General features: G+C 44.4%; 24 protein-coding genes across 27 annotated transcripts in view; 12 read left to right on the forward strand and 12 right to left on the reverse strand.

Moving 5' to 3' along the window:
- The first annotated feature begins 4599 nt into the window (after nucleotides 1–4599).
- On the forward strand, nucleotides 4600–9598 carry oxa1l (OXA1L mitochondrial inner membrane protein). Its single transcript, XM_080519449.1, has 11 exons — nucleotides 4600–4723; nucleotides 5675–5809; nucleotides 6219–6326; nucleotides 6424–6724; nucleotides 6879–7022; nucleotides 7223–7308; nucleotides 7485–7649; nucleotides 7765–7869; nucleotides 7967–8129; nucleotides 8480–8560; nucleotides 9343–9598. Exons 1-11 carry the CDS (start codon nucleotides 4613–4615, stop codon nucleotides 9462–9464), a joined length of 1521 nt encoding a protein of 506 aa, XP_080375575.1. The 5' UTR covers nucleotides 4600–4612; the 3' UTR covers nucleotides 9465–9598.
- A 1145-nt stretch (nucleotides 9599–10743) lies between these two features.
- On the reverse strand, nucleotides 10744–17643 carry slc7a7 (solute carrier family 7 member 7). The gene is made up of 9 exons (XM_080518723.1): nucleotides 17232–17643; nucleotides 14213–14338; nucleotides 13925–14069; nucleotides 12842–12965; nucleotides 12636–12739; nucleotides 12443–12539; nucleotides 12189–12338; nucleotides 11208–11391; nucleotides 10744–11041 (listed from the first exon to the last, which is right to left on the reverse strand). The coding sequence occupies exons 1-9, from the start codon at nucleotides 17638–17640 to the stop codon at nucleotides 10974–10976; spliced, it is 1407 nt and encodes a 468-aa protein (XP_080374849.1). The 5' UTR covers nucleotides 17641–17643; the 3' UTR covers nucleotides 10744–10973.
- A 5556-nt stretch (nucleotides 17644–23199) lies between these two features.
- LOC308147277 (uncharacterized protein) lies at nucleotides 23200–28894 on the reverse strand (the record flags this gene model as incomplete). Its single annotated transcript, XM_080519383.1, has 3 exons — nucleotides 23200–23391; nucleotides 23775–27112; nucleotides 28819–28894. 3 exons carry the CDS (start codon nucleotides 28892–28894, stop codon nucleotides 23200–23202), a joined length of 3606 nt encoding a protein of 1201 aa, XP_080375509.1.
- A 3142-nt stretch (nucleotides 28895–32036) lies between these two features.
- On the forward strand, nucleotides 32037–34554 carry ccnb1ip1 (cyclin B1 interacting protein 1; the record flags this gene model as incomplete). The annotated part of the gene is made up of 4 exons (XM_080519384.1): nucleotides 32037–32333; nucleotides 32429–32575; nucleotides 33136–33310; nucleotides 34394–34554. 4 exons carry the CDS (start codon nucleotides 32037–32039, stop codon nucleotides 34552–34554), a joined length of 780 nt encoding a protein of 259 aa, XP_080375510.1.
- Nucleotides 34555–34658: 104 nt separating this feature from the next.
- ttc5 (tetratricopeptide repeat domain 5) lies at nucleotides 34659–38801 on the reverse strand. Its single transcript, XM_080518880.1, has 9 exons — nucleotides 38712–38801; nucleotides 37911–38043; nucleotides 37585–37796; nucleotides 37298–37448; nucleotides 37102–37193; nucleotides 36797–37000; nucleotides 36200–36414; nucleotides 35962–36106; nucleotides 34659–35867 (listed from the first exon to the last, which is right to left on the reverse strand). Exons 1-9 carry the CDS (start codon nucleotides 38772–38774, stop codon nucleotides 35748–35750), a joined length of 1335 nt encoding a protein of 444 aa, XP_080375006.1. The 5' UTR covers nucleotides 38775–38801; the 3' UTR covers nucleotides 34659–35747.
- A 1888-nt stretch (nucleotides 38802–40689) lies between these two features.
- mettl3 (methyltransferase like 3) lies at nucleotides 40690–44475 on the forward strand. Its single transcript, XM_080518848.1, has 11 exons — nucleotides 40690–40871; nucleotides 40998–41188; nucleotides 41290–41757; nucleotides 41831–42006; nucleotides 42776–42989; nucleotides 43088–43275; nucleotides 43390–43428; nucleotides 43509–43617; nucleotides 43770–43835; nucleotides 44078–44190; nucleotides 44279–44475. Exons 1-11 carry the CDS (start codon nucleotides 40769–40771, stop codon nucleotides 44391–44393), a joined length of 1782 nt encoding a protein of 593 aa, XP_080374974.1. The 5' UTR covers nucleotides 40690–40768; the 3' UTR covers nucleotides 44394–44475.
- Nucleotides 44476–44615: 140 nt separating this feature from the next.
- Nucleotides 44616–48863, reverse strand: LOC308146892 (uncharacterized protein). The gene is made up of 3 exons (XM_080518860.1): nucleotides 48728–48863; nucleotides 45703–45789; nucleotides 44616–45620 (listed from the first exon to the last, which is right to left on the reverse strand). The coding sequence occupies exons 2-3, from the start codon at nucleotides 45785–45787 to the stop codon at nucleotides 45448–45450; spliced, it is 258 nt and encodes an 85-aa protein (XP_080374986.1). The 5' UTR covers nucleotides 45788–45789; nucleotides 48728–48863; the 3' UTR covers nucleotides 44616–45447.
- Nucleotides 48864–55117: 6254 nt separating this feature from the next.
- tm4sf5 (transmembrane 4 L six family member 5) lies at nucleotides 55118–59268 on the reverse strand (the record flags this gene model as incomplete). Its single annotated transcript, XM_080518894.1, has 5 exons — nucleotides 55118–55135; nucleotides 56228–56420; nucleotides 57519–57655; nucleotides 58036–58116; nucleotides 59095–59268. 5 exons carry the CDS (start codon nucleotides 59266–59268, stop codon nucleotides 55118–55120), a joined length of 603 nt encoding a protein of 200 aa, XP_080375020.1.
- A 1182-nt stretch (nucleotides 59269–60450) lies between these two features.
- LOC308147279 (cytidine deaminase) lies at nucleotides 60451–62726 on the forward strand (the record flags this gene model as incomplete). Its single annotated transcript, XM_080519385.1, has 5 exons — nucleotides 60451–60457; nucleotides 60854–60970; nucleotides 61808–61919; nucleotides 62001–62058; nucleotides 62613–62726. The coding sequence occupies 5 exons, from the start codon at nucleotides 60451–60453 to the stop codon at nucleotides 62724–62726; spliced, it is 408 nt and encodes a 135-aa protein (XP_080375511.1).
- Nucleotides 62727–63237: 511 nt separating this feature from the next.
- On the forward strand, nucleotides 63238–66266 carry fis1 (fission, mitochondrial 1). Its single transcript, XM_080519195.1, has 5 exons — nucleotides 63238–63306; nucleotides 63695–63827; nucleotides 64398–64474; nucleotides 65112–65217; nucleotides 65316–66266. The coding sequence occupies exons 1-5, from the start codon at nucleotides 63262–63264 to the stop codon at nucleotides 65417–65419; spliced, it is 465 nt and encodes a 154-aa protein (XP_080375321.1). The 5' UTR covers nucleotides 63238–63261; the 3' UTR covers nucleotides 65420–66266.
- Nucleotides 66267–70766: 4500 nt separating this feature from the next.
- Nucleotides 70767–73276, forward strand: cldn15a (claudin 15a; the record flags this gene model as incomplete). Its single annotated transcript, XM_080519194.1, has 5 exons — nucleotides 70767–70983; nucleotides 71224–71388; nucleotides 71932–72013; nucleotides 72103–72210; nucleotides 73180–73276. The coding sequence occupies 5 exons, from the start codon at nucleotides 70767–70769 to the stop codon at nucleotides 73274–73276; spliced, it is 669 nt and encodes a 222-aa protein (XP_080375320.1).
- Nucleotides 73277–74881: 1605 nt separating this feature from the next.
- On the forward strand, nucleotides 74882–80372 carry dnajc3b (DnaJ (Hsp40) homolog, subfamily C, member 3b). The gene is made up of 12 exons (XM_080518869.1): nucleotides 74882–75249; nucleotides 75879–75989; nucleotides 76143–76267; nucleotides 76354–76428; nucleotides 76519–76662; nucleotides 77491–77672; nucleotides 77765–77884; nucleotides 77972–78077; nucleotides 78176–78296; nucleotides 79320–79452; nucleotides 79549–79697; nucleotides 80208–80372. The coding sequence occupies exons 1-12, from the start codon at nucleotides 75099–75101 to the stop codon at nucleotides 80354–80356; spliced, it is 1566 nt and encodes a 521-aa protein (XP_080374995.1). The 5' UTR covers nucleotides 74882–75098; the 3' UTR covers nucleotides 80357–80372.
- Nucleotides 80373–81739: 1367 nt separating this feature from the next.
- Nucleotides 81740–83703, reverse strand: naa38 (N-alpha-acetyltransferase 38, NatC auxiliary subunit). Of its 2 annotated transcripts, none has more exons than XM_080518870.1 (3): nucleotides 83625–83703; nucleotides 82633–82804; nucleotides 81740–81900 (listed from the first exon to the last, which is right to left on the reverse strand). In XM_080518870.1, exons 1-3 carry the CDS (start codon nucleotides 83661–83663, stop codon nucleotides 81776–81778), a joined length of 336 nt encoding a protein of 111 aa, XP_080374996.1. In that variant the 5' UTR covers nucleotides 83664–83703; the 3' UTR covers nucleotides 81740–81775. The 2 variants fall into 2 exon arrangements, with proteins under 2 accessions (XP_080374996.1, XP_080374997.1); XM_080518871.1 differs by having other exon boundaries at nucleotides 82633–82777; nucleotides 83625–83686.
- A 4777-nt stretch (nucleotides 83704–88480) lies between these two features.
- chd3 (chromodomain helicase DNA binding protein 3) lies at nucleotides 88481–131760 on the forward strand. Of its 3 annotated transcripts, none has more exons than XM_080518893.1 (40): nucleotides 88481–88876; nucleotides 91346–91473; nucleotides 91568–91756; nucleotides 91839–91966; nucleotides 95232–95470; nucleotides 95867–96006; nucleotides 96193–96322; nucleotides 97104–97279; nucleotides 98044–98313; nucleotides 98398–98601; nucleotides 99442–99665; nucleotides 99757–99888; nucleotides 100313–100409; nucleotides 100536–100727; nucleotides 100816–101016; nucleotides 101131–101268; nucleotides 101944–102065; nucleotides 102286–102459; nucleotides 103246–103387; nucleotides 104063–104194; nucleotides 104648–104765; nucleotides 106124–106248; nucleotides 106331–106562; nucleotides 106882–107066; nucleotides 107791–107968; nucleotides 108237–108323; nucleotides 108646–108731; nucleotides 109172–109305; nucleotides 109394–109538; nucleotides 110383–110545; nucleotides 110667–110797; nucleotides 112299–112476; nucleotides 112578–112688; nucleotides 112829–112957; nucleotides 113960–114068; nucleotides 115020–115152; nucleotides 117621–117816; nucleotides 119125–119288; nucleotides 119656–119782; nucleotides 130387–131760. In XM_080518893.1, exons 1-40 carry the CDS (start codon nucleotides 88714–88716, stop codon nucleotides 130488–130490), a joined length of 6156 nt encoding a protein of 2051 aa, XP_080375019.1. In that variant the 5' UTR covers nucleotides 88481–88713; the 3' UTR covers nucleotides 130491–131760. The 3 variants fall into 3 exon arrangements, with proteins under 3 accessions (XP_080375019.1, XP_080375017.1, XP_080375018.1); XM_080518891.1 differs by lacking the exon at nucleotides 130387–131760 and adding an exon at nucleotides 123878–124289; XM_080518892.1 differs by lacking the exon at nucleotides 130387–131760 and adding an exon at nucleotides 123878–124289 and having other exon boundaries at nucleotides 108258–108323.
- Nucleotides 131761–137100: 5340 nt separating this feature from the next.
- On the reverse strand, nucleotides 137101–142428 carry tnfsf12 (TNF superfamily member 12). Its single transcript, XM_080518857.1, has 6 exons — nucleotides 142019–142428; nucleotides 140405–140486; nucleotides 138749–138805; nucleotides 138586–138609; nucleotides 138359–138486; nucleotides 137101–137621 (listed from the first exon to the last, which is right to left on the reverse strand). Exons 1-6 carry the CDS (start codon nucleotides 142190–142192, stop codon nucleotides 137346–137348), a joined length of 741 nt encoding a protein of 246 aa, XP_080374983.1. The 5' UTR covers nucleotides 142193–142428; the 3' UTR covers nucleotides 137101–137345.
- Nucleotides 142429–143819: 1391 nt separating this feature from the next.
- sat2a.1 (spermidine/spermine N1-acetyltransferase family member 2a, tandem duplicate 1) lies at nucleotides 143820–152171 on the reverse strand. The gene is made up of 7 exons (XM_080519059.1): nucleotides 152039–152171; nucleotides 149505–149795; nucleotides 148717–148768; nucleotides 147725–147808; nucleotides 146253–146354; nucleotides 146127–146167; nucleotides 143820–146005 (listed from the first exon to the last, which is right to left on the reverse strand). Exons 2-7 carry the CDS (start codon nucleotides 149565–149567, stop codon nucleotides 145838–145840), a joined length of 510 nt encoding a protein of 169 aa, XP_080375185.1. The 5' UTR covers nucleotides 149568–149795; nucleotides 152039–152171; the 3' UTR covers nucleotides 143820–145837.
- Nucleotides 152172–162873: 10702 nt separating this feature from the next.
- On the forward strand, nucleotides 162874–167808 carry LOC308147211 (low density lipoprotein receptor adapter protein 1). The gene is made up of 3 exons (XM_080519312.1): nucleotides 162874–163109; nucleotides 164599–165334; nucleotides 166020–167808. Exons 2-3 carry the CDS (start codon nucleotides 164737–164739, stop codon nucleotides 166106–166108), a joined length of 687 nt encoding a protein of 228 aa, XP_080375438.1. The 5' UTR covers nucleotides 162874–163109; nucleotides 164599–164736; the 3' UTR covers nucleotides 166109–167808.
- Nucleotides 167809–167913: 105 nt separating this feature from the next.
- LOC308146922 (uncharacterized protein) lies at nucleotides 167914–169796 on the reverse strand. Its single transcript, XM_080518919.1, has 3 exons — nucleotides 169729–169796; nucleotides 169235–169432; nucleotides 167914–168331 (listed from the first exon to the last, which is right to left on the reverse strand). The coding sequence occupies exons 1-3, from the start codon at nucleotides 169781–169783 to the stop codon at nucleotides 168207–168209; spliced, it is 378 nt and encodes a 125-aa protein (XP_080375045.1). The 5' UTR covers nucleotides 169784–169796; the 3' UTR covers nucleotides 167914–168206.
- A 91-nt stretch (nucleotides 169797–169887) lies between these two features.
- Nucleotides 169888–171955, reverse strand: LOC308147280 (uncharacterized protein; the record flags this gene model as incomplete). Its single annotated transcript, XM_080519386.1, has 5 exons — nucleotides 171863–171955; nucleotides 171509–171580; nucleotides 170685–170756; nucleotides 170288–170502; nucleotides 169888–169894 (listed from the first exon to the last, which is right to left on the reverse strand). The coding sequence occupies exons 1-5, from the start codon at nucleotides 171869–171871 to the stop codon at nucleotides 169888–169890; spliced, it is 375 nt and encodes a 124-aa protein (XP_080375512.1). The 5' UTR covers nucleotides 171872–171955.
- A 750-nt stretch (nucleotides 171956–172705) lies between these two features.
- On the reverse strand, nucleotides 172706–180342 carry man2b2 (mannosidase, alpha, class 2B, member 2). The gene is made up of 19 exons (XM_080519327.1): nucleotides 180212–180342; nucleotides 179275–179421; nucleotides 178406–178511; nucleotides 178143–178315; nucleotides 177829–177944; nucleotides 177475–177652; nucleotides 177191–177389; nucleotides 176903–177093; nucleotides 176655–176826; nucleotides 176401–176537; nucleotides 175643–175917; nucleotides 175146–175337; nucleotides 174824–175067; nucleotides 174633–174743; nucleotides 174007–174199; nucleotides 173784–173930; nucleotides 173556–173668; nucleotides 173105–173222; nucleotides 172706–173026 (listed from the first exon to the last, which is right to left on the reverse strand). Exons 1-19 carry the CDS (start codon nucleotides 180323–180325, stop codon nucleotides 172929–172931), a joined length of 3024 nt encoding a protein of 1007 aa, XP_080375453.1. The 5' UTR covers nucleotides 180326–180342; the 3' UTR covers nucleotides 172706–172928.
- A 162-nt stretch (nucleotides 180343–180504) lies between these two features.
- On the forward strand, nucleotides 180505–182743 carry smim20 (small integral membrane protein 20). Its single transcript, XM_080519250.1, has 3 exons — nucleotides 180505–180676; nucleotides 182049–182105; nucleotides 182549–182743. The coding sequence occupies exons 1-3, from the start codon at nucleotides 180568–180570 to the stop codon at nucleotides 182590–182592; spliced, it is 210 nt and encodes a 69-aa protein (XP_080375376.1). The 5' UTR covers nucleotides 180505–180567; the 3' UTR covers nucleotides 182593–182743.
- Nucleotides 182744–251417: 68674 nt separating this feature from the next.
- On the forward strand, nucleotides 251418–258819 carry rbpjb (recombination signal binding protein for immunoglobulin kappa J region b). Its single transcript, XM_080519440.1, is given in 10 exon segments — nucleotides 251418–251475; nucleotides 251477–251514; nucleotides 254325–254490; nucleotides 254595–254769; nucleotides 255619–255756; nucleotides 255966–256078; nucleotides 256886–257026; nucleotides 257158–257313; nucleotides 257396–257499; nucleotides 258069–258819. Coding segments are annotated over 10 exon segments (1410 nt in total). The 5' UTR covers nucleotides 251418–251424; the 3' UTR covers nucleotides 258397–258819.
- Nucleotides 258820–265312: 6493 nt separating this feature from the next.
- On the reverse strand, nucleotides 265313–270408 carry cckar (cholecystokinin A receptor; the record flags this gene model as incomplete). Its single annotated transcript, XM_080518823.1, has 5 exons — nucleotides 265313–265935; nucleotides 266725–266852; nucleotides 266947–267208; nucleotides 269586–269837; nucleotides 270282–270408. The coding sequence occupies 5 exons, from the start codon at nucleotides 270406–270408 to the stop codon at nucleotides 265313–265315; spliced, it is 1392 nt and encodes a 463-aa protein (XP_080374949.1).
- Nucleotides 270409–275473: 5065 nt separating this feature from the next.
- The window catches only part of tbc1d19 (TBC1 domain family, member 19), an 18323-nt gene continuing 12652 nt past the window's right edge, over nucleotides 275474–281144 (forward strand). The window contains exons 1-10 of the mRNA XM_080518800.1: nucleotides 275474–275618; nucleotides 275690–275762; nucleotides 275850–275895; nucleotides 276604–276679; nucleotides 276783–276857; nucleotides 277416–277479; nucleotides 278273–278319; nucleotides 278780–278890; nucleotides 278966–279038; nucleotides 279463–279501. Of these exons, the coding sequence (XP_080374926.1) occupies nucleotides 275523–275618; nucleotides 275690–275762; nucleotides 275850–275895; nucleotides 276604–276679; nucleotides 276783–276857; nucleotides 277416–277479; nucleotides 278273–278319; nucleotides 278780–278890; nucleotides 278966–279038; nucleotides 279463–279501 (700 nt within the window). The 5' untranslated portion in view covers nucleotides 275474–275522. The remainder of the gene's footprint in view (nucleotides 275619–275689; nucleotides 275763–275849; nucleotides 275896–276603; nucleotides 276680–276782; nucleotides 276858–277415; nucleotides 277480–278272; nucleotides 278320–278779; nucleotides 278891–278965; nucleotides 279039–279462; nucleotides 279502–281144) is intronic.

Consider the following 281144-nt stretch of genomic DNA (forward strand, 5'->3'; position numbering starts at 1 on the left):
CAGATGATCCAAACACCAAAGAACCGTCGACCAACAGGTCTACTACTGAGAACCACAACCCGCACAGTGCCGGGAAGAGAGGTAGAGATGGAAGTGCCAAGAGGCCGCCAGTCAATCGAAACATGGTGACTGGAGAAAGTGGCGAAGTGGCAACAGAGAGTGATAAGAAGAGCAGCAAGCAAGGTGCCCGCAAACTTGGTTCTCCACCGAGAACAAACGCTGCGGTTAATACAGGCGAGGATGATGGCACTCCAACCACAAACAAAAAGGGAATTTGGCATAAAGGGCAGCGACAACAAAAGCAAGAGAGAATAAGAAGAAAATTGAAGCCGCCACCAGCTTTGAATGTGTTCTCGCGACTTGCGGGATTCCTACTGAGAAAGTCAGTCAGCATATGTTTTCTCTGCATTACTGTCGCAGTGTTAACATATATCTACATAGCAAATGTGAAAAGTGGACCCTACGCAGTGACACACATCTCTCCGGATCACAGAGGAGCCCAACAGTCCGGCTTCAATGATTCAGTGGTTGTTGGGGTAAGACTGGTCACAAAATAATAACGCACAATCCAAAGCACCTTGTTGCAAAGTATTCGAGTGCATTAAAAAAACAACAACAACATTAATTATGATATGTAATATTATCCTTTTTTCATTATTAACAGCTAAATCACAACCATTCCCATTTCAATAACGGGCTCTTAAAAGGTAAGGTCACGATAGGACATAGATAACATGTGAGGTGTTGGAAGTAGGTGAAATATCTGTGTATTTGAGAGCAGGACCAACAAAAGGCTTTTAGATACTGAACTGGACAGACAAGTCTGAAAAAACTGCATCTGAAACTTGTGGAACAATAATAGAGAATCTCAGTCTTTTCATTGGAAATCGAAGCATAAGGTGAAACGGCTGGTGATAGTTGGGTTCTCAGGTGGCCCTGGATTAGGATACGGTTTGATTGTGGACTGAAACCATTGTCGGTGAACACAACTGTTATCACACAGACAAGACTCCAGATGAGAGCAGCATCCACAACAACACTGCTCATTCCTGATGAATGGCAAGAATCCTCCACTGGAAAAGAGAAGGACGACCACTGTCGGTGTAGAAATAACTATCAGAACTATAGACTTAAAAGAAAAATCCTCAACATCGTCTTTAGATGATTGATTGGGCTGCAGCCGATCACTCCATAGTGAGAGCAAGCAAAGATTTTAGAATCACCAAGTAACCTCGATCGCATTTTTTTTTTTTTTAACTGTTGAACCTGGGAAAGCCCCTGCACACACAGGGAAAGACATGTCATCTCCACATAGAAAGGCCTCTAAAGCCTAACCCAGATGTCATCATTGACACTATTGCAACACTGCGGTGCCGCAGCGTTTTAACAACGTGCTGTTGGCATCGAAATACAAATCAACTAAAATTCTCAATACGTAAAATCTAAACAATAACGTCTCCTGTGTTTAACATCTATATATTCTATTGAGGATGAATTGCAAGTTTTTGCTGGCAAGCTTCTTGTTTTGTTTTTGTTTTTCTGGTTGTGAAGTTAAGTTGTTGGACTTGGAGCTCTGATTCATTCTTTGTGCATGTCGCAGATGATCCAAACACCAGAGAACCGTCGACCAACAGCCCTGCTACTGAGAAACACATCCAGCGCCGCGATGCCGTGAAGACAGGTGGAGGTAAAAATGCTACGGGAGAGGGCGACGCTGCAGAGGTGGTTTCCCTCAACATAAATGACAAACCGCTAGTCAATCAAATAGTCGGTGACAAGTCCAGTTCAACGGGGGCGTTAAGCGATCGCCGTGACACCCAGTTCCGGGACGACGGGGGTTTTGCCAATCAGAGCAGTTTGAGTCATCGGGCGACTGAGGGCAGAGGTGAGAAGAGAAGTGGAAACATCCCTTCTGCTCACGATGGAAAGGAAGAAATAGCAAGGAGGAACACGACGGACAAAGAGCGTGAAATGAGAGGGGCAGCGAATGTAGATCAGCAGGAAAAGAAGAGAACAAATGTCGAAGCAGAAACTTCTCGTCAAAAGAGTCTCAAAGATCAAAAAAACGTAGAGGTTGATGTGAATAGAGAGAGCGCATCAGATCGTGTTGTTGACCCCCGTGAAATGGAGGAATTGATTGCAAAGCAAGACCCGAATAAAAATGTTAGTAGTGTGAAGGAAGGGGACAAAATGAAAGGAAAGAACCAAAGTGGCCAAGTGGCACCAGGGAGTGATGAGGAGAGCAGCAAACAAGGCCAAGTTGATTCTCCACCGAGAGCAAACGCTGCAGTGAAAACAGGCGAGGACGATGGCATTCAAACCACAAACGAAGAGCCAAGTCGGCAGACAGAACAAACGAGAAGGTCGGTCAGATCCTTGACCACAAGAAATGACGGAGGAAACCAGAGCGACGACCCCTGCGCCAAGACAAACAGAAAAAAGTCACATTGGTTTTCAGGTTGTTTTCCACGAAGAAACAAAGGAAAAAAAGATAAGAATAAAAAAAAGGTGAAGATGGAAAAAAAACCAGTTAAAGAAACACGGAAGAAAAAGAGCAAATTAATTTCGACTGTGTAGAACCTCCACGTGTCTCGTGATCCAGGATAATGCACATCCTTATTGTACTATTGATCATCCTGATTTTTAAGTACATTTCCCGCAATGGCTGGCAGGTGGAAAGTCTGTTGAGTGAATTAAGTGAACTCCCGACAGTGACAGGCCTTAAAGGTGGGAGTGGGGATTTATTCATTAATTTGTATCTTGTAAATGAAAAAAAACAAAGCTACCTGTGCAACTTGACATTTTAATTTTGAAATAATATTTTCTGCACCAATGACTCGAGCTGTTTACTGTGAAATGATACTATATGTAAATGTACCCAATGTATAGCAAAGTACACGTCAATAACAAAGTGAGTTGGGGTCCCAAACACCTGGGCAAAAACAACCTGTAAATTGTCTTTAGGTTATGTGAAGTAATTCTCAAGCCATTTGATCCAATAGCCATAATAACTATCTCCAGTTAACCGGATGTTATAAATACCCAGTTAATACCAGTTATTTGTGAATTGAACAATTTATGGCATCAAACATGATTTCCTTCAAGCAAGAGCTTATGTAATAACATTACAAATGTACATTTTTTTGTATGCACATTTCTTTGTATTGCGGTTTTTGTGATTTCCTAAAATAGTTTTTCAAACCATATTGTCCTTTTGATTTCATGTCATTTTAGATGGTGGTGGGGATATTCCAATGGAATAATTCAATTGAAATGAAAATAAAAACACAGTATTTGAACGTTTCTCACAATCTACTTTCTCTCGTGAAGTATTTTTCATCCTTGCATTGTGGCTTGCAAATGCACACAGGCAGACTATCAAATGTGTCTCATTGAAAGTAATTAGAGTTCTGTATGACTTAATTTATCCATTTATGTTACACTTTCACCTGCTTAACACAGAGACACTCACACAAACATCGACAGACTTTGGTGCTATTTAGAGTCCAATTTTATAGCATTTGTTTCAGTGGCACACTCCACTGAGTAGGAATACAACATCTTTATTGACACTTTCAACATTAGTCGTTCCCATTTTTGCTCTGCGGGTTGAACCTGAGAACACTGCTTCAAGAAAAGCACACGTAAAATGCTTCAAATGTTTGTACTACTGACTCAACCGGCCACCAGTTTGTTATAGAAATCCATTAAACATTTGTCTTGCTGTTGGTCAAATCTTTAAGTCTCACTTTCTGTCACTTTCGACATTTACAAGAAGCCTGGCATGAAGATATCGCAGTACCCCATGAATGAAATTTGACACAGATTAGATAGTTGATTTATAGTGCTTTGTAAAGTCATAATTTAAACATCAAGGCAGAAACAATTAAGAAACCAATCTGAATCTTTTAAAAGTGTCCTTCATTTTGTTCTGACTTATACTCGTGCATTGAATTGAAGAACTGTGTCATTTGCTAGGCCGGGAGAAAAACAAAATGCTCAAATGAGTTCAACTTAAAAGTGTGCATTGTCCTGGAGACGTAAAAATGCAGATATTGTAAAAGAGAATCTTTGAGTTCAATGGCTGGACATACTACTGTGATGTATTCTAAGTTTATTTCTTCATAGTTGCCATTGACAAGTCCAAGAAAACACTGCAGATATGAGCTCTCAACAGACGCGTGTGGAAGTCGCACACACTTACTTCATGCTGCCCCCTTTTGGTCATTTGGAAGTATTGCACTGCAGGTGACTGATGTACACTGACAGCAGGTAAAATCATTCACAGGTCCACAACTATTACGCGTTTTCTTTTTTCACCCATGAAACTAAACCGTTTCATCTTTGCATTATAATTGAAAAGACACACGTCTCAGTCGTACAGTATACTAATAGGTTAGGGGTATATGTGTAGAGAGGGCAGAAATATATCTATAAATATGTAGACATTTAAACATGCATTTTGATTGAAATAAAGACTACATGCAAACCGCCTATTTGAAAATAAGCAAAGAAATAGATAGATAGAAAAATACAGATTACTTTCGCGAAAACTTGTCATAAACAAACTGAAAATGACTCTTCACGCTTCCCGTAGCCGGCCCCTGCCAACATGGCGGCCATCAGGAGTGGGGTGACTCCAGTTTGCTTAGCAAGATGTTTTCTGAGGCCCGTGGGCAAACCGAGCCGAGGCAGGCATCCCCTCGCCGACATCTGGGAGCAGGTAGGTCTCCTCTGCAGTTCCTTATTCAGCGTGTTTTTCCTCCTCGAGGGGAAAAAAAGACGCGGGCAGCGGCTTCCTGCGGCTAACTGGTTAGCCGGCTAGCCTCTGGAGTGCGTGCCTTCTGTGTGACTTTGACAGGAGCAGCCTCACGAGACAAGACACTCCGACTGTCCGCATGGCCGTTAAATCACCAGCCTTTCGCTCAGAAGCAGGAGGAATGTTGTAAAAACGGACTGGTGGTAGTTCCATGACTTTACTGAAATGTGTGTGTGGCTCCACATGTGGACAAGAGTTCAATGAAATTGCCAACAGTGAGCAGCTTTTCTCACGCTGTCACCTCATAAAGCTCACATTTAGGCGGAATACATGTCTGGTTGCTCAGAGGTCACCGACTAAAGCAGCTTGTAAACACATTTCAGCTCAGGGGCCACGAAAAGCCCAATTTCATCTTGAGTGGGCCAGACAAAAATAATGCCACAATAACCTTTAAATTCAAACAAAAGTCTCTTTTGTTGTCTTGGAGAGTATACGTCATGAAAACATCTTTTTTTTTGTGCAAACAATTGAAACGGAAATGACGACAATCTCAGCGTTAAGCCAATTGTAATAATTCTGTTATGTGCAAAACCCAGTAAAATCTGTTACATTACGCATGTTTATAAAAACACACCCGCTGGACGAGAGCCTAATTCCAAAAAGATATTCTAAAGATAAGCACGGATCACATGCGCCTTATTCTAGCCAATTCTATGTTTTCTAAAGTACATTAAAATTAATATTCTGTCTGTACAACTTGTGCAGAAATGTCAAATTGGTTTTACTTTGTGCAATTGTATTGGAAAAGCTCAAGAGATGGAAAGCTTTTGAGTACATGTCCCCTTGGCTGTGTCGAGGCTACGTTTTGTAACCTGAGCATCTCGCCGACGGCCTGTCCTCCTTGCGTCTGAACAGCGGTCCCTCCAGAGGTCTGGTCTGCACACAGTGGTCGACTGCCGCAGCTCCTCCACCAGGACTCTGCTGGGCCGCCGGCACCAAGGGAAGTTCCTCTGGGTGAACGCAGTGGCCGTCAGACACAACAGCACACAGGTGAGTTCGCGCGTCGTGCTTCGCCGTGGAGCCTTTAACGTGGCTTGCCGACATCAGTGTAAATGTCTTCTTGCTCCTGCCATTCTTTTTAATCAAAGTAAGATCTGACAATCTTCAATTTTCTTTAAATAAAATCCTCAACTGCTCTGACATGATGTAATTTGTCTTATTCCATATTGTCGCTACTATTGCAACCAAAACAGATGCAAACAAGCTGAGGTATTTACACATAGGACTTAATGATTAAACCCACTGCTAACAATATTTCCAACATATTTGCAAAACGCTTAGGTGTACTACCAAGGTTATAAATCAAGAAAATAACCCCAACAGATTCATATATTGTGAATTTAAAGGATACTGCCAGTAAACTGGTACTTACTTGCTGCATTGACCTTCACATTTGCAGATCCCACCCGAGGATGGACCCGTTGCAGCTTCGGCCAGTCACCCGGGCCTGGAGTCCTCCCCCATGTCTCTGTCTGCCGACTCCATCACTGTTCAACCACTCAATGAAGTAGGGGCTAACACTTTATTTGTACATCTGCATTTAAAGTGAAATCACTCCGGGCGATATCTTCAGCTGCTTATTCTCCGTTATTGTTGCTGTTCAGATCTCGGCAGAAGCGGCTTCCTTCGCAGCTCCACCCGCAGACGGCCCAGTTCCTCCTCCAGTCCTGGACGCGTCGTCCACAGTCGTGTCGGCAGACCCCACGCCGGTGTTGACGCCGTCCGTCCTCGAGCAGGTCGCCGACGTCGCGCCGACGGCAGTGGAGGTCCTGCAGACGTTGGGCGCAGAGCAGCGGCTGTCAGAGCTGGGGCTGGGCGGTCGCACGCCAGTGGGACTCATCCAGAACCTGTTGGAGTTCATGCACATGGATCTGGGTCTGCCCTGGTGGGGAGCCATCGTAGCAGGTAAAGGGCAACTCCGCAGGTTGTATAAATATGTGACACACCACTATCACGGTGACCTCGAACCGCCACGTTTTCATGAAGCTCCATTCACGTTCTCCTCATCCCGTTTGACTCTGTGTCGTTTTTTTCCCCCCCCCTCGTTTGCTGCGCGTAGGAACCGTGCTGGCCCGTCTGGCGGTGTTTCCCGTCATAGTGAAGGGCCAGAGGGAGGCGGCCAAGCTCAACAACGTGCTGCCCGAGATGACCAAACTCACCAACAGAATGAATGAGGCCAAACAGAGTGGAAACAAATTTGAATGTAAACACTGGTCTATTTTCTTTTTTTTACTTTTTTGAAGTTCACACTATCAAAGCAAAGATAATCCAATTATTTCATTATTTTGGATGCTGTGTTATAAGTGATCAGGCTGGTTTTTTTTTTAAGGCCGTCTTGTTAATCATGATGTTTTATTTGTTGGGGTGAGACAAAAAAAAAAAACCCTGTGTTTTGTGTGTCAGTCTCCAAAGCCTACGCCGACCTGAACATGTTCCAGAAGAAGCACGACGTGAATCCTCTCCGAGGCTTTCTGGTCCCTCTGGTGCAGGTCAGTTTCTCCCCCGACCTCCATCTTTTCTATGTTTACTGAGCGTTGACATCCAAGAAGTGGCTCATTTTGTAATTTCCCACAAATGAAATGCCTCGTCCACATGTCGACCTTCCTGCATTTTGTTCTTTTTGTGAAATAAATAATCAAATGGATGCATTGCTTTGCCATTTCAGGCGCCAGTCTTCATCTCCTTCTTCATCGCTCTGAGAAAGATGGCGTATCTCCCCGTGCCCAGCCTGCAGACGGGGGGAGTGCTCTGGTTTCCAGACCTTTCCGTAGCAGATCCCTTCTATATTCTTCCTCTGGCCGTCACTGGAACCATGTTCTTCATCCTCGAGGTGAAGCTCCCACTCTGCACAGAGTCCCTCTGCTTTCTCTGCTTTCCTCTTTCGGGGCACGTTACCACATTTTGAGTGTTTTTCTTTCTTTTCTTTTCTCATTTTTTCTTTCTAGCTCGGTGCAGAGTCGGGCGTCGATAACCCCAACCTGCGAGCCATGAAGACCGTGTTCAGGATCATGCCCCTCATCATCCTCCCACTTACGATCAACTTCCCCACGGTGAGTCGGTGGCGCTCGCCGGCGAAGCGCACGTCACGCTTCCAACCTCTGTACTAACCGAGGCGTCATTTCTTTTTCCCCTCCGAACAAACGTCAGGCCGTGTTCACCTACTGGATGACGTCGAACTGCTTCTCCCTGGGCCAAGTGGCTCTGCTGAGGCACCCGGCGGTCAGAGACCGGTTTCGCATCCCGGAGAGGATCACACACCCGCCGACCGCCATGCCGCCAAGCGACGGGCTGATCGAGAGCATGAAGAAGGGTCGGTGTGACCGTCGGCCTATCAGGACGGCTGTGTTGTGTTCTTTTACCCTGCACGTTTTTAAAAGCAGTAAAATGGATCTAGTATCAAAGTGGAAGACAAATATGATGTGCAGCAGCAGGAATTCAATAAAAACCCGCTTTTGTTTTGAAAGGGAGCCAAATTTCTATTAACTGAAGTCCAACGATGAACTGAAACTTTAAATTGCGAGGGTCAGATCCCGTTCCAGCCATCTGTTCTTCACAATAAACATGTGCTTTTTTTTTTTTTCACAGACTAATTCATGCATTTGTTGTTTGATTTGACTCGTCAAACAAAAGGACTGACTTGTAACACTTTTGGTTTTCCAGGTTGGAAAAATGCCCAGCTGGCCCATCAGCTGGAAGAAAGAGAAAAAAGGATCAAAAATCACCTGGACCTCGCTGCGAAAGGTCAAACTCGCATATTCTGATCTGTCCTTGTGTTTCAGTTTATCAACACTGTCTCCCAAAATAAGAAACTTACAAATATGAATGGGGGAGGATCTTGAGATTGGACACCTGATAAAATATCAATGTTGAATTTTGTCAACATTCAGTAAACCGAGGCCAGAGTGGCATTAAGACGCCACAATCCTTAATGAAGCTCATGTTTCACACCAAAATGAAGCACTAAGCTTCAGTGTGGACTGTTTAGATGTTACTTTTAATTTTATCTTACAAACATTATGTTTTTCTATTAACATTTTTTGTGCATTAATGATTTTTTTTAATGTTGATTTAATGAGTTTAAAACAAATCATTGTTAGAGGACACTTTAAGTTGAAAGTTTAATACGCCAGACACTGAAAGTTTGATCATCGCACGACAAAAATAATACAAGAATATTAAACAATAATAAATATTAAAAGGATAATATGTAGATGTTACTGTACAGTAATCAAGATGAATTAAACAGCCAAAACTGACTTTCCACAGTGTGTTTAGGCGCCGTTGGTCTCACAAGCTTATTTGTTTGTTTTAGAATACTACACATGCAGATGATGCATTTAAAGTGCACCGGAGTAATTATGTCATACCTCTTTTGTACATTGGGTGGCAGTGTTGAGTCACTTCAGAACCACTGTCTGTACTTTCACTGATTTGGTTGAGATGAAAAGTGACTCCTTGTCGCAGGCTACCACAGTGTGTTTGATTTGATTGTTAAATATCCTCGTCCACGTGTCTCCCTGCAGGTCCACTGAGGCAGACCTTTACCCACAATCCTCTGCAGCAGCCTCCTCCCATCGCTGCAGCTTCTGCTAAAAGCGAGTCGGCTCAACGCAAAGCACAGCCGTGGAAGGACACCATCGGATAAATCCGGCCCGCTTTTAAATCAACATTGTAGTGAATCATGTACATATTTATGGCTACAAGAGAGGGAAAGTTGTGAAAACATTATGGTTATGTATTATTCTGATTAAGGTATAAAATCTCGGTTCAAAACATCCATTTTGGTGTATGTTGTTTTTATTATACCCAGATTCACATTACTATCTCCTGATTGTGTGTGTGTGTGTGTGTGTCTGCTCATTAAAAAGAAAATTCAAAAGTTTCACTTTTTATGTTGACCTTCCTAGTCATTCCCTATAAAGCTGTGTCGTCTCCCACACTTATCAGGAATCGTTCTCAGATAAAAGACCAAAGATAACTAAGAGTAATATTGCCAATGGCAGAAAGGATTATTTCTCACGTCTGTGTAAAGTACCATGTATTCATTCTCTAAATAGTAATTGTAGTTAACAGTGATCCATAACTTTTTTTTTTGCACTACAAATTCAGTTAGAACAATTAAAGTTTTTACATAATACTTGGTTTTATCCTCTGATGTGTGTGTGGGTTTTTTTTTTTTTAATCAGAATTTCTTTTTAAAAAAAAAGTACAAATCCTTCCTCAGGGAGGGTAAATGAAGCACATATGAGAATGCAAAGTTCCCTTCTACTGTGTCAGTGGTTTTTGAGAAGCAGTCTTTAACTGTGGTTGACACTCAATAAATCCAATTTGATTTGGCTTCTTTTTACAAATGGCCTTGCACCGAGGATTCAAACTAAACTTAAATCTAATCTCTAGCAATGATAAGAGGATTTATAATTCATGTTTAGCAAGCTGTATAAGGTATGTATGTTGGAGTTCAAAGTGCTAAATGTGGTTATTTCTCCACTCAGGAACAGGTCTGTTTGTGTCGGTGCTTCCTGCGTGAGGCTCAATATTTATGCGATCTGTCGACGCAAACGAAAGAAACAAGTCATTTTGTGTTGCCAACAAGTAGTTTTATTATAAATACATGTCTAAACTCAACTGTTTTTGACTTTTTCACATTGAAAAAGAGCTGATCTGTGTAAAATATGCCTTTATAAAACTTTATGAATATTTTCTTCCCTATGAGTCAAACTGGCGACTTTATTTTCTTTTACTTCTTAGGCAGATGGCAAAAATATATTAATATGGACAATATTCCTCTCAGAAAAGTCTCCGTCCTATTAAAGATTTTCTTTTTTTCCCTACAATTAAAACACGTTTGTATGTTTGAAATTGACACACAATAGTTGACGTTAGGCTTTACACATCCTAACATGTACAGTTCGGTGAAAGAAGAAACGTCGAAGCGTCGATTTCTTCGGGAGTGCGTTTAAAAATGTACTCCCCCAAACTCGGCCAGAGCGAAGTTTTGTCGGCGATTTCCCCGGACGCCTCCACTCAACAAATTTCGGGGTTGACAAGTCGGGAGAGCTGCGTCCAGCTTGAGCACAAATACCTGTGCGTCCAAGTCCACCAGCTCCGGCTGAAACTCTTCGGCGAGAGGTGAAGTCTCTGACTCGGGGTGTTTCTACTCCTCTTTGTCCATCTCGGTCAGAACGGAGAAGCACACTTTCTGAATTAACACGCCGCATTTAGCTGGAAGAGGCAGAAACGGGAGGATGTTTTTAGCGACACCAGAAACAGGGCAATTTGTGACCCTAAAGAGGCCTTCTGGTGTGAATATGACTGTGATTACCCATCTCCCTGTGCGTCTCCGTCATTCCAAACACAATAATGATCAAATTAAAATCCTGTTTTTTACCAATGTGTCTTCGGATCCACATGGGCCTCTTGTTTGCCGGCGTGTAGCAGCAAAGGAAGTAGACGGGCACTCCCGACAGGGCGATGCCGATGCCAATCAGGGAGTTAATGGTGTCACTGTACAGAGGCACCACCACCAGGAAGACGGTGAGGAGGCAGAAAACTATTGGGTAGAAGAGGCTGAGCTGGAGAGAGAGACAGAGAGAGAGAGAGAGAGATTCAGGAGCTTTGATTGTGATCCATGTATTTTTAAACCTGTGATATGCCAAGTCAACTGAAGTCTACTTTAAAGGTCCCGCATTGTGCAGTTTTTCAGCAATTTCACAAAGGTGTCAAAGGTCCAACGGTGTTGTATTGAAAATGGTTTTTGCCAGAAATCCCTCTAGTGAGTAGAGTATCTTGAAATGCTCATGAGCTGTGTCTGTCCCACACAACTCCACGCCACTCTCTTGGAGAAGTCTGCATTTCAACCGCACCAGTTTGATGTAGTTAATAATGTAAAGCGCTTTGGCGCTGCTCACGCCGTTGAAGACAGAATATTAGTGAAGTCTATTTACCATTTGACCGTTTGTACCAGAATCTGACCCAGAAGGAAATGCTCCTGAAGACAATCAATAGTTAGTTAAAAATTCTTACTTAGTTTGGTCGTATGTGTTGTTAGTTACTACAAGTAGCTAATGCTAGCTCCTGCTAACTATAAGGGGAACTGTTAAAAAAGTTTTTCCTATTATATTGAATTCATTGAGCATATCAGTAATCTTTGTAAATGTTCATCTACCTGTGGGAGCATCAACGTGACTATCCACTACAAGTGGGAGTGGTTAATTCCCTGCATGACATCATGAAGGGAAAATCTCTGATTCGCCTGTACGAGTACACTTTCGTGAAAAAGTGGAGCAAGCAAGTGAAGGAGATGACAGACTTTCTTCCCATCTGGGGCGTCGTACACAGGCTGCTACAGTAACATATCTGGGTGAATTACCTTCAGAGGTCTCTTTCTATCGGGCTGCTTCCAGCGGAGATACAGCTGACCCAAGATGGACAAACCAACAAAGAACCAGTAGCTGAAGCTGTAGTAGTTGATCAGCCTGAAGACGTCCTCGACACAGAGGTATATGAGAGCCATGACACCCTGAAAACAACAGACAAGGAGTAAAAAAATGCTGATTCTATCCATGTGACAGAAGTGAAATTTAAGCACAGGGATACCAGAAATTAAAAAAAATGGCGACTGACGTTGAAGAGCAGAGCTGGGACGGGAGTGTAGCGGTGGACGTGGATCATGCACAGCGAGTCGGGCAGGTGGCCTTCTCGAGAGCCCACGAAGAACAGCCTTGTAGGGACGCCAACAACGCGGCGGGAATTAATGGCTTTGTGGGCTTGACGTGTGATATTTGCAACAGTCACCTGGAGAGTGAGCGTCACTCACCTGGAAGAGGCCAGGATGGAGGCGTTAAGCCCTCCGAAGCAGGAGAGAGCCACGGCGAGAGGGATGGTCCAGTTCATCACGCCAAACACCTGGTCCGCAAATGTCTGGAGACGACAGCGACGGGTGATTTTTTAAACACATGCTGACGTCAACGTGACCAGTGAAGGGTTGAGTGAGAAGACGAATTGAAGACATTAGGAACTTACCACGGCGACGGCGTCACTGTCCAGGATGGCATTGATGGGGAGGACGGTGTAGTAGGCCACGTTGGTCAGGATGTAGATGACGGTGACGATGGGCATGGAGATGGCGATGGCCATAGGGAGATTCCTGCAGGTGACACAAGCAAACAGCAGAGGGCCGATTCAGGGATGAGCTGCGGATCGTCATTGAAGTTGTGCGAGTTTAAGGAGTCTGCCCCCCCCCCCCCCCCCCAACAGTGAGCGAGCATGAAAAGTGAGGATAGAGATGAGGTGCAATTGTTTGTCAGTTAATCTGCCTGGGAACTCTGTGGAAGACTTGTGATCCAATCACATGTGTCGTCTTGCTTCATTTGGTCAGCGTTTGTCACACACACACACTTTCAAATCTCTTCATGCATTCACTTCCCGTCCTTTGTTATTATGTTTAAATGACTCATTGGTTTGTTTCTAATTGCCTTGAGAAGACATTGCAAAAAGACTTTGAACCACATCAGTATTATCTGCCACTTATATAATATTTCATATAAACATAAAGATGCAGGAAGAAGATTGTAGAAATAATTACACCTTTTACAAGTATGTTGACTTTAGCTATAATAAGGCACTGGCCGTTCACATGAGTAGATTTACTTCTCACTTCACTGTAACTATAAATATTGTCACCCTGTTTTCTCTATTTGTCTTTTGGGTCATTATAAAATAATATTTTTGCTCCATCCCTCTGTGGAAAATGAAGTACGACACCTCAAAGTTTTAACCCTTGTAAATAAACATTTCACAATGACAACAACATTGTTGAGTAAAGAGATGGAGCCAATTATTTAGATAAGATAAGATCGAGATGGTAATTATCATAGGGCCATCTAATCCGTCTGTCCATCTCCATCACTCCCTGACTTCCTGTGCACGTGCTCTGGGATAAGCTAAATACAATTCAACCTCTATCTGATGCTATTCTGAAAGTGAAAAACAAACAAAAACAATATAAAAGATGATATTAAAGATCAACGGAGCTCGAGATCTAAAAAATGTCAATTTGATCTGAATTAATGAACCATATATGTGATACCAGCTTTCGTTGCCGACCTTTCTGGGTTCTTGATTTCCTCTGTGACAAAGTTAAGCGTATCCCATCCAGAGTAGGAGAAGAGAGCCGAGTACAGAGCCAGAGCGATGTGTCCTGGGTCCTGGGTCGAGCCGTCGAACAGGCCCTCGAAGTTCTGAGTGTGACCTTGAAGACACAAACGCAATCTGATCAAGCCCTCATTCACCAGCTCTCGAGATGAAAAGAGAAAAGATCACAAAGGTGGAAATCTAGTCATGAAAAAAGCAAAAACAACATATTATAATGTGTATTAGCGAATGCTTGAGCACCTTGTCCGAGTTTCACCAGGCCAGTGATGATGACGGCGATGAGAGCGATGACTTTGGCGTAGGTGAAGAAGTCCTGGACTCTGGTGCCCCACTTCACATAGGCGCAGTTCACAAAGGTCAGCAGGCCTGAGAAGCAAACCACCGAAAACACACACACACATGAATATACATATATACATACAATTGGGGGTGGGTGGTGGTGGTGGTGGTGGTGGGGTGGGGGTGTGTGGGGTCCCTCAGTGGCGACATTCGCTCTGTAAACCCAACGAGTGGCAGCAGCGTTTCCGTGACAGAGCAGGGCCTGATTTACGGAAACGCTGCTGCTGACTCAAGCAGACGGACTGTTGTTTTTCAGACCAGGAAACAGCTGAGAGCAGCACATACAAGCTATCTCACACACACACACACACACACACACACACACACACACACACACACACACACACACACACACACACACACACACACACACACACACACACACACACACACACACACACGAATACACACACATTGGATGTCCAGTGATAAAATCCTGACGCCCCCCCACTAATCTGATGTCCCTCACCTTTATTGAGGTGCTCTTTATTGCCGTCATTCCCTGTTAATGTTCTCTGAAAACGTGTGTTTGTGCGTCTCTTTGCGCCGTATCTTATCAGAAAAAACGAGCCCCTCTGGTTCATGAATGAGGAGATAGCACGAATTCCCTTCTATCAAAGTGCAACAGAGAAGTTGACCTTGATGTGATTTCAACAGGACCCCATCTGGATTTCTTTTTACACTATGGTCTGAAAAAGGTGAAGAATATCATTGACTGGACATGATAATCTTGCCTCCACAAGCACCGATAAAGAGGTTCCTCCTAATGACCTCCACATCAGCCAAATGTTTCCAGAAGGACACCTGACCACCTGGCTCTCCTCCTCCTCCTCCTCCTCCTCCTCCTCCTCCTCCTCCTCCTCCTCCTCCACACTGACCACTGAGACCAGCTCCGGCATATCATAACACGATCGCCTTACAGCGCGTTGACAGGCAGAGGATCATAACAGATCCTCTCCCGACAGGACGCCCGGACGAGCACAGCAGAGCCCAACGCCTCAGAAGGAGGAGACGGAGGCTTCGCCACACAGAAGTGGAGGCGTGGTGTGTTGACAGTGGAAGGTGAGACGGGTGGGAGGTGGGAGATCAGGCCCGAGAGGCCGGGCCGGCCGGTAGTGGAGGTCGACTGTGGCTCAGCTGGGATATGAAACGCAGAGTCTAAAAGCTGCGATGGGAAGTCGTGACATGTGAAACTCCAGGTAGAAGGAGTTGAGTTCGCATGTGATTCCACCTGTTATTTGGTGATGAGTCGCACGTCTCGTAGTCTCATTATAAAAAGGATCCGAATATATTCACTTCACATTTATGAAATATCGGATTTGTGCAAATGTTACGAGTCTGTCTCTTCCCCAAAATTTTTTAAAAATAAAGGTCCATCATCGTCGAACCAATTAGAATCAAAGAACGAGTGAAGCACGGTACTTTATCTTCCGATCAGTTTCTCTGATCTGCATCTGGATTACACTGCCACAAATACACTTTGAAAGCATATTCAGGAGTTCATTCCGAGTGCGTCTGCTTTTAGATTTTACAATGTTTTGGATTACAGCAAATGAAAAGAAAACGATATAGGAGAACAATTTTAACCCTATGTCTCTTCTTCTACACCAGGGATGGCCAACCCTGGTCCTCGAGAGCCGCAGTCCTGCATGTTTTAGATGTTTCCCTGCTCAAACACACCTGTTGTCATGATGAGGCTCTGCAGAAAGGAGCCACTAATTGCTGTCAGCTGTATTGATGTGAGGAGACATCTAAAACGTGCAGGACTGCGGCTCTCGAGGACCAGGGTTGGCCACCCCTGTTCTACACATTAACAAATTTGAACCAAGTTCAACATTTAGGTTTTTGACAATATATATATAAGAAATAGTGGATTTGACTTGTGTCTGTTACGTTCATGTTAAAAAAAAAATTGCTAAGGAGCTAAATCCAGTTTTGCCAGTTTAGCTGATGCCTATTTGGACTTTAATTACTCAAATACACCTGAAATTTGGCTCGAAGCTTCACTCCTGTCCTGAGCTATCAGCAGTTTCTTAGGTCAAAGTTTCTTTGACTTTTTACACACGTATCAGCCCTCTAAGCACTGTGTGTGTGTGTGTGTGTGTGTGTGTGTGTGTGTGTGTGTGTGTGTGTGTGTGTGTGTGTGTGTGTGTGTGTGTGTGTGAGTGTGTGTGTGTGTGTGTGTGTGTGTGTGTGTGTGTGTGTGTGTGTGTGTGTGTGTGTGTGTGTGTGTGTGTGTGTGTGTGTGTGTGTGTGTGTGTGTGTGTGTGCGTGTGCGTGTGTGTGCTATCCACTGAGCATTCATGCGTGCATTCCTGTCAAGTGGCTGGAGGTAGTGCATGTGATACACGGTGAAAATATTTCATCTTGCCCATCAAAGATTTCTCTGTCGGTTTTCAGCATTTTGTCATGCAGTTACTAAGTTTTGCAATTTTTTCTTTTATTCTTTTTTTTTGCCTCAGTGTTCACTTTTATATTCTTATAACGTTTGTCAGCTTGATTCTTTTCTCTTTGACGCTGTTCAGTTGGCTTGGCAATCAGTGTGGAAGTCACATATAAAGGTCACTTCTACATTCATATGTGCTCCTCAGTGGCCGCATGGTATAAAAGCGGCCATGACTCATGTCGACTTGTGATTAGACCACCCCGCGATGTCTTAATCACAGTAGTAAAATGACTTTTTACTCCTCACTCTGTGTAATCGGAGCACAAGATCGTACATTGGTTCAATTTCCTCTTTCATGTGCGAGTCCTGTGGGCGGTGGACTTGCTGACGGAAGGCTTGGGCGTCATCATTTTCACTTCTCTTGTCTCTAAAACTGCGGCGGTGGCAGACACCGCCACCGTCGCTCACCGACTCGTCAGCAGTTTCCCCGATGAACCAAATACTCAGATTGTTCGCTCGTTCACGTGTACTTACATATACAAGCAGCGGCGAGCAGCCTGTTGGCAGCGTAGGGAGCAATGCAGGTGGGGAAGATGGGCTGCACCATGTAGTTGGAGAAGGTGATGGCGATGATGGCCTGGCTGGTCGGCTCGATGATCAGCAGCGACGTCCACAGGCGGATGAAGGCCATGAAGCCGCCGAAGGCCTCCAGGATGTAGGCGTAGGACGCCCCGGATTTGGTGATGGTGGTCCCCAGCTCGGCGTAGCACAGCGCTCCGAACACGGAGAAGATCCCGCCGATGGTCCACACCAACAGGGAGAGGCCGTAGGACGCGCTGTGGATGAGGACGCCTTTGGGCGAGACGAAGATCCCCGAGCCGATCATGTTCCCCACGATCAGGCAGACGCCGTTCAGGAGGGAGATCTCCTTCTTCAGCTTCATCGACTCCTCTGCGCTGTCGGACTTCCCCGGCGCCAGGCCGCCATTACTTCCCTCTTCCGCAGTGACGGAGCCCATTGTTCGTGTTCGGTTGTTAATAAGTTAAAAATGTTTTGTTTGGGGTTTTTTGGGGGGGGGTTTTCAAGCCGAGATCTCACGCTGTTTTACAGCTTTTTTTTCTCCCCGCGAGTGAAGATTTCAACCTTTTCCTCCGCCTATCGGAGTTTTCCCCTCGACATCTGTGAAGGGAAACAAAGTCGTATCAGTGAGGCTCCTACCATGGAGACCACTTTTATCTCGTCGCACATGCAGGAAATACCTGTGTTGTTTCTATACGGCATAAATCCGGGCAAACAAAAAACATATTTACGTGCCAGAGACGCTAATGTGGGCGCAAACACGCATAAAACACAACACAACACAACACTTGTGGATTTGAGAGCAGATTTGTGGATTGGAGAGCCATTAGGCCGCACAACAAATGGCCTTTTAAGGTTGAGTGTATTGACAGAGACTGCGAGGACAGAGGCAAACATGCCTGAAAACACCAGCCCTTCATTAGTAACCGTAAGCTCAGGAAGAATGCCTCGCCGAAAACCCTCACAGCTGCTCGCCGGCCTAACTATGCAGAACTTAAGATTGTGTCAGCGCCGTGGCGGGGTCACATGTTTTCCAAAGTTCACGCTCTCAGCATGCGAGGAGTTTTAACGTGGAGACAGGCACATTGAGCAGCGTGTTCATTCAACGGCTCTGCGTGACTCGCTCCAGTAAATCAAAAGGGAAGGCGAAGCGACAATAAACCCGGACTGCCCAGAATCTTGAAGCAAAACAACCTTTTTGGATTTTAGATCCAGATTTACTGTCAAGCAATTTTAAATGTGGAAGGCCAAGCGACTAAGTGATATTTCAATCCTGGGTAATCACAGTAGAGCATTTCAATGAGAAAATAATCACTTGAGATGCTATTATTTAGTACATTTGTTCCATTTTTGTGTTTTTTATAAGATTTAGACCAAAAAAAACAACAACAAACAAGCAAAGTAAGAAAAATGATGCACACAAAAACAGACCAACGCTTCAGAAAAATGGAAGCTGTCAAAACAGATTGGAGGCAATGAATGGAAAACACGTGACGAGTAGTTTGATTTAGACGATACAGAAGAGAATCAGATCATTAAATCTTTGGAGCTAACTTAAAAAAATAAATAAAATAAAAAGCCCAGATGAGAAGACAGAAGACACTAGTACCTTGAGACGGCAGCAGCAGATCAACAGCACGTGCGTCCGGGAAGGTGAGACTGCGGAGAAAGACGGTGGTTTGGATGCGTCGGGTACAACATACACTGAGTGGGGAGGCTCTGACAGCAAGGAGGGCGCAAGGTCCACAACCTGCTGATAACTAGTCCTTCTGGAGCCAAGGTTACATCCTGCTTACTCAACCCTACGATGGGGAGACCAAAAGGGAGTCGATGAATCAGAAATGACTGCTCCGAGAAGACGGCCTTGACGTTTCAAGGGAGCGACACCCTTGGTTGTAGGATGTCATCTTTATTCCCTCCCTTCCACCGTCTGTCCATGAAAAAAAACTAAGTGCTTTCTTCACTTGATTTGGGTTGTGCAGTGCTGAAGACGGTCATGGGGAAAGGCTTTTCCAGGTTAATAAATGATAAGCATGAGTCTGTGCTGTAAAGCGGTCTATTGCTCTGCTTTATCAAAGCTTCTCCCGCTGGAGCTGATACCGACTCGCAGTACAAACACTCACCTTATGGCTCTCTGCCGCGTCCGGGTCCTCTTCTCCGTCTCAAACCAGTGCGGACGATCAACAAAACCCTTCAGGCCCGGCTTCGCGTCGAAATAACAAGCCTGCGTGTTCCTCCTCTGTCTCTCTGCGGCTGTTTCCTCTTGTTTTCGACTTCGGCTCTGCACTCCTGACAGCTGATGTGCTTGTGGCTGTTGTGTACTTCTGGTTTCCACCTTTTTACTACCAAGGAAACGAGTCAGGGGGAAGGAGGGGAGACATTTAAATCACTCTCTCCTGAGTGGATTTCACCCTGAACTGCAAAGGGTGTGATTAAATTACAGGAGGGGCTGGGCTCCTATCAGCAGGAGGCTGATTAATTCTACCGCCACAATTAAAGCAAAGAGGTGTGCTTATCTTACTGGCCTTATCAATGGGACAACACAGTGAGCTCCAAACTACTGGAAGTTATTGCAGTGATTTTTGTGTTTTTTTAGTTAAAGATTAGACAAACTGGATATGATGCCAGAATAATCAGCACTTTCTAATAATACTTTGAGATATCGATGTTTTATTGGAGTGTATAGATGATTACACTCGCACCTCACAGAAACTGTCCCTGAGTTCATGTCACAGTAACATTGATTAAAAGAAATAATGCTCGTTCAAGAATAATGTATTGTTCTACTGTTCTATTATATTCTATTACTGTAGAAAATCTTGAACCTGATGAAGTCATGACAGGTCAACACTTGTTTTGACTCTGAGATGAAAGTTCATCCACAAACTATGGCTCCCTCTTGTGGGTCTGAATTAAACTGAAGAAGAAAAACTAAACCACAGCTTTTCTACCTTCGACTTGAACTGCACTCAATTTATATTAAGAAATCGACATATATGACAAGACGAAATGTTGTAATAATTGCAAAAGGATTTTTGCAGACTAACTGACTACTTTACTATAAACAGTCACAACTACAGATACGTTTATATCGTCAGTCCTTTCTTGAGAAACAAATACCTTCTGTTCCTTTGTAGGGAGGATGTATTGTTTAATCAAATTCTAAGATGCAATACAAAGAGGCAACTCTTCAGTTTCACCTGTCTTATTCTAGTCAAGGTAGAATATAAGTTCTTCAATTATGCTCGAACTATATCTTCAAGTATCTTTGAAAAAGGAAAAACCCAACAACTTCAGATCCAAAGGTTTGGGGACATTAGAAACTTTAAAGGAGAAAATAATACCACCAGTGCACATTATATGTCGTCTGGGTGTTGATGATGAAGCATTACTATTAGGTGACTAATGGAAATACAGTTCTGCAAATATATGCTTAACAGACTTCACATAAATAGCAGAGTTCACCAATTTTACACTATTTGACAACAAGAAGGGTTGAAAAATGAGGATCTGCCAACTGAGCCTGGATATAGATCAGAATAAACACGCAGCACCTCTACAGACACAATGAGATACAGATTTATTTCCAAGGACAGTTTAGAGCACAGATGTCAAACTTTAGTTCAGGAGCCACATACAACCAACTTTGACCTCAACAGGCCGAAGCAATTGAATTATTACCTTCCTGTGATTGTGCTTTTTTGTTTGTTGGTAACCTATGTAAATTAGAAAAGGTTAAACCTCTGCACTGAAGAAAAGATGGTGGGTTTTATACACTTTTTCTGGTGTGTTATCTGACCTGCACCCTGAAAGGCCTTGTTATATAACTGATTAATCAAACTGAAAAGCACAGAAACTCTGAGAACTTGTCGAGACTCGTTATCTCTTTATCTTAAAATGATCTGATGAGATGAATAATGACCAAAACCAGATTAATTCTGGGCCAACACACAACTTTTTGTCACCGGAAATGACTGTAGTCCACAGAGAGTTTATCAAGATTCACCATTCAGCGACCATCTAATAAAGCCTGTGAACTTCACCAGCACAGTTGAAGGCCTTTACTCTGTTTTACAGAGTATGAGAACTATTAAAATGACTTCTTCTTTTTTGTTGTTGCACCCCCCCCCCCCCCCTCCTTTTTTGATTGAGACACGTCTCTTGTCACTCACGATTGCATGTGGACAAACTTCTCACACATGGCTCCTTTCACTCCTTTTGTCTCGCTCTGTGCCCTGGGCATGCTTCTCCTTGGTTACCAGTTGTCATGGTTTCGGGAGCCCCTGTAGGCTAAAAAACTGGAGGGATTAAAGGCGGCCATTTTGGGGACAGCTGGACCAGGTTGGTCCCTGTTGCCCCCTGTCCCGCTCCCAGTCACTCTGGGGGGAAGAGGGGTAGCATTGTATGAGGATTAGAGCTTCCTGTGTGTCAGCTCATTACATGGGGTGGATGGGGGGGAGTATAGGGGGTGATGGAGGGTGAGTAGAAAGAGTGAGGGAGAGAAATGAAAGAGAAAATGAAAGAGAGTGTGTATGAAAGAGAGTATGACACAGAGAAGGGAGAAAGGAAGGGAGGGAGGGAGGTGGCAGCCTCTACAGCTGCACCCTCAATCACACTCATACAGGCTCCGATTATCCTTTTCACGCACACACACACACAGTGGTGGGGAACTGAAACATATTAAAAGACATTGAGAGTGAAAAAAGGCAGAATTAGGAGACAGCGAACCCAGCGCCTCAGACAAAGGACTCCCCCACCCGCCCCGATCCAGACACACAGAGAACTGGAACAAACAAGAGGAAACTGACCAGCAGCGTGCATGCAGGCGCACACACAGTATTAAAAAGAGTCACGCAAAGAGGATGCTTAACGGATAAATGACTTTCACAAAGACGGTCGAACCTGCACAAAACACAAACGGGTCTCTTTTTCACATCGCCAATATTTTATTCAACTTTTTATTCTTTTTTTTTATTTTTTTTTACATCACATGTGAAGCATGGGCACATATTCTGTCGCTGGGACAAATAAAAAGGGTTTACAAAGAAACAGCAAGGCATACAAATACTAAAATGGACTAAGTAGAAATGCAACGAGTGCAGATAAGTTGTGTAGGAGCGGGAGACTCTCAAGTGCTTTGAGAGAGCGGCGAAAGCAGGGGCACTTCTAACGAACTCATCCTTGTACCCGGGTTAACATCGGCAGCAACAAGAAACAAAAACAAGAGGTCATGTACTGCATGCAAAGTATACAGCTACAAGTAGAGGACTGTTCATAAAGGTACACACAATCTAACAATCATCGTCATCGTCATCATCCACGGCATCACAGTTCTAATCATTGCCAGCTTATGTTTTGTTTCAGTAGGTGTTTCGGCAGCAGTGCAACTTACAGTGCAACTCGGCACGTCAGAAACATGCCTTCAGCAGCTTTGCATTAAAACAAAAACAGGAAATAGGACAATAAAAAGGCATACAATGTACCCCCTACTCATATTTACAATCACTGGCCATTACTAATTTGGCCTGTTTTGGTATTGAGGTCAATTTCTGGACACTCCGCTCTTGTATTTTCATTCGGCTTACACTATTTGTTTGATATCAAACAGTATGTGCTAGAAAAAGGTGTCAGCAAAAAAACAAAAACAAAACAAAAACTATTTGAAAATCATGACAATGCTGTAAAATGTATAAGATAAGGCCTCACTGTGGTCTTTGAAATACAAAAATACATTGCTAAAATACTACATTTGAAATTTTCTTGTCCTTGTACTACAATAACAACTAGATCTATTTGTCTAGTATGGAAGGTAAATATCAATTAGAATTATTAACTCTAGAAAACAAATCTGATTCTATTAAAAAAAATACATTCCCTCGTCAGGACCCTTGAAGAACTGCGGCCATCCACAGATTCCAACTTTCTATGCAGTTGTGTCCACAGTTTCTTGCACCACGTCAGGTTCAGCAGCATCGGTGCCGTCACCTTTCTCCGGGGATTTAGCCAATCCCGGCTTGTCATCCTGCTGCCTGCGCTCCTCTGTAGGGTCATTGTCATTGGTTTGCGCCTTAGAGGGTGTGTTGGTCGGTGCTCCAGGGTGAGTTTTCATATGCCCCTGTGGATGGACATCACACCACAATCATTGGGTTCAGAAGTGTAAAAACAAAAGCAAGCAGAAATACAACACTGATCGCTGAAAGCATGTGTGTTATTACGTTGTAGTTGAAGATCTCAATAAAGATGCCACTGTGCTAAAGTAATACTTACATCTTTTTATAACACTTTTGATTAGAAAGGTCAAGCTTCTTATTTTCATACAATGACAATATTTTGTCATCTTAACAAGGAGGCTGGAGACAAACGACAAGCACTTAATGCCGTTAACGTAACTGAACCTGGACAATAATGAGAAAAGGTTTTCTCACCAAGAAAAACATGTTATTTGACTGGAATCTTCATGTCATGTCATAAAACAGCAGTAAACGTTCTGAATCTCACCTTCAGTCCACTACGGCTGGCATATGCCTTTCCACACTGGGTGCAGCTGTACGGCTTATCTGGGCGATGAGGCTGTGGCGCTGGTGCGGCGGCAGGCGGCTCGGGCTCCTCTAAAGGCTTTTCTGGCACATCACAACCCTCCTCTGTTGGAGCGTCCTTCTCTACCGCAGGTTCCAACACCGCTGAAGACTCCGTGGGTTCACTTTGTTCTTTACTATTCGCGGCGTCTCCGTCCTGCTCCTCGTGTGTGGAGGTCCCACAGGCCTCTTCGGTTCCTTGGTCAGTTTTGGGACTGACAGGAGGGGGGAGTGCAGGTACAGGGTTGTCAGTTGGAGGTTTAGGGTTGGATTTTGAAGCAGTGGCAGGCTTGTCTGTTGTGCAGGCTTCGTCTTTATCAACCACTCTCTGCGGCACATCACTTTCTACACTTGGCTTGGAAACGCAAAGTGAAAGAGGAGTGTCGTCAGCCTCTGAATCTCCATTCTCTACCGCTGAATGAGAACTGACTAAGGGAGCTTTGAAAGGACTAGCGCTGCCTGGGTCAGGGTGGGGCTCCTCTTCAGAGTACATGGGGCTACCCTCAGCTGGAGCGTTGTCTCTCAGACGTAGGGGGTCCTCTGCTCCTGCTGAGGGGGGATTATGGGTTAGGGGTGGACTAACACTGGGTGTTGAACTCTCAGATTCCTCAGTTTTCACAGAAATGGCATCATTAATTGTGGACTGCTTGAGAATGGACCCTGAGTTGAGAGCATCAATTAGAGATTTAGAGCCCGTTGTTAAGGCCAGTGGAAGGACCTGCTGAGCTTTAGATGGTGAGCTGACAGAGTCATTCACACCATCATCAAAAATGGCACTTTGTGCTTCTGCACCATCTTCAGGTGGCATGTCTTCATCTGGTGGTATTTGCCCACCCAAATGCAAGCGTATGTGGTGCTGAAGCACCAAGGCATTCGTGAACTTACGTGGGCAAAGTGGGCAGGAGTTGAGGGCTCTTGTGTTTGCTGGTCTCGCACGATGAGTGGCCAGATGGGCCCTTAGGCTTCCCTTAGTGGAGAAGGAGCGACCACAAAGTTTGCAAGGGAATGGACGCTCCCCCAGATGTGTGGCCTGGTGCAAACGCAGAGCTCGAGGACAGCTGAGAACACGCAGACACACTCCACACTGATTAGCAGCCTGGGCAGTGGGCAGAGAAAGGGTAGTAGTGGTGGTTGTAGTGCCTGAGCCCATCGCACCCTGGCTGGTCATTAGTGCTGCAGCATTGGCACTGGGACTCAGTCCAAGAGCAGCCAGCATTTGCCTGCGATAAGCACTGGAGGTGGTGGAGAGGTCATGACCCTGTGTGTCGCCGTTGGTATCAGCAGACATTTGTGAGGAGGTAGAGGGAGAAGAGGCACTTCCTTGTGGCTGCTTTTCAAGCTTCTGTACCAGCCGCTGCAACTTGGATGTGTCTGAAGTCTGGGTAGAGGTGGTGGGAGAGGATGAGGACGCAGAGGACGCGGATGGTTTTGGGAAAGGTGGAAAGGGGAAGGGCAGCTGATGAGGCGAAGTGAGATGAGAGGTGGATGGGTGGCCTGGAGGCCGGAGTAGTGCAAGGTGGTGAGGTGAGGTCCCACCAGGGAATAGAATCTTGGGCAGGTGGGCCAGTTGGGAATAAGGGGAGGTTGAATGGAGGGCAGAGTGGGGCGGGGTGTTTTCATCAAACCGCTGCTGCTTTGCGCCCTTAAACTGAGAACCCATGGAGGAGGAGGATGAAGATGAGGAGGAAGACAGAGCCGTGCTCGACGCACTAGCAACAGCTGCGGCTGAGGCTCTGTTCAGTTGTAGCAGTGAATGGGCTGTGGATAAGAGTGCCATGTCCACAGAAGGGGGAAGAGGTAGAGAGGAAGGTGAGGGTCGAGTGGACGTCCCAGACAGGAATCCTAAAGCCATGCTCTCGGTCACTCCAGGAACGCTTCCTTTAACTCCATTGAAGGGCTCGTCATCATCAGCCCTCCTTTTTCTCCTCCTCTGTACAGAACCTGAAGTCGATCCACTCTGTACTTGATCTGACAGTGCCGGGGGTAGCAGGGAGAGAGAGAGCTCTGGGTTCTGCTCTCTGTGTCGCAGGAAGTGAGCTTTGAGGTTCCCTCTGGTTGTGAAACGACTCAAGCAGACTGGACACTGGTACGGCCTTTCACCTGTGTGCGACCTCAAATGGATCTGCAGTGATGAATCACTGCTCAGCACTTTTCCACAAAAACGGCAGACGTGCTGAGGACGTCCTGACAACGAGGCGGATGCCAGAGAGGTGCTGGACTGGAGGTCCTGGGAGTGGCTGGTCGTGGCAAGGGAAGGAGTTGCAAAACTGAGGCCATTGCTGTGACCGAACGAAGAGGTGTTGGATGATTTCTCGTGGAGGTAGCGTGGCGGTAGGCCCAATGACAAGGACAGCGGATGCAGGGAGGCAACAGATGAGCTGAGAGTGGATGAGTTGGCCGTGGAAGAAGAGGAGTACGAAGATGAAGTGGCGCTGGATGATGCCCTGCTCCCAACAACATGTGTAGATCCTGATTTTGAGATGGCTGACTGGGGGAAGAGGGAAGATGGAAGACCGGTCAAAAGTGACGAGGCTGTTGTTGCTGGAGTGGCTGTCGAAGGATGTGTTGGTGATGAAGATGTAACTCCTGTAGACTTCTTGTTGCTCTCGGCACCGTTGTTGTGTGCACTGCTATCTTGGCCGAACACAGCCCCTCCAAGCCTCAGAACATGCCTGCAGATCTCCTCTGTAATCTGCATCTGGTGGATTTGCCTCTGCTGCAAAACCCTCAGCTCCTCTAAGAGAACTGCCAGGGTCGGAGGCACCTGCATGTGTCCCTGCTCCCCAGGTGAGCTGGACGCCTGCTGCTGACTTGGACTGGAGCTTTCACGGTGGGGCAACGCAGAGAAGGAGGACGAAGAGGACGAAGAGGAGGTAGTGGTGGTAGCAGAGCTGCCCATTGGCGGTGAGGTCATGGTGGTGTGAGAGCTTCCTTGGTGAGGCAAGCTGTGGGACCCGGAGGTCTGTCCCAGAGGAGGAGGTGAGTGAGTTTGGGAGGACAACGAAGGGTGAGGGAAATCTGGGGAGAGGGAGGAGTGTGTGTTGGGAAGGGATGTGGTGAAGGGGGCAATGTGGCTGGGCCAGTGGGGAGGAGGTGAGCTCTCACTGGGTAAGGAGGGCGCGTGGAGCCCTCCAGGGGACGGGCGAGGGGCCAGAGGCGGTTGGCAATCTTGGAGAGAGGTGGGGGACGAGGAGGAGGATCCCGATGAGGTCACTTCTGAGCCCAGGGATGTGGATGGTGACTTTATGCCCAGGTGATCTTCTGAAAATTGATAGACAAGGAAAGTTTTGTTTTCTGTTTTTTAAGAAAATATTGAAAATTCTGTGCTTCGTATAGCAATATCTAAAGTCGGACTAACAATCAAGCTACATGACTTCATTAAAACAGTTTTTCTTTAAGCTTGTCTGGTTGCATAGATTGTTTGTTCCCCTTGGTATGGTTATTGTTTTCAAATGTAGTTTAGAAATGATTGTGCATACAAAAGGGTAGTTTTATAGCTTCAAAAGGAAATGCCTCAGAGGAAATTGTCTTGATCAAGCAAATAAACAAGTGCACAAAACTGCAGTCTATGAGTCTTTGTAATGTCTTGTCTCAATCTGTGCTCTCCGGAGCAAAACTCCTCAAACATCTTGCACACACAAAAAAGCCTACGGACCACCTTGCTGCTATGGCAACACATTTTAAAGGACAATAGACATCACCAAGACAACCCATAACCCCTCTTAACCCACCCCCTCCTTACAGCAGTTAGGTCTTTCATCTCCTTATTCACCCTCCCCCCTTACGTCACAGCAGAGGTCAAGGGTCAGGCCATGCCAAGGGTTCTGTGCACTGTCCAGACACTCTGATTGGTCAACTAATCTGACCTCTGCTACTCAGGGGTCAAATTCTTTCAGAATCTTGAGCACAGAGTGAGAAAGAGTAAAAGGAGAGAAGAGGGGGAGGGTAACAACAATGGAGAGACAAACTAACTATTCCCTCCTGGAGTGATATAGTGATGGAATGAAAGACTGTACCTAAGTGAAATTACATATAAATAAACCCGAACCTACAAGAAACACATAAAGGACCTCCAATATAAACTTCAACTTTTGTTCGGTAAAGTTTAAAACTGGAGCAACTGGTATAAATGCACTTGATTCTAAATCCCAATGCAGCCCAACACAAAAGCAATCTCTCCATTACCCCAGGACCCTTTCCCCCCTTCATCCAAACCCCCCAGCTGAGTAGGAGTATACAGTCAAAGGGCTGGGGGGGGGGGGTGAGAAAGAAGAAATAAAGGGGGAGGGAAGTATAGAGAAGGAGGAAAATGGGGGAAGAGGGACACATAAAGGGAAAAAAAAGAATGGATGAAGAGCAAATGAAAAAAGATAATAGAAGGGTGGAAGATTAATCTTGACCAAAAACACTGTCTTCCCTTCCCCCCCGCCCATGCAACTTATTGTTAACAAATAAGAGAGTTCTCTATGCCAATCAAAGACCTCCAGCAGTCAGTGCTGAGCAGCTTGTTGGTTTCCTGGAGGACAAACAGCTCATGAAAATGGCCACAGATGTATGTTAGCTAATCCTGCTCTATTCACTTCACAGGGACGAGTTTATTGGCCCTGGCCAAAGTTGCCTCAGGCCTCTATATAGTGGGGCCCAAAGCACTAAATGACTAAGCAGGAGGGGGGTTTCCTTAGTTGACAAATTCAGATCTAAAAATATCAAGTGGGATCAGGCACGTGTATATATAGAACTTAAAGACAAAACAAATAAAACAAGAACTCTGACGCAAAACTTCCGTAAAATGTTATTTAAAGACTTTGAAAGTTAGTGAACTTTCAGTTACCTGAAATAACCTGTGAGTTACACGGATTATGAGCATCTAATTGAAGACGTCCGATGAGAAAATTCATTCAAAAAAACCCCCAAAAAACAAAAAAACAAAAATAAAAACGCACGAATGCGCTTTTGTGTTTTCTCACCGTGAGATAGCAGCCGTGGTCCTCCCGGATCCGCGTTAACAAGATGCTGGGGTCTCTTCTGCTTCCGGCGTGACATGATTCACGACGACTCAAACAGAGAGGGGGGCATCAGTCGCTTGAATGGCACCAGGCACGTTTTTGCGCACTTGGATGAGCTCCGGGACGCATCCAAAAAAAAGTTCAGATGTCGCGCAGTTCCCGTAAGATCCTGATTGAAAAATCAGGATCCCTGTATTTTGAAAATGTATGTTTGAAAACGCCGAGGCTCCTGGAAACGCGTGGAGGGGGAAGAAGAAGCAAAAAAAAAAAAAAAAAAAAAAAAAAAAAGGTCCCAAGTAAACAAGGATACGTCGGGCAGCACCGTGTCATGTGAAGCTGCTGTGTGTGTGGCTGTTTTCTAAAGTCTCTTCTCCCCCCCCACCTCCAAAAAAAAAAAACTTGTCCAATTTGCGCCCCTCCTCTCCCACTGCTGCCCCGCTAAACACACACACACACACACACACACACACACACACACACACACACACACACACACACACACACACACACACACACACACACACACACACACACACACACACACACACACACACACACACACACACAGAACCACTCCTTGTTCTATGATATTTGCATTTCAATGGCGTGTAACACACAGCCTCCCCGCTTTTCTTCCTTCTTTTTTTTTCTGGCCAGCTTTATTTTTCTTTTACACACTCACACCGCAGCTATAAACTTTCAATAAAACATGACAATAGCGTCTAAGTCTCAGGATGCTCCAAACACACACACACACACACACACACACACACACACACACACACACACACACACACACACACACACACACACACACACACACACACACACACACACACACACACACACACACGCACACAACAGGTCGAATTGGGCGTAAAAAGTTTAGCTTTGTGTTCAAGATAAATGTTTTAATCATTGCAGGGAGATCGTGAAACAACGATCTCTCCATTTAAAAGACAAGCACACAATTGTAAATTATAAGACAGGTGACAATCTGCTTGGAAACGGAAAAAAAAAACGACGGCACTACTTTATAATTATCAGAAAAGTTACACCCATTTCATAAGAGCCGACTGGCAGGTGGTTTGCATCTGCATAAAATAGCAATAATCCTCAACCCCCCCACCAAGTGATGTGATTGTGCGATATTGACTGCACAAGTGATTGCTATTTCTACCCTTTGATTTTCATAGGGCCAATTATCAACAGCAGTGCAGTGAGGGGCTGCTGTGTGCAAGAGGGGCCACACATCCCTTCCACATGCATGCATGTAATTCGTGTGTTATCAGCAGGCGCATAATACCCCCCCCCCCCCCCCCCCCCCCCCCCCCCCTCACCGCCTCGCTCCCCCTCAAAAAGCATCTTACACTGGAGCTCTATTTAAAAGGCAGAGAATAGATGGGAATCTTTGACAATGGCCTGCTGGACACAGTTGAGTGAGCATCTCCCCTCTCTCACTATGAACCCCCGGATCCACTGCTGCACAGCACAATGCCCCTCTTTCACCCCCTGCCTTCACTCCTGTACCACGTGGAGAAATGGATAAAAGCAAGGGAGAAAAAGTGGGAGGAGGCGGTGGAGAAGAAGGGAGTGCTATATTTAAGTAGGTGTCTCACATTATACATATATAGACTATCCACTCAGAAGCCATGAAAGAAAATCACCCATTATTTCATTTGGCCATCCAATTGATTAGACAGTTTAGGACGCTACCTGTCATAGTGTACCTAAATAGTGTGCTCTGCAAATAGAAACACCTTTTCAAAGTTCCGTCCAGCTGAATTATATGTAGTAATGAAATATCATCAATATTTCTTCCTCACCATAAAACACATCTACACTGAATTCAAGTGCTTAGAAATGCTAATGTTTTGTTTTTTTTATCTAACAAACTAAGAAGGTTAAAATGCATGAAAACATGGAGTTGCATAAACATGGCACACTTCAGAAAGTCAATATTAAAACTGCTTTTAACCTACGTAATCTGGTCAAAACTAAAACACAATTATTGGCTAAGAATGAGAAACCAACCAGTTGCTTTGGTTTGACATCTTTTGGTAATTTATTGAAGTGCAAAGTGCATTGGAATGCACTGCAAGAAAGAAAAAAGTAGGGTGCTGGGCAATCTGATCTATAGAATTATATATTTCTGTTATTTAAATACCTGAGGAAGTTTGTTATTGGACCAAATAAAATATATTAAAACACACACATGGATGCATACTTACACTAAAAACATGTATTGGACAGAAAAACACAACTTTTACAGACAAAAAATGACATATTATGAATTTACTGAAATGGGATACAGTTTTGGAGTAAATGTATTTATTTGTTTTCCACAACTATCACGCTGTTCAACTTTATTGATACAATAAATTGGTATTTTAATGAATTAATTACATATTTAATGACACATTTATATGTTTTATTCCAACTGTAATTAATTAATGACACATTTAGTTAATTATTTAAACATGTATTAATTTATTTCCCAACTCACGTGAACGCACCATCATACTTGGACGTAATGACTGGTGGAGCGCGACTTGCAAGCAGCCAATCACATCCCAGGATTCATTGAGTTTCACCTGTGAAGAGACTCTATCACCGGTAAGTTAGCTCAATTAATTTTGCCGTAAAAACTGCTAATACCGACATATAATGGTGCTATTTCACGATGTTCAATGGGCCCCGTTGGATTTGATAAAGAAGTACACGTTTAAAAGTCGACATAGTTTATCTTGAATTCCAAACTGGAAAGAGAGCTTAGCTTTAGCAAACAAGCTAGTGCTAGCTTTGGGTGACATTAACTTTATACAATAGTTTTTCACGTTAGTGACCAAACAGTAAAAAACTGAAACCTTGTTATTGTCACCCAACAACCTTGATTTTATGTAACTCCTAAGAAGTGATGGTGGTGCTTTTACATCTGAATATGTACTTTTGCTATATTTCCATAAATAGTATGTGTAGAGGAAACTGGAAACTCCTTCCGTGTGAAACTCCTTCCCAACAAAGAAAAGTTCCCACATATATCGTCCACCTGCCAGTTACCTTGTGAAACCCAATATGACATGTGTCTCAGATAGTAAATATACACTCTGCTCCTCCATCTATTTTGTTCAGGAGGCATTGCTAAATGACAGTTTACTGTGCTCTTTGCAGATTCGGCCATGTCTCTATGTGATGACACTCTACTGTGTAATTTCTCAAAGTGTCGGATCAAGCTGAGCGGCTTCGCCTGGGTGACGGCCTGCTCTCATGTCTTCTGCAATGTGCATGGGTCAGGTGAGTTGAGCCGCTCCCCTGCCGTCTGCCCGGCCTGCGGCTCCGCCCTGTCCGGGAAGCTCGACATAGTGAGGAAAGAGCTGTCTCCCTCCGAGGGGTACAAAGCCATGGTCCTGGCTGGTCTGCGGCCGGACATCATTCTGGACATCAGTTCCCGTGCGATGGCTTTTTGGAGCTATCAGGTCGAGTACATGCCGGCGTATGAACACAATCTACTGATGGATCTGCGAAGTTTACATATCGTTGCAACACGTTCATCAACCTGTGGGTTCTCCAGGTCCAGCAGGAACATATGTATCAAGAATACAATCTGTCCCGGGCTGAAGCGCAGGTGAAGCAGATGGAGAAAATGTTGACGCAGCAGAACCAGAGCAGGGAACTGGAGTTGAGTGCCATGAGGGGCGAGATCGTCTCCCTGAAGAAAGTAAATTGTTACCTGCGAACCCTTCAATCCATACCTGATGTTATACTTGGAAATAAGCCACTTAATCCCATGTGGAGTTCAGTGAAATTTCATCTGTCCTCTAATACGCTTTGTCCAGAATTAGGGTCGACGGGTGCTGGAGTCCATTCCAGCTGACTGTAGGTACAGGCAGGGTCCACCCAGAACACATCTCCAATCCATAACAGAGCAAGAAAAGACAAGACAAACACACATTAACAGTTTGTATTCAACAATTGGCTTCGCACCACATTTTTCTGGTTGGAAAGAGTTGAAAACCCATGCACCAACAGGAAGAACATACAAACACAGAAAGCCGCCTCCCCCACCCCCACCAGCCCAACCTGAATCTGACACAGTCACTATGACGACACAGTCTAACTGCTACCAACATCATCGGGTCGCCTTTTATCAAATCTCTGTAATCTCAGTAAAACAGCCTCGATATTTGTTGCACCTCAATATAAGATTGTGTGAAATTACAGGAAGACACACAACTTCTTCTTTTTTCTTTTCTTTTTTTTGACAAATGTTGTGGTCAGGTGATGGAGGAGTACAAGAAGAAGTACACCGACGTGTCCGAGAGGCTCATGGAGAGAAACAGGCAGTGCCAGAAGCTGCAGGGGCTGTACGACTCGCTGAAGCTGCGTAACATGGTGGTGGGCGGCGGCGAGAGAGAAATACCGCAACATCAGCAACATCAAGACTTTCCCACTGGTAAGAACGACACCTCGCCTCCCCTGGTGGTATAAACTGGTATTACATAACCGGTTGTTAACCTCTTTAGTGCAGTGAAATACTATTTGCTGAGATTACTCTTTTCTTTTTAGTTCATAATCCAGTTTTTTTTTTTTATTTAACATCTTAAGCTATGACCTTTTGTTTTAGTGCTGTAAAACGATTGCATTTCTTCACCTCATTTCATTTTGCATTTAGCATGAGCAAACAGACCGAAGAAAGAAGGGAATATATGTGCATTCAACATGTTTAGTAAACACTTTAACAGTTTATGTTGGCAAATCATTTATCCCCAATAATCCGTCCCTTTTTACTTCTTTTTCAGCGAGCTACTAAAAATAATTAACTTGTTGACATAGTCCTAAGAGGAGAGCTGACCGTTTCTTATTTCCAATGTTGCTGCAACTGCCGACTAATGTTTACTTTGCGTTATGTCCTATTTTAAGCTGGAAGTGCTTCGGTAAAAAAGACGCCTCCTTCCTGCACAGTGTGCACAATACTTTATTGCACGGTTAAATTTTACTTATTGTTCTTTCTAGTTTTTTCTACTCAAATTATCCACCCAGAGGGCCAATGTGGCGTTTAGTGTCGAGTCATTATGCGCTGCAGATGGGTTCATTGCATACAAGCTTTGAATCAGATTAATCATGATGGATTAACCCGCATTTTTTGTTTTAAAACAAAAAATACCACCAATTCTGTCCTTTTAAATACAACAGCATGAGCCCAATGCTGATACTAGGCTTTTTTTTTTACGTCAAAATCAAACCTTCCGCACTAATATTTGTTTGGAATAGTACATTATATAGATCAATAAAATACTAAGGTGTTTTATAGCCGTCTTGTTCTTATCTTGAGCCTAAATTGCTGCGCGAGAACAAGGGAGTACAGTGAGACTCGTCTTCAAAAAGCACAAACTGCCGCCGCTTTCTCCGTCGAAAGGAAGTAAATCATCAAGAAAGAGTAGCAGGAGTAACGAGGCGAATGCTTATGCGAGGGAATTTAGTGTGCATAACAATGAAGAACATCCATCACGACTCCTGTGCGTCCCCCGTCCCCCAGGCGCCCGGCAGGCCACTCCCCCGCGGAGCCCGCCCTTCTTCCACTTTGGCCCGGAAGCCGAGAGTCGGGTCTTCTCCTGTCTGGAAGCCGAGGGAGGGAAAAGCTTCCAGTTCAGCTCCCCTGCTCGCAATACCGCCTGGCCCTTCACCAATAAGCACTGAGTGCAACCGACTCCGTCACATTTTTTTCCCCCCCCAAGTGCTTCGGCTTGTTAGTGACGGTTCGTAACCTCGTTTCACGTGTTCTGCAATCATTTCAAACCATCTATTTTCAAAAGTGTAACTTTTATTTGTGTTTCATGTAAAATAAATCACAGCATCTCATGCAGCTCCTGCAGTCCGGTTTGTAATGCAACTTTAAACAGATGAACCAGAACTTCACCTTTCACTTCCGAAAAACACAATGACCACGGCTCTTGATAAATACTAAATATGATTGAATATCAGACTCACGTTAAGGCAAAAACTGTGAGAACAATGACTTTAGTTTCTGGAATTTCTTTTAAAATGCCGACAACATAGGTTAATATGATGGAATAAAGTCAAAATGTGGGGTTGAGAACAGGACAGGAGACGGTGAGGAACTATACCGAACTGGATTTTGTCATAAAAGGTCCAAATCAGTACGTGAAGCCTGATATTCAATCATACAGAGATCACGCTTGTGCAGTTTCCTGGTCCGAAACAAAATACATTTTTTGCAGCGGCTCAAAAGATAAAACAAAAAAAACAAAACACAGGCCAGACAGGCAATGTGTGGTGTGTGTGTGCTGCAACATAACATCCAGGCTGCAGCACAAACACGTCGTGTTATTATGGCGGGACTTTCCCCCGGCTACAAAACCTGCAGCAGCCTGGAAAACCTGCGGAAGATAAAACCAGCATGGTCAGAGCCGGACGCTCTGCTGTGACGACACCTAACCTTCTGGAGCAGATTCCTCCTCCTCCTCCTTCTTCTCTGCTGCCGCAGGCGGAACGCAACCAAAACCAAAGAGTGGAAACGGGCGAGTCGCGGCTCAAATCCGCAAAAAAAAAAAAAAAAAAAAGCAGAGACGACGCCCCTCCTGGCCGCGCTTCCACACCTTGTCCGTGAAAAATCGCGAGCAGAAGGCGTGAGAAGGCGTTGCCCTGGCGACGCCTCCGTGCTCCCTTGAGCAAGACATCTTGGTTCATTTAACGTATAAAACAACCCCCCCCACTTTACACCCACTACGAGAGTAGAAAAAAAACTTATAAATAAAAACATAGGGGGGGGGGGGGGGGGAACTTGTTCTCATGAGTCAAAAGGAACACGAATTCAGACATTTTGGAAAAAAAAAATCTTCCGCGCAGAACTTTCCGTCTCGTCGCGAGGCTCATTCCTGCTGCATCTTGTAGCTGACGGACGTCACGATCTGGCTCTGGGCGTTCTGCAGCTTGCCGTTCACGATGAGCAGCAGAGGAGAATCCACTCGTATGCTTTTGAAGTCGAATGACTGTCGTGTGGGAGGGGAGACGTGGAAAAAAGACGGGGACAGTCAGACAAACCGACTTGCTTGAATTTGCAAACGGGAGCGGACGACGGCCCACCTTGTCTCTGTGCGTTACGCTGTGCACCTTGAGATGAGGTTCGGGAATGACTACAGAATCGCCGATCAACACGCCCCAGCTGTTCGCCGTGTTGTAAACCATCACCACCATACAGGTCTCTTCACTGTCCACCACGCCAAATGTACTGGAGGAGGGGGGAAAAAAAAAAAAAAAACATTCTTCACTGTCAAACCACGAGAATCGTCATCTGGTCGTCGGTGGGGCGAGACGCGCTCACAAGGCCATGCGATCCTCGGACGCCAAGCTGAAGACCACCTTCCCCAGGGCGGCCCCGCCGGCGTTGTGGCCGTGTTTGAGGGAGGCCAGGGGCCGAGGCTCCAGGCTGCCGACGCGGCCGGACGGGGAGCGGAACTTGGGGGACGAGCAGGGGCCCAACGCCGAGGCGCTGAGGTTCGACAGCATGGTGCGTAGACGCCGCGGCTTCACTTTCCCCTGGACACACAGAGGGGCGGGAAGGTGAGGGGGAGGCACGGGATACAAGCACTTTGCTGCCACCTTGTGGTGCCAAGCAAGTACATTTTATAAAAGAAGTTTATGTACAAGAGCTGAAACAGTTAGACATTTTTAATTATATTAATATTGATTGAATATTATTGTCAAACTGATACTGAAGTGAAGCTTTAAGGCCGGATCCCAGAGCAATAAAATAAAGTTTCACTGTTAAAGAAATCAAATAAAAAGCTTGTAAAATGGTATTTCCCCTTGCTAAAAAAAACAAACAAACAAACCTAATTTTCCTCTCATATCGGAGGCGGCACATTCTGATTCCTCAGAATCATCGGCACAGTGAGGATGAGCAAACGTGTCGTCTTGCCTTGTTCTGCGTGAGCTCTATCGCTTTCTCCAGATACTCCAGGAGCTTCCTCTCCTTCGTCGACGGGTCAGTCCAGCCGGGGTCGAGCGCCGCCGCCCGGCCGTAGCCCTCGAGGGCCGAGCCGAACATCTCCTCGTACTGGAACAGGTGGGCTCTGTTGAAGTGGAGCTCCGGGATACTACGGGCAATCTTATCTGCGCTCTCCTGCAGACGGCGAGACGGGGAGGTGAGCAAGGAAGCACACGTCCATTCTCAACCTGGGAACGAGTCCCACTGTTACAGTGTGTGTGTGTGTGTACACTCACAGATTGTGCATAAGCCCTTAGGGCTTGCTTAGAAAACTGCGGGTCCTGTCCACACGTGAAGAACAGACTCAAATAGGCATTCCCGAGAATATCTGCAAACACAGTGACATTTGAAACGTCGGGTCGAGCCGGAGCCCGATGTTTATCACGCTGCGCTTTTATGGAAGGGGGGGGGGGGGGGGGTAGAACTACTCACACCACGACGTCCCGTCGCCGTCGTCCAGCTCCACAGCCTGCCGAGCCATGTCCGCGCTTTGTAGAACCTGCTTGCCGTGCAGGTCGCCGTCGGCCGCAGGCAGCTGCCGCAGCACCATGGACATGTTGCGTAGAGACACCTTGTTCTTGCTCTGCGCGGGGAGATGAGGCAGAAGGCGTGTGTTGCGTGTGTTGTGACGGGACAGGCCGTTAAAATAACGTCCGAGGCTCTCAGCCAAAACACCAGGACTCTTATGAACGCCAAACAAATTAAATAGGCGTCCTCACCTTCTGCAACGCCCCGGTGAAGCAGTCTCTGGCCCCCAGCAGGTCGTCTTTCTTCCAGTGCTGCTCCCCCAGCGCGTTCCAGGCGTCCACCAGGCTGGGCTCCAGCTTCAGCGCACGGGAGAGGCACTCCTCTGCGACGGCGCTGAAGTCCGGGGCCACATTCAGACACCTCCCCTTCTGCAGCCAAAACTCTGCTCTGTCCTTGAAGGATTCTGTCGGGAGTGGCAAACGGCCACGGTGAGTGCAAATGATGTTTTCCATACCAAATACTGCGTTGTTTTTTTTTGTTTTTTTGTTGTTTAAAAAAAAGAAAAAGAAAAACAGACCTTCTTTCTCCTCCAGTTTCTTCAGTGTTTGCTCCACCTGCTGAGCAACGTCACTCTTTTTGTTTTTGGCCTCGTCGATCTTGTGCGTCTCGAAATAACAGTCTCTGAACGTATACAAATCATCCACCAGCTCCTGAGCAGGAGGAGGGGGGAGAACAAAAAAAAGAGGACAGGATTAAAAATAGATTAAAGGCACATCAAACTCTGTCTGCATGGTCGATGAAGGCCTGTACTCCACGTTATCAAATGGTTGTTATCCTTGCACTCTCACGTCATTAAATAACTGCTGACCTGGACACTATTGGTTTAATGCCTCCATCACATGCAACCCTGTTTCATGTTGATTTATAATTACTACTATTATTATTACAACTCATCAATAAATCTGATTTATAAACCTGGGCGGTAAGCTACATTCCTTCAGTATAGGTCAAAGTAAGCAGATTTACACATCATTGTTGAAGATGATGGCCTTTAACCCTGCTGGTCATCTCGTACTGACCCATGCAGTCTATTCATCCTCGTGAATCGAACTGGTTCCAACGACAATCTGCTGACTCAGAAAAAAAACCCTGCGTGGAACCGCTGCATCTATTTACGTATGAATGTGTAAAAACATTCCGGGTTTTTTTGCACTTGCAGGATAAATAACAGGTGAGAAACACCTAAACGTGCCTGTTAGCATGACAGCTGCAGCCGGTTGTTGGATTAACGACAGAGCAAGTCACAACACGAGAGGCCCAGCTCATGTAAAGGGTTGAGGACGAGTGTTTGAGGGAAAACTGTAGAAGGACGACTTGCCTTCACTATCTGCAGCTCGTCTTTCTCTTCCACAGCCTCGACACTCTTCTCCTCCTCCGCCATCTTCGGAACACAGTCAAAGCCAGCCGCCGCTCCGTTCACCGGTGCGCAGATACACCAAGCATTACGGTAAGAGTTCGCGTAAACGGATTTCATAATAAGAGTCAAGTTCCAGCGAACGAGAACCCAGTGATAAAACAAATTATTACTACTGCTAATAATAATAAGCAGCAAAGCTAGTAAATGACTGCATTACGAATACTTAAATAACCTTTAGGAATCAAATATAATAAAATGTATTGCCCGCAGGAGCAAAAACAAACAAGTTCAGTTTCAGTCAGACGTGTTAATGTTACTATAATATAATAAACACCTTCCCATTCTGATGTCATTAAAAATAAAAGCTAAAAAATAATAGGAGATTCAAATAAATATTAAATTAATTCTCTTTGTTGAGATAAACCCATTTCCCTTCATAGTGATAGACCAGTTAAGGATGTGACATATCACAATAATACCCCTCTGAAAAGGCACATAAAAGAGTATTTCCCTTTAAATTTCAGACTGATATTAAAAGGAAATTCCCTGCTATCAAATCTCATGTCACATTGATAGTAGACCCCTTCAGGATGTTACCCACAAAGTCCCAGGCAAATCTGATGTGTCATTTTTTTTTAAAGCGATAGAAGACACTATTCAGTTAATAAAGGGATATTCTGATGTGTTATTTCAAAATAAAAGGCATGACCAAACACTTGATGTAATATCGCCTGATTTCAAGTTGCATCCATTCCAAAATACCCAGTTATCATATTGCCACTCTATATCACGGTGATAGTGGACCGTTCCAGGAGACCACGCAGTTGATATTACAGCTGCAAGCAGTGTTAAACGGGTCTTTGCTACTTACTGAAATAATGGAAATAATTTGTAAATGTTCAAATATTTTGTAAAGTTTTAAAAAGATATGAAGAATTGTAAAGTGGTTAAAAATCAAACAAACAACTAATTCTCAGAATCAGCGTTCACACAATCAAATGTCAATAATTGCCTTGGTGAAAATCACCCAACATTAGTGTATTCATGACGCATTAATTTATTTTGTTTTGTTGCTATGTGTTATTATTGGCAGTAGTATTAATTTGAGTTGTATTCACCATTTAATAAGGGCGAGCTCTCGCTCAGTGGAGTGGCGCTTTTATCTTGAAATCCGACTGAGCGCGCTCTTACAGTAACGCATGGTGTATGGCCGCACCATTAAACAACGGCAGTTGGCTTGATTGTCATCTTCACGTGAGATCCGAGCAGCAGCCACCAAAATACTCCAACGTACGAACCGTGCAGTAAATCTCATACTGCACCGTCTGCAAGCCGACGGAAAACCGACCTGTTTCTCACAGAACCACGACTGGAGAGAAATTTAGCTCACAAGAATTTTAATTTGAGTGGCGCCGGGGTTTCGGGTTAACTGGTTTCCGTGTTAACTGGTGACAAACTTCCTCGAGCGCCCGGCGTTGCTGCAAGCAACAGCAGCCGATGTAATAAGACTCATAAATTATACGGCCGCTTCGAATCTTTAGTGTGAATGTGGCGAAACGGCCGTCGCCGGGACAGTTCCGGATTTCTGTCAGGTTCTTAACATTTGCTCTTACGAACGGTAACGACGACGGACGCTCAAGAAAATTCGTCACAAGTTAACAGGGAAACCAATTGATCTATTACACCGGATGTGAGCGTGGTCCTTTCTCAAAATCCATCCGGTGCTTTGTAAAATTAACAAAACAAACAAAACAAGAAAAGATGGGTATTTAAAAAAAACATTGCCACGAAAATACCAGTAAATATGACATATATTTTTCTCATCCTAATTTAGAGATGATACGATCGACGGTATCGTCAGCTGAGGCCCGGAACCATTAATTACCTACAAGTTTCCTATCCGACGCTTTCCCTCCCGTACCGCGTTTGTAAACGGCGGACAATGTTTTTGAGATTTTGGGTTTAGTTTAAACGGACTGGGTTTTCGTGTTTTGCGTCCCCGCTCGGTGCAGCTCGTCATGTCGGACACGTGGAGCAACATCCAGGCGCACAAGAAGCAGCTGGACTCGCTGCGCGAGAGGCTTCAGCGGCGGAGGAAAGACCCCGCGCAGCTTTCCGCCGGTACGTCCAGGCCACGCAGGGGGACATAGTCACGATTCAAATTTGTCTCATCACTTTGTTTTCTATCGCTTTGTTTATCACCTTTTTTTTTCGTCTTTTTTTTTTGTCTATCGCTCCACTTTGTAGAAGCCGGAGGCAGCACAGACGTGTCCACCACTCGCAGTGACAGTCCGGCTCCATCCACTCCGCTCACGTCCCAGGAGGAGACCGAAAAACCTCCGGACCCCGAACTCGAGAAAAGGCTGCTCGGATACCTGTCCGACCTGAGTCTCTCAATGCCAACAGACTCCCTCGCCATCACTAATAAGCTCAACAGTGTGAGTTTTTGCCTCTGAGCAACATTGTCACTGAATGCAGACGTCGTTCTTTGAATACATTTCTTCTTCTTCTTTTTTTTTTTTTACTCCTCTCCCCACAGTCTGAATCGGCTGTCAGTCATGGGTGCATCCAGAGTCTGCTGCTCAAATTCTCCGCTCAGGAGCTCATCGAGGTCCGACAGTCCAACTCGGCTTCGTGTTCCACGGCGCTGTCTTCCACCCCGTCTGCCACAGTCGTCATCGCCGTGGACCACACGAAACTCTGGGCCATGATCGGCTCTGGGGCTGGACCCCAGAGGACCGGGGTCAAGCGAAAGGCCGAGGATCAGCCTCACGGCAAAAGGGCCGCCGGCTTCTCGCCCTCTCTGCAGAGCTCGGCCTCCCCTCCTCCTCACTCGTCCACCAGCTCTCTGACGCCGGCGTCCTCCACGCAGCTGGCGGGGCCTTCCACATCTGGTGGCGGGGCCGAGAAGAAGGGCCGGAGCAGCAAGAACCAGTCGTCCCACGTGGACATGGAGATCGAAAGCCTCCTCAACCAGCAATCCACGAAGGAGCAGCAGAGCAAGAAGGTAAGGGGGTGTGGTTCCTGTCGCTTCAGACTGTGGGGGGACGACTTGAGACGTGAGCATTGTCTCCGTTCAGGTCAGCCGAGAGATCCTGGAGCTGCTGAACACCAGCACGGCCAAAGAGCAGTCCATCGTTGAGAAGTTCAGGTCACGGGGTCGAGCTCAGGTCCAGGAGTTCTGCGACCACGGGACCAAAGAGGAGTGCGTGCGCGCTGGAGACACCCCACAGCCGTGCACCAAGCTGCACTTCCGGTCAGTCGGCGTGTCTCATGTCTCCGTCGTTTAGAGTGAAAATGTACACCTCAGACGCTGAGACGACATTATTTGGCTTTGCTTTTGCAGACTAAACCCTTTCCAAATCATTTATCCCGGCAAAGCACTAACAAAAACATTGAATATATATTATTTTTATAAATAAAGAGTCAACAAGATGCACTGGTTCTGTTTGGATCATAAATAATGAACAATAATATGAATGCAACCGTCAGACTAAAAATCTGTTCATCAGACATACGATTCATTTAAAAAAAAAGAAGAAGAAGCAGTTAATGGATATGGACGGTGGCTATTTGTGCTCTTCATTTGACCACGTTTATCAAATTTAGTTGTTAAGGTGCTGATTTATCATCATTCATTCTAAAGTTGCTTGGTTTTAGTCACATGGTGACTCTTCTTCTTTTGAACTCGGTATTTATCGGTCTACTGTAATTGATTTGAAACCGTTTGTGAGTCATCACAACACTAGTTTGTATAATAATTATGTAGTAAATAGATAACAAATGATCCTGCAGTTTTTTTGTATAAAATGTGTCACTCATATTAGAAGTTTTGACCTTTTATTGAGCATTTGGCCACATTTGATAAATTCCTCATTTCTTCCTGTAACTTTTAACCTAATGATACAAAGATAATTGAAACGGTGCTGAATATCAGTAATAGATGTACCTTTTGCACGTGATTTGGAGAGAATCATTATTATTATCGTCACTCAGTGGTGCATGTCTGGTGTCTTGTGGTGCAGACGCATCATCAACAAGCACACAGACGAGAGCCTGGGCGACTGCTCCTTCCTCAACACGTGTTTCCACATGGACACCTGCAAGTACGTGCACTACGAGATCGACAGCCCCCCGGAGGCCGAGGGCAGCCTGCTGGGGCAGCAGGTGGGCACCACCGAGCTCAGCCTCCACGCCGGAGACGCAGACAGCAACGTGGGGAAACTCTTCCCCTCCCAGGTGAGGACGGGTCCCACCCCGCGTGTCGACCGAACGATCAGCCGGATGCAAAATTAACTTCTTCTTTTGTTTGTTTTGCTTCCGCGGTGCCACGACAGTGGATCTGCTGCGACATCCGCTACCTGGACGTGTCCATTCTGGGGAAGTTCGCCGTGGTGATGGCCGACCCCCCCTGGGACATCCACATGGAGCTGCCCTATGGGACTCTGACCGACGATGAGATGAGGAAACTCAACATTCCCATCCTGCAGGACGACGGATTCCTTTTTCTCTGGGTCACCGGCAGGTACATTATTCAATGTTCTTTTTTTTTTACATTTTTAAAAGGTCGTAAATGTTCTTTTGCAACTTGATGTCCCACAATAACCAGGACTTGAGACAAATGTTGTTTTTCCGACAGGGCCATGGAGTTGGGCAGAGAGTGTCTCAGCCTGTGGGGGTGAGTGTGTTCCGCCACCAACTTCTCCCATCATCACGACCCTTCTCGTCTAACCTTGTCTTCTTGTTTTGATCTCCCAGCTACGAGCGCGTCGACGAAATCATTTGGGTGAAAACCAACCAGCTCCAGAGAATTATCCGTACGGGTCGGACGGGTCACTGGCTGAACCACGGGAAGGAGCACTGCCTGGTACGCGGCGAATCTTCACTGTGGCGCTCCGAGTCCAGGATCCTGCTGGGCTCAGATCCTCATCAGTGAAGATTTAGATTTTTGTTGTTGTTGTTTTTTTAAAGTGGGTCAGTTGAACGTGTTAATTACATCAGTAGCGTGTTTGTCCCCAGGTTGGCGTGAAGGGAAACCCTCAGGGCTTCAACCGGGGTCTGGACTGCGACGTCATTGTGGCCGAGGTAAACAGCCGTTCACGTTTCGCCACGCATAAAGTGAGACGGTGTATATTTTCACGCGCCACTCACAGATCGGCCACCTTCTAAAACTGACATCGAATATACAGTTCTGTTATTACAGTATGAAATTAAAGGTTCCATCTTATTTGTGGCCTTAATTTCCAATGTGGCACTCTGGTAGGTTATGTAAAAAGGTAGTACCTGTATATTCCTCCAGCCTCATTCGGCGTCCTGCGTCTCCTCAGGTTCGCTCCACCAGCCACAAGCCAGATGAGATCTACGGCATGATCGAGAGGCTGTCGCCCGGCACCAGGAAGATCGAGCTGTTCGGCCGGCCGCACAACGTCCAGCCCAACTGGTAACCAACCGGCCAGCTGTCACTTGAAGCCGGTTCTCTCGTTTCTTTAAATGACCTTTTTTGTGGGTCGTTCTATCCCCTCTTGCAGGGTAACGCTTGGAAACCAGTTGGATGGGATTCACCTGCTGGATCCCGAGGTCGTGGCTCGGTTTAAGGAGCGGTACCCAGACGGCGTCATCTCCAAGCCCAAGAACATGCAGTAGTGACGGTGTCGCATGTCTGGAGACGTCTGCTTTATATAGGCTGGCTTTTTTTTTTTTTCTATACCTGTGAGCATTTTTATTAAATAAACACGGTCAACAAGACACACTTGCTCTGTTTGGATCATGAATAATTCAAACTACAACATGCGAGTTACTGTTGGTCAGTCCCTTTAGAAAAACTTCAATTTATTGCATCACTTAACACATATTGTAAAAGTGGCATTAAAATCAGGGAAATACTGGAGTGATTATTTTAGAACGATTGTTCCGTGTCTGCAAAAATCATATTTACACCAAAAAAAAGACACCAAGACATTTTGTTTAATGCTTTTGTATTGTTAGTCAAAAATGAAATCTTTTCGACGTACCATGGATTTGAATCGGTGATCACCGTTCGTTTATGACAACACGAGTTAACATTTGCATCTAATGCAATAGGAAGTCCCATTGTAAAAATATAAAATGACAAAAGACTGCAGCTCGCCTTAATAAACGCTTATTCCTTTACTAAACTAATGTGAGTAAAAAAAATAAAGCTGCTAAACATTGAATCTGGTCTGCAAATGTTTTACACAGTATCCACATGACGTCTAATGCGTTCAGATTCTAGGATTAGGGATAATGCCTTTTATAAAAAAGCAAATTCAAAAATGTGTCACAGAGCAACGTTACAAAAAGTTAAACGCAGTTTTGGAAAAGTAGCCGGCGAACCAGGAGCTAATGGGCGAGTAGAAAACTGAGCCGGTTTCTAAAAGGTTCTTAAAAAAATGGATTTAAAAAAAAAAAAAAAGAAGCGAAGCAGAATGCACTTGATGGTGAATGCTGTAAACAACGTTCCGTTCCGTCTCCTCCCTCCTCCGTTTGGCCAGTGGACTCAACAGCCGAGTCTCATGAAGTCCGGTCCGTTTTCCTTCTTTTAGCGGTGCTGCGTGAGCGTCGACGACCCAGAGGTTAAATAACAAGCAGTGGCTCTGCAACAACTACTGCGGATCGCATCTATTAAAAAAAAAAAGGCGAAATTGGGAGTCCATCATTCGCTCCCCCCCTCCCTCCCTCAGTAGGTGGCGTCCACCGCGTTGATGTTGCTGTCCAGCTGGTGTCTGAAGGACAGCCGGGCCTTGGTGGAGAAGTAGATCTGGGAGCCGCGGCTGAGGCCTCCTGAACATTCGCTGTCGCTGCCCCAGGAAGTGGTGGAAGAGAGACGCGGTTTCATTTCCTCAATGGGAACTGGGTGGAGCGGAGAGGAGAGCAGCCGTTAAAGACTGGAATGTCGCTTTTAAAAACGACGAGATGGGTATTCGTCGCCTACCTTCGTCGGGCGGACACTGCCTGCTCTTGCAGCGTTCTTTGCAGCGTCTGTAGAACGGGAAACACTGCAGCATCTTCACACCCATGTCTGAGGAGAGAGACGAGCAGAAATGCAACATGAGTCGGATGGAAGTTGTCGTTTTCAAAGATCGGCGATGCCGCAGTGAACCAAGCAACCTTCCAAATAGCATCGAATCCATACCATGATTGTGAAAAGCTGCACGCCAATGGCAGCAGATACCCTGCTTCCTGTTCAGTTTTTATTTATTACGACACTGGTGACCTCTGCTGAAGGAAGCACCCAAACAAACCTCTGCTCTCGCTCCATTTTCCCAATCACATTGAGCTGCATGTCGCCAAAATCGGCCCTCGCCACAACCGATTACGACGCGTCCTTGATCAAACACGACGTAGGCGTGAGGCGAGCGTTCCTCCGCCGCTCACAGTTAAGCAGCCTTATCAACAGTGACAGCAGCAGTGACAGTTCCTCGTACTCCTCACCCGGGTCACAGTGTAATGGAATTATGATGCCGCGCTTCAAGCGGCGTGATAGCTTAACGCGAGCCGACGGGAGGGGGGGGTGTTGGACGGCGCCGTGGCCCCGACGGAAGGACGTCAGTGGACCGCGGCCCGGCGGAGAAACCCGACGAGCTCTCCTCTTGACGGCCAGACACAGATTACACAGAGGTGATCTGATGACGAGCGGCTCAGTTTTCTCCGCGGTCGGGATGTTTTGTTTCCTCGCGCGATCTGATTCTTCCCCGTGTTCTTGTGTACAGTGTGTAGTGTGTGTGTGTGTTTGTTTTTACACTTGACCTCATCCTGTAGGCCAGTCACAATGACAACCGCTGAGTGAAGAGAAAGTCGGAGCGAGATTTGCTCAGAAAGTGAGAAGAAAAATCCTCTTCAGCCTCGACAAACCTACAATTTCCCCCCCAAAAGCCGACTTGGTTCTGACAGACGGGGGGGAAATAGAGGAGATTCAAGTTTTTTCTCTCAACATATGCTGACATTGCGTCTATTTCAGCTGTTTACTCTGAACTATGTGCAGTCAGTGAGACTGTCAGAGCGACATGACGTCTCCCACCTGGCCACTTCTTTGCTGCTGCAGCAGATAGAAAACATTCTAGTTGGAAAGTTTGTCCATTAAGTGGAAAAAAAGCTCCGCTAATTCACGTCAAATTCACACCGCTTCGGTCAATTTTTCGTTCTTTTTTTTTTCCTCGCCACCTCCAGCACCTCCCTCCTCCGTCGCACTCAGGTGTCTCTGGGGAAACCTGAACCCACTTCCACACACACAGTGGCTCCATTATGTTTAGTCCATTTAGAGGTTCACCGCCTGTGAGATGAGAACTGGCAGTATGGCGTTCATTGTAAAGGAGAAAAGAAAAAAAAGGCCGGCCAGCTCAGGCTGACCAGGTTTTTCCCTCCTCCACCTACTTTCCCAGACAAACACACACACACACACACACACACACAATATGAAGGCTGTGGTCAGTGGTGAGGAATTTCGGGCATAGATCATGATTGGCTGTGGGGGTCTGGCAGCACACAGCAGGCTGAGAGCCTGGTGCAGAAAAACAACCTCAGATGGCCAACACACACTACCATTAACACCGACGGAGGAAGAGGAAAGAAAAAGGCTTGAAAGCAAAGGAAAACACAGAAAGTAGGTATATTTGAGAAATAAAGACTATAGACGTAAAGGACAGACGCTTTATTTTACCTAAACTGTATGTCAAAGCGTCCAGGTGTGATAAACAGCCCCTGAATAACACAGATTGACTTGTATAAAGAGTGGTGGCTGACTGATTGGGCTCAAAACCGAGAGATCTGCATAAAACAACAAGAAGAAGAAGCTTCTGCCTCGTGACTTCTGGCTGTTTATCGTTCACAGTGCACTGAAGCATGCTTCCGGCACCCTGGCAAGTTGAACGTGATCCCTGCGCTTATTTTTCAATGTCAGTCAAACTTTTCCTTGAAAAGTTTTTCTTTTCTTTTCAAAAGCCCCCAAAGCTCTAGTATCTTCCAGCAGGCCCACATTTCTTAGCTTTATAAGAGTCCTGCCCAGAGCCACTGCCCTCTGCACAAAGCCACACACACGCCTGCCAACCTGCATGACGCACACACTCTGTCTGCATGTATATTATCTGCACGAGTGTGTGTGTGTGTGTGTGTGTGTGTGTGTGTGTCCATTAATAGCAGCATACAAATCCGCTTTCATTAATATTAATCACAAATGGGGGGTGAGGTCGATTTTACAGCTTTTCCACAAAGCTCCCTCACAAGGTAGGATCTATCTATAGATCAATAAAATATTTGATTTGCAGCTAAGTTTTTATCATGCATGTTATATTATTAACCCCAGAAAGATACAAAAGTTAGTGTGCAATTCTGATTTTCGATCATTTAGCTTAAACTCAACAAAAACCCTTTTACGCAATTCATTATAAATGTGTGAATATCAAAATAGACGGGAAAAATCTAGAAGCAGAGTTTCCAAAACTACTCGGGATTCTTTACTTAACTAGAAGTGCAAAAAGTAAAAAAAAAAAAAAAAAAGTACCCACATTGGTTTGTTTGTGTTTGACATTGCGGAGCGCTCGTACGGTCGCTCTCGCGCGCGCGCGCGTCTGCGGAAATGTGAATGAGCCGCTGCGCCAGACGGGCTAATCTGAGCTTTCATCTCGACGCATCACTTATCTCTCTCCCCGGCTCCTGGAGGAACACCCCCCCCCCCCCCCCCCCCCCCCGGGTGCGCTTTGCCTCAAACCTTATTAACGGAGCCTGACGGCGGCGCGCGCCGCAGCCGGACCGAGGCGCGCGTCCCTTGCCGCTCATTAAACTGCGAAGACGCTTTCACGAGAAACAAAAGGTGACCCAGTAGCCCGTCGAGGCGTGAGGGATAAAGTTTGACAGGACTATTTACCCTCCCGCCGACACGCCTCCTCCCGTCTCCCCGGCAGATATTTAGTAAACAACACGTTATAGCTGTGATGTCTATTAATTGGACAGGAGTCACTCACCTGAGGACGTGAATGAGGACCGGGTGGGTTTTTTTGTTTTTGTTTTTTCCCCTTGCAGGATCCTCTGGTTAAAAAAAAAAAGAAGAAAATGTGGTTCAGAGTCCCGAAACTCCAGGGACCTGTGTCCTCATTGGCGACGCGGGAGAAGCTGGCGACGCGCGGAGGGACTCCACTTTAAATAGCCTAATCCCAGCAGCATGGCGATCAGACACGCCTGCTTTCTCTCCCTCCCTCTTCCTCCCTCCTCCTCCTCCTCCTCCTCCTCCTCCTCCTGCACATATCCCACGTAGCGCCTGAACTCATTTGTTGTGCTTCTGCCCGGCCGCTCTGTTTCAACTGCCAACACAGAATGTGATCAGAAATAGTCTGCGGGGTGTATAAATAGCCGCACGATGGTGTTTGACCGAAAACAAGCATCCTTTCAGTTTGAAACAGAAAAAAGGTCAAAGGTCATCTACTACTAGAAGAGATTCTCCTCATTGGTCAAGCCTTCATATGACTTCCACTTAATCAGCGTTTCTACATTCTGCACTGGCAGCATCTATATGTTTAACCATTATTATCAATGACATGTTCTGTGTGCCTCCTCAGTAAATAACACTGTAGGACGGTGGGACGACATGTCAAAAGCAACTTCGATCAATATGCAGCAGCCTTTATGATAACTAGCAGTTATGTGCATTGTTTAACAACGTTCTTCTACTTGATGGTTTCCTCTGTGAATGTCATCACGGTGTGTCGTCACTGACGACCTCTGGAGAGAAGAACCACTGTATCGGTGTGAAACAAACGCGGGAACAAAGGTTGTTGTCCTTCACCTCAAGTTCCCCTATTTTACCATCAACAAGAATAATGGCTGATTATTGGCTGATCGCTCGACTGTTTGTGTGTAACAGTGTGGTGCAGCAGATGCTGGGGAAAGAAAATACACTTTCCAAATACACTTTCTTCACTTACTAATGAAAGAAAGCAATATATATAATATATAATCCCACAACGTGGAATTAATAAAGTGGTGTTTATTATTGTCTAAGTAAATATTCAATACAAGTAAACTGAATTAAGTGCTTTCTATTGACAACAGATACAGCCATGAGTGTTTTTGCACATTTTTTGTGGCAAAACAATGTTTTTGCTTTATGATCAAATATAGTTTCAGCGAAATAACAGAAATACAAATGTTCAGTGCTCTTTCCAAACTTGTGTTCACGAAGGAAAGGTGCACGAGGTACACATTTAATACGTGGGTAAATTCCTCTTAAGTTTATTTTCGGGGATCAAACAACAAGCCCATTGAAATGTGTAAAGCGGTTTGAAGAACAGCACTGGGCTGCAGAACAGTTGTGGGCTGCGGCGCCGCATTAGTGCGGAGCTGCCGCCCTCCTCTAAAAAGTAGGTGACGCCTTCAAGGAATAAAAGTGTGACCTGGAATGTTTTGTCACCCTGCTGGTCTGGTCCTGCAGCGGCTGTACAACAGAACAGGACATGCAGACACGAAGCACTTTAAAATGAAAGTCCTCCAGCAGATTACATCAAGGCTGGACGCTGATAACAAGGTGAATCAAACCTGACGCCTCGGACTGAGGGAGAACTTGCCTCTTTTTTTTCTTTTTTTTTATTGCTGTTTGGTTGCTTTCTGGCCTGGTGTTTAAGGCTTATTGAGGGCAGCTCCCTTGTTGCAGGGATTTAGTCTGGTGGAAATTTACCCAGATGAGTTCACAGAGTGAGCCAGAGCCAGGCTGCCGGTTAGAAAATCACCCGGGAAACACTCAGCGGGCTGGTTTTATGAAGCCGCTCCTGACGTCTGAACTGCCACCGACTGTTTGCACAAGGAAAACACGTGTAGATGAATATTTACTGGTTATCATCTTTAAGATCTCCTTCAATCTAATACGCAAACACCTCTATGGATGGTTTTAGGTTCACATCCTGAACATTCAAATGTGTCATTAGATTCAGGTTTTCAGCAAAGTCATTTGTATTGTTGAGAAAATCTCTATTGGGAATAATAGCGAGACTAATCTAGGAATCTTATTGTTTGGAAACAAGGCACCACAGAATATTTGACAATTTATAATTAGCTGAGGTGCAAAACACTGATTTGTTGTTTTAGCCATTTAAACTGACAGTGGGATTCTACCTGAGATATCAAAGGTAACCGTGGAGACAAAATAACAAACTGCGGCTGAAAAGTCTTTTTGATTAGATTATGTGCAACAACTTTATGTTAACTTAAGACATCAACACCATTTTTTACTGTCTTCTTTTGGTGTTGTATTTCATAAAGGTTAATTTCCAGCTTTTCCGTTCTCACTACAATGCATAATTCTGACATAAATACTTATCATCCTGCCTGCAGAGCTGCAAGTATAACTGATTACAAGAGTTGCAGTCAAAGCACGGTGCCGTTATTATTCATGCACGGAGGCTGCTCTTTAACAGTCCATCACGGCTGATGACTGAGAGGTTTTCCACTGCGGCGCCTCCAAAACCTGTCATCTGTCCAGCAGTGACCCGGTACATGCACACGCTCAACAGATTTACACCTGCGAATGTGGGTGAAGGACAGACGAGCCTCGGCGTGACGTTTGTCGCCGATTCTAAATTTGCTCTGCGTGGATGATTAACAGCGGCGCCCTGGACTCGGTCCAGACCAGTAGTTTTCAATCAATCCCTGCCGAAAAAAAAAGGGATTTTCCTTTCTCTTGGTTTTTTTTTAAGTTCTTTTCTGACGCCGAATAGTAGTTCCTGTCACGTCTTCAGCTGAGAGTTGAAGCGATCTCTTCTGTGCTGTCACCTCCGTGCATTCACACACTCATTCCTCTCCTTGTAAGGTGACAAGTGTCCCCCCCCCCCCCCCCGGCAATCGGCAATGCTTCCCGTGGAGTCCGACCACGAGGTTCAGATATCAGGGCCCTGACACCACTCCCACTTTCCCGCCGGCGTGGAGTGGCTTTGAGATATCAGACGCCGTCGGCGGGGAGACAATGTGGAAACTGGCAGCGTCATAACATTGTGTTCAATGTAATTAAACCCCTCAAGGGTTTACTGGGCCACTGGTCCCGAAATAAATGCAGCGAACATGACGAGAGGTTGCAGTTTCGTGTTGTAGTTCAACTGGTCGGCGTTGGTGAAGAGCTGGAAGTGATCCCTTAGAGCTTAAACTTGGGAAAAGCGCGGCGGAGAGATTGCGACGAAAACACAGAGATACAGACACACACACGTAATCATTCACAGCCCCGGCCGACCCAGAGGCACCGCATCACCACTCATTGTGTGAACGTACACCGGACAGAAGTTGTCCAATAATTCAGCTGTAATAGTTGCATAAAGGTGACGCCAAAGATCACGGGATCTTAATGTTTGACCCACGCTGCCTGTTAACTCCCTGGAGGGCCGAGCTTGAACACGTTTGACATATGAAGTCTCTCCAGCCTGCGCAGTGTCAAAACCAGAGACGTTCACAGTCGACACCAATTAAAATGCAGTATAAACAGGACACCGCCGAGGCGTCGCAGGATCAAACCAGTCCAGTCCTCTTTTCAATGTGTTTCAGCTCAGTTTGTCGGGCTGATCGCAGCCATGCTCCTCCCCCCCGGGCTCTTATCTCATGTTTCTGTTCCACGTCCTGTATTTATGTCACACACTCAATGCTGTCAGGGGATTATTACACAACACAACTCCAAAACAGCCCGGGGGGCCTCCTCGACTCCCCCCCCCCTCCGTTCAGTCAGCCAACAGTGCGGCCACATTCTGGTCCAACGCCGGAGTTTGAACCTGCCCCCCCCCCCCCCCCCCCCCCCCCCCAATGAATTCCACTCCAGCCGGACTAAAGCCGAAGTACGTAACGAACCGCGGCCGTCTCTCTTGACAAATGTGACGATTTTAAATTTCCTCTCGTCACTTCGTCGGCTGCTGTTCAGCAGTAATAGACGTCGACCTGGGAAGAAATGACAGCATGTCTTGCTGGTGAAGTGTGTAAAACCTCACGTCTCCTGGTAGAATAACGACACCGCACAGGTGGAACAAGCCCCGTCTGTGGCGCTCGCCGAAGTTCTTTGCAGTAAACGTAAAGAAACCCAATAACATATATTATTTACTCAGGCTTCACGTATCATTTAAGCATAGATGCACGATAAAGGCGTGGACAATGAGGGAATCGGCCGGCTGTGGACCTGCTGACGAGAACCGCTGACTGTCTTCTCTGTGGCTTCTGCTTGGGTCACCCATGAGAGCGGTGGACTTAATAACTGGGTGGTGGACACTGCTGAGCCATCAGCCACGTGTCCCTTGAGATTTCTGTTTGTCCACCGGGTAACAAGAGTGACTGTTCAGTTTTAGACGAGGCTGCTTGTCGTGCGATGAGCTGCGGCGATATAATCCCGAGATGCAGATATAACAGACGTGAGAGAAAGGAGCTGCAGGGGAATTGAAAACCTGTAAAAAACCGTCGCGAGTCATTTGCATCGTAATGCTGCGCTGGTTTTTTTTTCCTACTCCAGTTCATATAAGCTTACTCTGAGTTATTTCACTGTTTGTTATTCAAGTGGTTTAATTAAAAAAAAAAAGCGGTGGGGCACATTTTGGGAATTTTTGCAGTAATTACTCCAGCCTGAAGGAACACAACTTGATTAAAATACATTGTTTTTACCCTTCAAGCAACTGTCTTATCATTCTTTCTCAGCCTTCTACCTTTGAGATCTCCTTTAGCGCATGCTACAACACGCACCGGCGCTTGTTCACGACTGAATGTATTTGCCTCTTTGGATTCTCTCAGTGTGACTACGATTTGCATGAGAAGTGGCTGAGAGTGGGCCCCAGGCCCAGTTTTCCTCTCTTTGTCCCACTATTTTTTATTCCAAGCTTTGTGCCGTGCGTTACGTAAGAGAGCCGCCCAACACCACATAATAAAGTCACTTTAATGGTCACTGCACAGGACACCACAACAAATCTTTTCCTTTTGTCCTGGAAGTAGGTGACTATGGCTTTGGAAGTTATATTCACATGACTTCAGAAGATAGATCATTTATCAGGACTGTCCGGCTCTTGTGTCTTATTCTGATTGGACAGTAAGACGACGTCTCCGACAATGAGGGAACGAGGCCAGCGAAGCGAGTTGAAATGAATTTATCTGTCCTGTCCCATGAGCCTCGGTTTCAGCTTTGAGCTGCAGCTTTGGGGTTGTTTGGCCGCTTTCAAGGTAATGTGTCTATATTTACCAGGAAGCAGATCCACAACAGGCTTTTAACTTAAAGGTTAGGTAACAATTACCACGAAGCGGCTCCATGGCAACAAAAGATTATGAGATTAACCTGCACCTACACTCACAAACGCTGCTGCCACAGGCCGGGCGCCGCTGCTGCAGCTGCTGCTGCGTTCTCGTGTGGCCACAGGGGGCGCAGTGACCTTTGACCCTGTCTCGACTCCCAGCAATCCTGTTAGAGCTGGCTGTCTGACTGGAGGAGAAATAAAAGTGACTGTGCAGAGTTCTGTTTTGTAATCAAAGTTAAGGAATAGCACAGTTAATGTGTTTATTGACAAAATAACCAATGAACAGATAAACATTCCAAGTGTCGACGCGGAACTCGGTTTTATACTGAACCTCTAAAACACATCAGACGAGAAGATGGCTTGAAAAGATGAATCATTGCCGGGACACGGAGATCCGCTCGCTCTCAGGTGACTGAGGATGTGATCAAGCTGTGTCAACAAGAATAGTCATCAACAATTACAGAGAGGGCTTTCATGGAAGGGTTGCGGTGCTAAAACCCCCTCATTACAGTGATAAATGCTCACTGCAGAGTTCGGTGGTGGAAAAAAAAAAAAAAAAAAGCCCAAACAAAACAGAAGCACCGGTCTCCCGAGATGCAGAATAAAGTGATACGATCAGGAAAAGTTTGGTATGAGTGTGTGGAGATGCAATTGTGGCGAATTTCAAAGAAACACAGGACAGGAAGTGTCCATTTGTGATATATTCTGTCTCTTTAAAGCCTCAAGTCATATATTTGATGCAAATCAAGATTATGAACAAAATGCAGGAATGTATAATCGAAGTCTCTTTTTTTTGTCTTAAGTAAGTTTCATGTATCTTTTTTAATTCACAATCTGCTACTTTACACATTAGTCTCAAATACGGCGTACACATCAGCAAAAACCTTCCAGGCAACACAGATGAAATGTTTGTTTTTTTCATTTTTCTGCATTTCTTCTTCAAACATCAGACATTACACAAACATGGACAAGAACACAAATCTTCACAGAATAATGGAGTAATCCGTCTCTCATGGGTTTTGAAAATGTGTTTAAGAGAGAGATTTTAAAGAGAGAGAGAGAGAAAAGCTGAAGGCCTCCCGGTGACGGCTGGTTCCAGCAGGATCATCTTCTTGTGTCTCACAGTCCACTTTCATCCTGCAGCAGGACAAAAGTTAAAGATTTATTTGTGCACACGTAAAGGAAACGGCGTCTCGGATGACTGACGAAGCTGTTAATAAATGCAAACATCATGTTAATGTGTCCATAATGTACACTGGGGCCTGTGTGACATACACTCTGGAAAAGTTACCGCTGCAGCAGATTAGGTGAGGATGTTTTTTTTTTTTTTTTTTTACTCGTGAACAGGCACCACTGCATGTAACTTATTTCCACTAACACACTCAATCCAAGATGAACTTTCAACCTGTTTCTATGTTGCTATTTGCCTTTATTACATTTTTGCACAATATCCATAATAATTGCAATTTTTTTTTATAACTGAATTGGAAAATATTATTAATTAAAATGATTTTAGCTGCAATCTCTAGTATGAAAATCCTGGCCTTCGTCTCTTTCGTCTTCATTTCTTCTCATTTCTATCCATTCATCCATCTTCTCGTTCACTTTTCATCTCTGGAACAGGTAGTGGAGGTTCGGCACTTCCTGTCTCTATCAAGTGGATTCATCTGCTCTCGGTTGTTTGTTTGACAATGTTTTGTTGTTTTCTCTGTAAAATTGTCACGGGACGGCAAAGTTGTAATTAAAGATATGTCAATATTAATATACAATGTCAAAGTCAAACAGCGGAGCCACATAAAAACAAATCTCATGAAATATAAAAATAGCCTGGAGTTCACAGCCAGCCTTCTTCCATGTTCTCCTGACGCCCATATAAAAACGGCCTCCCCTCCCTTGTTTACCTTAAAAGGCAAACCTGCTCGAAATCACAAATTGCAATCAAAACAGCTGAAATAACCGCGTGACGAAACAGCGACGGCGCTGCGAAGGCAAACACTGAGTCACTGTGAACAGCCGGCTCGCTTTCGGCAGATAAACAAGCCCAGTGCGCTGGAAGGCTGTTTACCATTTCCTCGCCTCCACCTCTTTGTGACCTCTGTGACGTCGCAGCGTGCCGAGGTCACGATGGGGGTCATTCCAAATGAGCTCCATTTCTTGATTTATTATTATTTATTTTTTAATGCGTTCTTTATCACTTTCCTTCTTAATGCAAGTGTTTTTTCCGTTTACCTCTTTGCGCTCCCGGCAGTCGCCGCAGATGCAGCCCAGGCAGCCGTTGATCACCTGGATGCCGCAGAGCACCAGCTGCAGCAGGCCGATGGACAGCAGGATGAAGAAGCAGACGATGTGCCACAGCACGGCGTTGTCCGGGAACACGCAGGACGACCACAGCGTCTGGTTCGTCACGTAGCTGCCGCCTTCCCTGTGGTGGATTTAAACCGCTGGAGAGGTCAGGCACTGGACACGGCAGGCAAAAAGTCAAATGTGTCCATGAAGGGGGGGGGGGGGGGGGATTAAAAACTTAAATTAAAAGGAGAATTTTTGACAATGAAGGACATTTGAAGGTGTCAAAATCCACCTAATAGCAGCTCGAAATCCCACTAATCATGTTACAGCTGGTTTGTTAATCCATGCAAAAAGCTTTTTTTTTTTTTAAATGTTTTGCTTTCCATTCATCAACTCATGAAATATAACCAGAAACTCAACAGCATCAGGCACAATCTGACTATTATGGGTGATCCAAGCAGAAACAACAAATTATTGATTTTTTAATCACTTCCTTTTTTTTAAATATTAGATATAGTCTCTCCTGTCATCTGATTAATTTGCTATTGCATTACTAAGTTCACAAGGGCTGATGACAGATATATACAGGACAGGAGCTATAAAAACAAAAAAAAAGGGGAAACTGAGGTTCGTTTGAGGAAGTAAAAGCTCAACTGGACTATCACTGTCCCACCGTGCATTGTGAACGGGAACTATGGCCCCTCCCTTGGAGCAGTGGCAAAAATAGTCACATTCTTTAATCTAGTAAAAATACAAAATGCAATAACAAACACTGTGATTAAACAATGAGCCAGTTTGACAGATGTAACAATAAAGCACCTCTATTTTTCCATTTAATATCATCAACATGTTCATATTCACTTATCTTAAGCGCATCACCTGGTCAATCAGGACATTATTTCAAACTGTGTGAAGCGCCTCATTATCATATTATCACATTATCCGTCCTACATTATATCTCATAAGTGAGATTTTGAAGCAATAGCAAAACTAAATTTGAAGTTTTTACTGACCTAAATCTGGGCATGATATGTTGGTTTAGTTTGCCACCTACTGGTTTGGAAGAGAATTACATGTAGATAGAAAAAAAACAAAAATAAAGCAAGAAAGACAAAGCAGGTAAACATAACTAATGGCAATAGAACAAGAAGGAACTGTAAGTGATGAATTAAATGTTTCACATGTGGAAATGTGTTTCAAAGAGACGTGCTTTAAAAAAAAAAAAAAAACTCACAGATTTTCGAATGGGTATTCCCACTTGTCATTGGCGAGTTTACAGATGGGCCCTATGGCCAGACCAGCCGCCGCCACACTGGTGCTGTAAACGGCTCCAACCAGACCGAAAGCCGAGGAGAAGACGGAGTTCAGCATCTGAGGGAGGGACGGATGGAGAAACGACGAGTTCAGATCTTGCTGACTCGTCATTAGTCTGACAGAACTTGCATTCCCATGAACCAACACATTATTGCCCCTATCGATTTATGACAGGAATGGAACCGATTGCGTTGCAGGAGGTGGAGAGGTCAAACCCTGTCTGACAAATTGTTGAATTATATCACGAAACGTGCCTTGAAATGGTTGGAATCACACGTCCAGATGATGATTCGTACATACGCTTTTTTTTTTTAAGAATATGTACAAAATGTCCTCTCTTTTTTCTATTTTCTTTTTTTTTAAATCTCCATCAACACGTTAGTTATTAGTGAATTACAATGACGATACGTAAATCCCTCAAAAACGACTGGACTCACTCGACAGCGGTTGCCACAGCAACCATTCCCGCAGCAACCTTTGCCCCCGGCCCTGATGGCTGAGCAGCTCGGACACAGCATCTGAAAACATGCGACACACCAGCCCGGTCATCAGAGATCATTAGAGAGCAAATTAATGTCACAATTGTTTATTAAAAATGGAACTGTTTGTACATGAACATGAACATGAACCTGCACCCGTGTCTGCGGACACTTCCTGTTTTGTGTACGTGTGTGTTCTCTCTTATCTAACTCATCTCTTCACATACAAAGGTTGCCTTGATGCATCAGATAGATATTACCTTCATAAAATAGTCACAACATCTGATTGCCTTTGCGTTTCGTGCTTGGCGAGGACATGGCGTACAGGGATCGTATCCTTCAGTCATTATTGTTCAAGTCACTGTAGCATTCATTATTGTTGTTTTCTTTTATTTAGCCTTTATTTACTCAGGAGAGCCGCATTGACATGAATAATTTCTTTTACAAGCGTGTCCTGGCAGCAGTACATAAACCACGTTTACATTATTGACATATTAAATGTCATTTAAGTGAAAGTATGTGGTAAAAGACACCCAAAATGTAGAAATACTAAATTATCATTTGAATAATGTGTATTTTTAATCGGATTGTACTGTATATTTCCTAACTTGACCCTAAAGTTTTATTGTAAGAAAGTCTTTTGAGCAAAGAAAAAAAAAAAAAAATCAACTAATATATCAGTATTATTACGTCATTTGGAAGAAGAAACTGTCATTTTACTTCTTTTTTTTTTTATATACCATTTTGATCATATCATAGTAGGAAAAAAAACTTAAATTACATTTTTCAATATTTGATCCTGGGATATTTTTATGCATTTATTGTTCATAATTACAACAGGATTCATAGTTTAACTGTTGCTCATAGCTGAGATTAAATTAATCACCATTAATAAGGACAAAAGAAATGCGGATGTCCGTTAAAAAATAGCAGTAAAGTGTCATCAAACCTTAAGAGTGACGCGAGACGCACAGTTTAGTATGAACAAAGTACTGGGGTGTGGTCGAGAGTACTCACGAACAGGCCCCCGCCGATGAGCCCCCCCATGAGCCAGACCTGCAGGGAGATCTGACCGTTCTCCAGCTGCTCCCCGTTGGGGAAGAACAGCAGCAGGTTGGTGATCATGCAGACGAACGCCGTCGGCAGCAGGATCAGGCCCACCAGGCGGGCGCATTTCCCCGTGCAGCACATCGTCCCAGACCTTTTCCTCCTTGTCGAACCGAGAGGGGGAGTCCAGTGGAGGGAGGAAGGGGGGAGGAAGTGTGAACCCGAGGATCAGAGGGAGGTGAACGGACGGGAGAGGAGATCACGAGTGACAGCGGCGAAAGTCAAACACGACCTGGAGCCGGGAGGAGGAGGAGGAGGAGGGAGAACCAGAGGACTTCCGGCCTTCGTAGAAATATTAGTGAAGATGGAAACACCGGAGGCGGGCATTTCTCATTCCTGACCCGTGGAGTTAAAGTTTGACGAATAACAACGACACGTTATCAGTGGATGTGTATTTAGTGAGGCTGCCTGGTGACCTTTGATTCCCGATGCTGGTGATGCTGGCTCTATTTATGGCTTAATATTGAAAGGGCTTGGCCTGTTGGAGGAAACAAAGACGCTTTTACAGTCAGAGGTGTACATTTGCAACTCGTCACCGATGTGAGGGAAGATTTCAAACACCAGCATTTGCTTTAGAAGCTCAATCAGAGTGGAATGTATCGTCAGTGTTTGTTACATCTTGAGTGGAAGGTTTGTATGAAGTGTGTTTGAATTCGAGGTGTTGCTTGAGAGTTGAAGCTGTTCTGGGGGGGAAATGATGAGGATTCTCTCTGTTTGTGGTCCAGGTGACGTCAGGTGAAACTCCTGAACTCTCCGCCCTCCGTCAATGTGTTTGTGTTCAGTGTGTTTCCAGGCCTCTGCAGTGAAAGTATCCCAGGAGGTCCAGTGTTCAAGCACACGTCATACGTATATGGAACAAATCTTCTTTCTCCCGATAATCTATTATAAAAACTGAATTTAATGAGCATTATTCAAACCAAATGTAACATTCAGGGAGGAAATAAATGAGTAGGAATGGATTTCAAAACTGAATCAATCTATCTATCTATCTATCTATCTATCTATCTATCTATCTATCTATCTATCTATCTATCTATCTATCTATCTATCTATCTATCTATCTATCTATCTATCCATCCATCTAGGTTACTGGGTTTTGACTCTGAGGACGTCCCATGTGGACACGTCTGTCCCAAACTGGCTGCTGCCGCTGATCCTCCAGCCAATGGGTAAACAATGTCTCTGGTCAGCAAACAAAGTGGCCAAAGGTGACAGAGCCCAGCAGAGACCACCGCCAACAAGACCTGCAGTCAGTCTTCGTCTGCCATGACCGGTGAGTCCGGCCCTCTGTGCCACATTCATTCACAACTGCTTCTATTTCTGGATTGATTTAAACCTAAATGCACCTAATTCTGCCTATCCTGTCTCGGTATGTTATTCAGCACTGTGTAAAATAGGGGGGGGGGGGGGGGGGGGGGGGGGGGGGGGGGGGGGGAGTCCTGTGGCATAAAGGACTAATATACATGTGGTCAGAACAGCCAGGCCTCCGGGAAGGAACATGTAGCTTACATACATTAATCTACTGGACAAAGAACGACAACTGAACATTTAATGTGACTGCACATATTCATCTATACCCCAATATTTAGAAGACATCCAGTTTCATTATATAATGATGTAAAAATATGATATGATATTATCAATATTATATCATATTTGTTTCGTGCAGATAAAGTGAAAGAGCTCGTTGCAAAGTGCCTGCAGGCCCGGGACATGGCCTACTGTCCGTACAGCCGCTTCCCCGTCGGTGCTGCCATCCTGACGGCAGGGGGCGCCATAATCACAGGTGATGATAACCAGCGTGTCCAACGTGGACGAATGAAGTCTGATTGTTTTTCATTCGTGAATGATTTAACTATCTATCTATCTATCTATCTATCTATCTATCTATCTATCTATCTATCTATCTATCTATCTATCTATCTATCTATCTATCTATCTATCTATCTATCTATCTATCTATCTAGCTATCTATAAAAGTATTGATTGATTGATTGATCTGATTCTCCACCAGAAAGTAATAGTCTTTGTATCACTGCATTATTTTTGCCACTAATTTATCAGCTACTCACTGTGCCGGATGGGGGGAAAAAATAAATTAAAAAGCATTGCACTGTTAATCATTAAGAGTGAAAGTAATTGTGCCTACAAAACATTAAACATACCCATTATTAATGATTCACCTAGGAATATGTCAATTTACAATTTTAAGGGATCCAGGTTTTGCTGAATACTTTGGTGTGCACATTACTCATTAATGTGCCTCGGCTCCGCCACCTCCCCCTCCCTGAGGTTTAATGTCAATGCTTGTGAAACCTGTGCTTCTCACTGATGCTTGGACAGTGCACACAGTAAATTATATTGTTTGTCATGCGTGATGTGATGTCAGTTTGTCCTCTCGCTCCTGTAATATACCAATAAAGTTCCTTATCTCGTTTTTTATCATATCTTGCATCTGACTAAATTTTGGATCACGTTTTTACAGAGAGGTCGTTTAAGATATATATATACTGTATATAAAAAATAGAATAAATCCAACTCTTCTAACTCATCTTCAGTGTTTTTTTCCCCCTTGCCTGTTTCTTGTTATCCTCCTCATGTTGCTGTGTTTGTGTGTCTCCAGGCTGTAATGTGGAAAACGCTTCCTATGGCCTGACAGTGTGTGCAGAGCGAACAGCTATCCAGCGGGCCGTCGTGGAAGGACACCGACAGTTTACTGCCATTGCTGTGACATGGTGGGACAGTCGGTGTGAACTTGACACCAGCAGTGCAATATACTACTGATATGTATTCATCCTTTCCCCTCCTTTGTGTAGTGATATCAAAGACCGCTTTGTTGGACCATGTGGAGCATGTCGACAGGTTCTTATGGAGGTGAAGCGTTCCCCTCATGTCTCACAATACAAACAATAGCTATGGATTGAAATCTAACTTAGAATAGTTTTGAAACAGTATTTAAGATGTTAAATTGTGCCGTAAGGAGGAATTAAAGTTTAAAATATGTTTAAAATCCACCAGGTCACTTTACAATTAATCACTGATGCAGTGGGAACTTCTGTGTTTTACTCACTCGTTCAAACACAATGTACATAAAATAAATTAAAGGATGTAGGCCCCTGCAAAATGGAGCAGTTCTTAAATAAGAAAACAAACATTGAAGGAAGATTTAGCTGAACATTCTGTGTGTCTACACTTGAGAGTACTGAATAATGGCATATTTTGTACACTTTTTTTAACTTAAGAACTTAAATCATTCAAAGTAAAGAAAAAGATTCATGTCAATCCATCAAAATAGGACTGAGCTGACAACAGTTTAAATGAAGTAACACAAGCAGTCATAATTAAAATGTTATATGTTATGTGTCTGACCCACTCTCTCCCCATTTTACGGTTTTTGCATAACTATCTTTATCTGCCTTTCCTGACAGTTTGGAACGGACTGGACTGTATTTTTAACTAAACCAGATGGCTCCTACAAGGAAACCAGTCTCAGTGAACTCTTGCCTTTCGCCTTTTCCCCAGCACACCTGGGAAATAACTGATGAAGGTTCTGCAGCACCAGCAACCAAGCATGAAAAATCCACTATTTCTGTTGATTTGTTTGTTGACTTGATTTGTCATAAAACAATAAAACGTCTATACAAATAATTGTCTCATTTCCCATCGCTGGGATTTTCCTCATGGCAGGTGGTTTATTTGCAGATGAAAGTCTTTATTAAATTGTGCAAAATTTGTGATGAAGGTTCTGAATTTCCTCTTTGTTTCATGTCGCTTCATGTTTTGATAGGTAGGTTTGAAAAAAGAAAAAGAAAAACACAAGCCATGGGCTTGATAATGTATCTTAAATGTGGTCTCTTTTTACTTTTAAAAAGCAGAAGAAGCTCCAAACACTCCGTCTCGATCCTCTTCAGCATTTTTCAAATGATTCTTCGTCTGAACAAAACTCCCTCCTTGCTCAATATCTCATCTCCTCATAAGGTGTTGTGTCGGTTGTGTCAATAAAGTTTGCAGAAAATTTCAGGTATGACGTCACGTCATGTGATCGAGTGGGCGTGTCCAAAGTCCGTTTCCGGAAACATGGAGGCTGTTCTGAGTGATGTGGTCGCTCCCGAAGACCTTCTAGTAAGTTGATTTTTCCCTCTTACTGGACTTCTTTTAGTCTTTAAAATAGACGTGTTAAGGGTTGAAACACTCGTGAATGTGTACTTCGAGCACTTTGTCGCTAAAAGCTGAGCGGAAGGTGAAAAAGCGACGCGTCCGCTCGTGTCGTCAGCTAAATGCTAAAGGATGATGTTATCGATTGTTGCGTTGTTCGCAATTTTCAACTAATTGACCACATGCGACTCACATTGGAGCCTTTTAACATCTGTTCAGCTCCCTGTTTGAACCAGATAAACTACACAAGGCATCGAGACACGTCGGATTGCACACTGTTGTTAGCAGTCTCTTGTGTGTCGATGGAACTTATTTCAGTGATTTTCAAACGTTGTTGTTTTTTTTTTTGTGGCAGAAATTTGAGAAGAAATACAAGAGTGAGCAGGCCAAGGGAGATGTCTCCAAAGACACCAAGTTCGAATATGCCTGGTGTCTGATCAGGAGTAAATTCTCTGGGGACATCAAGAAGGGGATTGTGCTTCTGGAGGGTGAGTGAATACAACTTGTTGTAACGCCTCTGTTGTGTAATTACACTCAGAATCGAGTGGCAGAGGCATGCATGGATTTTGTCCAGATCCCCCAGTTTCCTCTATAAACCATGAGCTTCAGGCCGTTTTGTATCTCTTGTCTATTGACTTGTGAACCCACAGTTACGAAACTGTACAAAAACAACTAAATTAAGTGTATGATACTAAAATCAAAGCATATATGTTCAACCCAAATAGTAACTTCAATTATTTGCAGATATTCGTTCATGTGAAATAACTGCTGATGCTAAATAATATGCATATTCCCCTAAAGTAACTTTAAACATCATTATTCCCCAAACGTTTGTTTGTTTGTTTAGTTTGTTTAGATAACCGAATATGAAAAAGAGTGATGAACCACCAGGTTTCATGGAAACAGTGATCACTTTAGCCTTGATTTCAAGAACAGATGTATAAACATGTATAAACAATTTAGCAAAAATCTGCAAGTTGTTTCACTCTTGTTTATTCTATCTTCGGCTGTTGTTTAAAAAAAAGATAAAAAGCTGATGAAAACGTTTCCCTTTGCAGAACTTGTTCAAAAAGCATCAAAAGACGACTCCCGGGACTATTTGTTCTACCTTGCAGTGGCCAACTACAGACTGAAAGTGAGTGACATTTTTTTCCCCATTATTATTATTAAATGTTCTCTCGTCTCTCATAACTTTCTTTTTTCTTTTATTGTGACGAACCACGTCCGGGTTTCTAGCAGTGAAACAATGAGAGAAAGGCAAACAGGAACTCGTGTGTGTGTGTGCGTGTGCGTGTGTGTGTGTGTGTGTGTGTGCGTGTGCGTGTCACACTACTTTTATTCTTCAGATAACAAAGGACAAAGTCTGAAAAAGCAGAAAGCTTTTTATTTTTTATTTTTTTTAAACCTCTCACTTCACACACCCCCTACTGGGATGTATTATTATTGATCGGTAGATATTCAAACTCAGAGCTGTCTGATTGGTTCATTTTAAAACTATTGCCGACTCTTTGAGATGTTGTCCCAAAATCTCATTTATTAAATTTTTTAATAAGACTCTTTCAGAGTGTGTTCTGGTGTAGTCACGTGCCCTCTGTCCTCGGCAATCTAATCAGTTTTTTTTTTTTTTTTTCCATGTCTGGAGGTCAAGATGATCTCCTTCTTTACATCTTATCTCATTAAAACACACTTCATTCAATACAATCTGTGCTGATTGGTCTCTCTCTCTCAAAGTACAAAAATACAGCTTTTCTTCTTTCCCCCCTCTCCACCAGGAATATGAGAAAGCGCTGAAGTACATCCGTACTCTCCTAAAGAACGAGCCAACGAACAAGCAGGCCCTGGAGCTGCACGCGCTCATCGACAAGGCTCTGAAGAAAGGTGAGGATGAAGAACGGTGGAGCGAGGCGAGTCTTTTTTCCCCCCCCGTCGTCGTCCCAGTGATGTAATCCTCTGTCCCTGACCTCTCCGTTGTGCAGATGGCTTGGTGGGCATGGCCATCGTCGGGGGGATCGGCCTGGGAGTGGCGGGCCTGGCGGGCCTCATCGGCCTGGCCGTGTCAAAGGGAGCAGCCAAATCCTAACCTGGAAGGGATTTTTGCTGCATTAAAAAAGACTAGTAAAGGCTTATTTTTTGTTTTTTTTTGTTTTCTCTCACGCACGTTTGAAGGATGTGTGATTGACGGTTTACAGCTGAACATTTAACGCAACTCCAGCTTGAAACGGCGCCAGTGAATAACACGTCTTCTGTACTTTAACAGGGTTGAGCAGCTTTGTTGATTATTCTGCTCTCTAATTCAGACGTCACACGACGTCTTCTCGCCGCTCCCTCAGTTAACCAGAGCAGACGAGGTGCGGACCAGATTTACTCCCACCTGCTGACACTTTTTGCTTGACTTTCATTCATATTTATATTTTGTCCAAAGTGTCTTTCTGGAAGTCGTGGTTCTGTTTGTGTGTCGCCGTTCTTGGAATTGTCAAAGGAGTCAAACTTGCAGGTGTTTGTAAGAATGAGGAGGTGTTTTCTTTCATTTTTTTCCGAGCTCAGGTCCCCTAAAATCTGTTTTAAATACAACTTGGAGGAGTGGTATTGAAACTTTAACATTTTGATGCATCGCCGATATTCACCTCTGCTTTACTTGACCTGTTCTTTAATTTTCTTGTTAAATAAAATAAAACAAATAACGTTCAATGGGATTGGAATGACATTATTATCAAGCTGTGTTTTGAAATCTGGGTGAAGAAATAGTTTGGTGCAACACCCAACTGATAATGAGTCGTATCTAATTAGTTCTGAAGTTACACATTAACAAGTTTCATATTTCCTGAAATGATTTTTTTTTTCCACACTAACGAACCGTCAGTGGTTCGGTGTCCTACTTTACATTGGAAATCTCTTTCTCACAATTATCTCCTTAAAAACCTTATTTCTTTTCTGTGTTGATAAATATAAACCAATGTTGTTGTTTTTTTTTTTAATAAATACAGTAAATCTAAATCCTGTCTTTATAGAAATCCCTTCAATTTAAACTACTCATCTAGAAACAAGCTCTCATATATATCCTCCACGTTGAGAAAACCCATTTGAGGTTGTTCAGAGGTCAGAGGTCAAAATTCACCATTTAATAAATTGATAGTACTTTTCATAACGTTTGCTATATTTAGCACGAATCATTTCTTGTCTCCTTCAACAACAGGGAAGCAGCTCTTATTTACAGCCTTTATCTGAATTTAAAACATTTTAGTATAAAAAAAACCCCACTGATTTCAAGGCAATACGTCAACACTCTGCCGAAAAGCGGATGTTGTGAAAGAGCTTAAACTGGAAAAGTGCAGCTTTCCATTCATACACGTGCAGCTCACACCTAAATCATCCATTTTCACAAGTATATTTTATTGATTAAGCAAAGTCCACAGTGTCGACCTATTCTTACCACCGTTACTGATTAACGATTAAGTTGGCAGGCAGGCTTTTGTCTGTAATCATGTGAACGTTAAGATGAGGCCGAAGGAAGAAGGGGGGGGGGGGGAACGTGAGTGGCCTAATTCACTCGCTGACGCCTTGCCCTCTGTGGAGGGATTCAAGTTGCCGGCGTCGGGTTTTTTTTTTACGACAGGAAGGCTTATGGAGGCTATCGGCCCGCTGTGGCGTTATCAACCTCGTGGGATGTTACTCATTAACTCACCCGACGGGACCGAAACTCCCAGAGCCGTGAAGACGATCGATTCCAATGGCGTGAAGCAGGCAATGGAGTGGGGAAAGGTTAACAACCACGGATTATAAAAAATTTTTTATAAAAAAAATACCCAAACAGAGGAGGAGAATAGAAACGTAAAATGCTTAAGTTGTCCTCAGATTCCCTCGTGCCAACTCTTCTATGTATTAATGATTCATTTAAGGTTTCTCTGATCAGCTTCAGTGACGATGAGATATTGGGCCAATGTTCATTGAGCTCAAGCGGAGGGACATTAATGTGTAATCACCATAAAGAGATGGACTGGGAACACGGTGGGCCAAATAACACCCTGTCATCAGGCCATCATTTAAGGTTACAGTATAATCTAGAACAGAGTTTTATTGTCAGTCGCCTCAGGTGGTGACACACAGATTGTAAATTGAGCATTTGATGTAAAGTTCATGGATAATAATAATAATAATAATCTTTCTCTTGTTATTTGATGCCTTTTATTTTTTACATTCAGTAGTTGTGTGTTTCACACGTGACGGCCTTGCCTGTACATCACAAGAGATATGCAACACGGTTATGATGGCACGGCGCAGTGATACCACGTGATTTGACACACTTTGGTATCGATACAGCGAGATCACAATGTTACAAAGGCGTAATAACATACATGGTGATTAAACTGACGTGATGCAAGATAACGGTTCTTCACAGTACAGAACAGAGACAGTACGTCCACACAGTGTGACACAATATGATGAGCCATGCTGTGCGTTAGGATTTGATCTCTTATAATAAGATGTGATATGATGTTACTGCATGTATGATATGTAAGATAATACCTCACATTACATTATGTTACAGTACATAAAGATACCCCCGCATGATGCGTTGAGACTCAGTGTGGAATTCTATTATAAAATGATACAATATGACTCATTTTGATAGAATGCAGTACGATTCCATATGATTCAATAATACAATAAACTATGATATACTTCATTGCTACCGCAGGAGGAATCCTTTAAGGGAAGGTGCAACTGCAGAAAGAATTTTGAAAAATATACTGTAGAATTTAATCTATCACACACATATTAAAAGTACAAATTCTCAACACTCAATAATAAACCTTGTTAATAACTATTTATTATATTACTGCTCTACTCGCTGGGGTATTTTTCTTTCCCCCCCTCATAGCTTCTCCATGTACAGTTTTATTTCTGCAAAAACTGAAAGTTATAGAGTCTTTTTGCCCAAGAACAATAAACTCACAGGATGTTTTGTTCTCATCGACCGTGGTATTCTGCTCTTAATGGCGCAGACGTATCAGCTCACCCGTGCTGCAGCCAAACGGGCTGTAAATACATGCTTTTCAAACAGCCCGCTCGTAAAATGAGGCGTTGGAGGGACAAGATCCATCTTCAAGAGCAGCTTAGGTGTGGATGAAGTGCAGGAGGCCTGAGGGCAGGTGACTGGGTTTAACTTTAACTGCGGTTTGAATTTGCGAGAATGTTTCAATGAATAGATGGTATAAAAAGAAAAAGAAAGTGTTTATTTAGCAATATGTAAGTGTCTGCCTGATCAGTGTTTCAGTAGTTTTTTAATGCAGAATTTAGCTGTTTTCTAACAAGAAGCTTTACAGGAAAAATTCACATGTGTTTGATCCATTAATAAATTAAGACATGTCCTGGTACGTTCAATTAAAATTGGAGAGAGCAGAAATCATGGCCGACAAATATGTTGCTCCAGATCTGAAACCGTGGAAAACCTCAGCTCTTGTGTTCGAATGCCCTGATTTTACCATATAACATCACCGTCACATGGACTTTTTTTTAGGATTCCAATTAATTGTCACCCGAAATCCAAACGTGTGCACGTCCAGTAAAGAATGCCGTCACCATGGCAACATAAAGTATCTCTCCCTTCTTCTGTTTGTTTGTAGTTTGCCTCACTTGTATTTATTGTAATAAGTCCATATATTATTTTTTTTCCACAGAAAACTCAAGAGCATCTTCCTCCAACAGACTGATGTTGATTTCAGGATAAAATTTCCACAGTACAGCGAAAATAAACATTCACCTTGAGGTGACTAATAATTACATTTTACAATCCCGGGCCTTGGTTTAATTTCCCGACAGCAAACCTTCCCTTTGCCGACAGCTTGAGTCACACTTATTGTGCGCGTCTGTTTTGTGAAGCTCCTCTCTTGACCTTTCTCCGCTTTAAAGATCCGCTCCCCTCCATCCTCCCGACGGCTTTGTGTGAAGCACAGGCTGAGATTGATCACAACATTATTGGTGCGGTGAACCCGACGTGCCCTGGGTTTTGTCCAGTGCTTGACCCCCGCGGCTATCAGGAGGATTATTAATGAGGACAGACAAACACAGAAACTGCCGGCGGGATGAACTGAGCAACTTTAGACCTTTGTCTTGTGCTGACGGCTCCGGCTTTAAATAAAAACCAGCCCGGCGTTGGTATCGTTCTTGAATGTTAAGGTGTGGCTGTCAGTCTCTGTGTCCTTGGGTCGTATGGCCTTGAGATCGTCAGGCCGCAACAAAAAAAACAGACAAACAGTTTTCATATGGTGAAAAAAAATAATCAACTCTGGCTTTATTGCCTTCTCAGTGTGAGACCAGAGATCCACTGTGTAAAGGAACTGGTTTGAAGATAAATATATTGTGGCTGTCTTAAAAAAGCCTGCACCATAAATTGTATGTATCTTTGTAAATGTATAATAATAAGAGGCACTGGAACTAAACTCGTGCGATTACTTTAAATTTATTCAGCTCGTTTTTCAAGTCGTACAATTGAATATTTCACTGCACGAATAAAACCACTGGACATTGTTGAAAATGTTTGTTTTCTTGAGACTGAACCAGATCGCCTTGTCAGTTTATCATCAGAACATTTTTATTGTGTCAGATAATGTGTCAAACACATGCGCGCGCACACACACACACACACACATACACACACACACACACACACACACACACACACACACACACACACACACACACACACACAAACTATTATTAGGTTTCCAGTAAAAGTGGTTAAATATTTGAAACTAGACTCACTTTGCACACATTGTTGAAAGATGTTGATAACTTCAATGTCACTGCTTTAAAATACAATTTGATCTAAAAACCCAATATCGTTGCTCTGGTGCGTTTTATACAAACAGCAACAAAAATATGGACGTGCAGAGTCATTAAGCGAGGTGGACATTGAACCCTGGGAGCAAGCTGATAAACACCTGCTCAGTTTCAGGGTGTAAAATACAAATGAAAAGGTGTGTGTGTGTGTGTGTGTGTGTGCGTGTTTGCGTCAGGACCCCACGTTCATTGTTTGTATTTGTATTTACGGGTCGAGATGAGAGTTCTCGGGCAAAGGTCACTGTTGAGGTCAGGGTTAAGTTTTAAACAATCACTGAGGAGAGTTAAGGTAAAGGGGAATGTTAATGAGGTGTGTGTGCGTGTGTGTGTGTGTGTGTGTGTGTGTGTGTGTGTGTGTCAGGGGGAGGAGAGACAGCAGGTCATATAAATCATTATACATATCTGTTCCGCTGAAAACATCTCATACGTCGCTCGCTCTCCCTCAGGAACATCCGCTGCTCTCTCTCTCTCTCTCACAACTTTGATTGATTTTTACTTTTTTTTTTTTTTTTTCTTCTTCAAATAGAATCTCGAGCCCTGGACTTTCTTTCTCCTGCCTGCTGCCAGACCGAAGGAAGGGGTCAGTCATGGATCCGATCGTGGAAGTCGTGGCTTTGATTTTGGGGTTCGTCGGCTGGGTGATGGTCGGCGTCACGCTACCCAACCGCTACTGGCGGACCTCCACGGTGGACGGCAACGTCATCACCACCTCCACCATCTATGAGAACCTGTGGATGTCTTGTGCCACGGACTCAACCGGGGTTCACAACTGCAGGGAGTTCCCATCGCTGCTCGCCCTGAGCGGTACGTTGACCGAGTATTCGTTTTTCTAAGTCTGACCCACAAATATAGATTATTTGTTTTCAATAAATGGCCACATTAACGTCTTTCTCTTTGCTCAAGTCTGAACTTTCTACTAAACAACTGCAGGCATTAAGTCATTAGTCTGGGCTCATAAAACCATCACCTTTGTCTTTCTTGTAAAGTAGATCAACGTGTATAAAAGTGTTGATGTGAGGTGTTTGTCTGCGCTCCTGCGTCCAGGTTACATACAAGCGTCCCGCGCCTTGATGATCACGTCGATCGTTCTGGGCACGTTCGGCCTGGTGGCGGCCCTCATAGGAGTCCAGTGTTCAAAGGCAGGGGGAGACAACTATGTTCTCAAAGGGAGGATCGCAGGCACTGCAGGAATCTTATTCATCCTCCAAGGTAATAAAAACAAATGATCTGACAAAGTGTTTTTTTAAAATGGGATAAATCACTTGGATCTAAGGTTGCTGTGTGTTTTTTTTTTTTTTATGAAACCACTCGACCACGACCTGGTAACTACGGCTAGATAAAGGGACTGTGATTTACGACGTTCCCCGTGCAACTTTTTCTCCTGATATTTCAACCCGTGTCAGAAACCGCTCTCCTCTTTCGTCCGACATGTACCGTTACACCTGCACTGAGTACAGCTCTTTACCGATCTACACTGTGTGTATAGCAATCCTGACAATCCACTCTATTTTGGAGGATTTTTCTTTTTACTGGATTGTTTTATTTTTTATTTTTTATTTTTACATATTGTATTTTTTGGGCTCTTTTTTGCTCTTGTTCAGATATTTACATATGTTACATATTTGAATTCCTTAATTTGATAAGTTCTGCACTTTTTACCTTGAGCTGTTGTAAGTTTGTGTTTCCCCCTGGGGAGGAATGAAGCTCTCTACTCTACTCTAATTCAAGAATTCTCCTTCTTCCCCTCCGAAGGCGTGTGCACAATGGTCGCAGTGTCCTGGTACGCCTTCAATATCACGCAGGATTTCTTCGACCCTTTCCACCCCGGCATCAGGTGAGGCGCCGCCCGGCCCTGTAGGGGGGGGGGACGAGTGTCTGAACGTACACGTCGGCTGAAACACCCTCTTGCCCTCTTGCCCGCAGGTACGAGATCGGAGAAGGGCTGTACATCGGCTGGTGCTCCGCCGTGCTCGCCATCGCCGGGGGAGCCTGTCTCACCTGCTCCTGCAAAATGGGCACCAGTGAAAAATAGTGAGTTCACGCCCCCCCAACAGACGTTCACCAAAACGTGGCACAAGTGATATTTAAAAGTCGCCAGTTTACTTAAAATGCGCTTTTTAAACAAAAAAAAGCTTCAAACCAGGGGTGTCGTCACTCTGTGGCACCGTGAAGCCGCCTCACGACTGACCTCTGACCTTTAGGCCTCATCACAGTCCACGTTAATCTGCTCCTCATGCCTGGAACTCTCCTCTCGCTGCAAAAAGAAGCTCCGGGATTTCTCACCAAGCAGTGATTTGTGTGCCGGTGACATTCAGATCAGTCGTTTCTCGACTGCAGTGCAGGAGTAAATAGTGACGGACTGCAAAATACTTTGTTACTTTTCAGTTTGAGTCTTATGTATCTGTACGTGACCTGATTATCTAGTTTATTTCTTTCACTTCAATACTATTTTCCCTCATCTTTGTTTTCTTTTCTTTTCTTTCAGTGCTTTGTTAGGTTGTTTTTTGGGAGGAATTTCACAAAGCTTCAGACATGGATTACTTAAGTTACTCTGTGAAGGATAAAAAAAAAAAAAAAAAATCACATTTTGGCGCCATCTCGTGGTGACGTAAGGACTTAAAGCTGCAAATATAGATTTCCGGGTCAAAAATACACCCTATTGACAGGAACCGATTTACAGGAAAATTGACCAATATCTAAACTGATTTGATGTTTTTAAAAAAAAATGTGTTTAAATAGTGACAAGTACAAACACAAAGTCAGACTTTGTGGTTTCAGTGCAGGACCTCCACCATCTTTACATCTTTACATGTCAGATTGAGGGCCGTATTTTAGAAATAAACTCAAAGCAACTACCTTGAAAGGGCAGCAGGCCTAAGAGTCTCATAACTCCCTTGACAGCGGTGGTTGAATGAAAGCCATCGTTAACGTTACACCTCTACTCGCTTTTCAACAGAACCGTTTCTGACTCACTTTGTGTTTCACCTCTTTGCGTTGCAGCCCTTTGGCCTACCAAGCCAGAGGAACCGTTTATTCGGGAGCTGCACCCACCAGGAGCGTGGCCGCCAGCACCTACGGACGAAACGCCTACGTCTGAGCAAAATGGACGATGTCCTTCTCGCTGTCCGGATTTGTGTTTTCACACTTTCCACACTGTGGAACGGCACATCAGCTCATCCTCTCATGGACATAACTGCACAACCGCACTGCGTTGAGCACGGTATCAATGTGTATTGTGGGATAAATCAATAGATGCACAAATCTACTGCAGTCGTCACTTCATATACTTTCGACTATACTGGACGTTTTCAATGATTTTCACATCAAGTTATCGATTTACAGTCACTCGATTTTGGAAGATTTCCAGTCCTGTGTTTCAGCATTTTCTATGGTCGGGCATCACAGTGTGGTGGTTTTGTACAGTTTTTATGGTGGAAAGTGGAGGAATTTTATGTTGGTTCTGATGATGTTTTAATCTTCTTTTTTTATAGAACTTATTAAAATATTTTTATTTTTGACTTTGCATTCCTGAAGAAAAGGATTGTGATACTGTACATTTTCTTCTTCTTCTTCTTCTTCTTCTTTTTTTAAATAAATACAGTACATACGTTTATTGTTGTTCTTGTTTGTATGAACGATAGTGGATTTTCATCAGATGTTATTTCAATGACGTTTATGACTTAAAAGTTAAAAAAAAACTTTTACTTTAACCAAACAGCAAATTCAGCAATCTTATTTAGCTTAAAATGGCTTAAAACTATGCAGAAATTCATTCTGTTGCACGTTTTGATATTAGAATGGTCAAAATTATATGAAACCTTTAGGAGAAGTCAGTAAAAAAACCCACAGAAGGCTAGAAAGTAATTCCACGGTTTCTTCCAGCAGAAACACAATTCTGCGTAAATGTCTGTAAAGAGACTGGAAAGGAGGTGAGGAGTTTGTTTTTCCATTCTGGCAGTGGGCATTTTCTATTTGTTATTTTTTTGTTATTTGATTGTGCGAATGCTGATTCTGAGATTTATTTGCTTGACTTGCTTCGGCTCCTGCAGTTTAACCAATTTGAACCATTCAAGTATCAAACTGTGCAGCTTTTTTTTTTAATTGACTTAGACTTTTTAAAATATTTTGATATAAACAATTAAACTTCTAAAACATTCAACTTAAAAGAAATGTCTAAAACTATTTCAACTTCACATCTTTCGAACTTTTGAAATATTTGAACTTTAAAAAAATATTTTTTACATTACATAAATTAGATTAAATATTCATTTTCATATTTTTAACATGGTACAAAATGTATACACAATGACAGGTTTCTACTTTTGTGAGTTATGATGAAATTACACTATATTTGTACAATTAAAGGTGTTTTTTTTATATATATATAATTTCGTTTTCATGGTAATTTACTACATGCTGCAGCAGCAGCAACCATGCAGGACCGTTATTATGGGATGCATGCAGGCTGCAGCACCCGTGCAGCGACGCTGTGGTTATTATGGGAGAGCCTGCGGAGTTAAAATAACCTCTCCAATGAGAGCGGCCCACGTTTTCGGAAGAACCCGGATGTTCGCTCCGTGGACCAACCATTGGTATGTAGGCCAGTCCGGGAGGCAAGTGTGGGCGGGGAGGGCTGAGTTTGCAAAGTGTACATTCATCAGCTGTTCCGCCGCAACATCAGCAAGTTACGAAAAGGACTTTCAACTTAAGTTATTTTTTTCGCAGATAAAGCACCAGTGAGTATTTTTTTTTTTTTTTTTTTTAACAACGGAACCTTTCAGCATATCCAATTTCCACACGGAACACTATCAGAACCGGACCGTAAATACGCCGTCGTAGCTTGTTTTGGAAGAGCGGGGAGGCGACAAGACGAGGGTTTTTTTGTGTGTGTGTGGAAATGATAAAATGTCACTCGTTGAATGAACCTCAGCGGTGATTTGACGTTACGTGGACGCAGAGCCGTGAAGTTTCCCGGTCCCGGCGGGATGGAGTCGTGCGGACGGACCGGACTCAGCGGAGTGCTGTGCTCCCTGTCTCTCCTCTGTGTCATCCTGGACATCCAGCTGGACGGTGAGACGCCTCTCAATCAAAGAAATGCACACTTTAAAAAGCCTCTCGGTGTCCGGCAACCAGCCTTTAAAAGTCCTCGGCACGTAAGAAGGTTACGTTATGACAGCTTGCTTTGACTTGACACGATAAATGGGGAAAAAGACACCGCCCGTGTCACCTGTACCCGGACGTCACATCAAGTACACATCCGTTTTATATACATTTACAAACAAGTGAACTCATTTAAAACTTAATTGAAATGATTCCAATAAGTGACTATCGATAGTAACTACGTTATTGGTACAAATAGCCCAACTGTTATGAGCCTCGCCTTCATAATTGTCATTTGAAAGATGTTCTGACACTGAAACCTGTTTAAAGTCAAAAACAAATGCACACTAGTGGATACTCTGCTAATATGCACTCATTCCACAAAGCCTCATAATGTCTAGCTTTAGACTCGCTCCCAATTTGTTCCCGCAAACAGATAATCTGATTTCGTGGTTCCAGTTGCTCCTCAGTCTATGAATCCCTGCTGATGTCTGAAGTGTAAAAAGGAATTGCAATTCGCTGCATCACGGTCTTGCTGCTTTATTCTTGTCTGTTGAGCTTTGTCGGCGATGTATTTCAGGCCCAGTGTTGTGTTACAGGTGTCTTGGGGGCGACTCATGTGGAGATCGAGCACCACTTGGAGATGGGCCGCAAGCTGCTGGCGGCCGGTCAGCTGGCTGAAGCCCTGTCCCACTACCACTCTGCCGTGGGTAAGCTGTCCCACCATGACACACGTCCTCCTCTTGACACTCGCGTGTCAATCTCAGCACGAGTAATGACAACCTTCTCCCCCGTTATTGGCGCAAAAACTGTCTTTATCGGGGGAAAAACCGACATCTTGAAGTGTTGTTGATCCTCCCCAGAGGGAGACTCTAAGAATTACCTGACCTACTACAAGCGAGCCGCCGTGTTCTTGGCCATGGGAAGATCCAAGTCGGCTCTTCCAGACCTGACCAGGGCCATCCAACTCAAGCCTGATTTTCTGGCTGTAAGTCCACCTGCTCACTCTTTTTTACCGACCGTGACCTTGCTCCTTCTCTCGCTCACCACGTCTTCGCCTCCCTGCATTCTCAGGCCCGCCTGCAGCGAGGGAACATCCTGCTGAAGCAGGGCAACGCGCTGGAGGCCCGTCAGGACTTCATGGCAGTGGTCGGTTGATTGTGGCCAGGATTTGCACTTATGAATCATTATTCTTGGGTGTGTTAAAGAAGAAATTTTTTATTTCCCCCCCCCCCCCAGCTGCAGCGCTCTCCGGATCACGAAGAGGCTCGAGATCAGCTGATGAAAGTGAACGAGCTGGAGGCGTGGCAGGAGGAGGCTCATGCCGCGTACCACCAAGGCGACTACGGAACCGCCATCGCCGATTTGGAGAAAGTCGTCGAGGTCGGTGGCGTGTCGGGGCGGCGATATCAACGCCTGGCCTTGAAATAAATGCGGGGTTTTATCTCCAGGACCTTTTTTTTTTTCCCCCCCTCGTCTTCCTGTCTTTTCAGCTTTAGGACATTCTTACAAAAGTACCAAACCTTTCTTCAAAGCGTCTAATGAAGATCAATTTCTGGAAAATAGATCGACGTCATGGTTTTGTTTCAGGCTCTGTACTTCACCGCACCCATTCATTCTAGTTTGAGTATGTGTGACTCAGCCAAAGTGTCATTGTTTGGTCTTTGAGACACACTCCCAAAATCATTTAACAAATTACGACTAATTAAAAAAAAAAAAAAAATCTAAGCTTATTGCTGCTTAGATCCTTTTCTTGTGAACTTATGTGTGACGTCAACTGAAACTTATGACTCTGTTCTTTACTAAAAAAAAAAAAAAAAAATGACATTCATTCGTGTTATTTTTAAATTCCTTCAAATGCAAATCTCAATTTCAGTTAAAAGCAGTTGTGTGATTCTTGGTGCCAGTGAGGAGTTTATGCTGGATTCCCTCCCTACTGCTTCTGGGATCTTAATCTAGATTTCCTACACTGAAGGTCAAGACTTAATCCAATTTAAATCATGGTAATAAAAACCCTGGGACACGTTGAACGTTTACTACTACTACTCTACTGCTGCACGAACTATGGCTAAAATGTTTAAATGCAGTTGTGAACATCTGGAAAATTCATCTGTAATAATGTCGTGAAGTGTTATTAATGGGATATTTTGCAGGCATTTCTTGCATCGTTAATATGTTATCAAACATCCCATCGTGAACGTTCCTCTCCAGATCGCCCCCTGGGACCCCGAGTCTCGGGAGCTCCGCGCAGAATGCTACATCCGCCTGGGCGACCCGCAGAAGGCCATCCAGGACCTGGCGCCGGCCACGAAGCTGCGCAACGACAACCGCGCCGCCTTCCTGAAGCTCAGCACGCTGCACTACAGCCTCGGGGAGCACCACGAGTCGCTCAAGTGAGTGTCGGAGAGGATCTCCCCCCCCCCTCCCCTCCCCTGGTTGTTCTTCTCCATTCACTCCCATCTGTCCCTTCTTGTTTCCCGCACAGTCAAATCCGAGAGTGTCTGAAGCTGGACCAGGACGACAAGGACTGTTTCAGCCACTACAAGCAAGTGAAGAAGCTCAGCAAGCAGCTGGACTCGGCAGAGGAGTTCATTCAGGAGGGGAGGTCTGTACGCATCTTCAGTTTCATCCCTTCAGCCTGTACATTACTGCATCAATTTTCATGACTTTATGAACTCGTTTCCTCCGTCAGGCATCAAGAAGCCATCGAGAAGTACGAATCGGTCATGAAGACTGAGCCCAGTGTCGTTTACTACACTAACCTGGCGAAGGAGAGGATCTGCTTCTGTCTGGTCAAGGTGAGACCGTGTTTTTATGGCCGCGGCCAAATCCGGCCGGAGCCAACACCCCCCCCCCCCCCCCCATTCATTCATTTTGCTTTTTTTGTTCACCTCAGCAAAAGTTGGCTGCCGAAGCCATAGATCTGTGTTCAGAGGCCCACCAGCGAGACCCTCGCAACGCCAACGTCCTCCGTGACCGAGCGGAGGCCTACATCCTGAACCAGGAGTACGAGAAAGGTAAAAAAAAAAACTATAATCCCAATATTGCAAGGAAACCCCCTATGAATATTAACACAAAGGCAGAGTTCGTTAAGTTTTCTAAAACAGACTTTTCAGATTTGCTGTGAGGAAAGGCAAAAAGTGAGCAGAACATGATCTCTGCTAGACTTCACCATGTAGAAGCAGCATTACCGTATTTTCCAGAGTAGAGGTGGCACCGAGAAAGAAATGCGTCATGAAAAGGAAAAAAAACGACCTACCTGCAGTTTTTTATGGAATAAGATTTTCTTTTTGGAGGCATCTTATTTTGAAGTCGGTCTTCCTCACTTGTTTGTAAGTTGGTGTTTCAGTTGCTTCAGTTTTTATAGCGACACAGGAGCAGCACATAGTTATCACAAGCCTAGAGCGCCCCCTCGTGGCTGGAGACGGTAATGTTTACTACTTGGTCCATGTCAGGCAGTATGAATTAGTAAAAAAGTGTATAAGTCGCTCCAGATTGTAAAACGCAGGTTCAGCCAAACTGGAAAAAAAAAAGTGCAACTTATAGTCTGGATAATACTTTAATCTTCTTTTTTTTTTAAGCTCATTAATGTACATTGACGACGATCATATAATACATAATTAAACATGGAGAGAAGAGCTGCTGCTCCCAAGTTTTGTCTTGTTGCTTTGTCAGTTCAGATTGAAAATAAAACAAAGGAAGTTGTTTTTTTTTAATGTGCTTATAGTTTTATTCTCTTCAGAATGTAAAATGCACAATATAGTGTGTAGTCAATCTTTTCCAGGAACCTCGTGAGAAATCGATCCAATGTTGACATTTGTTAATTCTAAAATGTTGAAATAAGTGTGATCTTGATGCTGGTCAGCATATTTTATCTCGTCAAAATGCCACATTAGGGTCTTTCTCACTGACTTTACAGTACTGAAACATTCTTACGTAACACTATTTCACTATAACGGGTTAAAATCAGGCCAAATAAGTGATGGGGAGCCACTCGTTGAGTGCTGTATGTGAAATTGTCTATATATGCTTCCCTGGAGGTGTGGAGGATTACCAGGAAGCCCGGGAGTTCGACAGCGAGAGCAACGAGATCAGGGAGGGGCTGGACCGGGCGCAGAAGCTGCTCAAACTCTCCCGGAAGAGGGACTACTACAAGATCCTGGGGGTCGGCAGGTAACAGCGGGGAAACCGGGTACAAGTGGCTTCACAAGTCACCGCCTTGCTCTGATATTGGATTTTCTTTTTTGGTTTTTTTTTTCAAATCTCCAGGAGCGCCAACAAGCAGGAGATCATCAAGGCGTACAGGAAGCTGGCGCAGCAGTGGCACCCGGACAACTTCCAGTCCGAGTCGGATAAAAAAGAAGCCGAAAAGAAGTTCATCGACATCGCGTCGGCGAAAGAGGTCCTCACAGACCCAGGTCAGGAGCCGAGGAGTGGAATTTTCATTTTATTTGACAAGTCATTGAATGAAATCAACAGTGTGGACTAAAGCAGAGTTTTGTATTGTTTACTTGACGTAATTAACGAGGGTTTCCAGCGGTGAGGTTGGTGTTAGCATCGCCTGCTAACGAGTTTGTTCAAATGAGCTGAAATTTGGAGGGTGGCCTCATGGTGGCGCCGCGATTGAGAATCACTAGCTAATGACATGGTTTCCACGTACTTTTGACCCCGCCGCGGGCTCACGAGTACAGTAGGGGGCCTCGCTCGGCAGCAGGGGGCGACAGGTGGCAGGCACAATAAAATTTCCGCGGGAATTTTCTAGTTAATAATATATTTCCAACCAGAATGCTACGAGAGGAGGGGGGGCGGGGGGTGTTGGGGTCAAAGGTTAGGAATTGCTGATCCAACTAGCAGTTGAGAGAAATGATGTATTGGTTTTAAAGCACCGTCCCGCTCCTACACCTCACCATGTGTTCCAACTCCGACAGAAATGCGGCAGAAGTTCGACGCCGGCGAGGATCCCCTGGACCCGGAGGCGCAGCAAGGAGGCGGCGGCGGCGGCCAGCAAGGCTGGCCGTTTCACTTCAACCCCTTCGAGTCCGGCGGCAGCTTCCACTTCAAATTCGAGTACAACTGAAGAGAGGAGGGACAAACATCCGGTGCCATTTGGGTTTTTAATTTTGATTTTTTTGGGATTGATCTGGGTGACGGAGGTCGGAGGAAAACGTGGAGAAGTCTTCCTCGACACTTGGATCGGTTCACTCTCGACTCCTGACTTTTAAAAAAAAACAAACATTTCTTTTCTGAAACTCTGGACGTCGGTGTGCAGGTGGTTGAAGACGTGTCGGCACATCAGCTCCGTGGTCAAGATGGCGGTTGAAAAGCAGCCGCTCGGGGACGTTTGAAGCTCCAGTTCTTGCTCGTTTCCTTCTATTGTGCCAATTCTTTTACTGAGAGGCTCTTTTTTTTTTTTTTTTAAATACTGTGGACATTACTCGGGAAGCATGTTTGTTTCTTTTCTTTCAGCGCTCGGCGGAGGATCGCTGAGCTCAAGTCTGTGTTGCCACGGCGACACGTAGAACTGGTGTAGGAATCCTGTGGATCCTAAATCTGACTGTTCTCACATCAGGCGCTATATATGAACATGGACGACTAATTTAAACTATAAAGCAACTGCTATTTCGGTTTTCTGTCCATCTTTATCTATCGTCTTTGGTTTTCAGGATTTTGGGGTGAAATTATTGTTTTTGTTGTTTTTTTTAATCCACACTTTAACTGCAAACATTATCGACGTTACCAAATCCAAGATATGAAAACCAGTAATGACGAGTCATGTTTACTTTTCAGAGCACATTTTTTAAAACTTGCACTTTCACTCCAAAAAAAAAACAAAAAACTCCATTGCATTTGTTCTCCACTCCTGAAATGAAATGTTACTGCAGGCTTCTTTTAAAGAAAAAAAAGCCTTTTTTTCCCCCGAGACTCTTTACAAACCAAGTGTGTCTTCAGCGGCTATCTTGAGAACCTCATTTATAAATTGGGTCTCGCGGAAAACGTGCACACGTCCGCACAATACTTGGATAATATTTATCCAACGAGTCGCACCGTAAAATTACGACACGTTTTGTAAATGAGGTTCTGATCACCCAGATGTGTGAGACACTCCCGGTTATTTAAGTTCTGCTTTTTGTTTTCTTAAACTCAAATTAAGTTATTTTGCCACGAATAACTGCTTGTATTGCTCGAACGTGTGAACCAAAATGTGAGCGGCTCTTTGTATTTAAATCTTGAGTGGGATGCGTTTGTTTTGCCATACTGGAGTCGGCCGACGTGCCGAAGTGTATTAAAAAAAAAAAAAAACGTTCAAACAAAAGCGGGCCTGTGCACATTTGTCCCGCGTCGCGAGACGCAAAGCCTCCAATGGAGACGTTTTTATTTCCATCAAAGACCACATTTCCCCACAGCGCCTGGCTGCATTCGCTCAGTTTGTTTTGTTTGTTTCCATTGTTCTCCGTGCTCGTCCAACATGGAACAGTTCGGTCCAAGACGACAGGGGTCAGTGGCTCGCTCCGAATCCCTGCGCGTCGTCCAGACTGTCCGCCTCCACCTCGATGGACACCACGTGGTGACCGGGGATCATGGCCAAGCCCAGGACTCGGGGCTCGCCCTGGGAGAAGGTGTCTGGAGAGAGAGGGAGAGAGGGAACATGGTCCAGGTAAGATTCCAGGTTCTCGAGCTCAAACAACCCCCCCCCAAAAGCCAAACTTGCTTCCCTGTGAAACAAAATAAATCAATCTTGAATGTTTGCCGTTGTTTTTTTTAAGATTTCATGTAGTTTGAGTGCAACAAGCAACATTTTGTGACATTTGTTTATATGGATGAAGGATGCTTCCCTGTATTTCCTCTCTGATTTGACTTTAAGGCGTTTCCTGCGATCAAATCGGGTAAAAATTACAATTAACTGAATTCTACTGTAGAGATTTCACTTATATATTGTACAGATCAGGTTTATAATTAGTTTGTGCAATAATAACACACTTTTATATAGATTTCTCCAATCACTGGCAACATCTTTTAGAAATATAAATGTCTCGGTTATTATTATTATGATTCTTTCTATTCTTATTGTCCACTTACTGCTGCAACAACGAGGCAAATAAACCTAAGGATTATCTTGTTTTTCTAGGATCTCATTATTATCTATCAGTTTCTTTCCTCAGTGTGTGAAAAGTAAAGTATTTCTACTGTCTGATGAAGCCAGTCTGCCATGATAAATATGTATATATCGCCTTTGTTGCTCGCCTGCATGTCTCTTCTCACAAGAGAAAACATCCTAATAAGGTTTTTTTGCACACAAAGAAGAAAAAGGCAGTGCTGGCTGAGGAAAGAGAAGATCAGCGGTTTCTTGCGTACCTGTGGACTTGAGGAATTCCTGAGCAGAGCCGAGGATGACGTTGCAGTCCCGGTCTGTGCAGAGGAAAAGCCCCACGAGCGTCCGCCCGTCCGTCATGCGGATCCTCATGTTCTTGTTCAGAAGCCCCTCCAGCTTCTGCCGCGCCTGGGATGACGAGGAAACCTCAGGCTCCTGGGTGACGGAACCAGAACGGTGATTCTACCCTTTCATTTACGCTGCAGGTCAGAATCCATCCATCTTCTATACTGCTTAAGCCTATGCAAGGTTGGTTCAGGACTAACCACTCTACCACCGTCCTTCCAAAATAAAAATCACCCATTTATAATCAACATAAAGTGAAGTGAAGGGGATATTAGGTTTTTTTTCTTTAAAGACAACATTTCTTAGCTGAGGTCACCAACAAATAAATAGCCATTTCAACCTGATGCACCAACGGCATGTTGTTTAATGGGATCAAATCTAAATAATACGGTTGAAGAACAAATCAAAACTATCAGGTGCACAATACTGGAATTTATAGCTGCTTCCTGAGAGCATTACATTTTCTAACTGTATGGATCTATGGAAGCTGACACACACGTAACATGCACCTGTTGTGTATTATTAAAATACCAGATTTTTACCATCGTTGTGTTATTTTACAGCTTTGGAAAACACAGAAATATACATTTGTTTTCATCTACAAATCTCAACAGACATGCTTTAACTTGTTTTACCGATAATGCCGAGCGGCCAGCGCCTGGTGTGTTGACACGGATGTTTAGATACGTGATTTAAGAAGATTTAATGTCTGAAAATTAAACTACAGATTAAATTCAGTTTAATATTCAGATGCATAAGCTCGCGTGCTAGCCAGTGGCTAACGTTTAGCTACAACCTTTAGCAGTCGTTTAAATGGATGACGATAAACTGTTTATCCTCCGATTTAACACGAGTGAAATAGGAACGTAAGCTTCATTAAATACATCAAACGAAAGCAAGAAATACGTACATGAATCGAAGGACCATTTTCCTCAATCATTGTTGCCATAGCCTCCTCCTCCCCTTCTTCCCTGCCCACGTTTCAGTACGGAGCGGCTTTAGTGATGGACCAACTCACCCGGAAGTTGTAGTTTTTCGACCGCTGTGGGTTTTTTTTGTCCCCAAAATGAATTTTACAGGGGTATTTAAATTAATATGACAGATATATTGAAATAAAAATGTGTTTCAGAGGACAAACGATTATTAAATCCCGAAAAAAACATCGTGTCCCACAAATATATTTACAAGTTTTGTTGCCTCAGAAGAAGATAACTGTATTTTTCTTCTGCAAACGTTGTAATAACTTTGCACAATATCTCAAATTTAGGTTCCGACTTTACTTATCTTCTGGGAAAATTTCCCATAAGTTGTTCAAATCAATCAATCTTAGTTATTAAATCTCTCATATTGACATTTTGATACATAAATAAATATGCGAAACGATTAAATAAAATAACTAAATAGGCTACATATTATTTGTAGGAGTGGCTTTTCAGATAAAGGCACGATAAGACGACTGTTTTTCTGTTGAGCCAAACAGCCTTCAATGGTATAGATTCATCCCTGATGGCCAACTGACTGCAGAGATGATCTTTGTCGACTTTATATGTGAAGAAATGCGACAGATTGAATCTTAAATGGTGATGCTTCGGGATGACGTTGGTGGATCTCCTGCTAATTCTCCATCTTAATGCTGGTAGCGGAGTATTCAGTGAGCGTGACGTGAATTCAAAGTTACCAAAACCAATCTGGTGGTGCTTTTATATTCACACGGTGAGCAGAAATGGCGCTTTCACTCCAGTTTGACCCTGAACGTTGAGTCACAACTTAACAAAGAATAAGCACTTCAAAAGACTTTTATTCAGCCGTATATCTTCGACATCTTTTGTCAACAGGCGCTCATATCATCCATTAGTGTTCAAGGTTGATTTTGTCAGCTTTTGGTTCTTTTTTATTTCTTTCGGGATTTCGTAGGGAAGGGGATTATTTGTACGGGGGCACGACCGGATACCTCCGCATCACAACGCAGTCGCTCGTCACAATAGACACAAAGTTTTGTCTTTTCAGCACAGCTCCATTCATTGTTTAGCTTTCAACCAATGCAAACTGCGCTAGACAAAACAAACAGAGAGTAGTCAGAAAATGAATAACACAGGTAAATACAAAGAGGCCCGCTGCAATTAAAACCAGGAAACAATTCGCAGTCGTTCCCTTCTTTTATTGACCGATAAAACGGATTTCTTTTTTCCTTCATAGTGGTGATGAGGGGGGAGACAATCAGTAGCTTTCACTTCCCCTTCTAGGAGTTTAAACCAACCATTAAAAATCTATTTATTCTAAAAATCACTATCAACTTTTTACGGGCCACAATCTGCAACAACATCACAGGGAGCCATTAAACACGACAACTGAGCCCTAAGAATCATTATCTGGGTTTATTTTCTTGGAGGATGCTATATTATTGGGAAAAAATAGGACACATTGAGGGGAAACCAATTGGAATCTCTCAGAAGTACATGCTGCAAACTGTAGTTTGAAATGCTAAGCTAAAAAAGAAAAAAAATCATATCATTACAGAGCCGAACTGCTTATATTACTGCTGTTAGGCAACAAATATGTGGTGAAAATATATGCAGAATGTTAAAACTGCATTTTGCTTGTCATTCTCCCATTGATTTGTTTTGTGACGTTCCTTCTCCTATTTCAATAAAACTGCTTAATTGAGTCACTACTTACCAGAAACACTGTGAGAAACTAAAGGACTACTTGTATACTCCTGATATTAAAAATACATTTCAATACATTACAATACATTCCCTGAATGGATTCCAAAGGCATGCAAATGCAGAATAAAGCGATTGAAAGCTCAATAACCTTGTGGCTGCTGGTGTTTTAAAGGCCAGAGAGCCTAATAACAGGCTGAAGTGAGAAAATGTGGTATTTTAGCTTGAAACCTGGTCGATGTGTCTATTGGGGGAACATGCTGACCCAGAACTCCAAACACTAAGAACCTCTTCCCCCTAATTTAATCCCACCCCGGCTTCTCCTCCTCCTCCTCCTCCCGTCGGCCCCCTTGCCCCGCATGACTGTTATTTAAGCATCATCTGCTCGCCGGGTCGCCTCAGTTCAGACGGCTCAGCTCTGGAAGGAGCGCGGGAGCCGGTGTCTTCGCCTGTGTGTCACGCTGCATAAAATCTGGGTTAGCTGGAGTGCGGCACCCGGGGGAGGCGCTTCCCTCTGTCATCCCCGACATGTCGCCCTGCCAAACGGACACGGGGGGCGTCGGGGGGAGGAGGGTAGGGGGGGGGGGGGGGGGGGTTGTCACAGCACAGTAGTGCAGTGTGTCAGAGCCTGCGGCATACAAGAGTCCTGGCCTGTTCCACCATTATTTCTTCTTTTTCTTTTTTTTTTTTGCATTGGCATCGTGAGACACATGCACAGTCATGGCTACAAACACACACACACACACACACACATGTACACGTATGCTGTGTGTCAGTAAACTACACACACTTAGACGGCCTCGGCAACCTCTCAATCTGGCAAATGCATAGGCCTCAGTGGCCAAAGGCTTTAGTGAAGGGGTTCCACACACACACACACACACACACTGCATTGCGCTGTCAGTCCCTTGGCAGATGTGGCCCTTGGATGTGACACCATCACACTCCTCTGCTCTGGCTCGTGGGCGCGAGGAGCCACCTGTTGCAGCGCAGAGAGGAGGGTGCAACGCTAAACGAGGCCAGAGCGGGAACGCTCGTTTACGCCGAGTCCAGCGGAGTCGCGTACATTTGAAGTGCAAAAGACGCAGGATGCGTGGAGCGGCGTGGACAGGCCAGGCTGTGGAGCCATCTGCTCGTTGAGTTATATGTCGCTTTCAAACTCTCGTATGCCATCCTGTGAAAACGACTTTACAGAATTACTGAGCAATTTGTCTCACAAATCAGCCGATCGAGGAAGGAAACCATCTTTAAGAAAGGCTTCGGGAATAAGTAAATAATGTAGATACATTATGGTAAATACAGTTGCACAAATACTGATTGATCTTCTTTGGAAATAAGTGATAATATATGTCAATGGTTTTGCGACAACAGCTACATTTTCTAATCTGCTCCGAACTGTTAAATAAAGTATTCAGACTTTTTTCTTTGAATTGCCCTTTTTTCTGGAAACCTTGGTTGAGTTCTTGGAGCGTCACTCTAAACCTGCGAGCACCAGAATGGTAACAAATGCTTGAGAGAGCTGAAGAGTCTCTCTTTTTTTTTTTTTTTTATGCTTTAAAGCCATTAATGGTTGCTCGCTTCAAGTGCTCCACTGAGGGTAGAAAAGGTGACGGAAACAACGGGACTCGGACGTCATGCGGTCTATCGCTTGTGCTCATCTTACTGTGACATATTCAATTGAGATTCTATTCAATTCTGCCAGCTCTACGGCGTTTATCATTTTTGCTGTTGTCGCTTCTGTTTTCTATTTTATAATGTGAATAAATTCGGTAAAATTTGTTGAGTACGGGTAGAAAAAAAAAGCTACGTCAAACAAACGTGCCAAAACCACCAGGGTTGCGATTTGTTCTGAGAGGAAATCGACAATCGGCAAAGAATAAAACTGCCGGATTGCACATGAAATAAGAGAACAAGGTATAGTGAACTATCTGGAAATCAGTCCCGCAATAGAAATACTGTAGTAACACATGGAAGCCATAAACATACATCACATGACTTGTTTTTATTTTAAATTGTAGAAAAATCAAGCCTATTAAATCCATCCTAACCCTGCTCCATGAACTGATTAGACTGCAGATGTTTAACAGCCACATTTCCCTCTGCAGATTCCCTTGTGAAGGTTTGAGTGTGAAAAAACAAATCAAAATTCCTTTTGTCAAAACCAAAGCCCCCCCCCCCCTCCTTCTCTCCAGCAGCAGCCACTGAGGGCTGGCCGGGGTCTGAGGGATTCCCATGGCCTTACTGCCATCCAGTCCACTCTGCCAGCTGCTGATTGGGAGCCTCTCGCTTTATTTACACTCAAAATCTCCTGCGTTCTGCTCAAAACCTCGGATCGTTCGTCTTCCGAGCAGAGCAGAGCTTTTCTGGAGGAGGGGAGGGGAGAGACGCACAGCTCCGCGCACTGTGAATTGTTTTCATCCCCACCACAAGTAGTTAATTTTTAAGCAATACAATCTGATGTAAGTCTGGGCATGGCTGCGGCAGATTTTTTTTTTTTTTTTTTTCCTTTTCCCAACCCCCCTCTCTCAATCCCTCCCCAGCACTCACACTCTCTCTCCCTCTCTCTCTCTCTCTCTCTCTCTCTCTCTCTCCCTCCCTCACGCACGCACTCCCTCTCTCATGCACACACACTCCTAAATATTTTTTTTTTTTTTTTTTATACAACGGTGGGGGCTGTGGAGAATTTAAGGTGGCCATGTTTGATAGATCTGTGTCGGGCTCTGCAATGCAGAAAGCGAGAGTTGTTGCGTTGTGATCTTGCAAGTGACAGTGACACCAGGCAAGTCTGTCGGATTCGTGACTGATCCGGACTTGGAGAGAGAGAGAGGGGGGGAGAGAGAGAGAGAGAGAGAGAGAGAGGGGGGAGAGAGAGAGAGAGAGAGAGAGAGAGAGTGAGAGAGAGTGGGGAGAAAAAAAAGGAGGGAGGGGGGCAGACAGAAAAGAAACAAACAAGTAACAATGTAACTTACATGCAGTCACACACCCCTTTTTTTCCCCCCTTCTTGTAACAATGTGTAGGTTTTTAAGGAGGGAGGGGGCGCGCGGAGGGAGGACGAGAGACGGAGAGAGGTAGAGAAAGGAGGAGGGGGGTGCGTTCTGAAATAATATAGTCAGCCATTTTTTATGTAAGGGGATTTTTTTTCTTATTGGGGGGGTTGTTAAAAAATAAATATAAGAGGGCGGCCATCTTTGTTGCTCTGCCTAGTGTAAAATATTCCAAAACGCCCCCCACTTTTTTTTTCCACCCGTGCCGATTTGAATATTAAATAAATATCATATATTCCGGCGAGATTGCGCTTTTTTGAATACAAGGACGGAGCCAATGACAGGAATATAATGTCCTCTCCTCTCCGGTCCTGTGAGGAAGACGAGGGCATGGTGGTTAATTCCGAGGGAGGAGATTTTGATGAAGAAGACGACGACGGAGACCTGGACGAGAACGCAAGCGACATAAACTCGCCGGCGGCGCCTCGGGAAACTGCAACACCGGCCGCGCCAGGTACAGTAAAAAAGAAAGCTGGCGGACAGGTCGGGAGCGCGCGCACAGGGGGAGAAAAACGCTCGGTGTTTCTGAAGGGGGGGTAAAAAAAAAAAAAAACAAGAAGAAAAAAAATATGACAGGAGACAAGGGGGGTATGGTGAGGAAGCAAAGGCTGCAGTCTTCTGCCCCGTGCCTTGTGCCTCTCCGGGTCCGGGAACAGTGAGCCACCGCAGCCGGGACGCCGAAAAACAAACACGTCAGTTGGGAGAGCTCGAAAAAGGACACGCATGTCGTACTATATTTTAAAAAAAAAAGAAAAAAAAAAGGTGCTTAACCCCTTGTATTTCCACACAAATGCTCGTGTAAAGGTGCCATATTTGCATGGGCAAGAGAGGAGCTGGAAAAGCGTCGAGAGCGCGCTTTTGGGGGAAAAAAAACCAACAAGCACAACTACCTATTTTCGGGATTAAAAACAAACAATAACAACAATAATAACACGGCCGAGTGATGTGTCTCTGCTCTGTCGTGTGCACGAATATTGTCATGCCCGTTTCCTCTTCACTTGCAAAGCACATCTCCCAACAAAAGTTTAAACTAAACTTGCCACAGCTGGCTTTTTTTCCCCTTCCTTTCCCGTCGCGAGCTCACTTGTGAAAAGTTGCAGCTTTTTTTTAATTATTATTATTATTTTAAGGGGATTTAAAATGTCCTTTATATCCATCCTGACAAGCTGATAAGACATGTAAATATGAGCGCGGACTATAAGGTCGCCCTGAAGGGTAAAAAAAAAGAAAGAAAAAAATAGCTCAGGGCGAGAAAACAGCCTGGATGAAGAAACATGGAGTCCAGCAGCCCGCAGGCTATATATATTTGATAGCAGTCTGCCGAGGAGCGGAGATGATGCGTTTATGTGTAGACATGAGAGCCGGGTGACAGTGTGCGACGGAAACTCGCCCCACTGTCACTACAGCCCCGTCATCGTGGCTGTGACAGGTCAAAATAGGACAGTGCTGCTCACTTTTGGGGGACGGCAGTGCTGTGACAGCTCACTGTATGCAAATCACGCAAATTACACCCCCATTAAATGATTAATCTCCCCCCCCCCCCCCCCCCCATTGCACATGGCCGGATGCTCCATTTCTGCAGAAATGTGCGGCACTGATCCCTTTTCAAGCGATGAATGAATGCACATGACATTCTGGAAGTTTCTGTGACTTGCTTGGGCAGTGAAAGTAAAAAAAAAAAAAAAAAAAAGTCGAAATTATTTAAAAAAATATTCATATATGTGGAAGTGGAGTTGTAGTTTGGTCATAAAACAGAAAATACTTGGAGTTCGGATGAAGGGTTTGAACGTCAGACGTGATTTATCTGACAGGAATCCTCCGTGGCTTTTGTCTTTAGATCTAATTAGCTCGCTCGCGCTCCGGACCCGCCGCCACTGCCGCGTCAGACAGATAAACGAGAGTCGGGCTTCCCGTCGAGGGCCGTCACCCCGCCACGACCTCCCGCGGCGGTCGCCGCGGTGGCGGTCGGGGTCCCGGTGAGGAAGGGGTAAGCGCGCGCGCGCCGGCGGCCTCTGAATCACCGGGGCCCGCGTGCGTGCTGCTGCCGCCCCCGGCGCGTCTTCGGCGGCTCTCGTGCGCTGCGCGGATTCGCGGTGGAGAAGCGGGTCTGGTGTTTGTTGGACGGGGGTGGGAGTGAAGAGGAGGAGGAGGAGGAGGAGAGGAGGGGGTGTTGCTGGTGGTGGGGAGCGCGCACCAACAAAGGCAGGCAGACAATAAAAATCCGACAAAACCCGGCGCCTATCAAACACGCTAGCTGCCTGGCGGAGACCGCAGCGGCCCATATTTTGGTTCTGCTTTAACGCTTTGCTGCGTCCCCCCCCCCCCTCTCTCTGGAGCCGCGGCTGCTATCTCTCTCCGTGTTTCCCTTTTCAGCTGCGAGCCAGGTCAGGTTGCAGGTTAAATTGCTTTTCCCCTGGTTGGGATATTGCCCGGGTTCCATGGGGAATAACTGGCCTGACATTTTCTCATCATACGCTTCCCGAAAGCACAGATAAAGTCATGTATTTTAGACGCACCGGGTCCTCGGCAAGCCCAGTCAACCACAAGCTTTCAGACTTGCCTGCCATATCTGCTATTTACATTAATCAGATTCAACATTTCCACTTGTGACTCCTCACTTGAACCCATGAAAGTTGATGGTCACAATTGGTTTTCCCCCCACAAGCCAATTATCCCTGTGATAGAGAAGCACAACTAACTCCAGTCAAATCTGCTCACAGCCTCCTGACAAACTGTATCTAATTCAGCATGTGTCATGATTCAGGGAAGGTCAGAGGTCATGGCGACTGCCACGCCAGCTTTTGTTGTGCGTAATTATGTTCAGCAGGGATTAGCCGCTTGTTGGGAAATGTTTTCAGAAGATTATTGTTGAGCCGATTCTGATAGCTGTCTGTCTGCTGTCACGCCTCTCTCTGCCACGCAGTGGAAGAGGCCGAGATATCGGACCGAGAGGTCCCCATCAGGAAGAAAGGCCGGCCCAAGAAGAAGAAGGACACCAAAAAGAAAGACAAAGAGGGGAAACCTGTCAAAGCGAAAAAGCGCAAGAAGATCGTAAGCTATTTAAGCTGTCGTCCGCGGGATTTTTTACAACGGCGTGACCAAATTAAAAAGCCCTAATCAATTTTTGTTTCGATCTGCCGCACAGGACAGCGATGTAGAGAGGGACTCTGACAGAGACAGAGACTATGTCGAGCATTCAGACAGTATTGGTAGCGACTATGGCTCTGGTGAGAAAAAGAAGAAGAAGAAACACAAAGAAAGAAAAGAGAAGAAAACTAAAAAGAAGAAAAAAGACGATGGGGACCGAGACAGCAGTCAGGAGGAAACAACTAAGGTAAACGACTCTTTTACCAATCAGTTACCTTCGATCCTATTAGTGGTCTGATTGTTTTTTTGTTGTTGTTTTCCCTTCCCAGCAACCGATCGAGCAGAAGACCTCCGCCCAGCTGGCGAAGGAGTGGGGTCTGGAGGATGTTGATCATACCTTCACCGAGGAGGACTACAGGGAACTCACCAACTACAAAGCCTTCAGCCAGTTTATGAGGTACGGCGTTGTTGTTGTCGCATTTGCTGGCTGCAAGGTGACGCGGAAGACGCGCGTACGGAGCTGCCAAGTATTGTCGACGGCGTCTAAACATACTCATTGGAATTCATTGGACAGATTTAGAATCAGGTTTTCGTTGTGCCACAGAGTGCTGTCGGCTGCGATGCTATAACAGCTTTATGAGGCAGAGGTGACGTCGGGCTTTGAACGCCACCTTCCGGGGTTTGATTAAACTTTACAACTCTTTGTTTTGCCGATGAGCGGAGGCAGAGTGAAGACTTTTTAGGTGCCATCGAAAACAGTGTTTGAAACAATAATGTGTCGTGGCTCACTTCCTGGATGTTGATCAGTGCTGATGGTTTCAACAGTTGTTCAGATTATATCGTACTGTTAGGTTGAGCATGTTTGTCCATCTTTTTTTCTCATTTCGTCCACATTATGTCATATCGTAGTGGAGCACAACGACGACGCTCCTGGCATCGCGGCGTTGTGCAGGGGTTGGTTACCGATGACCTGGGTGTGATTTCGGTTCTTTGCTTTGAAGGAGCAGTTTGCTCGGACGTCTAAACTCGCGGCCGCATGTTGGCAATGAGGTGATACCAAAGGCTTGAATTGTTCCAGAGGAATCTAAACTCATTACGGCTATTTACTCTGACCCACGCTTCCACACTACTAATTTCTTAAACTGAAACTTTCATTTCATCGGGTCAAGAGTCGCCTGTTTCATGCAACTACTACTGTTCTCAGCTGCTTCGTTGTCTGATTCCTCCACTGCGTCGGTATTGCAGCGGAAGAAGGACGAGGAGTCGGCTTGCGAACCGCCACTTTATTAAAGTAAACTAACAGGTACCGTTGGAACGAAAACAGCCCCCTTTCTAGGCCCATATTCAAGCCCCTCTTGCTCACTCAGTGTCTTCACTCCGCACAGGCAATCTAAACAGTTTCACTTCAGGTCATAATAGGATATACGCAACGTCGTCGATATGCAAGGAAGTGAAAAGGAGCTTTAGTGTTGTCGTTTGAATTAATTGTGTTCGATCATTTCAACTAACATATCGTGTTGAAGTGCCAGCCATGCACGGTACTATTTCAAGAATGATAATTACAAATATTTCCTTTACAATAAGTTCTGCTTTAAATCCATAGGCAAAATTATCCGTCACTGTGTGTTTTCCTTCGTGATGAACTGGGAACTTGTTCTGAAAACACTTTGCCTTCTACTCAGTCTAAGCTTTGCCTAATTTGGATAAAGCGGGTCTACATGGCAGATGGACAGAATCACTGCTGAGGTCTGTGGACCACAATGTGGGCAGGTGACGTTATAATCTATAGCGAGAGAAGAGATCTGGTGGAGGATAACCCGGAGATTGTAGATCTGCACTTGAGAGCGGAGGAATGAAGGTCGGTGTAGGAGCTTGTAGCGGGTTGGCGTGGGTGGAGATGAGTGTCAAGGCTGGTGTGTACAAGGGTTTTTTACTGGAGTGAATTAGAAGCTTCACAAGTGTGATTGGCTGAGCCTGGAGAGGTGGCAGAGATGAAGATGCTAAAACTTTCATCGCGAGTGAGCACCGTGGACAGGGCTGAAGAGACCAGACCAGAGAAACAGTTTGAGAAGTTTAAAGGTGAAACCCAAAGAGACGGCTTGCGACGGCTTTAACGTGTGCTTGAGGACAGACAGTGGAGATATGTTGGACAAAGGCTGCTGGAGGTGAAGCCGCCAGGCGGGAGGAGGAGAGGAAGACCTCAAGGGAGATTGATGGATGCAGTGAAGGAGGTACATGGTCGACGGTTGGTCGTGACAGTAGAGGTCTAGAGTCTAGCAAGGAGCACGAATCCCACCTCAAGGTGCTTCATCGTCTGTTGAACTTGACCAGCTTCGTCTGTTGCAAAGCCGTCTACGTTCATCCGAGTGGCCTGGAGCGAGACGAGACCAGCCCCGTTGTTAACACAGATTCACTGTGACCCCCCCAATCCCCCACCCCAGACTTCCCCTGGCAGCCGCGGCTTCATCAGCCCGGCTCGTTGTATTAGTCAGGCGCTGACATGGTGTCGGTGGCACCCTGAGCCTCGCTCTCTGTAGCTGACTCACACCTGCCTTGACTCTGATAACATGAAGTAATCCGTTATCCTCCACCACGTGCGTGTGTGTGTGTGTGTGTGTGTGTGTGTGTGTGTGTGTGTGTGTGTGTGTGTGTGTGTGTGTGTGTGTGTGTGTGTGTGTGTGTGTGTGTGTGTGTGTGTGTGTGTGTGTGTGTGTGTGTGTGTGTGTGCGTGCTGTGGAATTATTGCCTCGTCAGACTTGGCTGTCTCCGCTCCACGGTCGTTTCGACACTCAAAATGTAGTCTCTTCGTTGTTAATAGAGTATATTGAACAGGGCTGATAGATGATAATGCATACATCCAATTCAAAAAGGGATTTTTAAAATGTATTTATTTTTTTTAACATTAGTGGTGGGAACCTTGATTTCACATACATAAAGTAGCTCTACCACACATTTCTTTGTGTGAGAGGTTTCTTATGACGAGAGCTTCTGACTCATTTTCAGAGATAACTTGTTCGGTATTACTGTGTGTTTTGACGGTACGGAGAAGGTGACGTTAGAAATGAATAAGTCGCCGGTGAGTCTTGTCTGTTGCACAGCAGAAATCCCCGCAGTCCCACGAGTAAGCGTTTTCTTTGGGTGGTTTTCAAATGTTCTCAGTTCCAGCAGGATGGGAATATGTAAATGTGTGATTGATCTCTGTTAACATGCTTCAGCAATTTGTCATGGACTTTCCAGTAAAGAACCTGTTAGCACTCACAGCTAGAATATCAGCCGACTGGTTCAAATCCAAGCTTTGGGCCTTGCATTTGGAGTTTGCATGTGTTCCCTGTGTACATGTGGCTTTTCTACAGGGTTCCTGTAAAAAAAAAAAAAAAAAAACATGCATTTGAGGTGAATTGGTGACTCTAAATCAACTGTTTGTGTTCATGTGCATTTGTGGTTTTGTGTCTGCATTGTTTTCCACCGGAAGGTGAACCCTGCATAATGCATAATACATCCGCTATAGGAGAAGTTTTAAAATTTTTTTTTTGAGACATTTCACTTTATTTTGCACGAGAAAGTATTCCAATTGGCTTTATGTTAAGGTTGTTGTAATTTCCTATAGTAATTGTTTGGTTTTATGGAAATGTAGAAATACTGTAATGTATTTATTCTATTCTATTCTATTCTATTCTATTCTATTCTATTCTATTCTATGTCAAAATAATCCTCTTTCCCAGGCCAATGATAGCCAAGAAGAATCCGAAGATCCCCATGTCAAAGATGATGACCATCCTGGGAGCCAAGTGGCGGGAGTTCAGCTCCAACAATCCCTTCAAAGGCAACGCGGCTGCCGTCGCAGCCGCCGCCGCCGCCGCCGCCATCGCCGTTGCCGAGCAGGTCTCTGCAGCGACCGCCTCACCCGAGCCGCCGCCTCAGCCGCCACCGATTAGAAAGGCCAAGACGAAAGAGGGCAAGGGTCAGTGGTCTGCTTTAGATCTGTAGCCTTCTGCCTCCTGCACTCTTTCTGCTTCTGCAAGTATTAACCTTCACAGATTCTTTGTGATGAGCCGGATGATGATATTTTGCCCGTGTGCGTTTTGCATAAAATCCTTAAAACTCCCAAATGTAATTTTACGAGGAAAGTGACCCCATATCACCAGGATACTTTAGAGTTTTAGAGCCTCATGGTGGGACTTTCTTCTGTAACGGCATAAAAGTCTAGCAGGCAAGGCTGGACATTGATATGATATTTTTCATGTATAGCCGGGTTACAAACATTTCACATTTACACCTTTCCCTCTGTTGACACAGTACATACACTCGTGTCTTTCCTGTTCATTGAATACTGGATGTGATTTCATGTTGTGTTCAGGCCCCGGCTATAAGAAACGCAGTAAAAGTCAGCGGGCTCCAGACAAGAAAAAAGCGTCGGCTGTTGCCAAGGCGAAAAAGATGGCACCGATTCGTATTAAACTATCGCCCATCGGTGCCAAGAGGAAGAAGAGCTGCTCGGTCAGTAAAACCTTCACACGACGCTAAAAATACAGAATGGCTGGAGATAGATAAAAGCAGTCGCTCTCTTTTATCCCGTGTTATATAGTTCCTGTTCTTGCCACCTGTTAATCCGAACTTTCCTTCTTCAACTCGCTCCAACCCCCCCCCCCCCCCCTCTTCCCGCGTTCCCTTTTGCTCCGCCAGAGCGAAGATGTGGACGAGGATGAGTCTGAGCAGGAGGACTCCAGTGTTCACAGCTCCTCGGTTCGCTCTGACAGCTCCGGCCGAGTGAAGAAGAACAAGCGGGGAAGGCCTGCCAAGAAGAAGAAGAAACGTAAGCGCACGTCTGTTTTTGTTCAACGTGCATCGTGTAATTATGAATGACGCACAGCGTCCGCATCCACATCAAGCTTATAACTCCTTGTCGGGTTTAACACAGCAACCTTTTTGTTTTGTTTTTTAAAGTTTAATCTCAAACAAAGATTCAAAGTGATTATGTAGTTTCTGTAGACAGTTTTCAGTGTTATTGGCTCTGATTGTCAGAGAAGCACACACACACACACACACACACACACACACACACACACACACACACACACACACACACACACACACGCCAGGCTAGTCCTTGATGCTTTACATGTGAACCATGTGACTGGCGAGAGAGTTGGCGGATGGAGGTATTTAAAGCGTTCAAGTACCACTTGCTCTTCTCCATCGTCTGTCAGCATTATTGGAGGTTGGATTTCTCACTTTCGCTGGATGAATAGCATGTTCACAATAGCCGACTTAAAAAAAAACCAAAAAACCTGAAAAGAGACAAAATGACACTTCAAATTCAAGGTTTTAGCAACATTTGTGTTTTTCTTTCTCTCTTATTGAGTGCACATCAGTATGAGCACATGCAAGAAGGTCCATTTTCCCTGTTCCTGATGTAAAAGAAACAGAAACACAAGTGAAAACATCAATGCGCTTGACTATATAAAGTACATATTCACCGACAACTGGAGAGATTAAATGTACTTTGGGATTACAATTACAACATTAAATATTTCGCTCTGTTTTGTAAAGACAAAGATTAAAAAAAAAAACCAAACAAATCCTTTTCCTTCCAGTCCCGGGCGAGGAGGAAGGCGACGGCTATGAGACCGACCATCAGGACTACTGCGAGGTCTGCCAGCAGGGCGGCGAGATCATCCTGTGCGACACTTGCCCCCGAGCGTACCACCTGGTCTGCCTGGAGCCCGAGCTGGACAAAGCCCCCGAGGGCAAGTGGAGTTGCCCGCATTGCGTGAGTACCGTCTCCTGTCAGCGACACGCTTTTATTACCAGCATCCAGCATCTCTCTCTTTGAGGCACACGTTCGCTTGGCAAACTTGGCTTCGTTCTGAGAATCGGATGAGTAGAAACTCCCGTCGTTTGACACATTTTGAGTGGAAAAACTGGCTGCAGTCCTGCCCGGACCAAGGAACGACACCTGAAGTGGTGCTGCAGGTGTAAAATCTCTCCCGTCATCGCACAAATAAACCTGGAAGCTCGTCTGTATCTGGCTTCACACGGCGATATTATATAGCTTTTGCTCCAAATCGCCAAGGGAAGAGGAGTCGCATTAATCTGTTCATATGTACCTGTTTTGCAGTGCAGCTCGCCACGGATATGGGTTACACAGGTGTTACATAAATCATGCTGTTCTTCTCCTTCTTCTTTTTTTTTATTTTTAACCTTTGTTCAGCCAGGATAAGTTCACTTGGAGCAGAAATCTATTTTTCATGAACTCCATGCTTCACACTCGCATGCTTAAAACAGTTCCCGAGCTTCTCCTGAGTCCTCCGCCCGCTTCTCCTCCATCGCTGAGTCACACTCACTGCCGAGTCTGAATTCATCACAGCGGGTTTGGTCCTAAAAGCCTCTCTGCTCCGGAGCTTCGGCGGTTGAGGTGGTAGTTCACGATCCACCCCCCGCTCTTTATTCCCTGTCATCTCTACCGGCGACCGTAAATAAACTCCTCCAAATGACTACTGAACAACCTTTTTCCTCCCGTCTTCGCTTCGCCAGGAGAAAGAAGGCATCCAGTGGGAAGCGAAAGACGAAGACTTCGAGGACTTCGAGGAGGACAGTGAGGACAGGGTCATATCGGAGGTCAGCGCGGGGATCCACGCCGGGGTGGAGGAGGAGGACGACGACCACATGGAGTTCTGCCGGGTGTGTAAAGACGGCGGCGAGCTGCTGTGCTGCGACACCTGCACCTCCTCCTACCACATCCACTGCCTCAACCCGCCGCTGCCCGAGATCCCCAACGGCGAGTGGCTTTGTCCACGATGCACGGTCAGTCATTCCACCAGTCCCGCCTCTCTCTCTCTCGTCTCTGACTTTGTTTATGAGGATCTGATTTTGAGGCTCTCCTCTCAGTGTCCGCCCATCAAAGGCCGCGTCCAGAAGATCCTTCACTGGCGATGGGGTGAGCCTCCGCCCCCCATTCCCGTCCCCCCTGCTCCAGACGCCGCGCCCGACGCCCCGCCGCCCCCGCCCATGAAGGGAAGATCCGAGAGGGAGTTCTTTGTCAAGCTGACGGGGCAGTCGTACTGGCACTGTACCTGGATCACTGAGCTGCAGGTGAGAGACGGACGATCTGCAGAGAGACGGGCGGGAAGTGAAGGTCACATTCCAGCGGAGTGAGATGGCAAATCTGTTTTCACATGTTTCAGAAAGACTTTATTTTTTTTCTCCACGGATTAGAATACGAGGTGAAACCGAAGCACCAATGCTATCAGTGTTAGAGTCCACAAGGGAGCTTTGTTAGGCCGTTATGGGGCATTCGGCACTAAGAAGCTTTTGCATTTTGTGCAAAATGAGCAAACACTAAATAATATATCTCCATTCAAGCTATTTTTATTGCATGATTTACATCCAAATCAACACAAAAGACTGAACAACTGCCAATTCTGTCGCATTAAAATCCTCTATTTTGTGAAAAGACGTCAATAAAGATTCATTTACATTCGCTATAGTTAATTCCTCCATTATAACAGTTCATTAAACATCATTCAGTGATTATTATCTTGTTGCCATCCTTCAGATAGAAAAATAATTGTGTTATGCCTCTGCTTTTACTGAATAGAGAAAGAGAAAGTAAGTTTGATTGGCACATATACGGGAGGAACTAACCCAACATGAGTTCCTTAGAGTATGCTTAATGCAGTCATGTATTTACAGTAAAGCTCAGAATAATCTAGATTTTTAGCACTTGTGAAACAAGCAACAACAAAAAAAAAACAGTTTGCAGGGTGCTGGCGCCTTTCCCAGCTGACTTTTTTTGCAAAGGCAGGTATGAACTGGCAGGAACGCCAGTCCATGGCAGAGCGAGTGACTTTTTCGACACACGATGAGAACATGCAAACTCTGCACAGAAACACACTGCGATTCAATTCGATCTTCTTTTTCCTCCGTCGTCAGCTGGAGATCTTCCACTCGGTGATGTACAGGAACTACCAGAGGAAGACGGACATGGACGAGCCTCCCAGCCTGGACTACGGCTCAGGCGGCGAGGACGAGAACGGGGTGGGGAAGAGCGAGAAGAGGCGGGCCAAAGACCCCCAGTTTGCCATACTGGAGGAGAAATACTACAAATATGGCATCAAGCCCGAGTGGATGATGATCCACCGCATCATCAACCACAGGTAAACCAAATAAAAGGGCCGTGCAGAGGAGCGTGGACGAGGTGGAGTTTCTGTCCCTCCACTCACCGTGCTGCTCATGTCCCCCTGCCAGCATGGACAAGAAAGGGACGTACCACTACCTGGTCAAGTGGAGAGACTTGACCTACGACCAATGCACTTGGGAACGAGACGACCTGGAGATCCCAGACTTTGCGATTTACAAGGCCAGCTACTGGAGACACAGGTAAGACCGCTGGGGAATGTATTTGACCTCCACTGCCCTTATTATGATGTAAAAAAAATCTGGGAACGAGAGCTGAGGGAAGAAATCCACAGAAAATGTGTGAAATGAGGATGGGAATTAAGCAAAATGACAACCCAGTCACAGAAATGGAGAGATTTGGAAAAAATCAGATAGATGGAACCAAACCACACATATATATTCTGGCCCTGTGTGAAAAATACCAAAATGAAATAAAAGGCGACAAAAATAAACCTCCAAACAAACTGTATTTTCAACTATAGGAGAAAAAAGTTGTGACGGCAGCAAGAAAATGTAAATATCTGTGATTTAAGAAAAAACTTTTTTTTAGATTTAGAGCAGTTTGTTTGCTATGTTGTTCTGTCGCCTGTGTAGTAACTCTATTTTAAATGTTTTTTCTTCTAAGGGACGCCATCACGAAGGAGGACCCCGACAAACCCAGGAAGATAAGAAACAAGAACGCAGAGGGGGAAGAGGAGTCTCCGGCCTCACCAGTCACTGATGTAGGCTTCTCTTTGGACCTCGTATTCAATCTATATTTTGTATTCTGGGACTTCTTTTGTTTTCCACCATAGTTGTGTACAGTTTTCAGTTCTTCAGCGGATCCTTGTTCTCTTGTCTTTCCACAGCCGACCATTAAATACGAGGAGCAGCCAGACTTTGTCACGACGACGGGCGGCACGCTGCACCTCTACCAGCTGGAGGGTCTGAACTGGCTTCGGTTTTCCTGGGCTCAGGGCACTGACACCATCCTGGCAGATGAGATGGGCTTGGGCAAGACCATCCAGACCATCGTCTTTCTCTATTCGCTCTTCAAAGAGGTGCCGCGAGACGCCTTTGCAACGCCGTGCCTCCCGGAAGTCACACAGCGCAGCACAGCATTGACTCCTTCTCTTTCGTCCTCCTCAGGGTCACACGAAGGGCCCGTTCCTGGTCAGCGCCCCACTCTCCACCATCATCAACTGGGAGCGGGAGTTCGAGATGTGGGCGCCCGACTTCTACGTGGTGACGTACACGGGCGACAAGGACAGCCGGGCCATCATCCGGGAGAACGAGTTTTCTTTCGACGACACCGCAGTGAAGCAAGGGAAGAAGGCCTTCAAGCTGCGGGTGAGGAGCGGCTTCGCCCGCCGAGAGCTGAGGCCGCCGTGACCCGAGTGACGCCCGCTCACCTCTCCTCTGTTGTTTATCTTTCCCCCCCCCTCCCCCTTCCCCCCCTCGCAGCGGGAGGCTCCTATCAAGTTCCACGTGCTGCTCACCTCCTACGAGCTGGTGACCATCGACCAGACGGCGCTCAAGTCTATCGACTGGGCCTGTCTGGTGGTGGACGAGGCTCATCGGCTGAAGAACAACCAGTCCAAGGTTGGAAGCCTGTGATTGTCTCGATGTTAGCGCACTCTGGCGCCCTCTGGTGGTTCGTCGATGTGAAAACAACACTTTTCCTGAGGCCAAACCGCTTTAATCTTTCATTCAGCCGACCTTATTTTGCCACTTCTTCACTTCTTCCTGTTTCTTTCAAACCAATTATGACATCGATCACATAATATATGATATTTTTGCCCTGATGTATTTAATAAAAAAAACAAAACAAATCTATGAAAAACTGAACCAAACCAAAACATTTCCCAATGCTTTTATTAAGTTTGTGTTATTGCTGCTAATAATACGTTTGTTTTTAAAGGACGGTGAGAAATGCATCCTAAGTTGTGAGGGTTGTTAAGCTAGAAACAGTGAAATATATGTGTACGGTCAGTTTCAAACTTTTACACATATTTTATCAGTGCAAAAGTTGTTTTACACAGTAATTAAACATCCTTAGATAATACTCTGGGCTGTGGTTCTTCATGAAATGCCCTATAATGCATTAACTTCAATTCATTATCCCAGAACAATGTGAAAGCAGAATATTGATGAAAGGAGATAATAAACTGGTGCATCTGGACTCGTGTGTAGTTTTATATAGTAATATTAATAGGGTATGACTATTATTTCTCCTAAAGTGGCTTCTCAATGACATTTCTGTGCCTTGATTTCCAGTTTTTCCGGCGTCTGAACGACTACAAGATCGACCACAAGCTGCTGCTGACAGGAACTCCCCTCCAGAACAACCTGGAGGAGCTTTTTCATCTGCTCAACTTCCTCACACCCAACCGTTTCAAGTAGGACCTCTCCCTTTCAAAACATCCACACAATAACATTCAACATGCTTCTTTTTTTTGGCAACATTTGGCAACATTTGAATCATTATGTTTCAACACACTTCTCTTTGGATAACATGGACAAAATATTTCATTTGCACCAGAAAGTTTCATTAAAATCTGCTTCACGTCGAGATTGTAGGTATTTTTCACCTTGTGACGTCTCTTGCTCGCCGCGCAGTAACCTTGAGGGCTTCCTGGAAGAGTTTGCCGACATCTCCAAGGAGGACCAGATCAAGAAGCTGCACGACCTGCTCGGGCCTCACATGCTGCGGAGGCTGAAGGCCGACGTCTTCAAGAACATGCCGGCCAAGACCGAGCTGATTGTCAGAGTGGAGCTGAGCCCTATGCAAAAGTAAGACACAGACATATTTAAGTAGCCTATCACTTTATGGTTTGAAGTTAGGGCTTTTTTTTTTTTTTTTTAGTTGTAGTAGTCTTGTGTAAAAGGTTCCCATCCGATAAAGAAAGTAGATTATGGTCATTATAATGTGCAAAATGAGCAGATTTCATCAGTAATTTCCACAATTACTATTTTATATTCGCTTTATATTTGACGTATATAGTGGTATACTGCCTCACGATTATATTTTGCAAAATTTAGAGCTTCGGTGTCTGTCGTGTTAAAATAAGTTTTGCAGGAAAAATCCAAACAAATGTTTTCAAAAGTTGCTCAGCCAATTCCATTTGAATCATTTATGCAGGAGACGGTAAACACATTTTTGCAACCTCATGAATAGTTTATCCTCTATAAAAAATGTTTTGTTTTGTGGAAGTGTGTACAAAAATGAAATAACTAAATTTGTTATTGAATGTGTTGCATGTTTTGAACTAAATCCAACACATTTGGACTTGGTTTTTTTTCTGATTCCGTATAGAAATCAAAGCAACTGCTCTGTACATGTAACAATTCCTTTAATTTCCTGGAAATCGATGTCACACGGGGTTAGAAACTGGGCCAACTGTTTAGTGAGAGTTGGAGAAAACAACACCTCGCCAGTGTTTGATGCTATCACTCCAAACTGAACAATGCAGCAGAGAGGGAAAGGAAGGAAGTTTATTTCACTCCTCGCTCGGTTTACACTCAATTGCTGCGGCTCCGATTGTGTCGGCTTATTTTTCACTATTATTTCAAACACAGGAAATACTACAAGCTGATCCTGACCAAGAACTTCGAGGCGCTGAACTCCAAAGGCGGAGGGAACCAGGTCTCCTTGCTCAATATCATGATGGACCTAAAGAAGTGCTGCAACCACCCCTACCTCTTCCCCGTCGCCTCCATGGTGAGACCGGCGCAAAGAGTTTGACACGTTTATGTAAACAAACAAAACAATTAGCAAACAGCTTCTCGAATGTGGATATTGTCTGATTTCTATGATTGATTAATAATCGATTATTCGAGAAAATAACTGATGGATTAATTGATGAAAATAATCATGAGGGCTGAAAACTTGTTTTAAGACCAACATGGTAACTCACCCTCTTAATCCAGTCTTTGAAAAGACAACAACATACATATACACAAATACATGTGAAGAATGTGTTTGATAGATTTTTCTTCTTCAATAATAATGAATTAAGTTGGCTTTTTATTCCAAGGACTTCATCTCTTCTCAAGCCTTAACTTTGAATTGGTGCTGGATTTGCTGGACAGTGCCACCTCGTGGTTGTGTGGGGGGGTGCACATTCCTCATATTTTCCACTGAGGAGACCTGAAAGTGAGACAACACAAACAGAACGCTATGAGAAGTAGTTCGATTGTGTCAGAATGTAGTTATTTGTGAAGATATGGCAATATGAATGATTTAATATTGTAAGACGATGCCTCACTTGCGTTTATAACTAAATATGCTCATTGTAATAGTCATGTGATGATATACGAGCCCAAAAAAACCCAAAACACTGAGCATACCTGGCAATATAAATCTAAATAATAGTTGTTTTTTGTGTGTTTGTAGGAAGCCCAGAAAACTCCCAATGGCGCTTACGAGGGCTCGGCCCTCACCAAGGCGTCTGGAAAGCTGACGCTGCTGCAGAAGATGCTGCGGAAACTGAAAGAGCAGGGCCACCGAGTCCTTGTCTTCTCGCAGGTACCCACCTCACACCAGGAGAGACACACACACACACACACACACACACACACACACACACACACACACACACACACACACACACACACACACACACACACACACACACACACACATACACATAAACACACACACAGTCCAGATGGGCCACAGCCCACGCAGATGTTATAATCGTCCCGGGACGCCTCTAGGGGGGACTCGGCTGGCAGGCTGTGGTTCCAGCTGTGCAGCTGCAAGGGTAATGGAGTACAGATACAAACACAAGCACACGACCAGCCGTGAACAGCTTCTCATCTCTCTCTCTCTCTCTCTCTCTCTCTCTCTCTCTCTCTCTCTCTCTCTCTCTCTCTCTCTCTCTCTCTCTCTCTCTCTCTCTCTCTCTCTCTCTCTCTCTCTCTCTCTCTCTCTCTCTCTCTCTCTCTCTCTCTCTCTCTCTCTCTCTCTCGTGTCCAGATGACAAAAATGCTGGACTTGCTGGAAGACTTCCTGGACTCTGAAGGCTACAAGTACGAGAGGATCGACGGGAGCGTCACGGGAGCGCTGAGACAGGAGGCCATCGACCGCTTCAACGGTGAGACAGTCCCAAGCGTCCCCTCAGTAAGAGCTGAATTCACACGGTCATCACTTCACGTGTCGGGTCCCTCTGGCGTCTGAAACGAACGTCAGAAGGCGACGTGAAGATGAAACGGTGCTCGGCATCTTTGACATTTGTTGCGTCCGTGTCTGGACTAGTCAGGTGGCGTGAGGAGTGATTTATCTGTGTTTTTTGATGTGTGTGCAGAACAAAGGATTCTGGGTAGATGTGAAATTTTAGCGTTCGCTGGCAATAAAGGCCATTTAATTATACAGTAGGAGGAGTCGCCCGGGGGGGGCGTGAGGCGTCTTGTGGAGCCGGTACATTCGCCGCCCGGGGCTGTTTAGAAGAAGCTGAGGCATCAGAAACTGTTACAATGAACCGTAATAGAACTGTTAGATATCAGAACAATTCATCTGGTATTTGTTAACGTGTACCTGAGAAACACGACTTAGGGTTTAAAAAAAAAACAACCTAATTTAAGAAATAGAATTGAAGAAATTATTATACAACGAGGAGAAGAGGATGGGTCCTGAGGAAGTGTTTTATGATTTTGCTTTTGAGAGCTAAATCCGGCACGACACAGCAGAAAGGGACAAACATGAAGATCCCTGATAATACCTGGTGGTCCTCCGTCAGTTGATTCCTCAACTTGTGTGTCAGAGTGACGTGGCGACAATAATAAAGTATGTAAACACTGGGTGTCACATGCAACAAGCCCAACAGGACAAAGAGTGTTTTTTGTTTTTTTCCCCCTCATTGATAATTAGTTTTGCATGAAGTCATCAATCTCTATTTGAAGTTTCCGTGTTGATTCTGTCCAGGTTGTACCGTACCAGACCTCCGCCCACAGTCAGCTGGGGTCAGCTCCAGAGCCCTGTAACCAATAAGCGAGATAAAGTGGTATTAAAGACTGACGGAAAAGACATTTCTGAGAAAGAAATGAGAGCCTGTACAAATGTAGATGAATTATATATTTTTTTTAAACTCTTCAAAAATGCTGATCAGAGAGTCTGAATACCGAAATCGGAACAACAAAGAAAGCGTACGGAAAATACTGCATCTTCACAGTGAAGTCGCTCCTTGTTACAGCTTGAGAAGCACTTGGCAGGTTAATTGGAAGTTGTTAGATTTTCTTTTTTTCCTTCACAGCTGAAACACTGAACGATGAGTGTGATTGTGATTTTGAACCGGCAGAAACGTCAGACTGTGAATTTTCAGAAAACATGTCGGTGCAGTTATAATTAGCAGAAACGTTATATATATATATATATATATATACATTCGTCCTCCTGCTCGATATAATTTTCTCATTAGCCTGTCTCGCTCCATCTCCTCCTCCTGTTTTTTTCCAGCTCCTGGTGCTTGTCAGTTCTGTTTCCTGCTTTCCACGAGAGCAGGAGGTTTGGGTATCAACCTGGCCACGGCCGACACCGTCGTCATCTTCGACTCCGACTGGAATCCTCACAACGACATCCAGGTAGGCTTCGACCGGCCGGCTGCGGCGCAAAAAAAAAAAAAGTAGGGGATTCCCGTGATGCGAGTCGTCCGTCTCCCCGCAGGCCTTCAGCCGAGCTCACCGCATCGGACAGGCCAACAAGGTGATGATCTACCGCTTTGTGACGCGGGCCAGCGTGGAGGAGCGCATCACCCAGGTGGCGAAGAGGAAGATGATGCTGACTCATCTGGTGGTCCGGCCCGGCCTGGGCTCCAAAGCCGGCTCCATGAGCAAGCAGGAGCTGGACGACATCCTGAAGTTTGGGACGGAGGAGCTCTTCAAGGACGAGGGAGAAGGTAAAATCAGCTCCGAAACAACAAGCGGGTGTTTTGTTTTTTTTTTGTCAGATTCAATGAGGATTTTCGGTAAAACAGAATAATGTGCGGTTTTGGATTAAAGCTCGAGTGGAGCTGATTCTAATAGGGACGCTTTGGCAGGAGTCTTCTCCTTGAATCAAATTATTTTGTCACACAGCCTCCGTTTTAATGTCTTTCTTCTTGACAAGTCTGGCCGCCGGGTGCTTTCGGTTTCCTCTTAACGACATGATTGCTTCGACCGGGTTTTGGAAAGAAGGGACGCCGCATCATTCTCGCTTTTCGCCTCCGCGCCTGGCAGGTATGAAGAACAACTCGGGCGATAAAGTGGAGGACGAGGGCAACGTCATCCACTACGACAGCACGGCCATCGAGAGGCTGCTGGACCGGAGTCAGGACGACACGGACGACACGGACGTGCAGAACATGAACGAGTACCTCAGCTCCTTCAAGGTGGCCCAGTACATGGTCCGGGAGGAGGATAAGGTGAGAGCACAGGAAGCGGGAGGGAGGATTTGGGTTGAAGAGACAGTGGAGGTCTCCTAACACCTATCTGAACTTAAAATTGAATTTGTGAACACACGCTCAGAGTTTTGGTTCATATCATGTATCAGATTACACTTGAGCCACATTTACGGTGCGTAATGGGCAGGATAATTGCAGAGATTATCCATAACAATGTCCAGTACTGTTATTTTGCTTCTGCTTTCTGAAGTAATGATTCCAGATGCGAGGGCCACACAGTGGTTTAGTGGTTAACGTTCTCACAAAGGTGGGGGGGGGTCCAGGCTTGGGTTTCAGGGCCTTTCTCTGCAGTATTTTCATCTTATTGATGTTTTGGCTTCGAGTTTTTCGTCCTTCGAGTGCAGGAGTCTCCAACCATGCATATTTCCGGCTGCAGTGCACCTGATCGCAGTGACAGACACTTTGTTTGGCTATCCCAGGAGGTTGGTTTCAGCAGGTTGAACATCAGATGTGTGGGGGGGTCTCCAGGATCTGAGTTGGAGGCAGTAGTTGCAAACTCCACACAGAAGTAGTTCACCTGAATTTGACCCCCTCGGCCTGTGTGCACTAGCCACTGCCCTCCTGTGTGGCCACAACGGGGAGACTTTTGTCTTCGTTTTGAAAGTGTCACATGTTTGTATTTCCAAGCTCAAACATGATTCCTGATTCCCTCGTCCTGTTGCTGCCTGACTACCTTCCGCTGCAGATCGAGGAGATCGAACGGGAGATCATCAAGCAGGAGGAGAACGTGGACCCGGACTATTGGGAGAAGCTGCTGCGGCATCACTACGAGCAGCAGCAGGAAGACCTGGCGAGCAAACTGGGTAAAGGCAAGAGGAACCGCAAGCCGGTCAACTACAACGACGCGGCACAGGAAGACCAAGGTAGGGACCGGAGTGCCACTCGCAGTGTGGCTTCACTGGGTCGACTCCTGCTTCAAATCTGTGGCACCCTGAGAGAACACTCTTTTAGTGATCCGTGTATGCATATGTGTAAAGCTAAGAATCGTCATAAAACACAACATTTTATTGGTTTTAATCTCAGAATCTTATGGGAAGACAGCAGTCTTTGACTGTCCTGTCTTGAGTTATTACATGCACAGTGGAAGTGAATGGGCCTGGCCTATTGACAGACCACCATGTGCTGTTTCAGAGTGGCATGCTGACATTTCAGATAACCAGTCCGAGTATTCAGTGGGCTCCGAGGAGGAAGACGAGGACTTTGATGATCGGCCAGAAGGTAAGGCAGGCACGGCAGATGAAACAGAGACGTGAGATCCAGTAGAGCTTTCTCATAAACGGTGAAAGATGTGTGTTGTAAGGAAATCTCTCCGGGCCTGCGTTGAATTACCGCTCAAAATTGAATCCGCAGTTTTCAGTTCACTGGCAGACCCAAACAAGTCGGGTCGCCAAAAAGGCAGAAACACCATTGAAACTCAGACAGTTTGAAGGGATCGCTTGAAGCTCCTACCTCTACTAATTGAATTAGCCTCATTAGAAACGAAATAAACACTTTCCGGGCTTTCTCCGTCTTCCTATCAATAATAATCCTCTGTGTCCAGGTCGACGGCAGTCCCGCCGCCAGTTGAGGAATGAGAAGGATAAACCTCTGCCTCCCCTTCTGGCCAGAGTTGGCGGCAGCCTTGAGGTCTGTACATCTCTGGAAAGACTCTTTCTTTTATGGACTTTTTTATTATTATTATATTGCAAAAAATCTGTCCGTTTTTATTTAAGGCAAACTGCCACAGTAACATATTTTTTAAACAATTGACGTGAATTATTCTAAATTGGAGATGGCGGCAGAGCTGATATGTCTCCCAACAACTCTGTAACCCCCGAAGCTCATTAATCACCCTGATAATAGTGGACGGGATTTAAGTGGGCGACGTGGGATTCAGAGTTTATTTAAGCATTATCAGGCTGATAGAGTTATCCAAGGACAGGATTTGGGAGGTCTGAGACATACGGTACACAGATATCTCCTGGATTGGCACATTGTGGCATTTTCATTTTAAATTCCATGAAAAAAAAAAACAAGCCACTCGTAAATTCTTCAGAAGCTGAAGCGAGTTTTTTTTTCTTCAACAGGTGCTGGGCTTCAACACGCGCCAGCGCAAAGCCTTCCTGAACGCGGTGATGCGCTGGGGGATGCCGTCCCAGGACGCCTTCTCCTCGCAGTGGCTGGTCAGAGACCTCAGGGGCAAGAGCGAGAAGGAATTCAAGTAAGTAACACTTCCCGCTCGAAGGGAGACGAACTCGACTTCGACGCGCCTCCTCAAAGTCCACCGCTTGCGCTCTTCCTTCCGCCAGAGCGTACGTGTCGCTGTTCATGCGCCACCTGTGCGAGCCGGTGGCCGACGGGGCCGAGACGTTTGCGGACGGCGTCCCAAGGGAGGGCCTCTGCCGTCAGCCGGTCCTCACGCGCATCGGCGTCATGTCGCTGGTCAAGAAGAAGGTGAGGTTCAAGCCGCTGGCCGCCTTATAGGTCGAGACGAATGGGGTGAATCAAGCAAGTGAGATGTTTAACCCTCCAGTGTGGTTTAATACGCCAGAATTCACTTTCAAAGCATAAATGGGACGACAGTGGGCACATCTGCTCATAGTTTGTTTTCAAATCTTAATTGCACCCAAAACCTTTTATGAGAAACTCACTAAAACCCTTAAAAGTTGAGCAATTTAGCTACATGCACTGTTTGAGTCAGTCTCTTAATGAGAGTTTTTGAAGTCACAAAAAAAACGAAATTATATTAATAGATATTTTTAGAACCGACCGTAATTCAAAATGTACAATTTTCTAAATGGTTTTATTGATAAGAGATAAGATAAACTTGATGATACACGTCTTTCAATGCTACTCTCCGTCAGTGATCATTTGTTATTAGTAAGGTTTCTAAACATTCCCCCAATATGCCCATGTTCACTTTTTTTATGCGTAAAATCATTAAATGTGTCGTCAGAATCAAGTGTCTTCAGACACTGCATGGGAGTAATTCTGTAATCTAACTTTCCACAAATTTTCTCAACCTGTTTGAACTGAAACCAATCTCAGGTCGCACTTTGTGGCAGACCACGTCTTTATATTTGCTATTAGCGCTTTAGAATAAAACCTCACGACTCTCGTTTTGCTCTTGAGGACACAGAAAGTGTTTAATGTAGAACATTTCCGAAACTCTGAAGCAGCTCTGGTGCTGCAACCATACATTTTTTATTAAAAAACGAGGTGCGTTTAACTGAGGCTTCATTAGGTGAAGTGACTGTTGTTGTTTTTTTTCTTTCTATTTTGAATGTTTCGCGCTCAGATCCAGGAGTTTGAGCACATCAACGGGCGCTGGAGTCTCCCGGAGCTCAAGCCCGAGGTCACCGTGGACAAATCCTCCTCCAGGGCCTCCTCTCCCACCGTGAAGACCTCCACCCCCACGCCGGACGCCAGCTATAACAATACGCCGTGCACGTCCAAGCCAGGTGACCCAACGATGCACGCACGCCAGGCCCAGCAGGGGGCGCCGCACGTAAACGGCTTCCCAACGAGTACTACTGTCTTGCGTGATGGGCACGTGTGTTTTATTTGTGTGGACCAATGCAGCAACCCCAGTTCCTGTGGAGAGGCCTGAGAAGAATGGGAGGGAGGCAGAGAAGGAGCAGGAGAAGGAGGAAGACGAGGAGAAGCAGAAAGCGAAGGAGAAAGAGGCGGACGGCACCAAGAGTGCAGAGGAGGTGCAGCATGCTCCTTGATACATCTCCACAACCAAAACAAACAAGTTACTGTACATTTCGACCACGCAAGTCACTCACCATGTTTGCACTCCTCAGAGTGAGAATGTCCTTGGTTGTAATCTGAGCCTGGGAGTGTTTCTGTGTTTGCATATCATCCCTGCCCTCCTTCCACAGTTACTTCACTCTGAAATAGTTTGTCAGTTTGTGTGATTGGCTGGCGACCTGTCCAGGGTGTCCTCTGCCCCCGTCCCTTTATCAGCTGGGATCAGCGCCAGCGCCCCCCCCCAAAACATCCTAGATACATGGCTGGAGTCAATGCACATGCATTTTGTTAATTGCCAGATACATTTCTTCCAAATTTTTTATTTGCAGGAATCTAAACCTTGATTACGGAGAGAGCCATAAAAAAATATCTAAAGGCTTTTGGATTAATGAATGAACCACCTGAGTGTTTATGACTCTTATTAAATCAAAACGATGTACACATTTGATAATAACAACCTTGAAAATGGAATTGTTCCGTGTTCAAACTTCGCTATTTGAAACGATCAACATGGGCAGTGAAGAAGGCAGATGATCGTCTAGACTCATATTTCTTTGATAAGAAAACTTTAATTTGTTTTTTGTGCTGTGTCTGTGTGGAACATTGAAGAACAAACATCTGTTGGTAATGCGAGGTTATAAATGTGACGATAAACTATATTGCCAAAGGTATTTGCTCGCCTGCATATGAGATTATTTGTGTGTTTATGGGATTTTTTTTTACCATTCTTCTAGAAGGACGTTGAGGTTGAGGTCAGGACAGTGGAACTGGCCATGTCTTCATGGACCTCGCTTTGCACACGACTGCACAGTCATGTTGGAACAGGAATCAAATGTTCTCCAAACCGTTCCCACGAAGTTGGGAGCATGAAGTTCTCCAAACTGTCTCTGCATGCTGAAGCCTTCAGAGTTTCATTCACCGGCACTAAGGAGCCGAGCCCAATTCCCCCAAGAACAAGCCCACACCATAATCATAAAAACCATAAACCATAAAAACCCTCCATGAAGCTCTGTACGCAATGTTCTCCTGCTAATCTGCAGATGACATGAAGCTTGGAGGTCTGTCGCTATCGACTCTGCAGAACGTCAGTGACCTCTGCACACCGTATGTCTCAGTATCCGCTGACCTCCCTCTCACTTCTCTGTTGTTCTTAATCGCTTCCAATTTCTTATAGTACTACGAACAGTTGATTGTGGTATACTGAGTCGTGAAGAAATTCCACGGCTGGACTTATTGCACTCCTATCTCTGAACCACGCTGGAATTCACTGAGCTCCGAAGAGCAACACATTCCTTCATAATTAGTCTGCATGCCGACGTGCTTGATTTTTTTTTTTTTTTTGTTATCCACCGGTCGAAGTGAATTGGAACTCCTGAATTCAATGATTTGGATAGCAGAGCAAATACTTTTAGCAAACATAGTGCATCTGTTACTGAGCAAAAATGTCTTCTTTTTAAGGTTTTGACAAAAGAAGCAGCCCACAAAGGTAATGAGAGCGACGTGAAGGACAGCGAAAAGAAAGGAGCGAGTGACGCTTCGGCCACTGCGATTGAAGAGAACAAAGTACAGGAGGAGAGCAAAGAGGAGACAAATCTGGCGTCCAAGCAAGACGCAGAAGTCAAAGAGGAGAAATCAGGTGAAGAGAAAAAGGACGGCGGCTCTCAATCGAAGCGCCGAGAAGCGAAGCTTCGCGGCCTTTTATTGAGCTTGAGATCAAAGTTGTCTTTGCTCCTGCAGACGGAGCGAAGGCCGAGGAGGCGAAGGAGAAAGAGAAGCGGGAGGAAGCGGCGACGGCAACGGGAGCGACGGACGTCAAGGAAAAAACCGAGGCAGCCGACGTGAAGAAAGGTGGGCGTCGCCGCGTTTCCTGTTCAGTAAATCCATGGCTCCCACCCCTTTTTCCTCCAACACTTTCTAGAAGGTGCTGGTTGGGAATCAGTGCTTTGGGTGATGCAGAATAACCTGTTTCCTGTGCTTCTCGGTATAAGAGGTCAAAGGTGAAAAGGAGGCCGCGAAAGAAGTCAAGCCGGCGAAGGAGGAGGCGCCCAGGGGGAACGGGAGGCCTCCCAGCGAGCGGCCGCGTTTCATGTTCAACATCGCCGACGGTGGCTTCACCGGTTAGTGCGGATTCACGTGGAAATGATAACGTACATACATGTTGGGTTTAAAGACTGCTATCGGGTCCCCGGCTGTCGTTTGTCTCCTTTGACAGCTGTGACCACATGTGTAATTTCTACTTTTTTTCTTTTTTTTCTTTAAAGTTAAAAAAAAAAATAAAAAAATCCCAATGATTTATCTGAATGAGGAGTCACCCAATAGGTCATTTCTGAGAAATTCCCATAGGATTAACTCATTTTTATATTTACACCACATGACTCACTGGCCAATGATGCAGAAATGAAATGACATTTCCAAGTGAACTCGATTTCTCAAATATACATGGAAGTCTCAGTATGAAGCAACCTGCAAGTGAACATGTGGTCACATTCGCCGTTTTTTATAAGTTGAATTTCATAGAAACGCCTCAAAAAAATAGAGTGATGTCATGCTTTCCCTGACCGATATTGTGATGACTCTTGTTTAAGAAATTCTAACTTCCGTTTTCTTTTAGCACTTCCTTCTCCCCCCCCCCCCCCGAGTCTTCCAGACAGTTTAAAAAAAAAAAAAAGATGTTTCACAGATCAGTTTAATGCTAAAACAAGTCGATTCTGGCCTTTAATCTCAGGAGTCACTAACAACAACACATCCCAGCTGCTGTGATAGAAAATAAGCATCATGTCTCCCCGCTGATGGGAAGAGAAAAAAGAGAACGGGGGGGGGAGGGGGGGGGGGGGGGTGAAAAGGTGTGAGTCCTCAAATAACTTCAAAGTTCCCTGCAAAAGTTACGAAGTCGTCCACACATCATAAACTGGACTTGTAAAGTTGAATAAACAAACCATTCCTCTCGCTCCCCGGAGCTTTTCTGTAGAAGCAGCGGCGAGCCAAATTTATCACGCGAGTCCAGGAAAAGATGTGGGCGGCGCCCGCAGCAGAAAACACCTGCAGCCCGGTTTCAGCTCGACGAAGCACATTTTGACATCAACCTCATCCTCACTCTCGCGTCTGGTCTCGCCCCGCAGAGCTGCACACCCTCTGGCAGAACGAGGAGCGCGCCGCCATCTCCTCGGGGAAGATGAACGAGATCTGGCACCGCCGACACGACTTCTGGCTGCTGGCGGGAATCGTGATGTATCCTTGACAGCGGTTGCCCGGGCGATGACCCCCGCTGTGTTTATTTTGCTAGCGGGCCGGCGAGGAGCCACCCCGGTGTAATAAGTCAACAACGTTCGGCCGGCGCTCCGGTAAACAGCGAACCCGGTGTAGCGGGTCGCTTAGTTCATGTTGTTCCTTCTTTTACGGTCATTAAGGCCATTGAGGATTCCCAAAATAAAACCCAAAACCCTTTGTTTTCATTATTCTGCAAGCGAGTGCTGAGTCCCAAATAAAAGTTATGGGGTAGAAGTGCTTTGGCGTGGAAGCTGCCTAAAATAAATCAACGTTCTGCATTTCAATGGGAAGAAATAAATCATTACAAATTCTTAAGAAATAACTTGGTCGTACTGCTTTAAAGGTGTAGAAGATAAAAACCAGTGGAAATGGTTTAACTTACACTTTCAAGCGTGAAGGAAAACCTGCAGATAAATGTCATCAAATGTCTAAATGTACTCGAGTAAGACAGTAAACTTGAAGTAGATTGAAACCACTCCAAAAAAAAAAACTGCTGTAAAAGAAAAGGACAAGATTTTTAGATGATTAGTCACAAAATAGAGTCGAACTAAATAAGATCAGCTCAATGTCTAATAGCACGTAAAGGAAACACATTTCCATGTTCAGCTTTTACGTTTTTCAATACATAAATCTAACAAGTCACTTCCATCATCAGACTTTAGTGCACTGACATATCCAAATACAGCCAGGGTGGCTTTTTCCGTCATTATGCCAATTTTTAATCAAGTGTTTGTGCACTTTTTAAAAATATAATTCAACAAAGTGAAATTTGCTTGTTTTTTTCCAACTTATTTTAGTGATAGAACAGTTTTTTTGGGGCGGGAAAACGACCTCGAGTCAAAAGTCTCTCGAAGTCTTGAATTGGCCGCTCTGACCGGAGTGCTCTTGAGCCTTGACTCTTTGGCGCGGCAGTCACGGCTACGCGCGCTGGCAGGACATCCAGAACGACCCGCAGTTCGCCATCGTCAACGAGCCTTTCAAGTCCCAGGCCAACAAGGGCAACTTCCTGGAGATGAAGAACAAGTTCTTGGCCCGGCGCTTCAAGGTAACCCGGGGGCGGGGGCGGGGGCGGGGCGGGGTGGGGTGGGGGCGGGGCTTCAGTGTGTGTGTGGTTGAGGGTGGGATTCTCATAATTCCATGATCTCCTCGGATGTAACAGACGTTGGACGAGCCGGCTCTTAAGAGTCGTTGGAGTTTAATTCACACGGCGCCGTCGGTTGCTAATAATAACCCCCCGAGGTTCTCCCCTCCCCCCCGTCTCCGATCACCTGACCTCCCCGACGGTCGGATGACGGTTGCCCCTGGACCCACATATCGGCGGAACGGTATTGCTGAGCGCTGCATTTCTGGAGGAGCTCTCATCCTGTTTTCGAGCGCCTCTCATGTTTCAGATCCTTCCTTCAACATCCTCATTTACTGTATCCCTCCCTGCCTCACTTGCATCATTTCTCGTTATCTCTCTTGCTAAATTGGCGGAGCTTTTTTTCTTGTGTGTGTGTGTGTGTGTGTGTATGAATCTGCCGCCAAGAACGCCCGAGGCAGCACAATTCTCCTCAATCTTCCACGACTGCTTCTTTTGCAATATGTTTGAATCTGTCCGTCTCCTGGGGTCCAGATGAGTCGTTTCTCTTGAATTTCACTTTCAAACCGAAAAGCCCCGTCACAGATGATTGGAGCAGTCGTCAGGCGAAAACATAGCGAGGCCACAGGTCAAAGAAGGAGTTGGAGGAGCTATTTTATCATTTTTGCTTCTTGAAGACAAATGAGATTCCTTTTTCTTCCTTTGAGTTTTACTCCGGCGTTTTGTTAGAGCTTGTTTTATTAGAGAGATTAATCCATTTAGGAGATAGAGACCATCTTAATTGGGATCTTGGCAGAGCCGAAGGTATTTTTCTGGCGTGGCACAGAAAACTCGTTATCACTTAGAATATGGATTCACAGGGACAGATACACTCAGTTTGCAGTTACTTTTTACACTCTTGTATTCCGCCCACTTGTGTCATGCCTCAAACTGTATGTTGCTTTTGCTGGAATGAAGCAGATGTCTCGGGTCAGAATTACATCCTGTTGAGAGGAAGCAGCATTTCACATATGAAGATGGCAAGTTTACACCCGATCACAAAAAAGACGTCAGGAGACAAACCAAAACGAGGCACAGCTGAAAGTTCTGAATGGTGGGAGAATTTTAAGACTTCCCATGTTTCTTCCTTTTTTTTTATGGTTTAAAGTTATGCAATGAAAAAGTCAGTTGCCCTAATTTTTTTACTAAAATAAACAAAAATATGTTTGTTTCAATTGATCAGGGATTTAGTAGTACTCGCTCTTTTTCTCTTAATTGTAAAGTTAAATGATTTATATTCAAAACTATTGGATTATTGCAATTCTATTTGCAGAACAGAACCTTTAATGCTTTTTTGTTATTTTTCTTTTGACACTTTTTTTCTCCCCCTTTTTCATAGATGGTAGATTTTCAATTTAAAACCTGATCTGTGCAACGGATGATCTTCATTTTATGATCTAATGATTGTAATTTGTTTTTATGACTTCTTCCCGGTGGAGTCTGGCTATCTCTCCCGTCCTCACCAGGTCGAAAGGTCACAACAACCAAGCTCCACCCAACTCATTATTTCTTGGAGAAAGAAGAATGAGAAAAGGAGTTTGAAATGAAAAAATGCTTTTTGATGAATACAACCCTACAGATAACTCTAGAGGAGACTTTCTCTCCAGATTTAGAGTCGTTCTGAGCATTGAGGCTTAACTCCTCCATATTTAATAGTCAAATCTGAGCAATGAATTCACAGGGGACGAGACGTTGTGACATTAATTTTCCAGAAACCGCAGCCGAAACTAGATATTAACTGCCTCTTTCTACCTCTTGCTGCTCACCTAAACCTGCGATAATCCCTGTACGAGTGAAGCTGCTCTGCTTGAGCGAATCGCGCAGAAGACAAGTTGCTCGTACTTTCTCTAAAAAAAAACATTTAAATCACTGATCTTTGGCTGTCTTGACGTGAAACTGTAGCCCAAAAGCAGCTCATTGGAAAATTGGAGCCTCTTAAACATTTTTCATGATTACCTACTAAGTGAAGCTGCGAAAAGGCTCCATCGTTAGATCAGCGACAGACGATCTGCCTCGTTTCAGCGGTTTCACAATGTGCTGGAGGGGCGCCAACCCGAGTGTTAAATTACCAAAAAAAAAAAAAAAATGAGGATTGTTCACGTGTTTATAACATTTTTATTTTAGGAGAAGAGGGCAATTATGGCATATTGAGCCCCATAAATCTGTATAACAAGGTATTTTTGGAGGAACGCTGCGGTCAACTGGAAGCAGCCGAGTTGCAAAACATCGAGAATACTGAGGAAAAACAGGAGATTAAAGCCATCTTAAGTTGAAATCAATCATTTGTGTTTGTCAGACGTTTATATCAACACAAATAATGTTTTTTTGTGGGGGGGTTTGTGTAAAGGCGATGCCTTTTTTTTACTCTCGTCTTTCCCGTTTTCCCCCTGCAGCTGTTGGAGCAGGCGCTGGTGATAGAGGAGCAGCTGCGGCGGGCGGCTTATCTCAACATGACCCAGGACCCCAGCCACCCCGCCATGGCCCTCAACGCCCGCTTCGCCGAGGTGGAGTGCCTGGCGGAGTCGCACCAGCACCTCAGCAAAGAGTCGCTGGCGGGGAACAAGCCCGCCAACGCCGTCCTCCACAAAGGTCAGCGGCGGCGGGGAGGCCAGGGGGTCCGGGTCCGGCTCCTCCTGTGTGGCAGAAACAGAGTACATTGTCGTGTCCGTCTGAAGAATAAACACGGATTGGCCGATTTTAAAAGTTGCACGCCAACATTGCCGTTGCGCAATCTCTGCGGCTGCGCTGACCGTATCACCTCGCTTACGCCACGATAAGCGAGCGCTCCAAACAGTCCGTCCATGTTTATATCGCTACGGCTGAAACAATAACAACCTCGGCACACTACCGTTCTTCTTCCCGTGCGTCCGCATGTTAGAGATCTGAACTTGAAGAGTGCTCCGGCGTTTGTTTTTTTTTAATCACAATACGAGCGACTCTGGCAGCCCGGTGGGTGATTTATTCCATGTAGGGACGTGACGACAGAAAGGTCAGATAATAAAAAGGACGGGAACTGCAATCACTTATGAAAGCAGCATCAGAAATGTGCTATTTCTGCATCTGTGGCTCAACATTACAAGGAGCTAAAGTAAGAAATCTTAGACGGAAGACTGCATAAACACGGTATTCATAGTCTTGAGATTTCCAAAATTAAACCGACAACTGTGGTCGTGCTAAGCTTGTTTTTTTTAAGAACAGTGAAACGTGTTTTGGCGCAAGAGCAGAAAAGAGAAATATCAGTTATCACAAGTTTACCATTGTAAGCATTGGTTTAAAAATAGAAGATTCCTTTCAAAGGCATTTTTCCCAAACAAAAAGGAAAACTTGTAACCAGAAGTTCACTGGTTCAAATCCTACTATCTGTGAGACCCTGAGCAAGGCACTTACCCTCAAGCGCCTCAAAAATCCGGCACCCCCCCCCCCCCCCGAGGGAGCAGCCGGATCGTGGTCTGAAGAAACAAACCCACAAGAACCGCTGGCTGACCCCCTCACAGTTCCAACAGAAGGCTGCCCTTTCACATTAAAAGCCCTACAATCAATAGCTGATCAATACATGACACTTGTTTTGTAGAAACTCGTTAGATCAGGGGCGTCAAACACATTTTAGTTGAGTGGAAGTGGAGTCCAGTTTCATCCTGAGTGGACCGGACCAAAAACATTGTGCAGTTTTCTTCTTTGTTGTGCCGCACATGATAAAAATGAATGTATTTTCGTAAAACCAAACAATTACTAATCATGAAATGACTACGATTGCAACATAAAGCCAATTTTGCTTAAAGGTTCTGGTGCAAAACACAGTGAAATGTTGTCGTCTTGCAGGCTGTTGTTTTTTTTTAAAAAGAATATAGAATGTGTTCCTGGAAAGGGACGTGAACCAGGCTGATGTTGTGGTTGCAGTGTTGAACCAGTTGGAGGAGCTGCTCAGCGACATGAAGGCCGACGTGACCCGGCTACCGGCCACGCTGTCCAGAGTCCCGCCCATCGCCGCCCGCCTGCAGATGTCTGAGAGGAGCATCCTCAGCCGGCTCGCCAGCAAGGGCACCGAGACGCACACACCCCCGGTCAGTGGCCCGTGTTGCAAAACACACACACACACACACACACACACACACACACACACACACACACACACACACACACACACACACACACACACACACACACAGGTGCAAGCCGCAACTCTCACGAGTTACAACCTGCTCGTGCTGCACATCAGGGGCAAAAAAAAAAATGGATGGCGTGCATCCAATGCAAATCCAGAGCCTTATTATCTTGTCACCCACCTGCGTGTTTTCATTACTGCCGAGTCAGCTTTTTGTTTGGCAGCGTTGCACGACTTTTAAGTGATTTACTGATACTGTCCTTCACCAGGCTGAATCTCCCTCTTCCTTTTAAAGTCCAACCCCATGTGTGTCATCCCCCTTCCAGCCCATCCCTCCGGGACCCTACGCCACCCCTCAGAACTACGGCGCCCCCTTCACCCCGGCACCCCCGAGCGCCCTGCACATGGGAGGGGCCAATTACAGCCACATGCCACACGGATCGTTCATATCAGGTCAGTGTTTGCATCTTTCTCAGTACTAACACCCTTTTCCCGACGGCAGTGTGGTCTGGACCTGGGGTGTCAGTGTTTCAGGAGTTGTTGTGTATAATCATCATGAGGTATTAGCGACTTGATAATTATAGTGCGCCACATAACTCAAGGAAGACGAATACCAGGTTGTTTGATCTGTTTGACACTTGGCAAAGCGCACGGTTGGAGCCAGATGAATGCGTCTCTGCGGAGGTGTTATTGTAGCTCCACTGTAGCCTCTGGCACAGGAACCCATTTCTATCTCAGGGTTTTGAGAAGGCGACTGTCATAACACTCCTGCATTAGTCGATTTAGCCTGGACCGTCGTGCACGTTAGTTTATTTACCTCAGACGGTTCCGCTGTCGTTCTTTCACGTTGTTTCCTTCTAATAAAGCTCGAAGTGAGTCGAGTGACTGGAGTTCACTTCGGGTGACGTTCGCTTTTACTCATGGTGAGGAACGCTCCTCGGGCCTGTCAAACAGAGACTGCATCTAGAGATGGATGAAGCGTCTCTGCTTCCTCCAGACTGGACAGAAAGCGAGCCGAGGTATCGCACGAGTGCGTCTTTCCCGTCACATCAGTCGTGGGCCGTCACAGAACTGTGGGGAAACAATTGAACTGATCCAAAAGAATCAAACATTCGAATGCATTCGAGTGCAGACTGGAACCCCAGGCGTCCTCGCTATGAGATGAGACTTCTCACCAAAAGGGGAACAAAAAAATCATCCATTTTTCTTTTGGACAACAATTTAATTTTTTGACAATAAAGTTATCGAAAACACATGGAATCTGTAACATCTGCTGTTCACTTTTTTAATTTGACACAGACACTTATTGAACTGTGCGACTTTGCTCGACACCTCACGTGTTTCCCGGTGACGGAAGATGTCTTAATGTTCATCGGTACAGATCAGTTGGTTTTAATAAACATTCCCATCTTTTAATGCAGTCGCTGTGTTGAAAACAGCTGTGTAATGTAACGTTATGGGCTTGGATCATGTCTGATGAAATAACCCTGCGAAATGTCTGTGCTTTGGTGGGAAATTCTGAGTTTTTAGACAAAAAAAAAACCAAACCAAACTCTTCATGACTTTATGTGCTTCTCAAATGGTTCTGTTTTTCCGAGTTGGGGAGTCAATCATTTGACTCCCCAACTTTCTGTGTAAAACTGCGTTGAACCTGGTAAAAATGATGTAAAATGATGAAGACTGATGTGTTGTTTGTACTATATGAGTCTATAAACCAACAGGAATGGCTTTTAACTGTTTGTGCTCAGTGATTATAGACTCAGTTTCTTCCTCTTAGCCAAATCTGGACTCTTTTCTGGGATTTTTAATTGTCTGTATGTTCCCAAAATGTACAAATATTGTATATTGTTTGAAAGAAATCTTCTCAGTGAAGTTTGGTTTGTGTTCTTCTATTACACGACGGGGCTTGTCAGGATAACTTGGCTTCCGCTGAAGCAATACTGCTGATTTTTTTTTTTACATTTTATTTCTTTCACGCATGCTCACGTGGAAGGCGAAGCTGCGGCGCTGCTCCGACTTCCTTCTGCAACAAACAGGCAACCAAGTTTTAAGCAAAAAAAAAAAAATCGCTGCATCGTAAAACAGAAATGTGTTGAGGGTCATTTTTTCTTTCTTTTTTTTCTTTCCCTTCTCTTTTACCCTCAACAATTTCTCCTGGCATCAGAAACCTGTAGGCAAACAGAAGCAGGCCCCGTGTGACCAGTTCCAGTTCTTGCGGTCTCCATGTGGCATCTGTGTATTTAAATATTTGAGCCGACTCGCACAGCGCCCCGGTGGAGAGGCACAAGTCTGGCCCCGGAGATCCAGACTTGATTACTTGGCGAGTGGCACTGATGACGGGCAAAGCCAGTCCCCCCCCGAAAAAAAACAAAAAACGTTGCTCCTATTTTTAAAGATATCTTCTGAGGAATTCCATCTTTATATGGTTATGTTGTTGTGGAAAAACATTTTACGAAAAGAAAAATGGAAAAATATGTCCTGGCCTCATGGAAACCACTGTCTCTGGGAAATGGGTATTTCAGGATTTCAATGCACTCGACTCCTTTCTTTTTTGGGGGGGGGGTGTGATCAAGAACGAGCTTTCTTCAAGTCTTAAGTTTCATTCTAATCCTCAAAAGTGTGGAGAACCTGATGGCTTCTAAAGCGGTTCTGTTTCAGCCACTCTGAATGGACACTTTATCTCCCCGAGCAGCTTAAGAGATGAAACCTTTAAAAAAATCCAGAACGGAGTCCATATTGGGGGGGGGGGGAGGGAAAAAAAAAAAACATCTGTAGCAAGAGTTTCAGATGTGGCTGCCAGATAGACACCTGAAATAGACATTACCAGAATCAAACACAAACTTTCTGCAGTGCTATATTAAGGCATTTCATTTTTTTTCTTCTACTTCTTAACATGTCCAGCCTTCAAAGCCCCAATACTCTCAGCAATTACGGGATCTAATGGCACATTGTGCAACAATAAAGCAGCGTCTGGAGGACTATCAAACCTGTTTGAGGGCCTATGTTTATTTTTCTCTTGTGAAGTCCGATTGCAGCTCTCATTACTTTACTGAGTCGAAATCTTGAGAAATAAAAGGGGAGAGAAAAAAAAAAAAAATCGCATTTCTTTTTTTTTTTTTAGTTCTGGCTTCTTGTCCTGCTGCACTCGCCTGCAGTCTGTCAGAGACCACTGGCAGTTTTGTGAATTTATTTTCTTATAATTACTTTGGTAACAGCATATGCTCTCCAGATACGCTCTCTGCTCTGCATGTGCGTTCGTGTTCGGAGATGTTTAGATAGCGGCGATGTGGCAGAGATAACTGGTAAAACCTGATATTCCCCAATAGCTTTGCCCTAAAAAAGAAAAAAAAAGAAAAAGAAAAACCCGCAACACCAAGCTGCCGCCTCCCTCTCCCGCTCCGTGTATCTTGATTTTTGTAATTGTAGACCGAGACATCTGTCAAAGGCATTGCGTTTTGGGAGAGCCAGGGCCTATCTCTGAAAATGTCATTATGCGCAGGCTGTCTGAGGCCGCGCGCCGCCAAGAAAACATTCGGACTTTTGTACCCGAAGGTATTTCGAGCGGGACAGAAACCACAGGAGTTCGGTTGTGTAAACGTCGTGTTGTGACTTGTGAACCGGCGGTGGGGCTGGGCCGAGCCGGAGCGCCGGCAGTTCAGAAATAGTCGCGCGTGAGTGGTATTGCTCCGTGGGGTTTTTTTTTTTCTGTCTTTCTTTCTTTCTCTCTCTCTCTCTCTCTGTCTGCTCGCCGGGGCCTCACGGTGAGGTGCAGCCAGGTCCGGGCTGAACCGAGCGCTCTGGCAGGGCGCAAGCACGCAGCAAATGAGACCGCCGTTCTGAGTCTTGATTGGGGTCACATTGGTTCCTGACCTCTTTAGGTTCAGCCGGAGAGAGAGAGAGAGGAAAGCAAAAAAAAAAAAAAAAAAAAAAAAGGGGGGGGAGCGAGAGTTAAAAACAACAAGAATTCTCTGATTTTGTGACCTTCTAACTCTCCAGCCAATACGGGAGCTCCCACACTTGAGTGCACAAGAAACGTATCCAGAAAATGTGCACGATCCGCCGTGGCACGTTTTCAAAAACGCAACATGTCCGCCGCTCCGGCGATGCACAGTGCGCCGGTGGAGGATTGTTTGGCGTGCTCTCACACGCACACACACACACACACACACACACACACACACGTGGCTATAACGCCAGCATTCGCACGATTTTTTTGGGGGGAAAAACCTGTTTCAGCCATCAGGAAGCGGCGCATCTGCGCTAGAAGGAGTCAAAACGCCATCTTTTTAGAAGGAGTAGCGGAAAAACAAAACAACAACAACAAAAGAAAGGAAAAAGAAAGATGGAGCACCTGGACAGTGGACCCTCGCCAGTAGCCGACCTCCGACCTCCAACCCCCCTCCCCCCCCCCCCCTCCCCCTCCCCCCGGCGGAGGAGGGAGGCGAGCGAAAGAGAGAAAGTCCCAGTAAAGTGTCACATTGTCCTGCTACCTCTCCCTCCCCATCTCCCGAGTCTCCACTACAGTCTGCCGCTTGTCTGCCCCCACAGAAGCCGCTGCCGCCGCCGGGGCCACCGGGGGAGCCGCCGGTGGAGCCGCCGCCGCCGCCGGCGTCTGCCAGAAGACCAAGGAGCACGACGTGGTGCAGCGGCAGCGGGTGGTGGACCTGTGGAAAGACGGCAAGTCAGAAGGAGCCATCGGGCAGGAGCTGAGGATGCCCAAGTCCACGGTGCACAGCATTATTGTGAAGTACCGGCTCAGCAACACGGTGGAGAACCTCCCGCGCAACGGGCGACCAAAGAAACCCTGAGGGGGGCCGAGAAGAAGGAGGGGGAGGACAAAAAAAAACAAAAAAACCTTTGAATGTAACGATTTAAAAGAAAAAAAATGAAAGGAAAAGAAAAAGCAAAGAGATGAAAACCTGCATGAATGAGCTCCAGAAGGACCCAGAGACAAAAGCACTTTGACACTGTTGGAATGTGAGAAATGTGAGAATGAGAGGTGTGGGGGGGGGGGGGGAAAGGCTCTCGAGGTGCGTTGAGGATACAAAATGTAAAAATGAAAACTACTCGGAGCCATTTTCATCCTCAGAACTGAGCAGAAAGTGGCTCTGGAATGAAAAGGGAGAGGCTACGAGCTCTAATGATGCTGGTGTGGGGGGGGGGGGGGACGTAAAATGAGAGACGCACAAATCTGGGAGAAGCAAATATTCAAGCAAAGAAAAGAAGAGGAAAAAAAAAGTCTGACTTTGAAGCTCAGACTGGACAACAGAGGGACGTTACTGCAATCGCGAATACAGATTTGAAGGCTCAATCGAAGGAAAATGCAACAAAGGAGGACTTTTCTTAAATCCTCCTTAAACAGACCTTTTCTTTTTTTTGTTTTTTTTTTTGTTTCACCCTCTGAGCCGAGAAGAGATTTCCCCCTGGATCAATTCTTCATCCGCCGGGCTGACTGAACAAGCCTGTCCCCTCGGTCTGACCCTGCACTCCCTCATTCCTCCGCAGCCCTCCACTCCTCCGTCTCTCTGCATTGCACACACATTAATATATCTATCTATATATACACATATATATATAGACAGTAAAGACACACACCGGACCTCATGTACAACCTAAAAACCTGAAACGACACTGCGTCTGCTGAGCAATGGACAGACGACAACCTCCGGACTGGGGAGGGACAAACTGGATCCAGAGTTTCTTTGGGGGGGGTTTCTAACTATAAAACACGACTTCTCATGGACTCTCTGGTGCCCTGGCATTCCTCTGTCCCGATGAGCATAAACCCAATGAGATAGAAGAACAATCAGTAGCAATAAGACAGGCTGCTCCTTCAGATATGTACTGTATTACAAGGCGTATTTTACTATTGCAACCTTTTTTTTTTTTTTTTTTTTTTTTTCGGAAGGTCACTTGAAGGGGAATATCGCTCTACTAGAAGTATTTACACTTCCTGTTTTTAAGCCTTATCACGGCAGAAATCTGTATTTATGAGTTGCTCTTCCTCAAAGATAAAGACGCTCATCTATCAGTGAGAGAGAGGAAATGGGAGGGGGGGTGGGGGGGGGGAACGTCTCTTTGATGCTCCAAGAGACGTTTCTGTTCTTCGAGCCGCTTTTATTGTGACAGCGTGATGGATTCCAAGCTGGAAAACGTCCCCCCGTCCCCCCGTCCCGTCCCCCACCGATCGCTGAGAAAATAAAACACTCTGGACTGTGTCATGGTTTTTCCAGCTTGACGTACATCAGGGTGACATGTGAGGCAGGATGAACTCTCCTGCCTCCGTTCTGGAAGGGAGACAAATGAATTATCTCGTCACACAGTCCAAAACCCCTTCTGGGACGTTCTGAGGACGTTCAAGCCGCAGCAGAGTGATATTTCCCCTTTAAGTTCAACACGTCTCCGGACCAGTGAAGTATGGCCCGCAATGAGTGTGTGTGTGTGTGTGTGTGTGTGTGAGTGAGTGTGTGTTCTTCCATTTTTAACAAAGCTCGTCAACATGATGATACTTGAGATTATTTACTGAAACTGAACGTTTTATTGTACAAAGTATTAAAAAAAATCGTTTTTCTATGAATACTTTTTGTATTCCTCAAAATAAGCTTAATTAAAGTCAATGTTTTCAACCTCGTGATCATTTTTGCTTTAAAATACTGTCGACAATAAGGAACATTTCAACTCAAATCTGTACTTATTGCTATTTTTATATTAAAAATGGATAGGATAACTTCCTTGCGTTGTGAATGGTGTTGCTCATAGCGACAAACCCACATAAGTTTCTCAGCTGAACGTGCAGTTCTGGTTTAATTAAAGGGAGTCGTTTAAGCACATTTGAGCTTATTGTTTAGATTTGTTTAGTTTTTTTTATTTGACTTTTTTTAATCTTTGCGGCTGCAATGTGTGGTTGACTCTGCCATTGTTTCCCAGCTGCGGGCAGCTTTTTCTACTGAACATGAACCCCCCCCCCAAAAAAAATAAAAAAGAGGTCCATACTTAGAGACTGAGTTGAGTGTCGATCCAACATGGCGGCCATGAGAACCCCACTTAACCCGCAGTCGTTTTTTAAACGTCTCAGTCACGCCACATACTCCAGGCAATAACCGCGAGCACTAAAGTACACGTGTGCGTTTCCACAGAAGGCCAATAAACGTGCAAAGACATAATTTAATGCCGAATTGCTCGACTTATAATTTTGACCTCCCGTCTGCGTCGCGTCCCACCAGCTGATTGTGAAACTCCCGACAACTCTCAGACCTATAAAACACTTTCTTGCTCTTTTTTTGGACGGGTTCATGATTCTGAAACAAGGTTGAGCTCTCGTTCTTTTCTTTTTTAATTCTTTTTTTTTATGTGTGTGTGTGTGTGTATGTGTGTGTGTGTGAAGTTGACAGTTCAGAGGCACAAGGTTGTTCTCCGTTAAAGGTTTTGGCAGCGACGCACTCACGCGAACCTTTTTCAGCGGACAAAAATGCAGCGTCTCTTGCCAAGATGGCAGCATTCTCTTCTATCAGATGGTAGGCAGGACCTACATGGGAGAGACGCAGACTGACATGTTGGCCAGGAATGCTTTATTTTTGGTTTTTTTTTTTTTTTTTTTTTTTATTGCCTTTTTGGACTTGAGATGCTCCATCCAGTGCACTCCAGAGTTTAGGAGAGGAATAAAACGTCTGAGGTTTGAGATTTGTCCTTTTATGGGCCGTTGGATTTATCTTTTTCTCTTAACTCTCAACTGCAACGTGTGCTGCCAGACTCATTTGGGGACGGGAGAAGAAAGAGGTTTGATCTTGTCTAACGATGTCTGCCGCTACTGTAAAGCTAAAAGGCCGACGAGTGCGAGCGAGGAGGAGGAGGAGGAGGAGGAGGAGGAGGAGGAGGAGGAGTTTGGATGGAAAGAGGTGAGATTTTGCAGAATGACTTTGGCAGCAGAGGGGAAAAAAACAAAACAAATGTATAACGTTGGATGCTGCTGAGAAAATTTGTTATCTGCTGTAGTACAAGTGCTTTATTGAATTCCTCCCCCGGTTTTATCTTCACGGCTGCTTTACCTTATATGCCTTTTTTTTGGTCGAGCACAGCTGACTGTGGTTTTCTGAGGCCAGTATCAATATTGCAAGTTGTAATATTTTTTTTCTTTTTTTCTTTTCTTCATTTGGAAACACTTTGAACCGTTTGTCTGGCCGCTCTTGTAAACAGAAGTGACTCCTTCTGTTTGCTTTCAAACACACCAACCTTTCAATAAAGAACCTGGTGGCAGTTAAAACGGATTCTCAGGCAAACAGTTCTGGCCAATCGCCGCAGCTCTGCTGACCTCAGTGACACCGTGGGCTTTATTTCACTCCTGCACAATAAAAGCTGCCTCATATTTTGGCCAGACGACGACTTTTAATGCGAGAGCGCAACATCAGGTAATTGTTAAGCTGCACACAGTAACTTATGTCAGAGATATTTAAAAAAACAAACTACAAAACTGGATTAAATGTTCATTGTTTCCTGTGCTTCCTTGATGTTGCTGGCAATGTCAGCTTCTGGCAATAAAAAAAGAGCAAAGCTTAAAGATAAGGAACATAAATACACTAAAGAGTCATTTCTGACTGATTGAGACCCACAGACACAGTTTCAGGTCCCGTTTATGGAACATTCCAACAGATCGTTGTTCCTTTTTCTGTTTCATGACATTCATAACATTAGTCTGGACAGACGATGAAGGTGGATCGTTATTCCAGGAGACTCTCAATTAAAAAAAACCCAAATCCACAGAGGTGGAGTGAGAGAACTTTTGAAAAGTTCCACCTACGGACTGTTGTCGTGTAAAGGCGTCAAAAATGTAAGGAACGTTTTCAGTTCTCACGTAAACAAGGCCTCAAACATGCAGGACGCCGGCCCTTTAAAGGTACTTTGTTTTTTTTGGTATTTTTTTTTAAATGAAAGCAATACCGTTTCTTTCCTGTGGGGGCAGCGCTGTGTCAATGCGCCGGTTTGTTTTCCCCCTCGGTGTGACTAAAGAAGGAGAAAAAATGTTGGCGACGGGTTTTTCGTGAACTGTCAAATAACACGACCCCTCCCCCGTGGGGAGACTGGAAGCGACTCGCTACACCCCCATGTGGTACAAAACGGTATCGCAAGGCTACACGGGCAGCAAATGGAGGATTTTGGGCAGACGACACCTCGGCGGAACAGTTTCATAAACACCCTGTAGATAATGTCGCTTTTTGTAGAGTTGAAAGATTTTTTTTTTCACTTTCACGTAGCAATAAATGCATAGCAGGCTGCACGGTGGTGTCCTGGTTAACAACCTCACCTCATAGTGGGGGGGGGGGCTCTTTCACCCAGTCTTCACCTCCATTTGTTTTGCTCTTTTATCAGATTGTGTCTGCACCCTCACACACACACTGAGTCGTTCTTTTCATCCTCTCTTCTGGCCCCTGTTGGCCAGGTGCCATACGTTTTCCCATAAGTGGTCCCCCTTCTGGTTTTAGACAGACACAGTCCCCCCCCCCCCCCTCGTCCCCCCCCGTCCCTCCCCTCTCCACATCTCAATCCGCTCCTTATCACAACCTGGATCTGCACGGGGGGGGTGTTATGACAGTTTATCTTCCCCCCGTGGCGGCGAGTGAGAGCCGTGTGCTGTGGGTCTATTCTTGGCGTTTTGTTTTGAAAACTCTCCCTCTCCGCCCCACCCACCCCCCCCCCCCCCCCCCCGGAGAACATTCACCATCGCGCACGAATGTGGGAAACGCCGACCCCCTTCGCCGGCCAGCTGTGCAGCTCGCGCAGGAAAAAAAAAGACGTTGCGCGTGCGTGTAGCTGTTGTGTCTGTGTCCTCATGTGCCTGTCTACACGCATATGTGTGTGTGTGTGTGTGTGTGTGTGTGTGTGTGTGTGTGTGTGTGTGTGTGTGTGTGTGTGTGTGTGTGTGTGTGTGTGTGTGTGTGTGTGTGTGTGTGTGTGTGTGTAAGTGTGTGTGTGGACTCATTGCAGGCCTCACTTTCAAGCGCCTTGTAAACACAATACTGTATATGTAATATGATGAATTAATGTACTGTACCATTCGAGTTTTCTCATTAAAAAGATATTATAAGGCTCATTTCACATTAGCTTCAGTGTGTAAAAGGTGATTTTTTTTCTTCTTCTGCGGGTAAAAAACAGGTGAGGTGACGAAGCCGCGGCGTCATTGTTAAACACCAGAGGTATTTTTAGTGCTCACACTTCTCCAGCTCAGGCCACATTTCCCACAAATGTTAAGAGGATGTTCCTCCCTTTTTTTCAGCTTTGCAAATATTTCTTTTCTCCAAGGATAAATGTTTTGAAGGAGATGTGTGTGGCTTTTTTTTTAGTCTCCAGGTACGTGAGCTTCAAAAGTGTCACGTTCAACGTTGTGTTCAGTATTTATAAAAGGACACGCGGAGAGACGCACGTGTTTTAAAGTCCAGACCGACGTCCAGATGTTGAATATGAAGAGAAAACGGCTGATTGGTGGAACATCGAGGATAAAGTGGAACGTTATTTGCAGCGACTCGCCGTGTCTTCACCTGTAAAAAAAAAAATAGAATAAAGAAGAGCAGCCAAGTCATTTCAAGGCACAGCACCACTAATCTGTGTCTCACATTGTTTCCATCCCTCGAGCCAACAACATTTCAACCGAGATACTCAGTCAGCGCTTTTACTCACCTTTGTCATTGCTTTTTCTTTTTTCTTTTTTCTTCTTCTCTCTAACCGGCTGAATATTCCACAAGTATCTGTCTCATCTCATCGCAATAACGTGTTCAACGTCTTCACATCAGAGAAGAGGAGCGGCTTCTCACTTCTTTCGCCTCGACTCGGGACACATATGGGTCACATTTATTCAAGTTATTCGGGAGATTTGCGTTTTTCGAGTCAAAAGTTATTCATCGCCGAAAGGAATTTTCTGTACTCGCTTTGAGGGAGAGTAATCTGCGTCTCGAGCCTCCTGAGCTGAACTGACGCCTCTCTCTCTCTCTTTCTCCCTCTCTCTCTCTCTCTCTCTCTCTCTCTCTCTCTCTCTCTCTCTCTCTCTCTCTCTCCCTCTCTCTCTCCAGTCCTGAACGGGCCTCCCATGTCTGTAAAGAAGGAACGTGAAGTGGAGATGCTGGTCAACCGGCGGGAGCAGTGCAGCGGAGAGGTCATCTGCATCGACGACTAGACAAAACACACACACACACACACACAATCATGCATGCACACACACACATAAAAACACACCCATCTGCTGCACAAGATATCTTCCATTTCTGACTCTCCCGACTAATCGACTGAGTGAAGGTGTCTGGAGTTGTGCCCTTGAGTCATCGACATTTCGCTTCTTCTTCGAACCGGCACTCACACGCACGTGCACTTACTGTCCACACACACACAGACACACGCATATACAGACTGACACACACACACACACTCACACACACGACTTGTCTCATAACTCCTTATGACCTTCTCTCGTCTGCCTCAAACCATTATACTCCTCATGAACGGGCCTCCTCCTCCTCTAGGGATGCTTCTAACCTCTCACACACACACACACACACATGCACGCACACACGCACGCACACAACGCTAAACTCACCTCAACCTTTGTAGAATCTCTTTATAATCCATGTAACCCCCCCTCTCTCCCTCTCTCTCTCTCTCTCTCTCTCTCTCTCTCTCTCTCTCTCTCTCTTCCTCTCTCTTCCCCCTCGCCCTTTTAAACTCCCAACAGGAAGCTGCATGTGAAACTAAAGTCATTTTTTAGCATTTGCACTCCATCTCCTGAAGCATGTTCTAATCACACTAATGCCGTCTCGTGGAAAGGAAAACAAGACAAAAAACAAACAAACAAAAAAAAAGAAAACAAATAGAGAGGTATCAAGCTGTGCCTACAGTCGTTTTAATACTGTTTCTAATTCTCAGAGAGAGGCTGAATCTCTGGTTTCTCAGTCCGAGCAGCTCCAAGCACAGCTCCAGCGTTTTCCTTTTCCTTTTTGGACTTTTTCATTTAGACTTTTTCATTTTATTTTTTTTAATTATTATTTTCTTCTTCTTCTTTCCAATGGTACACCGTGGAGATAAAACACCTGTAGAAAGTTATGATATGATGAAAAAAAATGTCTTCAGGACTTTTGTGCGACCACACAATATTCCCATATACCCCTCCCTCCTCCTCCTCCTCCTCCTCCTCCTCCTCCCCCTGATTCTAGTTGATGTACAGAGCTTTGAGGTATTTTGGGGGTTCGTTCCAGACAGAGGGCTTCACCTCCTATGAATGTTTTTAACCTTTCATAAGCAGTGTTATTAAAAAAAACCGATGGAAAAAAAACCCTCCCCTCCTCCTCCTCCCTCCTCCTCCCCTCTCTCTCCTTTCAATCAACTCTTTTTTTCCATCTTTTTTCTTTCCATTTCTTTCTACGACACCCTGTGATATACTTTGCATATTTAAACAGCTCATTACGTGTCTCTCTTGTGTTTTTAACTCCCGCGAATTATGAGTAGCGTTGTCGTCGATGTTGCTGTTGTTCTCGCCGTCGCTATTTGAGAAAGAGCTTCTACCAAATGAGACTTTTTTTGTTTGTTTTTTGTAACAAGAAACTACTAGAAAAAAAAACAAAAAAAACTAAAACAACACGGTGCGACGAGCGACGCGCCTCTTTGCCATGTTCATCCAAGGCCGCGCAAAAAAAAACGAAGAAGTTGAGCGAACTTCAGAAGTCAGATATATAACGGGAAAAACTCATATTTCTCTTGCTTGAATTTTAGATTTGGGGCTTGCAAGTGACATACATATATAGAAAAATAGGCCCTATGTAACCCTAAATGCTTCTATGAGCAAAAAGAAAATGCATATTATCTAACGTCGGTAAAAAAAACAACAAATACACGTCTATTATCGGGAAAATCAAAGGCTGGAGACCCATTTTATACAACGCACCATTTTAAAAACGCCTTAATAAACATAGCTGAACAAATGTAAAGTCATTGAAATGAATTAAGAACCTGATGTCAACCTGTAAATCCTCGTCAGAACTTTTAAGTTGGAAGTGAAAAAACAGAAGATAGTTAGCTGTTGATTTATCCCACGAACTCTACAAGGTTCCCACAATCCATTTTAATAAAGGTTTTGTGAGCCTGGAGCTAAAATGTTGCATCAAAAAGAAGAACAACCCCCCCCCCAACAACAACCAAGCACTTATTATTATTATTTTCTTTTGTTGTTGTTTGTTTGTTTCCACTTTTTACTTTGTCCTATTTCCAGAACTTTGTGTTGATTTCTGGGTATGTGGTGTCAAAGTGTATGTACTGATGAATGGCAGTGAAAACATGTCGACGATGACGCGTCTCCTTTTTCCTTTTTTTCTTTCTTCTTCTTTTTTTTTTTTGTTTGTAATAAAACTGAATGAAATGATGAGAATCCTCCCCGCGTCCGTCGTTTCTCCGCCTCCTTTCCCACTTTCGTACACGTTCGAATGAGCTGAAATCAGATATTAGAGAGCAAATACTTTAAACTGAAAACAGATTTGTGTCTGAAATATATTCTCCTTTTTTTTTTCCGATGACCTCCCCGGTGTGTTGGCTGGCTTCGTCGCTCTCACCTCCACAAATGTGCTATTACTGCCAATTTAATACATTTTTTCTAATACTTGCAGTACTTTCACTTCTAATGGAGTATAATCACATCTCCATATTGGCACTTCTATTTAACACCGATTTAACCAATAACAGTCACAGACCACATCATTTTTTCTGATGTTTTTTTTTATTGCAGGACACAAACATCATGTTGTGATTAGAGTGATTATTCTATCCTTGATTATCCTACAAGTTTAGGATTTGGACACTAAATCAAACGCACCTGAAACATAGTGAAACATCAATATACATGCATAAAAGGATCTTATACCAAGCAAAAAGTTGAAAGCCATTGTATATGAAATGCACATGATTTGAAATAAAACTTAAAATGGGGTTTAACCTGCATGATTACATAACCCTCTCACCTACATTCATTCAATTCAATTTCATTTCAAGGCAGACAGACAAACACTTGTCTGGGTGAGGGATTCATCCATCCATCCATCCATCCATCCATCCATCCATCCATTTTTGAGAAGAGCTTGTGATGAAAAGAAAGACTTACCAGCTTTGTTGAATCTAAACGATTCCTGCTTTTTCGCCGTCGTCCGTCACCAATAATGTCTTAGACAATCCAGGGGGGGTTTCAATGTGTCATTTCACGTTGAATTAATCTGCATTAAGAACTTCGCTGCTTTTCATTGAAAACAGTCGACTTGAATCCGAACCCCCCCCCCGTCTGGGCGAACGGCTCGGACATCCTCGGAGACTAAAAACTGCTGAGTCGGCGTGCTTTGATGGCAGCGGCCCGAGAGGTCGGCAAGTTGCTGATGTGGGATGTTGTGAGAACAACTCATTGATTCAGTGTCTCCTCTCCATCACTCTTTCCTCTCTCGCCCTCTCTCTCTCACACACACACACACACATACACAGAAACTGAAGGAGCAGATGGTCCATGATTCACCGTGACGAGAGGTGAGGAGTCGTCCCGCTGTTATTCAGAGCAGACCGATGCCACGCACTTCACTATTTACTGTTATCGCAGCTTTACGAGTCCTGAAGGCTGCAGGTTTCGTCAGAAGTCCTGTGAAGTGCAGGCCGGAGCTCATGGCCGAGGATTAATGGAGAAGGAGGCTCCTCTGTCCTGTATGTTCACTTTAGTATATGTGGGAGCGATTCTTCATATAGCCAACATATGATAAGGAGATTTATTGGAGGCAGTTTTAAAAAAATTTACTCGATCCTCCCGATAACAATCAAGATAACTTTTTATTTTGACTTTTTCCAACCATAAGTTTAGTTCAGTTGGATTTTTTATTAACAATAACAACAGGGGCAAGTGACTGGGTATCACTCTTCTTCTTTTTTTTTTTTTTTAACCCTGTAAAGCATTTTGTGAACAAAAAGTGCTCTACAAATAAAGTTTGATTGGATTTCATGAAGGATTGCGGGCCTGACAGTGAACTTCATCCATTTTCTATACAGCTTTACTTCGGTGAAGCACAGTGTGGGGGTGCAGGCGGCCACACACACAGTCACACACACAGTCACACACACAGTCACACACACAGTCACAGTCATCATGCACAGGAAAAACATGCACCCTCCGGTCTTCCACCTCAACCCCCCCCCAAGTTTCTTTTTTTTTTTTTTGTAAACAATAAGGAAGGTTTATTCAACATTATTTCGGAAGAGTGACACAAACACTCGTTATACATCCTCATTTTTAACAGACAACTTCTTCACAAAGAGTTCACAAGAATTTCCGAGGTGGTTAACAAACTTTGAACATTTTAGTGAAAAACAAACAAAAAAAAGAAAAAGAAAAGAAAAGAAAAGAAGGAATCAGGGTAAGGAAGTGTGTTAAGACTGTGTGTGGTGACGGGGGAGGGCCGAGGCATGTTTTCCCTCAAAAGACTTCAAGCTATGTGGTTCAGGTTCAGATTCAGGAAGTGAAAATTTAGATGGCTGGTGTGTGTGTGTATGCGTGCGTGCGTGTGTGTGTGCGTGTGTGTGTGTGCGGTCTGATTGGTGCTGACAGGGAAATATGAGGTGCGCGGGGATGTGGAGGGGCGACAGACACAAGAAGGGAAACGATGAGGAAATCAAACAGGATATAATGTCTGCGCTTCATTTTTTTTTTTCTTTTTCTTTTTCCATTTGAAAAAACATGAAGGTCCAATTAAAAAAACACTCGCATTTCTGCAGTAAAGTGCTGAGGAGAAACCAATGTGGTCCATCCACAAAAAAAAAAAAAAAACTACTTATAAACAAGAGTGGGAGTGCAGAAACCCACTGCTGGAAATACACAGTTTGTATTGTTGCAGGGAATATTACAGAACGCAGCAGCGTGCGAGAGAATGGAAGGAATTTCTGAACAAAAAAAAAAAAGACATAAAGCTAAAGAGGCGATTCAAGAACAAGCTGGATATCTCGGTTTAATTTCTTCAATTAAAGCTTTAGTTTGTGCAATTTCCAAATAAGCAGAACTTTCTGGTTATTTTCTGAGGTTATCAAGAGCAGTGTGTGTGTGTGTGTGTGTGTGTGTGTGTGTGTGTGTGTGTGTGTGTGTGTGTGTGTGTGTGTGTGTGTGTGTGTAACCTGGAAGTGCTCCATCTGAAGTGGATTTTGGATCCATTCCACACTTTCTGCAAGACTTTCTCCGCTTTGGAGTCACACAGAATGATTTACAGTGAAGACAAACACTTAATCTCTTGCTACCATGAATCCGGCTGAGAAGAGAAACGAAGCACCAAGGAGCCACAAGCAGCTCTGGACCGAGACCTGCTGCTGCGAGCACACGCTAGCCTGACAATATAAATAGAATATATCAAGATTTAGGGCCCCAAAAAAAAGCTTGATTTTTGTTTTTTCATGTATGTGTGTGTGTACGGCGAAATTGCATGAGTTAAACGGTAGCAGCAGCAAAGGCAGTAATGTTTTATTAACTTAGCACCTTGACTTCTTGATTCAAAAGCTAAACGTGCCTGATGTTCAATGGTACCAACAAAAAAAACAACAAAAAAACTTGTGGATTCCGCGACTTTAACCGTAAAACATTAGAATTATCCATATGAAACAAGTGTGGAATCGTGCATGTATCATGGAAACCTCACCAGCTCTTCTTGAGCAACAGGTGTAACACAGTGGAGGCTGGTGTCAAATTACAAGCACTGACTCCTGCATGTGGACAGGCTCAATGCTGATGCTTTGACATGGATTTTCAAGACGTGTGAGAATTATAAATTACTTGACATGATCACTATGTAGGTCAAAATGGGTTTTTTTCACGTTTAAAAAAAAACATTTCTCATTTCCAATCATGCTTTTATGAATGAAAGGCCAACTGACGTGTTCCTCCTTCACCGGAGTTCTTTGATTGACTTGAAACTTAACAAAACATTTACAAACAGCGTGGAGATGACGGTTATAGACGTCAACAAGGTGAGAGAAAAGCAAAAAAAAAAACCCGACAAAGACACACTTAAAGCTGCTTTTGTTGCCAAACCTTGCATCTGCTTTTCAAAACTATACAGTCATTTCATCTTAGAAAAAGACAACAAATTCACATCCATGTCGTATAAACATACTTTCGCCAGCTCCCGTCTCGTTGCACGTATGTAAAATGTGTGTGACACACATATATATATATATATATATATATATATATATATATATATATATATATATATATATATATACACACACACACACAAAGTATTAAAGGAGAAGGCTTGCAGTATTTCACACTAGTACATACAGATTGCATTGTAACGATCCTAAAATCAGTATTTGTAAAAAAAAAGAGTTGATTCATTAGATTTTATATGCAAAAAAAACGGCAATATATAAAATATAGATATCAATCCGTGAAGGCTTTTATAGGCACTCTGAGCTGTGGGAGTGGAAGTGCATGCACAGCTTTACAGTCAGTCCTTAAAAAAAAAGTGAGTTAAAGCACAATTTATTGCATGATACGAAGATTAAGATGAACATCCAAGGAATTTTCTTTCTTTTTTATATATATATATATATATATATGACGCTCTTTATCTAGAGAGCAGCTTCCATCACATCTGCTTTCCCGGCTCACATTCATCCAGGCTCTTTGCGTTCCGCTGCGGGTCTTGGTCTTAATCCAGCAAAGTGGGGGGGGGGGGGGGGGGGGGGGGGGAGAAGTTCCACAACAGCTTCCACAAATGTCAGGTTTGTCCTTCAAATTAACGTCTACGGCAGGAAGCTGCACGATGTGACGCCTCGACTGCTTATGACTGTTTCACCACGTAGGAAAAAAAAGAAAAAAAAGAAAGAAAACAAGCCTCATCTGGACAAAAACAAGTCAATTCTGTTGCGATGAGTCTGTGCGCTCGTAAAAAACAAAAAAACAAAAAAACAAAAAACAGAAAAAGAAAGAAAGAAGGAGTTTTTCCAGGCCCGATCAGTCGAGCGCCGAGTCTCAGTTGACCCTGAAGATGCTGAAGACGTGCGGCGAGGCCGAGGTGCTGCCCACGGCGTGCAGCCTGAAGGACGAGCCGGTGATGGCCTGCAGCTCGGCGCCGCGGTCCAGCCGCAGGAGGCCCGACACCTGGCACGGCTTCAGGAAGTGGAAGGGGTGCGGGCCGGCGGACGGGGTCGTCCCGTAGCCCTCCATGCACTGCAGCTTCTGGGGCCTCTGGCCGCCGGTCACCACGTCCAGCTTCACGTACTGAGACTGCTGCTCGTTGAACAACACCTGGGGGGTGGAGGGGGAGGGGGGGGTCAGGAGGAAGCACATGCATAACCTCGTCTTGGACTGTTTTAATGAATACTAAACAGAGTACATCAGTATTTCGAAGGTCCTGCTATCGTGGCTCGGACTTTCTTTCTTTTCATTTTTTTTCTCCTTTCCCTCCCTTTTAGTTAGATTTTCTCCAGACTTCTGTCAGCCTGACAACACCGAAGTCTGGATACATGAGATTTATTGAAACCCGATATGCACGTCTCCAGAAAGCAGCGAGTGCTCGAATAAAATGAAGGTCTTAATTCGGAGGCCGACCTTTCTCTCTCCCCCCTACCCCCTAAAAAAAAATCCTTTTGTTTCAGCTTCAAGAACCCAATGCTGCGATCTGATTTCTATCAGAAAGCTGAAATGTTCGACACCGCTCCGTCCACTTAAAGGGTCACGGGGATGTGAAGTCAGTCTCAGCTGACTTGTGGGCGAAGGCTTGGTAAACCCTGGACGGGCTGCCAGTCCACACACACACACACACACATTCCACATTCCACATTTAGAGTCGTCAATTAACCTCAAATGCATGTTGTTGGGACTGGAATCAAACCGGGGATGTGTGTTTTAGCCCACTGCTATTTTAATGGCCACTCTTATGGAAATAGTGGGCTGCTTCAGCTTTCAAGTGGCTTTTTTAAAGTCTGGAGCTGAAAATAATAATAATAATTTTTAAAAAACTACAACTCCCAGCCGAAGCTCACCTGGCAGAAGAGGAAGTAGACCCCCGCCTTCTCCACAGTGAAGGTGCCTTGCTCCTTGTTGTACCTCACTGCTTTCGTCATATTCAGCGTCCTCTCCTCCCAGCCCTTGATCACACCGCCTTCCCCAACTGTCACACACACACATATTCAAAGTTATTCATCCTGCAGACCAAAGACTGGACGTCCCCCCCCACTCCCCCCCCATGCTTCAGTTTCATGACTCCTACCTTGCTGAGAGGAGACTTTGGTTACTGGTGAAGGAGACATAGGAAGGAAAGAGGAAAGTCAATTAAGGTTTTATGAGCGCAATCGTATAGGGGTGCGTGATTGAAACCACTTCAGCAGATGCTGCAGGGGGACGGCTCCGGGGGGATCTGCCAAGCCACTTACTCTCAAAATGAGACGCCGCTTTCTTTCCACCGCCGCTCCTCCCGCGCAGCGCCCCCCCTTTTCAGAGGAAGGAAGAATATGAGCTTCAAATGCAAAGAAAAATAACCTCTGTGGGTTTTTTTTTTTTTTTTTTTTGATAAAACAATCATTGCCATGTGTATGTGTCTAATAACATAGTGCGTTAATTTGCTGCCATTCCGACTCGACCCGGCTGGTCTTAATGCGGTGAGCAGATGGGCAAAGGATTTCCTTTCACGTGCGTCGGTATATTTCCTCAAACTGTTATTTTCGGTGAAAAAGAGTGCTCTTTTATTTATTTTTTTAATCTTTTTGGTTCCCCTGTGGGGGCTAATCTTAGTGCCAGCTGGTAGCAGTCATCTAGAAAACACAGAATGCAGAGAGAGCGAGAGAGAGAGAGAGAGAGGGAGAGAGAGAGAGAGAGGAGATCACGGAGGGTCAAGCGGTGAAAGAAGAAAGATGTACAACAGACAAGAGGGTATTAAAGAGCAGCATTAAGAGACAAAGCCGAGGGGCTTGGAGGGCTAAAGGAAGAAAAATGGAGTGGCGGAAAGAACGAGAGACAAAAAAGGTCTTTGGCTGCTGTGCGACCCCGCGAGACTGGACTGGGAAGCGGCGGAGCGAAGTCTCCGGCTGGGATAAATACAATAAATAAAGCGCAGCACAACTGAGAGGCCGGAGCTGGAGAGCGAGTGCTCCTGTTACTCAGCCACGGTTTATTTTAGCCCCGCGAATCTGGCCTGCGGGGAGCGATTTCAAACGCTGATACAACCCCAGTGTGGACTGCGAAGTACAGACTTTATGTTTCAGCCAAACGAACCGGGCGTCATTCAGCAATATTAAGCCCCTGCTTAAAAGGGAGGTGGCTGACCTGTAGGTTCGGGATTTGATAACGGGCGAGCGAAAAGGCCCCCAAAAAAGCCTTGGTTTCGCCTTTTTCCCTTGACTTGAACCATCAGTGGTCATTAGAGGTCATGGCGGGTGGCGTCCTGCTGCATGGCGGCAGGAGCATTTGACAAAATGTGTGGTAGAAGACCAAAACGTCACTACGAATCTAAATATTCCGTCGTGTCACGTCCGGACATTTGACCCCTTCCATAGAGACCAATCGCCCGAAGGGTCACCCTCGGACAAAAGCGCGCAACAACAGAGCGGTCCCGTGACGGTGACGCAACAGGGAGCTATAAATACGGCAATGACAAGGTCATCAAATATCGCTGCTTTCGCAACAAACAAAAAAATCACAGCGGTCTGTCTCGGTCGTGTGCTCAGGGCGGAGACAAAATCAATTTCATTGCCCAGGAAGCGTGCGACAAGGCCTGCGATCCACCGCGCCAGCTGGTTTTTCTGGGCTCCGCGGCCGCTTCTGGTCGGACCTGTAATTTTTTGGGAAACAGTCATCCAAGCTGCCTACTTCTTTTTTTTCCTGTGTCAACTTTTAGCAGCGGGCAGCGGCTGCGGCGCGCTCAGGCCCGACCAAAGTGGCATGTGGGATGGGACATGGCCGGGGTTTGTGTTAAATGTTCTTCCCAGAAAAACAACAGTTGGTACGCATATTGTGTCTGTGGTGATTTGTGTGTGTGTGTGTGTGTGTGTGTGTGTGTGTGTGTGTGGGGGGGGGGGGTCAAGAATAAGTACCGTCTCTTTTCACTCGCTGTCCCACCAGCAGCTCTCTCTTCTCCAGAATGAGCTGAACAATGGCTTTCCTCTGCGTGTTGACCTGTCCAGAAAGAAGAGAGAGAGAGAGAGAGAGAGAGAGAGAAGGAGAGAAGGGAAAACACATTATCAACAAGTATTCCGTTTGTCACTTGCAGCTTTTTTTTTTTTCTTTCTCAGCTGGCACTGAACCATAGACGGCCTCTTGAAACCAGCCACATAAGCAGGCTGGTCTTTTCCAGTCCTCTGCCCCAGGCTGCTGCCAGGCCAGCTTTAGATCCACCACTTCCTCAGAGACCGGTTGCGACACCTAATGCATGTTTTCAGCGCTTTACATTCCTCACATGCCCCCCCCCCCCTCTCTCTTTTTGTTTTTTTTTTCGAGAAAGAAATGAATTTTGTCCAGCCAGCAAAGTTTTTAATTCCCTGAGAGGGGCCCAAGCTGAATGACCGAAGGAGAGTTTAGAGGGGGAGAGAAAAAAAATAAATAAAAAAGTGTGTTTAAATTTACTGCTACTGTGGAAATGGAGGCAGAGAGTTGCACTCGACTCTCCAGACGTTCACTGACTGGCTCTCATCAGAAGTTGGCCACTGGTCAAATGGACAGAAAGTGGCCCCCCTTGGGAAAGGCTCCAGCATCAACACTCCACGTGTCCAATTTTGTGCGCGTGCTCATATATATATATGCGTGTGTGTATGTGTGTGCAGGTTTGTCAACATGATACACAGCCAACCTGCCCCCCCCTCTCCAATCTGAAATCCAGTGCAACCTGGTTTTGTAAATAGTCTGAACTTGAAACCAGAAGAATTTCCATCAGCTCCTTTTGGCTGCTTTAAGGAAAATAATCTGTCCTGTGATGCAACCTTGTGCTGGACTCTCACAACTGCTGCAAAGTGCAAGGGCTCTAAAAAAAAGAAAAAAAGAAAAGAAAGAAAGAAAGAAAAAGTGCACTTTGCAAAGAGACTGCGCCTGGATTAGGGACGATTTACTGCAAGTCCGAGTCAGATTGAAGTTGCACTTTCCTCCAGACACATGCATGAGAGAGTGGCTTTCGCAGGCTGCAGCTGATTTACACTTGCCACACTTCATCTTCCTGCCCGTTTCACGCCTCCAGCCTGCGCGGCGCAGTCAGTGGGGTATAAAGGGCTTATGAGCCAAATCGTTTCCAGTAAATTGAGATAAAACTGGAGCACCACTGGCACCAGGGTAATTAAACATGGCGGGGGCGGAGAGGGGGGGTGTAGACACACAAAACACAAAATAAGCTTTGCACAACTTAAATGCATTTATTGGTACATGCAAATGTACTAAAGCCAAGCAGGGGGAAACGGTGCCACAAAGCTCAGTACGTGCAAAAGAGCGAGAGAAAAGAGGGGGGGTTAAGTGTGGAATTGAATTTGTCCATAGACCCCCCGCCAGGATTCCCGTAACCGCAGCCACAGAAGAAGTTACATAACTTGATAGGTCTTTTATAAAAAAAAAGAAAAGTTGCAAGTAAATATTACTGTCGGTGCAAATATGCATGCAATCTCGAGAGGAAGTGAAGCTCGGATGCTTTTCTTTTTCTTTTTTCTTCCTAAAGTCCAAACACAAACCTGCTCGAGTCGGTCCTGCAGGATCTTGAAGGACTGCGACAGGTCCCGCGTCTGTCGCCAAGTCCACGCCGTGAAGAGCGCGCTGCATGCGGCCAGCGACAGGGCCAGCAGCGCCAGGGAGACCCAGACGACCCGCAGCTTGCGCACTCGCCTCCTCTGCAGAATCCGATGCATGTTGTGTCGCGCGGGGCAGTTTTGCGCTGCTTCCTTACTCACCCGCCGCGGCGGAACATCCAAGAGCCACACTTCAGGTCCATTCCAGCAGCAGAGCGCCAAGTCCCCTCAGACGCATTGCGCACGGTCCGGAACGAGTGGACAAGCCCGTAACTTCACACCCACCGCTCGGAATCGGGGCTGACCTGTACCCGCCGCTCGATCCTGACCTGACGGGTGACTTTTAAAAGCGACAAAACCTCCGATCCGCCGTCCTCACGGGCCACAGCCACCATCCTCCATGCGCTCCAAACTGGAGGAAAGTGTGCACATCAACTGTTGCATCCTTCTTGCGTGCGATTCGTTGACTCAGCGCTCTCGTCTTCCCTTTAAAACGGCGCGCCGGGGGGTCAGGCTATTAGACGCGCGAGTAGTATTCACGCGCGCCCGCGGCGGCCGGAGGGTGGACTTCGCGTGCGCCCAACGGAGGAGCTCCGACGGCCAGACGCCGCCGAGGTGAGGAGAAAAAAAAGGGGGGGAGAAGAGGAACGAGCTTCCGCTGCTTGTCAAATCACTTTCATCAACTCGCATGGCTTCGAAATGTGCGCCGCTCGTGTGTGTGGGTGCGCGCGCGGTACCGCTCGTGGCCGCAGAGTGGCGGTGTGCGTAAAGGCACCGCAAGGCTGCGTGCGCTTTTTTCCCCTTCTTTTTCTTCTGTCCAGTCAACAGGTGAGGACTGCAGGAGAGTTTCTATTGACTTTCATTCCAGGTTGAATACAAACAGTGAAAGAAGAGTATTCTTTTTTTTTTATTTATTGATTTTGGATGAAACATATGTGGTTTGATTTACTAATTTCCCGTCTCAGGGTCAGACGTGAATTCAGGGTACACTCACGCACATCAATTTGGTGCCACTTATAAGTTTTTCTTTGTTTTTTGTTTCAAACTATGATTAGAAACCGGACTACCAGTCGAAATCCTACTAATGCACAGGGAGAACTGACAAACTCTTAAGGAACTTCACACCTTAAGGTGGATGAATTTGATCCTTACTCCAGGTTATAAAGATCTCTGTTTTAATGTTATAAATATACTGTTTTTCCAATATGTTCAAGGAATAGACAAACTAAAACTTAAAAGGTATATTTTCAATGCGGCAAACCTATATAATAGTATAAATACTATGAAGTTACCAAATGCAACATCAAGTACTTAATAGCAGCCGTGACATTAACAAAGTCAAATAAAATGTTATGAAAATAAATGTTCAACAACTAACCTTTGAAACAGAACAAAAGAAATACATTTATCCTCTTAAGATTGTAATATTGGAGCTTATTTCACTTTCGAGTCAGTTTTTCACTGATGCGTTACGAGCGCCCCTCGTGGTCCAGCAGGATATTGCAGGACATCCATTACTATGCAACTAGTTTTGAAATATACAATTTCATATCAAAACTTTTAATGCTTGTTCATTCAACAATCCTAAATAATGATTTAAGTAACGAGACAGCTCATCCTTTCTCCAATTGAAAGGAAAAAAATTGATGGAGCGGAAAATTAAATACTCAAGGACACTTTGTCATTTAGGTGCATTTTATTGAGCTGCAACAGTAAAAAAAAAAAAAAAGAAAGAAAGAAAATATAATTTCAGACCAAAACTGATTGTCTTCCTTTATTATAGCAAAATTATAATCAATTCACTCAAATAACCTAAACAACCATATTGCTCTTTTGATAGATAGTAAACAAAATCACAAAAAAGTGTGCGAGAATAAATACTTCAAATATGCCATTCGACTTTTTTCAATTGGTGAAAAGTTTAATTCTTTCTCAATGAGACATTCTGAATAAATAAAAAAATGTTGGTACTTCACTGAGGAAAAATGAGAAGGGTGTGGTGGAATCGGTTTATAACCCAATCACCATCATTTAGCCTTTTGAAGAGCACATTCTAATTCATTTTGACTTCAGTACAGTTGTGCACATGCTTTCCTTTTAACCCGTCGTGCATGTTAACTTTAGTGTCTAATGTGTAGGAATGCTGAGCATCTTTGGAACTGGATTTCTGCAACGTTGAACAACCTATATAGGTTCTAAACTTAAATTGTGTAATGGATTGGAAGCTGCAGGTTGTTAAAATGACTTGATATCTTTGATGTTAATTATTGCATCAAGGAATTTAAAATAATGGGGGGGGGGGGGGGGGGGAATCTACATTGTGACCATTTGGCATCAGGAAGTCAGCAGATTCTGCATATAAAAAAACAGAAGTTATCCTTGGTTCCAAAGGATGGGACAAAAATGAAGGCTGCATATTCCTCACTGAAATGATCTTAAAAACAAAAGGTGAACGCAAATGTAAATCACAAACTGGACAACGAATCGCCAGCGTGTCCTCTTTGTTTAGAAAAGAAAAAGGAGCAACTAAATATAACCTGCAACTCAAGGCGGTTTTCATTAAACTGATGGAAATGAGACAAAGAGTTTCCCCCCCCCCCTCCTTCTTCTCCTCTTTTAGGTAGAAAACAGAGTGAATAAAAACCAGCAGTGCGGACCAAAGTGATGCCACTTTCATTTTAGCAGGACAGGTTCAAAGCGGCGCGCTGAGCGCCGTCCAAGATTCCACCAGATGGATCATTGTTTCATTCTCGTCTTCATCCCTCTCTCTTTGAACGCCGCCCCGAGAGCTTGGCTCCGCCGAGGGAGGCTTTAGGTCGAGTCCAAATGACTCATTGGGTTCAACAGTTCCGTCGCGACGACTCCACATTTATACCTCATCAGAAAGAAAAAGGGGGGGGGGGGGGAAACGGTGGGAATACCAACATTTTGTGCTTCACAACAGCGAGTGTGGCTCTTTGGTGGTCGAACGTACAATTAAAGGGATCGAAAAGTCTCACAGCAGACAAACGATGGAAACGTCAGTTAATTTCTACGAGAGCCGAGACTATTTCCTGGGTTTTACACACACACACGATATTTTTACCCGACAAGTAAACACACTTAAGGTGGATTATTATAGCACATCAAAGGGGGGGAAAAAACACCAACCACAGGTCCCGGCGCTACTTTTGTGTGCCGTCTAAATGCATTCGCAAGGTTTCCTTGAGATTCACTCCGTGGCTCCACGATGGTGCATCGTCTGCATAGTTACAACTAGAGATTGATCAAATCTCGCCTGTTATTAGATAAATATAAATGCATTTCACCAAAAGGCCAATCGGCAATAAAGAGCACAAAGCCATGATATGGTACAAAAAGCCTTGTTGTTTACAGTAATCTGCATTTGATCATTTTTAACTATTGTATAATGTTAGTTGTGTCCAATCCGTTTTAGATGTATTGATTCTGAGATTTGTGAAAAAGAGACCTCGATCTCAGTGGGTCCTTATTCCTGGATAAATAAAAAAGAAAAAGAAATGAGTGTATTCGTGAAGAAACTTTACTGATATGAAAGTGAGACGGTTAACATTGGGTCTTGCGCTGAACTTTGGGGAAAATACGCCACACATCAACCACAAACGACGACCAAACACTGCGGCGCGCACCGGGACTACTTTTTTTTTTTTTTAAATACTTTTAGTGATCGGCCCTGGGCTCGTGGGACAAAGTATTGATCGTCTGCGGCTGTACGTTAGCGAAGCGGTGTGCTTTGACCTCGTGGGGTTAGGGCTGTGCGAGGCGCTCCATCGCCTCGCCCTCGCAGCGCATGCAGTGGTATCCCTGCCTCTCCGTCACGTCGAAGCAGCCTGCGCCGACGTAGAAGTCGATCGCTGACTTGTTGGTGTCCTTGACGGTGAAGTTCAACTGGTTGCAGCCGGCAGCCATGCCAAGCTGACCCACATGAAAGGAGTTAATAATTAAAAGGTGCGGGTGAGACTTTGCAACAAAGAAAGATCAAAGGTTTAAAGACGACAGCGACTCTGTTGCGGCGGTAAAATGCGGGTTTACTCACCTGGGTTACTTTGCTCATAAGTGCTTTACCAATGCCGTGTCCTGGAACACAGAAAGCGTACGTTTGCTGGGAGGCGACACAAGTGTACACGAGATACTTCTCTACTTTTCGGGCGTGACCTCACACCTCTGAACTCCGGCATCACGTACAAGTCTTCCATGTAGACGGACCTGCCCGAGCACGAGTTGTAGGCGTAAAAGTAAAGTGCGTAGCCGATCTTTGTGTCGCCTGAAACACAAACGGGTCAAAATTAAAACGCAAAACAGCAGAAAGTGTCACTTCCTCCCCCTTTTGAAGTAAAGCGAACACGAGGTTTGAGCCTTTATCGAGCCCGGAAACGGAATTAAATCACATCTTAAATGGAAAATTGCTCACATAATGCAAAATGCTATGAATGAACTGCAAGATGTACTCAGGTGGGGGGGGGGGGTAGACAAAACAGCACTTTGTGTTAATCTACTACATCCCTGTGTCAATTAGTTTTTTTTTTATTAGAGAAAAAAAAAAAAACAACAGTTTCCTGACATTTCTACTTCACTGCTCAGTCTTAATTATTCCACAAAGTAACGCTGGAGGCCTTTAAACCCAAACAATGTTATTAAAAAAAAGAGTTTTGTTGCATTAACAATCAATATTTTGTCCAAATTAAAAACTTAAATATCGACCAGTGCAGGAAAGAAGGATTGACACCATCGCTCCCGTTCAGCTGCCGTACATCAGTGTGTATCCAGTCATTAAAAAAAAAAAAAAAAAACACCCATGATGCACTTGTGCCAGTTTATTTCAGTGCAGCGAGTCCAGACGCCGCTGCTCAGCAGGGAGTCCAGAGGGGAGAGGACAGCGGTGGCAGAATGGGGAAATTAAAATGGCCGCGTCATGGAAAGAGACGGCACCGCTGGGCAGCAGAGCGGAAGGTGACGGCGTTTTATGAGGGAAAAAAGAACGAAAAAAGACTGCAATTGCTCTGTTACATAAGAGGTGTGCAAGGCGAGAGAGGCCACATCGGTGCTGCTCTGCTATATTGGGCAGCAGAACTAATAAACGCTGATCAAGTGGATCGTGGCGGCGGAGGATCAATAAAAAGGGTGTTTTCTTTTTTTTTTAAATCGACAACACATCTATGACTGATACTGTGTAATGGCAGGACATTGAATTGACCCGCATTTCAAGTCATACAACTAAAAAAAAACAACAACCTGTACAATATCTTCAAAAATAAATGTCAATTAAATGACAAAGCATTATTTTCCAATCTCACATGTTTATTTTCTTCGGTTGAAGAAAAAGGGTTGACTCCGTCTTCAAGAAAAACACCTTGTGGCAAATCTGACTGGTAAAAACTAGAGATACTTTAGTTCTTTAAAGCAGCCGTCTGTAAAGCCTATAATCAAAGGTCAAAAGGTCAGTTGACTTATAATTTGAATGAATAAATGACCTCAAGCATTGGAAAGTGGGACAAACACCCGGGGGCTGACGTGTGTCGTCAAGAAGGGGAAAAAAACAATAACCCGCACCAATATTTGTTCAAATATCTGTCAGAGTGGTTCCGTGAAGCTGTTTGTGAAGTAAAGACACACTTGCTGAAGGATCCGTCTCACCGTTTATGGACTTCTGATTTTCCGGCACCTCGGCGACGACCCCGTGGAAGAACGGGTTCTTGGAGAAGCCGTCTTGCTCCAAATCTGCAAAAAGGATCAGAGAGGCATTTTTATTACCTTTCCTTTAATAGACAGACTTATTTTATTTAGAGAAGTTTCATATTTCTTTGAATCCAACAGGTTTATGCACGACCCCAGTTCCAAAGAGGTTGCAACAAGATGTCATTATAAACAAAATGCTATAATTTGCAAATTAAATAAACCTGTAATTCTTATTGTCATATTCTTATTGGAGTTTTTTTTAAGAGAAGCTAACGGGCTAAGTAAACGTGCTGCCAGATTCTACTTTTTTAGGTTTTTAGCGCCTCGGCTTCTCCAAAACTGGCTTTAAAAGTGACATTAGTGCTCCTGGTGAGCTCCAGCAGCTGACTGACTGCCGTCAATGTTGCGTTCAGGTGCATCACGTAAACTAGCACGCTGGACTCCGTGGCTGTGGAATCTTCCTTCCCGGAATCACAATCAGCAAATAACTGATAAAATACTTTATCAACAGAGATAAAATGCTTGCCGATTATGTATTCTGTGTTCCTGCAGTGAAAATTTTGCTCTGCTACAACCTGGACGCAGCTTATCTATTAGTTTTATGGCGTTTTCTGTCTTTAAAAATTTTGTGGGTGAGGCTTATATTCAGGTGCGCTCTATAGTGCGGAAAATACGCTAAATGTGTTTTATCCTTCTGATTTTGTCGCACTCTTTTAGACTTCCAACATTCCAAATGCTGCCAACAACTGGTATTATATCTGGTCAATATGTTACTGTTGCATTAAGCAATAATGGTCTGATGGTTGCTGGGACAACCTTGACTCTACTACTTTGTATTTCTCTAATGGACGTCATCTCTTCCAACACGGTTCATTAATGATATCGAATCCATGGTGTCCCTAAGACAAAACTAAGACTGCCAGTGGCAGGAGTTTGAGAGGAAAACATACCTTTCTGAGTCAAAACCATGTGATCTGACATGCCTTCGTGTTTTGCCAGAGCCTATGGAGGGAAAAAAAATAAACACCAGTTGTCAACAATACCTCAAATATCAGCCTCCATTAATCAGCTGTGAATGTGTGGATGAGTATTGGGAAATCAACAATGGTGATGACGTCATCAGATTCAGGTGTGCTGAAGCAGGGAGAGAACTATAACATGCAATATTTAATGGAATTGTATGAGAAATGAAATTTAAATAACTTCACCGTCTTGTACTGTAGACCAATGAGAACCTGCAACTATCAGAGGGATCATGTTGACACTTGGTTTCAGCTTTTTTAAATAATTTTAACTCAGTTCTAGTAATAAAAACCTTTAATACGTTCACTCTAATGTACTGGAGATAAATTACACTTCATGTTTTCATCATTTTAAGAGATTATTGTAAGGGCACCTTCTCACAAGGTTTCCATGTTAGTTAATTTAAACCATGACCTTTGAATCAGCATGTTCACTTCAATAGTTGGGACAGTTTCACTGGCCTACAATCCATTACAGTGAAGTTATTGAGGTTTTTTGAATGTCATTACGAATTTAAATTGCGTCAAATAAACCCAACTGCAGTGCGATCAAGCGAAGGCTGCAGCGACGTTGGTGAATGTCAACAACTTATTATTGTCGTCGCTGTTTTGTCATTTGCAGACGGTCCCTTGGCTGCACGGACCGACATTCCGGACCGATACCGAGCTGCACGGTTTGACGCGATCGACGATCCGGCACGTGGCGTTCCTCTTACCGCGACCATGCGCATGATGTCCTTGCAGTCGTCCACGTTGGCCGCGCGCAGCGTGAAGTCCATTGTCCGTCTGCTGGAGGCGACGAGTGCGCTTCGGTGCCCGGAAGACCTGAAGCTGCTTCCTGTAGCTGCTTTACCCGCAGCTGATCACATTTAAACCGCCGCTTCCTGCAGAGCCTCGCCTCAGAACGAGGAACCGAGCTGTGTGTGTGTGTGAGTGTGTGTGTGTGTATATGCATGCATCCCACAGAGGGCGCTCTCCTCCAGGACAGTAAAGCAAGAGGTCAGAGGCTGGAAGGTGAAAGGAGAGATAACATATTGGATGTAATCACCAAACTGAATCACGTCAAATCACCAGATGATTATATAATACAACGTGGAAAAAGTGTACATCTAATTTATGACTTGGAAAAAAAGGAAAAAAAACAAACAAACAAGCAAATTCAACATTTTCAAGTGCCACAAAACCAAATCTCTTGTTATTTTGCATGTTGTTTTCTTTAAAGAAACTCACCCGAACATTGTGGATGTGTCTTGTAAGTGTTGCGGTATTTTACAAAAACGCTTCGCTATAGTAAGTCATTTTGACATATTTTTTTTTACACACGTCAAACACGTGTTTTAGAGTTGTTTGTATGTGTGCTGAATGCAGAACTGCTGATTTTGTTGCTTGTAAAATATATCTCAATCAGGTTTCCTGGCTCTATAAAGTAGAAAAACAGAGTTCTGTATTAGTGTTAGGCCAGTTTCTACGTGTCCTCCCATTTAAAAACTCTCATGTATTGTTTGTAAACATACCAGGACGGTTTTGAATATAATTAGCTGAGAAAAAGCTACTGGAAATACTTATTTTACAGTTATTTATAAATTAAATTATCAATTTCTCTTTTATCTATATTGACCATGGATCCTATTAAAAACCGCTCATTTAAAACATTTTTAAATAATTTGACAAGTTTAGACTACTTTTCACTACAATGATTGTCATAATAATAATATTGTGTCATTGCAAGGACTTTATAGTGTTCCATTATAGAAAAAACATCAGTCAGCATTTTTTCTCAAAGTGTTCCAATTCAGAAATTTAAAAAAAGACACAAAAGTTTAGAAGATATAAGTTTAAAGATCTTCAATCATTGTTGTGTGCTTGTAAAAGATTTACATAAAGTTTAACGATGCCTCCCTGGATTTTACTGAAATGGCCCAGCTTGTAGAAATGCTGCTTCACAGCTGTGTGAATTAAATGAACTCAATTAGAGCTACGTTATAATTCAGTAGTAAATCACGGTGTTTTGATGACGCTCACAGACCTCGACTGTAAAAAGGTTTCTTTTTATCCAAACTGGCCTTCTGAAGCTGGCACAGAATACCGAATAACCCTCGTCTGTGTTCAGAGGTGTGAAGAGTGTCACGGTTATGTAACGAGTGATTCATTCATTCGTCCTTAATGGTCGTGGGTTTATTCGTTCATGGGCCTGAATTAACTTTGCAGCAATATAATGAACTCAAGTGACACAACAGAAGGTGAATGTTGTGGGTTTCTGTCAGGAGGAACCACAGTGAACACTTGACGCCATCAGAGGTACTGACGATTTGTCATATTGAATAAAAAGCGATATATGTGGTTTCTGCATTGCGCTATCAATGTAGAATAATCCACAAAACCCTTAAACTGACACAAGATATTCAAAGTATTTGACTGAAATCACACTTTGCCTCTCTAAAATGTCCCTTTTAAAAAAAAGAAATGGGGATATTCTCCTGTCGCCGTTCAAGCGGTTAAGTTAAGTTGTATATTTCCTGATTTTTGCACCAGATTCTCTGTGAGAGGCGTTGTTGATATCAAACACAATAAATAAAATGCTCTTTTCTTAAAAGAGACTCATGCCTGCTGTATTCGGAGCCCGTAAATCTTTATTTAGGTTCAGCGTACAAACACGTTTCTCCAATTAGACACGTATGTGTCGATTCTACACACAAGTAACAGTATAAATGGGAGCCTGCGGGAGCCCGGTGCTAAAAATACATTTTGCGAGGGATTTGTCACAGTACATGGCTTTCTGCACCGAGGAGGGCGGGGAGGAAGTGAGCAGGGAGAAAAGGGGGGATTTTGCTGGGCTGGCCTCGAATGGGACAGCTTTCTCCTGTAAAAACAAAAAAATAAAAAGTGAGGCAGTGCTGTGTGTCTATTAATAGCTGACGCGGGACGGCGTGGGTCTCTTTAAGGCCTGGCTGAACGGCTCCCTTCATACGACGCAAGCAGAAAAAGAAAAGGCCAGAGCCTCACCGCCGTCTTCACCGGCGAGGCCGATGACGCGCGTGAGCCTCCGCTGGCCGCCTGACGCAGACGAGGGCTGGCAGGCAGACGTAGAAACGCTGTGGATTATGACTAAGATGGACTAGGGGCTGGAAATATCTGACAAAACGCTACAAAAACCCCCCCTGAGAGAGAGAACGACGGCTGGCGTCCAGCTCTGATGTCGTATTGACTTACTGGAGATAATAGCTGCAGAGAAGGTCATTCGCTCACTCACCTCATTGACGATCATCTGACTCAGGCCTCTACGCTACACCCCCACCCCACACTTCCTGACTCTGTCTCTTTGAGCACCACGACTCTCCTCTTAAAGTGAAAATCCTTATTCCGTTCGCCTGAGCATCACCAACACACAAAACTAACTGTCAACATATCACAGTGGCTGATCGGGGAGACCAGGAAGACGCCCCTTCAAATTAAACCTGATGTAACGACAAGGCTGTCTGTATTGCATCGGGCAGGACGGACGAGAGGAAGAGACACAGAAAAAGATGCAGGACCTGTTATTCTTAAAAAAAAAAAAAAAACACGGCTTCATTTGGATTCATCTTCTCCTCTTGGAAGTAAAACATGCTTTTGGCCCTGAAGCTTCATGACTCAGGAAATTCTCATGTTAATGTGAAGACAGAAGCCGAAACCCTAACCCATAACCCCCAACCTAGCCTAACCCTAACCCTAACCCTAGCCCCCAACCAAACCTAACCCTAACCCTAACCCTAGCCCCCAACGTAACCCTAACCCTAACCCCAACCGAACCTAACCCTAACCCTAGGCCCCAACCTAACCCTGACCCTAAGCTTCAACCTTACTCTAACCACTAACCTACCCCCAACCTAACCCTAATACCCAACCTAACCCTAACCCTAGCCCCCAATCTAACCTAACCTAAACCTAACCCTAAGCCAAACCTAACCCTAATCCTAACCCTAAGCCCAACCTAACCCTAATCCTAACCCTAAGCCCAACCTAACCCTAACCCTTACCCAACCTAACCCCGAACCTAACCCCCAACCTAACCCTAACCCTAAGCCCAACCTAACCCTAACCCTAACCCAACCTAACCCCCAACCTAACCCTAACCCTAACCCCCCCCCCCAAAAATTGCTTCTCCATCCACAACTCTACTCGCTGTCTTATTTTTTCTACACCCCCACACGTTTGGGTTCAGCGTCTGTGTCGCTCTGATCACCACGTCTATTCATTCTGCCTTTCAACTGGCTAGTTAGTAAAATTGTGACACTGTCACAACTTCATCTCAAGTCGTTTCTGGTCGCAGCGCCATGACAACGGCCTCGAACCACCGATTTAGAACCAAGACCAAAGATGTCGCCGCCATTCTCTCACGATTGTTATCTTTTGTCTTACATCAGAATTTACACGCCTCTGTGTGAATTTACCTTCATTTTTATTGCGGGTTTCACATAAAAACGGTTTAAAGAAAAAAGAATGAAGTTGTAATTCTTCCAGATTTCGGGTTCACTGTGAACATTTGAAGAAACTCTTAAATAATGTAAATGAAATAGTAAAGGAGGAGCAGCACATTTTTTGTAATTCCTGCAACGTCTTTCACTCAAGCACTACAGAACTCCCACTTCTTGTCCTCCGCGGCCCAGTTTCTCTTGGCAAACCAACCATGACAAACATTTCCACTGAAGTTACATAAACCGTTTGGTCATATGAACACTGTTGCTGCATTATTTACTGTAATCGATAACTCATTGACATCTACTGCCGTCCTTTCATACTTCAAACGTACTGTCCAGTCAGAAACTGGTCTCGACCCTTCACTCACTGGAAGCTACAGGACGAAGCTGCTTTTTATTTCAAAGGCTTTTGGAAAAGTTGTCTTCAAACTGCTTCCATCTGCTGCGGAGGAGCACGTCGTTGAGATAAATCAGCTCCACTCAGCAGGAACTGCTCTTCTTTGTGTCAGATAGGATTCACCGATGAATGTTGATGCAAGGAAATGCTCCGTTCCATTATTTATTATTAAATAAGTCCAACTTTCTGACAATGTGGAGAACAGACTTTTAATACAAACACTTTTGTTTTGTCGCTGCTGATAAATACGTTTCCAATAAGTCCCATCTTGTGGCCATGTTGTCTCAGTGGTATCTGGTGGGAAATCTGACAGGTGTATTCCAACATTTCACTAGAAGGAGTGTGAATAAAGTTAACTTTAGTTAACGTGTTCATTTTTCCTCGATTGTTGGCGAATACACAAGAATGTTGTGATGACATTTTTTTTTGCCTGTTTCTGCGATGTCATATCTTACCACCATTTTCTTTTACCTCTTATTTATGTCAGTTGATTTTGGATTCAAACAATTTGAAGGAAGTTGGATTTGGAGCCGTGTCACCTCGACTCCTACACTCTTAGGGCCCAAAACATGTTGTGCGGTGCTCAGTAGAGACCGCCGTGTTGTGATACGTGTGGGTTTTGTGTCGCTGCGGTGAAATAACACTCACAGGGGCTTCATTGTGGACGGCGTGCGCCTCCACTAACATAACCGCTCATCATTTACCAGCTGGTGTCGGACGATGAGCTAACGAAGCAGGTATTTTCACGGAGCGACTCGTGGTTTTTTTTTTGTTTTTATGAGTGCGCGTCATTGTCAGTCTCCTGAAAGTGGCGGGGGGGGGGGATTGATTTTACAGGTTTGCAGTGGGGGAGAACCAACGTTTCCCACGTTCACAGCTCGTTCATATGTCTCTCTCTACGTTTCAAATGTAATAGATTACTATATTTCTCAGTTGAGTCCTTTATGAAATGCTTGTCTTGGTGGTTTTGAATAAGATGCTTTCACTTCCTCCAGTTGTGTGTGTGTGTGTGTGTGTGTGTGTGTGTGTGTGTGTGTGTGTGTGTGTGTGTGTGTGTGTGTGTGTGTGTGTGTGTGTGTGTGTGTGTGTGTGTGTGGGGAGGGGTGGGTGGGGGGCTGTGAAGTAAAACTAATGAGATCATCCACATTTGTGTCTGGGGACTTCACAGTTTGAAGACATTTTCACACCGTGCGTCACTCTACACTTATAACTCCTCCAGTACCGACGTATTTCATGACATTTCTTCATTGAAAAGGTTTAATCATGTGATGATTGATATGTATCACAGAGCTAAGGTGAATTAGCTGCTTTGAAAAAAAGGAGCAGAAGGAGTTTATTCCTATTCTTTTTTTTTTTTAGCTCTTGACTAATGTGATAGTATGACTATCAATCCGTAATTGAATATATGTTTGGTATTTCCACCTGTCCATGCATACATGTGCAAATATCAACATCTATTTAAGGTTTATATGAGCAAATAACAACAGAGGAACAGCAAACAGGAGCCAGAAACACAAACCGCTGAAGATTCGCGGAAGAGAAACGGCAGGCGGCGAAATCAGTTGTTTACATTTTACAAATAAGTAAACAGCCCAAAAGAAATCCAGTCAGCTTTCAAACAAAAGGCAGGGCGTGGACGCAGGCACGCACGCACACACAGCCGCCGCGACCGACGGGGCTTTTGGCCTTTATGATCTCCCTGGTGGCTCCGACCGGCTGGACCTGGAGCTTCTCCATCTGCTGCAACTGCAGGTCACTTTGCACCTTCAGTGTTGGAAACTCACTTTCCTTTTGAACGTCATTTTCCCAGTTTTTCTTTCAACTCCTGATCCTGTCGCCGGAGGTCGGTTCTGGAGGGCTTTGGTCTTTATTGCTTTTTCCGGTGCTTCGCAGTCTGAAGTCTGCTGCTCGTCATCTTGAGTTGTTATAAGAAATAGTATGAAATTAACATCTATTTCAATAACTAGTATTACCTACATGTGCAGAATACATAAAGAGAGGCATTAGTTATCGTAAACATAATAAACACTGACAACAAGTACTGAAATGTGTCTCAAGTATTACCCTTAATTTTTCACACTTTACAATTCTGATGTTTTAATAAGACCTTGTAAATGTGTATTGGAATGTCTTTATTCTTTTTCTGTTAACTTTGTATCTGTTAACTTTGTAAACCTTTGCAACTGTGATTCAACAAAAAAAGTAGGAAATGTCTGATACATGTTAAACCATCGAAAAGTTTGTTGGGCACATTTTCCACAATCTGCTCATTTAACATCAAATGTCCTTTTCCAAGTTGTTTCTTTAACCCATTTAAGGAATTTCCTAAGTCGCTCTCCCGCTGCTGTACATCCAGTACAGAGTGTTCCCGTTTTGTTCCCAGACAATCTAACCGTCTCCCGACTGTTCAACACAGAGATTTGGGACGGATCTGAACTTTTCCCCCCAAAAAAAGAAAAAACTTCAAATGCATGAGTGCGATGCACGCGGGTTTTGAAGTCGTTGAGCTATTGTTCGTCTGCCTGCTGGAGAAAGTCGTCCCGGCTCGCTGCTGGTCACTCACAGAATAACGGCAGGCCGGAAGCTTCCGCTGCTTCCTGTTTAGTCTGGATCCTGATTGGCCGCCGAGCTGGAGAGCATTTCCAGCACACAGCAGTCAACGCCACATTCATCAGCTTCTAAAAAAGAAACAAAAGGCAGAGTGAAAGTTTTTTGGTGGAATAATGACGAGTGGCCTTCGTCCTCTATAGAGTTTCAGGGATATTAAATACGTTGTTTAGTGAAGAGAAATCTGTTGATGGTAGCGGAAGCAATGTGAGAAAACTTTATCAGGATGACACTGTAGAAAACCTGATGATTGGAGGAATTCCCCCTCAGACGAAGCCGTCCCCCTCGTCTGGCCTGGTCATGTCATTCCAAACTTCAGACTGAGACAAGAGGGGGGGGGGGGGGGGCAAAGGAAATTAGCTCATCAGCCGACTGATGCAACACTCATGTAAAGATTTGAGTGAGAAAAAAAAAGGAGACGCTGTGTCATTCCTCGTGCTTCGCGCTCGCAGGCCTTATTAGGACATCTGCAGCCATTTGTGCGCCGGAGCAGCACGCTGGGAAGATGTCACCTTTTGTTTTCTGTTTTTCTTTGGGCCAGCCTGGATTTCACAAGTTCCCCGACACAGCGCGAGCCATGTGACCGCTGCGAATGTCAGGTCACTTAGTCACTTACTCAACAAGGGTCACTGGCTGGAGCGCGGCGGTCGGTAGAACATTAAACAATAGGCAGGTTTTCGGGAAAAGTTAAATATACACAAGCGGCTTCCTTGTGAAGACAAGGGAGATGTTTATTATTCTAATAAAGCTCTTCGCCGGCGTCTCGATGGATGGGCCGTAATTACATCGTCCGTACTTTCGGTAAATAACTGGCAAACTCTGAATAAATGCCATCGCTCGGGGGATGAATTATACTGTTCTCTCACAAGTCAAACAAAAGAAGTGTTATTTACGAGGCTCATATTTCTATTACACCAGCTTCCCTTTCTGACCCCGTGCTCGGCAGATTTACAAGGCAGCGGCCGAAACATTTCCACACAAGACATTACTTGCCGATCAGAATGAAAACCATCGTCAACACATTACCGACTTCTACTGTCTGAAACTACAAAACGTTATTAGCCAAAAAAGAGAGACTTTTAGCTTGTGAGCATCTTGGGTCTACGCTTGATAAGATCCACTGTTATTTGCAATCGTTTTTTCTACACGCACTGAGAGTACGAGTTATAAACATAATACCCATCCAAATGATCTGTTGTAGTACAATTCATCATTATTATTTGAGAAAAATAAAGAAAACATAGAGATGTTCAAAATGATCCCCTTTATATTTTCAGGGCAGACTTTGTCAAACATTAGAAATAAGTACCAAACGATCAGGCTTTATCTTCATTTTTCAACTTGCGATTTCTAAAACTCAATAATATGAAACAAATCCTTCTTCTTCGTTAAAGACGAGGCGACTTTAGAGCTCCCGGCTTCCCTCTTACTTTAACTTAAGGTCACACCTGAGTTCAGCACAGTTTACAGGCAACAGCAACTCACGTGGGAACCTGTTGTTGTTGTACACAACATGAAAATGTTCCGACGAACCTCATGATGCAACTTTACTGCAGCTCTCCACCGCAATGAGAAATGGATTAAAAAAAAAAAAAAATAAACACAAAATTTCAAAATCTGTCTCAGTTTGTTTGCTGTGGGCCCCGCCACAATAAAAGCACAAAGCATCTATGCTGCAAAAAGACACACAACAATCCAGAAGAGATATATATGTGAGGATGGTTAATTGGTGCAAAATGTAAATCTACAAAAAAAGAAAAAAGTTGGATATCATAGCCTGCCTCTTTTCCATAAAATTATTGTTAAACATTTATATCTCTTGTCTCTGAGTCTGAATTGCTGCATTTGCTTCATAAATCATAATAAAAGTCACCCGAAACGTCCAAAATTGTAGGTACAAAGATGCTAAAGTAGCTATTATGAAAAGAAAAAAATGCACTTAAAAAAAAAAACAGAACATAAAAAAACACAAGAAAAATAAGATGAGTCTCGAGACTAAGCACAAGTCAAAAAAACACAGAATAGCTTACCTAAAACTGTGACGCAAAATATGTAAAGATAAAGACGCCGTGTGACCAAAACAAAACACAAACGACCACGAAAAGATACAAAACGACTGACTTGAGACCAAAAATGTGACATACAGCACCGAGGTGGAGAAATAAGTCAGCAGCTCATGAAAACAACCACAGTGACACACTGAATGAATGAAATGCAGACAGGGCTTAGCGCGCTCACCTCGCTGTGTGAAGTTATGGGTTCTAATTCCAGAAAAGGACGAACCAAATTGATTTTATAAATCTGCAGTATGAATTATATTAAAAAAGAAATCCTCTCAAAAAACTAAACAAGTAAACTGTGACACAGATGACAACAGGAGAAAGACTGGACCAAAAATGACCTTAAAATGGTAGAAAATCACCAAGAATACATTAAAAAAAATTAATTAAAGTAATTGCATGATGACGACAAAGCAAAACTACCACAAACTATCTTTAGGCTTTGGATTATTTTGTGTCTCTTTTCAGTGTGTTTGAACCTCGGGGGCAGGACCAGAATGTGTTTTTCCTACTGGCCGGTTGTTTTCAAAGCCTTTTCCGTGGGTCAATATCCAAATAGATATTTCAGGAGTGACAGCATGTAATACTCCCACAGTTTCTAAAAAGAAAAATAAAAAAAATTACAGCCACCCACCCTGCCAACCTAAAAACAAAAAAACCCATTAGCAAAACAAAAGTTAGTAGTTCCTCTGATATTTTATCTCATGTGTCTTAAAGACAGAAAACGATTGAGGAAGTTACCCTTGGACATTCCCACTCATCTAATGTTCATCTTTGTTCATCCTCCAAATGTCCTGCGACGTCCGCAGAACACAAACAGTAAACAAGCCGAGGAATGCGCGGCCGTTCCCCAAAGGTCCCTTGTTTCCACCAAAAAACCTACAGCTGGCGAGATGCACGTAGCGTATCGACACTCCCAGACATGTTGAATCTCACAAGCTTGTGCAGCAACATCCTGAGGAAATCGCCTCTCCCTTAAAGTTACCGTAACAAGACATCAAAGCTTCTGGGCCGCCGCCAGCCGGAGCAGATAAAGTGAATTTTAAACTTGGCTTCATTAAATAATTGTATTAGATAACAGGATACGACGTTTTATTTTAAACGGGATCAACCTGGAGCCTGTCGTACCAGAAAGTATGTGTGTAGAGTAGAAGACGACCCAAACAAACAACTATTACTCACAAGTGAAACTCTCACAGGAGAAGTCTTTCTTGTATCCTGGCTCATAATGTTGATTAAGCGCACGTCAACCGAAAAGTCAACAAACTGGTCGTTCGAGGTTGTCGGAGTCTCTCTACCCTGCGATTGGCAATGGTGAATATTTGACAGCTCGTCCGTTCATTGTTTTCGATTGACAGATAAGATTTGGTTTCTCACCTGCTACATCGTAATGAATCTGCTTTAGGATTGAACGTCAACAAGCAGGTCCATGTGCAACATTCCTCTACATTTTACGCAAAAGCCAAACTCCACTTACGTTTCTCTGCAGCTGTGACGTTTACAGAAAGTCCAAAAGCGCTTTTGTTATTGTTGTGTCAAATAAGAAGAACTGTCAAGTGTTTTGTATACAGTTTCATATTAATTATGAAATCTCTCAGACACTTAAACGGCCCTCAAGTGAGACCACAATTCCGGCAGTGACCCTCAAAAGGTGAGTCGACATTGGTGTCCAGCAACATTGTATTCACAGTGTATTTCTCTCTTCCCAGGAGAGAAAATGGCGCCGGGTCATAATTTAGGAGGGCAGAGCAAATCTAGCCGTTGGAAGGGTCGAAGTGAGTACCACTACCAGAGGGAGTGGTTATTTCCCTGGGGAGGGAAAATCTTAATCATTTAACACTGAATGGGTCCATGTTTAAATATCAAAAGCCATTGAGAGTCACTTCAGAATTCCAATTCAGAATGGTTCAATTCATTAAATCAGTCTTCAAACACTTCATTTTGGATTAAAAGAAAAAAAGCTATTTGATCACTATAACTGCTTTACCCCATTGCCTGAGAGGAATTTATCTTTTGTTTCCTTATATTCCGTCAATCTGTATTTAATCTGTGCTCAGAAGCAGGTAAACGATACGAATACGAATACGAATACGAGCAATGAGCCCTTGAAGATTAAACGATACCTTCAAAGATTAAAAATCTTATTCACAGACATTATTTTGTGCGTCAAACATCTCTTATGATTCTGAGTCTATATATGAACGCTAAGCAATAACGAAACCGCTGATACTTGATTTAAATAGACTCATTGTGCCCGGTAAAACTGCGGCTTTTCATTTGCAAATTAGCACCTGAAAATGGAACTGGATAAACAGGAAGTTGTCAATGCTCGGGAGTCAACACAGTTGCGTTGCCACTCAGTCGGAGACGTTTTTGAACCAAGAAAAGTCGACACAAAATGTGGCGATGAGCAGTTTGACCATCGAACGATCGACACGTTCAGGGGAGGAGCTCGTGAACGGCCACAAGTAAATCACACCCGACAGCCGTGCTCGATTGAGAACATTTAGAAAAACAGAAGCGGTCATAAAAACGGTTGTTCCCTGAACTTTTGTGGGCGTGTGCCGTGTCGCTTTACTTCCCATATTTTCTTGTTTGCCCTGTTTCCAATAATAGACGCCGGCCGTTTCGGCTCATGAGGACACTGAATGACAACGAGAACTGATTTCACAAGCGGGTAAATATCGTGGTGATTTTCCCGAAAACGTGAACGTGTGGCTCCTAGAAGTGATTTAGTAGGTTTTTGTTGATCGGGGCTGGATTTCCCGTCTACTTCTGTCCTAACATTATCACTCAGGTCTGATCCTTTGTATCTGTTGTTCTTGACGCTCAGCCGGTTTTGACTTTGACCTCTGAAGGCACTGCCCTCGTTTGAGGATCAGGTTTGCATGGACTGTCTATTTACACTTCTGACGCCACTGGTTTTTTTTCTCCCACAAAGACTTCATTATCCCCCAAAGAGGGACTTTTTTTTTTTTTACATTTGTGGGTTTCAGTCTTGAGTATCAGGGATTTGAATAATGACCGGATGTTCCTGAAACACCAGAAACGCCCTGATAATAATGAGGCTAATTGCAGCTGCCGGGGATTGATGAGAGAACTTCTGTCCCAACAGTAACAATCCAACTACGCTGAGTCAGCGTTTTCACGTTGATCTTGACTGGGCCTTCAGAGTCGACTGAACCTGCAGACCGGCATGCCTGTTTCATGTTCGGACTTGCAGCTGCCTCAAGCCTTGGATGCTGGGTCTGTCCTCGCCGCCCCGTTGTAGACGCATCGGGGAGGGCGGCTGCTCGGCTGAGTCGGTCCATTATGTCACCGGCCGCCCAAGAATAGCTCCAGTGTAGTCCTGCGAGGCACCGGGGCGAGTGTGACGTCCACAACTTAACTGTTGTTGGGCCGAACCCAGAAGAAACAGGGGCCCTACTGTTTTTCCCCCCCCGATGTCAGGCACACCCAGACGCGCACACACACATGGAAGTGTTTAAAGTTTTCCTCTGCCACTGTTTAAAAAAAAAAAAAAAAAAAAAAGGCCCCCAGAATTAAGCAGCAGAAGCAGATCTGAAGCAGCGAGGGCAATGATTCCCATTAGGCTGTGACACAACGTGTAGGTAATGAAAGGTAGTGGCTTTCAGATGTTGCCCTTGGTGCAGCGCGGCTGATAATGAAGAAACGTGGGCCTTTCAGCTGGTGCAGCGCAGTGGCATGAGGCTGTGTGTTAATATCAGCTCGTTTTAAAATACTCTAAACATTTTCACTGTTTCACGTCAGTTCAAACAAAGTTTTACAATAATTAAGGCCGATACAAGCTCCCATTTGACACTTTCGTGATTTTGTTTACTGTATCACTGGCTTGAATAGTTGACAATATTACATTATTCTTTGGGTAAAATTTTAATTATGCCACTGACTTTGTGTTTGAATCGGCTGTGTAGAATATGTACACGTTAAACTGGAGTATACAAGTCAAGAGTTTGTCAGTTTTCTGTGTCAGGGTTGCACAACATGCAACAAAACACAAAAAACATGATAGCAAAAAAGAAGAATAAACTTATATAAATCTGACCCTTTGTAACGAACAATCCATTTATAGTGTGCGTTATAAACAAACAGCATACAGCAAACACAATGACTGTAAAGACTGAGAGGCTTGCACGGCCAGGCTTGTCTCACATGACTACACTATGATACTCCGACTTTTAAAAAAACATTTTTAACAATATGCTGGCTTTAATTACATTTTCAAATCTTGCACGTGATTTGCATTCTGTCCCTTTTACTGTTACTTTCTCTCCTTTTCTTTTCTTCTTTTTTTTTTTTTTTTACAAATTCCTTCTAGATATTGACGGGTTTTCAAGGAATAAAAGCTAATAATTCTCAGGAATTGGTGTTTTGTGGAAACTGGTGTTTCCCCCTCGTCCCCCTCCAATGACAAGCAAGTGCGCGTCCTCGTGTGTTGCGCTCCCTCCAATGACAAGCATGTGCGCGTCCTCGTGTGATGAGCTCGCGCCCGCGCTATTTAAACAGGTTCCTCCCTCTGCTGCGGCTCACACGCTCACACATTCACAGAGAAACGTCGCGTTGAACTCCGCGTCCTGACGCATTCAGAGCGCACACACAGAGAGACAGGAGAACCAGAGACACCGGGAGGTTTTTAACCACCATAATCGGAGTTTGCCACCGCGTTTGTGTGACGGTTTTCTATTTTCCTGGACGTGCTGGTTTTTGAAAAGTCCAGCTGGAGTGATGGTCCACCTGAGGCGCACGAGGAGCGCGTGTCCTGCGTAAAAGTGTGACCAGGTGAGGAAGCGCGTTGAGAAATGCGATTGTTATTGAAAGTGTTACGCCGAATGCTTAAAACAATAACTTGGTGATGGTATAACCGGGGAAATGGAGATGGTTTCTGGTTCAGTGGCGCGGCATTCGCGCTGTAAAATACAATTTCGGAGATATTTTTACGCATCACAAGGTTTCAGTGTGAAGTGAAAAGTCACATTAAAAAAATGTTTCTTTCGTGTAATAAGAGAACGATATATGGAGGAACCGAATTATTTGTGTTCAATTTTAAGTTATTAAAACTTTCTTTCAACATTCCTGTCACGTTTTCTTTGTTTGCTGAGAATAGGCAGCAGACATAATTAAAATGTATTCAAATGATCTGCAATATACAATATAGATTATAATTTTTCAATAAGATCATATTTTTCCCCAATAAATGACAGCAATTGATGACATTGACCAACAAGAAAAAAAATTGGTAAGAAAATTACCAACTATATTTTAATACGGTTCGATTTGACTCCAAATCCAAGTTGTTGTTTTAAAGAACAGGTGACGTCCTAATTATTTCCATAGCCGCAGAAACGTGATGTTTGCGTGTGAGGCTCTTTGCATGTCAGGAAACGGAACTTTTGGAAGTATTTAGTTTAACTAATATTTGGTTTTCAATGTTGCCTTGAGGCGGTGACTTGAATGCGTGTTGCTTTGTGGAAAACCTGCTGTAAAACTAATAGCATGCATGCGTGTGCAATTTTGCATGTTTTGGGTCTGTAGGTCGCCTCGCATCTTTTTTGTGATATGACATGCTCACGAAAGCATGCCATTGTTTGCAGGAGAAATATTTAGGTGGGGAATGAGGAGGGGAGGGGGTGCAAAGCTGTTTCCTGTCCAGGGGTTTGACTAACAATGGTCCAGCTACCTTTGGAACAGCCGGTGGTTCTCGCTGCAAGTCACTTCTGAGAGAGGGGGAGCTCGGATGTTGAAAAGAATGGCCAAGAAACGCGAAGGAGGAAAAAATATAGAGCAACACAATGGCGAAGGGGCAGTTCGGTGGGGTTTGTAGGATGGGAGACAATGGGAGGCCAGACGTGGTTGCATAACAGTCGGGGGTTGGCGAGGTCACGGAAGCCTTGAGACACTACAGTCGTTGGCGATACTGTACGTCTCATTCCCCCGCGCTGCACTTTCCATGTTTCCAGTGTGCTTTTGCATGTTTTTAAGGGTTCACTGCTCCGTGGACTCGACCAAACGCTGCCTGTGAATATTTAATGACTGGCGTCTGTGGTGGATGAATATTTCACACAGACTGCGTCACTTTTGTAACCAATCTTGTTTAAGTGACCTTTTACTTTTTCCACTCTGCACACGCGCTGTCCTGACTTGTTTTTGTGGATATTTTGCTTTCCAGAGTCGTCCGACTGCGTAAGATCGCATGAAATGTGGTGGTGTAATGTGACACGGCGGTCTCCGTGGATCTGCTGACGCTGCATTCTTCTCTGCCTCCTTTCAGATAAAAGCCGTGGATGCAACTCCGCTCCGTTCGCAGCAGAGAGGCGGCAGATCGGGAGAGCCTCTGAAGAGGGACCCTTCCACCACGGGGAATTACAGCGCAGTCCACGTTTCCCCCGAGGCCGACCTGAGGCGCGCCATGTCTCTCAGCACGTTCCACCTGGTGCAGACGCTCAAGAACTCTCCCGCCGCGTTCCGGCGCCGCTTCCGGCGCGACCGCACGGAGTCCCTGTCCCACGGGGATCCCCTGTTCAAGGTCCACTACCTGGGCACGGAGAAAATCTTCTCGCTGGATCGGGAGCAGGCGCAGGAGGCCATCTCCCACTTGCTGGACGGGGTCGCCAACGGGAAGAAGCTGAGCAAGGACCACGCCCTGGTGGTGCGGCCGCGATACGTGGAGGTGAAGGAGCTGAGCACGGGCCGCCAGCTCACCAAGACGTACCTGCAGGACATCGCGTACTGCGCCGCCGACGCCAACCGGCCCAACGTCTTCCTGTACATCTGCAAGCACCACGGGCAGCAGCTGCAGTGCCGGGTGTTCTGGTGCAGCCGGGCGGAGCGGGCGCGCGACATGACGGCCTGCCTGGCGCACTCCTTCCAGCGGGCGCTGAGCGACTGGCAGCAAGACGGCTCGGCCACGCTGCCGCCGGGGGAGGGGAAGGGGAAACGCGCGGAGGAGTCGGCCAACTCCTCGGCCAACAAGAAGAGCTCCACGCTGCCCGCCAGTCTGGGGAAAGGTGAGGGTTCTCCACAAACGTTTGACTTTTGACGTTCAGGTTGTTCCAAGTTTGATCAAGTGAAGGGAAATCTTAAGTGCCCAAACTGTCACACAAAGAAAGGCTGGGAAGTTTATGACTTAATTTACTTTACAACTTGGTGTTATTTGGGCTTCAAGCAGATCTGTTGCAGTCCTCAAACTCCCTCCAGTGTTTCAAGGAGGAAAGACCTTCATATTTTGATGATGACATTGATTTCGTTATTAAGCACAACTAGGAGACCAACGGAGGTCGAAACGCAAATATATTACAGTAATCATGGCTTCAAAACTGGAACTATTGAGACGCAAGCAGTTCAGTAGGAGAAGGAAGCTTTTTATTAATTGTCCTTTGTGAACCGTCTTACTGTCTGATGGGGTTGGTCCTCGTAGCGTCTCAACACAAACTGATGGAGGCCATTCATACCCAATTTAGAAACTTTCCAAACATCCTTTTTTCAAACTCTCAAATCTCTTTTCTTACTATTCTTTATCAATTGCTTGTATTGGGGGGAAAACATCCCTACACTTGATTCCTTTATTGTTTGAAGCTCACTCTCATGTCTAAAATGGATAAAGTAGCACGAACGGCAGCAGAGCCCGGTTTTGGTCTATTTGTGTGGCATTGGACCAGATTTGAAAACTCTGACTCCTTGTTTCCGTTTCAGTTCGTTGGAAGAAGAGGGGGTCCGTGTCTCGCAGCCCCCCCCACAGAGGCATCACACGGCGGGGGTCGTCGTCGGAGAGCTGGGACTGAAGCCTGGTTGTACCACACTAACCTGATGACAACCTCGACGGCCACATCACTGAGGGATGAGAGGCGAGCGGAGGGGTGGGGACTGATTACAAGACGTACCAGGAAGTGGCTCCAGCTTTTTTGTTTTTGGGTGTCGGCGACTGTGAACGTCCAAATTTGGACATGTGCGGACCGCCAGCGAGAGGACGTCGGCACAATTGGCGAGTGTGTCCCATTTTTTTGGGTTTTGTTTGGTGGGAGGGGCTTTTGACTCGGCGCAGTAGCTGTTTTCAAAAGCGGCGCCCAGCACAGCGCCAGATGCTGTTGACGGCCTCCTTTTGTTCACCTGTCATTGCACACACAACGAGGACTTGCGACTGGCTGCCAGCTCTGAATTTGCTTGAAAAATGTCCCGTTTGTTCGACAACTTTGCCACTGGAGACTCTATTCTCCCAGGAGATGGTTAAAGTTATCATAACCCTTACTGTTGGCCAAATAAACTACGGATGAAACTGGAAAAAAAAAGACTATGAAAGCCAGGATTTTTTGGGGTATTTGTTTTTATTTCACTGAAGTTCGTCTTTTTTGTTTGTTTTGTGGCATCAGTAAGCTCATTTCTGTTGTCTTTGGTATTATATGGGCAACTTCCAAGATATGAAGGGTAAATGCAGACACGTCGCACAAAAGTAAGAGTTGAAATTCTTATTTAATGCACATGGACTGGAGTTACACACTGGTCGTTATTTTTTACGTTCGTCAATCACACGTTTGATCACTTTCCGAGGTCTTTACTTTCCATCACAGATGAGAACACCTGCCAAACCAGACTGCAGCACAACATGCAAGGTGTCATGGCCGACTCTTAACCGTCCGCGCTGATGAATTTATTCGCATTTACGTGGGGAAGAGGGAAGAGGGAAGAAGGAGGAAGGGGGGGTTGAAATCTCTTTTCGTCATGACTTGCGGGTTTGTTTGCGTCCCGACACTGGGAACACTGTGTTCCCGTGTTGGAGCCTCTGTGAGGAATGCGCGGCCGTGCACCTGCATTCCAATTCAGGCTGGGGGTAAATCTGAGAATCTTCTTTAAGAAGAAGGGGGCAAAAAATGACAAATTCTTCATGTCAGTGCGTGACTTTACATATGGAGCAGTCTCCAGACACCGTCGAGCTAGAATCTGCTTTTTTTTTTTTTTTTTTTTAAACCTCACCATGAAAGGTGCCTTTTTAGCGGTTTAAGCTTATTAAACATGACGTTTATAAGCAGATATGTGCCGCGTTGCATAACGGGGCCTCGTGGTGGTGCCTTGTTTCTAATGTTTACGTATATGAAGGAAGAGGGAATCGGTGGTGAGCCTTCAAGCGACCATCGACTTCTCCTTTTTTAATTTGTTTTTAACCAAAATTAAGCTACAAACGTTGCCATTTTCAACAAAAAAGGCTTCCGTTTTTGTTTTTCTTTTCTTTTGCCTGACCTTCCAGTGGGTTATCTGTTAATTTTAACATTTCGATATGTTTGCATGTTACAAAGGCACAGCTCTCATCTCAGAAGGGATTATTTTTGCCTGCTTTTAAGGTGTATTTTATTATTGTTCTGTTTTTTTTTATGTGCTTGTACATATTTAAGTATGTATTGTATGAAATTAAAACCTTTTTATACAGTCATATTTTCGTTTGGGTCTGTTTTTGTTCTTGCAGCTTTTCAAATATTTAACCAGCTTTGACCCTGATTAATGATTGTTTCCCTGCTTCAACATAGTTTTTTAAATGTTATATTTGGCTTGAAGAAAATGGCTTTTTTTCAAACCGTGTGGGAGAGAGGGGTTGAGATTTTGAGGTGGTCATGCAAGACTTTCAGAGAGGTCCTGGGATTTTTTTTAATCTGTCATGTGACTCATTTCCCAGGGTTCTTTTTACAGTGTTTTCATGTTTTAAGAAAAAAAAAAAAAAAAAATGAAGCATGTGACCATCAAGAAATAGGTTTTCAGAGCCCGTCTGCTCTTTATAGACATCTTGTCAGACTGTTTTTGGCACATTCAAACCTCTTCACTGCCTCTTTTTTCTTCCCCCCCGCCCAATTCAAGTACAACTAGATTTAAATATTGAGTATCAAATATTGGACGTCACTCCTCTCGGGATGAATCCTGCACTGTGGGGCTGCTGGCCGACGCGGTGCTCTCTCTTGTCCGCTGCAACTCCAGCAGGGCCCGGACGTGAAGACGCCTGAGAGGCTTCACCTCCTCCACCACTGAAAACAAAGCAACTGACCATTAAAAACCTTAATTTAATGCACACATTTGAAGCAGTACGTCACTCTCCCTCAGTGTTTCAGCAGTTTGTTTTTTAACCATAAGCTTCACCGCAGGTTCTTTTTAGTTCAAATCTGCTGTCGCCGCGGCTTTTGTTGTTGGACTGCATGCAGGAAGATAAGTCGTGTGACTCACACCATCTCGTGATAAGAAGTGGTTAACCAAGCTTGGTAATTCTTCTCTGACTATTTGAGTTGTTTGTGACTAAATATTAGTGTACTACAAGTTGGTGGAAACTTTGAACGCTTACTTCTGTGTTCCTGGCTGTAAGTATCTATTAAAACGTACTTTTAAACTATAAAATTGAACCCGTGGTTTACAGTCTTTGCAATAGGGAGAACATGCAAACTATACACAGAATGTCTCCTGTTCATCAAATATCACAAAGGAAGGAGTAAAAAAAAAAGACATGGCTTCGTTTGACGTGGCGAACAATGAGCCTGACCTACATTCAACTGTAATCTATTACTTCTTCAAATCTGAGAGGACTGCGTCACAATGTCGAATTGTGTCGAATCCAAAGCCAAATGTTCCCCCAAACTGAACCTTTGAATTTTCTTCATAACGTGTTTTCCCTGAGAACTCAAGATATCGTCCCCATTTTCTAAAAGCAGAATAAAGCAAGTTTCAAAGAAAAAGTTTTGTTTCTATTTAATCGTTTGATTGGACAGAATAATTGTTTTCCAAACTCATGAAAATCAGTGCCTCAATAAACCTGCATTGTCACGTATGAGCCTTCATACTGTAGCTAAACAGCACCCCCTGCAGGATTGAACAAAACTCAATAAAAGAAAGTGTTCCAATCCCACTGTGCTTAAAAAAACCCAAAACAAAAGTCCAACCTTTGTCATAGTGCAGCTCATCACGGTCCCCATAGACCACGTACATCTCCAGGAAGCTGAGGAGCGCTCCTGTCACCAGGAAGCGGTCGGAGAGGGGAAGACCTTTAATGTAACGCATGTCCAAGGCGAAGGGGTTGGAGGGCGAGGGAACGGTGCAGAGGCACACCAACTCACTGACGACGTCCCACACACGAATACCTGCAACAGAAAACCAAAAAAGAAAAAGCAGCAGTTTTTTGTTTCTTGTAATTAAACCTTTTCTAGAAGTACTTGGAATAAACACACACACATCAGTCATTTTTTTTTTTTTTTTTAATAGCTTAAGCACATGCAGCTTTTTTTCCACTAAAGTAACCCACACCAAACACCAATCTCCACAAAAGGTCAGACTCCAGCGCGGGGGACATCTGCATCTGATTTAGCTCATGGAAAATGGTGTAATTATCGAATCGGCGCGGCCAAACAATAACGGATTCCACACATTGTTTCCATACCTCGCGTCTGCCAGTCTGCGATGGACTTGAGCTTCATGGGCGTGTCCTTGACCATGGAGTCGGTGCCACCGATGTTGACCAGGCGCTCATGATTGGAGCGTATCCAGGCGTAGGGACGGCCGTACTTGACGTAGCCGGCCAGTAAAAACAGAGTGCAGTTCACCTCCTGTGGAAGGACGGAGGGACGGAGGGAGGGAGTGACTGCGTGAGAAGGTAAGTAACACGAGGGCTTCCTTTCTCGCCAGGACTTACTGGCACTGCGATCTCTCTCTCGCTTGGAGAAGCTGGAAGAAGATGCTCCTCGTTGCCGGGCCCTCTGCGGAGACGAAGACGAGGGTCAGCCAGCGTGCAACGCAGGCCGGTCAATCAGCCTCGTCTGTAAAAGCTTATTCCGTCTCCCCGGGCCGGCCAAGGAGAGATCCGACGCGATCACGCTAATCAGCGTTGTACTAATCTAACGCATCTCGGCGAGGAACACCAGGTACTCGCAATCAACCTAAATACAGCTTGGCCATTTGGCTCGACCCTTTGAAGGATTGGCCACGTCTGCGGCGCTCACCTGGCGGCCTGTTGTTGCGGCGGCGGCGGCGGCGTCTCGGCCCGTGCGTGCGGCCGAGAGTCCCGCGGGCCCGGGGGCTCCCCCGGCAGGGGGGAGCTGCCGCGGCTGCCCAGGCTGGGGGAGCTGCTGCTGGGGGACACGTCGCTGCTATTGCAGCTGCTGCTGGAGGAGTGGGAGGAGGCGCGGGACACCACGAAACCCGGGGAACGCCAACCCTGGAGGGTGAAAATCAGCTTTGAATCACCGCCGTCAAACACATTGCAGTTTATAAGGGGACGCTTTTTTGTCCCCCCTGCCTTATGTTTGACACCCTAGACTTTTATCACAAAAAGCAAAGACGATACAGTAAAAATAGTGTCATAAAGGTGTATGTAATTCTGTGTCCTCCAAAACTCACCAGATCCTCGTTGACGACGGTCAGCAGCAGCTCCTCTTTCCCTCTCAACCACGGTTGGAAGTATTTAAAACCCTGTGGGGGAAAGACAACGGAATAAAAAAAATGTTAAATAAACATTTTGATGAGATGTGCGAGGAGTGCACTGGTAAAAGCAAACCATGAACATGCCCAGGAGACCAAAGATGATCCTCGGTCATATCAAATGTGATCAATAATCCCGGGAAAAAGTAAACAACCAAAATGAGACACAGATTTAAAATAATGAGACACAAAATATATAAAAATAAATAAATGCATTCCTCCATAATAGGACACACAAAGTCAATTTGAAAACAAAAAACAAAATTGTGCCCACAAATGGAAAATAACCAAATAAGCCCACAATAGAAAGATGCGAATCCTTCAAAATAATGTGTTATAATGTGTTGATAGAACTGAAATTCAAACAATCAAAAAGACGGGTGAAATAATCAAAAGGGGACTAAAAAATAAATAAATAAACGGGTAAAACAAGTCAATGCAACACAAAATGAACAAAAACAAATGCAATTCATTATATCAAAATGCAAAAATGTGTGCACACATGAGACAGCCAGAGGTCAAAGAATGAAAACAAACAGGCAAAGGCGTGTAATTACGACACAAAACCACCAGAATATAAGAACTAACTACAAAATGAGTCACGACAACATATAAAACAACAATAAAGTGACAGAAAATGATCAAAACAACATGCATTTGGACACAAAGGTGGAAAACAAGCAAACAATATGAACGACAAAGGGTGTTTTTTTTTTTTTTTTAATTATTATTCGTGGTCACACCTGCAGTGATCCCAGTAGAGCCAGGTCACTGAGGAAGTGCTGCAGTTTCCTCCTCTGCTCCCTCTCTCTTTTCTGAAAGAGAAAGAAATGGAATTGTCATCAGGAAGGAGGACGCATCACTGCATTCATTATTCCAGCAACATATCCCAGCGCCTCCTCAGCATCCTGCATCTCCACCATCCTCCAGTATAACACACCGTGCAAACGCAGGAGGACATCAGGTAAGTGACGTGGGAAACGTGAGAATAAAGCATCAGGCAGCATATAAAGTGGCTGCATTTGAAAAAAAAAAAAAAAAAAAAAAAAAAAACCCAAACAAACCCACGAGGACATGATGATGAAGACAGAACTCACACTGCTCATCTTGTGCGGGATTAAAGACGACGTCTTGTCTTTCACGGGCGATCAGGACATGTTTATTCTGCTCTTTAACGCGATATTATTAAACACTGCCGGGATGCGCTCCTCGGGTGTTGTCTTGTGGTTCCTGTCGGCTGCAGCGCCCCCAGCGGTCGTCACGGAGAACTGCAAGGAAGCTGCACTTTGGAAATGATGTGAGGAAAAAAATAAAATAAATGTAAAACAATTGTTTTGTTTAATATAAAGCAGTAGAAATAGAAAATAGAAAGCCTTTATTTTTCATTATGCAATGTACAACCAAATTAGAGTGAAAATGAACAAAGTATAAATCACAAAAATAGACCGTACACATCCTTTAACCCATGACAAAAGTACTCTCCATATCCTGAAGTAACTTGAAATTCTAGAGAATAAAATATGCATGTGCTTCCTGTTCATCAGAATCTATTTAGGGGAAATAAGAGCATTCTGTTCAACTTTGCTTTCCAGCTTTAACTTACAAAGACAGATAAAGATAAATAAACTATGTTTTACTCATTTCTCGGTGTAATACTGCAAGTTTATGCATATTCTCCTGTGTCCAGGTAGGAAACGTTCCAAAGCAGGTCAGTCAGGTCAACTGGGCTTGATCATACGCTATGTATGCTCTATTGAGGATTACATTACGCACACAATGTTTGGTTCCTCACAAATAGCATGATGTAGGAATAAAAATAATTATATCTCTAAAGTGATCAAATAGTATGTCAAAAGTATAATATTTCATATTATATGAGACCAATTTTTTTTTAATTCTAATTTCTGGGCAAGAGAGGCAGAATAACATTTGCATGTAATTGTTCTCAAAACTAAACAAACATTCGCCTGTCACCCTGAGAAAGTATGACACCTGATACAGATATTTGAGTGAAAAAAATAATCATTTTTATTAACTTCTTCTTAACAAATCATCACAATGTGCAAAAGCAGCATTAATCAACCGTGTAACAAATGACTCAACTATTAAAAAGCCCATTTCTTGGTTGCCTATCTTCACAGAAGACAAAAATAAAAGTCCAGCCTAAAGGTTTGTGGGCTTGAAGTGGACGAAGAAGGTCCTGATCTCTTTGGGCGAGATGGTCACAGTGAAATCTTGACACTTCGGAGGATATTTGTCCTCTGCGAGATGGGAAAAGGGAACAAAATAAAAAATTACAGCAGATTGACTTAGTGATCCTCTTTGCAGCGGGAACTCACCCTGATGGGGTTTATCAGCAGTTTTCCACGTCCAGCGCTGCAGACTGCTGATGTTCCAGGTTCCCGTGAGCGAGCGCTCCTCCAGCTGCGCCACCTCGCCCACGCCCTGAAGGACGTCCTGTCCACGCCGCAAAACACATCGTGATCATTCCGGTGTGTTAAAAAGTATTTAAAAAAAACAACTAAATCTTGAAATATCTTCTAACAAGCTCTGTCAACTGTGGCTCATTTAGTTGAGAATTCTGGTTTGATCAACCGTTTCGCCAGCAGTGCAGTGAAATACTGTGTTTTTTTGATTTTCATGATATATAAAGTGCAGTTTGATAGAATAACGGCTTGAAGCATTTGAGTTTACGTGTAAAAGAAAAATCGAAAACACAGAATTTAAAATGTACTTTTCCATTGCACAGTGAAGTTTTGAGCTGCGCCTATATAAGTGAAGCGATTTTACCTTTAGGTTCACGGTGACGGGCCTTGAAAGCTCAGGGTCTTCTCCCTCTTCGTAGATGTGCATGATCCTCAACAAGACCCGATCGTAGTCGGGCTCCACGCGCAGAGTCTCACCTGCACGTTAGAAAAAAAAAACAACAACACATCTGCACAATCCAGTACACAGCAATGTGTTGACATTCTGGCGTGGGAACAAACAACCGACAAAAGGCCAATATTGCCTGTGAACCTGAGTTTACGTGGTTGAGATGCACGTCGTGATTCGCGCTGTAGTTCCACCCGGGGACGCTGAAGCTCAGCAGGTGGAGGTTGGGAGGGAGGGTGACCGGACGCACGGCGGAGGTTCTCCTGGGCTCCTTGCCGTGCCACGGTTTCTCTGAGGACGCGAGAGACAGGGATGGCTTAGTCACGTCCTCCGGCTATAGTCTCTCCTGGTATTTTTGGACACGTACCTGGCTGGTCTATGGGCATGACGACGGGCCGGTGCTGCAGCTCTATCGCCTGCCGCTGGTACAGCTTGGACGTGGCCTCCGGGGAGCCCAGCAGCATCCACAGGGTCGGCCTCACCACCGAGCTGTCGTTCAGGGTCAGGTTGTAGCCCAGGTCCCACGCCAAGTTGTTCCAAAGACGCCGATGCAGCATGACCTTGGGCCGAAACGGTTAACGTTTTTAAGTTTCCCGTCAGCAAATAGGGACCCGATCACTAAAGATCCATTCATCCGTCGTCCACAGAGCTTTATTTAACCCCGGCTGGGTGTGAAGGCAGGTTACGCCCTGCTCAAGCTGCCGGCGCCGCACAGGACAAACACAGAGAGGCAGACCGTCACGCTTATGGACAACCAAACGCCTTGTAAAACTGTTTGCCTTCTTCCTCCTCAAAACCTCCTTAAAGAGCTTCGCGGTCAAGCGTCTGACCGGCCCTGTGTACACTTCAGAGGAAATCCTGTGAGGAAATGTCAACGGGTAGCGTTTCAGCATTTCTCCAACTTCTTTTTAAAACGACTATATATTAATCACTGCCGCTGTGCTTTGTCTCGTACAACATTGGCTTGTAACCCCGTGAGACGGTGTGTTTTACCTGGAGCTGCCCGCTGGCCTGGCTGCTGACCCCGTGAGCTCTGTCGCTGAGCAGCACCAGCCTGCTCAGCTCGTCCTGGACGTAGGCCGTCCGCACCATGGGGAAGTAGTTCTGCCAAAAACGCACAGCAAAATATACGTTTGCATTTGTCTCCTGGCAACTTGGAATAGGCTCTACAGACGTCCACCTACTCTAGCGAGAGTGTTGTTGACGTATTTCCTAAGTGTCCTCTTCATCATCTGGAAGCCGTTGTCATCCGTGTACAGGGTCCTGTTGTTCCTCAGCGAGGAGCTGGTCCTCAGGACGACCTCGGTGTTGAGGCGGAGAGGTCCCACCGAGTAGGTCTGCTCCAGTCTGTGACACGGCAGTCTGGCCCCAGAGCATTCTGGGACACGGGTGGTGATGGAGTAGGCGTAGTCTTTATCGTTTTCCTCTCTAGAAAAAAACATCCAAACGCTCGTAAGTGTCCGCGGCGCTGACTCGACGTCAAGCCGTGCGCTTGGTTTCACTGACCTGTAGAAGTGCTGCCTGACCTCGGTGACGATCTTTCCGGGGATGATCTCCATTTCCACGGCTTCGTAGGCTCGCACGGCCGAACCGTTGGCGCTGAAGAGGTAGTTGTCAGAGATGGGCCCGGCTTTTACGTCTCCGTTTGCCTTGTATTCCCAGAAATCCTGCGTCAGCCTCACTCGCTGCTTTTCTGGGCTTAAAGCAAAGAAAGAAAACTCTAGTTCAATAAATTGGAATAACCGGATGTCAGAGTGGTACATAAGGACATGTAAATAACACAGGGACATATTAAAGGTCAATAAAAAATAGTCTCTATTGCATTAACAATAGATATGGTTCTAAAAATAATCTTTTTTTTAAATAAACAGGCAAAAAAAACCTATCACCAGATCCCTAAAGGGCCCTGATTCTTGGTATTTGGATTGAAATTTTAAAACGATTCTCTGTTGTAGCTCTGTTAAACAACTCAAATCATCGTACAGGCTGATGAAAACCCTTACAAATAGGTGATGCTGTGCAGCAGATTGGTGTCCTGGTCGAACATCAGCTTGTAGCATTCGTTGAGCACAGGGAGAAGCCGCCTGCCTGTTTTCTGGCGCTCCTTCACACGGCGTCTCTCAAACAAAACCCCTTTAGCTTTGTAGGCACAGGCCATCTTGGACTTGGAGTTGCACGAGCCGCCAGAAAACCGAATCAAGTATTTCTTGTACTGGAGGCCTCCGAGCTCCACCACCATGAAGAGGTCGTACGTGGTGTTGGACTCTGATCTTTGGATCTGGAGCAGAGACGGGACGTGGAGGTGGAAATTCAGTGCGGGGGTGTCAAACACAGGGTGGAACATACAGTCCAGGTTCATCCCGGGTGGGCCGGAGCGTTAAAATTGTGCCATAATAACCTTTAAATTTAAACTTTAATGTTTAAATGTGTTGCGGCGAAGAGCACAAGTGATGAAAATGTCTATATTTTCACAAAACCAAGCGACAGAAAACTTTATAAGATGTGGAGATTGAGAGGCGTTCATCATTTCATCATTTCAATTTCACTCCTCATTCTTAGTAATAAACACACAAGGTCTATCATTATTTCTTCAAGCGATCAAAACGTTCTGGCGCCCCCCAGAGGAGGCCTGCTGCCCCACACCTTTGACGACTCAACTCTACACTACTGCTATATTATATAAACCTCGATATTAGCTGCTATTCAACATATAAGAACAGGAGTCTGAAAGGCCCAGGGAGTGACAGTGGAGAAAAGGCACCTGTGCAGGGACGGGCTGTCCGTCCTCGTCAAACACAGCTGCGCTCGGTAGCGTCGCTGTGATGTTGATGATGGCGGTGACGTTCCAAGCTAAAGGGTTGTAAACAATGACGTGTTGCTCCAAAGGCTGATGGACTCCTGGGATGACAAAAAACGGAGGATCGTCACTCTGCAACTTTAACACTGAATTCAAAACAGAGGGACTTTAATCAATCCAAACCACACTGACTGATTATTAGCGCCTTTCATTCAGACCTGTTCTGCGGTGGCGCCGGTCCAGGAGGCTGGGGACTTGCAGGTTATGGGGCAGCAGGAAAAGTGCAGCGAGCAGCTCCTCGGCTCCCATCATGCCCTGCAGGAGATGCTGGAGATACATGTCGGCGACTTTGGGAGACTCGGTTCCAGTGATGCCATCATGGTGCTGCACCTATAAAGCAGTTGGACAGTTTTAGTTTAGTTTTTTTTCAGTTTTCACACTTAAGTTGTCTTCCCTGATGGATCACCTCGGAGACAGCCCAGCGCAGAGATCGGAGCTTGTCCAGAGCCCAGGCGTTGGCCACAGGTCCATCTGGGAAGTTGACCCGATACCTGGTGAAGAGCGTCTCGGCTGCGTGAAGCCGCGAGCTGGCCTGTCGGGCCAGTCCTTTCAGTACATTCCTGGAGGCGTAAAATCCCGTCCAGGCCTGGAAAGGCTCTGGGAGGACACGGCAGTTGGAGAACGCATTAGCGAGGCAGGCGCTCTTCCTGCCTTCCGACAGGCGTCCCCGTGTGACACACGCTTCCTCCCTTACCTGTGGAGTACGGCAGAAAGTCTTCGCTCCCACGCACTTCCCAAACCAGGTTGGACTTGTAGACGGCCTGGAAATATTCACTCAGAGTGGCGTACTGCACGGTCACCCCGAGCTCTTTGCTGTTCTGGTTGATGTACGCCATCAGAGGGTCCATGTTGGCGAACTGCACTGATGAGTTGTAGAACTGTTTGTCGCAGCCCTGAAACCACAAGCCGTTGAGCGTTTTACGTCCCGACGGCCTCACAGCCGAGACCAAAAACGACCTCAGGAACGATTTTTCTCACCCACGGCCAGAGCACGTGGTTCGTCCGAAACCACGCTGCCCTCTCCTTGATGTTCGCCGCCATGGTCTTGGCGTAGGCACTTATGGTGTCTTTGGTGACGGGGAGGCTCATGTTGGGGTACACGCCATCTTTTGGAGGGTCTGGGAACAGGGCGACTCCGTTCCAATAGAAACCAGAGCTGAGATGCAAGAATTGACACCTTTTCAATCAACTTTCATGGAGTGTGTCTCTCGAAATGTTTTTTTTTTTTTTTATGCAAATTTTGAGCTGGAATTGTAGAATGATGCATATTTAATACAAAAGCGTAAATATATTTGAGTATCAGACGGACTGGATGTTGAAAAGCTCCAGTACCTGTTGGAGAACGGCAGGTAGGATGGAGTGCAGTAACTAAACTGGTCCATGGTGTGAGTGAAGATTTCTTGCTGGGCTTTCAGAGAGGGAGACGCTCGCCACACAAACTGTAGTTTCTGGAACAACAAAAGAACTTTAAACGTTAGCTGTGACTTTTGTTTTTTTTCCTCACAACTGTGTGTAATAAAAGCTCTCGATTGTTTATTATGCAACAAACCCAAACAGTAGCTTCTCCCAATTACTGCGTCAACAGTCAATTTAATGCGATGTTACATGTGTTGAATGGCATCAGCAGCCACAGAGTTCATCTCCACCTTGTTTTTCTGCATGTCGTCTTTGAGGTCGTAGTCGACGCGGGAGATCAGGTGAGCGTTGAAACCAGCCAGGGCGAACAACACCGGCGTGGTGGCCGAAGCTCCAAACGGATCCACGTGCCAGGAGAATTGCGGGCGGACGCCGAAGGTCTGGTACAGGAAGCCGTGGCCCTCTGGAGCAATGCAGACGTTTCTGGGTTAGAGCTGCCGGCTGAGGGTGTTAAAAAGGGGGGGGGGGGGGGGGGGGGGGGGTGTCGCGCTACCTGTCATCTGCAGGATCTCGTCATTTAAATCGGTTACGGCCTCGTCGTGCATCACTTGGCCTCCGATGATGAACTCCAGTCGACCTTCTTTCACAAGCTGCCGGACCTTCAGATGCATAAAGATAAATAACTACTTGGTCCCATACGTAGAGATGCAGACATGGAAATGAAATGTACAGTTTACAAATAGATAAAAAAAAGTCATAAATAACCCTTTAAGCCATATGCCAACCATCTTTTTCTGTTCCGTATGTTGACAATTCAATCTTCTATCTCACAAGGCTGCAACAGAATTCACCAGAGAGTTACTGAAATACATGATGGGTTGCATGATTTTACATGATTGTCTGTTGCATAATATTTTCCCATCTGCTGCAGGGGCAGAAATATTTCAAAAGCATGGCACAACCTCGTTCGGTCAATTACAGGAAAATTACAGTCAACCTAACAAACACATTTCTGTCGGAAACCTCTGGAGAAAACCCATGAATAGAGAGTAAAAGGCAAACTTCAGGCTCAAATCAGGGACATTTGCACTTTGAGGCCATAAAAACAATATAAATGTTACTTTATTATCATGTTGTTGTGGCCACCTTTGCTTCTCTAAGCAATGATTGTTAATTTGATTGTAGGTTTATTTAAGTTGCCACAATCTGCAACCTTATAACACTACATCCCATCCATTAATATGGAAATCTTTCTTTATGGAAATAAACAATAGATGGATATATAAGGAATGAAAAGGTAAGTTATATTAAGATGTAGGGAGTTAACTGCACTCTTGGAAAGGAGTACAACAAGCAATACCACTCAGAGGGTTTTCTACAGAGAATGTTTTACACCGTGTCACTGTGCTTCTGCATCCTTACTTGTTTCTTCTGGGAATCAGTGGCCACCGTGTCCCACCACAGCCGGAAGAACTCCTGCTCCACGGCGATGAACCGCCGCTCTTTGTGCTTCGACAGCTCCTCGGTCACACTGCTGTAAACGTTGGCTGCATAAGCGTGCATACTCTCCTGTAAAAACAAGCCAAAAAATAGGTTTATACACAATGAACAAAACACTCGTGTTTTTCCAATCAAACTGTGTTTTTGCAGTATTTGCAAAAATTCAAACAAAGCCAAGACTTTAGAAACCACAGAGCTGTGATTACCAGTTAAATATAGCCTCAACGTAAACATATCTCTTTTGTGTAAAAAACTAAAATCATCAAGATGTTCACAACAACTTTTTGGCAAGAATAGACGGCATGAACTGTGATGTCTAAAAGAAACCCTTGAGAATAACCAAGTAATTTTGAGTAAAAAATAACATATTTGTGATAAGATTTAAGCAGCATTATAGAAAATGACTTGTTGTGGTCTGAATGTATTGATTCAACGTGGCAAAAGAGACAATATATTAGCAGCAGTCACTACTTCATGCGTAAAATTAGTTCTGTTGCTTAAATGTACAGATTTGCTCACCTAGAAAGAATAGATCTCCCTAAACAATGAAGTGTAAAGTTAATTTGAAGCAAAAATACCTTTCAGTCGGTACTGAAAAAGTAAAAAGAACGCCTGTAGAAGCAATACTTCTTTACAGCTACTGGAATAATCAAAGGGAGTTCTGATCTCAAAGAAAAATGTGAGCATTATGTCTAAGTGGACATAAGTGCCACTCATAGTGGTGGAAACTGTTATTTACAATCTATTCCCCCATTTAAATTCCGCTTTCCACATTCTGAGTCACAGACATAGGTTGTCTGATGTCAGTGACAGTAGTATTTAAATATTTGATCACATCAGTGTGTTCATTTCGTCTCACCTGAATTGTGTAAACCCAGCCAACATCCATGTGACTGTGGGGAATTACAAACGTCTGAATCGGCTGGTTGTCGTCCGTCACGACACGCGAACCACAGTAGTAAACAATAAACATGAACACTATTAAAAACCTCATCTTTTCTGGTGTAAAAAGAAGGAGAAACTCCCAACTTCCTTGTTGTTATTATTGTGGTTTGTCTCGAGAGCAGCATGTGACACTTTATATATACGGAAGCCCGCACAGGACAAACACAGTTCGCGAAGTGGGTGTCATGTGACCTGTAACCCGGAAGTCGTCGTTGTAAACACTGTGTACGTTTTGGAGGTGAAGAGGGAAGTTTCACGTGTGGCAGAAAAATGTCCAAAAACACCAAGATAGCGTTGATTTTCGGAGGTTTTGTGACCGCTGTGGCCGCCGCCTTCTACCCCATATTCTTCTACCCGCTGACGCACAATAACGAGTACAGTAAGTAAACCTGCTGCTTCACTTTCAGACAGATAAGGACATTTTCATCATGGTCATGTTTTATAATCTTCGGTTCACATGAATAAATCTCTCTAAAATAACATGCATATGTTGGAGGAAACTATATAGGTGTTTGCAACTAACTCCACTCTATCATCAGAAAATACGTGTGTAGGAAAATAGCATCGATATAACCCTAAAATGTTATTAAAGTTGCTTTCCACACTATAGAAATATCCACAAAGGCCTTGTTTCTTTTTCAAAGGTCACATTTCTGTGAGACGTAAGGACTGTATTATAAAATTTGGTATACATTCCTGGTTTTCACCTTTTTATTATTTATTGTTTTTGTAAGTATTTATATTTAGTGTATGTTTTGACATGTCTGAAACATAATATTGATTAAAACAATTAACTAACTAAATAATCGCTATCTTCCATTTATCACAAGTGTGCATTTACATATTTGTGCATGATTTGCATCAATCATAGCTCGTATAAATGTACTTTCAACCGAATTCCATTTTTCATTTAAAAAAATCCTATATTTCTTTGAATCATTTATGCAAATTAAACATTAATTCAATTATAATGATGCAAAATACAGTGAAATGTAAAAAAAACAGACATGTTTCTAAAGTGCCAAAGGAGTGAAATAATTTCCTTAAAAATGGACATAATAACCTGAGAGTTAAGGGTTTAGTGAGATACTGTGTATTTTCAAATGAGGGATGTATTCAAATATTTCTAACCTGTTGTTATCAGCTTGATTATCAAATTGCATCAATAGTCTTGATTCTGGGGCGATCATATACCTTTACATACCTGGCTTCAATAAAATAAGAGCATATAATGAGATGACTGTGGGTCTACCTGACAGAGATGGCTAAAATATGAAGTTTAAGCTTTCCGAAATAATGAACCACACAACAACTATTAGTGAGAAAAGGTGTTAAGAAAGTATCGACTACATCCAAAGTCATTAGAAAAAGATCTTCCTGTTAAACGAAGAACCAACAAAATCTAAAATTGTGTTCTTTTTGATAAGGTATGTCCTTCAATCTATGAAAAAAAAAGTAAAACATCCATGGTGAGATTTTGCGTTTCCAAGAACTCTAAAAGAACATTCAAAACCACCAATAAATATATAAAGCAACAAAGACGAGTGACGCCGGCAAAACTCATAAACCAATTGTGGGTTTTTTTCCCCAACTTCTGCCTAAACTTCTCCACTTATTGAACGAGGATTTAGTCCAGAGCCTGGAAGATGGCGCGTCGGGATCGACGTCGGACTGAAGATTGACGATAACCAGCTGCAGTGTCTGAAACCTTGACATGTCTCACTGATGTGCTGCTGCTGCTGCTGTTGCAGGACACGTCCAGAAGATGAACCGGGCAGAAATCAACCAGGCAGACGTGCAACCTGTGGGTAAGACGGCTTTGTGGATTTAGAGCCAGGAGCAGGTTGAAGTTAAGAACGGAACATTTAAACTAAATTGCACCAGTCATACTGACCTGGAAGTGAAAATGTTAATACACACTTGGTTTGGCTTCATAATAATATGAGAATATGTTTAACTATCAATATTAAAACAAAGGCTTGTATCAGGTATTGCAAATTGTAGCTGGCAATTTCACTTTTTACCCTTTGTAAGACTTTCAAGCTCAATTTGGATCCACGTTTATCAACAAATTTTGGAATTATACGACATAAAGATCACGAGAAAAAGCAGATTTAAATAAATCTATCAGCCAATGATCTAAGAATGCAGACGTAGCGAGCTCTACAGTAAGATATAGCTCTATGCTTAATTTATAGAGTCACACGTTGACACGCCTTCTCACTCTTGTTTCTTTCTTTCCAACCCGAAGGTGTGAAGGTTTGGTCCGATCCCTTCAAGTCTGAAGGAAAATGACGGCCGGAGACGGCCGATTAATTCCGAACACTGATGAGAGTCCCTGCAAGAAAGTGTGATTTTGTTGAGTGGTTTGTTTGCATGTGTGCGTGTGAATGATTTCAAGAGTGTGTTTGTTATGATTGTAACTGTTAAATTAAACTTTGACAAACTTCAATCTGGGGTCTCCGTCATCTGACATGCTGGTTTGCCTGTAGCCACCAGGGGGCGCACTACACCCACATGTGATCAGAACACAATTTCCACCGTTTTGCTTGTGAGTTTTCACATATTTTGGACAAAACCTTTTTATTTCCACAAGCCATGCCGTGGAATGCAGCTTTTAGGAAATGTTGATAGAATACAGAGGTTTGTTTACCCCTCTCATTCACAAGAATCTCTCTTGACATCTTATTTTGATTCAGCTGACGTGAGAGTCATAGAATGGGTTCAGCAGATGAGGGACAATGTCCAGTAGTGTGCGGTATCATCTTCCAGAATGGAAACAGTAGAGACAGTTATTCCAGGACACATCACTCTGTATTTTCATTTCCCTGTCGCAGTCCCCGGGTTTAACCGTTGCTGAAATGCCATGTGACGCTGTGTTTTGGCCATAAGGCTGAACGGACGATGCAGAGCCCCAATGATTCTTCTTCTTCAGAATCCAGACTCTCTTTACGAGTCCTCGGATGCTGTAAAAGCACAGAATTCCAAAAGTACCCCCCCCCCCCCCCCCCCCCCCCCCGTACTTTTGTGGTTTCCTGACATTGACCAGCATCCCCTTCCAGAGCGCGCTCCATCAAAGTCCTGTTGGTGGGGAAGATAGATTAAGAAACAGCTAAAGCACGTGTTTATAGTCCTTCAGAGATGCAGCGTTTTAAAGTTGCCCTTAAATCTTTCACGGGCCGAGATATAAGCCTGTACTTTGGGGCTTTTAGGGCTGTCCGCGGGGCCCGCTGCCAGCCCAACTTGCTGCACAGGCCAGCAAAGGCCACTCTCCTTCACAATCCCCCCCCCCCAATCAACAAGCCCCATTGTTTATGAGAGGTTGTTATTGTTGGGCTGCATTCAGAAACAAGAGAAAACTCAAGAGCTCTGCTGTGCAGAGGCGTCCAAAGTAAAGAGAGCGAGGGGTGAGGGGGTGGTTAAAGAAAAAAGGAAAGAAAGAAAAAAAAAAAACCAAAAGCAGAAATTCCTCTCATTCCCTGCTGGTGTTTTCCAGATTCCTCAAGCGACAGCTCCTCGGCTGTGTGAGTGAAGTAAGCAACCAAAGGGGAAATTGAAGCGAGCGGCGAGAGGAAGAGAACCACATTCTTGAGGGGACGCGTCACCTACAGACAGAATAGAAAGACACTCAATCTCAGGGACTTTGCCTGGCGGTGTGTAACAGGTTGTGCAGCGGGGCCCTTCCAGTTCCTGAGTCCTGCCTCGCCGTGAATCAGTGCCTCGACCCACTGTGACACTTCATTCCAAGCTCCACGTGTGCCTGTCCCCCCCCCCCCCCCTTTTTTTTTTCCCCCCTCGTCTTTGCCCCCTCCGGTCTCGACCAGCTTTTATGGTTCTGTGTCGTCCCCTCCTCCTTAATGTGCCGCCTTGTCCCATTCACCGGGACGTGTAGATAGACACCCATCTCTATAAAACATTCAATAGGGTCACAGCTCACTATAAACCAACAGCAACTCAACAATGTGGCCTCCGCAGCACTTTTACTCTCCTGCTATTAACCCATCACACAAATCTCTCCTTTCTATTGGGGAGGGGGCTTTTTTTGGAAGGTGGTGGCACATCGTTGTGGCTCAGGGCAGTTTGTTGGCCACGAGTTCAAGTGCGGCAGATAATTGGCGAGGTTTCTAACTAATCGCCATGGGAACAAGGGTTGTCGGACAGTTCCGCAGGGTTGCAGGAAGAGTTGGGATCCATGGCACCCCAAAAAAAAAGAAAAATTAAACAATACCAGCTAAAACACCAACTTTACAAAGTTTCAATGATTTCACTCAGCGCCACAGAAACGGGCTCATATTCTCCTGTCAGTAAACAGAGTGTAGTGTTTTGCACTTTCACCTCACACGGCCAGAAAATCCTGTTTCGAGTACGTTGGCTTTCTGCAGGTACTCTGCAAATGTTGTCTGTCCCTCTGTGTTTGCACTTTATGTTGGACGAAACAGTAAAACAACATCCAAGTCAACATCGGCTTCCGTATCTGCTTCATCAGCAAGTCCTTCTATACACACACGCCAGGGGTCATTTGACGTCACCAGTCGATGAGTGTCGCATGCTCGTGTTTGGGTTGTTAAAAACAAACACACTACCCAGGGGAAAAAAAAAAAAAAAAGCTTCTGTGACTGTCACTGTGGCAGTTGTACACCACGGTGAGAGAAGACATTGGTTATTATGGTCACACCAGGTGCCCTGTCCACACTGTGGTACTGAATATGTTGGAATATCCCTCCATGAGTCTCTGAACTGGCGAGGGAAAGTGAAACCCACGGCTTGTCCCTCACACTAACCACCACTGTCGACCCTGTATCAGGCCCTAATAGCCCTTGGGGCTCCCCACTGCTTCCTTAAAACGGATTAAACACAGAGGACAAATGGCATTTCTTTGTCTATTTTGCCCTATGCAATGTCCATATTACTGGTATCATTGATCAGAGATTATGAATAAAATCCTATGGGATTAATTTGGTAAGGGACTCCTGTATTCTGTAACACATATGGGGCCGTTGAAGGGGATTCTCAGAGCAGAACATGACACTCAAGCACAGAGTGGTTGTACTGAGGTGTCTCTTCCCAGAAGTCTAAAAGGAAAAAGTTGCTATTTGCTCCACTGAAACACCCAGACACACTTGGCATTTCTTTTTATATATATATTCCCTGTTACAAGACTCTGAAGAAGATCAAGACAACTTCCGATAATTCACACTTCACACAACTGCACATCACCAACTTGGATACGCTGCATAGCCCTTTAAAAAAACAATGTGCCGGAGTGTTCGACACATTCTTGGGTCAGCAGCTGTGGAAATTGAGATTACAGGTCTGAAGCGAAGTCTCTCAACAAGCAGGCGAGGCCGACTGCTCCACTGACAGTCAAGGTCCGGAGCAAACAGGGCTGCATTCACTGCTGGGTGCATAGTGTGTGTGTGTGTCATTCAGGAAAGAAAGTGAAGAAGTTCAGCAAGGAGGAGCCCCAGTATCCCCTCGAGACTAAACTGCGGTCGCGGAGCTTACTGGAACTCCAAACATCGTGTGCGCTTTTGTGTTGTGTTCATTTCTGCCTGAAGCAGGACCACAAATAGATCATTATGGTTTTGTTTCAGCGTGCATCTCCTCTGCCCAGTCGTGAAGGCATTGCAGTTCATGGCTGCGGTGTGTCCGCTCTTTGGGGGCGAAGATGTTGCGTTGTTTGTTCTTATTCCCTCTTGTTTGCTGGTGTGACTTTGACTCATACGGACACTTTCAGCCATGAGCACGTCTCGTAGCCCATTTGGCCACATGTGTGAGAACATGTTGTCCGGGTTTTTGTTTTTTTTTGGTTTGTTTTTTGGCTTCCTAAAGTCTGTTATTAGCTGAGCTCATTAGAAACACTCATCCAGTCGTTAAGTTACATTTCTTAAACAGTGATTCTAAGTTCTTGTCTTTGACTTTAAAAAAAAAGAAGAAAAAAAGTTACTTGTTCTTATATAGCTAACTTTGTTGCTTGAAGTGAGTGTTGGAAACACGTGTTGAGAAAAAAAATAGATGGTGATGCTTGCTACTGCACCAATCCAGACCAAATCTAAGCATTATCTGATGGATTTCATGTTTACTTCTTCAAAACATTCTTGGATAAATCCTTATGATCTTCTGATTTCTTTGGCTTCCAGTAAAGCCACTGGCCAGCTTATTCATTATTTTGAATATTACATGAACAGATAGGTTTCTAGATTTTTATACTAAACAGGAAATACATTTTGCCTTTTTTTTTTTACATTTGCCCATCCATGCTCACCAAAATATAAACCATAATGCTTGTCAGATGTTCCCTACAACATCCCTTTACCCGGCAGATACTAACACAATAACATTCATGCTGGTTATCTTTTGATCTCTACTAACTCCAAAAGCAGATCATCATTTAATCATATCATTTCAAAGACCGTATTATCGATGATTTCATTAATCCTGCTTCTCAAATCCTTTATTCTAGATATTAGAACTCTTGTCTTCTCTGCACACAGGATCCTTTTATTAAAGTTTCTTGGCCAAATGTTCAGTTCTGTATTTTTTCCCCAACAACTCAACAAACTTTGCATCATATTAGTAATTTGTATCCTTCCGTGTCTATTTCCCCCCAAATTGTTCATATTATGGATGTCATTTGATTCCGTTTTAGTTTTTTTTTTTATCACTCAAATATTGTGGACAGTCTCTGGAACTTTTTGGACTCAATAAAGACTCAAAGCTGGTGTGACGGGGACAGACCACTGGTCAGGGGACTTATTAATGCACCTAATGAGGGACATTATTCAAAATAAGGACTTCAAATGATTTTTACCATTGAACACATTAACTGTCTGAATGTGACCAATCTCTGATCAATAAAATGAGTTATGAATCAATGACAGTGACGAGAAGCAGGAATAATAGCAGAGTTGCCAAAAGTAGTAGAGTTCTATTAAGGCTTTACTTTAAAGCTATGAGCATCTTTTACTGTACTTTAAAAAAAAAAAACGTTTTCAGGTTTTCTTTTGGTTCCAGTAGAAAATATTGCCAGCAAACAGAAAAAATGAACCCATATTCAGAGAAGCAGTTGCAGGAATAAAGACCTCACACATGCTCATAAAACATATTGGAATCACAGAAACACCCAATAATGTCAACTGTTTATGGCAAAAGTCATTGTGGTCCTCTTTCCTCGGGAGATCCTCAGGCAACCAGCGACTGTGATTCAGCAACACCTCCGTATGAGGTAAGTAGGAAATTCTCAAATGTGGCTTAAAGAGTGCCAAAGGTCTGTCGCTTTGGCCGCCGCTCACGTATGGATCTGCGGAGGAAACGTCTCAGCAATTAGCTGGAGTTTAATGTTGGAAAGTAAATGTTAATATTTCCTCTTTTTTGTATATTATCATCGTTGTTTTTTTTCCCCCTTCTCAAAAGGAGAGGAAAATCTTTGTTATGGACAGACCTCATCATGCAGGCCATCTTTCCCTCATTTCCCGTGTTGTCCCGTGTTCCATTGATTCTAAGTCGGGGAACCGCAATTGCATTTCACTCAGTGCCGTCTGATTACCAGACCGCCGCACACACGCACGCACAGATTGAATTATTACTGTCACCCATCCTAAACACACATCATTACACCATTGCAGTCTGTGCTTGTGTGAGGCTCAGCCGTCAATCAGCGTATATAGCAGGTTTCCGTTTTACAGTCCCATTATAATCTTCAAAATGTCTTGTGCACTAAAGCGCCAGGGCAACTGTTGATTTAGGCAAGGTGTCTGGTGAAGAGGGCCAGAGCTGTAAGCAATCATGCTGTTCTCTCTAAACCTCTTGGAAAAGCTCAGGAAAGAGAGAAGAGGAAGGAGAAGGGAGAATGATTCACAAGGCACCTTAATACTTGACACATTCATTTGAGAAAATAAGTCAGCAGCCTATCAAATCCATTGCTTACATTAGAAAAACCCACTGAAACCTCTTTTAAAATGCTTTTTTTTTTTGGTTTTAAAAACACTCAGAGGGCCATTTTTTTATTCATATTTCCTGGCACGGCAAGCCAGAGTCAAAATAAACAGTTTAACCCCGAGGCAGTATTTAATAATTATACTGTGAACAATACAGAAGGTATGCGATTTCACAGAGCCGTTTAACAGCACGTAATGCAATAAAGATTGATAAAAATGTGCAGCGCTATGATCTAATGTGACATACCGAGTCTTGTTTTCGTTGGACTCCACGTGCAACAGGACTGGATGACTCACAGTGTTGAAAATATTCACAATACCCTGCTATTTTCATTCAGCTACATGAGCCCCGGCTTGTTATTAGTGGTTTGCGCTCTGAGCTAATTAACTCGATAAGTCAAAGTTATATCCTAATGGCGCAGCGGCGGCAGCTGCTGTAGGGGATTAAATAGTTTCAATAGGTAATAAGCGTCCAGAGTGGTAGCGGTGAGTCATATTTGGAAGTGTATTTTAAGTGCGAATGGCGTGTGGGTGAGCAGACAAGATCTGCGTCTGGGTTCCTCGTGGGTTTTCATTAGAGCCTCGTGGACGACAACAGAATATATGACTTGGCGCGGCGCGGGAATTCTGGGAAAGTCATGGAATTTTGGACGCCTCGACGGAACACAGGCTGTCTGCTTTTGGCCCGTTCCCCACTGGAGATGAGGAGGAGGAGGAAGAGGAGGAGGAGGAATCCTCCTGCAGTGTGTTTGTGTGCGTGGTAGGCCTTAAGGACATCCGCAGGGAGCTGACCCAGAACAATGACAGTTTTACAGCGCAGCACCAGGCAGGCAGACAAAGCGGACTCACATGTGGCTAATATCAAACAAAAGCAAAGAATCTCACTGATCTCACAGATTCAACGTATCCTGATGATCAGCGGAGGGCTGGTGGTCTGTGTAATGTCTGCCCAAACTCCAAAATCTATTGAATCTGTTCAATGCATTTTCCCTTCAGTAGTCAAACATTCCACATGGCTTCCTCGGGAGAAAAATCCAACAAGATTCTCTTGTGCTTTTTTTTTTTAGTTTTGACTTCTGTGCTGCAGTCCAACAGAGATGAAAACCATCCAGTGCGAGTGTGTATGGTTCTGCGTGCAGCTGTTGTTCTTACACGCCAGCAAGTAACTTCGGAAATGTCGCTGTTGCAAATTTTCCCCAACGCGCATTGTGCAAACTTTCATTTTTTTGTTTGAATTCCGCAAAATGATCATGTTGGATTTTCCGCCCGTGCTCGCGGAGATCTGACACTTACTTTGGGGAATGGGCCTGAAGTCAAACACAAGTCGAGGATGTACGACCTGACTGTCGCAAGACAGGTCCCGACAGACCGAGACTCAAATGTTGCGTCTCGAGTGTTGCCAAAATCCTGGAAGGATTAAAAGAAAAATCGAGCAAAATGTGACTTTAACAGCTGTGGAAAGCAAAAAAAAAATTAAATGAATTGTCATGTCGTTCTAACTTCTGGCGTTTGGATACCGAAAGAGATTTTGATTTTCCGGGATCTTGAATGCACATTGAGAATTTCTTGACGAACTAACCTTGAGCTCTGACGTAGAACTTGACATAGAATACGTGTTGTTAAACATTGGGTGCACTCAGCAAAACTCATGACCTCACTTGAACTCGTCTCAGATTTCTTCAAATTGTCCTTAAACCAAAGGCGGCACATGGGGGGTGGGCTCAGAACAGTTTTAAGGGAGGCTCAAAAACGGAAATGAAAGGATACAACTTTGCTTATAAGTAGGAGGGTAAATAAGATGTTCTAAATGCGTGTCATTTGACGAAAGAAGCGTTTGAGAGAAAAACCTCAGGAGGGAACGTTTCCGTGCATTTTCTCGAAATCTCAACTCAACATCAATATAATGGAGTGAATATAGCTTGCATCAGTGCTTTAGTGTCTTTGTGGTTGAAACAGCACGATCACAATCCCTCTGGCTTTAAGGAACTGAACAACACAAAGCAAGCAAACTAATGAGGGTCTGTGGGCAGAATTCCTTCCCAAGCGTTGTCCCAGTGGAGACTCAAACTGTGACTTAACACTTTCTCATACAAAGTATTGTAACAAGACTTGTACTTTTGCACAGTCTCTTAAAACTTGACTTGACTTTTGCTCCGGTAAAAAAAAACTACATTTATCTACAATATCTGCGACTCCTTTAAGACCTGATTTGGTCTTGTACATTTGAACAAGTGATCTGCCAGGAAAATCTGTTACACTTGACCCTCAAAGAATCTCAGAATATCGTGAAAACAGGACAAGCTGTCGAAGACAGTTCCATAAATTTTAACGCAGGATTGTGGAAATCCTATTATTGTATCCTTTTGAAACACTTGAAGGCTTTGGAAAGGATCCTCTTTCCACGACTGCTGAACAACTTCATTATTTCCTTCATTTGTTCGCCTCTATGGAAGGTCAGAAATAAACCTTGGTCATGTCGTGTGCATAACCCTAAACCTAACCGCAGGATTAAATAGCACCCATATGCCCTGATGTCAGTAGGAAATTTGCAGAAACGATCGAGTTGCATACATAAACCTCATCCTCATATTCTATCCAAAGGCTATGCTTCTGCTATTTAATGCCATCCCACTGAAGAAAGCCACCCCGGCATAAAAGTAGGAACGGTATCCCACCTGAGCTACACACGATCTCTCCCTTTGGGCTGCGAGCTTACTTTGTGGTCTGCCGTTTCCCCGCTCCCTCCTCTCCCCATTCATACATCCCTCCGTCGGAGCTCCATTCAGAGAGCGAGACAAACCACATGTTTCGGGGAGGAATCCCAAACGGGCAGCGTCCCAGACCAGAGTACCTCCAGCGCTCCTGCCCCCCCCCCTGGCATCACTTAGCTCTACCCTGTCATTAAGGACAAGGTTGAATGACTTGTGTTGGAACGGAGCCCTTTATTAGATCAGGATGGGAGCAGGGAGGAAGAGACAGGGGGGGGTGATGTCACCTCGGGTCGCGGCTGGAAGTGTAACTGTAACAGTTGGAGCAGTGCTGCCTCTGGGTGTTGCCGGAGGCAGCGCCGGCGCACGCGGATGCAGATCGAATACGGTGCCTCTTGATCTGTATCTGGATGGGTATTTTTGGGTTCGGGTACCCAGGCGGGCGCAGGAAACTCGCAGTGCGTGTGGGTTTTGCTCGTCTGCGCGCAAAGACGTGCGGTCGGAAAAAAAAGTATAGCCTGCTTCATGTTTCATTCGCCCTTTGTTTCAGTGTTTCTTTAGTGGGTGGATGGTTGAATGAATCATTTGGACAGGGGCTGAGGTATCAGAGAGAGCGGTTTGGTTTGGAGGGGGTGGCGGGAGAGGGGGGGGGGGACAAGAGAGAAGGAAAACCAACTTGTACTTGTGGTTTTTGGACTCCGAATGCACACGGCTGCTCAGTGATGCCTGTCTTCCTCCTGTTTACCTACGGCATGCTTCCACATCCACTTCTCTTCTGTTTGCTGGTCCCATGATTTCTCGCTGACATGTTCGCCTCAGGAATTGAACCTGATCGATTCAGTTAAGGGTGAAACATCCTGCAAGGAATGGTGACGCATCTTTGGACACGCAGCCGTCTTAATGGTTGAGTAATCAGACCGGCAATAGGTGGTTAATTTGAGCGCTGAGCTTTATAAGGCCTGTGGGTGAGAAACAAATTCACTCCGATGTGCAGAAACACACCCAGCCTTGATACAGGAGTTTCAACGTGAGTCATAATCACTGCTGGAAAGTCTCAGTGACTTTAATATGACTTTTTGTTATAGACGCAAACAGCTGCTGTCTTTCATTTTGTCACTGCGCTGATTGTTGTCATTAGCCAAAGTTGTTTTCATTAAGGTTACTATTTTAATAAACCTATTTTTAACCTAAACTCTGCCTTCCTGACAGCAACATGAAATATGCAACTGTAAGATCAACAATAGCCTGTGTTCGCAGTGTGATTGATTAGCAGCAAAGCTTGGTTATAAACTCATATATAAAAGAGCGATCAGCATTAAGTGCTGCATTGTTTCATTCATTTGTAAGAAGTGGTGATAGCAACCCTTCAGCTTCTGAAGCCGTTTCCAGCTCTGAGCCAGTGGTTAGGTATGCAAACTTCTCATATTAACACATTCATTCCACGTGTAAACTGCTCAGGAAGTGGACTCGCTGTGCACCGCGAGTGTTATTTCACATATTTATTGCAACTTTTCTATTTGCTCTGCCTCCAATAATATTTAGATGGAAGGGGACTGATAGGAGCAGAGTTCCAATAACAGAGATTAAGTGCTCGAGGGGGTGATTGTGAATCGTTCTTTTTTTTGGTGGGGGGGGGGGGGGGGAGGAGGAGGCGTCTGCCTAAGTAAACCCGGCCTAACACCGAGGAACTGCGCTGTGGAACGCAGTGGTGAAACCGGAGAGCCAGTTTGGGGAATAGCCCAAGGGAACCAAGCTCAGTTTTCCAGAAAGCCTGTATCTCCAGCGATATGTAGTGTGATTGGCGGAGCGTGTGTGTGTGTGTGTGTGTGTGTGTGAGGGCTTACAGAACGGCTAAGTCAGGAAAACAAGTCTCAGGAAACCTTATACCTCGCTTTGGCACCAACACAGATGCTTTCTCTCTCTCTCTCCCTTGCTCCCTCGCTCTCTCTCTCTCTCTCTCTCTCTCTCTCTCTCTCTCTCTCCCTCCCTCTGCCATTTTCAGTACAGCAGGAAAAAAGGAGTGAAGAACAAGGAGAAAAGCTGGACACTCAGTGAAACGGCTTTGACCTTATTTGGAGTCAAAACCTCCTCTTGTCAAACGTCTCTGTCCTTATAACTTATAACGCCCTATAGATCGTCTCATTCCGCAAAGCCAAGTCTTCAAAGTTATTGTTGTAGCCTACCTACAACTTTTATCATTCCTGTGACACGATTGCTGATATATTTAGAACTCAATGAAATTTCCATAACGTCAACACCAGTATTCAAAATCTCAAAAAGTAAAGGATAGAAGTAATCAACACCTATGAAAATAAGTGTGTGTCTTAATAAAGAAGCAGTAAACTCTCACAAATACATTAAAACATGTTAGTCACTTTTGTAAGCTTGAACTGAGCTCGTATAATTTTCAAAGATATCTTCACTTAAAGGTTAATATGCTACAGTTCTTGACACCCATCATTGTTCCACACTAAAAAATACAACATGTATAAGTTTGACTGAAGTTTTTAAGCATATGAATCGATGGAACTGATTTATTTTTGTTCAACCTCATTAAAGAGCTTGTAGAGAATGTTTCCCCAGTTTCATTCAGATTTGCCCCGACACACTTTGTATTTGTTTTCAGGCATCACCTGAGCCAACTTCTAGACACTCTGGTTCATGTGTCAAGCTTTTTAACTGTTAAATAGAGAGCTCGTCCTCGTCTGCAGACTCCACTACGCTACACTCCGACACCCGTCAGTGAGAAGTATTTTATGTTTTTGTATTTGTTTGGATGTCTTTTGTTTTTTTTTCAAAATTTCATGCTCCAAGGGAAAAGCCTGGTATTTTCAGCTGGTTGCATTCAGGCCGTTCAAATTGTCTCCGTGTTTTGTTTGCAGTGGTAATAATGCTAATCATCGTAGCTTCCTCTGCTTCTGCCCACTTTCTCAAACACACACACTCCTGCCTTCATTCCTTTATCTTGTCCCTTTCCCACTATCTCTGAAGCACTTGTCTGCATTTCTCAGCCCCCTATTCTTCTTTCCATTGCTTTTCCATTCCTTTCCCTCTGTTTTCACCATTTTTTTCTCCCCCCCCCCCCCCAGCTCTGTCCACCCTTCTTTCCACCTCCGACAACAAACGCCATGTCATAACCAAGCCAGTCATCCCTCTTCCCTTGTTTTTTCCGATTGCTTGCTGCCATGTTTTCCCTCCACCGAACCTTTCATCCTCTCCCCGACACCTCATTCCCCTTGTCTGTCTCCTTCTGTTTCCCTCCATCTATCACTATCGGCCCCTGTTTTCCGCATTTCCCCCCCCACCCCCCTCCCCTCGTCTCCACCTTATCAGTTTGTCCTCTCTCTGCTCTGCACAGCTCTTCCCTCTGTTTCCCCCCTTTACCCTTCCTTCTTCTGCATTTTCCCCCCCCCTCTGCGTCCTCCCTCGGCGTGTCTGTGAGGGCAGCGAGTGGTCAGGCCTGCCTGCAGGCATCAACAGTACAGGGCCGCTGCCTCGGGCTGTGTGTGCGTGTGTGTATATGTGTGTGTGTGTGAGAGAGAGGCTGATTGGCACCGTGCCCAGATCCACCTCCTGTGGTGAAACTCACTCCTTTTCTTCTCGGCAGTCTGGACCGCTGCCCAGACTGACCCTCACAAACACGCACACACATACTGTATACAGATTTGCAAACATGTTCACAGATAGGCCGGCTGGCGCGCAGGAGACGACCATTCATGCACATCTGAGACGCGCAGACGTGCATTTATTTGAAAAGACTGGTTGATTGGATCAGTGTCTTTGGACTCTGTCAATAAGGGTGTGTTGTTGTTGTTGTTGTTGTGTAACTCGTGTCATATTCATAGATAATAACCTCTTTGATGTTGGCAGTCATGGCCATCTTTAATGGACACCGAGCATCTTGTAAAGCTGAAATATCCTTTACGTCAGCATCACAGTTGTGCAACAATGTCCTGTCTGTGTACAGTACACGCGTGTAAATATTCCGTGTGTGTTATGAGTGCAAGCCTGCGTGCGCACGTCTGTGTTTGAGAGTTTTCTTGGCAGCTGGTGTGTATGTACAATGCACACAATGGACCAACTCCCATTCTGTGCACTGATACGTATATCGTTTAGGATGTTTCTATTAGATTATATTGTTTACACAAGACCCAGTTTTTCTTTGGAATGAAGGAAAATTCCCCCGCTTCAATCCGAATAACATCCGTCTTCTAAAGTCCAGAGTTTTCCAGGTGTTGCTTTCCCCTCGCTCGCTATTTACCTCAAATGTGGGTATTCAGATTAGCATTTTCTCCCGAGCGCTTCCTGTTTTTGTGAGCTTTGAAGCTAAGATGCTAAATTTATTCCCAGCATTGGAAACCACCAACTTGTACCTATTCCCAGGGGGAGTTGTCAGGAAAACCCGAACTCAATTGATGTAGTAAACCCAGGTGAGGGCAGCGGAGTGAAAGTAAAGTTGCTGTTGTTAAATGTATTATAGCTTCCCTTAAAACATAATTAGAGCCGAGTTCAAGTTCCAGGCACAGTGTAAATCGAAGCTTAAATAGAATATTTATACGACACAAAGACTTCCTCTCTTTCTAATGTGTTACTTCTACCTTCTCTACAGAAGTATGAACTCTCAGTCTGGCCTTGAAAATACTATAAACTGACAAATATACATGCTGGAAAGCTTATGAGTGCCTAAAGGACAATGATTTCAATCCTGTATGTTTGTCTGTGATTGGTGTGATGACATAATGTCTCCAGCAGTCTATGCAGACTTATTAGCCACCTGGTAGCGATCAACTTTTTAAGATGCATGGAATCTATAAAGTTACGGAGTGGAGTGTTTTACATAATCCAATCAAAAATAATGAGGGAAAATTGCACAAATCTGTACTTTTTTTTTTTTTTTTATGCATTGTTACCATTGTCTGCAATGGGAGCGTCAAACACAGTTTAGATCAGGAGCCACATGCAGCGCAATTTTATCTTGAGTGGGCCAGACCGGTAAAATAGTGCTATAATACGACTCTTAAGAAATATGTTTAAAAGAATCCATGTTTTCTTTAAAATTTTCACAATTTGCTTTTCGGTTTGGCGGGGAGAATTGCGGGCCCACGGGCCTCACGTCTGGTCGACACTATTGTCCAAAAGCTCATGTGAATATCCTTATTTCTTATTACAATAAGAACAAATATGGATAAATATGGAGTCGAGCAGCTGAATGGACTCTTTGTTGTATTTGAGCCAACAAAATCATAAAAATTGATATTTTTGCCAAAAATTTGAGAAGCATAATCTTCCTTTTTTTTCAACAGGTTATTATCTGCACACACCCAAAACCAATGAGTAACCGGGGTGAAGCCAAGAAATGTGTTTGGACTATATCTAGGTACTGCTACTACAAGTCATTTCAGTCCAACCTGAGTGAAATATTCCAACACGACACTCAGTGTCGTGACGCCTTCTGCATAAAGGAAATTCAGCACAAGTTATGGCCCCTGCTATTATATCTTATATTCTTTGTGGAATTAAAACATGTCAGAGTGAATATTATTTGTTCCTTCAACAGGACCGGGTCAAGCATTGTCTTCAAGCCGGAATCATATGAGGAGCGTTTTGTGTTTTATCAGTCCTCTGGCACCGTGTCACCAGGAGCCTTGTCAGTCTTTCCATGTCATGGCGGTGCACGTATCTGCGTCTCAAAGCTGTTAAGCCAGACTCCAAAATGTGAAATGTGGTGTTATTCTGTGTTTTCTCACTTTCTGTGGTGTCACTTTCCTTCTTTGTTTTCCTTTTTCCTTCAACGCATCGGTTCTTTCAATAAATCCCCCCCCCCACCCCCCCGACTCTCTAAACAGCCTTTTATTTATCTGAAGCAAACTCATGTATGCATATTTTTAAATAAATACAAAGATGGATAGATACAGAGGCACCGCAGCTTGTCCCAGATTCTTTCCCCAGATGTAATGCAAATGAGGGCCAGCGTCAGACAACGAGCAACCCCAGCCTCCCGTTCCCTGACACTTGGATGCCAGCGCCTCTGTGGTTTCAGCCAATGAGCTCACCCCTCTTGAAAATAACATCAGTGACATCAGCGCTTTTGGCCCATCGCAGCTCCCACCCAGCGAGGAGTCGGAGGTAACCCGCAGAGAAGAGGCTAAAAATGAACGGAAAGGAAAAAGGGAAAAGGGGTAGAGACAGGAAGACGGGCTTTTATGCAGTGGTAATTAGTTTATAAAAGCGGGAGAAAGGGGGAAGGAAAGGGAAAGGTTGGATTAAGTGTGGACAATTGAGGCACAGGACTTGGGACATGTTTTCTACTGAAACCTGATATTATGTTTCCTCTCCCGCGTCCATCCACACTCAACTGCGGTGGGGGTGGTTTTTTTGTTGCGAGATTAGCAGGGCCGCGCCGTGCCCCTTGTTCTCCTTTTTATTTCTCGAGGTCATCAGCTGACGCAGCAGCTGCCGTCCATGACTGTGTCTGACGTTGATCTTCTGACCTCCTAACACTGACCTCTGTTGAACCCCCAGCGACCTCTTCCCATTCCACTCGCACACTTTCGATTAGATGACCAGTAAAAACCTCTTTCAGACCACCTGACACACATTCACAAGGCCAGAGAACACATGGGCACAAGAAAAGAGGTCTAACAAGCTTAATTTCCCTTTGCATGGTCACTTTGTGTGTTGGGAGCAATAAAAATGGGGGCAAACATTCATTTCGACAAATGTCAAAAACTTGTACAGATAAAAGATAAGGACAAAGAAAGGACAGGCAAAAAAAAAAATAAAGAATATATATATACCCCCAAGCCATTATTATAATAAGTAAATATTTTATCTAAGCCATAAAAAGTACTAAAATAGCAGTCACATGTTTGCCTTTTTTGAGAAAAGCAACAGATTTAAGGTTTTTATTGTATTTTGGACTATGAGATTCGAGGATGTGATTTCTGCATTGGAAGGAAATGCAAGTTTCAATTAGCGCAAATTTGAATCCTCTGCACAAAAGGTCATCTTTGCGTTTATTTATAAAACACACAAGGTATATAATTGATCCCTGAGGAACACCTACAATAATAAAACTGAATCATTTAACAGGCTCATTTAAGGCATTCCATTAAAGGTTAAACACTAACAAACATTGTCTTCTTAACAATGTTTATGTTTACATACTAAATCACATGATAACTATCATCTCCATGATGTGAAAAAACTTTTTGTACTATATTATAAACAATTTTTTAAAATTCCCTTTTTATGATTTGTGGCATGTGTAACTGTTTTGCATATCAAATAAATGCCATAATTACCGATGACAGGAAAAAAAAAATTCTCTATTAAATCTCAGTAAAACAAAAACAAATATGTGATCCAATGATATCTTTGATTTGGAGGAATTCTGGAAAGCTTGATATGTATCACAAAGGAATCAGATCATGCAGTTTGGAAACCACAGCGTCCTCGACCTTTGGGAAGTTATTAAACAAAGAAGAATGCGATCGAATTTATTCAATGCTTTGCTTGGATCTCATCAAAGTCGGTACAGTACTGCCTTCGACACAACCAGAGTATATCATGTAACATTGGACTGACGGAAGAAATCCTGCCATGCCTGTAATCTTAAACACAGCATGTGGAACTACAGCGGAGCTTTGCCAAATGAAAATGCCTCGTCTTGTTGGGGAGAAGAATGTAGACGTATCTGATTATGTATCAGGGATCACAAAGAGAAAAACATCTGATCTCAGTAAAGCTTGAGGATTTTTTTCTTTTTTCTTTATCTTTTCCCAAGATTGCGATTTGAACTGCGAGCCCTACAGTCGCAACCTCACTTAATTAACCTTGAGAGGGTTAATGTCACCCTGTGCTGCCAGTGATGTCATGTTCGGGGGCTCGGGGAGGCCTCAGGAGGGGTGTGTGTGTGTGTGTGTGTGTGTGTGTGGAACTGGTAGTTGAAGGGAAAAGAAGGAGGAGGCAGGGGGGGGGGGGGGTCCTATTTGTTTGTTTTGCCCTCCAGACGTGTCCGAGAGCAGATTAAAGGATTTAGCTTGGGGGGGGTGGTCGGCACAGGAGGGACTTAAACTCCTCACCCATCTACTCGCATGCTTGATGAACACACACATGCACACAGAGGAGGTTGGGGGGGTAAAAAAAAAAAAAATCGAGAGGTTTTTTTTCATTCGGGGGGCGAGAGACGGACGGACGAATGGCGAGACGGCGAAGAAACGCTGAGAGTAGCGAGGAAGCGGCACATTGACATGGTGATACCTCTTCACAGCCATCTGATCTTCTCTTGTTTCAGTGATAATCCCAATCTTAAGCACCAACAGAATTAGGGACCCTAAAGCTTGTCGTTTTACCAGCCCTCGCACGCAACAGCCGAGCTGGAGAACAGCAACTTCTGTGATAGAGACTTAAAAGACTCACAGCCATGGCCTGCAGCGAAATGGTTTCCATTTATCTTGTTTTACTATGCCGCAAATTTATATTTATTGTCCATTTCATATCATTTCAATACTTCTTTTTTTTTTTAAATCTATGTATCTAAGTAAACTTGTAAAAATAATATGTTCTAATGGGTCAATTTGATATTAATCATATTTTTTACTTTCCTAAAACACTCCATTAACCTTTAACACTAGTACTTTTCAATAATATGTTCTTATTTCATTCTCCATTTTTTTCCACATCTTCCTTTGCTCAAGTAATATGAATGATCAGTTTTCACAGCTGAGTTTTCTATTTGTTAATGATGAAAGATGATCTCCACTGCTGAAACTGTGGTTTTATATTAGTTTAAAATAAAAGCAACAGCAAATATGACGAAATGGTTCATTAATCCCGTCATAATCCCTCTTAGTTTGTGCTCTGTGCTTAAAGATATTACATTTAAATGAGATAAAACACAGAAAATCAAAAAACGAAAGGCATTTCCAGACCAACAATTTGACTGAGCTGGTTAATCTTTCATCCAATATGTAATTGATTAAGTCTTTAACTATTCGATCGATTGATAAATCCGGCTCTGGAGATGACTTTGTGCTTAACAAGGCTTGGTTTTGTGTCGACTGTGTCACAAGATTTATGCATAACACACCAATACACCTCCGCACATCACTTGGCTGCAAGCGTGTGTGTGTGTGTGTCATTTTTCTGGGGTTTGTAGGGTGGGTGGAGGAGGAGGGAGGGAGGGAGGGAGGGAGGGAGGGAGGGAGGGGGGTGCTGAGGAAGAGGGAGGGTGCACAAACTGCAAACAAGCGAATGAACGCCAAGCTCAAATCCAACCGCAGGTCGGCGAGGCCGAGGCCGAGGACTGCCGTGGTGTGGCTCTTTTGTAATGTATATCAAGTTCAGCAAGGGCCTTTTCATCTGACAGGCCATTGTTGAGGGGAGCTCGCCGGCGTGCTACTCCCCTCTTAACCCCACCCACCCGACACGGGAGCAGGTTGGCCTGCAATTGTTTTATGGAAATGCACGCGGGCCTGGCCGGGTGTCTGTCAGGCGAGGGCGGAAAGGAGGGGTGGGGTTCTGTGTGTGTGTGTGTGTGTGTGTGTGTGTGTGTGTGTGTGTGTGTGTGTGTGTGTGTGGGTGGGTGGGGGTGGATGTGACGCCGACCCCAGCGAACGCCCCTGACCCTGAGCAGATGGCGAGGCAGGGTCTCTCCGCTGAGCCAGAATTAATAGCGTGTGCCATGTCACATTGTCTGAGACAGGCCTGACTAACCCCCCCCCCCCCAAACCCCACCCCCACCCTCCACTTCCACTCTGATTTTTGCACCCCCCCTCCCCCTCATCTCTCCCCTTTCCGTCTATCTCTGCTTCCCCATTTCTCTCCGCTTGCCCCCGCCCTCTCTTTTCTACCCCTTCATCTTTTTTTTCTTCTTCTTTGCTAATGCATCTCATCACTTGTCTCTTCCACCCCCCCCACCCCACCCTCCCCCACCACCACCACCCACCCCACCCTCCACAACCTTCAACCAGCCTCCCCACAGAGGGCTTACTCCTCCAGGCACTCGTTTGCTCATTCATTCACTCCTTCACTCATTCACGTGCGCCTCATTCATCCCTCCTTTTAGCGGACACTCATTCACAGGTTTGCCCACTCGCCGAGGCTTTATCGGAGGACAATTAAGGCACCTGCGTTTCTAAAGCTCCCCCCCCGCTGAATGCCTGCCACCCCATTTCCTCACCCGTCTGTTCACACTACCGCCACTGTTCACCCCGCTCGCTTGTTCCGAGATCCGGCCTCGCTCGCCCCTCGCCCTCTCCCTCTCTCGCTCGCGCACGGCGCCGCTGGCTCTTCCCCGATCCGCTCGCCGTCATTCAGTCGCCCGTCTCACATTGTTGAGATGTGGATGGCGGGGGGATATTTTGGAGAGCAGCGGTTTGTGACTGGGTCGTCGGGGGACTCGGTGGCGCAGTCATGCAACATTTCTTCAAAAATGGATGAAAAGCCACTTGGCAAAATGTTGGAGGGCTGCAGGTGCTGGCTCAAGTGGCCGGCAAGAGGCCAAGAAAAAGGGGGGATTTCAATACGGAGTGAAAACTTGAATTAAAAACAAGGATAAATCACTGCGTCTGACATGTAAACAGTCTGATTGTCTGCATTGTCCTGCCAACAGCTAATTTCCTGCAATCATGGGTTTTTAGTGTGGTTTAATTCAATTATTTTACAAAGAAAGGTTAGACCCCAAATGTGTTCTTATCCGCTTCTTAAGTGCTTTCAGTTTAATTCCACAGCTTGATCGACATGAGCCGGCTACGTTGTCACGACGCGTTCGTGTACGTTTAGAGAAAATGGTTTTTGATTTTAATGTTTCACCCCGTTGGGTATATTTTGGCTCATGCTCACCTTTCACTCCTCACTCTCACGGTAAAGACACGTAGAAACACTGCAGTGCATGTTCACGTTGTGCACGGAGCGCTCGGCAGCTCTAAAAACACATAACTAACTTTCACTGTTAATAATTTGAGTATTTTTGAGTTTATGCAAAATGCAGATTTTGCTTAAACCCAGTCATGGATAATACAGCTAATTTTAATATACCAAAAGTCAAGTTTTTCATTTATTTTCATGTGCCACTCAAATTTATTCAAACGTAGAACTCTGTTATGCACTGCAGTGAGCATTTAGTTCATAGCATCATTTCTATGCATATTTGCTAATGCTGTTTTAATGTGAATGCCGATTGGGTAGTAGAATACCAGGTGATGTAATGAGGGCGGTTGTTGCCTGAGCAAATCAACACCCTGTATCAGGTGTAGAAAATCATCCTGCAAATTGAGTCGGAAAAGACTAAAAGACACTCTTGAAATTGACTAAATATTAGAACATGATCACTAAACCATCGAGCATTTTGATTTAAATACCCAACAGTAGCCCAAGACGCTTGATGAGAGAAAAAGACTTAATTAACTGCAAAAGATTGTAGAAGATTCAAATGTGAATACGCCTGGAACCCGTCGCCTTCCAGTGCTGATAGTGGGGGAGCTCGTTGGATCTCTTTGGGTCAAACCTTTAAAAAAAAAGAGCATGATTCTTATGAAGGACAGTGTTTTATCTCGGGGCGAGATAGTCAAGGTCTTAAAGATGAAAGAATAATATTCTACCCTCCTTCCTCACCGGACCTAAACCCTTAAACAAGAGGAAGGAAAACAGTCCAGCAGTTGTTGCTGCGGCACAAGAAGATGATGGTAATTAAAAGAAAGGGGGTCACGGATTTACCTGACATGTTCAGTTGTTTAATATTTCTCATTTTAACCAATGAAAATTAACTTTGTTTTTCACAGATATTTTCCTAAGAAACCCAAAGCTGTGCTTTTTTGTTTTTTTTGTTTTTTTAAATATTCAGGGTGAAATTTTGCATTGACCGAGAGCACTGTTGTTGTTCAATGATTAAATCACATTATAATTGTTTGCACAGGATTCAGTCTATTTAGGTTTATTCAGAGAGTTGGACCACCGTGTACATTTTTTACACTGCAGTGATTGTGGACTGGACATATTTGAATATAGAGTAAAACTACTTGGATTACAGACCAGCTGGCCGTCGATGGAGGAACCTTGGCTTTACTCCCATGATGCCATGGGGATGTCTACCTTCTTCTCTGAGTGTGGAAGGTCTCTCTCTCTCTCTCTCTTGCTCTCTCTCTCTTCTTGCAGGGAGCAGCAGGGTGGCTGCAAGGAATGGGACATAGGGTCAGGGGTATATTTGCCCCCCCCTTCATCCGTTGTGCCCCCTCTAAGTCCTAATCACCAGTGCTTTTCCTGCCCCGCTCAAATGCCGCCGCCGCCGCTACCGCCTCCCCTCCTCTCCTCTCTCTATCAGTGCACAGACAGATAGCCTGGGAGGAGGGGAGGAGGGCGTAGGGGGGGAGGGCGTAGAGGGTCACGGCCTCGGCGGCGCAGTCACTTGGCCAGAGAGTGTTTGTGTGTTTTGTGTGCTCCATGTGTGGGCGCGCGCGTGTGTGTGTGTGTTTTTTTGCGTGAGATTATGCATGTGTATCTTTGCACCTCTTCCCCCTTTTGTGCAGCGGAGAGAGTTTTCTTCCTCTAATATTCGGACAGACACGGCAAAATGTTGTTTTGGAAGAATGTCCGTGTGCGAATATACTCTGTATGTGTGTGTGTGTGTGTGTGTGTGTGTGTGTGTGTGTGTGTGTGTGTGGCCATGTGGAGAAAGAGAGGGAGAGTGTGGGCGTTGAAGAGGCAAAGGTCAAGGTTTGAGAGGTTCACTTGGCTAAGGTTTGTTCCCTCGAAGCCTCTGCCAGCCAAACGTGTTAACAGCGAGGCTGTCGATGCAAACGCTATCTGCCTAACAACCCGCTATAGGAGCACAGGTTTTGGAAAACACACTAAATATATGGCTTATATAACGTTTTACTAGTGCAGGCGTGCGTGAGGAGGAAGAGAGTAAATATATACATTAGCTAATTAATCATATTATTAAAGCAGTTCGTGGAGACGTCCGACCAGAAACTAAGAACACATTTCTGGGCCGTGCTAAGCCAAGTACTTTGTACCCGCTAATAACTGCCCATCAATCTTTTTGTCGTGATATAATACAGCCTGTCACTTGCGCTTGTTAAGAAAACATTAGCATTCTGTATTGTAACATTATCAGGCTGCTTCTGCTGCGGGCCCTCACCATGCTTCAGCTTTAGGAGTTTTAACTGACGAGGGCGGCGGGCCAAGCTAAACGAGTTATGCTCTTAAGTTTACCGAATGTGGATATCCCAGGAGGGTTTTCACAAAGTGGAGGGGCTTTACTTTTGTTGGAAGGTTCCATTGTTATGACATTTTTGACCCTGTTCCTGATTAGTCTCTTAAGGGTTTGAAATTTGGAGAAGTTTCAGCTCTTTTTTTTTTTTTTTTTTTCATGGCGCAAAACTTTTGGCTTTTGGCCTGGCCGACACCGAAACCTTCAGGCGGAGAAGATGGTGTTTCAACCACATCCTTACAACAAACAATATCGCTTGCGTGGAGGTTAAGCGTAGTCCTGTACTCTTCATAGCCTCCATAAATCACAATTTAGATGCAGGCACAAGCGAAAGGGGGTCAAGGGGAGGCTTGTTTTTGGGGCTGCATGCATCGACTCAGATTTTCCGAAGTGGAACAGAGATGTCACTCACAGCAACGGGTGTCAAGTGAAGTGCTCTCCAAGCAAACTCGTATGCGTCGCGGCTGAGTCATCAAAGAAAGCACTGATGGGGAGGATTATTCAAAAATAAATCAACTCAAATTTGCTTTTTTTTTTGCGTGTTACGATTAGCCGCTTCTTTGATGTGTCACATTTGCCTTTGGTTTCATTGCGAGATGATTTACAAACGTGCCTGCAAAAGCAGAGCTGCGTGTTTAAACAAATAATCTAGATTAAATGCTGAGTCATCCAGGGAGGATCCCATGAATGTCCACTAATAACAGCTTGTCAAAAAAAAAAAAGGGATTCAAGCATGAATTAAAGTTTCGGTGACTGTCTCCACTTTACTCAACATTTACTCTTGAGAAACTGGGTTCATGTATGATAAACTATACAGTCCCCACGAAGCTTTTGAGGGATTGGAGAAGATAACACATTTGCTCCTTTCTCTCACGTAACCCTTGGAATCAGTAAACTTTGAGAGTCTTGTCTGGCAGCTCTCGTAATTCCCCAGTGCTCCCAATTTTGTAAAAGAAAAAAATTGCTTGACTTCAGTGCATTTTATTTTACATTAAATGGTAAATGGATTTCACTTACTGTGTGTAGTAGTTATCCACCAATGGAGGCAAGGGCCATGCATGGCGGTCCGTCTCACCGGAAAAGTGTTGCGGTGACACAGCAACGTTTGGAAAACAATGTCCCTTTACATGGAAATATGTCGGGCCACTAGTGGGTGCTGTTGTCATGAATCCACACACGCAGAGAATGAAACCCTATAAACATTAACAATGGCGCGCAAACAGACACTCGTATGGACAGATGACAGACTTTAATTGTAATTCTAGCCTGACTCTGAACTATAAAAGCCCCATAAGAATATGGAATGGGAGTCACGGCCCTCTGGAGGCCGCCATTGTTGTTATTACTGTCCATCTACTCACGCACCTGCAGTAGAGCTATTTACTACGGCCGTGGCACACAGGCTCACTAGCAGCATTTTAAAAATGTTTTGGTTTTGTCTTATTTACAGATGGTTTTTGTTCCACTTTTGGGAGCCATTTTGAAAATGTTCAGTAGCTCCGCCTCCCGTTGTCGTGGAAATGGACACCCTTAACGCAATGGAAGTTTTCATTTTCACTTGAAAACATAGTGTATTCATTCTTAACAAACAGAATCCATTCGCTTGTCCATCTTCTTCTTCTACTCAACCCAGTCGCTGCACCATTTGAACTTGGACACTTCCCAAATTCACCCCAAAAAAATCATGACCGGTTTTAGCCTTCCCATTTATTTCTTGGCAGAGTTTAATCTTCCCTTGTTACCTTAAGAGAAGAAAACAAAGACGCTAAACAGGCTGTCTTCGAGACAGGAACTAATCGTCCAAATGGATACTCCCGAGATTAGTTAAGCTTCAGGAAAACTTCAAAAGGAGGCAAAAGTGAACAAAACCTCCACTTGAGTAGGATAGAAAGACATTTGTGACACGCATGATGTGTTTACACATCATGCCATGACAGTATGATGACCTTGACTAAAGCTTGCAAGTATGACCGTCACAGTTTGTTAAAGCAAACTTAAGAACAACTCTCTTTAATTTAAAGGACAAAGCTTATCTACATGATGACCTTACCAGGCCCCTGTGGTGTTATTACCACGTGTTTCATATGTAGACAAGCAATGATTATGGTTAAATGGCATAAACTGTGGGATTTCACTTCATTTCATCATATTGACATGCATCGATTCCGAAAAGATTTCCGTCCGACAATGTCAGGTTTTCCAGGTGACAATTACCGAGCAGAAATAAAAGCGTCGAGCTGCTCTTCGACTTTCCATAACATAATGCGTTCGACATATCTTCAGAGCTCTGCTTTTTTAATCAAACTTCAGTGCCCCGAGGCAAAGGCTGATTTAAAAAGACGGCGACAAGAAACAAAGCCAAGCCTGCCCAGACCGAGGATCGTATAATGTTTTATGAAAAGGCTTCCCTCTCGTGAAAATAAGATTTAAATGTGCTGCGCTCAATCCTCCATAAGACGATCTCTAAAGTGCTTTGGTTGCAAAGCTGACATGTTTCCTCAGGTAAACAGTGGACACCTTCCGTTTATTGTTTGTGTGTTTCTGTATTCATTGTCACAGCCATTGCACTAATAGATTTATGACTCCTTATGATGGTGTCACGCTTGCGAGAGCTCCTAATCAAGCTCTTATTCCAACGGGACGGATGTGGGTGAAAGAATAAAGAAACCACGCACACTGTGGGTTGATTGCTCTTCATTATAAATCGGGGGTTGCTATCAAGTTATCAGACAAACAGCGGATCATAGAAGCTTTCATTAAAGCCACAAGATTCGGTTTCTTAGGGCCGATGCTACAGAGCCAGTTTAAATCAGGCATATCACGTTGCTTTTTTTTTTTTTCTTTTCTTTTTTTTTTCCACCCAATGTCATATACAGGCTGCGTCAGAGCTGCCAGATAGCGTGCCTCTGTAGTTCTCACCCCACACATGTGAACTCGTCGTGAACCGCCCAGCTCCAGGAAAGGGGAAATGTCGCTTTCCTCATGCCTCTGATTTCGCCTCGATTTTAAAACAAGAGCCTCTGCAAAACAGACGCTTTACCGCCCCCTGACAGTTGGCAAACTTATCACCCCCTGTCATTATTTTGCAGCAGCGGTCAGACTCTGTGAGGAAGACGTCCCAGAGACCTGGGGAACCTGACTGTCGCGTGATGAAAGTAGGAGGCGTTGAATGGCGTGAAGGCGTGGCCCCCGCTCGGACTCGCTGTCCCTTCTATTTGTCAAACTGTCTGCCCTTGTCCAACCCCTGGGTTTTCCCGTGTGGCCCGGCAGAAAGAAAGACAGATGGACGTAACGGACGGAGGGACAGACACGGACGCCCTTCTCCAACCGTGAACTCAGACTCACACCAGCCCGGGCTCCGTTCATTTGTGATTTGTCACTCTTGTGACGTCCGCCGAGGGACTACGATATGATCAAGCGGCTCAGGCTTGAAATGATGGGTTTGTTTACTGCAGTAAATCGACTGGTACCGCGTGCCAAGTCCTGCTTTTCCTGTCTCTGTCTGGCACACCCCCCCCCCGAATCCTTTGCGTCCACATTTCTCAGTCCCGACTTGTCTGCTCGCCAAGCGTCACATCTGACCCAGTGTCTCGCGACCTACCTTCCTCCGCCGGTCGCCGCCTCTCACTTTGACTCAGCCTCAGCTCATTTCAGGAAGTTTGGCCGCCCTCTGCCTGTATCAAATGACTTTGAGTCAAATAGCTGCTAATCAGGAAACTGAAACTGCACTTCCTTAATTGGTTGGCTTTCTCACCCGTTTTATTTTCACTCTTCAAATGGACAGATAGTAATCATTTCCCTCCTGTATATCCCCTATTTAAAAAAAAACAAAACAACGAGAGCCGGTACTTCATGATAAGCTGGATGTTGAGAATCAGCCCGACGACAGAACAAAACTGGGTAATTTCACAGTTTCAGCTCAGCACTCGCAGGCCGAATCTACACCGAGACAACACAGATGGTACGATGAATCAGTGACTGGCATTTCCACATGGGGACGAGGATTTCTTTCTCTCAGTCTCAAGCTTTTCTTTCATTCCGAGCCACGAGCTTAAGCAGTCAAGTGAGTGGATTTATAGACCTGAGGTCTTACAGCTTAGTCATGATTGCTTGAATTGGCTCTGCCTCCTTTCTAAATAAATGGTTTTATACCCCTAATGAGAGAACGGGACATGAGGGGACGATTGAGATGATGAGGAAAAATGAAGTAAAAAAAAAAAAGAAATCAGAAGCAAGGGAGACAGAGAAGAAAGGTGAAAATGACAAGAAAAGCCTTGAGGAAGCTTTAAATCACATTTGTGAGTGGTCCTTTGAGCATGTTACGTTTTACAAGAGCCAAAAAAATAGGTCAAAGTAAGTTCAGCTATTAAATTGATAATAGACTCCTTTTCAATTTTACTCAAAAAGTCTTTATATTTGTGTAGACTTTCTTTTTCTTTTCTTTTTTTTTTACTGTGTTCAGCTGTAAAACATTTGAGGAAACTTTATGCTTCCCCATTCAACTCGGAGTGTAACTGGAGGTTCTCCGCCGACTATAAAAAAAAAGAGAGAGAGAGAGAGGGAAAGGAAAAATGGTTGAGGGCAGGATGAGGTCCTCGTCTGTGCGTCTTCATCGTGCGGGCCGGAGGCCAGGCACACTCTCATGCAAAACCTCATCTCTGCAACCGTTTTCTCTTCCTTTTTTTTTTCTCTCTCTTTTTTTCTTTCTGGCAGAACAATGAAGATCCCTAAAAAAAAATGACATAGGCGGGTTCTGGTTATAGATGTGGGCTGAGCCGTTCGTTTAGCTTAGAGAGAGCCAGAAAACACAACCGCCTCAGAAAAACAGATCACCTGCGTATGTTGAAGCAGGGAGGAAAGTGGTTCTGATTGTAACCGAAGCCTCGTGTCGGTGACACAACATTTTCAAGTTAAAATGAAAACTTTTCACTTTTTGATAAAGCTCTGTCTCCATGTAAACGCGGGAAAACACAACTTTTTGATAACGCTGCTGCTGTCTGTCTATTGTATTGTTTTCTGCGTGTGCTTTGTGTGCAATCAATGGCAGCCACGAGTGTACTTCGGTTTTTTTGGGGCATTTCTGCCGTTTCTGCGTAAACAGACATCGTTGCTGTGTAAACGTGAACATTTTCTGAAACTAAAATCCAAAAAGATGGGTTCTCATTTAAAACGGCTGCGTAAATCAGGCACTAAGCCCCGTTTACATGATACAAAGATACAATGTTTTATTGTTACTGTTATTGTTTACAAAGCTTGAAAAAAAGCTTTCTCTTTTATTAATCCATTTAACACATGTGCAATCACATTTGCACACCAATGTACCTATAGCCATATACTCACATACATACCCATATAAAAACCCCTTGATAATATAGACAATCAAATATATTTAGACAAACTCGATCATTTATATTCAGCTGCTAATAATATTTGAACTAATATTTAGGCAAAAGCAAACAATTGAACATTATCAATACTCGAGTATCTAATAGAAAAAGTTGGTTCAAAAACACGTCCTAAAATAATAATAACCATAACAATAATAACCATATGGTTTTAAGCACTTTTAAATGGTTGGTAAATAGTCCAAATAATTTGAATGCATGCATGACTATGTGTGTTTACTAAAAGTATGTGATCATAATACAGAAAACATTTTGGTGTGCATTTTTTATGTTCTTATGATTTCAGTGGTAATAAACTCTGCCTTACAGCGCATTCAGCTCACCAATTAATATATTATTTCACGTTTGCGAAAGATGAGACAGAAACTGCTCTCCCGTCTCGAATGAAAATAGGCATATTTTCTACTGTGTTGAAGGACTTCGATAATCCCAGACCAACAATTCCCGTAAAAAGAAGAAAGCTTGTGGTTTAAAATAGTTTATTTTCAAAAAAAAAATCAATTCTCATTTAAACATAGCAACAATTCTGCCTGTTATTCCTTTTGTGTTTGTCCTTTTTTTTTTTTTATTCATCCAACAGCCACTTCTTTTCCACACTAAATAGCCACGGGGCAGATCACACACACAACAACAAACGAAAGCATTGACTTGCCGTCAGTGTGGTCTCTGAAGGCTTCATTTTTTTTCTTTTTTCTTTGAAGTTGGAAAACCTCCCACCAGAAGTCACTTGTTAGGTGAACAAAGATGCCAAACAGATTTAAATGAAGGCTGCAGAGACAACAACACACACAAGGGGAAAGAGACCTACATGGAGGTTTATGGCTTCCCGACCCCTCCCAGATAAACAAGAATGGCCTGATCTGTTTGTTGTGGGGTTGATGTAACACACACAAACTTTTGGAAATAGCACTCGAGTTGGAAGAGAAATCGAAGTGAACAGGAAAGGCTAATAAAGCCTATGCCACATTTCCAAGCATGATTACTCTAAATAATAGCCTCCCTTGTATTTTGGACTGGGGTTTGGTGTGGCGGCTGGTCATGGGACTCCCCAATGTGATGGCAATTCACTAATCTGCCCTGTATGGCCCATTCACATGTGTTCACACCATTGTTTCCACATTCTAAACAGGGATTGCAATGTTCCCGCAGGGAATTGTAAATTTGGTGTGTAGAATCCCTCCATTAATTCTTACTCTTATTACAAACAATCAGTGACTCCTCGCAGCATCAACACCTCATGCTTGCTGTCGGTTGTCTTTTGGAAAACACACAGTGTCGAAGACAACAGGCGAAGTGAAGTCCGTTGGGACAGGGAGCCACCAGCTCTTTCTGAGTATCTAAAAACCAGTCATCACGTGGCCACAAATAGCAAAATATGGTACATTCCGCCCAATCAACGGTCGCGTTGAACAGATGGATTGAGCAACAAGCAAACCGAGGTGAGTCAATAAATAAAAAGATTATTCTTCAAGTGACAATAAAATATTTTGGGGTCTTTTTCTGGGCCACACAGTACCGTGTGTTGTGATTAGCACTCTCACCTCACAGTGAAAAAAATACCCGGCTCAAATACAGCCTTGTTCACATGTTCTCCACATATTATTTCGGTTTCCTTCCACAGTCCAAATACATGTATTTCAGGTTAACGGATGACTGTAATGGACTGATGACAGGAACATAATCTATCCTGCCTTCGGTCATAGTTAAATCAGATCTGAGTTAAGTCAGGTTAAGTGTGACATTGACGTTGGAGGTTTGTGCCAGTGGCCAAAATATTTAAGAAATCAAATGGTAAATGGTCTAGATTTATATAGCGCCTTCTAACCACACTGAGTGCAGTCCCAAAGCGCTTTACATATCAGTCATTCACCCATTCACGCTCACATTCACACACCAATGGGACAGAGCTGCCATGCAAGGCGCTAGTCGACCACTGGGAGCAATTTAGGGTTCAGTGTCTTGCCCAAGGACACTTTGACACATAGACCAGTGTAGACTGGGATCGAACTTCCGACCTCTCACTCCGAAAGACGACCACTCTACCACCTGAGCTACGGTCGCCCCAACAACAACATCTACTTATATATAAAAAGGTAACTGTGCTTTTTAAATACCATATAGATAATATTGAGTATTCAAGATTGGGCAAATGAGAAGAATTTAGCTTTTTTTCTACACCCCTAAAACTGTTAGCTAGCTTAAGTCCTTGTAAATAAGATTAGAAGTTGCATTAATTTGAGTTTGTTTTTGTTTGTTCAATAAGATCCTTCAACAAACAAAATGTTGACAATATACATGAGCACAACTCTGAATCGGTCTCCCCCCCCCCCCCCCGAGTGTGTTTTAAAAGGTAAAATACCCCTTTGTGTGTGATTTGCAGCAATGTTTGTCAGTCCTGGTGCTAGACTTTTATATTGATAGTGTTAATGAGACTCTAAATCAGGGGGTCATCAACCTTGGGAACCTTTCAGCGACTTCAAGGGTGCAGAGTAAAACAATGGGCTACAAGTTAAAAACTCCTTAATTAGAGCTTTAAATCGTGTTTGTATTGAACACTGTGCAGGTCATCAGGTGCCCTCAGCTTATTTACACAACAGGATAATATTTCATAAACAACAATTTTGTCGCTTAAAAAAAAATTCTTATTGCTACAAAGGAGCCGACCATAGATTAATATATCAAATGATGGGCATATATAGTAAAAAGTAGTTTTTAAACTACATTACATGGTGAAAAATTTATAGAAATATGAACTTGGGAAAAAAAAACATACAAATTGATATGCAAGTACTATTTAATTACAGAAATTTGAGTAATTGTGACAATATAGAGTCAGAAGTGACACATTTGTATATTAGTAGGATATAGTATTGTATGTGTAATGCTGCTTCCAGGCACATGCAGTTTGAAAATATCAGAAGTATCAGGCTCAGGAGGATCAACTGGAGAGCATAGGGAGATATATATAAATATATACTACATTCGATTAAAAAGTATATGTAAACACACAAGTAGTAACTGTTATTTAAAACACATTTTCTGTTATTTTTCACTGAAGTCATGAAGTGCCTCTCCCCTACACTTTAATAACATTATCTGGAGGTAATTACAAACAGATGTTCATGCTGAAAACTGCAGAGATGCCATAAAGAGACAGGATGCAAAGTGTGTGTCTGCGTGTGAGAGCATGGGAAAACCGAGTTTCCTCGCCACCAGCGGTTTTTCCCCCCCTCCTTCAAACCGATAGGTGCTGTAATTTATTACCCGGTAAACACGTGGGAATAGTATTTCAGCGCCACAAGATAAACAACTACTCCGCTCTGCTGCAAATCTCGCGATAGGAGACGCTCCCTCTGTGCTCGCCTATTGTGAGAGTTTTCCAACTCTCGCGCGATCTTGGAAGTTTCCCACGCCTGTTGTTGTGGCGTCTGCCCTTTTCGCTCACTCTCTCTCTCTCTCTCTCCTCCCCTCTCTCTCTCTCTCCCCTTTTCTCTCTGTCTTCCTCACCCACCCCCTTTCTACCCGTCTCCCTCGTCCCTACACCTCCAGTCTGCTTCTGTTGTCTCGGCGGATTGTTGGGCTGCTGGGGAGAGAAAGGATATCGCGAGTATTGGAGTTTTGGTGAGAGTTTGTGGAAGATGGCGCCTGTTGTGACAGGGTGAGTCTGAGATTCTGGGGCTGGCTGCTGGGGGAGTGGAGTTGTGAAGAATCCCAAGTTATTGCCTTGAAATGTCTTCATTTTAACGCGCGTGGTGACGCGTGGTAACGGCGCAGGCTTTGGGCCACTTGTTTACTCGCGGCAGGTCTTTTTTTTCTTCTTTGTCTCAGTGCGCGTGTGTGTGTGTGTGTTTTTCCCCCCCTCTTCCTCCGGTGAACGTTACTTGCGCGAGCTGACTGTTGCTGCGGTGTTTCGCGAGCTAGCCCCAGCTAAGGCGATACTTCACCCCCGGTGGTCTTTTTCTCCCAGACAACGAGCGAGCTGTTAGCTTCCAGGCTAGCACCGGCGAACCAAACACAAACACACAGCACGTTTTGAACATTTAGTTTTATTATTATTATTGTTTTTTTTTTTTATTGGTTTTTTTTACCTGCCATGGCTTCCCCCCCTGGAAAGCGCTCGCGCGATTCCTAGATGTTACGATTGTTTTTTCGAAAACGTGCTTCCTCAGTTAGCCGGGCGGCACGTTCACCCGACTGGATGTCCGATAATGGACGTCAAGCTAGCGGCGTTTGACTGAAACACGTTGCGGGCTTTGTAAACCAATATGTGCCGCTTTGTTTAGTTTTTTTGTTTGTTTGTTTTTGTGCTCTTGTTTGTAAATATTCAAGCTTGAAGAAGCCGCCCGCACGGGACTTGAATGGCGTGCACGTTTATTACTTTGCGAGCAGAGCTGGAAAACACTTTTTACTCCACAAACAACGATCTTGCGTGTGAAGAAAAGCTCCTTTATTTATAGTGTTTATTTATGTAGAGTGCACCTGAGGACGGAATTCACCCCAACACTCTCAGCCATGTGTGTTTAACCCTATAACCACTGAGAATGACACAAATATTGCCGGATTCACAAAAAGCATGAGTCCATATACAGCTGTCACGATATAATAATGCAATGTTGGTATAATTGCAGTCAAATGTGCTGCAAGTGTCCCAGAAGCATTAATATACACGTAGATTGAAATCAGCATTTGTGTTTTATGTGTTATTACTGTTCAGTAGACTTGTTTTTATTGTTTTTTTTGCCCCTGCATGACATAAATATTTTAGCAACGTCTGACAAGAATTCCCTGTTGAAAACTCTCAATACGATATGTTAGGCATCTGTACTGTCTGTACAAGGAGCGCAACCTGGCAGCTTTAAATTCATTTTTCCAATTTGCCTCAAATTGTTTTGTTTGCATGCACTGCTGACAGGCATATACAGCATTACACAATTTAGTCTAGGACCATAGTCAAAATGTAATCGTTATTGTCTATAACCCTAACAAATCAATGATTTATATTGTAGTGGGTGTCATTTGATTTGAGCTGTGCTATAGTGACAATAATTTTATAAAAATGCAATAACCCAACACTGTTGGATGTGCTCAATACAGACTAGGATTGTGGGGTTGCTGAAACCAGCTGACGGTGTTAAATGCAGGGTCCACCCCTGGACACGTTGTCCAGCCATCTCAAGACAACGAGGAAAACCTGTAATCATTTAATTCCCCACATTTACCTAATTCACAAACGCCAATTTGAATTCTCGTAAAACGGTAACACAGTTTTAACAATGTGGATGGCATCCAAAAGATAAATCTACCAATTAACACCCTGCCATATGTCCCATAACCCTGTAGCCTCTGAAATGATCTAATCTCCTAATTAGCCCAATCAATTCCTGTAGTTTGCCATGAGACATCCAGTGTAATGACTGACTGTTGCTGTGGCCAAGAATGAAAACGTCTTCCTCTATGGGTTTCAAAGGCAAGATAAGCAGCTCCCTTAACACCAAACCATGAAACACTTTTTTGTGAGGGTCAACAATTTATTTTTTCTCCAAGATCTCCAAGACCATCACATTTTCTCAGTTTAAAACAGTCCCATTACACTTAGAGTGCATTTAGTAATTGCTGCTCAATTGTACATCTCGTGCAACGTGAGTCAGCCGAGGCTTTTAATGGCACATTTGACTTATTTAACATTTTCAACCTGTCCACTAGATTGATGGAGGCTGTCAAGGATGTATATCATTTCCGAGCCGAGTGGCGCTGCTTTGTTTTTCTCAGGTCATTACTCATCAGCAATGTGGCGATGCTATTTAGCATGAACGGGGTTGTAGTCTGGACCTGGTGCCGTGCTCAGATTTGGCTTTTCTGTTGTGTAGTACACCACGATTTGAATTATTTCCCTGCACATTAGCAGGCACAGACACAAGCCTGTTTTTTTTTTTTTTGCACTGTCGAGGCAATAATCCCCACAGACAGCTCAGTGGGTGACAGACATTTGCAGAGCTCGTTGGAGGTTTGTGTGTGTGTGTGTGTGTGTGTGTGTGTGTGTGTGTGTGTGTGTGTGTGTGTGTGTGTGTGTGTGTGTGTGTGTGTGTGTGTGTGTGTGTGTGTGTGTGTGTGTGTGTGTGTGTGTGTGTGTGTGTGTGCTGGTAGGAAAAGGGGAGGGGTTGGTTTTGCCGTGCATGTTCATTTGGGGCTTTCCAGCAGACCTGAACGGATTTCAGTTGGGGTGGGGGTGCAGTGGGAGGGAGGGAGGGAGGAGGAGGAGGAGGAGGCAGAGGGAGGGAGGGAGCAAGCAAGAGGGCAGGCGGGTCAGGTCTGGGTGGCTGGCCACCTGTCCAGATGATATCTGCGGATTCATGTGTGTTTTTCTGCATGTGTGGACGAGGGGGTGGGGTCAGTGAGGGAGAGGACGAGGGACGGACGGGTGCGTGCCGGGGCGAGGGAGGTTTAACAGAAAATTAAAGTGCCATAAGGGTCTTTTTTAGACCTTGTTCACAGTAACGGTTGGAGGCATCAGAGAGCATAAACACAGCCTGATGCCCCCACATACTGCGTGGATGGTTCTTGCATTACACAGGGAGGGGCTCTGCAACCACAGGCTTGTTAATGCTATTATTTCTCTCTTCTAGAGTATTACAGAAGAGCTGCAGCTTGTTTTTTTTTTTTTTGTCTTTACACCGACCCCCCTGTTGTGACTTTTAGTTGAAAGCTGAATACTTGAGCAGTTTTTTTTTTTAATAGACTGTTGTTTTTTGATATTGTCAATTGTGTGTTATTTCAGCCACGTCTTGTTTCGTACTCCCAAAACAATTTGTCACAAACAAAAAGAGGCTCATTAATGTTGTGCTTTGTGTCTCCACGTCATTATTACGGTTTGATACTGGTTTGGAGTACTACAGGTTGTAGTTGCTAATTATTCAAACAATTGGCAGTGAATGGGTGAGTTTATGCCTCCGGGGTGCGTCGCTGATTCTATTCAGTGTTCAAGTCCAGTCTTTGCCAAAGAGCTATAGCCTTGTTGTCTCATACAAAATCTCTATTCCAGGTTTCAAACGCTTGCTCCCTGTAGGCTTGACAGGTGGTCGAGGAGAGTTTGTCGTGTGCTCTTTCACACAAGAAGAGAAGCTGTAGTTTGACTGAATACACAGAACTACGACTTGTTCAATTGCCAATGTCAGGATGGCTTGTTCCTGTCATTTGCATTAATTCACATTGCGAAATTCATTTGAACCAAACCCAGACTAAAGCTTTTATATCAGCTCCGTGTATTTTTGTATTTCTGTTTTTTTTATTTTTGATAAACTGGTATTTCTGAGCATTAGGTTAGAGACACCAATTAGTTAACCAATTAGAGGAAGTTTTTATTGTTTTTTTAATTGTATCACTGAATATAACCAACATGCCTTTGGTACACAGGCCATATTTCCTTTTTCATCAAACTCAATCAACGAAAATATCATGATAGCTCAAAACATCATGAAAATGACTTGTTTTGCAATATGAAATAGCATCAATTCTCCTGTTCCTCAGCCCCACGCCTCCTTAGTTACTGTTCTTATCTTTGACAGGCCGTTGCAACTGACTGCATGTTTACATGGTAGCTTTAAACCCCATTGCTCATCCTTTCGAGGTACCTCGTACCGCTATTGCATGTGCCCCATTTTGCCATTTCTATATCTCAAACGACTTGAATAGTCCAGAAAACAACAAAAGCGTCACCAGCTCTAATGCTTATCTACAGAGCTGCGAATGTTTGTCAAAGTTGGCAGTTGGTAGTTGAATGCTATTGCATAATATGCATTCATATGGATAAAACCAGACCCCGTGTCAATTGAAGATGAGCTGGCATCAAACGGCTCGTCTGGCTGTTGTTCAATTAGTAGCGTTGGTCATCTTGCACAGTGTGAACGCTGCTGGATTGATCCGCCATACTGCCCTGCCTCGACGACAAAGTGTCCTTGGGCAAGACACTGAAGCTCTATGTTGTTCACAGTAGGGGGGGCGAGCACCTTGCATGGCAGCTGTCGCCACGGCGTGTAATTGTGTACGCGAATGGACGCATGTGATTTACAGTGGTAAGCGCTTGCGTTGCACTGTTAATCACATGCCCTGCTTTATACAATTGAAGTCCATTTATTACTCACTGTCTTGTCAGTGAAGCTTTGGGTTGATTAACCTTTTCGCTTTATTTGAGGAAGACCTGCAATTATTCAATTTGCTCATTATGTCGAGCGATGAAAACATGTCAGAGGATAGCAAATTATCAAAAGTAATTGAGATGACAAAAATATAAAGGCTCGGGTCTGATCAACATCCTTCAAATGGGCAGAAAAACTATAAATAGGTGGGGTTGATTCCTTTCTTTTTTTTTTTTTTTTTTGTAATTGTGTTCTTTGCTTCTGGCCAGAGACGCTGGTTGTGATAGCTGAAAGAGCAGCACTGTTCACCTGGGATGATAAAAGCATGAATCACTTATTTCAACACTGCTCTCTGCCTTTGCGTGTGCCCCTGGGGGACGGGATTCCATTTAGCTCACCCTCCCCTCTGTCCCTCTGCCAAAAAAAAAAAAAAAAAAAAGGGAAAGAAGAAGGATGAAGCCTCTGAGGCCAAAAGCCAAACATTTCTGTGCTGCGTAACAATACCACAGAGCCTTTCTTTCAGACACGAACCTGTGTTAGCACGAGTGTGCGGTTTGCGATCCGGGGCCGCGTTGTCCCGATGTGTGTGTGTGTGTGTGCAGGCATATGGGGGAAACCGCGAGTGTACCTAGACATAAAAGTTGCAGTGTGTGTGCGTGTCCATTCCCCCTTGGGTCCTCTCCTCTTCCTCGCTTCCTTTTTATAAAAGGGAGAGATTCAGAGAGAGCAGCAGATGTCGAAGCGCTGACCTTTATGGTGGCAAAGGCTCAGGCGGGAGTTAAAAGACATGCCGACTCACCCCCCCCCCAACCCCACCCACCCACCCACCCCTCAAAGAGGCAGCCCAACACACACACACACACACACACACACACACACACACACACGGATCGCTCTGCTACCTTGGCTGGATAGGTTAACGAGGTAGACGATACAAGCTACCCGATCTGTGTGTCACCTCGGTATCCTGCAGCCTCCAAAGCTGCCCTCGATCCACCCAGAGCTGTGAAAATCTTCAAAGTGTGTGGCATGTGGGGGTTACAAGCCAAAGAAGGGGTGGGGGGGGTGTACAGAAGTCACAGGCAAAGCACCAAAGAAAATGTGCCACTGCCAGACATCTTTAGGGGGATTTATTCTTGTGCGTACAGTAGCCTATTGTTTTGGAAGTTCATGCATATCCATTACTTCACATGATTGAAATATCCCCCAGAGCCCATAGTTCCATTCAGGGTTCCGATTCAACTTGTTTGGTCGAGTGACGATGGGCCTCTCCAAGCACCACACACCCTGGCTGACTCGGTGTCTTCGTTCTCTCGTTTCTGCGTTCGGGGCTGCTTGTGTCTGTCTCTCTCTGGGGGGAACAACCACAGGAGACACCCAAGGGGATAGAAATGCAAATTTTTTCTGCGTAATTTGGTTTGGACGGCCGCCAGCTTTGCACTCCTGCTTGGTTCTCCGCCACCTGCTTAAGTGTTACAAACCAGATTTACCAACATAGTTCCTGCACTGTAAAAAAAAAAAAAAGACAACACAAGGTCAATCAGTGAGCAATGGGAACGTTTTGGCTTAGTTTTGAATTACGGCAGTGGCTAATGATGTTGTGCAGTGTTTTGAGTGTTTGAATGACCTTTTTTTGAGCGTTTTTAAGTGCATAAGTACATATATGAACATAAGCATGATTGCATTCATTCAACTTTTGTACTTATCAGTGATATTTAAAAAATAATTGTTCTGTTCATCAAAAGCGAAGGTGGTTTTGCGAAATATGACAGTAGGCTGGTGTGGTTTAGTGAAATGTGGTTTAATTTTGTGGCTGCTTTTCATGTAAAAAAAATCATGTGTCGTAAGAAGGAAGTAAACTTACAAATCCCAATGATGATGACTGGTACGAATAAAAAAAAAAGTCGTAGGACTGTCGGAGAGCTATGACGGGGCTTTTTTAAAGTTAGTTAATTAGATATTTGCTTAAAGTCTTGAATTCCCCTTTAGAATTTGTACACACCTCCCTCTCGTTCAAAACACAGTGACCCTTTTCATTGATATTGCGTTTGGGTGAGCGCGATCACTTAAAGGTGCAAGGTCAGGGAAAGTCAAAACCCACAGTCTGATGGAGGGGTAGAATTTCTCATACAAACCCACAAGCAGGAAGGCCATTTATTTACTTGCGAAAGGCTTGGAATGTATTGGTGTGAGCTCATAGTTCTCCTCTCGGGTTCTTCCAAAACTCTCGCCGCCGTGTTTCAGCCGAGATGGAACGGAACATTCTGAGTGTGGTTTTGAAAACAGCCGTGGCGTCATGTTTGATAGAGGCCCAAGTCCTCCTCGGTGTTGTTGTTGGCCTGCGCTTCCTTGCTTAGCTAAGACAAGAGAGACGGAAAGCGAACGAGAGGCGAATGTGACAGGCGGTGGAAATCGCGTACCGCCGTGCCGACTCTCGTTGTGGGGCCACTCTTTTGTCTTTCACACATCCACCGTCCACGTCCAAGAGAATTTCCTCAGACCCGCAGTTCGCCTTTTCCCTTCCTCTGTTCCTTTTGCCGCTTGTCGTGATTACAGCTTCACCAGGGGAGATGTGGTTTCTACCGTGTCAGCACTTTTGCCCCCCGCTGTCCTTTCACACTCAGGATGTTTCATTCAGAAAACATCAGCTCATTCCCCCCGTCTGGCCGGCTGTTTGCTTTCACGCCGCTTCAGTGAGCAAACGCGCACCTATTTCCTATGTCGGAGCCGATGAAATTGAGAGGAAACGATATTAACACTGGAACTCTTTCGTGTTTGTTCCTGAAAGAGCGGAATGTGATGGCAAAGAGAGAGAGAGAAAAAAACTACTTTATTCTGTGAGTTCAGATAACTGCATTAGCTTGTCAATGGCGACCGCGCCGGCTCAGAGGCATTGTTCAGAGAGCCTCGTCTGATCTGTGACCGCCGCACCGAGCCGCCTCATCCATCCAGAGGAAGGTTACAAACATACACAGGATCTCCCGCGTTGGGAAAGCCCCCGACGACACCACCTCCCACAGCTGGAAGCAACCGCCACTATTACTGTATTAGATAAGAGGGGAGCGGCGCGCTGTAACCTCGTCGGGAGTACGGCTCTCACAAACGAGCCACTGCCCTTGGGCCTGCTGGTGGCATCATATAAGGGCAGCGGACAGCCACACAGCCCTCTGGGTGAATAGCCCCCGCCTCTGATGAAAACACTCTTCTTGGTGTTGATTGATCCCTCCAAGCCCTTCAATTGACATTTCACGACACTGCCGTATTGACTTTTGTAGATCTGAGCATGGCAGTGCAGGATCGGAAAATAGGGTTTTGTTTGTTTTGGTGGTATAACTTTGACAACCAAATTGCCAGCACATAATCAGCTACTATATTAGTGGCATATCGCCCCTTTCTTGTTGCACACTGCACAATTTGTTACAGTCTAGAGATTTAATCATGTGAAACCATCATCACTATTTATAAAACTGAAAGTTTTTCGCTGTTAAAACATGTTGACAACTCCATTGAAACTCCATGTGTTGCAATTTCTAAATACCCCTAGCATAACTTGGATGCGCACACACTTGCCTGTTAAACTTTGCCCAACTTCTCAGGTATTTCTCAGTTACAGATAGTTTCATAAGCAGCGTCCACTGTCAGCCTGTTCCATGTACAGATCTCCAGGATCACCGTTTTTGTTCTTGCTCTCATGCTCCTGTTCCGCCTCATCAACGCAGCCGTCCCAACGCTTTTAAGATACAGCATGTGAAAGTCATTGAATGGCCTTTCAAACACAACGTGCGCCACCTATAGCTGGCTTCTCATCTCCACCATATGATCACCAATTGACGGTTCATTTTGCACAATTGATGTTTCACCTTTTCAGCCCCGATATCCACGGAGTGCACTCAACACGTCCCTCTTGTTTTTGAGGCCTAGGTGCTGTTGTGATGCAGAACTCTGCATAACACCAGGGTGCTGAATATTAGAGAATATAATAAGACGACGCGACTTTACAGACCTGTTTCGGAGTTGGGGAACACTTTTCTTCCATTCAGATCACTATGGTTTAAAAAAAACAAACAAAAAACTGGTGGTTTCTCAATTAATCTTGACTACCTTTGTTTTATGCTTGACCCGTGTTCTGCAAAAAAGCACTGCTTACTTCTACTTACCCCACAATGGAGGGCATTGTGGCCTTCAACTTAAAAGTAAATGCGATTTTCCTCTGGAAGGTGCATCTTAAATAATATTAGAATAGATAAATGTATACATTTTAAATGTAAATTTAAAAGAAATGCAGCAATTAGGAATTCAGTTACACTTGAATTTTCCCAATGCTTTTACAGGTAGCTTGTCGTTGTGGTGTGCAGGACGATGGACCAAAATTTTGTTTTTTTTGTTTTAGATGTCTACCACGTCCATTCCCTCTGACTGTAAAGAGCAGATCACGATCAAGCTCTTTGCAGTGCTCCATGATGACACATTTCTTACTGTGGTGGGTCAGAGCATGCAGGACACTGGCCCTCTAGTAATAACATTAGACACCACTGCCTTATTGATTTGTAGAAAGGTCCACCCACATACTCTCACAAACTCCTGTGAGAACTCTGTTCCATATAGACATTTTTTACCCTGATACAACTATTTTTTTTGTCGACTATATCTGGCACAACACTTTCCTTAGGGTTCAATAAAACCCTTATCATGAACCCGTAGAATAAATTGAATACCATAAAAGTGCGAGGGCAGGATGAAACTTCTTGCACAGTGTACATAAATAACCAGACTCCCGTCAAATCCTGGTAAGTATATTAAACGCGAGGTCTGCTGCAAATGCTTTGCAATGTTGCCTCCAGTTGACCATTTCCACTTAAGTGAAAGCTCAAACTTCTTCTTCATGACTGTTTTCAACTGATGCTTTCAGTGACCCAGAATGAGCCTGTGTCTCAGTTGTTGTTGAAATTATACATCTTTTTTCAGAGTAGGCTGATCAGTTTTATTGGCCATTAAAAAAATGTGAAAATTATGGAATAACCGTCGTAGAAGTGACTATTCTTCACCATTAACTCAGTGATGGTGTCGTCACTGGTGCTTGCGTGACATTAGGCATGTATTTTGTCATGGTCGTAAAGCCTTAATGTTTTATCTTGGCTCATGATTTTTTTTTCGGGGTCAGCCTCGAGGGAGAACACTGCTGGTATGTGCCCAAACAAGTGACGGCAGCCGGGGGAGGCGAGGAGCCCCGGGTCCCCATTCAGCTGGGGGGGGGGGGAAATCAGCGAGCTGGCCCGAAGAGAAGGAGTAAATCGTGTGTCGCGGAAAAATATTAAAGGAAAAGTACAGCGAGGGGAAAGAGGAGGGGAGTTTTGTGATTCCAGGAAAGGCAAACTGTTATCTCCAAATGTTTCTTTGCATTGTCTGGTTGTTTAACTAAGGGTTGCTGGAGAGTCTGAGCGCAGAATCCGCCTGGTGGCATTCCTGTGGCCGTTGACGTCAGGAGGTTTTGGCCTTTGCTTACACTCCAAGTGAAGTAATTGACATGTGTGTCACTTTGTGGAACGCTCTTATTGATTGCGGTTTCGAAAACAATGCCTTTTTTTTTTTTTCTTTCCTCGAACAGAGGGTTGTTAATGTTGTGGTTGATCATCTCGCTCTTGTGGCCGCAGTTTGATGTTCTCTTCAAGTTGCAGTCGTTTTGGAAGCACCGCCTGAAGAACGCTACGCCGGCATTCGCATGAGCTCATGGAAGGAAACTGAATTGTCTCTTTCAGAACCTCCAGTTTATCCCAAAATGTCACCAGCAAGGTTTATCACCCCCGCTGGCTTTATTAGAATTGAACCGCAAGCATTTCAACCTCAGCCCGAGCTCGTCAAACGTGTCTGCTCGGCAAAATGAACAAGGCCTCGCTTTCATTTACCAGCATCCACTTTTTGTTTGTTTATGCACCCCTCGGCAAAAAGTAAACATTGTCTACTTTTTGAATCAAGAGTTTTCAAAACCGTGTGGCTTGCCGCTCTTGTCGGGCACCAGAAAGTGTTGGGTGGGTTAACAGCATGTTTTCCTCCTGTTTTGTTCTCGAGAAGAAATCAGGATGAAAAAGAAGTATTATTTCAGCAATGTTTCTACGAATTTGTCGATGTAATTTAAACCCTAAAATGAGCTTCACTGCAAAACCATGAGTGTAACAGTTATGCCAGTTGCAGACTGTAGCTCAAGCCCGAGCAGTTATTTCTAATTAAAAACATCTAACTCGCACGGGAAGAGTTGCGCCTTGCCTCGACATATTGGATTTACTGTGTTTTTGCATCTGTTTGTGGTCTTCGCTTTAAGAAACATCTTTCATGTCTTTTTAATGAGCGAGTTCAGTATTTTGGAAAGATGTTTTGGAGGGGAGCGAGTCTCCGGAACGCTGCCACCCCTCTCCTTTCCCCGTCATGACGCTGAAACCCAGACGGCAGTCTCGAGCTGACAAACTCCTTTGCTAAACTGCACTTATAGACACAAGCGTGCTGCGGTCGCTCCATTCGGCTTGGTTTGCCGAGGATCATCTCGCAGCATGTGAGCTAAAGGTCATGTCTCACTCTCTTGCTCTCCCGCTCTGGTTCTGCCAGGAATTCTATTTTTTCCCCGCGTTGCGGCGCAGCCGGTCCTTGGGGTGGTTTTGAGGCAAGGGCAGGGCAAAAGAGGAGTTAGTTTGTGAGTGGATAAATGCCCTTGATTTTTTGGGATGCTCATATTTACTAACAAGAAATAGAATCAAATTGAGAAGAAGAGTAAGTGTTATGATTTTGGGAGAATTTGTTTCTGATATTTTAGTGTGACGGAGCCGTCGTGGTAATCTGATGACGTAATAGCGCGTTTGCTGTCCGTTACACCTCAATACCATTTTAAAGAAATGATTTTAAATGCTAAAAACAATACAGCTTATAAAATATTAAGGACCTAAAGGACGATATAACGTATCAACTTTTCAGATGATATTTACCCATGTTAGAAAGTTGATTAACTGTCGCCGAGCGCAGTGATTTGCAATTGGGGGCCCCAACATTATTTATAGAAAGATATTTGGAAAAAAAAACAACGTTTAAACATTTTTGTTTATATTTTCTCTCCAATTGACACAAAGGTCAGCAGAAAAAAAAATGGCAGCACGTCGGGCTAATGAGACCGTAGGAAGAAAAGCAAGAAACTACGTTTATAAAGTTTCTTCTTCAAGAAAATAGCTTGGAGCCACTGGATGGTAGGGCAAGTAGGGCTTGTAACCAGAGGTTTGCAGGTTCAAATCCCTACTACTGATGGTTCACCACTGTGGTTCCCTGTGCAACCTTAACCACCAGTTGCTCAGGTTACATCAGCCATGATAACCACTCTTAAGATGTTTCCAAATTAAACATCCAGGTCAAATGACCTGCTGTGAAAAAAAAAAAAGAAAGAGAGGAAATACTTTAATAGGTTGTTGTTTGCTTTCCCACACTGTTACCTTGAGAGTTAATGTTTAGAGTTGCACCCAGACGTGTCAATATGGGAACGTCCTACATTAGTGCGTGTTGATTGTTGCTGAACATATTTATTTTAAGTTCACACGTGTGCTTTTTGATTGCTATTCATCAATGTGCTCTGAAACACTGTTGTCATCTGTGTCTGTGAAACATCCAAACATTTAAGGGTCAATTTTGTACTGTGGACCGAAATCCAGCATCTTTAGAAGCGTGAGCCCTTTCCCACCCTTGAAACGTTCTTTGATATCCAGTGTCGGCCACACTGCTTTCAGCTTTGGAGAACGTATCGAAGCCTTAAGATCCTTATGGTCTTCTTGTGAACGGTGAAGTAACGTTACCGCGACTTCTCAAGACATCCGTTCTGCTGCAGAGATGTTTTCTAAAGCTGGCAAGCTCACCAACTGGCCTCAGGCTGCCCATTCTTGCATACCGTTTGTGTGGTGTGTCACCAGCATCCAGGCTGCCCTCAGTCCTACGAGAGAGCGAGAGCCGTAAACCACAACAATGAAGGAAGATCTCAGCAATGGCTGCTCTGGCGTCAAATCACGGAGACGCCTCGATGCCACCAAGCCCATATTTTAACCGATACTATCTTTGAACACAGCTATTTTGAGTTGTCAACCAAGGATTGGTTGTGTTACTGTGATTTTTAATTACTTGAAAATCGAAACGGGGTAATAAAAGTTGAGCTGTTTTTTTTTTACTTCAGAAACTGAATTTTTGTTATTATTCTGAATTATATTCTACTGTACCTCCATGTTGCATGATATCTTTTTAAAAGCCACCAGGAATGTCTTTGGTGTGGGATATGCATATAGATGCAGACACACAAGTTAAAATGAGTGTGATTGTAATACACAGTGCAGCAGTTTCGTCATTTATAATAACGGACAATGGTGACTCAGTTTTTGTCATACATTTGAGTGAGAAAGTAATTCATTTTCTCAAGTAAATTTCAATACTAACTCATCACTTGGTCGACTTCAGCAGCTTCAGTACGGATACCCGTGTAATTCTTTTCACGACAACTCGTCATCGTTCTCATTGCGGCGAAAACAAGGAAGAAGCCAATTCAGATATTTGATCAAAGTAAAGTCAAGGCATGAGAAAAAAAATGATTCTCAAATGACAATCCTGATTCCAGAACAATCAACTGAAGTTTACTTTCCACCCTCTTAAACTTTGCTGTTGGCGAATTCTTAAAGTTTAAGGTTTGATAAGTTTGAATGGGAACCGGTTTCTCTCCCATCGAAAGTCAACGGTCTTCTCGCTGCCAAACCTGTCAAAGGGAAACTTAAACGCTATCTCGTGCAGCAAATCTGCCGCTCGCCGTGTCACGACTCCAGAGTCGAACGTCTCCTTCACCTGATCGACCAGACTGCAGCCTGAGCTACAGCATTGCTGCTGCGGTGGATCTCCACTGCTCACAATACCCCCCCCCCCCACCCCGGGTTCCCTCTCGTTCCAGCAGTGAGTCATCAACTCAGCCGAGAGTGAGAAAGGGGGAGAGCGGAGCGGGAAAGGGTGGTTCACTCAGGGTTCAAGTCTCCCTTTGCGTCGTCCGTCCCCCCCCCTCTCTTCTCTTCCCTGACACTCTCCCCCGAGCACATGACCCGCCTCAACCCCCAAACCCCCCCCCCCCCCCCCCCCCCCCCCCCCAGCCTTTTCTTCGCGCGTCTTCGGGCCGCATCGCACTTGTCACTTTGCTGCAGCGTTTCTTTTTTGGACCGCGGATGTAGAATTTTGCGAGCTCTCGTTGCCGTGCGCCGTCCCCTGGAATCTCTACTCCCGCACGCCTTAATCTCTCACTCTCGACGTACATATTTTTCACGCCGTTGGCTTGAGCAACCTATCCGGGAGGCCCTTTTGTTTCCCACCTGGTACTTTTTCTTCGGCTCAACGTCGAGCTATTTACTGTTGTGGTTCGATTGGCGACCTGATTATTTGCACACCGAGGGCAGCGGAGCTTTCGCTTCTATTTTTGTGTGCGCACAGACGTGCTTCAACGGCACCCTCACAAGATTAGACAATAAAACGCATGTTGAAATGATCAGTCTTAATAGAGAGGTTGTGCAAGCGGAGAGCAGCCTCATTTGTAATCCTAACATCTGTTGAGCACTTTTTTGTTTTTTTTTGTTTTGCTCCAACGTGGCAGTGGTAACAATATTTTATTATGTTTTTTTTTTTTACTACATACTAAAATGGAAAACGTTAGTGGAAGATGTTTGTTTCTCGTCTTCGACGCAAACGAGGAAACACTGTTTAAAAACCAAAAAAATTGTTTATTTATATTTGGGTGTCCCAACTTCACTGCCTTGAGGTTTGATCGCACTGACTTTTGTGTTTCCTGTTCATCTCGCTGCCCAAATATGGAGCAACGCTCATCACTTGTGCCTAAAAAAAAGGACCCGAAGAGATTTATAGAGTGCGTTTCTTCAGAAATCTCTTCAGATTTACCAGCTCCACCATCTCCCCCGAGCTCTTGTCAGACCTGAGAGAGGTGATTTAAACCTCCCGCCTGGAGATACTACATCCCCTATTGAATTTTTTTAAACTGTGGCAAATCGGTTTGATGAGGACCTTTTTGTAGATCCATTGCGTCTGGTCAGGAGTGCCAGTCTCAATTTAGGACCCATGTTATCTGAGGACTGAATAGAGGCAGGTGGTTAGGCAATAGAAAGGAGTCCAGAGCTGCAGGATTCACAAAGGAGACTTCATTAAAGATAGAACAAGCATTAAGAGATTGTCTGCCTGCGTACTCGAGAGTCCAGGTTGGCTCTGCATGGCGTGCATTGGAAATTTCATTACTTTGTTTTCAGTACGTACAATGTGCGCCCCGGTACCAGAGCATGTACTCGGTATGTTCCAGCCGCTGTGCCAGATCGCACTCGTTAAAAGTCTGCAGTTGGTGTGCAAGCAAAGTGTACGTCTAGATGTCTTTATTGATTGTGTGCCAGGCCGAGACGAGTTTTAAAAAGTCTGGTCCAGAGAGCTCCATATGGAGCATTGATGTTGGCGAGTGCGGTCAAGAATGGGAGAAGTGGAGGGAAGGAAAATGGGAGGGAGGGAGGGAAGGAGGAGGCTTTTTCTTTGGCTTTTCTGCCTCTGTCATTAAGCTCTCCCATGTCAAAGACAGATGGAGCTGGTGCCTGTGTGGATGTGTATGGAAGCACTTGCTGGTGCGGGGCCGACGTGACCCGCCCAGCCGTCCACACTGACGCCAGAGCGCACGGTGCTTCCAGCCCTGCCCTTGATTGTGGCCCCCGGCGGGGCGTCGCAGGGCAACTAGACCTCTCTGCCATCTGCAGTCAGTCAGCCTTGAGGGTCGGACGGCTCATCAGCACCAGTTACTCAGGATTCTGTGTTTCTGCTTGGATCCCCTTGTGGAACATGAAACTCTCACTTGTTTTGGGGATGTCAGTTCTTTACAGTCTTTAATTTTTTTTTTTTTTTTTTGTCTGTTGTACTCATCTCTGTTGCGATGGAGTGATACATGACGCATTTTCTATTCAAAGTTTGCTACGTCACCTCTTTGAGCATCACATCACCTTAAAGGGCCAGCTGATGTTAAATATCAGAATAAGCGGTTCTGTTTTAATATCTAGATAATAAGGCGCTGAATACTATTTCACATCACATACAAGTTCACCATCAATAAAGATTTAGTCGCGATTTCCAAGGTAGTTTTGTGGTGTATTTTTCTGATTTAACTTTCATTTTCACCTTGGCTGTTGCGGAACATAAACACATTCGGAGCCCATTGTTTGTTTTCCAAAAGATGTCTTTCAGTTTTGTCAAATTGATGCTTCAAACACACTCGACCACCTAAAAATGCCCTGAATTGTCTGAGTTAAGACATCGCCTAATATATATCTAAAATATAAAGTATCAATATGGTTTGTGCCTCTAATTCTCAATCTGAAATATAATTTAAGGTATTTCAAATTTGAACACATCAGAGTTCGGGTTAGGCAACATTCCTAGTTTGCAGATGTGATGCTGAAGATCAGTCATGGATCTGAGATGCTGCAACAATGAAGCAAATGTTTGTTGTTTTTTTTCTTTCTTTCTTGTAAGCCGGTGATGCCCCCACCATGCCAATGAGGGAATGTTTCCGCAGATCATACATTTAAATAATATAGACGGGAATCACCCTGAGCCTGATTAAAAATGCACACGCACACTGAAATCCCTCATGCTTGAGTCTAGCAGGGGGTCACTTTAAGCCTGGAGGCAAATCAGGATCGCGGTACACAAGGGGAACTGATACAAACAAACCATTCCTCTTCTTTTAATGAGTGCAACTGACGAATGAGTCCAACTAATTTGCATCCAAGAAGCTGAATAATATTGATTTCTACCTGCAGATTCCTCTCAAATGGATGGCGTCTCTGTCTTTCTGTACTCTCAGCCTTGCGGACAGATTTCTCCCAATGGGAGTTTGCTTAAAAAGCAAGATTGCGGTCATATTTGAATCGACCGTGCCCTCAAACCCCTCCCAGCTGGCAGCTGCTGTCGTTGGCACGCCGGGTGCCACATGCCAAGCACCCGTGCCAAACGCAGACCGAGCCTCCCGACACCCAGCCACATCTTTCTGTTGTCTTGTTTGCTGTCTGGGAGATTCGTGCCCACTAATCTCACCCCATTTGTGTGTTTCTCATTGTCCCTAATTCCTACACACCCCCCCACCCCCCTCACACACTCTTCCAGTGCTGACTTAAATAGTGCCCAAACTTGGCTATCCTCACTGCGACAGTTTTTTTTTTCTCTTCCCCTCAATGATTAAATATGTGCTTGAGAGATGCGTGGATAATACCCGCGCCGACGGCCACACACAGAAAGGCGCAGTGCCGCTGAGGAAGCCGGCGTGCTAAAGGAAAAGACTGATGTTTATACTCACCGCGTGTTAGAACTGTGCGGCGGCGTGTGTCACGGCCCTGACGCAAGCCTGCAGATATTTTTCAATGGACTGACACAGCCAGTGGGCTTGGATTTCTAAACCTTTCCCACATATCTTCGAGGGCCAATCAGACATGTTTAGATTGGGGTTGCTTGAAGGGAATTTTTTTATTTACCTTACCTGATTTTCCTTTAATACACGTCATGAGCAGGAAACTATATCTTTACGCCAGTCTGTTCTTGTCCTTGAAACGCTTAAAGGCGTGTTAGACCATTTCACAATTCTTTAATGAGTATTTTAATAGGTTGTCCTTGAAACTCTAGGCCTTAATTTAGTTTCACTTATTGTGTCTGATGAATCTACTGTCTGGTTGTCTGTTTCATGGTGTCCTCACACATGAAGGTGAACATTGTGCCAGACTGGTGTGTGTGTGTGTGTGTGTTAATGGCAAGGAGGCCTTTAAAAGGGGGTTTTCTAGTCCCCTACATTGAGTGAGTACTTTTAACTTCCCATGGCACTGGTGGCGTAGGATATAGTGATAAACGAGATCGGAGGAACACTTTAAAAGCTTCAAAGCAGGATCTTTCTTTAAAGCACAACACAAAAGCAAAAATCAATCCATTTTCTAGACCTGCTTTAGTCTAACTTAGGGTCACCAGAAGCTGATGGTATTTCCTCTGAACATTACAATTGTATTACACCCTGGACAAGTTACTAGTCCATCCCAAAATTGAAGAAATATACCCCATATAACATGACATGCATGATGAGGAAGAACATACAAACTCACACTGAAGCACGTGGAAAGCGTCTGAATCCAGACTGTAAGGTGACTCTTCTGACTGAGTTGACTTTGGTAACCACACCAATAAAGGAGCATGAATGCCTTCGTATCTGGGGAACCTCTACCCCACGACGTGTGGCGTGACGTCAGTGTGAATGCTGACATTAAAAAAACCCGACTAATTGGTTCAGGGGCAAAGCTTCGGTAAGAGAGAGTCCCGTAAAGCGTCTCGTCCAAAAATGTTTCCGGTTTGCACCGCGGTGGCTGAGTGGTGGTGCTGAACCCACTCAGCCCAAGCACAAGTGACTCTTCCAGTCAGAGCAGTTGTCAATCATGACACCTCTCTGCTTTTAGCCGCCAAATAACTGAAGCCAAATTGACCCGAAAACGTTACTCCCTCGAGTGTTAAATCTGTTTAAAATGTCATTAAATCATTTTGTGAAAAAAAAAACGTAGCTTGAATTTTAATTTTGGTTCTCTCACCGTTATTATACACGGCACAAGATTCATAGTCCAGCCTGCAACCAGCCAAATAGATATTTTAGCTCCACCCTCGGCTCATCCTTTTGCTGCATTCTAGTTATTAAATGTGCAGTTCCAGTTCTGTTATCTTACCGATGGGAACCTGGTTCCAAATGCACCCAGAAATCTTTACACATAGTTATTAAAGGTTCAAATTATGAGTTTAAGCTATGAATTCCATTCCATTTAGTAACATTTGAGAAAGAAATATTTAAAGAATGACAAAGTAGTAACTTATCAGTCTCAACAACACTTAAAAAGTCGGGGGGGGGGGGGGGGGGGGGGCAGTCGATGGGTCATCCTGTGTTTCTATTTATAAAACTGCTGGTAATTCTTGGCTTCTTCTTTTCTGCTTCTCGTCTCTTTTTCTCTCTTTGTCCCTCTGAGCGTTGCTTAGATAAAGAAGGAACAAAGTTCTGCAGAAACACACTGTTGTTAGTCATTTGTTCAAATTTGTCAAACCAATTTGAAATTTGTTACTACATACCAGCAAGGTCGCAGTCAATCATGAGGCAAAGTAAAATTGCGTAAAAACCATAAACTGTTCCCGCTTTGAAACCGCCAAAGCTAATCTGCATTCCACATACGCACCGTCTATGTTTATATTGTAGTCCAGCCTCCGCTTATTTGCCATTTGTGCCTAAAATGTGTAAAAAGACAAACGAATGGAAAAAAGTTTCTTCCATTAACTCATTGTTGACAGCTACTGTTCTCGTATTTGGTGTCACTGAGGCGGCCCGTGGCTACGGAGGCCAGTAGAAGCTGCAAGGGAGAATGGAGTTGATAATGAGGTGTACAGCCACTCGGAGGAGTTGTGATATCTGCTATCAGCCCCCCAGGCGGGGAAACCAGACACCTTTTTATACGTCTAATCCCTCATTCCAACTCTTTTCTGCCGTATCGCCGTTGGTGCGCGCCGTCCCGAAGCCGCGTGAATGTATGCGAGTGAACATGTGTATGTGGAAATGCAAATCCGCACAGTTAGAAAATGTGGTTTCAGATTCACACGTGGCCTGTGACTGGGTGCGGGTCACCCACCCTGCTTTGCAAGTGTGACAGATGTGTGAAAGACATGGCGACAACATATGTCAAGATTGAAACTTGACTTCAGTTTTTTTTTTTTTTTTGGGACCAGGTTTGAATTCCAGTTTGAACTTAAGATATTTTTTTCGGGGCACTTTTAAACCTGCATTGTTGAATTGTTGCACTTGTATGTAAACCTCCTGCACTTGCAGGAGAAACCTATTGTTGTGACGTGAATTTGACCACGTGCACATAAAAGCATGAACGCCACGGCTGTTGGTTGACCCCCAGTGATTACGCCGTGACCCTCCTCGACCACGAGCACAAGAATGATGGTCTTTGGCGTCTGCGTGTTGCTTTTTGGCCCCCAGAGAATCATCGGCGCTACAAAAGAGAGATGCATGTGTCTATTTTTGTCTGAAATCTAGACAAAACATGAAAGACCTCTGCCACTGTCATTTCAACAGCATCGGGGTTTCACTTTGAAGACTTTTTTGGGGATTTTTCTGAAACGCGTCCCTGTGATCTCTGTATGCGTTTCATAGTACTCTGCAGGGAGCACGTCTTTTGATTCTTGTCAGCTAAAGGTTACACGTACATCTGCGCTCTAATCAGCATTTCCTTTGGTATCTCACTTATTTTGCAATCCAACCAGAGGTGCATCTACATGTCGCAAACAGGTTTGTTAATTATATGACCCAGGGTGCTTCACTGAAAGTCACTCGCTCTTGAGCAACCTCCATGTTTTCTATTAGTCACGATCCATAAATGCCTCATTTGCCGACTCACAGCCATGTGAGCTTGCGATTTCGAGACGAGAACACGCAGCATAATATCCGAGTATAAACCGACTGTTGCTCCTCAAAAGTGGCATGTTGTACGGCTGCTTTGTCTCGGTTCCTAGAAGACGAGAAGCTGTTTCCTATGAAATGACTCTCAGTTCCTACAAAAGTAAATATTTTGTTGTGTTGGGTGCTAGGAGATTAAACAAGGGATTGATTATGCTGCTGCACCGTCATCACACCTCAGGAGTTTCATATGGATGATGTGCATCTTCTCCACCTGTGGACATTTTAACGTGAATGGGATGGGTTTGAGGTCAATTCTCGGTTTGAATGATAATGTCGGTTTATTCTTGACCAGGAAACATCAATTAAAGAAGATTACAGATTTTAACGACACGCTACCATCGGAGCACTTCCTGTTCGTCCATTCCCCTTCTCAATTTGATCTGGTCCGTCAGTCACACAGATGATCAATGCTTGTGACAGTTGTGCTTGCCGGAAAGCATTAAGCGTCTTTATTCTCCATTGTTTTGCGCTGCGTCTCACAGTACTGGTGAGAAAGTCACCCAGCCACCAACCCACCATAGTCCCACATTTGGCCTGTTTGGCCACAGCCTGCAGGTCAGCTTGTCGTCTGGCACAGTTGTGCTTCCTTTGGCCCATTTACACGACTTCCATGACGGCTTCGCACACCAGCTGAGGTGTGTGGGCCTCGCCAGCTCTGCCTCCAACATCACTGCAACGTTCAGCGTCGACACGGACGTGTGATGTTTTCAATGCACTGCAGGAGAATATCAACCGTCGTCATGGCTGCTGGGTCTGCAAGCACAGTTAACCTACGGCAGAAACACATTTTATTCATGTTTACACCTAGATGAATAGTTTGTGTTTGATTTTGGCATTTTTGTTAAGGAGCTTGATATATGATTGATAATTAGGCTTTTATGGATTGCTTTGTTGGTTATAATTTACATTGGATAGATTTATTGCTAAATGTTCATATTAGATCCTTTCTTCTTCTGTTAGACAACATTTTGGTTTTCAGTCTCATCCCTTTTGATTTTATAACATTTTCTATCTTATTTTTTTACACTTAGTTTAGCTACGCTTGTAAGATGGCCATCAAATCAGCTGCTGCCAGTTCTGCCGAATTATTAGGGTCAATATTTTAGTCGGTATATTTAATGATAACAAAATGTTCTCAATAAATCTATAGTCTGATAAGTTCCAATTAACTTCTCCCCCCCCCCCCCACTATGAAATACAATTGGTACGCCATGTGCTGTATGAATAAAGCTGACTTGGCCTTGTTGTAGTAGACACATGTTACCATGTGAAAGAATAGTTTATGAGGAGGAAACCATGTAACTTTGCTCCTGTGTGATTGATTAAAGATATATCCGATACTTGCCCGAGCAGCGGAGCACAAAGCACACGCGTGTCGGCGCACTTGTGCGTCGGCGCTCCGCGTCGCTTCAGTCTGGCAACGCGGCGCCGAGGACATGTCGGGGTGTGTATTTTTGGTCTCTTCTGAGCCTTCGGGTGTTGATGTGTGTTTTTTTCCTCAACACTGTTTGGACTGTCAGTCACAGCTGTCAAACACATCCCCGTCTGAACGGCAGGCTGAGTTCACACTCCCCTCAATCAGCCCCCCGTTGCGCGCGCGCGTGTGTTGACGTGTGCCACGGCAGGTTTGTGTGTTAGCATGTGTGGGTGGGTGGTCGATCTTCTATTCATAGCAACCGCCATCCCCTCCCTGTCACCAATACCTCATGTGTCAAGCTACCTGTCAGAGCGAAATGAGAGCACCCGCTCCCCCCCGCCCCGCCCCCCCCCGCCACGCTCCATCCAGAGGTTAATTTTATGCTATTACCAAAGCATCGGCGCTTTTCAGATTGTATCCAGGAGTGGGTTTGGCTTGAATGGACATGTTATGGATTTAGAGACGCACAACGATATCGGCACGCCGTCAGATTCGGCTGATAGACACATGACTTTTTTTTTTTAACGTCTGCATGAAACACGGATGGTTGTATGCCGATTATTATTTTTTGGATACAACCTCCGTGAGAGATGCTTGGCCCGCTTCTCGTCCGTGTCCACGTGCTTTTCTTTTTCTCGCATTGGAAAAAGCACTGCGTCCGAAAAGATGGTTTTCCTTCAACCGCAATACGCTTTAGCATGTAGCACGCCCCCCCGGAGTTCTGCACCCGATTGGCTGGACCTGCCCTCGTTTTGGTTCAGCTGCAGCTTAGTTTAGATGGAGCGTTTACCAAAGTTTCGCGATACGTCGGACTTCGGCGCCCCGTACCTCATTTGCATAAAACTGGGTTGGATTACACTTCATGCAAATGAGCCAAGTTGAGTTTCTCGTAGGCAATGAATGGAATGCAGGAAAATTGATGGATCAGTGGACACGTGATTTTGATGCACCAGCGCGTCTGTCGACTTTGCTAATTGGCAATATTTTGTTAAAAAAAATATTGTGATATTGGCCCATATCCAATGTGGTCCATCCCTATTACTGATACTCCCTGCTCTTTGGTGGAGTGGTTCTGAGTTTTAAATGCAATTCGAACAACAATAAGGTGGTCTGTACTATTTAAGGATTTTTTTTTAGCAGGCAATTACTGAATTACTTAGGGTCAGGGTCTTTTTTTCTGAATCAGTTTTGATTGAATAACCAGCTGCTGTCTCAGGATCCATTTATGTTTCTGTTAATATTTCAGAAAATGACACAGGACAGCTAATGTTGAGGGTGTGGTCACTTTTTGTTGTCTTCTTGGTTTAAACTCAAGCTGGAAATAAAAGACAAATTGCACTACAGTTGTGGTTTTCTTCTGGTTAGCTCTGGCATTTTTGAGCAGAAATAAAAAAAAGAAGTAAACAACTGGCTTTTTGAACAACAGTCTTGACGTTATGGAACTTCTAACAAAAATGCTGCATTAATGTGTTTGTGGGATTATTGTGGTGATGTTTTCCCAGCTTAGAGCTCACTGCACTTTAGTTTGGGTGTCCACACCAGAGTTTGAACCACACTGTCATTTTCTCTGACAGTCGTTTGTTTGTTTCGTACTTTCAAAAGTAAGTGCAAGTGTCATCCGAAAAACCACATTTAAAAAAAAAAATCAGATTTCTTACTCCTAAATGATAACAAACCTGTGGGTTCATTTGCAAATCCCAGAATCTCGGCTTGATTATCGCTTTTATGTTGTGACCTGCTACATTTTAATTTCAGAGCTCCTTCACCGCATCTCCTTTTCTGTGCAGGAAGACTATAAAGTGATCCGAGTTTCCATTTCTGAAGCACTTTGACATTAAGTTTCAGTATGAAAGTGATGGCTTTAAAGAAATCTTGCAACTTAAAAAAGAAACAAAAAAAAAAGCTGCATAGTAAAGGAAACGATATGTGGCGGCGTTTAACCACACTACCTAATGAATCTGTCCGGACTTGATTGTTTTGATATATTTTCAGTTGTTTGTGACTGTGTTGTTTGTGAACGAGGCCTGAGGGGCGGCTCGTTGCGGAGTTTCCTTCTCTTCCTGGGTCGTATCTGCTGCTGGTTAGAGGTGTCAATTTTCTTTCTTTCTTTTTTTTTTTTTAATAAGCCAAGACAGAAATATGGTCTGTCACCCCCTGGCTGCTCTTGTGTTCAGCCTCTGAGAAATTCAAGTGTCAGTCTGGTGTCAGGATCTGAATATTTGTGGCCATCGTTGTGTGCTTCAAAGCAGCCCGGATGACAAGAAATGCTTTTGGAGATTATTAAACAAACAGACTACATTGACATTATTGGAACAAAGTGCTATTAGTTTCAAATATCTTAAGATTTCTAGTCTTACTTAGACTGAGTGCAACTGCATATATGGAGCACGGTGAATAACACTATTCAGGATATTTCAGTCATAGCAGTTTAATGCCCACATACTCCCCCTGAACATTCAAGGCATTTTATTTCCCTCTCTAAATATTGCCTTTGGCAGCATAAAGGAGCTTTTAACAATCTTCCCATGGCTTCCTGGCTAGAGTTTTGGTCCAAACGGCACTGAAAAACGACTCATTTGGCGAGCCTAATTTATCACTGTAAAGCAGAAGCTGACAGCTTTTGCGAAGTAGCATCAAAATGGAAATCTCGGCCTCAGAACTTTCACGGCGCGTTCCCCCTCTCACGGCTTCAGATGAATGCGCGCGTTGAGCAAAACAAACAGGTGACGTGCGACCGCGGCTCTCCAGCTCTCCCGGTGTTTTGTCTCAAACTTTCAGCCAGCAGCATCGGCGTTTCATCTGGTTTCTGCTACGACGTTCATCCGCAAGAGCCGGTATGGAAAATGAAATACGGACTTCAGAAAATAGCAGGAGTTGTACTCTGCAGTTAAATTTTATTCTCTTGCCGGGTAGTATCTGCTTCTGGTTAAAGGTGTAGGTGCAGAAATATGTTGAACTGTTAAAATACATTGGAAACCTTATTATACACACTCTAGCCACAGTGAAATAAAGGTGCACTGAATTTAAACTTTGAAAGGTATTTTGATTCCTTCCTAGGATGTTAATAGATGTGGATCAATTAGCAGAAAATTATTTAAAAAAAAGGTCTTTTCAGACACACTGCTGGTCTTTTAAGAGTTGTATGAAGCTTCGTGATGAGCTATCAACCACTCACCCCTCCTTTTATACAGCTTTGTCCCAAAAAATCAGTTTTGTACAAAAGCAGGTGAGCTGATGAGGATGATGAGGATGATGAGGAGTACAAAGCAAGAATAATATAGCATCTCCAACACAACTCCTCCTCGGGTCTCTAGCGCAAAAGAAAAACATTAGAAATATTGTGCTTGATGGACTCATTCATCTGGCAACTTGGCAAGGAACAGGAAGGTTTACAATGCAAAGTAATTCAAAACTAAATTGCCAAATGGAAGAAATGTAAACTATTCGAGCAACGATTTGATGTTGAGCTGCAAATACTAATTAACCAGTCGACTGGCGCACGTGAATGAGCCAGTCCATTGGTCATTTTCAGCCACAGCGCAAATTCCGGCCAATTTAATGTTGTACCGTTCCTTTAACTCTTGATAATAAGTCGTTATATTGTCATGCCACGTTTTATGAAATGGATTAATACCAGAGTCACTGGTTCTGACTGAACTGGAGCGCCAAACTCCGTTTCAGTGTGGACGAGCTGACTTGACAAGCTGCAGATGCATCTCCGGCATGTTCGTGCAGCTGTACCTCCTGTGGTTTTCCTGTGCTGGCTCTTCTTCTCTTGTTGGTGTTTGTGTCTTTAGCAGATGTTTACTAAAACACTCGGTGGAGGTGAATGGAAATGTGGACGGTGGCTTTTCACAGAATTGGCTCCCCGGACTTTTTTTTTTTTTTTTTTTTCTATTTCTTCGATGCATCAGGACAGTTGAGAATAGTTACTTATTTTCAATACATGCATGCGTGCAATAAAAACATAACCACTCTGAGTTTGTATTTTAAGCCGTTACGGCAATTAAACCAACAACAGTGAGTAAACGCAACCATGACAAATCGGTGTTTCTTGGCCGCGCAGGGCTCCTCCGCCTTCCCTTTCTCTATATAGCCTCCTCTAAATCCCCAAGTTTTATCACTTCTCCCTCTTTCCACAATGCGCCATCCGCTCATCCTGGCCTCGCCTCACATTTAATCTCACCCTCCACGTCTCCTGCAGTATCCCGTCCTCGCCGGGTGAGGTTTAGAGGCAGGAGGAGGGGATGGAGGGAAGCGAGCCGTCTGGAATCCATTAGCCAGTTGAGGCATCAGTGTTTCACTGTGGGAACCTTATTGATTGCCCTCCTTTATAATTATTCCACCTCCATTCCCTCCTTCTCGCTCTTGCACCAATCATGCCCCCCCCCCCATACCCTTTATCCCCATGTTGCCTCTTTCCCTTCCTTTCCCCCCCCCCCCCAGCTATTTTCATCCTACTTTTTTTTTTGTGGTATCATTGCTTTTTTCCTTCGTTCACAGTGTGTCTGTGTCCCAGAGCTCCAAACCAGTTGTGCGACACATTATCTGTGTTTATCAATGCCGTGTGAGATGTATTGGCATGCAAAGTTAACACATCCTACACAGAGAGAAAATCTGGACCGCTCACTCTGAATCCTCGTCGGCACACGAGAAAGCCTCCGTGCACTGTTTCCTTACCGGGTCCTCTGGACCATCACCGGTGCGGCCCGAGGCTTTGCCTGCCTCAAAATTAGATCTGCATGTGTCAAAAGGCTAATAAGCTTACAAGTGGGTCACATATGATTCGACGCAGGCGAATTGTATGGGTTGATGGCAAAGCGGCACCATTTTTTTTTGTATTTAACAGCTTTTAAAAAAGTTCCGTTCATTTCGTAATGTGTTTTCATTTGGCATTGTGAGGCGCTGCCTGGAAGGAGCTTTAAGCAATCATTTAAAAGCATTTTATTACATGATATAGCTTTCACACTTGGCATGCAAGCCATTAGCGGAGTTTGACGAAGCTGCCGTCGGCGACCCTCAGATAAAACACCGCCACTTTGAAGGCGACTGCAAGGTTGACTTGTGATGGAGGACAGAGGAGGGAGGTGAACGTGGTTGACAAGGACCTTGTGGTGAAGAAGAACAGCTGTCTGGCTCCCATGCAGCCAATATTTCACTCCCATTTGGCCTTAAAAATAGATGTATGTGGGCCCAACGATGATCTATAGGCTTATAGTTTTACTAGTTTTTGGGTGTTTCAGACTTTAAAATCAAGTCGTCATTCGGTCAGGTGTAGCATAAATAATTGGAGTCGCCATGTGTAGTTTTGTTTTTCACATTCACAAAAGACTTGAACCACTTCCAAGTGCAATTCCATGACCAATCACAAAGGGTGGGCCTCACATTAGAAATAAAACAGGTTTTTGGGGTTTTTTTTTCTTCAAGCAACCTTCGACTTCTCGATTCTTCTCTTTTAGCAGCTGCGTTCCTAAAGATTTCACGCAACTTCTATCTTAATCATCGCCGGGATAATTTGCCCCGACACCGTAATTCCCCCCTCCGAATGCAAATGCGAACCATATTGGACAGCCTGCGAGCCGTACTTTCTCCTTTGTGCTCCGCGTGAGGACGACGCGTAGCTGTAGGCTGCAGCCGGGCTGGCGTGCCAAATAACTGACAGGCTGCCAAAGGCTCGCAGGTGGAATTCACACTTGAATAAAGACCTCTGCGTGTGCCATAACGCGAGCTGTAATTTGACTGTATGAGACTAATAAGACTGTAATTATTTGGTTCATAGGGCATGCGCTGCATGCTTCATGACAAACACATGTGCTGGTAAAAAAAAAAAACCCGAGATGAAAGAGAACCTGCAGGAAGGAGGAGGCAGGAGGTTTTTTATTGATTTATTTTTTTTATTATTATTATTTTTACTTTCGCTCCTCCCGTCTCTGTTTCTGCGAGGAAGGAGCTGCCCGGGATTGAAGTTCAGTCGTCGGTTATCCACAGTGCTCTTCCATAGACGTATTTAGCAGAATCTTCGGTTAATTTGTTGCTGATATTCACTGCAAAGCTCAAACAAGTCGACGTTTTTTGGGAAGTGTTTGCTCCTATTTGTTTCTCGCCTTTCTATATAAATATATTTTGTTGTTTTTGTACCACCTTTGCAAATGCAGTGCTTCGTTGTAGCCTTTCGTCAACACTTGCAACCCGACTGTATTGTGTTTAACCACTAAAAAAAGAAGTTTGACTATGGAGGCGCTCTCCTCCGCCCTGGCATGTTGCAAGCTTTCTGTAAGTGTGGTGTTGGTCGTGGTTTCCTCGCTCCATGCGCTCTGTGACTAAGAGATTTCAGATTTGACTCATTCTCAGCTTGCCGACTCATCATGCACAGTTGTACCTCAACTCGGCGGTCACCCATTTTTTTTTTTTTTTTTTTTTTGTCGACTTTAGCTCTATCATGCAGGGAAGGGACGATTAATCGAAGGGCAGCGTCGTTTCACAACTTGAGCATGAGGGGAGACGCTATGACGTCGAGGCTTAAAGGGTGAAGTGAGAGTGAAGTGAGTCAGAAGGCTGGCCATGAAGCACTCGGACGTTCCGGAGCAAAGTTGACGAGCTTCCTAAGTGTCGCGTAGGAGAAATCATTAATTTGGAAAACTAGTGAATGAGGGCTGCAGACCAAGCTTGGATCGAAATGACTTAGTTGATGCGACATAAGTAGCATTATAAAATGATTCCAGTACGTGAAGCCATCTAGATTCTTAAAAGAATCATCATCAATAGAGTAGAAATATTGTAAATAAGGTCTTAAAGGTCCTATCAAAGTTCATGTCTACAATTATAGTGATTAAAGTTGGGAGTGTCGGAAACTACATTTTGAAATAACGCATAAAGTGACACAGTAGCATCATGAGTCACAATGTAGAAAGTAAAGTGGGAAAGCCGCGAATACTGTTGAATGTCACAAAGAATCGTTGGAATGAAAATGCGCGACACGCTAATTGTAACATTTTTATATCTCGGTAAAATGGGAACAGCTTAGAATAGATGTGACACGTATGGTTTTTGTAACGTATAATAAATTGACAGTATGTACAGATTCACGAGGCTGAAATATAAATATTATTCCGTAAAAGTGTCACATACAAAAAAAAAGGATCTTTTGGAAATGATCAAGAAGCTGACAAAAATATTTGATAATTTCGCGGATTCTGACTCTTTCTCCTTTCAAAACCTGTAATTTTACACATGCCTGCTTTGTATACTCTGGCGAACGCTTTGCACAAGAGAGTCAGTGAATCAGCCTTCTTATTAAGTGCGATTCACACCACCCAAAGCTGGAGCTGTAAATAACTGTGGCTTGAAATTAGTGCAGTCCCACCTCATTATTAGTATTCACCCTGTTAAATCTCAGCGGTATCGAGTCTTCAGATTGCTGCACGTTTCCTTAGACTGACTGAAACTTGCTCTAGGCTCCTGTGCTCCGCTGATCTGGAGGCAGCGTTAGGAAATCAGCAAGTCGGATGCACTTCTAGTTCATATTCATGTTCCCATAGGTGAAGCCCAAAAGTTCTATTTTCCTTTTCTTTTTTTTTACCATTAGTTTATCCAACTTTTACATAGTCAAGCAACAAATATTTGCCTTCAAACCAATTTAAACACCTTATTTTTGAGTTTGTTTAGCTGTTTGTTGTTGCTTTTACTCCAGTTGCACACAGTTTGATTGTAACGGTAAGAAGAACGAGTGTAAAAAAAATGAATGCTGCAAGCTGTTTTTACACGATTTTCCATTTATTTTGACGCTCTCGAGTCGGGCAGGGGTGAGTGTAAAGTTCAGCGTGTACACCTGCTTCAACCTGAGCACACTGCCTCCACGCGCTGTCAAGGCTGCGCCGCACCTCGCGCGCGCACACACACGTGTGTACGTGTGTATGTGTGTGTGTGTGTGTGTATGCGGGTGTACATGCACCACTTTGCACTGCAGTGTTTACTCTTGTGTGTTTGTGGTTGATAACCAGCCCACTCATGTTTTTCTTCTCACTTTGTGTCTTTTGCAGGAAGTTCGGGGAGCGCCCTCAGCCACAGCGCCTAACAAGGTGAGTAACACACACACACACACACACACGCGAACACACGCACGTACACACACACGGCCTTGACTCTGTGTTTTTGCTTTCCTGGTAGTATCTGTATGTCTGTTCCTATGTGTACTGTTGAGGCGTTCTTGTGAGTCAGTATTAAGGAAGCTCCTCTTTTAATAGCTACATGGCGGATGAATTAATGCATTGTGCTCCGCTGTTGCTAAACCGAGGAGCCGTGTTGTCCACCAAGTGTCGTCTGTTATCTGTTGACCCCTCCTGTATTATTACTTCACCGTTGTCCTTGCAAGTGGCTGTTTAGTAGACACACCTCTGGGCCCCCCCCCCCCCGAGTCCCCCGGGACATATTTTAAATGCGCCTGTGCAGAAACAAACCTTATTTCTCGCAGCAGTGGTTTTGTGGAGAAACAAACCAGAGATGCTATAAATCACCTTTTTTTTTTTTTCCCGAGAACGTGCGGTCCAACCGTGCGCACGGTGCAGCTGTGAGCAGCCACGCTTGCACGTTTCTGATTATTCCTTTCCTCCCGTTTGCTTGCTTCAAGTCTTTGCGGAGGACCGTTTTGGAAGCGTGCAGAACGTTGATGGATGTTGTGGCTTACTTATGGAGGTTTATGTACGAGTTCGAGGCCAAATGCATGTGTGTGTGTGTGTTGTGTGCACTTGTTTGCCTGTTGGTTCTTTGTGTTTGTGACTTGGAAGAGGCATGGGGTTGCCTGTGTGTGCTTGTGTGCTCAGGCTTTGCACGTGGTGCTCAGCGGGGAAAATGAGGGGTTGCGTACTGCCTGGAACAGCAGAGCTCGGTTTTTGGGGGAGAGGAAAAAAAAAAAGAAAAAAAAGAGGCCCCACCACCTTTTGATGTGTCCCCCTCTTCATTCATGTGCTGCCAATCCGCTGGCTTTACAGTGGCCCTTCGATTCGTCTGGTGGAGTTTTTTTGGAAGGCCAGAAATACGATAGACACAAAACACTTTCTACCCAGCAGCCTGCAGGCACAACACGGACCTCCTCGAGTGTCTGGTCCGTGCATGTGGGTGCTTTACGATGTCCTGTTCTTAGTATTGCTTCATAAATCTGCCACAGTGTCCTCAGGTCTGCAGGTTTACTCACAAACCACCACCCTCCTTCCGTTTCCCCCATGAGCAAGCTAAAGCTTCACGATCTTGAGGAGGACAACATGGGGCTTTTTAGGGCGGCTAAAGCTCCGAGTCCCGCAGGGCCTCACTGTCAGGAAGGCTACTCGAGTGGAAATACAATGCAGCCGTACGGATCTCCGATTCAGACAAGATACACTTGCCTGTGATGTGAAAAGATGTGCACATTCTACTTCATAGACAGTGTGCCGCATACCTGCCACGGTGCGGTGTGCATCACTAAACTCAACACGATGTATTTTTTTTGGGGGGGGGGGGGGGGGATTTGTACCTCTTAAAATGTTTTTTGACAAACACATAAAGGAGGAATTCTTCAGTTTTGCGCTTCGGATATGATGAATTGTTCAGATGCAGCTCTTCTAAAGCCAGTCACGTCTGTTTTTTTTTTTTTTTGCCCTACTTCCAGCTCTGGTACGTGCTGTGTTAAGATTTCCAGAGGTGTTGCTTGCAAGTGTACAGAGATCAGCTTATCAGTTGAACTCGTATCAATTGTTTGGTGCTCAGCCACTTGTTTTTGTCAGATTTACTTTACTTTATGAATATTTTCAAAGCCGCAGAGCGGGAGACGCCGCTGCAGCCAGGTGCACCACCACCACCACCACGCTTCCTCATGTTCCTGATTGACTTCTTATTCCCTCAGTCTTTTAGCGTGTGGCGGGTTCTCATGTGAATATCTGTCATCAGATTGCTTAATGTGCCATTCAGCTTTCACCGCGTGTAAATTAGAAATTTTTGTTTTCGCCCACCCTCAGCCGTTGTTGACGCTGTAGGCCGTTTTGACAAGCGTCGCGGCGGCGAGATGAGAGGAGATAGTCTGCCGGTGTCGTCGTGAGGAACACGACGGCGCCGAGAGCCCGTTTGCAAGCTGTTGCAAGAACCCCCGTCGTCGGAATCGATTTTCGAGACTTCCAAAGGTTTCCTGGAGGTCAGACATCACACACGGATTGCGGGCGTTCGTCTGGAGGCGGATCCTCCCAGCGGAGCGCGCGCTTCAACGGAGGCTGAGCAGCCTAAAGCGGCTGATTGTTCATGTTTTAACCCAAGCCTGACGCCGCAAACGTGTCGTAATCTACCTTTTTTGCGACGCGCAAGGGCGTGCGCTAATTGCAGTCCGATCATCTTAATTGAGCTATTTCGCAGTGCGCGTGTGCGTTAGTGTTCCCGTCGGCTCTTTGTGCGGGTGTGCTTGAGCGTGTGCGTGCGCTCACAGGGGGTCTTGTGACAGCCTCGCTCTGCTGCAGACGCCGTGGCAGATGTATGGTAGACAGATGCCCGTCTGCCCCATTGCATCTTCAGCCCAGCTAACAGCACTTGCCCCCCCCCCCCCCCCCCCCCCCCCCCCCCCCCTCCAAAATCTCTCTCTCTCTCGCTCTCTCACCTTCCCGCACACTCACAACCCCTTTTTTTTTTGTAAATCTGTCTGGCACATTTTCGTCTCGGCAACTAATACGTTTCCTTTCTGTCTTATCTGTTCCGTTTCTCTCACACACAAGCTCTCTTCCCCTTTTTCGCCCCTTGACCTCTCACACTGGTTTATCTTCTTTTACTGGCACTTTGTTGATTGTCCGTTTTCTCAATCTATGTAAAAAAAACAAACAAAAACAACAAAAAGACAATAAATTCAATCAAGTTCTTCTGCTCCTCCAGTACCTCCATCTGTAGTTTTGTCTTCAGACAATCTGTATTTGAGAAGTCAAACGTCGCCTCTTCTTAACTGGCTATTGGTTTTTTTTTTGTATTAACTAGGGCAGCGAGATGTTTTAATTCCGCGTCTGCACGCTGCTCTTGCACAGGAAGTTCAGCTGTGCGCTGGTCACTGTCTCCCACACTTCTCCTTCCTCCTTCAAGCTCTCAAAAAAAAAAAGAGTGACTTTCTCTCCTCAGCTGCGTGTTTCACTTTGTGTAAGAGACGAGTGATTACTCAGATGTCCCGGCGATCTGCCCACAGCGTTGCCGACCCCTTCACTTTTAGGCTGCGCTTACATGTGTGGTGCACTTCCCCGATCGCAACCAAACCAGGAAACAAAAGTTGGGTTGTCTTTTTTTTGTTATGTTGTTGTTGTATTTTTGCATGTGTTGTTGGATACCACATATACATATGGGTGGTTTATCAGATGAAAACAGTGTTGGGCTAAATGCACTTCTTGTGATTATTGTGGTTATTTTACCTCACTGAGAACTTGCAGACATTAAAAAAAAAAAAAAAAGCTCCATTAGCAGCACACATTTCTCCATGGTGCAAACCATCAAAGAGCTGATGCATCAAGTCCACAGACTTCGCCTCATAAAAACCACATAAAAGCCATTTCTCTTTGACGTGTATTCCTCCTTATTGGTTTGGCTCATGTCTGAGCTGCCTTAAAGGGTTTATGATAAGGGTTTTGACTAACCGCCCACCGGAGGATCAACCAGAGAGCACAGGTTGACTTTTGGGACGGCGTTGTTTTGCCCTTGTTTATGTGCAGTTATTACTCACATCCTGCATTGCGTTTATTTAGATGCTTCAGATCAGTGTCTCTATAAAAGGGCACCTACTGCTTGGAAACAATCTGGAAGCCTTTTTTTTTTTTTTTTAAGATGTGTTACTTTACGTGTTCAGACGATGGCGTTCAAACTTTTATAAATGAATCACACTAATGGAGCCATGTTGGCTTGGCGGGTGTGAAATCTTGGTTCTCACCTCAGTCAAATCAATGTGTGGTATGTTGAAGCAGGACGACGACAAAGCTGCTGCATATAGATTCATAGAAGCATTTAATGGCTTCAGTAACCACAAACTAATGCTGAATGGACTCATCAGTTTGATTAACAATGATGGAAAAATCCTAAATTAGATTAGAGAGACTGGTCGTCTGCATAACACGTAGAAGCTTGTTGTTTTAATTGATCTGAGATGTTTTTGTCCGCTATTGTTGGAAGGTGTTCTCCCCTCCATTCTTTTGTTGCTCCCAGGAGTGCAAGGTGATGAATTTCAAGTACTCACATTACTGCATTTTTGTAGCCGATAGTTTTAGCGTTCACAAAAGTAATTACCTGCATAGATCAACGTTTCACACTGTCACTTTTATTTATCAGTTTGTTTTTCTGTGCTGTGCTTTGCTTTGCTTCTTGTTATACGGGTAAACTGAATGAATTGCCCACTGTTGACAAGGCAATAGTGAACATGTGGATTTGTTTTGTTGTTTTTAGTATTTTTGATGCACACAAGTTTTTAACAACAATACCTTTACTTGTATTAGTGCACAATTTCAGAAAATGCCTATTCAGGAATAGCTGTCAATTTTATGATTGTGTCTGCGTTATGCCACGAATATATGAATTCTGAGGAGACAAATAGGCTGTGGTACACACTGTCTCACTACAAATACTGATTTTTACTCCAACATCAGGTCCGTCGCTGTTATGAAATCCCGGCTAAACGAGATATCCAAGCTCAAGAGTTCCTCGGGCTGCAACACAACATCGGATGAAGTTATTCGGATGTTTTACGCACATCACTCCAAAATTGCTTCTGACATATTTGGTAGTTTTCTAAACTTGGTTTCTGCACTCGGAAACTTTGTGGGTTTTTTTTTTAACAATGCTTGGCTTCACAGCACAAGTTTCCACTGGATGGGTTTGTGTTGCTTTTTTTCCCCCCGATCGCTGGGCTATTGTGTTTCATTTGCCCGTTGTCACATTTGTTATCAATTTGGAGGTCATTGGTGTGAATCTCGGCGCGTCAGAGGCTGCTGACAGTACAGGAAGAACCGCTGCGGGTGAAGCCTTGATATCACGCCGAAGCATTTTTTTTTTTTTTAGTCCTGATGGGGGAACAGTCTCTCCTCAACCCCCAGCCACAGTGGTCTGGAAGAGTTTGGTGAGCATCGCAGCAGTGTTAACCACAAGCTGCGGCTCTTGCACGTAACCTCCCCACCACCCGCGTTTGATTCCGGAGTCATGATATAACTATGTGGCTGTGTGTGTGTGTGATCAAACCATTTCCTTGATTATAGGGGCGGCCCTGGATGTAGGACATGGCTGATTGTGGATTCTCATGGAAGTGCTTCTTCTGACTTCCTCTTCTGTTCAAAAAAAAACAAAAAACGGGAAGAATTAGAGTGTTGTTAATGTCCTTTTAATGCAATGCTAAAAAGCGTTGTGCGGGTGTTTTCCTGGTTGTGGAACATTTAGGCCCTGCTTACACAATGGGCCACTGAAACTTTTTAAAAAACGCTTCGACTCAGTCTTCATGTACATGGCGCGAAACGCAGCTTGTATGAAATGTTGCTACTGCACATATTAACCATGGCTGTAGTAAAGAGTTCACCTTCACATGCATGAGAAGTTAAACATTAACAGAAAAGGCAGAAACAATGTTTTCGCTTCAAACGCTGTCATATAAGCGTGGCCTTAAGCCGACACAGTTACACCTGGCAAAAGAAGATACTTAATAGCTCATTTGTTTTGTAATTTCGGACTATTGAGCCTTCATGGCGTTGTGCAGGGTCATTCGACACGTCTCCCTCCAGGGTTTTTATTGGTATAAGTGGTAAATGCCAGCCTGGCGGAGTCGCGTCTTCCAAACATAGTAGTGCACCCGCAAGTGTTTTCAATAGAAACACGACCAAGGAGCTGGAAGATCCTTTTGAAAATTCATTAAAAAAAAATAAATAAATAAATATAGCCCTGAACTGGTAAGTCGCAGCTTCTCTTCGTCTGTGGTAAGGAGATTTGTCTGCTCTGTACCGACATCGGCAGACACTCTGCGTTAACCCCGCTGTGTTTGGGTGCAGCTTGGTTGAGGACGGGGATTAAAGAAGGCAGACAGTCTGTTGTGATTTGAAGATGGGTCGAACCATCACGCAAAAATGTTTCCCGCTGAAATGCTGATGCATCACGGATGGTTTCAAGAATCTTTTTAACAGAAGCATCTTCTGTGTGAAAATAGTCCAGGAAACAACAAAAACACAGAAATAACCAGCTTCTGGCTTTTCAGACCCTCCTATAGGATCGCAGTGGACATGAAACCTGGCTCGGTTATTTCTAACCTCTATGGTCTAAAACACAAGTGACCAAACAATAATACACTACAAATGCTACTATAATAAAAAGCCAAAATTTCAGCTCTTGTTGGGACTTGAAACTATTTTTTTTCCAATTAATTATGGAGTTTTAATAAATGACCCCCCATTTATTCCCATTCAAACTGATTGTGGTGGATGAATGAATCAATAGGCTCAATCGTGTATGTTTATATAATGCTTATTCTTTTTTTTTTTATTCGAACAATTATGTATTGATGAAATAACACTAAGGACAAATCTAATGTTGTAGTTAGTACCAAATTCCTTGTGCACACATTCATGCGCATCCTTTGATATTTGTGATGTTGGAGTTTGCAAAAGCAACATTAAAATAACAAAAACAAAAAAAAAAACACACACATGAGCTCCAGATTAAGCCGTTAGATTAAAAAAAGAGGCGTTTACTTTTACCGCCTGTGAATGAGATAGTGGAAAATATGAGGCGATTGATTCCAGGAATCTAAAAGTGTAAGTGTCACATGTGTGATATCATCCTTCCTGTACGAGCGGCGGGTCACAGAGGCGTGACACGAGCCCCACAGGTCTGACATCAGCAGGCTGAGACTCGATGTAATCAATCAGAGCTGTGACTGCAGGGGTCTCTCGCTCTCTCTCTCTCTGTCTGTGGATCGGCGTGTCTGCGTCTGGTTATCACTCCGGGGAGTGTATTGTTCACTTCCTCGTCAAGTCCTCCAGTGCAGTTGCATCTGTCTAATTGAATTGTCGTAATCAAGCTGCAACCCCCCGTTTGTGTTCTACGCGCCTTATTCCTGGCTTGACATCATTTACTCCATGTGGCGTTTCAATTGCATCAGACCGCTTCAAACCGGCTAAGTGGATTCACGGGTTTGAAATTGAACCATCGGGCCATCAAAGCTCTTCACTTGTTTGGTTGAATCAGTAAATAGTTTCTCATTATAAGTCAAAAGGTGGCACACGCATGTGACCTTGACCTTTTTAGGGTGATTATTAAAGTCTGTTATTTTCTTTCCAGTGAGGGGACGATGTACTTTCTGGCAATCATCCTAAACTCTGCATAACCTTTCTTTCTGAACGTAAATAGTACAATAGTTACTGTTTACGAGCTCGCACAAAAAGTCTGTAATTGTAACTGAACAAGTAGTGTTGTAAAGTAGCTCGTCCATCCCGACACTGATTTCTGACCGTCTTGGCTCGATCCCCAAAGCCTCGCCACCCTCTTCTCTACCGCCAGTTTACAATCACCGGCCTCTTTCAGACAGCATCAATTCTCGCCGTGCCTCCGCGCACAATTAATCGACTTTTGTACATTACTCGCAAAACCCACCGCCATCTGTCCCGCATTCCTCTGCTGAGCACCGTGCCTGCTCATCACCTCCATTCACTCGCCCGACAATGGTATTTTCAGAAAATACTGCATGAATCAGTGTGATCAAGCTTTGATGCGACTCTGAAGTCTTCATATCTCATTGCAGAACAAAGAGGAAATCTGTTATTGTCCATTATAAATGGATAAACCCTGTGAGCCTCCCTTTCTCCCCCCCCCCCCCTACTCATAACAAAGACCCCGTCTAGCCCGAGCGTGCGGCCCAGTATTGCGTGGCAGAGTGGAGCTCGGGAGTGGGAAGCCCTCTGAGCACCCCGGCGTGTCAGGTGTCACCGACATCTGTGCATGTGCACGGATCAGCCCAGTCATCGGATCACTCTCCATGTGTCTTAATTGTGCATCCGAGCTCGGATCTTTTCGCCTCCCAAGTTCCTCCCGCTCAGCCCCACACGAGCTGCAATGGTCTCCCAGATAATAAAATGTTTTTGTGTTGAGGAGGGGGGGTGGGGGGGGGGGGTCGGGCTGACGGAGGTAAGGAGAGCACAGTTCTTGCAACATTTCTGAGGCGAGGAGTCTTTGCTGGTGAGCTCAGCTCTGTTGTTTTGGTTTTTTTTTTTCAACTCGCTTGTTTTCTTTCTTTTTCTTTTTTTTCTTTTCTCCCACTTCTTTATCTCCTTTCCCCCTCCCTCATGTTCCCCTCCCCGTGCTCCTCACTGTCCCTCTGAGCCAGTCATTAACGGTTCAGCCCACCCCCGTCTCAAATGGACCCAGCTGAGGGGAGAGCCTTAGCGTTTTGGCGAGCAGCTTGTGCAGGCTCTTAGGCTTTCCAGAGGTCACTCAGAGTATACCGTATGTGTGTCTTGTGTGTTTCTCATTACATATTTTACACCTCGCGCCTTCCATTTTTTTCCCCACCACCACCACCACCACCGTTCCTTCTACATGAAAGCTTTTAAAACCTGCTCGATAATCCTCAATGACCCCGATATCAACTCGAGAAGCTCCCAGAGCTTCAGCTTTAGGTTTCGCCACACCCGATATCAACTAACCTCCTCTGCCTGGTCGCTAAATGGCCCTGCTAATGACTCTCTCCCCCTGCACTCTCTCTCTCGCTCCCTCTTTATGTCATCCTTGCAGAGAAGCGATGAGGAATTACCTGAAGGAGCGAGGTGACCAAACTGTCATGATCCTGCACTGCGAAAGTTGCACAGAAATCCTATGGCAATGAGAAAAGGTGAGTTGAATATAAATACATTTGTTGGTATGCGTCATATAGAAAGGTCTCTTTGGTCCCTGGACGTTTGAGTGTTTACAACATTAAAATAAGATCTTCAGGGACCGTTTTAAAGCAGGTTTACTGGTGTAAGCGCCACCCTCTATTTGTCACCTCTGTATGTAATCACCAAATACTATTGTATTTCTAGTTTTTACTGAATTAGTTGAACAACTAATGAGATTAGCGATTACACCCCCTCTCCCCTCCCACCCCCTCAAATATGATGCAGTTATGTACAAAGTGAGTATCAGTGTTTTATCAGTGATGAGAAAAGAAGCTGCTATAAAGTCCCAAAGACGTTCCAAAATGATCCGTAGTCCCAAATAGGAAAATATAGGTCACCAACAGCCAGTGTGTTGTTTTGGGTTGTGTATTGATGTTTCTGTACTTTGGATATCTCCTTTTCCCATTCTCCATGTTGCTTTATCTCCCTGCTCGGGGTCTTGGTAAAGGGAGCTCTATCCTGCTCTGCAATCTGTTGTAACCTCCGCTGGGATTGACAATCCTGCGGCATTCACGGAAGCCACTGACCTCATACGTATCGAGCACATTAAAGACGGTAGACGTGAACTAACACCTAATAAATGACTCAGGAGAGGATGCTGCTGTCCGGGTGCACGGATTAGATTTACATAAGACTAAACCGAGACCATCGAGAGCCAACATTTATATATTGTGTATTTCATCCTTACAGAATTGCCAGCTGCTGGTGTCCAGCTCATATTGGATAAATATGCAAATGGTTTATTATTATTATTATTGTTATTATTATCTGTCTTGCCAGTGTATCTATCATCAAATGGAAAGCTGGAAAGCTACAAAAAAAAGTGGCTGTGAACATCATATAAATCCAACATGTTGACCTTTATTCACAAATGAGAAGTCGACTCCTTTATGGGCACGTTAGATCACATTGCTGGTGAAGAAGGAAAACACACTCTGAGCTGAGTGGGTACCTTGACCTCCTCTGACCTCCCGTATCTGCACAGGAAATGAGTCGGCGACCTTTTGGCTTCAGGCCACGTTCAGGTGAAGGCTGCTAAGAGCCTGAGAGGAAAGGGGGGGGGGGGCAGGGAGACAGGGGGTGTCTTGAGGGGTGAACGCTTAGAGCACACACAGTGGGAGGGTTCAAAGACCCGACCCATCAGATCCCAGAGAGTCACGGGGGAGATGCTTGATTGTAGTTTCTGTAGTTCCTGCGTCAGGCGATCACAGACCCGAACATTTTGCCCTCTTGACCCTATCCTCTTTCTCCCAAACATTTCCTGTAGCCCTCCTCTCACCTCCCTACCTCAAGCTTTCTCGTAGTGTGTATCTTTCTTCCCTCCCCCCCCCCCCTCCTACTCTTCCTCCCCCTTCCTCCGCCCGTTTTTCTGGCCGAGTCGCAGCTCTGCTTGCGATCTCATCGGGCCTATCTCTCCGTAAATCAGCTGTTGCCCGCCAACTCCGAGACACCTCTGAGAGTTGGAACGCAACAGACGAGAGAAAGAAGCAGAGACGCTGGGACGGAGACGGATTCCTCCCGGCAGTTTTCAGGCATCTCGTCCAGTTAAAGTAACACCGGCGAAGGCGATTTGTGCGGCGAGACGAGCCAACCGCGCGGCGCTCTCACATCCAGCGTCCTTGAACAAGATCAGCTGTAATGTTGCTGATTCATGACAGGAATGTCTTGCAGATAAAAAAAGGTTTCTGAATGAGTCTGTTAAGTAGGTCCCCGGGGGGCTCGATAGACAATCTACTCCCACCAGCGTTGTACACATCAGCGCCCCGACTCTGTAAATCACATGTTGCGTGTTTTTGCGCGTCTGTCTCGCACCTTCGACGGCGTCTTTCTGCGTCGCGAGGCGACGGCCCTGAAAGTGGGCGCGTGGAGAATGTCAAGGCACCGTCTCCCTCGTCTGCGCTTTTTATAGGAGGTGAAAGTAGACAAACGCCCACGGAGGCAGACGCTGGTGTTGCGAAACCGGTCGCTTTCCAGCCGCTCACTGACGCAAACACACACATTTATCTGAAGCGCGCCGGTTCAAAGAGACCGCGTTCGACTTTTTAACAATGTTGTTGAAGGTCGTGATCTCGACGACAGTGATTCTTATTTCTACCGGAGTGGGCCAGGCCGACCGTATGAACTCGCAGGGATTAGGGATTAGGAAGAAAGATGACTTTTCATTCAAAGTGGTGGTTTATATATCAGAACAGATCATTTCTGCGTTTGACAGGTCGTGGTAACATCTGCTAAATGAAGTTTGACAGTGTTGAGTCAGAAGGCTTAGAATGATTGGACCTCTCCGCATGCTGCAGCAGGTCTTTGACTGGTTTTGAACTCGGTGCAAGTCTGCCCTCTTCTGGTGACAAACAAGAGATGCACAGGGTTTTTTTTATTATTGATTATGGTTTTCTTTTATTTTTGCAATGTGTCTGTTTTTTTTAATAGTTGTTTTGATATTATAGCGACATGAAAAGTCATTAAAAAGCTTCTCATCTTGCCACCACACATTCGATTTTCTCTGGAACCTTAAAAATATTCTAGTTTTGTATTTACTGTTGCAAATTTAGATAAAGAAATTGAAAAAAATAACACAGGAAATAAGAGTACAGAAAAAAACCCACTTAAATACACCTTAAAATCAAATTTAATAAAAAAAATCTAATATTGGAATTGTTGTCATATTTACACCAAATAGTTTTAGAATATATCTTCCACTGACTGTGAACACGTCATGTAAGAATCCACATCCAACAAATGTGTGTGTGTGTGTGTTTGTGTGTAGGTTCTTCTGCCCTCCTCCCTGCGTGTACCTGATGGGCAGCGGCTGGAAGAAAAAGAAGGAGCAGATGGAGCGGGACGGCTGCTCCGAGCAGGAGTCGCAGCCCTGCGCCTTCATCGGCATCGGCAACAGCGACCAAGAAATGCAGCAGCTCAACTTAGAGGGAAAGGTGTGACATATTCGGCGTGATGTATTTGTTTGAGGAAAAGCGTTCTGGCCTGTGTCCTAACACTGTTGTCGTCCTCCCCCCCCCCCCCCCCCCGTCACCACCAGAACTATTGCACAGCCAAAACCTTGTACATATCTGACTCTGACAAGAGAAAGCACTTCATGTTGTCCGTCAAGATGTTCTACGGCAACAGCGCGGACATCGGCGTCTTCCTCAGCAAGAGGATCAAAGTCATCTCCAAGCCCTCCAAAAAGAAGCAGTCCCTCAAAAATGCAGACTGTGAGTTTTGCACGTGATTGACGGCTGCCTTCTGACTTGTATTTCTGGATGAGGGCCTCGTTTATTCTGTGTTTAGGCCTCATATGGTAACAATAGCAAACGCGCCAAGCTTCATAAGTGTTTCTGTGGGTGTTATCTTTAGTTGGTGCACGTTTTTCTGCTTGTTTGATGATTGTTTAAATTGTTTGGGGTGTAATAGGATTGAAGATTTACTGATATTTACGCCTCTGTAAAAGAACTTACAGTGAAAAACATTTCAATACCATGCAAACGACGTCACAAATTTTATCTCTCTTTATATTCTCATAACCGGTAGAATCTCTGTTACAATGATTAGTATATTCTTGTAAGTTTTTCTGTTTAATTTGATGTGTAACATCCCGTTTTTGTATGACGGGTGTGTCGTTTCATCTTGTCTTAAAGTGTTCAGGAAAACCTGCAGTGACGTTAAGAGTGGTGAGAAATTTGAGTACGACCCCAGATCGCATCAGGATAAGTAATTTAATGACACAATCAATTAAATGTAACGGAGATGTGAAAGGTTTAGAAGGAGAGACTGAAGCTGTAGGTTTTCAAAATGTCACTGTTTAGTTAATTTCTTCATCTGCATCATGTGAACATTGTTTTTTCCCCCCCTTTGTTAATAGTAACATTTCTCACCACTAGAGGGGAGTGTAGCTGTATTGAGATTTTCTGGGCCACCTGTTTTATGTCCCCTGCGTCTGGCCTCTTGTCACGGCGCCCATCAGACTGTAAACAACAGCTGACCTCAGAGCAACACGTCTTTTTGGGCGCCGCTTACATAACCGACTGTGTCCGTCCCTGTTCCCTCGTCTCCCGACCACGCAGTGTGCATTGCATCAGGAACCAAGGTGGCACTGTTCAACCGGCTGCGGTCCCAAACAGTCAGCACACGCTATCTCCACGTGGAGGGCGGCAACTTCCACGCCAGCTCCCAGCAGTGGGGCGCCTTTTACATCCACCTGCGTGAGTATCAGCGGAAAGTACGAGGTCTTGTGATCTGACGGCTCTTTCCCCCCGCGCTGCAGCGGAGTAATTGCACATCTGACTCATCACACACAAAGCCGACATTGATTGACAAGCGCGTATGAAGGAAAAAAAAAAAAAACGACAACAAAACAAGAGCCGAGCTCGTGGGCTGCCGGCGTTCACTCCCTGCGCTCTTGTGTTCACAGTGGATGACGAGGAGTCGGAAGGAGAAGAGTTCACTGTGAGAGACGGCTACATCCACTACGGCCAGACGGTCAAGCTGGTCTGCTCCGTCACCGGCATGGCGCTGCCCAGACTGGTAATAAACGTCCCTCCTTGAGGATTACGAGAGTCAAACTTTATTGGGGTGGGAGGGGGGGGGGGACTGATTGAGAACATGAAATGAGACATGGCTGCACACAAGGAGACTTTAAAGCAGAGGGGGAGTCAAACTAAGACGAGTTGAGACACCAGAAGGTTTCAGGCTCACAATGAGTCAAACACAGAGAAGTAAATGCTCACAAGAAGAATCAAAGGATCCCAGGAATGCCATTGCACCAGACCTCCAGCCTGCGCTTCTTTAAATATGTACGTTGGGTTAGTTGTAGAGATATTCAGTTCTCATAACAAACTCTTGTACATATGATAAGATGTCCCAATGTCCTGATCTGAGTCTGTCTTGATCGCTTCTGCTGAAGGTGCTTGAAGTGCATTAGATGTTGTTACTCCCTAAGACAGTCAGTCAACAATTCTGGTAAAAAAAAGGTAAATATTTATTAGAAATTAAAGAAGAACGAAGCCAAACTTTCCACACACTAGTTTCACATTTAAACATAAAGCTGGTCAACCTCTGAATATCTACAGTACCGTCACCCAACCAGCAGTGCTCATTTCAGATTCTCCGCTTGCGAGATCAACACAAAATCACAAAACTCATGAGTCACATCTCCAATGATGTCATGGGCTTTCTGAGCTGCTGTATTGTTGGGAGACGGTGGATGAACCTGATTTAAGAAGAAAATCTAATCAAGTCGTCGCAGTCCTTACATTCATTGATCACAAAGAGAAACGCTCCAGTTGCTCTTCTCTAATTCGTCCCCCTCCTGGTCTCTCTGTTCTCTCTCAGATCATCCGGAAGGTGGACAAGCAGACGGCGCTGCTGGACGCCGACGACCCCGTCTCCCAGCTCCACAAGTGTGCCTTCTACCTGAAGGACACCGAGCGCATGTACCTGTGCCTTTCCCAAGAAAGGATCATCCAGTTTCAAGTCAGTGCCCTCTCCCGTCTCCCACCCCGCCGCCACATATTTACCCGACGTCTGAGCTCGGCCTGTTGTCTCGGTCGTCTGTTTGCCTCACGCCTCCTCCTCCTCCTCCTCCTCCCCCCCCCTCACACCAGGCCACTCCATGCCCAAAGGAACCAAACAAGGAGATGATCAACGACGGCGCTTCCTGGACAATCATCAGCACAGACAAGGCCGAATACACTTTCTACGAGGGCATGGGCCCCGTCCACTCGCCTGTCACCCCCGTGCCTGTGGTAGAGAGCTTACAGGTATGGGGGGGGGCATCGCTTCTCTCTCTCTCTCTGGGATTTGACCTTCGGTTTGACTCTTAGCTGCCATGTTTGCCCGCAGCTTAACGGCGGTGGGGACGTCGCCATGCTGGAGCTGACGGGACAGAACTTCACTCCAAATCTGCGGGTCTGGTTCGGAGACGTTGAGGCGGAGACCATGTACAGGTCGGGGTTTGGAGATGCTAGTTCTTCCTGTTAATGCAGTAAAAGCGTAATCGTCCCTTTCTAGAGCGTTTGTGTGTTGACCGGTGGCCCAGCGAACAGTAACCACAGTGAGTTTTTTTCACAGCGACCTCGGTGCACAACTGCAAAATGAATCAAGCGCTTGAAACGACCGGGCCTTTAAGCAACAAAACACGACTACTGGGATCGTTTTAAAACTCCCAACTCAACAACCGATTTGTTTTCCCCTGCTCATGTTTTTAATCCCTTTTAATTTGTCTTGACTGCATTTGATTTATTATAACGTCTATCTTTTGTCCATTTTATGTAAACGTATGAAGTGTGAACTTTTAGATCTTATTTATTCTTTGTGTTTTTAAATGTGCAGTATAAATAAAGTTAGCTTAAAAGCTACATTAGCATTGGTCCCGTGTAAAAAAAAAAAAAAAATGCACGTCCTGAGAAATCAGAACCATCTTAGTCGATCCCGACAAAGCTGGACGGGCGATTGGGTGTCTTGTGTGGCGATCAGCAGACTCACAATGAACTGATCCCCCCCCCCCCCCCCGCAGGTGTGCAGAGAGCATGCTGTGCGTGGTGCCCGACATCTCGGCCTTCCGCGAGGGCTGGCGCTGGGTGCGGCAGCCCGTCCAGGTCCCCGTCACGCTGGTGAGGAACGACGGCATCATCTACTCCACCACGCTGACCTTCACTTACACGCCGGAGCCCGGGCCCAGGCCGCACTGCAGCGCCGCCGGGGCCATCCTGCGGGCGGGGAACTCCAGCCTGATCAGCAACAGCAGCCAGGAGCCCGGCGCCGCCGTCTACGGCCCCAACAGCGCCGCCAACCCGGGGGTCACGTCCTCGTCCTCCGCCGCCGCCGCCGCCGTGGTCTCCTAACGCACGCCGGGAGGCCGCTCGTTAACGACACGCCTTCAGAGCGGAAATATACCGGGAGGTATATGAAGACTATAGGAAATAAACAGAAACTGACTCACTCTAAAAGTGCTGCGTTATTAATTTTGGATACCAAGAAGCTGAAATGGAAAAAAAAAAAAAAAACAACCGACAAAAAAACGACAAACGAATCTGTGGGACAAAAGGAAGCGGACGCAGGGGGAAATCTGAAGGAGCGACACCACAAAAAAAAAGTTGTCAGCCGACAGGAGCACGCTTCTCCACACGCCCCCCCCCATACCCCCCCCTCTCCTGTGGTTACTTTGGGGACCCGCCTGTCCAGTCCTGGTGTTTTGGAAATGAGTGAAGTTCCTGCAGGCTCAGAGCACCAGCACCTTTCTACAGCTGTGAGAAAATGGGGAAACCCCCCCCCCCCCCCCCCCCGACAACGATACATCCACCGCGTACAAAACGACGAAAAGGAATTCTTTTTTTTTTTTTCTTTCTTTTTTTTTTTTTTACATTTCTTTCTCGCGCCTCCTCCTCCCCCCTCCTCCGTTTACGATCCCTCCTTTTCGTCCGGCGGGTTGGATGTGTCGTCGTTGGCGGGAGCGCGAGGATGCAGAGGGACACACCTGAAACGTGACGATAACATAGTTTTTATGGACCAAGGATCTTGTATAAGCTTTAGTAAAGGTACATTTTTCTCCATACCTTTTTTGTATTAAACATATAGTACACTTTTGTTACCAAATAGTTTCTATTCTTCCTCTGAGCGTTGGGCTTTTGTTCCCCCACCCCCCCCCCTTTTGAGGTCCAAAATCCCCCCCTTTTATGTTATTGTGACCTTACTACAAACGCCTGCTTTTTCGGTCTTTGGATTGACTTTGTTTTGATACTCTTTGCTTCTTCTGTTGGGGGAAAAAAAACCTGAAGTTTGTTTATTTACATAAGCAAAGGTTGGTTTTTTTTTGTTTGTTTGTTGTGTTGTTTTCTTTTTCTTTTTTTTTTTTTTTTAAGAAAATTGGGGAATAACCTCAGAGGGCCTATTTTTTATCCTTGGTTTTTATGAAGTCTTTAAAAAGAAAAGCTTTAAGCAACGCCTCTGCCTTGCCTGCAATACTCTACGTGCGCTATGTCTCCTGGAAACGTAAACACATCAGTACATCTCACACGGAGCCACGGCAACATTTGCAGAACACGTGAAAAAAAAAAAAACAACTAGACTTCCATTGTTACGGGGGGGGAAAAAAAAAAAAAAAGTCAAGTTTGCCATTTTTTCCCCCCAGACGACTGTAATAAGACTTAAAAGAATAGCCTTAGTACTGTATATTCTTACAAACCAAGTCGCATATCTGCTGTTATCCTACCGTCGCTCTGGAGTCCTGCACGGGTCCGGGCCTGCATCAGACTATTAGTCACCTGTTTATACAAAACCAACGGCGATGTGGCCTCCTCGCCTCCGGCCGATCAACCCTTTAAATACAACCGACAGCGCAGACCGACAGCGTGTCGATACAGAATAGTAAATATCCGGATGTTTGTGCGATCGCGCAAAGAAAAAGCACCGATTCGTGTTCTAAGGTCAAATCGTCTCCATATCTACCGTCACTTCTCCCTTAAATCCAAACAGTGGAAGTGAAAAGGCGTTTTTTTTTTTTTTTTGTCTGCACTTGGGAATGATTGGAGTCGTCGTACTGGGGAAATCTGTAACCGATCAGATGTTTGTTTGTTTTTTTTAGGGGGATTACGCTTTTGAATGGCAGCATTTCCGTCACAAATCCCTTAAACCTTTGCACAGGACTGTTAAAAAAATAAATAAAAATCTGTTTTCTAAGGCTCCGAACAATGTAAAACGGCACCAAGTCTGTCGGTTTGCTGCTTTATGTCGTAATTTGAAATCTGGCCAGTTCAAAAGTACTTTGCGGCCTCGATTGTGACAAATAATGTAGCAGGACTCTGTGTTGTCTGGTGTGTGAAGATCGCTGGCTTCAGAAATATTGCCTGGACTGACATGTGAACACATACACACACACACACACACACACACACACACACACACACACACGGACCCTGTGCAGGACTCCGCTGCTCCATCGTCACAGCTACCGTGTCGTGAAAGTCGAATATCCACACCCAGCGAAGTGTCTTCCAGTGTGATGCTGTACTTCCTGGTGGCATTTAACTCGGAAAAAAAAAAAAAAAAAACAGAAAGAAAGACAGAAAAGAGAGGGACTCTTTTCAATTTGATGTGGCCTTACTGAAAACTTCAATTACAAAAACAAAGAGAAAAGTTTTTCCTTTTTCCTTCAAAGAAAAAGATCCTTCACCTTCCTCCTCCTCCTTCTCCTTCTTCTTCTTCTTCTTCTTCCTCTCTGCTGTTTACTCGTCTTGGAAGAACCTGTGCACGGCACAAAAAGCAAGCTAAACGCCTCGCTTCTTATCACGGGAGCTCCGCCGTCCCTCCGACCCGCCGTTCTCATGCAAAAAGCAGCCTTCTGAAGGACCTTGGCCTTCATCCTTGGTGTACAAGTACAAGTAACACAGTTGTTTTGTTTTGTTTGGTTGTCTTTCTTTTGTATTCTCATGCGGTGCCCGGCACCTTCTCACTTTTTTTTTTGGTACAATGATATTGTCTCACGAGCGTCGTAAGCTCCTCTCAGCCTTCTTCTGATTCTCTCTTTCTTTTAATACGTGCGGTGGATTAGCGTCTTCTTTCAGAATGTGTGTGTGTGTGTGTGTGTGTGGGTAAGTGTGCCTGGTCCGAGTAGTTGCACTCATACATGTTCATGGCAACAGCGCCTCCTGTAGGGAGTATAAAGGCCTTCTAAATGTTGTATTATTGGAATACGTGCTTTTTTTTCTCTCTCTCTCTCTCTCCAAAAAAAAACAACAAAAAAAACAACAGCAATATTGTACAGGTCATTTCATTGTTTTTGTCCGCCTGAGCACTAGTTCACCAGCCAGCAAATATATATATGTGTGTGTGTGTGTTTCATACTGAGTCAGACTCGCTCCATTTTTTTTTTTTTTTTTTTTGTTCCGACTCCTCTCCGAGAAAAATTGGGTGTTTTTCAGTCTTCCACCGGGATCCAAATGTCTGAATTATTGTGGATAAACATTCGAAGGCAATACTTGTGATACCTTACAGTACGACTGTATTCACTTCTGGGAAAGGAAACAAAAAAAACAACAACTGAACAATACTGTAACTTGAATGTCTGCTTAATGAAGTATTTCAGCATTTTTGTTTTTCTTACTCACAGATCCTTAAAACAACAGGAACAAAAAAAGGGTGCCGCGCCCTCTTCCATGTAAAAAAAACAAAAAAAAAAGTTAACTTATGCCCCTCGTTCGGCCCTCCTCGCCCACCTGTGTGTCATTCATGTTAAATGTTTTATATTGTAATATTGATATTTTTTAAATTATTGGTACAAAGTCTCCCCCTTGTCTTATGTCAAAAAAACAACAACAACAACAAAAAGAGAAGTGCATTATTGCCCGTGCTGCCTAGGTTGGCCTGGGAGTTGTGTATTTTGAAATTTTTTTTTTTTTTGTTTGTCTTATTTTGAGAGAAAAAAGGCCACTTCCTGTCTGTCCTGGAGCGAGTGGAGGAGTCCAAGGTGCTGCAAGCAGCAGTGTAGCATCACGTCTCGACCCCCCGGACCCTTTACTCTGTGGGATGGAGGTCACCAAATCTTAACTGTAGATTTTTTTAACTTTGCGTCTTTTCTCTTTGTCGTCCAGCTCTACGTTTTGGTTTTTGTTTGTTTTTTTGTTTTTTTATTACATAAACTGCATTTAGCATCATACCACCACCGACCCCGACAGCTACAAATCGATGAGGTCATTTCTTTGTTTACACGTCATGTCGCCTTTAAAGGTACAACACGAGCCACTGTAGCGTCCACTAATTTGGTTTAAGTGGACGTTAAGTGGAGTTACAGCGCCGCCTAGTGGCCTGGCATGTGTACTACATCCTCCATAGTGACGCGTGAAGGGGAAAATGACTGGACGCTGCTCATGTTGTACCTTTAAGCCCCGCCCCTCCCCCCTCCCACCGCCGCCGCCTTCTCTTTCTGGAGGCCGAAAACAAAAGCAGCTTTTATTCCCGTCGGCTCAAACTGCTAAAACTAAAAAAAAATAAAAGAAACAGTGTCGCCTTGACAATCCGAGCTGGTTTACGGTTGATTTTCCTCTTGAAGCGCCTGGAGTTTGAAGAGAAAGGGACGACGCGTCGCGCCGTCTAAAGGGTCGCAAAAGAAAAATGTTACATGCCTTTTGTTTTGTTTTGTTTTTTATTTTCTAATATCATTAACGTGGCGACGCAGCTTTCAGAGGGAAAAGAAACCACCGTCTCATTAGATGCTTGAAAGAGAATACTTAACAGTTTGTTTGTTTTTTTTCTATCTGTATGTGTGTGTGTGTGTGTGTGTGTGTGTGTCTGGTCGTTTTTACACCTCCAAAAGCAGCTGTTTTTTGTTTGTTTGTTTGTTTTTATAATGAGCTCTGAACAATGTATGTATCCTCTAATATGCCAAATGTCTTTTTATAATGTAGTTTTCATGCACTGCTAAACGAAACAGGGCAGAGTGAGAGGCAGCTTTAAACAAATTAAGAAAAAAAACAAACAAAAAAAAGAATAAATAAAGGAGTGTGGAGCCCTTCTCTGTCGCACTCAGCCTTACTTCTTCTTCAGACTCTTTGGCTGTTTGCACTACAGAGCGCTAACCTTTCTATTTCTCTCTCCCACATGTCATCCGCACTTCTCCCACCATCGTTTTTTTCTGTGTACATTTTCTCACCTCGTTTTTTTTTTTTTTTTAACATGCAGCTTGTTGTGCTTAGCTTCGCTACAGACGGCTCACTCTATTTTTTTTTTTTTTCGGTCATTTTTTTTTTCTCTCTCTCCTCCTCACCTTGTTCCACCCTCTTTCACTTCTCTCACTGTATCTGTGTATTATTCTAGTAACTGGTAAGCAGAGGTGTCATTGTGGTAGTATACTCAGTGCTCAAAGGGTTGCTGATGGTAGAAACCTGTGCCGTTTGTAACATTTAGCAATAACGTCAAAAACAAAGGGGATGGTTTTTTTTTTCCAATTTTTTGTTTGTTTTTGTTTTGTTTCAGATTTTTTTGTTTGTTTGTTTGTTTGTTTTTATAACATACTTTAGTTTGTTTTTGTACATATTGCAGCTCCAGACATTGCTCAAATCTGTATGTCATTAAAAGAAGAAAAAAAGAAGAAAAAACTTGCAATATTGGCATAAAAACGAGAAATAAAAAAGTGATATAATATCTGACTCGTGTTTTGGTTCTTTTTTTTTTTTTAATGGTCACCTGAAGCATTCGTCAGTACATTTTTTAAACTTTTTTTTTTTTTTTTGTCCCATGTTGACCTCCACAGAAATACATGGATCCAATCACTTGTGTTTTTTTTTACATTCAGCTGTGTGCCCAAGTGAAGCCACATCATCATGCAACAGGACTAAAAACTTGTATTTTTTATCCCCCCCCCTTTCCATTAAACACAAAAAGTAACAGAGCCACAATGAGGTCATGTTATCGACACGAAAACAAGTAAACGTAAGTTGCTACATCGATGCTGCGATTATCTGACGGGGATGAATCAGTGGAAATCGGGTGGAAATTCCCGGGAATTCGCTCTTTGAAGAGGAGCTGCAGGTGGCGCGAATCCCACAGCGCGATAAGGCCTCTCCAGTTCCCCAAGAACACACAGTACTGAGTCCCTTAGTAACACACACACACACTTTTCCTTCATATTTAAGACGACTGTTATAGAAACATAATTGACCGCAGTTCCGTTTTTGTTTTTTTTTGCGATGTGCAAGCAGGACACATTTCTATTGCGCAGCCCTGGTATTTTATATAAATTATTAAACATATTTTCAGCAGTTATCGAAGCTCTTCCCAACATTAGTCATGCTGCCTGCTAAAGTAAATAATTGCGTAACAAGCAGATGCATGACGCCATGTTTTGTGAGCCAGAATTAGATGTTTATGTTGAGGTGCGCAACCAGCAAACGGGTTGGGGAACCATTGTTGTTGTGTCCCGTCTCGACTCTACTGCGACTTCAGTGCCAGATTAAGGATGGTCAATCTGAATCGCTCCGTATTTTCCAAACACGACACACCTGTAATCCACCATAGAAATGTATTGTCATTTTTTTCATTACTTGTGTAATTTGAACTGTGGCCACTAGGGGTCCCCTGCTCACTTTACAAGCAGATTAAGTGATCATTTTCAAAGCATTTGAACATCCCAACCTCCCAACATTTTTGAATTACCATTTGATCGTAGAGTTTAAATTCTTTTTTTTTTTTTACGTTTTCTTGCGTACTTACAGCTAGCATTGGTTCAAAAGCCACGTTTTCAGGGTCAATCTGTGTTTTTGACCATTCAGGTTGACAAACTCCTTCCAGCCTCGGGGTTAGGTTCTAAAAACACCTTGAAATGTGCTCTTTGCTTCTTCTTTTTTTTCTTTTAAATGGCCCGGCGTCTTCGCTTTGACCTATCTTACCGGGCCGAGCAAGAGAACTGAAGTTGTGAAATAAGTCATTAAGTCCAACGCTTTTGTCACCGAAAATCGCTCATCGCCTCAAATCGCCGTGGAGATTGAGGTGGATTGGAGTCAAATTGGCTTTTTTCTGCCCCGTCGAATCTTTAGCGTTCTGGGTCAGACCTGTCGGCACCCCCCGTCCCCCCCCTCCCCCGAGGCTGAAGGCGTTCAGGCGATTTGGTCGTTAGCTGCTATACGCCCGCGTCCCGTCCCGCGCCGAGCCGAAGCATCTGTGCCGCTCATCAACTCTACAAGCTTTACATCACACGCCGCAGATTTCCCTTCATATGTTCGTGGCGGGGGCTGGGAGAGGGGGGGGGGGGGGGCGTCTCCGCCCGGCTTATGTCAGCTCGCTCCACGCCGAGCCCCGGATGCCGGTGTAGGTGAAGCGTGTGCTGGCTCCGCTCGGCGGCGTATGACCATTCTGCTCGGGGGTCTTCTGCCCCGCTCTCGACTTGCCGCTCGCTTTTTCTTTAGCCATCCTACTTCCGGCTGACCGCCCCGCTGGGCCGCCGCCGCCGCCGCCGCCGCCGCCCCTGCAGCAGCTGCAGCAGCCGAAGGTGGCGAGCATCCCCTGGCGGAAGCGCTTGTTCATGAAGCAGTAGATGATGGGGTTGACGCAGGCCGAGGTGTAGGACAGCAGGTGGATGAAGGAGATGGGCGCGCCCGTCAGGCGGTAGGCCGAGCGCTGGTCGAAGGCCTGCCACGCGTTGACCACGAAGACCGGCGTCCAGCACAGGAAGAAGAGGAAGACGATGACCAGCAGCATGCGGATCACGCGCTTCTTGGCCATCAGGTTGGACGTGGAGCTGTTGCTGAACGCCCGGCTCATCCTGGGCTTGCCGCCGGGGCCGCCGCCGCCGCTCGCCCCCGCGCCGATCGTCGAGCTCCTGTTCTTGGACGGCTGCAGGTAGCACCCGTCACTGTCGCCGGGTTTGATGCTGCCGGTGCTGGGTTGTCTCTCTGTCAGGGAGAAAGAAGAAAAGATGAGTTTTTATAACCACAGAAATGGAACTTCAGCAGTCAGATCTATAGATCTATAGATTTCCTTCCTAGTGTCCTTGAGCAAGGCCTTAAAACAACATCCTTTTACCAATTCATTGATGCAAAAGCTGATAAATCAGCGAGGCGGCCATCTTGGATGGGTCTTCGTTTCGCCTCCAGTGTTTTCACATCTACAACTACATCTACAACTTTCATGCATCTTCGTTCGTTTACAAACATTTCTTTGTAGAAGTATGATCCTTTTCCCACAATGCAATGCTGGTTTGGTAAGATACCTGATTGGATGAGGACCTACTGTGACCAAATCTAGAGATTTGGGTGTGTTTTGCTATGAGGACTTTCCAGTGCCGTCTCAGTGAACAATGGCACATTGTGCAGTGCATCAGTACATCAGCCATGATACTACCAGGACTTCAGACCAGCGACTTTTCATCCAAATGTGGAGTTAAAAAGTTTATTAATAAAATAACTTTGAACCTTTTTATCTGGTAACATTTCACGTAAAAGCCGTCACGGCTGAAGATAAATAGAAAAGAGTGAATTATTGTTGCAGGAGGCGGTTTGTCGACTGCAGTGGCTGATTTTTGCACCTTCAAACGGATTCCATTTTACAGGAATAGCCTAAATTGAAGTCACGGTTAAAAGTCACTGAAGTGCATCTCAGCCGTGCGGCTGGATGAAAGTCTAAGACAACAATAAATGTCAATACAGCCAAGATCTTTTTATTGTAACCTGTGAGCTTCATACCTCGGCTGGACTTCCTGCTCGACAGCTCAAACTTGATTCCCCTGTAAAGCTCCAGGGAGATGAGGCCGTACGCCGTCATCATGACAATGCCGGGAATGAGGAAGAGCAACAGCAGGAGACACACATACCTGGGAACGAACACAAAGCAGGTTGCACGGGGACGCCGTCGACTGCGGACGTGTCGGGGGGGTGGGGGGGGGGGGGGGGGTGCCCGGGGCTCACCAGGACTGCTGGATCATGTCGTTGGGCCACACCAGCCTGCACATGTGGCCCGTGCTGTTGTTGAGGCGGGTGAAGGGCTTCAGCGTGCTGGAGATGGGGTAGGGCAGCATCAGGATGAAGGACGCCACCCAGGTGACGGTGATGACCTTGGCGGCGTGGGACTTGGTCTGCCAGGCCCGGGAGGTCAGCGGGTTGCAGATGGCGCTGTAGCGCTCCAGAGAGATGGCCACCAGGTTGAAGGTGGAGACGCTGACGGAGACGCCTGGACGGAGCGGGGACACATGGTTTTTGGAGCTCTGGCGTCAAGTCGGGGGCGCCGGAGGCGACGGGCAACAGCCGACCTGCCGCCACGCGGCTTAGATAATGTGAAAATCATTAAAAATGTGTTTTTTCTACAATCATGCAATATAAACTGTATTTTCCTCCTTCTAATTTGGTTGATTATGGAAAATCATCATGCGATGTGATTCGACGTAACATAACATAACATGTCTTGATGTAGAACAAAAAGACAAAAAATACTAGTTAGTCTCATAATGTTTGGTTTTTAAATGGCTGACTAGTGATTTTCCTTTTTTTCTTTTTGAACTTTCTGTGGAAAGAACAACTGCCCCCCTGGGTGATAATACAGGTTTTTAATCATCCATTTTAATGAAAATAAATCAAAATGGCCAAGTTCAAATGATCAAAAATATTGTTTTTATTGAATTTTCATTCAAATTAAACAGTCTTTTTTTAAAGATTTGAATTATTTGAGTTTCTGTGCCATAAACATCCAATTTATTTGATTTAAAATCAATTCCAATGTGTGGAGATCCACGCTTATAAAGCTAATCACACTTTATCAATCCCCTTGGGGGGGGGATTCTCGGGAGCTTCTAATTGGGGTCAAAGGTAAAGAAAATTCAACAACCAGAAGAGGAGAACCATCATATTTGAAATCTAAACCTACAGCAGCGGCACTCGGAAAATTCTCCAGCCTGAAACACGAGATTCATCCAACGTTCAGCTTCAGCGCTGATCTTGGTGCTTTTGAGACGCGACATAACCAGATCTAACAACCCTAACAACACGACTCAGAAATATAATAACTCAGATGCTTGGTAATTGCTGAAAGGTTCAGAACGCTGTTTGTTTTTTCCCCCTCACATTTCACACTAATTCTCCACTGCTGAGCATCTCGCCGGATCGTCATCAACACCACGGCCGTACCAGGAGGTTCTATAAATACACTCCAACAATCATCCCGGGTTCGACGCGCGAGGTGTGACACGTGGACGGATAAACACGGGGACAAGTGACGCGGCGATCCCGGAGGACGAGCGAGCCGCTAAATGGAGAAAAGGGGACGTAAGCAGAAATGGAAAAAAAAATCACATTTCGCCGCCGACCCGTAATTGGATGAGGACGAGACATTAAGTGTGAGACGCGGCTTCTCTAATGACGGCACTTTTATTACGAGGCTCCCGGCGGCTTTCTGAGAGGTACAGGAAGAAACCTGGGGATTTGTCAGAGTTACAAGCAAATTAAAGCCACGAGCTGATTCGGGTCCCCGGTCGACTTGAGTCATCGCCTCAAGAAGTTGTGCGTATGGAAGATTTCAAATCCCCGACTTAAAATCATTAAGCACCATTCAAACAGATGGCCAGTAGTACATCATGTGGCTCATTTATACAAGCATGTTAAAAAAGACTAATGTGGCTTTCATCACCTCTTATTGTAGCTTTATTCAATCTTCTGCACACTGGATGCGACAGGGATATTTAAGAACAATTTAAACTGTTAATAAAAACAGACAATAATCACTATTTTTCAGTTCAATTTTGATTTAGTTGTCATACTGTATATCCGAGTGAGTGAACTCCTTTAAACAAATATATTAAAGGGACAATTATTAGTAATGATAATGTGGGAAACAGCTTTTGTTTGAAGTATCAAACGTGACCTCAAAATGAAACATTATTGAACAAAAATAAACCAAATATTTATCATCCTGTACTAAATGTAACTGAATCGGTTGGGATCAACAATCAAATCAATAAAACTATTGGTTGAAATTATTTAAAATGTAGTTTTTGCGTGCAAATTATTATCAAACTCTGTATATTACATTATATTACTCGAGGTTTATTTCCTCACATCAACACTTCTGCATTAACATTATTTAGAAATACAAAAAAGTTAAATCAAACAACCACTTATGGATGAATGGATCAATAATAGATCAGAATGACACTTTATGTCAAAGTAAAGATGTGTTTTTCACATTTTCTCTTTTTTTTGGGGGGGGGGGTAATTGCATTTGAATTTTATTAAATTCTATATTGTACACTTTTTTCTTTTTAATGCATTTATATTTTTATATATTGATTCATCCAGTCGTACACTGGTGGACAATCCATCTTGACTTTCAATGATTTAGCAAAGTGTACGTCTGGAATCGACACACACACACGCTCATAGCACCAATTAACCTCAAATGGCACAGAGAGAAACATGCAACTCCTGTATGAAGTCACAAAAACTAGGACTTGAACAGGAGATATTCTCACATATTCATACACATTAATTAATGTATATATTTTTATTGAATCATTCATCTACAATCTCGTGTTTTAACGGATTTGGATGCCACTCACCCATGAAGTACATGGCCAGTTTGCAGATGCCGGTGCCGAAGATGAAGTCCCTCATGAGGTTGGGGATGAGGGTGAAGGGGATGCAGACCAGGGACACCAGCAGGTCGCTGACGGCCAGAGACAGCAGGAACAGGTTGGTGACGGTCCTCATGCGTCGGTTGCGCAGCAGGACGGCGACGATGAGGCTGTTTCCCAGGACGCTGAGGAGGAAGATGAGGCTGTAGAGGACGATCCGCACCGTCTGGTTGATGTCTGGGAGAGGAAAAAAACACATTAAACTACTTTAAACCGCAAACTGGTGAAGGTTTGAATTAAAATAATCATCATATATAAGCGACTAAATGGAACAGAGGTTCAAAAATGCGCAAAAAGTCTTGCCTTTGTCGTCTATATTTGATATCTATGAAGAGGATATCGTTCCACTTTGTTCACTGGACATGTGCATACTTTCTATACAGCCGCGTGATAGTTAAAAAAAACATATAGCACACCGCATCAGACTTAAAAATTATTTGTTCCTTTGCGTTACGCGCACAGACGCAGGAAAAAACCTCCCCGCAGCAGAAAGAGTGGAGAGTTTAGTCATAAATGTGACACAGTCACCCTGAACACAACGATCTAACCTCCGACACGACGTGTGTTGCAGATTTATTCCATAAGTAAATAAATAGTTAAAGGCTGATTAATCATCCAAACCTTGAGGTTCAGCCGCCGCGTCCTGCTCGTTCTCGCACTCGGAGATATTATTGATCCCAAAGTTGCACAGAATCTTGTTCAGATCGGTTGAATTTAGGAGCATGTCGCGTATTGTGAACGTCTCCATCTCGCCTCCTCTCCTGAATCGTCAAATTAACAACTCAGACACGCGGGAAGGCGAAAAAAAAAAAAGAACATGGGAATGAAAAGAACAGAAGATCCAGCAGAGAGCTGGGAAGGGATTTGAACCAGCCGTGGTGGAACCATGAAGGAGACGCAGAAGAGACGACGATGAAGGAGAGATGATCTGTCTCTCCAGAAGTTTGTGTGCGCTCCTCCCGGTGCGCTGCGCTCCTCTGCCGCGTCCCGCTCGCGCGTGGATGAAGCGCATTCTCGAGCTCACCGCCCGCCTTCAGTACGCACCCCCATCCTCCTCCTCCTCCTCCTCCTCCTCTTTTTAAAAGCACCAACTGCTCAATAATCGTAGTCATATATATCAGCATGGCGAAGAATTTAAAGCTTGCGTGGCATTTAAGACATTTCCGGGCTTATTTCCAGGACACAATTTGCGTAAAATTCAAACTTTGAAAGCGCGAGCATAAAATATAAAATGGCTTTACGTAACCATCTGAGTTGTTGCGCTCCAATTTTTTTAATTTTTTTTTTAATTAAGATTGTGTTTGTTTCAGCAGCAGTATGGAAAACACACTGAGGCGGAATGTAATTGTTCTGGGTCGAGAGATTGATAGTTATCACCCAAACTCGGAGCAGCGGTGAATCCGTATGAGCTCAGAGAATAATTAAAAGACTCAGATTTGATGAAGACCTTCGACGAAGATCCTCACATGTGAGACAAGCATGTTGACATTTCAAGTCCTGCTAGGATTTTCCCGAACTGATCCAACAGAGAACAAAAAAAAAAAAAACAATTCCCAAACAAACGAAAAAAAAAAAATCGTTGGTATTTGTGCAGCTCAGTTGCTTCGTCTGTTACAAGTCCTGTCACGTCCAGGCAATTTTGAAAACAGTCCAGATTGCCTCACACAGAGGTGCAAATAATAATCTAATGGAAGCAACTGGTTGCACAGCATTGGTGCGAAAACAAGCCATATATTCATCTTGCGCTCGATTTGAAGTAAATACTTTATGTGATTGAAGCTCTTTAGCTCCATAATATCAACACCGATGTTAATTTACCTTCAGACTGTATGTGACCAGCGTCATCTGTACTTCCTTAGGCAAGGCAAGCCAGGATGTTTCCTTTTGTTATTGTTTTTGACTCCAAATAATATCAACGATCAGTGTGAATCTGGACCGTGTCGCTCATAAAAAAAACAAGTCAAGGCAGAAATCCGGGTGTAATTATTGCCTCAACTCAATGGACTGAATTCAACTACCAATAATAAAAAAATCGCCTCACTGCCATTTGAAGAAAAAAAATAATACAGCCAGAATTAAATGATTTCTGAAGGACTCGGAGAAACATATTCATGCGTTTATTTATGGAATGGACACACGGATGGATGAATGGATTATAGGTGTTAGTAAAATAAAAAAAAAGAGAAATAAACATGTAGACATGAAGAGTCACTCACCTGTGGTAAAAATTCATGCTGCGTCTATGCAATGTAGCACGTATGCTAACGTTAGCCCGTACGCTAATGCTAATACATTGGTTGTAAGCATATGCAAACACGAATAATTAGCGTGTATGTTAATGAGAGTTATGCCCGGTTATTATGCTTGATGGTTGTGACTCGTCTTTTAACTGCCGTCAGATGTGGACCCTCAAGCAACTTGGGAGGTTATTAGCCAGAGCTGAGCACGTACGTGCCACTCGTGTTTCCAGCAGGAGGCGCTATGTCTGACGGCAAATTCAATAATTTTTATTTTCATAGCTTAGAAACTATGCAGAAATGTACTTTGTTGCACGTTTTGACATTAGAATGGTTAAAATTGGACATAAAAACAAACACACATTAAAGACTGAAAACTGTTTATGTATTTTCTTCGAGCATTCACATTATTCTGTGTAAATGTCTGTAAAAGAGGTGAGCAGTTTCTTTTTCCATCCTGGCTGGGGGCGTGGTTTAATTAGCATAACATAAAGTGTACCTTAATTTGCATATTTTAATCAGACACGTGACTGAGGTGCCAAGATCATAGGCTGATGACGTCACAAAAGATCATAGCCATTATTTGCCTTTGATGTCAAGAGACACAGATCAACAGCTTCATAACTTCATAACACTTGTTGGATGAACCTTTTGTCTGCACTTTACTCTTGCATACAAAATTATCTCAACTGCGGCGATTTTGAAACTACAAGGACCTAGGACCAGCTGATACAGAAGCGACAAGGTTAGTTTTCAATATCTTTTAGACTTTTTAGAAATATCATAATTTTTCTACAATTGTTTACCCATATAAATGAAAAATGAGGATGAAAAAACTCTTCTTCAACTTTGAACCACTTCAGGTTCACCATACTTTCAGCTAGAGACTTCATTTAACTCTTAAAACATTGCCATATCTGTCCACTGTTCTGGTGACGTTCTCTGAGTTCCACAAGAAACGAGGAACTGTTCAATTGCGCTTGCAACTTTAATTATGTACAAAACTCTGTTCATGACAATAGTGTTGCTTTTCTGTGCACTCTTCAGCTCAAATTCGAAAGCTCAACAAAGACGAACATGCATGCTCCAAGAGTCTTCCCCTCTCTCCACGACAAAAACAATGAGAGCATCAGGCCTCCTCTTCGTCCAAACACAAGAGGACCAAGCCCTCCGTCTGTGGGAAACTCCGTGCCCGTGGTTGATCTGCAGTCTTCAACAAAGACCAACTACATCGGCAAAAGGCCCAATTCGAGGTTCTTTCCCTGGATCTTTGACGACATCAACGAGAGAATCTGGCCTCCTTGTCACCAAAACGCAAGAGAAGCAAGCCCTCCGCCTCTTGGGTGCCAGTCTGTTCCATGGAGCGATGCGACCAAATACTGCGAGGCCTCCATCTGGTTCAAGGAATTGGAGCTCAGCCACATGATGGAAGACACAAAGGGTGTCCAATGTGAGTCTACATGTGTGATAGTTTAATAGCTCTTATCAGGGCTTGAGAAGAAGAAAAACATTGTGTCAAATTCAATCAAAAATTATTCACTTACATTGTGGTTCTTTCTCTCTTTCAGAAAAATGTCTGCGGGACATCCAAGCCAAAGACAAGAAAAAAACTTGAGAATGTTTACTTGGTAAATAAAGTATTTACCAAAACAAAAAATGTCTTGTGTGAATAATTTGGTCAGATTTTTCGATGTATCAGAAAGGAATAGTGGATTCACTATAAAGGAATATTGATTCACGGTTCAAATCAGATCGACCCGTTTCCAACTTGTAAAGTTCCCTTTTCACAATTTTAAAGCATTAAAAATGCATTTCCAGGTACGTTTTAAGTATCGTTCATGAGTTAGTTTACAAAATGCACATGCTGGCGAACATTGCCGGCACATTGATTGTTTGAAAGGAGCTCAGAGACAACAAAAGGATGGAGACCCCTGCTTTAAATAGTCTCAGGACTAAGAACAACTCATATTTACTAGTAGAATATGAAACATCCAGACCCCAGAGGTCCTCAGGAAGCAGTTTACTTGGAAGAAACATGGTGAAGCAGCTTTTAGTTCCTATGCTCCTCAACTGTGGAACAAGCTTCCTGCTGACAAACTCAGTTCTTTTCAGACGAGACTTGAAACCTTTTTATTTACTCAAGCTTTCCATCAAAATAGATGTGACTTTTTTTTAATAACCTTTCTCTTCATAAAGATTTAGCTTTATATATAATGCCACTTTTAATCACTTTGCTTTAATGTATTACATAATGTTCACCGATTAAGATTAAGATTGTTATTCACCTCGTTTTAATGGACTTCCTTTATTTCCTTTTAAATCACTGTGAACTCCGTTGTGTCTGAATCGTGTCGTAGAAATGGGGATGGTTGTTCACATGTTTGAATTCCACAATGAACAGGTCGCCACTGTGGTTCTCTGAACATGACCCTTGACCGTTGTTGTGCCTGAACGAGTTCACTTAATGCTCGTTCATATTTTGGGCGAACGTGAACTGAACATGCTGTATTTCCGCCTGATGAAAGTAACAGTGAACGCCCTCATTCTGGCGTTTGTGAACTCTGCTCTCACAGTTTGACGTGGTTTAAGAGGGTTGTCAGATTTTTTGAGCCTTCCAGTGGAAAACCTGGCTGAAGCACACTGTAAACAGGCCTTAACATGTTGAGAGGGACTTGTACCGCCGCATGCATCATCAACATGCGACGCTTCACAACACAAACAAACAGAAGACAACAGCACTGCCTCAGACTCGGCCTCGATGATTAATCCTTCATCTTCGTATGATTAGTTAAAATAATTTTATGAAAAGGTCAGTGATGATCCAGGTGGAAACATCTGACCTTTTAGTGTAAACTTTGCCCGCCGGGTTTCAAGAAGCTCTGAGCATCAACAACATCAACAGCAAACCTGAGATGGCACATTTAACTGAAGCAACTGGCGAGACTATAAAAGACCCTTCAAGCAGCATGTTTAGGAGAATAAACTGTAGCAGTTGGCTGATAGTGGGACTGAATGGGGGGGAAGCAAGAGGGGAATGGCAGTATTCTGAGGTAATAGCTCGCAGAAACATATTGGGGGGGGGGGGGGAACTATGAACTACTTCACTTTTGGAACTGAATTATGAACTATAAACTTCATTTTAAAATCTGTGAACTGAACTTTGAACAAGTTCATGTTGAAACTGAACCCCCACAAGCTCCCGAATGTTGCTGCACACCACATCATGGAAATAGTAAGGGTAAATGTGGAATTGCCCCATGAATAAAGAATTGATAGTAAATAGCTTTCTGTCCTTCTGTGCATATATTTAACATGTGGATTTAAACTGCACCAAAATAATAATAATATTTGCTTATATAAAGTGAATTCGTGCTGATTATGCTGCATATGAAATAACACATTATTCTAATAAACACGTGTAATAATCATACTGTTGATATTTGATGTTTTTCTTTTTTACTTCATCTTTCAAAAAGCCTCCACCGGAACTTTTCTTTTGATGTCGGAACCAAATGTCGTCCCGGTGTTTCCTGGGGTCTGCTCAGGGGGGGCGGGTGCAGTCCGTGGATGCAGATACTGTAGCGATAATAAATCAAACCTAAATAGTAAAATAAATAAAGCGAGGATGGATGAGGGGAGCGAGTTATCTCTGAGTATCTCTCAGATCGTGCAGCGGCTCAAAGGAAGTCATTTACACTCTCAGATCGAGAGACAAGCCAAAGTGAGTAGCAGTTAGCATGTTGCTAACGATGTCAGTGTTTACGCTCTCTTATGACTTCCCGTGTGTTGCAGGAGTGTTTACATCAGCCCGACATTAAACTGGAGTCTCTTAAAGAGGATGTCCGCAGCTTTCTTAAAGCATCGGGTAAGATTATGGTTATGATTTATGATCCTGGTGGAGTTACACACTAATCCTTCCTGAATGCTGGTGGCTGGTTGCAATGTGTTCCAGGCTGGGAGAGGAAGCTGCAGAATGCAGTTTACAGAGAGCTGCACATGTAAGTGACAACTGCTCTGAAGGGGGAGTTTATAAATCACAGCACCTCCCATCCATCCATCCATCCATCCATCCATCCATCCATCCATCCATCCATCCATCCATCCATCCATCCACTGTCTGTTTGGTTTGTTTGTGCTTCCCTTTGCTCATATGTGTTGTATTTGTAGTTTTGTGTCTCTTTGTTGTGGATGGAGTCATCTCTCAGTAATTATGCATGTCTTTGTGTTTTGGTTTTGTACATTTTTGTGCCAATTTTGCATGTTTTTGTATTAGTTTTGTAGTTCTTTGCTGTTCTTTTATGTTGTCTGTAGTATTTTTTTTACACACTTTATGTTTGTATCAGGTTGTGTGTTTGTTTTGTGTCTCCTTTTATTTGCTTTCATTTGACTTTGTGGTTCTTTGCATGAAGTCATCTTACATTAGTCAGTAATACAGATACAGGTATATTTTACCGCTGCAGACCGATACGTCCTCTGCAACGTCAGTAGTTTTCTATATGTTTACATCAAGTATAAATCTCAGAAACTGCTCTTTCCTTTTGATGATTTTAACTCCACAGCTGTTTGTCCATAAATATTTTTTAGTCCCCAGAATCCTGCAGAAAGGTATCCAGAGTGCAGCAGTTAACTCGCCACCGCACGCTTTATCCACACTCCCCTCTCACTTTTATTGATTCTGGTGATTTTATTTCTCCTTCCTCCTCCAGCCAGCTGCCCCCGAGGCACCCGGCCGCCCCCCCGGAGCATCTCAAAGAGCCGCTGGCCTACATGCGCAAGGCCCAGGTCAGTCCGTCCACGCTCGTCTCCTTCCCCTGGTCCTCTGCTCTGTGTCGGTATTCCTAATCTGTAATCTGAAGCGCCGCTTGTGTCTGCGTTTGCTCCACAGGCCAGCTGGGAGAAGCGTGTCCTTAAAAGCCTGAACAGCATGAGCACGGAGCTCGGAGTGCCTCTGGCTCGAATGGTATCCCAAATATCTGCTAAACAATCGACGCCGGGGTTTTGTCATTGGAATAAGTCTCGATTCAGACCTCATGAAAAGATTTTATATATACTTATATGCTTTATTTACTAAATGAAAGTATTGTTACTGGTGGATTATATGAGATATGACCATTGTCATGTAAATTTTTTAAGAGCCTTTATTTAACTATTTTCACTCTTTATGTCGTACATTTGCACTTTTGTGCACTGACGTTATGTGATACATTTGTAGGCCAATGAGGCAGGTGTCAAATTACAAGCACTTATTGCCGCGTGTCAACAGAGAGCTGAAATGGCATATTTCAAACCGATGTTGATGTTGTAGAATGTAAATAAATGAAGATATTTGAGCTGCGAATCAGGAATAGGTGCTGTAGTGAAGCTGAAAAAAAACCAACCAACCCTCATAGCAGGTTTCCTTTGTCCCACGGCTGACTGAGCATTCGCACTGTTTGTGCGCATGAGTATGTGCATTAAGTACGAGTTTGTTTTCCTCTGGCTGTGCTGATCTCCTCTCCTGCCTCCTGCCGCTCCACAGAGGCCTGCAGCGGAGCAGAAGGAGCTCACCAACAAATGGAACGAGATGGGCACAGATGAACCAGGTCTGCAGACGCTACCCATGGACACCCCCCCCCCCCCCCCCCCCAACCCCCCTCATTCCCCCCACCTCCAGCAATATGCCCTTTTTTTATACAAAAGATTAGTGCGTTCGAAAAGGCTTTCGCAGGGAAGACTGAAATAATATACGATGTCGTTTCCTGTGTTTACAGGTAGTCGACGGTGTAAATCTCCTCCTTCAGGGGAGTTTTGACGTTGTTTCTAATCTGAAATATACATTTGACTCGTGTGCCGTTCAAAATATTTCCCTTTATCGGATAGTATCGCGGCTAAGCCTTGGATCTCAGAGGAGAGACTGCGTTCGCTCCGGGCCAGTACATTTTCGAACACACGTGCTAATCTCGCGTCCCGCCGGTGCTGTAATAACATTTAGGATGTGCCGTCGCTCGGCTGTAAACAGTCGGGGCCGCGAGCGGAGAAGCTGTCCAGACTCCCGCGATAACGAGCAGCACCCCTCGTTCCGTCCGAGACCCGGACGCACCCTCGCGTCGGGGACGCCGCCGCTAACGGCATCTAAATCATTTCGACTCGCTGCCGCGTCACAAAGAGTCCCGGCTGCCCCTTTGACTTTGCAGACGCTGCCAGCTGTGACCGTGCCAACCCGCTTAAAAGTCGCTTATTAATAAGAGGCTCCGTGACGCGTTGGCGTCCTCGACATTAGTCTGCCTTTAAATCCTTCTTCTGAAATGACGTGTTTAATATCAAACACTGCAGAGAGGGATTCCTCGGTGCTGCGATTGTTGTGTGACGCTTTTAAATGTGTTTCCATTGCTGCAGATTTAACCCGCTTCAGGCCCGTTTATGCCCCCAAAGACTTTCTGGAGGTAAGAACGCTCCTAAAAGGTCATTTGACCTTTTTTTTTCTTTAACTATTTGAATGTGTTGGTAGTGGACAAGGGGGTTGCATGTACATACACTGTATGTATGCAGATGTGCATAAACAAACTCTTAACAATTGTTATAGTACTACTATAATCAGCTTTATTGTGATTAAAAAAAATAAATATGTAATGCATTCCAGACATGCTGAAACATGAACAAAATACAGATAGATACAAAAAAAGTAAAAAACCTATTTACACTAATATGAATTTGTCTACATGCACGCATCCCGTGTGAATACATGTAATTTATGAATAAACAAAAATACAAAATATGCTCAATAGAAACACACAATTACGAGGTTCAATAGCTGTTAATATCTGCTGCGTTTGATCATCTCGCTATACCCAAAAAAAAAAAAAAAAAACGGCAACGAAGTGTTAATACTTGTGCGATTAACAGGTGTTGATCAGCCTGCGGAACCCAAACCACGACAGCAGCGAGGACGTGGGCGTGCGGAGCCACTGGGGCCTGATTCAGGTTCCCCTCAGCGTCCGCGACGTCCCGCAGCTGGTAGGCGTCTCTCGACTTCACAACGTCTGCAGTGTTAGCCTGTGAAACTGAGCCGGGCCTTTGTTTGACCGTCAGAGGCGGGCCTACGCCGAGCTCAACCTGGCCAGCGGGCAGCTGGGAATCGACGACAACGCGCACATCCATCCAGGTATTTTTTTTTTTGCCACTTTAAAAAAAAAAGAAAAGTTTCCAACCCTATTATGAAACTTTTGACTCTGCCTAAACACACTCGGTCCTGTATAATGACCGTGTTTACCGAGCAGCCAGAGGAGTTTAATGATCCATAAACCACACCGGCCTCATTATCAGCGCGTGTTCCTCCCCTCCGGTGCCACGCGGCTGTTCTGGGAGTTTTCAAGCCATATCTGTGTAAAGTCCGCACGCTGACGTCGCTGGCAGTTCGCTGTTTGGGCTTTAAATAGAATCGTTTCCCGCCATGTCTTGTGTTTGTAAATCAAACAGATAACATTAGGGGCTCGAAAAAAACAGCCCGGTGCAACAGCTGGTGATGAATCTGTTATGTTCTCTCTCTCTCGTTCTCTCTCTCTCTCTCTCTCTCTCTCTCTCTCCAGATCTGTTCGAGAACGAGTACATTCAGGTCGGGAAGAAAGGTTCGTGTTCGCTTCTTGACGTCAACTTGTTTCCATCCAGTAAATCTATAAGAGTCCCCCAGTTCAGCGAAGTACTAAGTTCCGTGTTTATTCCACAAAAGGTAGAAATACCACTTCTGACAGCAGCAGCAACATTATAACACCTTAATGTCCTTCCAGAGCAACTGAGTGCTTTTGACTGAAGTACTTTGAAAGCAGCCCACTTCACCAGGACCTTTTCTCCATCAATCCACGTCCAAACAGAGAATCAGTCACTGGGGTCTTGGGGGGGGGGGGGGGGGGGGGGACTGTGAGAGGAAGGTGCTTTAAACCACATTTTAACCCGATATTATGAATAAATGGACTTTGAAATAGAAATTATTAAGTATTTGCATGTTGATGTAATAAACTCAATATATAGAGAACGTTTTGTGGCTCATCCCTGCAGGACTTTATAACTTTACACGTAAAAGAACTCAACATCTTTAGTTTATTAGTCTTTTTTAGAGTTGAAACATCTCCTCCCACTTGATTTGAGATAAATTCACCTAACGAGTAATATTTCAGCAAGATAGCAGGACGAGCTGAGGTGTTGGTCAAATATACTGGTCAAATATACTTTAACATAAGTTTTCCCAGCTAAGTTTATCACGATTTATTTCAGTAAATCCTACAAAGACAATTTTCACTTGTTCTGTTGTCAGTTTTTTTCAATCCCACTTATTTCAACCTTGAAATAAGTTTTGTTTTCTTGTTTTTTTTCCCAGTATCGTAGTTCAAACTACAATTAATCAAGTTGTTTCAAACTCTTTTTTTAGACTTTCAAACTTGACATACATTTTTTGTAAATCATAAAAAAAGAAATCTAAGAAATGCCCCATCCATGGATCTTCTGCTCGATGCTGTGCGACTACGTTGGCCACCTATCTCTATATAAAACATTTTAAACCCTAAAGTTTACTCTCTGCATTAGTAATCCCATCATTCCATATATGTGCATAAAAAACAATCAGTTTTCGAGACGTGATCACTTTTTCTTCAACATTCATACTTCATTGGGACTTGAGGTGCTTCTGGTTTTATCATGATAATAATTAAAGAAGCCAGCAGTTTTGCCTTTCAATCCTCTTTTGGCTTTTGTTTCCGTTCTAAATTTAGATGACAAACAGTCTTTGTCTTTTGAGGAGTTTCCTATTTAAAATAAATCTAAATATATCCACTGCGACCCATTTCTGAATCCTTAAAATAAAGCAGTAGTATGGAACAAAGAAAAAAAACAAACCAAAACTCCTCTTCTCTCGGCTCTGCTCTCGCCCTGATAAACACCAACTTTATTACGGGCACCAATCAGACCTGAATGGACAGGAGGCTGTATTTTATGTTTACAGCCACGCGGCCCCGCGCCACCATTTCCCCCTGGCCTGTCGGCTTCCAGAGCCGCGAGGCGGCCGCCAAGCAAACCCTCAGGTCGGAAACGTAGGAGGCTTGGAGCGTGTTAGTTTACGTTATGACGAGCCAGGAGCTCAAGTCAAAGGCTGGTTTGTTTTTGTGCTCTTGTCACCACAGATTTGCAGAGTTTGTTTCCATAAGAGCCTGGAGTGGCTTTTTTTTTTTGTGTGTGTGGAACTTATAGCAATATTAAGAAAAGTCTGTTATGTCTAAAC

The sequence above is a fragment of the Blennius ocellaris genome (assembly GCF_963422515.1).
Source record: "Blennius ocellaris genome assembly, chromosome: 23".
Lineage (NCBI taxonomy): Eukaryota > Metazoa > Chordata > Actinopteri > Blenniiformes > Blenniidae > Blennius > Blennius ocellaris.

Bases quoted from the DNA above. Each gene is read 5' to 3' on its own strand.
- mettl3 (XM_080518848.1), top strand. From the start codon at position 40,769: ATGTCGGACACGTGGAGCAACATCCAGGCGCACAAGAAGCAGCTGGAC. The intron at 43,276-43,389 runs GTACATTATTCA...TTTTTCCGACAG, and splicing joins TTTCTCTGGGTCACCGGCAG to GGCCATGGAGTTGGGCAGAG. The intron at 43,836-44,077 runs GTAAACAGCCGT...GCGTCTCCTCAG, and splicing joins GCGACGTCATTGTGGCCGAG to GTTCGCTCCACCAGCCACAA.
- LOC308146892 (XM_080518860.1), bottom strand. From the start codon at position 45,787: ATGGGTGTGAAGATGCTGCAGTGTTTCCCGTTCTACAGACGCTGCAAA. The intron at 45,621-45,702 runs GTAGGCGACGAA...CGCTCCACCCAG, and splicing joins GCAGTGTCCGCCCGACGAAG to TTCCCATTGAGGAAATGAAA.
- ttc5 (XM_080518880.1), bottom strand. From the start codon at position 38,774: ATGGCGGAGGAGGAGAAGAGTGTCGAGGCTGTGGAAGAGAAAGACGAG. The intron at 37,797-37,910 runs GTCTGTTTTTCT...CACTCCCGACAG, and splicing joins GAAACTGGAGGAGAAAGAAG to AATCCTTCAAGGACAGAGCA. The intron at 37,001-37,101 runs GTGAGTGTACAC...CGCCGTCTGCAG, and splicing joins TAAGGGCTTATGCACAATCT to GAGAGCGCAGATAAGATTGC.
- man2b2 (XM_080519327.1), bottom strand. From the start codon at position 180,325: ATGTTTATTGTTTACTACTGTGGTTCGCGTGTCGTGACGGACGACAAC. The intron at 176,827-176,902 runs GTGATCCATCAG...ACTGCTTTATAG, and splicing joins TGCGCTGGGCTGTCTCCGAG to GTGCAGCACCATGATGGCAT. The intron at 173,669-173,783 runs GTTCACAGGCAA...TCTAACGTGCAG, and splicing joins TCTCAACCACGTAAACTCAG to GTGAGACTCTGCGCGTGGAG.
- smim20 (XM_080519250.1), top strand. From the start codon at position 180,568: ATGTCCAAAAACACCAAGATAGCGTTGATTTTCGGAGGTTTTGTGACC. The intron at 180,677-182,048 runs GTAAGTAAACCT...CTGCTGTTGCAG, and splicing joins GACGCACAATAACGAGTACA to GACACGTCCAGAAGATGAAC. The intron at 182,106-182,548 runs GTAAGACGGCTT...TCCAACCCGAAG, and splicing joins GGCAGACGTGCAACCTGTGG to GTGTGAAGGTTTGGTCCGAT.
- dnajc3b (XM_080518869.1), top strand. From the start codon at position 75,099: ATGAACCTCAGCGGTGATTTGACGTTACGTGGACGCAGAGCCGTGAAG. The intron at 76,663-77,490 runs GTCGGTGGCGTG...GTTCCTCTCCAG, and splicing joins ATTTGGAGAAAGTCGTCGAG to ATCGCCCCCTGGGACCCCGA. The intron at 77,673-77,764 runs GTGAGTGTCGGA...TTTCCCGCACAG, and splicing joins GAGCACCACGAGTCGCTCAA to TCAAATCCGAGAGTGTCTGA.
- chd3 (XM_080518891.1), top strand. From the start codon at position 88,714: ATGTCCTCTCCTCTCCGGTCCTGTGAGGAAGACGAGGGCATGGTGGTT. The intron at 96,007-96,192 runs GTCAGTAAAACC...TTGCTCCGCCAG, and splicing joins AGAGGAAGAAGAGCTGCTCG to AGCGAAGATGTGGACGAGGA. The intron at 106,249-106,330 runs GTAGGCTTCGAC...GTCTCCCCGCAG, and splicing joins ATCCTCACAACGACATCCAG to GCCTTCAGCCGAGCTCACCG.
- slc7a7 (XM_080518723.1), bottom strand. From the start codon at position 17,640: ATGAAGCTGAAGAAGGAGATCTCCCTCCTGAACGGCGTCTGCCTGATC. The intron at 12,966-13,924 runs GTCGGCAACGAA...TGTCACCTGCAG, and splicing joins GAAATCAAGAACCCAGAAAG to GAATCTCCCTATGGCCATCG. The intron at 12,740-12,841 runs GTAAGTTCCTAA...TGTCGTCTCCAG, and splicing joins ACAGTGACGCCGTCGCCGTG to ACATTTGCGGACCAGGTGTT.
- oxa1l (XM_080519449.1), top strand. From the start codon at position 4,613: ATGGCGGCCATCAGGAGTGGGGTGACTCCAGTTTGCTTAGCAAGATGT. The intron at 7,309-7,484 runs GTCAGTTTCTCC...TTGCCATTTCAG, and splicing joins TTCTGGTCCCTCTGGTGCAG to GCGCCAGTCTTCATCTCCTT. The intron at 8,130-8,479 runs GTCGGTGTGACC...TTGGTTTTCCAG, and splicing joins GATCGAGAGCATGAAGAAGG to GTTGGAAAAATGCCCAGCTG.
- sat2a.1 (XM_080519059.1), bottom strand. From the start codon at position 149,567: ATGGACTTCACGCTGCGCGCGGCCAACGTGGACGACTGCAAGGACATC. The intron at 148,769-149,504 runs GTAAGAGGAACG...TTCCCTCCATAG, and splicing joins ACATCATGCGCATGGTCGCG to GCTCTGGCAAAACACGAAGG. The intron at 146,355-147,724 runs GTGAGACGGATC...TTTGTGTTTCAG, and splicing joins AAATCAGAAGTCCATAAACG to GCGACACAAAGATCGGCTAC.
- LOC308146922 (XM_080518919.1), bottom strand. From the start codon at position 169,783: ATGGTCAAGGACACGCCCATGAAGCTCAAGTCCATCGCAGACTGGCAG. The intron at 169,433-169,728 runs GTATGGAAACAA...TTTCTGTTGCAG, and splicing joins CGCAGACTGGCAGACGCGAG to GTATTCGTGTGTGGGACGTC. The intron at 168,332-169,234 runs GTTGGACTTTTG...CTTTGTTTTCAG, and splicing joins TGAGCTGCACTATGACAAAG to TGGTGGAGGAGGTGAAGCCT.
- tnfsf12 (XM_080518857.1), bottom strand. From the start codon at position 142,192: ATGCATCGGATTCTGCAGAGGAGGCGAGTGCGCAAGCTGCGGGTCGTC. The intron at 140,487-142,018 runs GTTTGTGTTTGG...CTTTCTGGACAG, and splicing joins TGCAGGACCGACTCGAGCAG to GTCAACACGCAGAGGAAAGC. The intron at 138,487-138,585 runs GTAGGAGTCATG...TGTGTGTGACAG, and splicing joins CAAAGTCTCCTCTCAGCAAG to TTGGGGAAGGCGGTGTGATC.
- LOC308147211 (XM_080519312.1), top strand. From the start codon at position 164,737: ATGTCTCTCAGCACGTTCCACCTGGTGCAGACGCTCAAGAACTCTCCC. The intron at 165,335-166,019 runs GTGAGGGTTCTC...TTTCCGTTTCAG, and splicing joins GCCCGCCAGTCTGGGGAAAG to TTCGTTGGAAGAAGAGGGGG.
- fis1 (XM_080519195.1), top strand. From the start codon at position 63,262: ATGGAGGCTGTTCTGAGTGATGTGGTCGCTCCCGAAGACCTTCTA. The intron at 63,828-64,397 runs GTGAGTGAATAC...TTCCCTTTGCAG, and splicing joins GGGGATTGTGCTTCTGGAGG to AACTTGTTCAAAAAGCATCA. The intron at 64,475-65,111 runs GTGAGTGACATT...CCTCTCCACCAG, and splicing joins TGGCCAACTACAGACTGAAA to GAATATGAGAAAGCGCTGAA.
- naa38 (XM_080518870.1), bottom strand. From the start codon at position 83,663: ATGGCAACAATGATTGAGGAAAATGGTCCTTCGATTCAT. The intron at 82,805-83,624 runs GTACGTATTTCT...TCCGTCACCCAG, and splicing joins AAAATGGTCCTTCGATTCAT to GAGCCTGAGGTTTCCTCGTC. The intron at 81,901-82,632 runs GTACGCAAGAAA...CTCTCTCTCCAG, and splicing joins GGAATTCCTCAAGTCCACAG to ACACCTTCTCCCAGGGCGAG.